Source organism: Ambystoma mexicanum, chromosome 4q, assembly GCF_040938575.1.
Source record: "Ambystoma mexicanum isolate Mex_15411 chromosome 4q, UKY_AmexF1_1, whole genome shotgun sequence".
Lineage (NCBI taxonomy): Eukaryota > Metazoa > Chordata > Amphibia > Caudata > Ambystomatidae > Ambystoma > Ambystoma mexicanum.
In genome coordinates, this window is record NC_090928.1 from 924,005,308 (window position 1) to 924,293,665 (window position 288,358).

Consider the following 288,358-nt stretch of genomic DNA (forward strand, 5'->3'; position numbering starts at 1 on the left):
AACATTCATATAAATTGAGTCAGAATAATCCCTAACATTTCAGATTGTTTATCAGTTGTATTCCGATAAAATGAGAGATTTCAGATTATTTCCCCAGAAAGGCATGGAGAAAACATAAGAAACTGTATTTTTTAAATATTTGACAGTATATTCGCTGCCTCTCTGTATCTTTCACTGGCCTGGCTTACAGATCATGCAGAGGAAAATCAGAGAGCTATGTTAAAATAGGGACTCTCTGTGCTGGTATGTGCACAGTATTGATGTAATTCATTAGCATTCAAGGTTTTAGTCATCAATCTTTTCAAAAGTATATGATGTATTTATTATTATTATTATTATTATTATTATTATTATTATTATTAACAATAATAATACTAATGACAATAATAATGGTAATAGTAATAATTATTATTATAATGATACATCATTGTGAATCCTTGATCCATTCCCAACATTCTGTGGCTACTAAATCTCGCCAATTCAGCAGGAACATTTCAAAGAATTTGTTTATTCAAGAATCAAAATAAATAAACAAAACAGGTTTGGTGCCAATTCATTCAACGTTTCAGAAGTTAAAAAAACACAAAAAGGTGTTTTTTAAAGGTTGAAAAATGCACAATTTTGATCATGCTCAATGCTGGATACATTTTTGCTGAATATTCTTTGATGGTGCGGCTGATTTGTCAGAATTCCGCTCAGTAGTTTTTTGTTGTTGATTAAAGCAGAGAACATGGCGCCCAACGGAGGCACCAGAATCACATAGATATTTCACTTTGCAGGAGCTTAAGCTTTTCAAAAGCAAAATCGGAATTAAAATGTGCAAAGTTTTGCTTTTGAAAACAATGAGCTAGCCCATAAAAGAAAAATCTTTCTATCTATTATTTAACTACACTTGGAAAAAATAAAAAAATAATTCATTAATGTTTATTCCGTGGTCTTTGCCAAGCAAACGAAACAAAAAAGTTATTACAAAACATTTTATATCACCTGTTAAGAAATGCTAAAAATATAACATTTTAAGGCAACGGCACAATATTATTTTTCTAAAATTATCATCATGGAATTCATTGGTTTCCTGCATGCTATATGGATAAATCCATATATTTACAGGGTAAGCAAACGCTCTGCTCTACCTAAAACACTGGCTACACTAATAACAATATGTGTTTGCTTGATTGATTTGAAAAGTCATAGTTACTCTATTAATGTCCTGAATCTATTATATTTTTAAAACGTGCTTGAGCCAGATTCTCTTTCTTCTCTCACATAAGGGAAACAAAAACAAAAAGTGTGGGGAGATCTTCTTTTCTGTGACAATAGTACAGGCACGTAGCAGTTGAGTCAATTTTCCAATGCTTTCACCATTGCTAATTGCAAATTGTCCAACTGCAATTTTTTGTAAAACTTGTCAGAATATAGCCCTTTGACTCTGTCAAATTGCAGTGGGCACTGTAGCAGGTACGACAGGCAGCAGCTGCCTCTTGTATGAGATCAGTGTTTCTGAGCACCCCTCGACATCACAACTTGAAAGTGACCTGCCATGAGAGTATTGCCTCCAGTGACATTGATAGGTGCGCCGCTGATGAGTTGCAGGTGAAGAATGGAACACCCATTGGAGGTGCTGGAGCCACCACCCTCACAAATCCCAAGCCAGATCCAGAATGTTTTTCAAGTCCTGGGTCAATGGAGAATAGATTGCAGGCTTTGTCTGGGGCATCTCCACTCCACCAGGGAAGAGGATAGCAGGAGATGCTTGGAGTCTCTGCAGCCCATGCCGGAAGAGATAACTGTCAACAAATAAAAAGTATTTAAGTACACATTGCGTATGTCTTTAAGTGTGCGTGTGAGAGAGTGCAAGAGTGTGTCTGTGTGTGTGTAGGTGTCTGCACTCATTTGCATATGTGTGAGAGGTGCAGGTTTCCTATGAGTGTGTATATGTATGTGCCTGATCCCTTTTTGCTGATTAATGTGCTCACTACGTTTCCTCTAGAATCTCTCAAAGTGTTACATTCTCACATGCCTCCTCTATCCCTTTCTCTGTCTCTCTTTCCCTCCTTCTCTCAGCCACCTCTCCCCCACTCCTTCTACACTCAACTACTTCTCAGCTACCTCCCCTACCAATTATGCACACATCCTTCAGAGTGCCAACACATCTTTCACTCCCACTGACCTGTTTGCTCCTCAAATTGTCAACAACTTTGTTTGAATCATCTGCTCTTATCTGTCTGAGTTCTTTAATATCTCTCTCTCCCCTGGAGTCTTCTGTGCTCTAGCTCCTTGAAGCATCTCTTGTGCTAGAGGGAATTACTAATAAAAGATAACAGAGCAAATAATCAGACAGACTCAAACAATATGGCAAAACACTACTTAATTTCATTTAATAAAGCAGGGCGAACTGACAGACATCGGACTGATGCTTGCACATGCACACACAAACCTGTTTACACAGAGGTTTTATACCTCTTCAAGCATCACTTATTATGTCATCCTACGTGGCAAATCATAAAACCTATCAAGGGGAAGGAATGGTTAAGAGAACATATCTACTTATAGAACATATAAGGATTAATAAATCATTGGCTGACCCTTATGTGTAGAGCATATCTTGAACTACTTCTAAATACGTATAATACTTATTATAGCGGACAAAAATGACAGCGTATTGGTCTATGCAACATTGTACATAGCAGGTTGCCCAATAGATCTACTGATTGCTTGGCATCCTCAGCCAACCTTGGACTCATTAGCAGCACATAAGCAAAACAAAACCTAGGTGCTTCAAATTCCAACAGACCACTCCCTGCTTTCTTAATTAACCCACCATCCCTCATCAGTTTCGGCCATAAGCCAAAGTCTTCCATCTGTAGATGACCTTCTAGCCTGCTTACTGTCCTGGAACATTCGAGGGAGTGTGAGCACACCACTATATTCGTCTCAAGCATAATAAACAGCCCTTGTTTTTGACTTCTGGATGACATGTTAGGAGATCACAAATTTGTCAATTTCGAGTCCTTTGAGTTCTACCTTTTGTTCGTCTGACTACTTCTGCTGTTTCTAAGAGGATCACTCCTGGAAACAGTAGACCTAGGTAGCATGTACCTCCCCAGTTCCTGGGTAACCATGGATATGCTTTTGCCCCACATATGAAGTAAACAGGGTCCCCTACGTACACGGGTTCTATTTCGTGCTTTAAAACTACTGTGTTCAGGCAGCTGCTAAACGTTCCTACTTTTTAGGAAGCTTTTTTCTGTAAACATAGAGGAGCAGTTTCGGAGCTGTGATCTACTGTATAGGCAGGGGGCACAGCATCCTTATTCCATTCATCCCTCATTCGAAATGTCATTACTGATGTTTCTTCTACTGGCGGGGTTGGTCTATTCTGCCTATGTAATCTATCTAGTCTTGTTGTCTTTCGTGTATTCTTCCTCATGGGATCTGGTGGAAACACGCAAGCTTTGTGGAATATGGAACAACCCACAGGTCGCATGATCACTTCCTCAAATTCATTCATATTGGTCTCATCTAGCTGACCCGTATTACTCTTGTTCCATTTCCCAAAGAACATTGCACTCAACGATACTTCACATGAATAAACCAATGGTAATGGTTGTACATACCAGCCTATCCCTTTCCCACCGTGCTGTGGTAAATGGGCACAAACCCAGCAATCTTTTTTCTTTAAAACCGCATGGGTCATGTTCATGATGAGCAAGAATGTATTGTTGCCGTATTCTTATCTATGTCTTTCTTCCATTGGGGGCAAAGTACCAGTGATTACATGAACCGGGCTTTCAGTAGCTGCTTTTGGCAAAAGTGTTTCTAATGGGTGCGCGGACTCCAGGAACCATAGTGTAATAGCTGTTATTGTTGGTACTACCATACTTAAGAAACACAGGACCAATGTCCAAATCAGTACCTTATTCCTCTTACCATGCTTTTTCCCTAAATTTACAGTCTCTAAATCTATCATCTTTTCAGCAGGGGTGCAGGAGGAGGCTGAAACCGGTCTTGATTTGTTCTTCATTGTCCTTCTTCTTGCTGGCAAAGTTCGTCGCAAATGTCTCTCGTTCTTGATGCCAGAAAAGTTCAACGAAAATGTCACAGTTCAATTCTGCCAGCCCTTTCACAACCTTCATCACTTATCCACTCCGAGCAAGATTAGTTGTTCTTTCTCCCACTGCTCAGACGATTTCTGAACAATTCTTTATTGATAGAGTACTATGTGCATCCAGCTTGTCCTGCTCTGGCTTAGGACACATGTACTCTATCAGCCTTAGTACTTATGTGCGTCCAGCTTGTCCTGCTCTGGCTCCTGACACATGTACTTTTCTTTATAAGCGCACCGAGGAGCCGTGAGTCTTGAATTGTCCGACTTGCACAATTCTCACACTTCTCTCCTCTACGCCCCTGGTTCCTACTCCGTCCGTGAGTGGAACCAAAGGCAAAAGAAAAACACCAAAGATCTGTGGATCACTTTGCCCGTCGAGACCGCAAATTATACCGTTTCACTCCTGGTATTGTATGATCCGTGAATAGTGCCGTTGCACGTTCAGTATCAGGTCCAGTGTCAGCCTGCGGCACAATGATGTGTAGCGATGAGTACCGTGGCAATGATGTAGTTTCCTTCTTTGGCTTTGGTGCGTTTGCAGAGACTGGCGGGCGCCAAAGGGGTACACGTGTTGTTTCTGCTCGTGTTTGCAATGCAGGGTTTGTGTCGCTCGGCAGTGATGTTTCTGCTGAGCAACGTTGGGCCCTTTTCGCCCTTTCCCCTTACTGGCAGCCTCTTCAGGCTCTGTTTCGAGTTTCACTTCTCGCTTGGGCTTTGTTTCAACTTTCACCTCTCGCTCAGGATGATGCTGTGGAAATGGACTGGCAACAGTTTCTTTCGTTTCTGAGACCGTTCCTTTCTCTGGTCATCGGAAGTTGTCAGCAGTCCTGGGAATCTTTTGGCATGTGTCGCATGGATCCATGCCTTCCGTCCGTCCACTCGAATGGCCGTTTGCGTCGCCAAAAGTACTTGATAGGGGCCGCGCCACCTGGGTGCTAATGCTGTCTTCCGCTCAAAGTTTTTAATCAGGACCCAGCTTCCAGGCTCCAGCGAGTGCCCCGGTCCAGTGTATCGCACTGGTAACGCCTCCTGCACCTGCTGATGAATTAAACGCAACTGCATTAAAAGGCCACAGTACGTGCTTAACATAGGATGCTCGACCTCACATAATCTTTTGGGCTGCGGTGCACACCATACATTTGCCGGTCTCCCCATTACAATTTCATAGGGGGAGAACCCAGTTTTAGCCTGCACAGACGTGCGCATGCACAATAGCGCTAGGGGTAATGCATCCACCCAACTCAACTTGTTCCCAGCACAGATTTTAGCTATCTTTGACTTTAAGATACCGTTATGTCTCTCAACAAGCCCGGCAGAACTGGGATGCCAAGAACTGTGGAATCGTTTCTCTATCTGTAGACCTGCACAGATCTGTAGTACTACTGCGCCCACAAAGTTTGGGCCGTTGTCTGACCACAGGACACGGGGCAACCCGAACCGGGAGAAATACTCTTTCAACATTACTTTTGCCGTTGACATGGCAGTGCAGTCTTTTAAAAGATATGCCTCCACCCACTTGCTAAATGCACAAATCACCATTAACACATATTTGTAGTTCGGGCACCTTTTCATTTCTATGAAATCAAAATGGATCACCTCAAATGGCATAGAGGGTGGGCCTAAACTACCTACTGGAGCCATGGTTCCCTTCCCTACATTGTGTTGCAGGCACATAATACAATTCTGCACTAGCCTTTCTGCATTCTTTTTTATGTGCTCGTTTTTCTATACTGTGGATAAATGCTGTACCATCTTCTTCGTGCAAATGTGGGTAGGGCTATGCGCCATTGTAACCATTGCGGTTACGTAACAATTTGGCAACATCCAGTTCTTGGTCTCTTTGTCCACCCAACATCCTTCCAAATCTAACTCAGCAGAGCCCTCAGCCCACCCCTGAATCTCTTCGGTCGTGGCCTCAGCCTGCATTTCTTTGACTGTGGCAACTCCATTCTCTATCATACAAGGTACTTCCTCAGTTTGTATTGTCATCATCTTATTTCCCAAATCTGTGGCTGTTTGTTTTGCAATCCTGTCTGCAAATGCGTTTCCCTCTCCCACTTTACATATTACTTTTTTATGCGCCTCGCATTTCACTATAGCTAGGCGCTTTGGAAACGTGAGTGCAGACAACAATCGCACATTCAAAGGCCCATGCTGAATCCTGGCCCCATGTGATGTCAAGAAACCCCTCTGAGCCCAGAGTCGGCCAAAGTTATGAACCACACCAAAGGCGTACTGGCTGTCAGTATAAATGTTTACATTCAAATTCTCAGAGAGTTCACAGGCTCGGGTCAGTGCTATTATTTCTGCGGCTTGTGCCGAATTGTAGGGGATTCTTCTGCTTTCTACAACACTCTCTAGGGTAGTAATTGCATATGCGGCCGTTGATGTGCAATCAGGTAATTTAAAACAAGAGCCGTCACAAAACAACTCCCCATCTGGCTCTTTCTGTGGGATGTCGCTCAAGTCAACTCTTCCCTTTGTTTCTTATTCAGTGACCATTAAACAATCATGGGGAGGTGATTCGTTGTCACCAATTTCTGCTATGGGCAGTGGCATTAATTCTGCAGGATTCAATGCGCTACACCTCATAATTTGGATGTGGGGTGCAAACAAGATGAGCTCATATCTTGTTAGTCTAGCAGAAGTGAGGTGTTGCGTCTCTGTTCTATTTAATAGAACGTCTATAGCATGTGGCACCATCAGAATTAAAGTGTGCCCCGATACCATTCATTCCGTTTGTTTCACTGACGCAGCAGCCGCTGCGACGGATCACAAACATCGTGGTAATGCGCGTGCTACAGGGTCCAGCGCGGAAGAATAATAGCCGCACGACCTATTTCTTCCACCTTGTTCCTGTGTCAAAACCGCCAATGCACATCCTTCACTCTCGCTCATAAATAGTCTAAAGATCTTTTTATAGTTAGGAGTGCCTAAATCTGGCGCAGCACACAATGCAGCTTTCAATTGCTCAAACGCTTTCTGACATTCCTCATCCCACTGTAAAGGCATCACTGCATACTTTTTAGTTAACTTTATCATCGGCTTCACAATCAACGCAAAATTACTGATCCACTGCCGACAATAAGAGGCAATGCCTATTACAGCTCTCACTCCTTTTTGAGTTTTTGGAATAGGCATACTAGAAATACTTTCTATGCGTTCTGGTGTTAATCTTCTCCCTTCTTTCGAAAGTAGGTAACCCAAATAAGACACCTCCTTTTGATTATACTGAAATTTCTTCAAACTTGCCTTGTGACCATGGGTCACTAGGTGTGTCAATAGTAATATAGTACTTTCTTTGCAGATCTCTTTTGTGTCAGCAGCTAGTAATAAGTCATCTATGTACTGCAAGAGTACGCAACCTTCGGGTAATTCTAACATGTCTAGCTGCCCTTTTAGCGCTCTGCTGTAAATGCTCGGGCTTTCTGTGTATCCTTGTGGAATGCGTGTGAATGTGAATTATCGACCTGCTAGAGTGAACGCGAACAGATATCTACTGCTTTTATCCACTGGAATGCTAAAGAACGCGTTCTTAAAATCAACTGCACTAAAGTATTCTGCAGTGGCCGGTATCATTGTCAGTATTGTTGTGACATCTGGGACCAAAGGGAATTGTGGGTCCACCACTTTGTTCAATGCGCGCAGATCAATTATGAAACAATATGGTACTTCATTGCCTCCTTTCTTGTAAACTGGAAGAATCGGGCTGTTGCACGTGCTACCTGCAATTTCTTCAACCACCCCTAATCTCACTAGGTCAGTAACAATACTCTTTAATCCCTTCTCACCTTCAACAGAAATTTTATACTGGGGAATTTGTGGTAATGTAACACCTTCTTTCAAAGTTATTTTTGCTGGCTCTATTTTCAAGCATCCTACATCGTTATCATGCATTGCCCACAGACAGGTTGGTACTCTATTTAGCTCTTCTGGTAACGCTTTTGACATAAATTCCGTCACCGGTGCATCGTGAGGCCACATCGTGAGGAACACCCCATCTGCCGTACAATGTATAACTGCCCCCAATTTTCTCAACAAATTTAATCCTAGCAAGTTCTCCCCACAATTTTCTGTCAGAAGAAATGGACACTGTTCCGTAAATGGTCCTATTGTAATTGGGACAGCTTCAGACATCGGGTTAATTACTGGTGTACTGCGAACCCTACAGAAATATTCTTTTGCCCCGACAGTGGGATCTCCGGAACCAAGTGGTGGTCTATCGAACACTTCTGCGCCCCTGTATCTACAAGGAAATGGTGCCCCTTATTCCCAACTCTCATTTCTACGTAGGGTCCTCTCTGATTCACGGGAATAGATACTGGTTCCGATCCCTGCCGTGGGCTGTCCTATTGCGAAAATAACACATTTTCCGATGTGTAGTCACCGCTGCTGCTATAATACGTGTTTGGCTGTGTATCAAAAATATTTCCATTTCCCCCTCGGTGTCCTCCACTCTGATCAATTTCTCTGTTGGCCCTGCCCTCCCTGATTTTGGTTCGGAACACTTTGGTTCCATGCCTGGTTCTGTTGAGCTTGGTTTTGACCATAGGATTGGTTTTGATTACCTCCATTGGTATATCCCTGTTGCTGCTGCATAATATTTCTGCTTGGGCCATTTGACCCCTGATGTCCTCTATGAGGTCTTCTCCGGCCAAACCCACCTCTATTCTGTAGGTGTGGGCATTGCGCTTGCCAGTGTCCTTCCTCCTTACAGTACGCACATTGATTTACTCCCAATGACACCCCGTGCATATTATTCAAATTTCCCCTGCCTTGTGCATTCCCTCTACCTCTATTGTATCCAATTACCTGCTGCAGTAGCACTCCTACTATCGTTCGCATCGCTTCTTTTCTCATCTCCAATGGGTACCCATTACATATCTCACTTACTTCCTTCACTGACGTTCTTTTGTTCGACATCCATCGCATTGTTTCCCCCACCCATGCCTACAATCTCTGTTTATCACCTATTTGTCCCGGTACCGGCAAATGCTTTGCACCACCTGAAAAAACGTTCAGCCTCGATTTTTGCATATACAACCTCGATGCCTCCTTCCTACCTTTCTTAATACTCTCCTTACTATATTCAGGTGTAGCAAACATTTCAGCATATCTATCTTCCATTTCATTTTTCAGTTCATTGAGTTTGTACACATGTTTTCTTACATCCTCATCTCTTTGCTCACTGCGTGCTAACTTATTCAAATCTAACAATCGTTGTGGCGGTAAATTCCCAAGTATCTTTTTCCATTCTCCCACCAAAATTTCACCCATGCATTCCAACACTACCTGTCTCTCGTTGCTTCTTCGGTACCCATACAATGAGGTCAATGCTGCCGCCTCATCATTTTCTTCTATGTACCTTTCTGCCTCTTGCTGTAATTCAATCTTTCTTTCTTTGCTGATTGCGCTTCGTGTTACCCGTCCAAATCCTGTTCCTTCAGCCCCGCCTCTCGCCTCCCTGGTCTCAATTTCGACTTTGGGAGGGGCGGATGGTGCTGAATCTGTTTCTGGAGCGGGAGGTGCGGATGGGACAAGTAACACAGGTGGCATCTGTGAAGGGCCTTCCTGGGTGCTGGGAAATTGTGTGTCTGCGGTCTGCGCTTGTGGGAGGGCTCGAGCTGTGGGTGGGGCTTGGGTTAATGCTTGCGTGAGGGGAAGTGCTTGGGCTTTGGGAGGGGGTATGAGAGCTACTGGTTGGGCCTGCGCAGTCACTACTGGCATGTTTGGTTTCGATCCTGGTTTTGGGCCTCGACTCGTATTAGTTAGCAAATGTTCCATTAATTCATCTGCTATGTGTAGTTCCTACTGCAGTTATATTCCTTCTATGTTCATTTGCTCACGTCTCCCTTCCCGTCTTAAACTTGCCGTCCATTCCTCCTCCTCCTTTTCTTCTGCTACCTCAACCTTCAATTTGTGCCTACGCGCATGCTTCTCTCTACTCCTAAGTCGGAGCATGGCTTCCCTCCTCCAATCTTTGACAGTCTCAAAAGCTGCGGGTCGCGCTTTTTTCCTAATCAGCACCCTTTCTAGGTTATCTATCCTCACAATCTCAAAACTACCATTAATCGGCCACTGATGGTCCTGTTGCTTTCTAGTTTGCCTATGCCAAATTTCACAAAATATTATCGCACCCACACTCACACCATATTTTGCATACATGTCATAATCCGGCGTTCCCCCAGGCGGTGCACTTTGGCCATATTCCAAGGACTGTCTACCGCAGCGGAAAAGCCCCGCTAAAGTGGACAGTACTTCAGGCATGTTTTTTTTGGTTAGCTAACCTTTACCTGTACGTTTGAATTTGCAAAATCAACACTCTACCAAAAATCATGTTTTTGTTTGAATCGGGGAATGACTCACCTGATAAAACAAGTCGCATGTCCTAACACAACCTCTCCCAACGTTGTGTCTGCGCTTCTCTGGCCTCTGCCTCGTTTCGGGACCCTCGCCTCCTTTGCCCTCTGGCCCGGTACGTGGATCAGGGATCAGATGTGTGCAGATCTGCAAAGGAGTCTCTCCTCACTTCTACAGGGCGCCCCGTACACCTCTTGATCCCGGCTCGATCGTCCCGTCCTCGCCGTTCTTCCGCCTTTACTCCGTTACAACGTATACGAGGGCGCAAGTGGGGGAGGGTCCCTGTTCGGGCGCCATCTTGAAAGGGGCCCCTAGGGGTCACCCGCGATATGGAAACAATGCAATAACCATACACGAAAAGATGCGCCGGACATGAGGTTCAAATTCCCAATGCTAGGGTTTATTGCAAGCAAAAATAGTCCCAATTGGCCAACTGTGGTCTCACGCCCTGCGACGTGAGTTTCCTAGACCTCGAGGGTCGCAAGAGAGCGAATTACGTACATCAGTTACATATATACAAAATGCATATCATACAATCAGCTATGTCATTTTTAACACCCCTCTTTATTAAGTTTCTTTGAACTCGGGACGACGATGGACATTTCTGACGGGTATGACAATTATGACACTTTCGATGTCTATTCTAGTAACAATGTGCAATTAGAAAGTGCGGAGGCATCTTCTAGTTGTTGAACAGAACACAGTGGTTCTGTTCTTGAAAGCAAGCTGCGCACGGGGGAAGAGTCACATTCCAAGCTTTGCTATCTATGAGGTACTATTCGTGTCCTGGGAGCCGACACGCTCTAAATGGTTTTGCGAAGGGGGGCCGTTAGAAGAGCATAATTCAAGCCTTTAGCTGCTTTATTCTAACATATTCTACCACAGTACGAGACTGGCTGGCAGCTGTGAAATGATTAAATGCCCTGCAGCTCTCCCTCAAGGCTACAGAGAGGGAGCGTGGGCATTCCTTTATGGGCTACTCATGAGGAGTTTCAGCGAACTCCTCAGTCCCACGACCTTGCCCTTTCATATTCAGACAACAATGTTAACAGTTGAGCAGAGTCGGCAGAATCCGCAAGAATTGCAAGCTGCAAAGCAGTTTTAGACAGAAAGCAAATGAGCAATGCTTAACAAGCAAAATGGCAATTCTTGCTACGTTTAAAATGACCACTTGTTGGTCAAGCATAGCAGTCTGTATTTTTTATAATTCAGTGCATAAGACAGTTGGCCTACGGCTATCAAGTTATGTCCGTCATTCAAATGAAGGGTATTCACTTTTCCAGATTTACAAACCCCCCTTTTGGCCGTATGCCAAACGTCTTATTCATTCATTGTATCCTCCTCCGATGAGGATAAGTCTGGGGTATCTATATCTGAACCTCTCATGCTATCATGAGCATCATCTTCATCATTAATGTCTATAGCCATGAATTGTTTTACTGTTTTTGTTTCATCAGTGTCTCTGTTATTTCGGTCATGAGTTTGTTTTCCTCTTGACACCATGTGCATACATCCTTTAGTACATCCATCAGTTATTTCAGTGCAAACTATTGGTAAGCATTGTATGCAACAGCATTTTCTATAATTCGGTGCATAATACGGTTGGCCTACGGCCGTCAAGTTATGTCTGTCATTCAAATTAAGGGTATTCACTTTTCCAGATTGACAGATATATTACAAACAATGAACTCTACCGCTTTTGCTAATGACATGATTACATCTGAAGGCCTTGAAGTCCTGGGAGTTGACATTGACGCCTTTATTTAACAATGTGTACACCTCTTACAACAAGGCATATTTATTTCTATGCTAAGGATGGGTAGAAGCTATCTCTCACATTTAGATGCATTTGTTTGGTACAATGTCAGGCCAATTACCAATCTGCCTTCTTAGTGAACATCATTTAGAATGCAGTGTCTACTTAGCTACAACAACATTTGGATCAAGCTTGCTTACTTTGAGCGTTTCAATCAGGTGTTTCACCCTTGATGCAGCATTGAAACATCAACCCTCTGGGTGTTGGATGGCCGTTTCTGTCACTGAATTGGTCAGTGGTTTTTCATGCTGTGGACCATGGTGCCCTTATTTCCATCTTTGTTCAGTAAATGGGAATTGGTCTGAGGTTTCTTGAGTGGTTTCCATCTTTCCTTATACACCCATGCCAATTGGTCCAGATGGAATCCTGAAGACTTCTCCGCTCCCTAGAAGATGGGGCGTGACCCATGCGCCAATATTACCTTCCATCATGTTTAATATGTACACATAGCCACTGGAGGGTCTACTATTAGTTGACCTCCAAATGGGGGGGTTTCCATCCACAAATGTGCTATGACACACAACTGTATTTGGAAGTATTATCCTCTGAAAAGGTTCACTACCATATGGATTGCCTTGAGTGCATCAGGGCCTGGATGCCCGCTATCTCTTTAAAATCAAATCCTAAACAGACTGACTTTCTTTAGCATTCACCTGGGAAAAAAGCATAATTAACAGAGAACTGGATGTATGGACTGGCACTGAATTCTTTTGAAAGAAAAAGCGTCAGGTGCAGCTAGATCATTGGGGTTTTACTTAGATGGTCAACTGAGCTTTAAGCTTCCTCTATTTTAGCTTCGCTGCACTGGCTCCCATTAAAATCACATAGTGTTGTCAAGAGCATTATCAGATTGGAGAATCCTCTGAATTTGGCTGAAAATATTCCGTTCTATGGCAGCGTGCATGCCAATCAAAGTGCTACCATTTTAACACTTCAGGTTCCAAAAGCTAAAACGGAAACAACCTGCACATAAGGTTTCACCCATTGTGCACCTATTCTGTGTCATTCACTGTGAGTAGCACTTCGCCTTTGTTCATCCTGTCTGTCTTTCAGGAAAGTAATGAACATGTTCCTATTCTGTAATAGGAAATTACCTCTTGCTATGGTATATTTAATTTCATTTCTGGATAAAAACCTGGATAGTATCTTTTGAATAGGTAATCAAAGGTAATTATTTTAAAACTGTTTACCATTTTTCGGTATTGTTCATATTGTGATGTGTGAGGATGTTATTCTCTTTTCGGAAGGTTTTGTACTGTTGGGTTACGTTTGTACATATTAAACTATTAAATACATATAAATGGCCAACTGCATCAGAGAGCCACATCCCTGGAGACAATGAGAAGCCAAACATCACTGGGAACTAGGAAAATGAGCCAAATGACAATGGTCCAACGAATTTAGATAGTGACCTTCCATTTAAGCTATGAGAAGGTGATAAAGAAAATATACTTTACTATTACATGTGTCAAGACAAAGGTATACAAATGTGAGAATAACATCATATACCACGATAACATGGTTAACAAACAATTCAATGTCTATCCATTATAAAACCACCACCTAAACGTACCACCCAACACTAAAGGGCCCACCTAGAGTTGCCATTCTACTGCCCAAGAGAAGCCACCAACTGCTTGCCAACAGTATCGGAGACCGACATTCCCGAATACCTAACTATCAGAAGCCAAACACCACCACCAGAAACCTTAAACAGGAAAACAAGTTGTAAATGGGCCCACTGTGCCAGTGAAAATCGTCATACATACTATAATGTGGTTAACAAAATATTGCCTTTTCATAACAGTTCTGCCGTCAAAAGACACTAACAGTCAAATCAGCAGCCAGACTCGCCTTTCCAACACACTAGAAAAGCCACCAACGTTTGACCCAAAAAACCTGAGACACAATCATCATTCAAGTAAACTGGTTGCTCCCACTAGCAAAATACACCCAGGATTATGAAAATCAGAGAATTAGACTTCAGCTCAAGGCCAAAACCATCAGGTTTTAATACCAGCCCAGGGTGTAAACATGATGCAGTATCAGCGACGAATGCAATTGGTATGTGCACCTTACAAACTAAGAGACCCTAGCTACCCATTACAATATGAATCCCTTCAATAAAACATATGTTAGTAGCCCAACCTATATACCAAAGAAAAACTAGTGTTTATAACTATCTTTAATAATTATTGAACATGCAGCATTATAGATGGGTTGCTATCAACTGGGGTGATATGTACCACTGAGGGGTTACGAGTAACATCTGATACACATTGAGAGGGGAGCTTGTGTTCTTTTTCTTATCACTCAGCATTCTAAAGTGTAATATAACCTTACTTGAAAGCTACCAAAGTAGACGTTTACGTGGTGTTTGGCACCGACATGGAACACCCTTGAAGGGGATGGAGAGAGGAAGTATGAGGCAACTATTTGATACATAAAATAATATCATGTGTCCCATCTACTTAAACGACAGCAATGTTATAACACTGCAATGAAAATAACCTACCAAAGAAAATGCTGTATATCCTCGATCTAATGTCATCACAGTTGGTTATGAATTCGATACTCCTCTGCCATGTTGTCACAACATGAGGATAACACATGTAGAAAGCAAAGACATACATAAATGCTTCTTCTAATAGCCATACACAACAAAGTATTTCTACTTGCATATGAACAAGCTAAGTAGAATGTACTCATCTCTTTCCAGGTCCAGGTTTTATATGGGCCTCAGAGTGCCGGCACCACTAAAGAAAACCCAGCTGGGGGAGCTGCAGCCAGCCAGGTCCGTCAGTAGAAGCCACACTCTCACTTGGCCAAGGGATACCTCACCATAGAGCTCCATGGCATACTATCTATCTATCTATCTATCTATCTATCTATCTATCTATCTATCTATCTATCTATCTATCTATCTATCTATCTATCTCTCTCTCTATCTCTCTCTCTATCTATCTATCTATCTCTCTATCTCTCTATCTCTCTCTCTCTATCTCTCTATCTATCTATCTATCTATCTATCTATCTATCTATCTATCTATCTATCTATCTATCTATCTATCCATCTATCCTATTTTTATATTGCGTCAAACGCCCATGAGTTAATCAAACGAGAACTCTAGAAATTCTTGTTGAAAGATAGGTGCTTTTCCTGTCAAGCAGGTATGAACTAACATGGTGCCTTTAAACCTAACTCTTTGAAGTTAGTCTTCTTTGCGCCTCAGTAACAAGGGTGCGTAGGCCAAGACCATAAACGGCCCAAACTGCTCTATTCTGGATCACCTGTAGACTTTTTACATTTGCCTGCAAAGATCCAATGAGAAGGCTATTGCAAAGATCCAATTTAGAATTAATGATGGTAGCCACGATCATAGCTCTGTTGGTCTCGGAGAGGAATGAGCGAATTTGCTAGAGCAAATGAATATAATATAATATAATCACTCATACTGACATTACACCCACTACAACTACCGACATTCCATTCAGTACAATGACAGACAGTATTTCCACTATTACATATCTATGTTAACTCTCACCAGAAAAACACCCTAAATTCACTTCCGCCCCATCACACACTTAGGCTACTCATATATCTATCATCACCACAACCACCACCTTCCAAGTACCTAAACACACCTTGCAAGTGTTTACTGGGCTGTGCATATGGGAAGTATGTGTCCTTGGGTGTATCAATATGTGAAGTCCCACACTGAGAAGATATAAAAACAAACATCCATCATTTGCTCCATATGCCTGGTCCTTTAATATAGAAGCAATCCTGATACATACAGCATGGATGCAGAATGTTTGCTCATCAACATGTGGAACACACAATATAATGTTTATGTTAAACATATGATGGACAACACTCCACAAGACACACTCTACTAACAACTACATTTCTCACAACCACTTTCATTCATCTTGTTAGCATAAACAAGTCAAGAAAAATAAAACATGTCACACCAAATTCTCCTCAGTCACAGCAGACACAAATATACAAAAAGCAGATCCATCCGATGTTGTTGAGCATTACTCTCCATCAATGTCACAAGTCATAATAGAACAAGAGTACTTAGACCATGGCATATATTACATAAAGAGTGTAAATACTGTTGCTGTGGAAGGGCCAAATGCAGAGACATACTTAAAAATCATGTGGAAGAAAATAATCCAGCATAAGAAAGATAAGCACGTAAATAGTCAATTCCTAGATCATATATGATATGATATGATATGATATGGTATGTCATTTATAATGCGCCTGTACACACGTGTTGCTAGGCTCCACAAGACAATTGAGGGAAGACAGAGGGATGACAAGACATACAATCATTCTAGGTCTTGTGTCATTCAGATTGTGCAAGCGTGATGACATAAAGTGCAGGGGGGGATGGAGGACGGGGAAATGCCAGGAAGAGGGAAGGGGATAAGTGCAATCAGGGCAGCATTGCTCTGAGTAAGTTCAGCACAGCTCTGGGTAAGTGCAAGGAGGCTGGGGACTGTGGGTAACAGTTACAATCCCTAGGTGCGTGGTAGGACCGGAGGCAGTGCAGGGGAGACTGATCATGGTGGAACCTGGTACCCAGTAGACTCTGAGCCAAGCAACCAGTCGGCGCAGGAGACAGGTAGCTCAGCGGGGGAAAGAGAGAGAAAGAGAGAGAGAGAGAGAGAGAGAGAGAGAGAGAGAGAGAGAAAGCAGATGAGAAAAGGAAGGGCTTGAGCTGCTTACATAACTTCAGGTGGTCCTGCTCAAGTTTAAGAGTATCAGGGAGGTCATTCCAGAGGAAGTCACCTGCAAAGGAGAGATATCTACCCCCACACTCTCTGACCCTCAGAGAGTTTGAGGTAGCTGGGGGATCGAGAAGGAAGGTATTTTGTAAGAGAGAGTTGGATTTAGTGCATTCCCTGGCCAGTAAAAGCCTTGCGGTCGATGCAGGGGTTTTGAACTTGATTCTTGCAGCCACTGGGAGCCAGTGGAGAGATTTCAGGGCTGAAGAGATATGGTCCCTGGGCTTGAGGCCAAAGACAAGTCTAGTAGTTCTGGAGGGCCGAGAGAGTAGAGTAAGGCAGAATGAGAAAGAGGCTGTTGACGTAGTCCAGCCTAGGGAGAACCAGAGCTCTGGAGACAGTGAGGTTCTGGCGGAAAGTGAGAAAAGGAAGACTACCTCCAAAGAGGTGCAGCTGGTAGTGAGCCTTCTTTGCACGGTCCGTGATGTGAGGAGAGAAGGAGAGAGTGGAGTCTAAGATGACACCAAGGTCTTTAGCCTCACACGTAGCAAAGGAAGAGGGCCCAAGGAGGGTGGCCAGAGTGAGAGACAGACAACTGAAAGATTTATCAAAGGAATATGCTAACATACACAGATTATTACAGATTCTGCTATGGAAAGGTGAATGAATTATACTGGCAATTCAGGACTTTCAATGGGATTATTAATGGGGTTTTCTATGGGATCTATGTTAAAAAAAGGAAAGGTTAATGCAATTTTGGACTGGGGCTGTTTGCTACTTACAAAGTAAGCCTTGGTTTGGGATTCTGGAAGGTCAGCTGGATCTCAGAACCCTCGGGACAGCTAGGCAAGGGGTCTGGTCTCTGCACTCTCCTGGATGGGATTCTGGACAGCCAGGCTGGATCTCAGGACTCTCTGGATAGCTAGACAAGGGTCTGGTCTCTGCACTCTCCTGGATTGGATCAGCTGTCTCCGTCCTCTTTCACCTGTCTCCCTGGATTCTTGTGTCCGCCTCTGTCTAGTACAGTCCTCTCTTATCTAGCCCAAATGACACAATTTATTTTACAATCTTGGGGAAGTACCCTAGAATGAATTATTCCTACCCTGTGATAGGATAGCCTACCATTCCTCCCTCTACCCCCTGATGTAATTGGTTTAAGGGGAGAGAGCAGCACCGGTCTGTTTGTCATTTATGACAGTTCTTTGTTTCTCCTGTCCACGTTTTAGCGAAACTGAGTTATGTATCATAACTCCCAACATATACTAGACACTGCCATAATAAATAGATAGGCAGTTTCAGGGGGTCATGGGATATTAGACAAGCCGATCGCAGACTCTGTGCGAGGTAGCATGACCCCTTGGCACCTTTTTGGTCCTTTTCATGACATGCAGAATAGTTATAACTCTGCAAATGATTACGCATGTTCATAATGTACATCTCCATCTTTCCACCAACTGTCATATTTGTCCCATTTTAAAATCAGCCAGAAACAAGTCTTGACTGGCCATTTCAGTTCACAAGGTCCTAGACACATGTGCTTAGTCTCTAAAAATCAACCTGGAAATCACATGGAAAAAATAGCATTAAACTAAATTATTTCTTATTCTGAGAGCTATTGAAAACTGGCTAAAATGCATAAATCCTTTAAAGTCAATCTGGAGGATCTGTCACATATGGGAGCGTGGTGCTTACTCCCCCAAAGCCAAGTGTCTCCCCTTGGCTCAGCTTGCAATAAAAGGCTTTTATTATGCCCTTTGAAGCTTGTCAGTTTGTCCTTGGGAGTGGGTGCTGGAGGAACTCGCACTTCTTGGTCAAGCACTTGTTTTCTTTGTCTTTCCTGCCAGTACTGCCTTCCAGTCTGGCAGAGCTGAGGATCGTCAAACCCTCCACCATATCGCATGTCATTGCATAATGGTTCACTTCTTGGTGTGACTTCCAGTAAGTGGCCAGGCTTTCAATTGAGTTTTGTGCATAAACCCAAAAACTTGTTTTACTAATATTCTGAGTCTTTTCCAAGGTGACTGCAATCTTGTGGGGACAAAAATAATGCACATTGTGTAGCCAACCCCCCACCCACATATATTCACTGACATTTCTGTGCAGGCAAAATTTACCATTTCACATTGGCTTTTAAACATTATTTTTCCTTATTTTCCTTCATATGTGTGCAAGCCGTATTTTTCATCTGATGTTAGAAATGCGATGTTGTATGTCATGGGATTAATTTGATTTGTCCTTTTCAGTGGGTCTGCATTTGCAGTTGATCCATTGACACAGAGGGATAGTGCACATGGTTCTTTGATATGACATGAAATGAAAAGGAAAAACCACTTTTTTTTCTCCATTTGCAGTGTTTTGAGCGCTGTGGTTTACATTAAAGGGAATACAAAAGCAGTGTCGGGTTGCATTTGAATCAAATCCTTGCCCTTCGCGTGAATTAACAGTCAGACAAGGCTTTTTTGGATGTAGTGCATACTTTTTCACATTCAGAAGGAATAAAGCTGACGAAGGGCCATAATTCAATGCAGTGCATACTTCTTGTTATGCAGATGAAAAAGAAGTGAACATTCAGATGAAATACAGCAACCTCAGGGCCATTCTTTAATGCAGTGCATCACTTCTGGTGATGCAGATGAAAGTGAAGCAAATGCAGGGTTCAAATGCTGCCACACATGTGCCAGGGAACAATGCACAGCCATTTTTGATGGCAATGTTTAATGTAGTTTTTCAGGTGACAGGGATTTCTGTTAGGGCCTGCAAATGCACCCCCCATCGTGACAGAGCTGGCTGTGAAGCAATATAAGACCAAAAGCAAAACACAGAGTTTAGCATTGAATCTAGAAGTGAAGAATGCACCCAATTTCAAACCGTGGATAGCAACAAAATATCAAGAACTGTAGAGAGCAAACACCAAGTCAATACAGGCACAGAACACAACTGGAACCTAGAAGAAGAATGCAGGCAATGCAAATTAATTCCAGAAAAACAATGGAGCATGAGACAATGTCAGAATAGTACACAATAGATCAAAGAGGGAAGGGTTGAGATATGAGAGAAGGAAGTGAAACGCAAGAGGGGGGAACAGAACAGGATGTGGGGACCTACGATGCGAGGGAGCACTCGCGGCCAAGTTGTTGGCTAAGTATTTGAATACAGCACAATACAACATAAGCAGATTCGACGTACCTGAACAGTCACAGCAGGTCATCGGCTGCAGGCTGCGTGCTACCACGCCGACACCAGCAGACACCACTGGAGCTGTCCTTAGCGTCTGGTCCTTGCCCAAGGGGGCTGCAACGGCAGGGGGTGACTTGGGTGGCTAATTTAAAGGGAATGCCAAACAATGAGAGCACAGTGGGAGGGAGGGATGAGAAAAGCCAACAAACCAGGAAGCAACCGTGACAAAGGGAGGGGGGAGCGGGCACACATGTGCTGTGGCACAAGAATAAAACTTTTACAAATACACAACTTACTGTGCCATGGAGAACCTGTCCTCACCCCAGCACCAGAGAAGCTCATGTTGACATTGCCTGATGATGGTGGGGATGTCCTGTGGGGACAGAGGGAGAAAACACATGTTGGTGCCTGGTTACCTGCTGTCAGAGCAGGGGTTTGGGCCCTGGGTCCTCCCGGTCCAAACACGTCCAAACAGGAATTGCCCTTTTCTTCAACTGTCCTTCTCTTCGGATGCCTGGGCGAGAGACACTCTTGTTCAAAGAGTTAAGAGTAGAAAGGAAGAGGCAGGGCTAAGACGGTGGGTGGTGTTTAGGCCAGGTGACCTAGATCTACTTGCACCTGCTCCCCATCTGCATTCAAGTTGCTTTTTGGAGGTAAGTTGGATGACTGTGCCCCATATTTCTTTATAAAGTTAAGTAAGTACCCAGTGAGAGGTTCTTATCAGAGTCTGGGTCTCTTAAGGCACCTAATTATCCGTGACCTGTGTTTTGCCCGGATAGACTGTATTCAACCAAAATCCACTTGGCAACCCCATTGTTTCTCTATATTCTGAGCAATTTGTCACTTATTGGATTTGATTTTATGCTGGTCATCTAGAGTGTCTGTAACACTAGCATAGTACATGGAATTATTTAACTTCTTGTGCCACAGAGTAGCAGGAAGCAACATCATGTAGGGCCTGAAATAGCCTAGGTTTCCTGGATAATGCTAGGGTGTTGCTGAATCCAAAGCTTTACATATTGAGAAGTGGAGAGCATGGGGATGGCACTGGGAGTTTGAAATAGTGACCAGGTGAGGTTTGATGGAGAGAGCTTTATATCCCAATCCCACCCAAGACGTACATGATGTATCTTTTACTAAGCTCAGTGCGCTGATTGCTGCTGCCCTTTCTGACCAGCCAGAATTGTCAACACCTAGCCAATCTTGCCAAATGCATGTAGCCACTGCCTTTGTTTCCTCATTGTTTAAATGGACCCACCGTGGTCTTCCTTCTGCAGATAATGGGCACAAGCAATGTTTGGATCTTAATCGTTGCATTGCATGTCCGTTCCCAACCATCTGAGAGAATAGATATTCCATGGGCTCTCCTCTTACCTTTCTAGCCTCCATACTTTACGACCCAATTGTTTTTAATGCAATATTTGCTTCACTTAACTTTCAGTTCCCCCGGTGCCTTAAAAGGGTGTGAACGCACACCATGAAATGTTGCTGAAGTCATTTCCAACAGCGAGAGCACTACGACTAGACTGTATATATGAGGCAGTTCCAGTTAAACAGATTCATCTTCTTGTTGATTGAAAATGCACTGTGGCTGGACATTGACTTGATCAATTATCATGTGAAAAGTGAATATGTCAAGTGCAGTTTCAGCAGTGCACTCTGCTGTTCACTGGGTTTTGTGGATTCTGCTGGCCCCTTCAGTGCAGGCACTGTTTGGTTTGCAGTGGCATTGCAGGGTGGGTTACAAATAATTGTGGGTGTTATATTTGTGTTCCCTTTCGGATTTTGACTCCAAGAGTGCCACAGAGTGCTGTTGAGCTGCGAGATAAACTCTCTCTCTCCACTAGATTCACTATCTACTTGCAGCTAACACTCCTGATTGCTCTCTCTTAATTGGCTGAGCAAGGACCTCTGCACAAACATCTGGGACTGCAGTGGATTTTAAATGCAGACTCACGCGTGCACACTTGAAGAGTGCCTCGGAGTGCTGTTGGGCTGGTGACTTGCGGCTGATACGAGATAAACTCTCTCCACTGGATTCTATATATATATATATATATATATATATATACATATATATATATACATATATATATATATACATATATATATATATATATATATATATATATATATATATATATATATATATATATATATATATATATATATATATATACTGAATCCAGTGCAGAGAGAGTTTACTTGCCTAATTCATTTCCACCTCGAGTAGGCCGAATAAACCAAACTTAGTTAGGCTTTGGAGATGACCTGATAATTCTTGATAACAGCCCAGTAGGACTCCAAAGCTCAATTTCAATTATGCTCTGAGGAATGATTTACAGATTAACAATGACACATCTGAACAAATGACCTTCAATCAATAAGGCAGATTAGCCAAATGCAATTGTTTTTTTGAACCATTGCAAACGTGTGCAAGTTAACTAATGGACCTGTTTAGGATTCGTTAAATACAACAATATATCTGACAAGGCGGAATTTTAAAGATTAAAAACAAAGGTGATAATGCATGTGGCATGCATAAAAAAAGTAAAATATACATTTTATAAGTTCTCCATGTTACCAGTAATTAAGTTTCATAAAAATTAAAGTTGTGAAAACGAAACCAGTAGAGTTAAAGAACTCTAAGCACTCACAAAGGGAGCCTTTAAAATCCAGGGCCAGTAATAACCACCGATCCAAGGAAGTCTGTCGAGACAGTGCAGACCCTCAAATCAAGAGCAACGGTCAACTGAAGCCTTGTGGCAACACATTGACAAAATTAAGGTTTACTGTTGACAACTACAGGTCGAACAAGAAACAACCAGGGCTGGGGGACATGAAACAGCCATATCACAAAAGCAGTCTAAGAAAACATAATATCAGGACAGAAAAAAAGAGGCAATAGACTACTACAGATGGAGCCAAAAGAAAATCTCTCCTGACCTCATGGAATACCAGGGGATTCGGCCACCTCTATTCCAGATAAAGTAACTTACTGGAGACCTTTGAATTAATTTGTCTGTAGGAATCCTGGATAAGATTAATCCCTGTGTGTGAGGGATATCAAGTCTTTATGAACCCAGCCAGAAAAGGGCCACAGGGTAGACCTCGTGCTGGTCTTTTGACCCTGGTGAAAGGTGACAGTGATCTACAGGTGTTGGAACACCAGATTCCTAACTCATATGTCCAGGTGTTAAAATTGGTGAAAAATAAGGGGCCACAGGAGATCAAGCTTCTTTTGATTAACACATACTGGTGTACACAGGACTGTGAAATGGAAAAGTTCCTATCAAACATTATGGAGGTCATTGATACATCTATGCTGGAGGAAAAAGATCAACTTATACTAATCTGTGGTGACCTGAATATAAAGCTCCTGGATAAAAGAGGCCAATGGAAAAGAAGCTCACATTTGGAAAAAAATGAAAAACGGTGGCTGGATAAAATGGGCCTTAGAGAGATGACAATGTTAAACGGTCAGACGAAAGGTGACCTCCCAGGGGCTGACACCTGGTCTGGTAACTCATGTAGTGCATGTTTAGACTGTTGTTTCGTAGCAGTGAACACCTCAAAATGGATCAACTCATTTACAGTTAAGAAACAGAAAGTAAGTGATCATGCACTATTGGAAGTGGAATTCCTTTGGAAGGCCAAAGAGGCGAAATAATACACTATACCACCTCTATAACTATCACGGGGAAGGAATAGGCTTAGTATAAAAGCACAACCCATTCCTAAATTGGTTTATCGCCTTGTCTATAAAGTTAAAAGCAATCAAGATGCAGTGGAGTATAGATGGCCACTCAAGGAGTATGAAGTTAAGAGTGATGTCAAGAAAATCAAATCAATTGTAAGGAAACATGCCTACAATATAGAGTTGGTGGTGAAAAGGAAGAAATATCGAGCTCAACTGCGATGACTGCGAAGTAGCATCATCTGTAATAAAGATTAATTGTTGAGGCAATGCAAGCAGTCGTATAAAAATTGGCTGAATTCCTCAAGGGCCTGTAGAGCACAGGCAGATGCTGAGCTAATGCTGGCAGCAATTAGAACATCCAACGCAAGATCCCTTTTGGAGATGACTTCCAGTCTGCCCTAATCACCATTCTTGTCCCTAAGGAGGAATGGGTGAAATACTATGCGGCCCTCTTCTAGGAGAACGCTGCAGTCGACCAAAGACAAAAGACGAATAAACCATCTCCTTGGCTCATTGAATTTGATCGTGAGGACATATTGTCGAGGCTAAAAAAATTGAGTTCTTCAAGAGTGGCTGGCCCAGATGGCATTTTGAACCATATGCTTAAAGAAAATGGGGAAGCTTGGACCGATTTCATCATGACACTCTTCCAACAGATACTCAAAACAAGAACTATAGCGTAAACTTGGAAGGAGGCCTTGATAGTACCCATCTTCAAGAAGGGGATCGTACTAAGCCCAGGAATTACAGGCCAATCGCCCTCTTGCACTCCATGGGGAAGATTTTTTCCTCCATTCTCCTGAGGGCCCTTAAAAGCTGGGCTATTAAGGCAGGAATTCTGGATAAACGTCAAACTGCATTTATATATGGTGTTGGCACCTACTTGAATCTGTTTCTCCTAAATATGTTAGAATTGCGTGCCCTGGAGATGAAAGGTAACATCTACCTAGGTTTCATTGACCTTGAACAGGCCTTTGACGGAGTCAGTAGAGAACTCCTGTGGGCTAAGTTAAAAAAAATGGCACTGTCCGGAAGACCTTTTAGAAGCCATCCAAGCGTTCTACACAAATACATCAATACAAATTCTAGTGTCAAAGGGCGGTGACACCACAGATAAGATCATGACCTTTAAGGGCATCAAACAAGGATGTGTGTTGGCTCCCTTCTTCTTTGCTCTCTATCTGGCTGATATGAAAGAGTCCCAGAAAAAAATACAAGCTTTCCCACCGATATTCGAAGGAAATTAGCTATCCTGGATCCTATATGCAGACGTTGTCGTGTTTATAGACCCAACTGCTATAGGACTCCAGAAACAAATTGCTGAATTTAAAATCTACCTGGACACTAACAACATGAAGATCAACATAAAAAAATCAATGATCTTGATCATGCACTCTGCCCGAGGACCAAAGAAAAAATAAATAACTTATTTGCATGGACAATTGAAAATCAGGCCCTGGAAATAGTAGATTCAACAATCTATCTGGGAGTCAGAATTAACAAAAACATTAATGAACAGGCGGCTCAATATATGTTCATCAGGGAGAGACTAGTGTAACTCTCAAACCAAGGTAGAGCCCTTCATCGGAGAAATGGAACCTATTCAATGATGACAATAATTTCATTTTATAAGCAAAAGGTTGTGGCCGTCCTGACCTATGGTACAGAATCTTTACTAAACTTGCCATGGGAAACATGGGGAACCTTTGAGGCTTTTTTCTGGCGGAAAGTGCTCAGGCTCCCAAATTTCCTGCCAGTCGCGACAATAAGACATGAACTGAGACTATAATCCCTTGTATCGACAGTACTATGGAAGACCATCTCCTTTTACCACAAATGTATTCTGGACACACCTCCAATCCTCTTTGAGATTTAACAAGCATAAATGTGGGGAAGGGGGATAACAACCTTCAGGCCTGGAAGGGGAAATGCCAAGATGTACTATCGTACTATGGCATCAAAACGGAGATGCTCAAAAGAAACCCTGACAAGGGAAGGAAAACTCAACAGGAGAAAGACTGGGACAAAACAGAAACATTGAAGAGGCAGAACAAATATTGTCACAACATCATATGGGAATGTAAAATACTAAATGATCCCCCTCTGTACCTGAGAAGGTTCCCATCATCCCGATATAGGGACTTATTGATGCGATGTAGGCTTAACATCTTGCCATCCATGGAGGGGCAATTTTTAAGAAAACAGATCACAGCCGAAGAAGCCAGATGTCGCTTTAGTGGGAACCTTGAAATTCTGGAGACAACCAGACATCTGATCTAGTCCTGCCCAAAGCTCTCAATCCAAAGAAGAAAGTATTTGGGCGACTGTGTGGCCCAAGTTAATCCTACTGTAGAGGAGGAATGTTGGAAAAGACTAATGACGGCCGATAAACTTTGGCGGACACTTGAACTCAATTGTAAAATTGATGTTCTCACCTTTAATGAAGGGTGACTAACTATAACAATGGGAGGATCCGTAATGATGCATCAAAGAGAGAACGGACTAATACATGTTTGTATGTTAAAGGTTGAAATTTCTGTTTAACCAATAAAACAAAAAACGAAAAAAAATTGAAGTTATAACAACTACTATGTATTGCTTGGAAATGGTGAACCAGAGTTTAATTCAGAAACTGAATAAGTTAGAAGGTTGCGCTGGCGAAGGGTTCTCTCATTGCCCAACAGTGTTCCCATGGTTCTATGTTCATTCTTTGGCTGTTATTTTCGCTGCACTTTTTGGTGAAAAATGTTTGCCAAAGAAAATCATTGATTTTTTTTTTATTTGGGGCATGTCCCCTCCTCTATTTTATTTGTTCATATACACAACCCCACTCTACCCCTTATACGCCCTCCACCAACCCCCATATTTTTTGATGTTTTTTCAGCAGGCATTTTTCAGCAAAATGTGGAGCGAAAAAAACGGGTGATGAATGAACGCCGTACCATTCCCATATCTATAATCAGGTATCAGATAGGGCTTTTGCCATGATCTGCAATGTCTACGCCGAATAAGCTGCAAACTTAATGTAATATTGTACACCTGGCAAAAGCGTTGCTATACAAGCATCTAGCACACAAAGATATGAAAGCACACAAAGCTATGAAAAGATCGTCCAGAGTCCATATTAAATTCATATAGGATTCTAGAAGACTCCTAGATGACATTGGCGGTCGTGGTAACAACGGTTCCAGTGAGCTGCCGGCACCGTTGTTACTAAACTGGCAGAGTACAAGTTTGCGGGCGGGATGCCCTTCTGGGCACCAGTTCTGTCCTGGCGGGCAGAACGGCACCCACCGGTGCATCCGGCCTCCCCATTCCCATTTGAGTCCAATGGGACTCAAATGGGAATGGGGAGTTTCTACCGGCACGGCTACCGCCAGAGTCATAATGAGGCCGATGCGTTGCTAGTTGCTACTCAAATAAAAGTGAAGAAAGAATGATAGGACTATGAGTCAATGGCAGCGATTGACTCGATCATAAAACACAAATTGTTCCAAGACATAGCAAAGGAAGAAAACAATGCTCGGGGTGCTTCCTCATTATTTAGCCAAATTTCCTAATTCTAAGCAGAGGAACCAATTCCTCCAAATTCAATTGAATTTGCTGCACACGCGCAAGATCCTTACTTTCAGATCTAGAGATATAGGAATGAAGAAAATCTGCCACTAGTGTAAAGATCCTCTAAAGAGAGGATCTTTACACCATCTTTGTGTAGAATGTTCCCAGTTGAGTGAACTAAAGGTGCAATATTTCCAGAGGTTTGCCGTCTGCACATGCAAAATGAGCAAAGAGGTATTCTGGAATAGCATGTGGAGTGGATACCAAATATAGCAACCCTTAGATCCGCCAAGGAGGTGCTGGAACTTTGAAAACTCTCTAATCTTTTGGTCGATGTCAATGCAACGACTTTTAAGTGCACTGAACTTTTATTATAGAGTCGTTGCCTAGGAAATAGGTTACTCTAAGGAGGTTTCTTCTCTTTTTACTATATTGTATGAAATAGTACTGGCTTGTATGATTTGTGTTGCCTTATAAATAGGGAATGTTCAATTCTAACATTTTCAATATAACAAATGAACACATTTAAGATTTTCGTTTAAAAAATGCAGGTTTACATGTGTATGCGCTGCAGTCGCAATCACATGCAAGTACAGCGCCCCAGAGCCTGAGTAAAGCCATTCAATGCCAGGTAGGGTCTCTGATGCATGCTACAGTCAACACATGAAAGGTTTATACTAACATGTCTAGTTGCTGCAATCCTTTCCCAAGTGCAGACCAAATTACCACAGTAACACCAGGTAATTGACTCATGGTGAGGGCGGATAGTTCAGGGACAGACAATGCAGCACAACACAGGTGTGAATCCTGGTCCCACGCTTAGAAACCAATCTCTGGTATTAAGTGTGTTATGAAAGAACAGTTATAATAATGCAAGGCAGAGTCACCATATGTAAGTTACAGTTCCATTTGCTGCCACTTTATCTCAGACACAGGCTCAAATGTTATGCTATGCTATATGCTGAGTTTTGCAAACAGCATCACAACACACAATGTATTGGTACGTTTCCAGGGTACAGTGAGAGAAAATGGTGTAAGCATCGTAATATGACACAAAGAGATGCATATTCAGTGTCGAATAAAAGAAAAGAAGAATTGGCATGCTTCTCTCAAACGACTCAGTGCTGCCACCCGATAGCAGTTAATGCCTCATACCCATCATAAAATGCATTCAAATGTGCAATATGAAAATCATGTTCATGTTTTGAAGTTCTCCAACTTGTGCAATTTATTATTAATCCCATCAATGTTTACTTGGTCAGCCTGGGCTGTACCATATGTCGAGCGGTGGAGAGATGGTTGGACTGGCTCACAGTCATGAGGGATGGAGGTGACTTTCTAAATGTGCCCGGTGATGAGCTGGAGTGCCATCTGAACTAGCTCTATCTGTGGAACGTGATGAGTTCTCTGTGAACCCATTTATTGTGCCACAGAGGATGGTGTTTACACATCAAGGATGTGCACGAGTCACTCTTACTTGGGTTGTCCCAGTGAACTGTCTGGTGGTCCAGGTTGAAAATGTTTTTGCTACAAACAGGAAAGTAAAGATTTAGGAAGCGTTTTTTATTTTTTATTTATTTTGGGGTAATAAAAGGGAAAAAAAGGGTAAACACAAGATGAACATCTTTCGCATTTTTTATTGAAGTAATGGCAAAAAGGGAAGATTAGAGCAAGAGTCTAAAGAACACACACAAACAGACAAAAATTGATAAAGCATAGGTCATGAAACACCAAAAACACCACCGTTAGAAACAAACAATGTCCTCTGTAGCACTGCTAAATGCTTCTTAACTTAACGAAAAGCCCTCTACTACCCCTGCAAAACCATCAATTTGTGTGCCTGTTTTGTTCAAACCAATTTGACAGCCAATCAAAATCCACAAAGGAAGAAGGAAGCAAAGTGGACTTTTACTTGTTTTATTAAGGCTCGATTCCTCTGACTATCTGGTCAAACTCCCCTTTCAGGTCTCTGGTCTTACAATTGGACAGCAGCCCTTGATCACCCTGAGACCCACGGCTGGGGTTAACTGTTGGGAAATCTTACAAGAATTTATCAGGGCAGGCCAACCCAACCCCAATGAAAGACGTATTACTAAGCAGAATCCTGACATCGTTCTAAATTGACACCCACCTCAACCCTGTTGAAGGCCTCTTTAGCATACAGCTACAAACATGAGGAGTGCAGCATTCCACTGTTGCCACAAACTGTTAGCTCCCTGGTCCCCTCTCAGGACCCGCAAAGGACGTCTGGTCTGACCAGACGTCCAGAGCGGGTCCCGCAAGGGCGCAATGGATTTAACGGCACCGGCACCTTTACTGGTGCCGTTAAACCCATTCCACATGGGTCGTAATGAGGCCCAATATGTCTACCTGCCTTTTCCCTCTGCATGTAACATGTATGTTTGTTTGAAAAAATAGAGCAACTACATCTTGTTTGAGAAACTGGTTTCCTGTTTAATAAAACATGTGATAACACTAGTCCCCAGGTATTAGTAAGGATCAACCATTTCAAGCCCACTCACAAAAATCATGTGAGGGCCCAGTTTTCATTTAGACCATAAGCTACTAAGCTGGAAAGAAATATTCTTCTCAAAAGATCCATCTTGCAATTCAGTAACATGTGCAGCCATTTTAAATTTCAGTTCAGTGACGTCATTGTCTCATGCCTCCCTTACTTGTCACAGTCCATTTTATCTGAAGGATGACTACCTACCCAGACAGAGATCCCACTTAAATTGTTGATGGTTTCGATGATCCCTTAATGGCCAAAAACACCCTCCCACCCTTGGCCTTCTACTGTGCCTTTCCACTGTGCTTTTGGAGACCTCAAAAGAAGTTGGTACAAGGCAGCTGCGGCCATGGGCTGGCAAAAATGAAAAAAGAAAAAATGTAATGATGGACTCCAGATGGGCTCCTTCGCTGATTCCCTATTGGCTAATAGAAGGGGGTCCTACTTGCAAAAATAGGTACCTTCACAGGTTGCCTGTCTTGATAGGCAGTGAGTAGCTATGGAGCACACAAAGACATCTGAAAAGAGGAAGCATTTCTCGCCAAAATCAGAATCCTCCAAGTCTTCTCCCAAGAAATCTAGGCGTCATCACCGTCATCACCATCATCATAAAATAAGACAGTCTAGGTCTCCCAAAATTAAGAAAGAGGTGGAGATTGTCCAGTTGGTTCAGACATCAGTGACAGAGGTCAACAAAGTCAATATGGTGGCGATATCACCAGTTTTGCCTTAGAACCCTCTGAGATCCATATCAGGGAAGTGGAGGAGAGGGGACATTGCTTGAGTAAAATAAGGAGCATGCATTTTTTTTCTCCAAATGGCACGAAAGGGGGTGAGAAGGTAATGTTTGTAGGCAAATACATTATAAGGAAAGACCTAAAGACGGTTTTAGAACACATAAAATGAAACCTAGATGTTCAGGCAGGCCCTCTCACAATGGAGAAAATGCTGTTTAGGCAATTGAAAGATCTCCTGTACCCTGCCTTTCCCTTTCATGAAGGCATGAAGAGTGCACCCAAAATGGAATCGAAAGATATATGTTTGTCTTTTCGAAGATACCTTACTAAATGTTATCCCATTAGAAATACTCAGGGAATTTTAAGTTAGATGATCAGATGGCGGATCTTATTGATCAACAAGAAAATGAATGCGTCCTTGAAGAGAACCTATTCATATATTAATCATATTTTTAAAGCCGTAGCATACTGTAGACCCATAGCTCAGTTGTTCCAACTCAATGTTCGGCCAATATTCTCTGCCTACGAAGAAGGGACATATTTGGTGTAACTTTTGTGAATTATGGAAGGACAGGTGAAAAGCATCACAGACACTAATTATGATGCAATGAGAGGTGCATCATCAGGAGGTTTCCACAAGAAGAAGACCTTTGTTACACAACTGGAATCATGCAGCCTTGAACAAATCGGCTCTCAATAGTGCCTTCCATGGGTTCCAACCTTCTCGGCCTGTAGTTAGATCAACTTCTTGATAAGTAATTCAATGATCGCAAACACACTCTATTTTAAAGGGCAAATATTGCTCATTCAAATCTAAATACCTGTCAAGAAGTACACTAGTGCTGCATCCAGCACAGTCCACAAGGGGATCCTTGGAGGGCTGAGGAAGGGGTTCATATGCTCCAAGCAGAAGCTCCACAGAGGCTGCTTCCCCCAATCCTGTCCTCCCTAAAGAACGACAATCTGGGGAAGCCAGACTTGTCTGAGGGGGGAGGGAGAGTCTTTAGAATTTGCCAGAGCATGGGCAGGTTTCCAGGATTCCTGGATGCAGCCAGCCAGTATATGCCATAGAATTTGGCCAGTTGCCTCCTGAGAGCCAGAGGGTGTGTACCACGAAATCAAACAAGTTGAAGAAACTCACCCTATTCTGAGGAGTCTGTCTCCTTCTGAGGAAAAAGATCATTGTAGCAGTGCCTTCAGAATTACAGGAAACAGGCTTCTCCTCGCTTCTATTTGTGGTCAGGAAACCATCCAGTGAATAGAGGCTAGTGATGGATTTGAAGAATCTGAGTAAATTCACCTTATACTGTCCATTTCGAATGTTGAGCCAGCAGCATGACGTTGAGGCCATTCTGCCAAAGGGTTGCTTGATGTCACTATATTGAGAAGATGCACACCTTAAAATTCCTATAGTGAAATATCATCACAAGTGTCTCCAATTCATCTTTCCAATTGCAAGTATTGCTTTTCGGTTTGGCATCAGCTTCCAGGGTATTCACCAAAGTCCTGGCCCTATTGTAGGGTTTATTTTTTATTCATTGAACATTTCTAAGGCGCCCATACAGCAGAAAGTGTTTACAGGTGCCACAAGACAGGGAGGCGGGGACAACGAGGGAAATCAACAATAACGGACATACTAGGCCTTGTGACATCTGGATCGTGCAAGTGCAGCAACAGGAGGTGAAGGGGGGAGGAGGGGAAGGTAAGGGGGGAAAGGGGAATGCAGGAGGGAGGGAAAAGTGAGTAATGGGGGAACGTGCTGGGAGGAAGCCAGGAGGGCAGTGCGTGGGGGAAGGAGTAAGGGTGGGATAGTGCGAGGAGGGAGGGTGAGTCAAATAAATAGTTCAGTCAGGGGGTCATGCCCAGAGGCAAGTGTTGGAAGGGTGAGTAGCAGCTGTGTGGGTGTTGGGGGTAAAATGGCCTTTCGGATCGCTAGACCAGCGGACCAGCGGCTTGTACGCTTTTGATTTTGATTTTTAGTTTCCTGTACCATTTCAAGATGGCCTAACGCACCTCTTGTCCTGCAGTGAGTTTGTCTATTATTTCCATAGTTGACTCTACAGTGTAGAGGTAGGCGGTTGACGATCTCTGTATTCCATGGAGCGTCTGCAGTGAATGTTGTTCCCTTACTGTAATCATGGGATTTAGCATGTGTTCTGTTGAGGGTAAGCACACCTATTAGCGTTGATGTGACAAGTTTGTTTCGTCTGTATATGAGTGATTGATAGACTCTACCTCTTTTCGGTATCCTTAAGGTAACTTGTTACCTGGTTGTGTTTTTTCCAGTGCTTTGCACATGTACACGATGAAGAACCTGCATTTACTTCAGTCCTGCCGGGTCTATTGAAGTGAACGTAGTGTCCACGCGCCGTTCAGGGATAGAAGCTTTTGCTTTATTTTGGGTAAGCTTCTACACTTGATGTTTCGGGATTGACCCCACTAGAGAGGGGTGGATAAACATTGTTGAGGTGTATGTGAAGTGATGGGATGTCATCACGTCTCTTGCAGATCTTAGGGCACACATTAGAGGACTCTAGCTGACTTCATCAGCTTGTGAGCTACCTTCTGAAGTCTGCCGAGTTCGTTCGGCTCGCCTTTGTATGGAATGTTTGCTTTCATTATGATATGACCAGGTTAGTGTTGATCATGCTTGCCTGCTTATTAAATTTGGGAAAGTAATGCTCGAATATCTGTCCATGACCATTTTATTTGCTGTTTCCCCATATTGTTAATAGGTCTTTGATAATGGAACGCTTTTTTCTAATTCGTTTGTTGAACTGCATAATTTTTCCGCCAGGTATGCTGTTCACCGGTTATTTTACTTCATTGTTGGCTATTCGTTTTATGCATGTTTCCAACATGCAACACAAGGGTGATCATTTCTGAGTATCCCCTTTACTCTTTATCTTTGGATCACCCAGTTACATCCAGTTGGCTCTTTGGACTTCATGGAAATTGTTTCTAATAGTATTCATGCTTGGAAAATGACCTCTATGTATAATAACACAATTGTTACAGACCTTTAGGCTATACTTTATTATATTTACTTGATTAAAATGAGTATACAGACTCTGTAAGTTTGCTTTGATATTCTTTTTCAGTTTGAATTGCTCTTGAAGAAGGGGTCTTCACCCCGAAATGTGTCAGACTGCCTGATTTTAAGACGATATTGAAGCTATTAAACAGCAAAATATCTTTACAGTGTTCTGTTCTATACCCTTTTTTCCCTTCTCCTTATATTCATATGAGTCTCTATCTTAAAGAATTGCCAGATTTTTTTTCAGCACTCAAAATTGTGCTGGGGAGCTCATTTGTTTTCAGTTTACCTTGTGTCAGGATCATTGTTCCTCCCCTGCACCTATAAACCGTTTGACAATTGATAACCGATATTGAATAAATAGCTAGAATAGGTGTGCACTAACATTTCTATTTTCTTGTTGGGGGTAAGTGCCAGGGCGAGCCCAAGGGCAAGTGTGCATGGGGACGGGATAGAGGTGGGTAAGTGCAAGGAGGGGGTGTGAACCAGACTCATTAGTCTAATCAGGAAGGGGGGCCAAAGGCAAGTGCTGGGAGGGGCTGCTGAGGCAGGCTGGTCAGTGGATTGTATGCCCCCTGCATAACTCAGAAGGGACCAGGGAGCCAGTCTCAGCAGCAAGGGCCATTAGCAAGGAAGGGGGAGAGGGAAGGAGGAGGAGAAAAGGAAGGTCTTGAGAAGCTTCCGGAACTTAAGTAGGTCCAGCTCAAGGTTGAGAGGATGAGGGAGGCCAAACCAGAGGCAGGCTCCTGCAGAAGAAATAGATCTACTTCCAATCTCTACTTGGAGAATCGTTTGACCTGCAGACCTGCCGAGAGTTAGAGCTAGAGGACCAAAGGACTCTACCAGGGAGGTATTTAGGGAGAGAAAGTTGGATGTAGTGCGGCCCCTGGCCCCAGAAAGCCTTGTGGGTGATGCGGAGGGTCTTGAATTAGATCCTTGCAGCCACTGAGAGCCAGTGGACTGATTTTAGGGCTGGAGAAATGCCTTCCCTGCCTTGTCTTGCAGTCATGTTCTGGATTAGTTGAAGAGGGCGGAGGGAGGAAAGAGGCAGATTAAAGAAGAGGCTGTTGCAGTAATCCAGCCTCGAGAGAACCAGACCTCTAGAGACTTTGGGCCTAATTACGAGGTGGGCAGAATGGGTTTAACAGCGCCGGTAATGGTGCCGGTGCCGTTAAACCCATTCCACCCTATTACGAGGTTCCCTTGCGGGACCCGCTCTGGACATCTGGCTTTACCAGACGTCCAGAGCGGGTCTCGCGAGATGACCAGGGAGCTAACAACAGGCCTGTTACTTACGGGCCTGGTGTTAGCTCCCTCCCCATTCCCACTGAGCCCTATGGGGGCTCGAATGGGAATGGGGAAGGTCGGGTCCGGGTTCCCTGAAAGGGGAAATACCGGGCCCTCCAAAGTCGGAATGGCACGGTATTTCCCCATTCAGGGAACCCGGACCCGAGTTTGGAGGCAGCCATGCCCTTATTAAGGACATGGCTGCCTCCAAACTCGTAATGAGGCCCTTTGAGTTTCTGGGGGAAGGCGAGGAAAGGGAGAATGCCTCTGAGTAGGGTAAGCTAAAAGTGAGCCCTTCTGGCAAGCTCAGTAATATGAGGTGAGAAGGGGAGAGAGGAAACGAATATGACCCACAGGTTTTTTGCCTCACAATAAGGTGAGCGTAGGGGGCCCAAGGAGGGGGGCCAGAGAGTAGGTGGCAGGAAGTTGGGAAGTTCCGATGAGAAGGATCTCAGTCTTGCTGGCGTTAAGACATAGATCATTAGCAGCACACCATGTCTGAATAGTAGTCAGGCAGCCAGGAATGAGAGAAGAAGTGGAGGAGATGGAGGAGGGAAGCTTAAAGGGGAGCTCAATGTCATCTGCCTAATATTGGAAGTGGGGATAGAAGGTGGAAATCAAGTGGGCAAGTCAGGCAAGGTAAATGTTGAAAAGCCACAGCGAGAGGATAGAGCCCTGACGGACACCCGGTGTAGAGAGTCAGGAGAGAAAAGGGCCCATTTGAATCTCGGGGATTCCTGTTCGAAAGGAAAGAAGTAAACCATGCAACTGTCAAGTCCGTGATGCCCAGAATACCGCAGAGGGTTGCATGATTGACAGTGTAAAAGGCAGAGGACAGATCAAGGAGTATGCGAACAGAAGGATAATTGGAGTCGAAGTTTGGAAGCCTGTACAGTTATGGTTCCTTGGGCATGTTTTCACCAAAGGCATTGTGGTGGCATCTGTTAAAGTACTGGGAGTCTGACTCGAGGAATCATGGGAGCGTCATTCCTGTCACAACAGATATCAGTTCAGGGCTGGCCTGGTGGAAATCAACATTAACCTGTGGAGAGGAATTGCTCTAAATTCAGAAGCCTCACTTTTCTTGAAAATGCTTGCCAGCAGCCAGGGTTAGGGAGTAACCTTAGAGAATCAAATGTTGCAGTCTTTCTAGTCCCGAACAAAAACTTGGAATTCATCGAATTGGAGGAAGTTCATTGCCATATTTGGGCATTTGACACATTTCCATCTCAATAAACAGGGAAGATGGATTCTGGTAAGAACAGACACGCAGGTGGCCAAGGCATATGTAAACAGGCAGGGTGGGTCCAGATGCCAATTCCTTAACAACATTTCAACACAGATGCTTGCCTGGGGAGAAGTGCACCAGCAGGATCTGAATTTGGCACATCTCCAGGGCAAGATACAGTCAGTAGACAGATTGAGAAGTAGATATCTGCCTGTGCCTGAAGGTCTTCCTTTCAATTGTGGAACAGTGGGGGAACAGTTTGCTTTTCCTGGTGTGCAGCCATGGTCGGTGCTCTCTCAGCACCATGGCCCAAGGAACTATTATACGCCTTGCAACCTATCCCGCTTCTCCATCGTTTACTCAAGAAGACATTCAGAGAATCGGCACGCTTGATCCTGATGGCTCCATATTGGACCAAGATGTCTTAGTTTCCTCTGCTCCACTCCATGAGTTCAGTGAAACCCATATTTCTTCCAGTATATTCGTCTTCAATCATCATCCTTCCCTTCCCTCTCTCTCTCTAAAGGATACACCACTCCAGGTGATGGCTGGCAGACTGAACTTAGAGTACTATTTAATATGGGCATATCGAGAGAAGTAGAACCAGAAATTCAGAGTTCCTGCAAGCCGGCCACAGTAGAAGCATACCAATGTCAGCAGACTACATGAATGATGCTGAAATAAAAGCCTGTATCCAATAGACAGCGATGCATGGAAATAATTGGTTTCCATCTGAGATGGTTTCAAAATGGGCCTAGTGGTAATGCCTTCACATCTGCATACAGTATTGAGCTCCAGAAGCCTCAGAGAAAGGCAGACTCGACTAAGTGGGCTCTTTCTCTGGTTCTACAGCAGCTATAGCTTCCTGCTGTCTCATCAATAGTGATAGAAGCCATGGAAATGTGCCTCCTTTAAAATGCTATTTCTGGTAGCACTCATGTCAGCCTGATGAATGTGAGAACTGGGATCCCTCCTGAGGACAACGCTTTATCTGAGGTGCACACCATACATGTTGATTCTGCATACAAGCTTATCTTGCATTCCCAAAGTCTGTGTTCAATTCCATTGTAAGCAAGAGGTAGTGTTACCAGTGCTATGGACAGAAGTCGGTACCTCAGCACAGAATGGTGATGCCCTCCCTCTGAGTGTTAGTATGGTGCTCTAGATTTATCTGAAAAAGGCATCAACCTTCTGAAGTATGGACACCTTCTTTGTTATGTTCAGGGGTTTACCAAAATGGAAGGAGCTGTTCACAGTGAGCCCTAGCCAATGAATCCAGGCTTCAAACAGCATCTCCTATGAGAAAGCAGCTAGACGACTCACAAGAATTGTGCATGGGTGATCTGCCAGAGTGAAGGCTGCCTAATGGGTGGAGACATAGGATATATCCACTCAGGACATTTGCAATGCAGCTACCTGGTCATGCCCAACACCTTCATTCAACACTATAAATTGGGGATTGTTGGATCAGAGTCAGCAGAGTTTGAAGTAAAGGTCCTGCAGGCCATCTCAGTCTTAATCTTAATAAATGTGACTGATGGCACAATTCCTAGTTATTGCTCATGAACTCTTCAGATTGTAGGACTATGAGGAGGGAGGGAGTACAGGAGGTAAGGCCAGATTACGTGCAGTAGTCACCTTTACCCCTTGTTCTCCTGAGTCATAGTCCTTAAAGGTCCATCCTACTTGCCGGACCTTATGCATGAGCGTCTTGGCTAAGGACGCTGGAAGATTGCAGAGAGGGGTTTACATCTGGGGCGTTCTGTCGGGAAAGGCAGTCAGCCTTCAAATAGTAAGGACTGTGATGAGTCATGAGAACTAGCAGAAATGGTGATTATCTACGTAATCTACGTAATCTGGCATGCCTGACTTTATGTCATCACAAATGCAACTTGAATCAGTGAGCATTCTGTATAATATATGTTTTATTCTTCAGGGCCAACGCTTTTTGAAAATATATTTCTCTTAATCAGGGGTGAATATTCAAATCATTTCCACAAATTAATACAAATAATAATGTTTTAGATAATCAAAAATAATTATTTCTCTTTCTATTTTAGATATTGAATAGAAATGTATAACTGGCATGTAGAGGTTACTAACACAAATTCATATTTTCTACAATACGGTATGTTGTTTGTACCTAACCATATACTCCTCATTCTCATATTTTCTGTAGTAGGTAATCCATAGTGGAATGCAAGTGGTAATTGTCGTTTGCTAGTATGAGCAGATTAACTTCATATCCCTCTGTGGCCTGACGTTATCTCATAAGGGCTAATCCAGTGCTAAAAAGATTATTTAAATTGACTTTAGAATGATAATGCTACAATTTTATCACCTTACTGTGGACGACATAATACCCTCCATCCCTGAGATAGTGATTCCTCTTCTATTGGAATATCAGGTTTTCTCTGGTCTCTATAGCGATATATCCCTTTTAGTAATTCTCTTTGTGCTCAATTATTTTAGGAAAAAATAGCAATTACATCAGCTCACCTAATGATAATGGGTCTAGAAGCTTTTCTGCTAGTGGTGCCCCGAGCTCCAATCAAATTTGTAGGTTTCCCAATTCATTCGAGTATCTATAGATCAAAAAATATCCAGTATGATATCTAGAATCAGATCTAAATGTCAACATTTGGTATAGGTCGCTTATGGCTTCCACCCATTTATTTTTTTTAAAAGGTCTTATAGTTCTACTTACTATAGCATGTGTAGATTTCCCTTGCTCTCATTGAAAATGTTTACTAGTGGCGCGAAATGACTGCTTAATATATACGCGTGCATTAGAGTTGTGATGACGTCATCACGTTTAGCGTGAATGACATCATATTAGTAAACAAAGTCTGATGCTGATTGGAAAATGGATATCAACGTTTGCAGATGTTCTCATAAAGTGTCATAGAGGCCAATTATGTTAAATCATGCATTTAAACATGTCTGTATGCATAAATATAGCAAGATGATTACATCTCGGTTATTAATACATAGCGTGATAGAAATGAGCTATTGTGTTAATACATCTTTCTGTATCTTCTATACCCACTTAACTTGAATGTCATCAATCTATGAATCATGTCAACTCCTAGTTTTGGATGTTCCATATACTATTCTTATCTTAGTTATACACTGGTAATCATCTATAGTGTTCCCTTGTCTTATATCATTACTGTACATATTGTCTCTATAATGAATGTATCTTACTTTACTTACTTCCAGAATAACCCTATAATTGTTTATGACAAATCGGACATAGCTTATTTTTTTAAAAAAGTGTTGCTTTATATTTAAGCCTATGAATGTTTGCAGGGGATGAGAGTTTCTGATTTTGGAATTTTTTGTTTTTGTTTCAGTTACTCGACCCATGTGTCAGGGTTGACTATTTCTCCTGAAGTAATATTACAATCATTTGAAAATTGAAATATTTATTAAGGATCACATTGATAACTTATCCATAACATTAGTGTGCAGGGTACTACCTTTTTGGATATGCCTGACTTTATGGAAATGTCTTGCCACAGATTATTTGAAGCATGCATACATTCCAAAGGTTTGTTCTGTGCTCTCTGAGTTTCCCTCTCACTGTTGGTGCTGATTCGCCGATGCAAATTTGACACATGGGAATTTTAGCGAATATCTGCATTTTTTGGTAAATGCATATTGTGTATGTTGAATTGCTGTATCAAAAAACATTTTCTGATGTTGGATTATAAATCCTATTTCCTTTGATAATACTTCCACAATCTACACATCCTGCACATGAGAAAGTTGCTTTTTTGGCAGTTTGTAAAAATATTTGCATCAGTTTACCTAAGGGTGCAAAGATGCCAACCATGGTGCAAAGGTTAGAAATACAGACTAGAAAAAGGAGGTTGCTGATGAACTAACTACATGTTTAGCAATCAAAGCTCAAACATTGCAGAACTACCTACAGAGCAATATCATGAGATAACTGACCACTGGCAAATTATAGATCCTGAGCAGAATTTTTCTTTGGAGCTGCTCACTGCCAATTAAACTGTTCAATGATATCTTATATTGTTACCCATGTTATTGTTGCTCACTGTATTGACCTGGAAAGGATGATGGGCTGAGTTGACAAGGCTAGCATCTGCACTTGTAAAGTGCTGGCTTGCTCGAGTGCAAGCTAGTTGCCTAACCCATGAGGTGACTGCTGCTCCATATTGAGGTAGTCACAGCAGCAGAACCTGTCAGAGATAGCTTCTGAATGGTTGATGCAGCAATAATGCATAATGTGGTTCATAGTTGTGGCAAGCATGCCTCTACCTTCTGTTAGTGAACTCATGCCAAGCATTTTGCTGGTTCAGCAACTGCAGTGCATGTCCAAATAAAAGTAAAGTACATTCAATCAGGCATCCCCTCTACAAACACAGAATCTACTTGAAAGTAGGCATTTTGGAACACCAAGCTCTGAAAACAACCTCAATGTAATCTTTTGTGTGGCCCGGGGCACAGCATACTGTGACCAAAAAGAGCATTGTTAGTGGGTTTACAGGCTTTGAAGGGGGACATTTAAAGGTTAACCCAGAGCACAACAGCTCTTTTACCGCTCCAGGGTTGGAAAACGATGTAGAAAACTCAGTAAGGTTCAGAGCTGGTGGACCTTTACTACCTTATGGGACACAAAAGGGTCGAACGCATGCTCCTATCCTCAGTGAGAGCCCTTGTAAATGTGCAGGTGCAATGTTTTAAACGTAAGAGAAAATATAGGCTCTGTGAACATTATTGAATATTATTGAAGTGAATAGGTCTGCGATTTTTTGCCATTTATTGAATTTGGTATTGTTTCAACCACACTCTAGAGAGTCTCCAAGACTGCCAAGTACATGGCAGGGTGAATTGGTAGCACAAAATATGAAGTAAAAGTGCTGATTCCTATTGTTGTGCTACTACTTGTTCTTTATTGCGTTTGCGAACTGGTCCTGGGGTATTCCAAAAGACTGATGGATTAAGTAGCGCCTATGATGTCACTCGGTATACAATCTTTTAATGCCACCCCTCTTATGAAACACGGCCACACCCAAACTAAAAAATTGGACAAGCCTCACAAGATTCAAATATCACACCCAGTTGGCCCAGGGGGAAGACTGTTTGAATGCCCTAATGATCCTGATCATTATATATGTTGATCCTACGGGGGATGGGGATTGTTGTTTTTTGCAATGTAGCCCAGAAGAGTACGCAGGGGATTTGCACAATGTGATCAAAGTGTGGGTACCGAAGACTCCCTTTAACAAGATCAAAGATAAATGTGGTGTAGTTGATAGGTCAACTAGAGGGAGTAATGTAAACATGCAGGTGCAACTTTTAAATGTAAAAGAACATATAGGCTTTGTGAATGTTATTGAATATTATTGAAGTGAATAGGTCTGCCATTTATGGGATTTCACTTTTGACATTTATTGAATTAGGTATCGTATTCACCACACTCTAGAGAGTCTACAAGACTGGCAAGTACGTGGCGGGTGAATTGGTAGCACTAAATATGAAGTAATTGTCCCAAGAGTTAGGTCTCTGTTGTATTGTCTCATGGAAACCTTTGCCAGAGATGAAAATTTCCCAAGAAATAACGGTTTGTGTTTTTGGCCTAAGCAGACAAGCACGTGCTAGTTACAATGACGGGCACCAATTTGGAGGAGCAGCAGGGCTTGGGAATATCATGTTGTACCAAAATGTCTGGTTGAAAGGTAGGGAGTATTACTGTATCTAGCTTGTTGCTATGCAGGGTAGATTCTGCTCTTCATATTAACTGCATGGTAGGCCTCTGCGGTGGGATGCATACGGCATAAGACCTAACTGTGTTAGCGAATCAGGGAGGGCCAATTTCTGTGTAATTATATTTGCATACGTAGGAGAATAGTGGAAGGGGTGGAATTAGCATAGACCCGTTGTCTGGAATGTATTTGAATTTTGTTTTTTTTGCCTTCAAATTGTGCTACCCGATATGGGCCGGTTGAGGGTTCAGTTTTCCAGTCTCAAGAGACTGGCTGACCTCCCTGCCGTATTGCATTGCATTAAAGCTGTGTTTTTACAACTTGTGCCTCGCTTTAATATTTCAGGCAGACATCAAGGGTCTACATCTGGTGACCTCAATGTGATTTCTAACACCTCCCCAAAGACACCCCGAATCCCTGCTGCATGTTCTGGGCCACAGTGTGCGCCTTCAGAGAGTAATCTGTGTGCACAACAAACAAAAAGGTGAGCAGATGGGCAATTACCGGGTCCGGCAGGGCTGTAATGATCCGGTAATTGTCCATTCGCGGGTGTCGTAATTTTTTGGGATTTACCGGCAAGGCTACCGCCAAACTCATAATGAGGTCCAGTATCTTTTTAATAATGGTGGAGGGGGATCCTCCCCAGTGGTCAGCAAAGCTAATGCCTCACCACCCCCATATGAATCCTACCCTTTACAGCCTGCCGTATGGTACACTAATCCCTAGTGTACCCCACCACAACAGAATATAGGAAGGTGACACTAGGGAATCCGGGCGACGCCACCACAGACCCATTGATTTTAGAGATTGATAATAAGGCTTGCTGACAATTAAAAAAAAAGGCAAAGCAGGCACTGACACACGGATTGCAGGGCCAAAATGAACAGCAGTTGCATGGGGAGGGGCAGTGCACACCTATAGGTAGAGACCAATTGTCATACAACCTCTTACCTATTCTACGGTGCAGCGTCCTGCTGGGGGTCCGGCCCGACATCAGCAGAGATTGCACTTGCCCTCAACCCCTGAGACTGCCTGCGGGTCATGTTTGCCCGTTGCCGCCATGCCTCTCCAGCGGTTTGTTGGCCCCTCAGCTTGGCGGCATCCATGGCGCTGTTGGCCTCGTTCTTCTTGGAGGCGTCCATGGCGCTTACTATACAGATGGAGTTCCGGGCGCTCACGTGACCGCTCGCGCGATGCTCCACAACACAGAAAGTGGTCGCACATCGGTCACGTGATGCGAGCCTGGTAAATCACGTGACTCAGAACAGCGATCAGGTGACCAGGAAGTCACAAAAAAAAGAAGCCCAGTTCATTTGCTCAGTGCTTCTCAGCTGTCCTGACAGCGTTTGGCAACTCCTGTATTTTGAAACTGCTATTTCTTGACCTCTGGATTTTTGACCTTGTTTCTGGCTCTGGACTGCTTTGTATTTGCCCTTTGGATTTGATGATGTTTGGACTGCCTACTTGAACTGCTGCTACCTCTGGCCTTTGTATACACGGATTGTTTTTTTCTTAATGTTTTGGTGTCCTGGCACTTTGATAATTGGAATCCATTATCAGGAATCAAGTACCTTTGGCTATCACTGTCCTGAACCAAGTTATAAATCACGGTGGACCCTGTGCTTATTGAGGTATCTTCCATCTCTGTCTGCCCTTGTCTTTCTATACTATACCTTGTCACAGTCATAGTCCTTGTACATTGCATACCTATCCCCATGCTTTCCTTTGCAGCAACCCGGGATCCCGTGTTCTCTGTTCCAGCCACCTGTGGCCTCAATAATCAGTCAGCAAGTTGTTACTATCTCCCTGACTGGTACTTGGGGACGGAGGTATACTAATCCACGTGGACCTCAGGTCTTGACCCCAATGAAGGACAGGACAGATTACATTCAAGACCGATAGTTAAGTTGTCAAATATCCCTAAATTCTGGAAGCTCAGATTGCCTCAAATGAGACAGCCCCCAACTTGGGGGCTAAAACTGTGGGTCTGCAATGTATGAATAAACATGGCAGCCTTTCAATCTATGATTCAGTGTATACAGGAGGAGAACTAGAGGATGAGTGGGTGTCATATGCCTCAGAGGAGGTAATATCATGGAGGCACAGGCTTCGACCGTGGGTCAGCCTAATGGCCTTAGCCAAAACTAAAAGGAAAGTGCAGAGATCGCAGTCTGGTAAAGAAACCCTGACAAGTGTAGGTAGACAATGGGGAACACAGTTCCCATTGCTACAGCAGGGACCAGGTGGACCTCATTATGTGCCCTGGTCTCAAATGGATTGGGAAAATCTAACATGCACCTTTCCCTGCCTTACAGTAGGAGCTGGCAAGTGGATTTATGCCCTCTATAAAAACTCATGGCAGGTGTTACAGGCAAACAAGATATGGAGAACGGCGGGGTACAAGGGAATAGCGTAAAGCAACACCGTTCATGATGGAGCTCCGTTTAATAACTGTTGAGTGCACATAATGGAAAGTATTGAGGGAAACGTACACAGACAGAACTGACATAATTTCCCACACACTGAGAGCAGATGACAATCCCACCCTTTACATACATCAGATTCAGGAGGTGTGGCGGTTAGAGGCTGGGGAGGCTTGGGACAAAAACATTGTTGTTTTTTACCACGTGTTATGTAAGGGGTTCCCTTTAGGAGTACACAAGATTTAAATAAGGTGGTCTTAATATAAGCCAAATCTTGGCCAGAAATACAGGTGCACATCACACATTGTTGTCGACAGAAACAGGAAAAGGATAAGGACTGGGCAGGGCAAACACAAAGGGCAGAAGCAAAGATGGTGCAGAAAAAACTAACAAAATGGAGCGTGGAAGGAACCGTGATAACTAACACCACGGATGGGCAGCCTGACCGCAGACCCACCCAAGAGTGGATAGGGGGATAGATGCCCCTACAGATTTTAAGAGAAAAGCAGGAGAGTTTCAGAGAGGAGAAGGATGTTTATTTAGGAGCAGAGTGGGAGGTATGGAAAGCATGATGCCCCATGGCTGCAATGTTGGTCCTGCAGGAAGATGGGTCATTTTGACTGAGAATGCAGTAGCAGGTTGGCAATGCCCTTTAAATATAATATCCCAGCATAGCACCTGCCCTTAAACCGCAGCCCCAATTTGCACCATATACTCCAGACCCAGTACAACAACAACCCATACAACCGCAGGTTTTTAACTCTACCCAGTCACTTGCTCAACCGTGGAATAAGAACTCCCTGCCACAGGACACCGTCTATCACTACACAGGAGCAAGCATGTTAGTGGGTATTCAGTAACTGCCGACCCAGAACAGGAACCCCCGAGTTGGAGTGACGATAGAGGAACAAATATGTTCTTTTTTTGTCGACACAGGGTCTACCAAATCCTGCATTAAGGAGAGGACATTCCAGTTATCAGACATAATAATGGACACACAAGGGTTTTTTGGGGCTGTCAAATCTGTTCCTTTTAGTGAAGATTTACCTGTCACTTTAGTCACGCACAAATTATCAGTTCCTTTATTATATTCACTGGACACCCCAGTTAAGCTCCTGGGTAGGGACATCATGAGCAAGTTAAATGTGACCTTTTCATTTTCAGAGGACGGGATATTGTGCTCTACACCCTGCATGTATTCCACTGTGGCCACAGCACACTAAGAAATGCTCTACTTCATCTAGATTTGTTCCTATATGGGTTTCCTGCCCTGTGGGGTCAGTCCAGCAGGCCACGGCACCAGGTACCTATATCAAAATACATTTGGAATTAGCTAACACCAAGGAAGACATTGTACTCCTGTCCAATCTGGATAAGGAGGATCTTGAATGGCGTAAAGCTTTATGCATTGACCCCCACACAGTGATTGAGGGCTGTGTCCAATAAGCAGCTGTTTGAGGACACAGAAGACGAGGGGGAGATAGTATTTCAAATCTCCATACATACCCTGCCAGATAATAGTAGAGAACAGAGAGGTACCGAACACCCTGCTCCTTGCCAACACAGTACTCTTACACTTTCAGGAAGATGTAGACAGGGTGCCAAGTCAGTTACGGACTAATGGACCACAAATGTAGGGTTACTAAAGGGGACACTGACAGTTCACAACAGTATCCCAGGTCTAAGGAGACAGAGGAGGGAGTTTATTCCACCAAATTGGATTTATGGCAGCAGGGCAAAATACAGCCATCAGAATCCCCATGCAACTCAGCTATTTATCCTGTAAAAAAAGCAAAAAAGTCAATGTGGAGGATGGTGCAGGACTTACACCTGTTGAACAATATTGTAAAAGCAGAGCTCCCAGTAGGTCCCAACCCGGCAACCATTATATGTAATATCCCCACAGAAGCCACCTATTTTACTGTAATAGACCTAACAAAAATGTATTGTTCTCTATTCCATTATATCCTGAGTCCCAACCCCTTGCAGAATTCTCTTACAGGGGACACCCTCATTTGCCCCAAGGGTACTTTGAGCCCCCAGCATTTTTAACAGGGTCCTGTGAATGGATTTAGGAAACTTACAATTACAGAGCGCAGTCACCCAGTATGTTGACAACCTTTTAGTTTGTAGTACACAGAAGAGCAATGCTGCAACCTGCAGTATTATCAGCAAGACGTTGTATACATGGGGCAGATAATATCACCAGCAGGGAGAGGAATAACACCCAACCGTGGTCCAGCAGATGCAGCAGTTTTTGCAGATATGTGACTATTGTTGAGCATGGATATTTGACTATTTCTCTTACACCAAATCCCTACTGTAAGGGATAAAGGAAGCGCAAAAAGCTAAAACACCTATTGTCTGGACATCTCAGATGATTTAATCTTTTCAGGCACTTAAAAACACTATTTCAATAACATGGGACACTTCAGGACCAAGCAATGTGACAAAATGTGTCCTTGTCAGAACCAGATAAGGATGCCACCTCTGTGCATTTGGCACCACAAAGGCCTGCTCATGTTTGAGTTGACTCGTTGCTGCTGTGCACCTTATTGCCCCATTACTCACAAGTTTCTGATGACACAGCTGGCCTGGGCTAGGTGGCCCCCACAGATGCTGTTGAGTGACTTCTCCCAAAAGAAAGGGGGTGGACACACACATTAGTCTTACCACCCGCTACTCAAGATATGCGCTTACTAGGGCAGAATGGATGAGACAACCAGACATGCTGGTACCACAAGAGCTGGAAAGGAATCTCTAAACCCATTTGAAAGCGTCAGAGTCGACCTTGCATTTTTATTCAAATTCCTTTTGGTATTCTCCCCTGGGGCTGACCCAGAGGATTCAGGTATAACAAAGACAAAACAACTGCAATATAGAGTGATAAAAATGTGCAGCATAGAAATGCAATGTTTCCCAACTAGATGCACCTCTAACACTCCATTCATAATGGTCTTGAAATATTATAAATCCCTTGCAAAGCTACTGGCGAATCTGCTTAAAATATCACAATTTACCATTTATGTTCCAAAAATGCCTGTTGGGAGAATCTGCAAATCTTCCCTTTAAGAGGCCTTTCAAAAATCCCACAATGTTTTGACCAATGAACCTGGTCCAATGCCTGTAACATTCACCATTTGACTCTATTGTTCGCAAAATGTTCATGGGGTTTGACAAAGTCATAGGCCCTGAACCCAACTGAAGGCATGGAAGGGAGGGACCAGTAGAACTGGCCTACCAGGGCCTTCCATTGAGATCCATGTGCTAAGTGTACACTCCAAATCAAGGAACCTTCTCATGTCAAGTCAGACAGTTCCAGATGATAATCTCTATAAAAGGAATCATTATAATGTCTCTTTAGTTCCCATATCCCAGCTGCAAATATGGTCAATGATAGGAAATGAGTGTTTAAGTCCTCAGACAATGTGTCACCACAGAGCTTGATCATGCTATGATAACGCAGAGGCCAGTCACATATACACTATCCAGTGTCACCCTTCACTGCAGGGACCATAATGCGAAATGAGACCATCACAGAGATTTGTCCATCTCTAAGAATGATGCTGAGAGAGAATATCATCTACAAACCCTCAAGGAAGGGTCTTCTGTGCCAACGGGGACTTAGACAGAACATCCAATATGGCAGGGCACTGCCGGTTGGTACAGTGTATTCGCTTACAGGACAGCTAATTCAGGTGGAATACATGGCAGCTACAGATGTGGTAGCTTTGGAAGGTCATGACAGAACCACATCTGAACACAGAAAAACCCAATTAAACTTTGGACCCCCCCTGGAGAGAGACCAAACTTTGGTGAAGCGTGGAGTAACACTTACTGTACCCATGCACCTACCTAAGCAGGTTTCCTGCCAACTGATAAACACAACAGTTTTTAATATCCAGTACTCCTAATTCATCACTGTTCACAGGCACAAAGCTCCCAGATGTGTCCAGATGCAATTTTGACTAGCGTGCACTACAGGAAAAAGTCAACTTATTGTACAATATCTGGACATATCCACTGACAGAAGCACACAGTAAGGGGAGCCTGCCACCTGGGTCACCAAATAATTAACTAACCATTCAGCGATCCATCGACCAATGTGTGAGGGGAGGTGTCGGCAAGTTGTTGGGAGAAGTGGCAGGTTCACCATAAATTGAGTGAGTGGGAAAGGGAATGTGTGGTGAGGTGGAGAATTGTACCTGCAAACAGTGCCCCGATTCCTTCACTGTCACAGTTTGTGAGCATTGTAAGAGGAGGTCCTGCTAGAAAGCAGGTGCCAGCAGCAGGCAATGTCCTAGCAGTGTTCACACTGTAGCACAGCCAAGGGAGGAAGGGAGAGCCCACGTTCAATATTTATCATTGCAGAGATAGGGCCTGATCACGAGTTGGGCGGTAGCCCTTAAATGCAGCGGTTATGTTTTTACCGCCACATTTTAGGGTCCAGACAATCTCGAGTCTAGCGTGTTTAGCCCCAGCTCACAGCTGGGTGTAAACATGCCGAAATAATGCCCATTATCGGTAGGAAGGGAGAGCCCACGTTCAATATTTATCATTGCAGAGATAGGGCCTGATCACGAGTTGGGCGGTAGCCCTTAAATGCAGCGGTTATGTTTTTACTTCCACATTTTAGGGTCCGGACAATCTCGAGTCTAGCGTGTTTAGCCCCAGCTCACAGCTGGGTGTAAACAAGCCGAAATAATGCCCATTATCGGTGCAATTACAGCCGGCGGTATTACCGTGCGTTAATTGTGCCGAAAATTCCCCATTGGGTTCAATGGACCCAATGGGGAATGGTGACTTACAGTTAGTGTCCAACCCGTGATCCAGTGGTCATACCGCCAGATGGGTGGTTGCTTACACTAATACAGTTGGGCGGTATCCCAACAGGGATATCACCCAACTCTTGATCAGGTCCCTAGACTGCAACTTGTGTCCGTCTACACATACACTATTCAGGTGTAATAGACAATTACAAGCTGCTTCTGCTTCATGAGGCTATAACTAGGGGGTTGTCCTTCCCTCTATGATTCAAAGAAATGCACCACTGATTTAAAGTGCAAACAGATTTTAGACCATTATGGATGCCCGTCCAATTCTGGCAACCATTGTTAGAAACAGCATACTCGCTGCTGGTAAACTCACATCTCTTACACATGTGAAAAGTGTCAGCTTTTTATTATTCATTGGCTGATGCTTTTATCTTTTTTCACAATATTTAAGTATTTAGATATACACATGATAGTACATGATAGCAGTTTGACAGTTGTAATGAACACACAAATTATTGTATAAAAGAGTTCAATGAAGCAGATCATTTGTAATTTTAAACCATCACATAGTATATTTGGCAAACAGTTTGTTAGTAAGTGCAATGTGCCATATGATTAGGTACTGCAAACATGGAAATTAGGGGAGACAATGGTTGTAGGTCTCCTATGCCCGGCTGAGATCTGACCTCATATTTGGTTTCTGCTTCATGAAGCATCTGACACCATAATATTGATATTACAAAACAGTATCAAAGATCAAGATCTCTTTCTAGAGGGACGCAAACAAGACTACTTGTACTGCCTAAATTCAAGCAGCAAAAGTACCACTCCATTTAAAGAAAATAAAAAATAGATGAAATACCTGTCTGTTTCCTGGCTTCAACTTTGACCTTCCTTTAATGTATTCAGTGCCTTCACTAAATAGCGAAAGTAATGTCAATGCTACTTTTGAGACACCAGTGAGCACCAAGAGTCATAACACCAAATACATGGGTGGTTATTCACCTCAACACTGACAGACCTAAGATCAAAATAAGGTGAAATGATGACTGTACACATCCTCCATCACATACTCCATACAACGCTAGATCAATTATAGTGTAAAGGTTGGCAGGTCTGCCCCTATTAACCTTGAGCCTTTTTGCTACTAGTAACGTGCTTTTGCTATCATGATGTAAAAGTATGTTTTTTATTACTGAACTATTAAACTTGGGAGGAAGGAGAGAGTCAGAAATAAGGGAAACTGGTTTGGGTAAAGGAGTGGTAGGGGTGCTTCTTGGAGAAATATGACAGTGGATTAGGGTGTTTTCACATCTCCATGAGGGTGTTAATTAAAAAACCGCAAATTGCATTCTTTTGGCAGAAAAGAATGAACACAGTACATTGTTTCATGGATTTAATTCAGTGATGTTTGAATAAAGTGGTAGAACTATCTCGTTGAGTGCATTGGTTTCTCTACAGTTCCTCTGCAAACCAAATGTCTGCCACTTTGCCCCACCATTTTCATTGTATTGTACTATACACTCATTAATGTTGTGACCTAAGTTTTGACTTGTGATTAGGGGCGGGTGTACTCATTCAGGTGTATTTTTAAAAATCTTATTTTAAATGTTTATTTACAATGCACTTAGCACCCAGAAGTTTCTTAGCCTTACCCGGGGATCAAACCTGTGTTGCTCGGCCAAATCTTGCTTCAGGGCAAGGGAGAGCACGTTGCCCCTGAGATATCCTCCCGTTGGTTAAACAACACACCTTTTGGAAGAACCTTACATTTTTTCAAGAAATTCAACTGGACAACTGTAAGTTCACCCAGGGGTAAACAATAATGTTGCTCAGGTGTGGAGGATGAGGAGGGGTGACTGGCTGCCACCATCTTCCACACTATATCATGCCAACTTTTTATATTTCCACCACTCTGGAACTGGACATTTTCTTGAAAAGGTGCAAAAAGATGCAAACCTTTGTTGTGCTGAGGTGTGAGGGAGAACGACCATGGGAAGCTTTGAAGAACTGAAGATGTCCCCTCAAACATGGCCTGTGGCCACATTTCTGCCCGTTGAATCTCTTCAGGAGGAGTTCTCACACTCCTATTCGTGATAAGAGCGAGAAAGAAATAGAAGGATTGTATTCTACACCTCTGTGTCGTGCAATGCTGTATCCATACTTTTCTTAAATCGAGGGTCCTGAAAATGTTACCAAACAATATATTGTAATCTTAACATCCAGCAATTTGTAACACACCCAGAAGGTCTTCTTTTTTTAACGAAATGTGCATTTTTAAACTGAAAAGCACAATTTATTGAGTAATGTTTCAAAATATTGGTCCTCATTACGAGCATGGCGGTAGCCGTGCCTGTATGGCAGACACGGCTACCCCCATACTCGCTACCGGCCCCGCCACCCGCGATTGGGCAATAACCGGACCATTAGGAGTTGGTTGCGGTATTGCCTGGCTCGCGATCCCCATTCTGCACATAGGGCAGAATGGGGGTGGGGAGCATGGTTGCACCGGCACCGTTGACAACGGTGCTGGTGCAATCACGAGATCTGCTCGCAGGTGACGCACAGCCCGTCAGGTAAGACCTGGCAGGCTGTCAGGAACCCGCAAGCAGAATTGGTAATGTGTTGGGACGGTATGAACGTGGCGCTGCCTTACTGGCACCGTTCATACCATTCCCGCCACATTTATAATGAGGCCCATTGTCTTTTGATTTATTTTATTTTCTTTCAACTCTTGATTGGAATCTGTATCAATGGACTATGACGATTCGCCTTTGAAATCAAGTTCAAATTTCCCGCATCCGCCGTCAAGGCGTGTGTCAAAAATCCTTTCACTGATGCAAATATTCTCTTGTTTAACAAAGATATCTTGTGTGGCATGTACCATGGAAACACCTAAAAGTGCTTTTTACCAATGCTTATCTTCTATATATATTCCCCAAGGTTGGTTTTAAAAAAACAACCGTTGCAAAACAGTTTCATTTAGAAAATTAATTAATAGAACACACATCTAATCTTGCTAGTTTGCTCGGTGCTGTTTGCTCAAAGTGTTTCTCTGCAGACTCTTTAGCTAACAGGAAATTGTTCTCGCAGAACAATTAAAAGAGAATAGAGGGTTTGTTTGTGTAGCTGCCATCTTTATGTTCTCAGTCATCTCCCGAAGGCTCGAATTTGCAATGAAGCAAGCCCTGTTCCATCCTTTACCTGTGTTAATATAGCATATATATATATTGACGCATGATGGGCCTCAGTGAGCAAGAGTGACACTTGTGTTCGGTGTAGGTTTTATCAACAAGAACATGCACTTTGTGATTTCTTTTAGAGAGATTAAATAGACCATGATTGCCTCTTATTGTCCCAACATCTACCTTTATTGGCTTGCTATAATTTTGCTAAATTGTTCAATATTAGCCTTGCAATGATACCATTGAGACCAACACTACATTTCTAATTTGCTGCGGTAATGTGCACTTTCAATATTTCCATCATGGACACAGTCAAAAATACGTCAATGATGCAGTGAGTTGCGTGTCAAATTATCCAATACCTCGGTTGCAATTACTGCGTTATACATCACATAGTTGGCTTCAGATGCGAGTTCCACTGGAGGTGCCATTTGCAAACCATTGCCACCCAGACTCTGCGTAAGATATCCAGTTTCCATGCATAGATATTCTCCAGTCGCCACCTTAGCTGCTAATCCGTCTAACACTGCTTCTTTACCATATATACCCTGTACAAGCAAACTAGATTAATGCACGTGATGGGCAGCAGCACAACCAATGCGCACATGAGTAGGCACTCACTTACTACCAAACAGGGGCGTTGCTAGGTCTGGAAAAGATCCAGGGCTACTCTAATGTTGGCACAGTCAGGACGCAGGGCTAACTAGCCTTTTTGGTTGTAACCCCTAAGCATCTATCTGGGGCTACATCCAGAAGACCCGGGGATGTAGCCCCCTCAGACTACCCTCCGCCAGCAATGCCTCTGCTACCAAACTAGCACAAACTAGTCAAATCAAGTCCAACTCAGTTGTGGCATTCGCCAGGGCTTATGCCTGTCACCATTATTATATAATATCTATTCTAAACCATTGTTTGATCTTCTGGACAGCCTGGATATCAAGTTCGCAAATTATGCCGAAGACACACCAATTGTCCTGGAGTTATCGGTACCTAAGATGAAGACTTAACAACAGTAAGGGAGGTCTTTGCTACCATTAAAAAATGTATGATGGAAAACACCCTTGCATTAAATGACAATAAAACTGAAATTCTGATTTTAGGAACAGATGAGAAGTTAAAGAAACTAGATGCACAATGCAAAGCCTTCCTGATTGAAGGCACTAGTATACCTGTCTTCCACTATGTGAAAGCCACAAGGTTTATTTTTTACTCCAATCCGAACTTTAAAAATCATGCCTCTCACTAATTTCTTCTGGCAGATACGCCATATCTGTTGGAGGGAAAGAGAGCTCTAATTGCAGCAGATACCACCAAGGCTTGACTACTGTAATGGGCTGCTGGTTGGAACCTCACGAAAATAGACTTCAGACTATTCAGAACGGTGCAGTCAGAGCCGTATGTAGCATGAAGCGTCGAGACCACGTAACACCTGCATGCTGAGAGCTGCACTGGCTCTCTATTTGCGAGAGAATTAATTTCAAAGCATCAACTCTGATCTAAAAATGTTTAACTGGTGAGGCTCCTGTTTAAATCAGCTTATGGATTAGGAGACTCCCTTTTCGACGTACTCTATGATCAAACAAAGAAGCATTACTAACACAGCCACTCCTGGGCCCCAAGGATTCGGAATGCCCTACCACAGTCACTCTGACAGCTACCTTCTGTTACACAGTTTAAAAAAGCATTGAAGACCTATCTTTTTGATGGGGGTGGAGATTAGAAAGACTAACCTAACACACTGCCTTTCTCTATGTTAATTGTCTGTAAGTTCCGTGAGCGTCCTGAGGCGTATGGGTGTTCTGGCGCTATATAAAAACCCATCATAACATAATAGAATAGTTTGGCACTCACCACTGAGATCTCTGAGTCACAAGATCTAAAAAATCTCTTTTAACCTGTAGGCATCTTGTGGGTGATACTAACAGGCAAGGATCTTATTGATGGTGACCCACAGGCAGTCTTGGGATGGGATCTTCCATGGCCATAGTATTCACACAGAGTTTGACTTCCAGCAGGGTGAACTTTATAGAACATGACAGAGGAGAGTAATCAAATGTCTTTGTTGTCATCGGAAGGTCTTACCATGACACTTCTTATTTCAGTCATAAGTGAACTACTCGCGAGCAGGTGAATTTAAAAATGGGTGCCAACCTCTTAAGGGACCCACAAAAGGGAAAAATACATCTTCAGATGACTGGAAGCAAAAATTCCTCTAGTAGTGAAGAGAAGATTGAATTCTAAGGGAACTGGTACACAGCATGATTCTCATGAATCTCTGCACACCAGACTTCATAAGAAACAGGAAACAAGGTGGACAAGGAACAAGGAGAATAGGATAATGCAAAAGAATTGCAGGTCATTAGTATTCCTGTAGGATGCCACGTGACAACACACTTACACAATAACTACTGTAAGTGAGAAATTCTGGTCATGGGCACGATCAACAGTCATGGCGCCCACATTCTCTGATCCTACTTCCAGTCAGGCAGGCACAATGTATAATAATTTACAAAGTGGCCAGAGCAGTGGCCAGAAATTGGATGTTTTGTCCAGGAGTGAGATGAGGGCATAGGAATATTTTGAATCACTGAACTATATAGTACTTGTCATCGACATTTGTAAAACTAGCTGATACATGAGTACATGAGCTACCATTTGCGGCAATATGATACCCCGTGTCTCGGCCAGCTGCTTCCCACACTTTTACTCATGGCACTGGCGCCATACAACAAACAACCTGCCAAGTTTGTGGTAGTGTAGAGGTTTGAACACATTCAACTTAAAATATCGAGCTGTGCTGGTACCTCCTATGAATGGAAATGTGAATGTTATGACCTAAATGGTCTACAACAGCCTACATTTAAAACCAGAGAAGAAGAACAAGAACAAGAAGAACAAGAAGGTCAGTTGTTCAATTTATCCTTTTACATCTTAACTAAGGAATACTCAACAATAAGATTGTGTTACTTTACTGGTGCACTACAAAGGCCTACAATTAAAGAACAGTGTTTGATTATTATTGGTTGTGAATAGATTGGCTGAAGCCAAAATTAAACAAAAGATAGAGATGTTATAAAATAAGGGGTTCATTACTAACAGGCACTAAAATGGATGAGCAAAGGTTATAGTTGAACACTCACAGCAGAAAATTGTTTCTGTGGCAAATACCCCCCCAAAAATGTGGTTAGCCCAAATACACTGCTTAAGACCATCCCTCACAACATAAAATGTAACTAGGAGGGTAACTCGGTAAATGCCTTCCACAATCCCTACCTGAAATACAAAGAGACCTAGATGGCTTGCAAGCCCTGATTTTTACAGAGGCCAATGATGTTCAGCACTTTCTTCTACTTTAAACGCCATCTAACTTGGGTCTGCCATGACACACTGGTCCAGCAACCTTCGCTTCTGTTTGGGAGAGGGGAATATTCATCAGGATCATATAAGGACTGGCCTTCCAGATCAGGTTGGTTAGGAATAGGTGAGACCAGCTGCCCCATTTTTCCCTATTTTCTATCGGTGGTATGCATGAGGTCAGTTCCAATCTGTACAAAATAGGTTATAGGAAACTGGCATGAGGTCCTTGATGGGAGGGGCATATCTCCCTGGTTATAGAGTCCTGTCCTATACCCCCATTGAGCAGGGTGCCTTAATGCTTGTTTATATTTCTCTATTTCATTGGTTAAACCCTCACCCGTGTTTCTCTCTGTCAGGATTTCCCACTTGCATTCAGAGAGTTGAATCTTTAACTTTGACACAAAGCTTGGCTTGGCTCAAGCACACTGCTCTGAGCCACCATTTGATCCTTTATTTTCTCTATGTCATGCCTGTCAAGACCGCTTGTGCTCGGTATCCTGCACACACAGCCCAGAGATCAGCCAGACCGTCTTATACACAGTGGCAACTCTGGGGGAAGCTCCCTGGCAAACGCCTTCGTTACCGTTAACACACATTGTCAGACCTTTTGTTACCACGCATTCTCTGTCTCCTACCTCATGTAAGGGAACATTCCATTATGCGCGTACTTCCGATACCATTCTCATTCTACATGTGTACGCGAGTGTCACATGACCCGACATCATTGCGCTTACTCACGCGCACTCATCAGCTGACACATCAGCTGACTGGTATTTAAATCAGAAGCCTTCCGTGATACGGCGCTTCTGATTGTTGTTCTTTTCGTCTTCGTTCCAGAGCTTGGAATTGCAACCTTTACCGCTCTTCTCAGCGGTCTCTTCTGGCTGCTCGTCTTCATTACGGTCGCAGCTGGGACCTTGCTGCACCGTCGGCAGGGGTTTTCTTCAGCAGAGCAACTCCAGCTAACCTCGGAGCTGCGGTTTTCCCCGGCTTCGCTCAGCAACTCACAGCGGCTCAACCCACTTTCCTTCAGTTGCTTATTCAACTATACTACGTCTTGGATTCACGATTTCACCTCGCCTTGCTACATAGCCGTTTCCACCCTATTCACAGGGGGGAGCTTCATAGGTGACAGCGGAATCCTGTGGTGGTTTTCTGATTGCTTCTTTGTTTTGTTTATCGAGTACCCAGTCCTCAGCTTACATAAAAGGAGCCTGCCCGTCTTTGCCTAACTTGGACTCTTTTGACCTACGGAATCCCTTAAGACATTGATTACTTACCCGGATCTTCCATCCTCATCTACACATTAATATCGTCTGCTACAAGAATAGTGCACTGAACTTCATGGACGCTACCCGGTGTGCACCAATCCGTCTCTAGTATGGCCCTCGTTCCATTCAGGTTAGTTTCCCTACTAACATCATTTTCCTATCGTTGGTTTTTGTTTTGGCCTTGGATTTCCTGGGTTACAGTCCTTCAGTCCATCAAAGCACGTTAGTGTATCTCTTAATAGACCTATGCTTAGTCTACTAGTTCGGGGGCAGTTACTAAAACTCCTTTTGTACTTTTTCAGGCTGGTGGTATCCCTTACATAACTCGCCCTTTCCACTAATTACTCTCTTTGACTGTTTATGTCAATAGTCAAAGAGTGACATTAGTTGGAAGGTCTTTAATCAACAAACAGCATTTTGCTCCGAGTCATCTGGAAAACTCAACTTGTATACTTTGTATACCTGAGTATCCTTTTTTGGTGTTCCAATATATCAAAGTATATTACTGAATCCTTTTTGGTGTTCCAATATACCTAAATCATAACACTCTACTTCATCTTTAAGTATTTCATATTCTTTCTGAGAGTCTTGTGTCATGCCCACATATTCAAGACGCTTTTCTTTCAAGCTGACAAGTTATCTCTCTTGAGCATCTCTACTATGTGCTGCCTGTAAGAGGTCAGCTTCTGCTTGTGCCAACCGCTCTCTAAAATCTATATTTTGTTCCCTAATTCTGGTCAGCTCCTGAGAATCAGGCAGACCCTTTTTAATATCCATTTTCAATTTTAGCGCCTCTTTCTCTTTAAACAGCTGTTATTTATGTCACTTCAGAATATTTAAATCCTGATGCATTTTATCAACCTCCTGCAATGAGTCAATCTCTTTTATGATGAACTGACCTTTTTCACATTTTAGTTTATATATGGACTGTTTACAGGTCACAATCATCTCCAACAGCGCAGTAGAGAACTGCATTTCTCGCTCAACACTCTCTTTTAATGTGTTTTAGTTCATTATTTAGTTGCTCAATGAGGTTTTCATATTTGAGATCTAAACTCTTACTTTATCTTTCAACTGCTGGAGTTTTCCAGGTCTCCAGTCTGATCTAGCATTTATTTTCAATCTCTCTGCTATAAATTGAAAATGAAAATATAATTGCACATTTGAGTCATGTAAAACCCATCTAAAGCTTGATGTAACATCGCACTTTCAAGCCAATTATCAGTGGGGAAGAAGGATAGCTCAGGGGCAACACATGTGTCTTGGAAGTGAGACAATGCAGCGCAACACAGGTTCAAATCCCGATCCCAAGATTAGAAACCACTTGTTGGTATTAAGCACATTATAAAAGAACAATTAGAATACGTGCCTACTGATGCAACCTCCTGAACCATTCTAGCTTGCCAGGAGCCAGTCTCTTGGTCATCCGAGTCTCCTCAAATGAACAGTTTGGCAATGAGATGTTCTCTGGCCTGTTCCATTTGGCATTCATTTAACAAACGGCTTTTTGCAACATTAGTATCTCTCTCTACACAGGAACACTTAATTCCTGCTAGATTTCAACAATCAATACCAAATCAGATTACTTTTGCATTACTCTACACAATCTTATTGCTCTGTACACCTCCCTGCCTCTCAGGGGGAAGCAAACAGAGGGATATTGAATATGTATCAACAACACTGCCATACACCTTACCAATGTTGCACTAAAATGACTAGCCTGCAAACAATGCACTTGTCACAAATCAAAAATAGAGAGGTAGTTTCTGGACATGAGTCCCCATTTATGTGGTGATATATTTAATGGGTGACCCTTAACATGGGGATTTCCTTCCCTCCCCAAGCAAAACCACCACACCTTTATACTATCATGTTCAGTCTATTCCTGTTTATGGCTCATATAGAGCCACATAGATCCTTCCCCTTTATCACAGATAAGCCAAGAACCAGGCTTGTGTACAGAAAGAATATGTATTTATAAATCAAGATGAGCAAGCAAGATATGAAAAAAAAACACTACATGCGCCACTTTCTCTGTGTTACAAAACAACTTCAATACAAAGACTCGCTTTTTGGGACTGAACAGTAAGAAAGGAAATCTAAAATTACACCACGCATGTTTTTACTTTTGGGTCTCATGGACACAGAACACAGGTCAAATAAACAGTTCAAACCTTCTACCCTACACAAAAATCCCTTAATGTATGTAAAAATAAGACAGTACGTTGGAACATTACAAAATCATGAGCATTGACAAGCCGTTGTACAATTTAAATTTAAATCAATTGCAACATTTTCCCATAATGAAAAGAAATCACGCAGGCAGCGCTTTGTATATTTAGTTTCCCTGGACACATGTCAAAACTAGCAATGTGACAGCACAACAAACTGTGAAAAATAGCACATTTATAAAATAAGGAACTTTTCTTCCTTTGACTCTATGCACTGCAGAATTTCTCTCTATCTGGAGTCAATCTCTCCCTCTCTGGCGAGAGTAAGGCTTTCAATTAGGGACTTCACTTTATTTTTGCAAGACACTTCTCTGTGTCATCACCAACAACCCTGAAATTTGTACATTTATCACTCCTCTACTTTAAGGGAAGGTCTGAGGAATGGTGAACAATTAGGAATTTCGTTTTGAGACAAGGACCCCCCTTCCCTTGAAGGAGTTTTGGGGTTGGGAATGATATTAGGATATCCACCCACTTTAATTGAGTATATAGGGACTTATCACAAGTAGGGTGGACTGGTAAAAATGCTACGATGACGCTATTACTGCCTCATTTAATGCTCCGCCCAACTATGAGGTGGGCAGAAAGTTTGAGATTTACCTCCAGCTTTTAGCTGGAGGTACATCGGTCCACTTTCCACCCATTTTGGTGCTATAACCACCGTGCTATCAGCATCCCGGTAATAGTGCCAAAAATGCCCCATTGGACCCAATATGAATGGGGACCTACGGCCCCACCGCAACTCGGGATCCAGTGCTAATAGCGCTAGCCTGATTTGCTGTAACGTTATTTGTGTTGGGCAGTATCCTGGCAGATATACTGCTGGGATACTGCCCACTTGTGATGAGGATCTATGGGCCTCATCACATGTCAAAAACTTGAAAGGAAGGGTATCGACACCCACTCCCTAACAACAGAAGCAAATTAGTTTGACCCTCCCACCGCGGTTGGCACAGGTTTCTGATGTAAGCAATTACAGGGGACCATGTGGCAGCTAATGGGGGAAGGAGGGATTAGGGAGCTGTTGTGGATAGGGAAGGGGTAGTAGGGAAACCGGAAAGAGGATTAGGGTAACAAAAGTGGATTGGTAGAGGGGAATTTGGGAAAAACACACCTTGATTCCTTTGCACATTCACCTCGTAACCTGACCTCTCTTAGACTTGATCTAACCTGCCAGATAACGCCTTCTGCCTCTCTATGTGACTACTAACATGCTTCCCCCTAATCACCATTGACCCAGAACGTTCATAACGTACAACATGGCTCACCCTCACAGCATGACATGGCAACATATGGAACAAACAACAGGGATCTCCCCCTTATGATTGACAAAACTCATGGCCTGTTGGGCAAGATGCAATGAAAACAAACAGCAGGGTTGTCCCCTTATGATGGACAAAACTCATAGCCTGTGAGTCAAAAATGTACATAAACATACATAGCACTTAACATGCAGCAACACAGAAAATAAATATTTCCCAAGCGCCCCTGCACTGGAAATTCAGCGTGTTATCTGCACACGCTTGCACCAGAGAGCCAAACTTAACTCTCCATGTCAGCTCCAACAGTTCAGAGACAAGAGAATACTGTCCCTCCACTAGTATGTGGAAATAGCATAGCATGCAGGTGAGTAATCAGTTGCAGGAATGAGATGTACTCCCAAGACGACCCCACGTTAGAAATCACAAATGGTTGACAATGGCATGCACTAAACTGAAGTCCAGGTGTCCTGCAAGAACTCCCGGATGCTGTAGAAGGCACCTTGCAGACCGGGCTTCCCACCATCACCACACGTGGCCCGGATCCTCTTACTGTTCTCCCATTTACTTGCCACTGTGAACTACAGTGTATTGCTCCTCACATCGTGTCCACCCGTGCCGACAATCATCATCAATAAACCGAACCTGGCATGGGTGGAACAGCAATTTTATGCTGGCTTTGTCTGCATAACATGCACAGGCCATGAACCCCCAGAATGCTAGGAAATGTAGTTTGTGGCCAGGCACTCCACCCTCCTTACTGCCGCCTGTCCCTCCCAAACCTTTTCCTTACAGTACCTCCTCTTCCAGGAGCCCACACCGGGCTGGGTTTTTCCAGATTATTTCTGTGAAATTTTTTCACCAATCTTGGTTCATGTACTGACTCTGGTTCCCATTAACATTCCTCCAAACCGTACCCCAACCATTCCACTAAATACCACAGAATCCAGCCAAAATCTCGAAGTGAACTGTGGTCCTCTGTCTGATACAATGCTTCTTGGCAAGCCATATAACATTACAATGTTTTGCAAAAACAATTCTACCAATTGACTATCCTCCGGAATTCCTATGCATGGAATGAAGTGAGCCTGCTTGGAAAAGTAATCCACCACCACCAATACTGTATCATATTTGCTATACTTTCGAAGATCAGTAATACAACCCATGTAGATGTTCATCCAAGGACCCTCAGGGGTAAGCAAGGGTTGTAACAATCTGATTCTTTTGGAATGGTCTGCCTTGCACTGCATACAAGTCTCACAATCTTGAATATACTTATGAAGATCTCACTGTATGTTAGGCCACCAAAAGTATTTTTCCAAAATACACCTGGTTTTGCACTCCCAGAATGTCCTACCAAAGGTGATTTATGACACCAGAACAATGCTTTGTCTTGTAGAGCTTCACTTGGCAAGTATAAATGGCCCAAGTGATATGGGAGACCCTACCACACTGTTTGGGCCACATGACTGGACACCCAAACCTGCAGCTCCTTTCTGCTCCTGCTTTTGCATACTCTTGTCCTAGCAAGTCCTCCGTAACTGCCCCAATTATCTTTTTGGGAGGAATAATAGCCTTTAACCTCCTGAATCACCGTCTACAAATTTTGTTGCAGAGACAATGCATCTGCCTTCCCATTTTTCCTTCCAGGCCGGAAGGTTGCCACTAAATCAAATTCACCACCTCAATTGCCTTGGACTGAGTGTTTGAGATGTTCGAAAAAACTGCACATTCTTGTGATCTGTCAATACTATTACTTAATGTCTGCCCCCAACAAATAGTGTCTCCACTCAAAAAAAGCTCTAATTGCCAATAGTTTTTTGTCTGTGATAAAGTCTGTTTTTTCACACTCTGTCAGTTTTCTAGAATAGTGTGCTACCGGATGCCAAACACCCGCCTCATCTTTCTGGGACAATACTGTGCCCACTGCCACATTGGAGGCATCAGTTTCTACCTGAAAAGGGCTCTCAAGTCCTGGGTGTATCAACATGGGTGCCTTCGTAAATGCCATCTTTAATTCCAGAAAAGCATTCTCCATCCTTTCATCCCACACAAACTCTGTGGATTTCCCGAGTAACCGTGTTATGGGAGCCAGAATGTGAGAGAAATTATTGATAAATCTCCTATAGAAGTTGGCAACCCCAAGAAGGTCTGAACATCTTTTACATACTGCTCTGGGGCCCACTCCTTTAAGGCCTGAACCTTCTTACTATCCATGATAACGGCTGCAGGAGTCAAAATAAAACCCCAAAACTCCACCCTCTCTGTGTGAAATACCCATTTCTCCTGTTTGGTTTTTGGTACTCTTGTAACTTCTCTAGTTCCGCCTTCACATGCCCCACATGTTGTTTGCTGGAGTCGGAATAAATCAACACGTCATCAATATATACAATAACAAAAACATTGATGAATTCACTCAAAGCGTCCTGCATGAAGTAGTGAAAAGCTGCGGGTGTGTTACACAATCCACAGGGCATCACTAGGTACTCAGAAAGTCTGAATTTTGGTCTAAAAGCGGTTTTCCACTCATCACCCGCCTTCACTCTAATCAAATGGTATGTCCCACATAAATCCAATTTCGTGTAGATGTCAGCTGATTTTACTTGATCTAACAATACCAAGATGAGCGTTAATGGAAACCGGTTCTTAATTGTTACCTTGTTCAGGGCTGGATAGTCAATACATGTCCTAAATGTGCTTTCCTTCTTTGGTGCAAAAAATGACGGTGAAGATACCGGTGAGGTAGAATGCTGTATAAACCTTCTTACTAGCATGTCCAGATATTCTTTCAAATGTTTCTTCTCAACCTCAGTGAGTGCACAGATTCGGCGACAAGGCAATCTAGCCCCTGGCTCCAAATCTATAATGCAATCATATGTCCAGTGTGGGGGCAATTTCTCAGCGCCCCCTTGTCAAATACCTCTGCGTACATCCGGTACTGCGGAGGAAGCACAGTTTCCACCACCCCTACCATTTGTGAAAACTGCACCCCCTCATCCAAGAATGTAGCAGGTCCCAACAATTCCTGAGTATGCGATTTACACTCCTGAGAATCAAAATACACCTCCTGTCCCTCCCAATTGATCAAAGGATCATGTTTCACTAACCAGGGCATCCCCAAGATAAGCTTGATCTGAGGGGCCTCTATTAGGTCAAATGTAATCTCCTCCTCATGTCCAGTGGAACACACCATTCTCAATAGTTGTGACTGAATTTTGATAGGAACCGATGTAAGTGGAGATCCATCCATGGATTGTATTCCCTCTGCCTGGTGCTTATCTTGTAAAGGTAGACCCAACCGTTCTGCTAGTGCAATGTCTACAAAGTTACCCGGAGCACATGATTCACCAATTGCTGCCACCACTTTTTTAGTTAATGCAAATAACAATGTCACCACAATATACAAATGAGACGTCTTCCTCTGTAAAGTATTTGCCACCCAACTTGGGAACTTGGATCTGATTTGGCCCGATACCCCCGTTTCCCCTAAGGCCAAGCCTGTCCTTATCCTGTCTCCATTTTGTTTTTATCAGGCCCTGTGCTCCTCTGAAGAGTGTTAGAACACATTTGAATAAAGTGTCCTGATTGACCACAATATAAACGGAAATTATTTGCCTTTCTTTTTCCCTTTTCTTCCATGGACAACGGTACCCTTACACTCCTAATTTGCATAGGCTCCACTTCAGACGGCCTCTACCCGCTGCTCTTGTCTAAACAAACAAAAGGAACTGCATCTGGCTTTTTCTTTTCCCCTTCACATTCATTAAGTCGATGGTCTCATCGCAGGGTTAAGTCAATCATCATAGTGCAAGTAGTTGGTTGAGGTTCCACTTGCGCTATGGCGTCCTTGAGCTCCTCCCACAACCCTGATAGAAGAGTATAGTTTGCTTGGTCTCAGGCCAATCTGTCTCAATCACCAACCGGTTAAACTGGGTAAAATAGGTCACCAAGTCACGTGCCCCTTGGCTTAATGCCAAAAGTTTCTTGTCCTGCGCTAATTGCCCTTCCCGTCTATCAAACAACCTCCCAAATTCTGCCAAAAATGTGTTCCAATCGTACAACAAGGGATCATCTTTTTCACAAGTGACATGGCCCATGCTGCTACATCCCCAGTCAAATATGAAATAACAAAGGTTGTCTGTGCGTGTGTGCTTTCAAACGCTACTGGTTTACAGAGGAAATGCAATCTACACTGTGTTAAAAAATTCATGTATTTCCATGGATCCCTAGAAAACCTTTCTGGGGAGGCCAATGGCACATTACATGGCTGCTTTATAATTACTGTTGGTGGCCTCCCACCTGATCCGGATGCCACCACATTGTCCCTGCTGTAATGGGGTTCCTTGTGCTACTAAACCCTTTACCTGGCCTATTAAAACCGTGGCCTCCTGCCTTGTGTGCCTTAGTTCTGCCTGAATCTCCTGCAAAACCTCTAGCACTTCTTCTAAAGGGGGAGTGGTTGCGTACATTTGACTTAGGTGGTAGTATAACTCTGTATATGTGGGTAGTTTATTATGTTAAAAACCTGAAGGGAAGGGTAGCGACACACACTCCCTAACCACAGAAGCCAAATGGTTTTGACCCTCCCACTGCGGTTGGCACGGGTTTCTGATGTTAGCCATTACAGGGGACCATGTGGCAGCCAATGGGGAGAATGTAAGGATTAGGGAGCGGTTGTGGATATGAAAGGTGAAGAAGGGAAACTGGAAAGAGGATTAGGGTAAAAAAAGTGGATGGGTAGAGGGTAATTAGGGATAAATACAACTGGATTCCTTTGCACATGCACCTCATAACCTGACCTCTCCTAGACTTGACCTAACCTGCCTGATAACGCCTCCTGCGTGGACTCAGAACATTCATAAAGTACAACATGGCTCACCCTCATTGTATGACTTGGCGACATATGGAACAAACAACAGGGAACTCCCCTTATGATTGACAAAACTCATTGGGCCTCATTAGAAGTTGTGCGGAATGGGTTTAACGGCCTGGTAATGGTTCCGGCACCGTTAAACCCATTCCGCACAATTACGAGGTCCCCTCCCGGGACCCGCTCTAGATGTCTGGTTTTTCCGGGTCCCGCGAGGGGAACAGGGAGCTAACAACGGCCTGTTCGTAATGGGCCAGTTGTTAGCTCCCTTCCCATTCCCATTCGAGCCCTATGAGGGCTCGAATGGGAATGGGGAAGGACCGGGCCCGGGTTCCCTGAAGGAGGAAATACCGGGCCCTCCACACTCGGAATGTCCCGGTATTTCCCCATTCAGGGAACCCGGACCTGGACCCAATTTTGGAGGCAGCCATGCCCTTATTGAGGGCATGGCTACCTCCAGAGTTGTAATGAGGCCCATTGCATGTTAAGCAAGATGCACAGAAAACAAGCAGCAGGGTTGTACCCTTATGATGGACAAAACTCATTGTCTGTGAGGCAAGAATGTACAAAAAAACACATAACACTTAACATTCAGCACAAGAGAAAAGAAATGTTTCCCCAGCGCCCCTGCACTGGTTAATCAGCATGTTATATGCACACGCTTGCACCAGAGAGCCAAGCTTAACTCTCCATGTCAGCTCCAATAGTTCAAAGCCAAGAGAATACTGTCTCTCTACTAGTAAGTGGAAATAGGGAGCATACAATTGAGTAGTCAGATGCAGAAATCAGATGTACTCCCACCACGGACACACGTTAGATATCACAAATGGTTGGGGGGCGCTGTTGAGCAGCCTGCAAGATGGTTGTCTAGCTTTCAAGCTCCGTGCCCGACTGCATTATATCCGCCCACATCAGCGGTTCCATGCACCATCCGACGCTGGGAGTGAGCGCATCGTGTTTGCCGTCCTCGGAGCGACATATTGATCCATGTCGGGGTGGAAAACGTAACTTTATCACCGAACAGGACCCCTTTTTCCTCCGGACCCTGCCCCCCGCTCATTGAGGCCTACCGGGCCACTGCGGGCCAGGCCCCTGTATCCTGCTGTGATTTTGATTTCCTGGACCTAGCGGAGCGCTTGTCTGCCTTTGGTGCCCTGAGGAGCCGCAAGCTATCGCCGCGGGGTCGGCCCACTGGAAGCCGCTGGAGCGGCGGACTATATTTCCTCATTGCCTGGCCGCCTGCGCACCTGACCCTCTGCGCGTCGCTTGGGTGGCGCTTCCCTCACGGTCCTGTCCCCCCTGGGCCTGGGAGCGCCTAAAGTTGCTGCGACTGGGCTGCTCCTTGTTGCTGGCTGGCACAGAGGATGGGCTGGTGAAGCGATGCGACCTGTGGTGTGGTGGTGACTCTGTCTGGTGGCCGCCCCATTGACTCATCCATCCATCCAGCCCCTCCGGGGCTGCCGAGGCGATACCACTCCCCTGGAGATAACACGGCCTCCCCCGCCTGTGCCCAGCCCGCCATCCGCCCCCCCACGAGGTGCCTATGGTGTGATGCTGACTGCTGCCACCGCCATGAAATTGGGCACTGCGACCCATCCGCATATCTTCTTCTCGATCCCTTGAGAGCGGTCCGAGGCGGCCGAGGCCTCGGCCGCGGCTGAAAGACTTGAACTGCGTGCCAGCAGGTGAGGAGGTGGGGGACTGCGGTTGGTGTGTTTAACCCATGCTGGGCTGGCCTGCAACGTGAGTCCCACCGGATCTGGGGTCCCTATACTAATCAAACTGCTGCGGAACTGAAGGACCGGGGCGATAAACTGGATTGTGGGGCCCTTCTGCCCTGCAACTTGGCGCGACGCTGCACCCCCTGCATGACCCTCGGCGCCGCTGCGGATCCAGCCCTCCTCCTATGGACCCAACGCCCTTGGGGACCGGCCCTGGCCGCATCTGGCCGCCCACACTCTGTGCCTGCCCTGCGGCCTCTGTCTATGCCCTCCTCCCGCCGCTGCTACTACTAACGAGGTCTGTGGCCCTGCTCTGGAACGTTGTTGCCCAGTGAGCAGCTCAGCCCTACACCCACCCCAAATTTGAATTCCTGGTAACGGGAGATTGAGGCACCCCGGACCTCGGACCTAACACCCTGCAAGGGCTGCCCTGTGGTGCTCCTGTGCACTCCTGTAGCATGCCAAGTAAATCATGCAGGACCAATAAGGCGGGAGCAAGGGACAAATATGCTAAGTCACTTCCCAGACAGAAGCGGGGAGGGTCACCACTGAACCAGGACGATTCTGAGGCACCCTCGTGCCCCCCTCAGCCTGACCTCACCACCTTGATGGAAACCATGGTGAAAAAGTTTCCTCTATGCAGACCAAACTGGATCAACATGGTACCAGGCTGGCGGAGGCCGAGACACGAATCGGGGCCAATGAGGATGAAGTGCACACTCTCCAAAACACTGTTTCTGAACTGGTGCGTGATATGAAGCCGGTCAAGGCAAAATGCGATGATTTGGAGTCCAGGTCCCGTCAGAATAATCGTGGGGGTCCCGGAATCCGCCCTCACGCAAGATGGAGCAGGCTGTTGAAAACCTGCTGAAAGACCTCCTGGGTAATCCCCAACTCTCCCCGTTCTTCACGATTGAGCATGCTCATCGGGCACTGACCCCACGTCCCAATCCGGGGGACTTCCCCAGGCCAATCATTGCCAAGGTTTTGAGTTTTCGGGGCAGAGACCATATACTACGCTTGGCCCGGGAGAAGGGGGAACTGAAATTTGAATCTCAGACTATTAGAGTTTTTCCAGACTTTTCCACCAGTGTGCAAATGGAGCGCAGGCAGTTCAGTGGCGTGAAGAAGTTGCTAAGGGAGAGGAAATTGAGTATGCCCTGCTGTTCCCGGCACGCCTGAAGCTTACTCATCGCAATAAGTTATACTTTTTCACTGTGCCGGAGGAAGCAGTGAAATTCATTGAGGCCCACATCCCGCTTCCTGACTTGGTCGTGGAGCCAATAGTTGATGGCTGAAGAGGCAAACGCTGACCCGCACAGGTTGTCCACCTTGGGCGCTGTTAACACATGCGTCGTCATAATTCCCTTGTTGTACTCATGAACCTTGCATCCTCTATATCCTCTGCTAATTTTAACCTGTTGTTAAGGCTCCCTGTATTGTACTAATTGATACTGCTGCATAATACACGGTGCGTTGCACCAATCTCACACTCAAGTTGGGTCAACGGCAACAGCGACCCCCGCTGCAGCTGCAATGCCAAGTTTGGCATGTTATGACCGCTGTATGCACCTCAGTTGGGCGTGCAAGCAGGTGTGCCCCTGTTCCGTTGGGCGTGCCTTTGTTGGGCCTTGGGGTGTGTTCTTGTGCACTGCTTGGTTGGGGAGGGCAGTGAGGGTGGGGGTGGCAAGGTTGAGGGATGTTATCTTAAAAATGGCAAGAAGAGTGTGGCTTGGAGGGTGGAAGGGTGTGTCACTGCATTGATAATCACCACATGGTCAACAATCAAAGCTATGCGATGCTGGGATGTCCCATAAAGACGTAACATGGCTATTAGGCTAATGTCATGGAATGTTCGGGGGCTCAGTAATTTCACTAAGGCCCGCAGAATAACGGCATACGCCCAGAGGCATGGGTCCAATATTCTTTTTCTACAAGAAACCCACTCACTTGCGCATCTCTCCACCTCTCTGGCGCCGGCATGGGGCGCCAATAAATTCTACACTGCATATTCCTCTCAGTCCAGAGGAGTTCTAACCTTGATTCACAAATCAGTGGAATTTTCCTTACGCACTAGCCACATAGATCGAGAGGGTAGATACGTGATCCTCCATTGTCTATTAGCTAACACGGAGTACCTGCTGGTCAACACATACGCCCCGAGCATAGACACCCCCGACTTCTTGGATGATATCAATATCCTACTTCTGAGATACATTGGGATCCCGGTTATTTGGGGGGGGGGACATGAATCTAATATTAAACACTGAGCTTGACAGATCGGGCACTGCACACAGGACGATGACCAGAGCCGCTCGTCGGCTCCAGACACACATGGGCCCAGCTGGCCTAATTGACGCCTGGAGAGCTCTAAACTCACTGGCTAGGGAGTACACGTTTTACTCTTCTGCACACGACAGTCATTCCAGAATCAATCTCTTCCTCCTGTCGGCCAGGCTGATGGGGAAGAACCTCAGCATACAGATATTACCACGCACACTCTCAGACCACTCCCCAGTGACACTCGACATTACCCTGCAGCCTGCACTACCTCGTCACTCCAACTGGCGCTTTAAATCTGAGGCACTACATGACATAGTTTTTAAAGCCGACATCCTTGCGGATATCAATTTGTTCTTTGACAACAATAAACGTCATGACACAACTGATGGGGTCCAGTGGGAGGCTTTCAAGGTGTTCATCAGAGGGATGTGTATCTCGAGGGAAGCAGGGGTCCTGAAAGACATTAGGAACTCTTTACAATGCTCCGAGTCAAAGCTCAAGGAACTAGAGCCTGAATACGCCTCTGCTCCCTCCCCACCCAAGCTGGCACAGATACGTGCGGAATTGGAGACCTTTGAGGCGCATGCCCTCAGGGAGATACGATACTATGCACAACCCATTGCGGCTCGTAAGTATGGTGAGGGGGAAAGACCCGGTCGAACCCTGGCCAGGCTGGCCCGGATCGAGGGGGGCAGAACCCGTATTGACAGTAATAGGAGCAAGGAGGGTGTCCGACACTGGGCTGACCAACCCATTCTTGAGACCTTTTCCGAATTCTATGCTGCCCTCTATGCCCCGTAGAGTGAGCATAGCCCTCAGGACCTGGATCGTTTCCTTGACAGTATCCCCATGTCCTACATATGCCACGCCACTAAAGAGCAGCTGGACGCTCCCATCTCTCTCGACGAGATCACTGAGGCTATTTCTGCCGTCCCCATAGGCAAGGCCCCTGGCCCGGATGGCCTGATCGCTTAATTTTATCAAGAGCGTGTTGCTCTACTGGCCCCGTGCTTGCATAAAGTGTGGGACAAATCCCTCTGCCTCGCCACTCTCCCCGAGTCCCTGCGTGAGGCGATTATCACTGTACTCCCGAAGCCAGGCAAACCCCCAGAGGAGTGTGGCTCCTACAGACCTCTTTCTCTTATGAATACAGACACCAACATTTTCGCCAAGATCATTGCGAACAGGTTCCTCCCCATCATGACGTACCTAATCCACCCGGACCAAAGCGACTTTGTCCCTGCCCACTCCACTGCTTTAAATATCCGGCACCTATTCAATGTCATCTCTAGAATTGATCCTAAAGCTAACGCAGTTGCTGTGAGACTAGACGCCCAAAAAGCGTTCGATATGGTTTCATGGCAGTACTTGTGGGCGGTGCTGGAGAAGATGGGACTCGGCCCACGCATGCTCTCCTATTTCAAACTGTTTACACAAACCCATTGGCCAGAGTCCTGGTTAATTCTCATCTCTCAGCTCCCTTCCCCCTCCACAGAGGGACACGCCAGGGGTGCCCATTCTCCCCCCTACTATTTGCGATGGCCATCGAGCCAATTGCGGACAGTGTAAGAGACAAACATACTCGTAAGGGGATATGCCTGCGCGACACACCCGAAATTATATCTTTGTACGCGGACAACGTGCTTCTATATATCAGGGACCCCTCGGTCCACTTAGACCCAATCATCCGTGAGATAATCAAAATAGCTACATTTTCGGGCTTCACTATAAATTACACCAAATCAGATATCTTCCCTCTCACACCTGCAACCCCTCAACCATTGTGCGAATTCCCACTCAGGTGGGCCCCAGAAGGAATTAAATATCTTGGGGTCCAGGTCTCTCTGTCTAGGGCCTGCCTATTGGCTGACAACTATGGTGCTGCTGCGCAGTACGCGGAAGCTAGAATGAAGAGGTGGAGTAGTCTCCCCCTGTCCCTAGCGGGAAGACTGTTGCTAATCAAAATAATTATAGTTCCAAAGCTCCTATACATATTCGCCAATGTCCCACTCTGGCCCGGGAAGCACTATTTCACAGACTTACACGCTGGGTTTGCCAGGTTCCTGTGGCACGCTGGGGCCTTCTGCAGGAAATGCCAGCATATGTCTTTACCATGCAAGAAGGGGGGTCTCAAAGCGCCGGATATAGCTCGATACTGGATTGCTGCACAAGCCCAACACGCGACTCACTGGTATAAACACCAAGACCCACCTCCTCATGTCAAACTCGAGATCCTGGCAACCGAGGAGATAAATGTTATGTCCCTGATCCTCTTCCACTCGTATCATTCTGAAGCCCCGGCTGACCCAGTGTCCACCACAATCAGGGCATGGAAACAGATGCTGCAACCCCACTATAACCTCCATCCATATTATAAATGGCTGCCCATATGGTCATTCCCAGGCCTCGCCCCCATGCAGGATAAACTCCTCATGCGACACTGGCTGGTCCTGGGGTATCAGGCGCTTTCCGATCTATTCCCCAAAGGGAAATTCATCACCCCACAGACATGGAGGCCAGGGCACTCTGGCTCACCACTGGAGTTACTGCAATACTTTAGACTCAGAGCGGCAGTGCAGGAAGAACCCCCAGAGTCCACCAAAATCCGCTACATTGCTAACGCTGCAGGGGCATGATATCCGTCCTTTACAAAATGTTGATAGAACGTACTGCAGAACCATCCTATAAGATTCGTGATGCATGGAGCCAGGAACTGGGGTTGACAATCACTGATGAGATGTGGGCGAAAATGTGTACACACACACGTAAGGTTTCCCTCAACTCCAGATTTAGATGTGTGCAATTCAAACTCCTTAATCGCCTGTATTACACTCCTCATGTGGTTGGGAAGTTCGCACGAAATCACCCCACGTTTGCCAGAGATGCAAATCCAGCAAGGCGGATCACGCACACATGTTCTGGTCCTGTGGGGCACTGGCCCCGTTCTGGGAAGCTGTGCTCGAGGCTCTCTCGGAGATGGTGGAGTTTCGGATTGATCCTGACCCCCTGGCTGTGTTGTTCGGGCGGTGGGAGGGAGAGGGGGCTAGACGGGTTGCTAAATTTTTGAACGTGGGAGCCATAGTGGCCAAGAGATGTATTCTGCAGTGTTGGAAGCGGCGATCCCTCCCCCCAGGCTAGAAATGTGGCTTAAGGCTTTCACTTGGACACAGGTGTGTGAGGAGGACTATATCAATACATTGCCTGTGAATGCTCACCACAAAAATGTGTGGACAGAGTTCTCTAGCTATTTGAACAGCAAAGCTGATTTAGAGCTCTTATCCTCGCCCCCATCGCCGGATCAGACATGGGTGTAGGTTGAACTGTGACTCCCCCCACTGGGCTTGAACTGTTTTTGTGAATGTGCCTGCCATGTTACTAATGCACTGATTGTTTGTCCATACCCTTAAACATGTAACACATTTTATTGATGTAGTATGTAATGCACCTGCTACTGCTCCTTGCCAATAAAGAGAAGTTTAAAAAAAAGAAATCACAAATGGTTGACAATGGTGTCCACTTAACTGAAGTCCGGGTGCCAGGTGAGAGCACCCGGATGCTGTAGAAGGTCCCTTGAACACCGGGCTTTCCACCGTCACCGCACACAGCCTTGGTCCTCTTACTGTTCTCCCGTTGTCTTGCCACTGTGAACTATGGTGTATTGCTCCTCATGCCGGGTCCACCCCGTGCCGAAAATCATCATCAATAAACCGCACCTGGAACGGGCAGAACAGAAATTTTATGCAGGCTCTGTCTGTGTATCGTGTGCAGGCCACGTACCCCCAGCATGCTGGGAAATGTAGTTCATGGGCAGTCGCGCCTCCCTCCCTACTGCCTACGGCCTACTGCCTACTGCCGTCTGTCCCTCCCAAACCTTTTCCTGACATCACGGGTTGGGCAGAGCGGAAAAAATGCAGGGGGAGCATTATTACTGATGTATTACTGTTCCACCCAATCCCGAATTTGGGCTGACCTCAGGGCATTCACCTCCAGCTTTAAGATGGAGGTGAGTGCACCAACATTCTGTCCATTTTTGGCACAAATACTGCAGCACATTTATCACCACTGTAATTGTTCTGAAAATGCCCCATAGAGTCCCATGGACTGAAACTGAATGGGGCATTAACGCGGTACCACAACTTGGGTTCCGACGATAATAGCGCCAGACCAAGTTGATGTAATGCTAATTGAAATGGGAGGTATTCTGGTGTATTTACCGCTGGCATATTGCCCAACTTGTGATGAGGCCCATATATTTCATATTCACACTGGGAGAGGTTTTGTTAATTTCCAGCTTTACCAAATCACCTTGTGTTATTTGGCAATAGGGAAATAAATTAAATTATTAGGTTTTTAAAACGCTATGGGTCTACTTCCATACCTCCACCCATTGATTAAATGGGAGGTATTAAATCAAAACAAATCCCCACACTTTATTCAGTTGGGCACATTAGATAGAATGTCTCTGGGTCTGATGTTCAGGAAAGACATCAGCGTTTCTGAACCCTCTCTTGGGGAAACATGGATCTGGTCAGGTACTTCAGTCATGGAGAACAACCAACATTCATCCATCTATTTGGCTCTCCTTGCAAAGATCCTGCATCTGTCTCTGTTTCCCTTGTTTCCTCAGCACTCTCATCAGCAGTTCCTCCCCAGGCAATGTTAAATCTGCATCATTCTTTCAATAGTTTCACCCAGATGATATTTACGCAGCTCTTCCCTTTTCCATTGTACATCAACTTTTTAACCTCAAAACCACACCTCCGAAATACTATATTAGGAGGTGCTGGATCATTGCCCCTGAATTTTGATTGGACCACTACATTCCTCTCCACCCCCAAGGCCGGGCCCCGCTTTCTGGATAGGCTCCTGGAGTTATATAGTTGAAATGATGGGTGGGATGAATCCACCCACTGGGGTGTTCATTTAACACATGTCAATTTTTCACTGGAAAAGTCCTACATGGCAACACATTTATTTATTCAAATAAACATAAAATATACATATTTAGATTCCCCTAATCATACCGCACTAGATGAAACAATTCCCAAGTTTCTTTGCACGTTTGATGTTTCACCAATTACTCAACAATCATAACAGTTAGTGTCACCAGATTGTATATGCAGTTACTTGATTCCCCAAGCTACTAGCTCCCCAAGCATCGACTTTGTAACATTTTCTGGGAAGCTAGAAACACATTTTAGGTTCTAGCTTAGGTTCCGAAGGTCAAATCAGCAAATGGACCATGTCCCAAGCTTTACAGTGATACTTGAATAGTTTCTGTGTGACTGATCGTTCCTTAGAAAATAAATAAATTGTGATTCTATATGTAACACTTATTGCAAACTAGATGATATACATATTTTGACTGAATAACTTTGCACATCAAGCTCTTTTCTCCTCTGAACATGTCCTCCAGCCTGATGTTAATGACTTAATCACCCTTGCGAAGTCGGAGGTCCACAGGAGTGACCTTATCTTACATGCCATATGGTATACCCTTTGCCCTCTCATCATCATTAGGCAGTTCTGAAACAGGTCATTTGTCATTCAAATCCTGGGCCACACGGCACATTGAATTTAAAAACATGTAGTATTAAGAGTTTAACGCATCCAGGGCTGAACTCTTCTGTTGATACAGGTGTTTAGCACCCCCACCACAAATTCCTTCTTGGTCCCTGACATGGCTTCAAAGAGCTTTGACTTTCAGATAGAAAAGCTGAGCATAGCATGACGCCAGGAGTCTGTTTGGGGTAGATGTCTTTGCCTTGGCCTGAGAATCTCATGAGAAATGTCATTTTTGGCTAAACACAAAGCTTTTATTCATGCACGAAACATGCACTATAAATGTTACAATAATATCACACATGAGGCCTTCTTTTTATCTTTAATATAATTACATATTGCCATCAATATCACCACATAGGAACAGAGGGTCACTCAAGGGTCAGATACCTATGACCTGCACTTATCACCACCACAGTTTTGGCATCTCCCTCCCTTTCCATCACACTAAAACCTCCCACTATTTTCTTCCGCTGCAGCATCTAATGAGACCACTAAAAATGGCATAATGAAACTTTAAAGACCAATCTATATTAACTGTAAACAATGAGGGGTTGTTTTTATTAAGCATGTGCCAATTAGATGTGGTGATGCACCGAATGTTCTGTTTCCCTGTGAAATACCTCTGCCTGTACTGCTCATGCAAGCAGACACCTGGAGTAGAACAAGCATGATATTATCAAGTCATGGCCTGTCTGCCTGCCGGGCACTTTCCCGGGTGAAGTTGTGGGGTGAAGTTGTGGTGAGCTGAGCGCTTTCTCACTGCCATCATTTCCCAGCATATCGCCTGCTGTTGCCCCACGATTGCTGCCTTCCTGCGTGCCATCAGTTCAGTAAGGCACATAAGTACATACAGCTGTATATTTTGAAAATATGTTCACCTGCATTTGCTGTGCCACAAAGAAGAATTGATCACTGGAGCCTGGACCTGTATTAGAGAAGAGACTGTCACTGTGTGGAAATGTAGCTATAATGTGAAAAATAAAGGTGTGTCCATGTATGATTTGTATGTAATATGCTGTTTGTGTATTCACATGTAATAGAGTTTGAATTGTAGAGTGCACAGGCCTGTGTGAGTGTGTGTGTGTGTGTGTGCGCGTGTGTGTGTGCATGTGCTTTTATGTGTGGCTGCATATGCGTGCAGGTGTGTGTTTGGTGGGAAACGTTTTTGCTTTCTTTAAGTGGTGCAGCAGTGGATGTGGGACAATGGGAGAAACCACCACCTGTTACCTCGAGCACAAGAGATTGCAGACCGGTTATTGTACCTTTATCTGCCCTATGAATAAGACAGTAGAAACAGCAGCATCGAGATGACATCCACATTGGGAAGTGAGCGAGCAATAGAGTTTCTCAAATGACAATGCAGTGAAATTATGGAAGGCACATGGAGTTTGATATATTTTATTGCCTTTAAGATACTTCAACAGGGTGCCTCTAGACCCCAATTGCAACACAATGCTGTATGTAGCAAGAGATATACATAGGTGTACCTAAACCATTTGTGTATTAAGCACATCATTATACATTCAGATAATGTACGTATTTTATAACGTTTACATAGGATAATGGTGAGTATATGTGCTACTGAGCCTTCCAGAGTGGACATTTATGGTAAACCACTGATCACAACAATGCATCGTTTGTGCAATGAAAGTGCCAATGACAGTGCACACATCCTTTGAAATGGTAGTGGTGAAGCAATCGGAGGACTTTTAGTTATGTCCTGAATGGTAGTAGACTGCTGCTTAGTTTTGAATTCAATGTGTATTTATGTGTTATTTAGTGGTGGAGAGAGTGTGAGAGATGCTGGGAACGCAATGGGCACAGACCACAGATATCCAGGGAAGTGTACAGAGGTGTAAGAACAGGCTTGCTGAGGGATCTAATGTGTACACTGCTTTGACCCTGTTTCTGATCTCTCACAGATACAGCACTCCGTGTCTCTGAAATTGTATGCTACTTCGTCTCCTCGCCATCCTTCATTCTTCTTGGGTTTTCACTCTCTTTAATGAAGCTACTTAGGGATTTACAAGTAATGCTTGAAGTGTGCTCATTGTTCTTCAAATGCCTGTTTTTTTCTCACACAGACACATTATGCTACTGCCTACGTCACTTCCCTATGCACTCCAAAAACCACAAGAAATATTTCAAATGTGTTCATCTTTCAAACACCAGTACTCCTGACAGTGAGCTGATTAGCAAATGCACTTTAAAGGGGCAGACAATCTCAAGGGGAACAGGAGACAGCACAGAAGAGAAATAAACAAGCTGAGCCCAATATGCACCAGGGCACTGTTGTCTGTGCTTAGTTTACCCCATTAGATAAAATAACGCCATTTCATTGTTTCAGTGCCTTCCAAGTGTGCAAATGGAGCCTGGACACAGAAGTATACACACATCTTGTTGGGAAGTATGTCCTGTCTCAGACAGCATGATGTTGCACGTTCATTTTACAATGCAAAAGTGCCAAGGCAGCTAAATATCCATGTTAAGAGTCCTTTCCCACATGGATCCCGCATCTGTTCAGAAAAACACTTGGCGTCTCTACAGAAAGATGTTGCTGCTTCTAAAACATACACAACTATAGCTAATAACTGTGATATGCCCAGTTCAGACACAAGATGCAGCCTTTAAATGGTCATCTGTTGAAAGGGGCTTATCAGCTTTATTTGTAGATTGACAATTACTACAAGCAGGTTCTGTGTTTTGTGTATAAGTCAAGTCTGAAGAATGTACAGCCATATGTATGGCAGTTTTCAGAGATCTCAAGTTGTGCATCAAGTAATACAAAAGTCCTTGCTTTTAGGTTCACATTATATTATATTCTGGTGCCTGTAGTCCTGCATGTATAATATGTACACGAATACAAAAGGACATTTAATAAAAATTACAGGACTTGATCTGAGAGCTCTGTTTTGGGATATTTGTAAGAATCAAAAGCGTGCACGAAGTAGTAATGTTAGGTGAGAACAGTGGATCATATTATTCTGCACATCACTACCTTTAGCAGACCTTTAACAGTTCATCATTATCATCATCATCTTGATATTTTCTTTATTTTGGCGGACAACGCCATAAAAGGTCACAGGTCATTATTGTTGTTGTAAGACCTGTATTCAGCACCAAGTCACCAGGTACAAACACATCACAAAACACTCATAATAAAATCCAGGACAAGCGCATATTTGAATAATTTGTTCACATCATCTAGTTTATAATCCACATTATATGTTAAAAAACGCTTCAAACATGATCGAGTGCAAGTGCAGACAATTTGTAAACAAAACTGATGCATTAGTTCAAGGATGCCATTAGGGTGTTCCTCATGAGCCATGTCCGATGAACATACTAAGAGACATAGCATACCACTTCTATGTTTGCTGTTAATTTACAGAACTGCATGGCCGCTTGTGTCGTCAAGATCCCGTGCAATATAAACAATGGTTTTAGGTATGTAACTCTCAAACAGCATTATACAAAATAGCAAATTCAGCCTAACTGCCCCTACCTTATGAAAAGGGCCCAGTCTGTTCAGTCCTCTAGTGCTCTAATAGCCCAGATTCTACGTGACCATGCCAGGTTTAAATAAGAACCCAGGGCAAATGCTACTCTCACCTCAGAATATATCAACAAAATGGTTAGCGCAGGTCTGTAATGTCTACAACAACTGTCCCTGATTATACTTAACAAACAGGTCTTCTTAAAATCCTCATAAATGGGGCAAAACAAGAAGAACTGGACAGAGCGTCTGCTAGGGTTATCACCCTGGCACGTGAGACTCTAATGTCCTCTCAAAATCCTAAAAACAAGAGGGAACTTAAGTCACCTGTGTATGTATCCAAATTCTCTATTCAAAGCAACAAGTTTAAAAAAACCATCAAAAAACACTGGGGGATCTTTAAAAATGATATCAGGGTACAAGGTTTATTTAGCGAGCCACCAGTGTTTGCCTAACAACGCAGTAGGAATCTCAGAGATGAATTGGTACACACAAGACCGCCCCTCAAAGAGCCTACAACTCAACGAACTGGAACGTACCCTTCACTGTATTAACTGTAATTCAATAATTAAGGGTAATGTCATCAACCACCCCAGGACAGGAAAAAGATTCTCCTTAAAACCTATGGAACCTGCAATAGTATCAACACTATTTATGGCATCAAATGCCCGTGTGGAAAATTCTACGTGGGACAATCCACAAGAACGGCCAAAACAAGGTGGAATGAACACCGGTCTTGCATTAGGAATGCAAACATTAACTCAGCTGTAGCACGCCACTGGGTCGAAAATGGACATAACCTGACACAGATAAGATTTGTGATTTTGGAAGTACTTACAAAAAACAATCCACATGAGGACTTGAGCCAGCGGCTCAACCGCAGAAAGACTTTTTGGATCGACAAGCTTGGTAGCTTAACTCCCAATGGAATCAACGAAGAAATTAATTATCATTGTTTCTTATGATCTTGTATTTCTACTGCTTTGATTGTTATGTTCCTTGCTAACATTGTTAACACTGTACAGAATTACATCACTGCACCGTATTCTTCGTACCAAAAGATTGTGGACATACTGACCACCCTGCTGTATTCCCTGGACACGTTGTCTGGGACCCAAGGTGCCGTCTGTTGACAACACCACTCACAGCAGGGGTGTATATTAATGTGCAAGATAGACACAAATATTTACTCTGACTGAGACTACTTTTATGAATTTTCAATGTCATTGCTGCACATCCTGGACCTTGTGTCTAGGACCAATGGTGCCGCCCCATGACGTCACCTATGGCAGCAGAGTTACAACATTAACACTGTGCCTTATTTCTATTCATCTGTTACTGTATTTATTCCCACAGGTTACTACTCTCTGTTGACTTTTTTTTGTTAGGCGGAAACCTGTGCAGTTCCCTCTGGGACCACTGCAAAAGATTTAGGACTACAGGTGTTTGGCAGTAAACCCACTTGGCAGCAGTCTGTACAACACAGATTCACTTGGTATCTGTGGCTGAGCAGTCAGACTTCTCTCAAGAAAAGTTAGGCAGTATGTGGAGTATACAAAATAGGGCAATTTACACAGGAGAACACGCAAACACGGAACAGAGCTTTGGTGTAAAGATATATAGTTATTTATTTATAAAAACACATCTATGAAAAACACACTGGTACTAATACGGCAAATAACTTCAATCACAATTACTATAAGTATCTCACTCCTCTAACAATAGTTCGACAAGTCTAGGTTCAGCGGCACCACTTATTTGCAGACAGAGGTGAATGCTTTAACCTATATGGCACTCTAGTATTCGTTAGAACGGGAGAGAAAAGGCAGGGTATGAAATCAACTCGGTACCAGCACTTTTACGAAACAAATGCAAGACAAGTAAGGCAGGGTCTACTGTAGACCGCAAAGTTCAGAGGCCAGGCCCATTCCCAGAGAGGCAAGACGATATGTCCCAAAAAGTATCACAGTGGAAATGCATGTCGAGTCTTTGTCGCAAATTGTCACAGAAAGATTGGACCAGTTCAGAACAGAAAGTTAAGAAAGCTTGGTGGCGGCCCAATGGGGAGGCAAGGATTAAGACACCTCACGTTAACCGTCACAAGGGAAGCCAGGCGGACACGGTACCTTGTATGTGGAGAGACAGCTCCGGCGGGGGCAGTTGTTCCTGGTGGTGGATGCAATTCGGGGCTTTGCCAAGAGAAGAGATGATCTCGTTGTCGAAGGAAAGTTGAAGATCGTTGCACCACCAGGGAAGAGACGAGCCACGGAGTGCTCCGTCACAAGGCACCACCTTTTGGTCACGGTACGGGCTAGTGGCTATGCAGTTGCCGGGGTGCTCAGCACGGGCAATTCGACCACTACGCCCTGGAAGCAAAGAAAAAGCAAAGGGGACTGGTTGTGCCCACCAGTCAGGGGAAGAAGACTCTCCGGTGAGGAGATCTCCTCTGTCGTTGGGAAGTGGTGAGTCGGTTCAGCAGGGCTCCACCGGAGGTGTCGTCGTTGCAGGTCGGCTCAGCTTTACCCTCGTCGGATTCTTAGGTCCTGTGGCGACTTCTGAAGATCCAGCCCCAAAAGCCCTGCTTTTATGCAGAAAACCCCCATTCATTCAGCCTAGCTGTCAATCAAAACACGCTAAGTGGTGAGCGGGGTGGCTCACCACTTGGACCAATCACACCAGAGTGCGACTTGAGTTGGCAAGGCAATTCAGTCCAGGGTGCCTAAACCACCTCCTACACCACCTGTGGTACCCAGACTTAATGGCACCACTTTGGAGGACTTCTGTGTAGAAGCCCGCCAAAAGTGGAACAAAGGGCTCAACCTTTGGTTCGGAGTTACAGAGACGAACACAGACGCCATTTTAAAAACCGAGTTCTGGCAGAAAATACCAACCGGTAGATTTATTTAAGACAAATAAACCGCGGTATGTTAGAGACTAACGAGGAAATAAATTAACCTTCAACAATGGGAAGAATCCCATAGAGTTATATTCGGGGTCGAATATAAGAAGTAGTTTCCACTGCCACCAGCTAAAATTCGACGAGGGGGGATGGGACAGTGCCCCCTCGAATAACAGACCCAGGGGCAATCGAATGACCCCTACTAGTACGTCCACAATAGGATGGTTTGTACTAGTTCTGTTAGTAAATTTAGGTCTAGTAAAGCCAATGGTGACTTTACATGCCCTGGGAGACAGTAGTCAGTCCCAGGGTATGGAGTCTATGGTGGGGGTCCTCTAGGATGCCCTAGTGCTACGGCATGGAGGGTGCGGTGTAACACACATAGAAAAACATATGAGACCCTATGGAGTAAAAGACCCCATAGCCCATAGAACACATAGATATTCAAAGGAATTAACCACATTCATGTCCAAGAGTGGGAGAAAAAGAGTCTCACTCTTGACAGGGTGGAAAAAAACAAACTCCAGAAATCCAGCAAAGCTGCTGGGGGACTCACTAGGTTAGGAAATTCAGCCTAAACAGAGAATTCTCCCTAACATTTTTCATTTCAGTATTTTGCCTATTTTCATTTCATTTTAAATGTTGTCGTTTATCATTTTTCTCACATTACAATTCCCCATTAGTACACATGAGACCAGATAAATACTTAAATTCATCCAAATCGAGCCCACTGGCTTGTTTACAGTCTCCAATTTCGACCGCGCCCCTTAGCAACGCTTCGATGCGATAGCGGCATTCTCAACCGAGCCGGCAAAAGGAGAACTGTGCTACTCCCGTGTCACGCACGTTAAGCTTGTTTCATATCTCTATTTTTTACTTCAAACACGGATTTCAACCCTTTACAACTATGGATTTCTTCTTGTTTCAGCCAATTCTTTGCTGGCTGTTGTTCTGCGCTGATTTCTGTCAGGCAGCTTTTTGACAAACATATGGCCTCCATGAGCAAACCTCGCCACACACTCTGTATGCAACCAACCAATCGCAGGTAAACGTTTCCCTCATTTGGCTTTACTATCTGATACCTACAGTAACCAGGGTCTTATGAGGGTCATTATTTCTCTCTTTTTTTCCCATGCTCTCACATTATTCATCCACTTCTGAAACTACGACTGAATGGTATGTTCCTAACTTTGTTACAATAATGTATGACACTGATATGCTGCTTTATACAAATTTGAACTGTTTTCTCTATTTTGTGAACTTGTATGTATTATCTTTAGACTGGCCCTGACGAAGGAAATCTTTTTCCGAAATGCATTGGCAATTTTTGCCTGATTGATAAAACAATTGTGGCAAATTCTTCCTCACTAAGAGAATATTAGTGACTTCTCATTCTTGAGACTATTATTTTTGATAAAATTGTTTTGAGAAAACAACCGAACCTCAATGTTTTTGTCGTTTTTCAACCAAAGACATCTGTTTTTTACTTCAAAATTGAACTCTTAGTAATTTTAACTAACCATATACCCAGACTGGGTTCTATAGAGAGCGGCTGTGTGACCTAGTATTGTACTTGGTCTCCTGCTTCACAGGTTTAAATAAGAACCCAGGGCAAATGCTACTCTCACCTCAGAATATATGGAATAAATGGTTAGAGCAGGTCTGTAATGTCTACGACAACTGTCCCTGAGTATACTTAACAAGAAGGTCTTCTTAAGATCCTCATAAATGGGGCAAAACAAGATAAAATAGGACAGGTTCTCTGACGCCCTTCATGTGCACAGGTGACTAGCTCCCCCTTTCCATCTGCAGGTGCATGCAGCTAGGGGCATAACATCAATCCTCGCTCTAGTATGATCTCCCGCTGTTGATGGTTACTCACAAAAGTGAGATACACCAGCAAACCCCCTAAGGGACAAGAGGGAGATAGGTCCTAACCTGTGTACTAGTCATCATTTCATTTTCCCTACTATCTGCAAAAAGCTGTTCAATTTTGAATATATTTCAATATTTAACAGTTACTTTGCATTGATGTTACTGATTTCTGCCAGAAGAGAAAACATAAGGCCCTTGCTTGAATTATGGTTTCACGCCTTGAAACACGTGTGTATAGGCACGCTATAAATAAAATATCATATCATATCATGGAAGGGCTAACTCTTTATTTTATCTGTATGGATTTGATAAAATGAAAACCATTTAGTTGGGTTACATTAACAGTTATTATATAACACATTTTGAAGGTAATGCTAACAGAGCTACATTGATGCATTGAATTTAAAATGTTTGCCTATGGCAATTCTTTCTAATATGTGTGAATCTTTGAGTGATTCACAATGCAATGGGTGCAACTGGCCTCAAGGCCGCCAGTCTAATCTTTCAAGTCAGCAATTTAAGTCACACAATAAAAGGGCTTACTTCCTCAGGAAGGCTAACTGGTGTCAAGCAGGATTCTTGTTGATACTCCTTCTCCTGAGAGCACATGTGAAATACGTTGTCCAGGTATCTTGGGTCTGCAGGCAAAATGAGATCGAAAGGCATCCATTTGACTGAAACATCAGACAGTTCAGTCAGTGGTCCGATGGCAGCTTTGTAGCCTCAAGACATGTTCTATTTGTTTTAAGATGAAAGTTTACTATGCTGAGCAACAGCATGCGTTTGGAGAAATGTCCTTGAAATTAGAAAATGATGTGGGTCGTTTTACCTGTTACCTTGAAGAATTGGGGGACTTTTCTGGGGGACAGGAAATAGTTTCAGAGTTACTCAAAGGACGTTTGCCTCAATAGAGGTAGTGGCCTTCCTGGAAAAGTTCCAGCAGGTCACATCTCTTGTTCCTCAGAGGTGGTCGAAGTGAAATGTCTTCCACTTTTTTGGGAATACTTGTTTTCAAACTTCTGGAAAGGGTCTACAAAGCACATCAGTTCAAATAGATTCTAAGAATTAGGAGTTATTGTTCCTTGTATAGTGAAATCCTTTCAGGGGAGTGGTGTATTGCTGGCCCTTTTCTAGGAGCCAAACATAATCACTTTAAGAAATTCTCTCTCTCTCTCTCTCTCTCTCTCTCTCTCTCTCTCTCTCTCTCTCTCTCTCTCTCTCTCTCTCTCTCTCTCTCTCTTTCACTCTCTCTCTCTATCCCCCATGTCCTACCCAGAGCTCTAATTCCACAGTACCACACTGGGAGTAAAGAATACTTCTATTGACTAAGTAATTTTTTTAGAAGGGAAAGACGTTTTTGCCCTTAAAGACTGACAATTTAGCTTTTTTTTTAGAGAAGTCAACAAACGATTCTTGTGTTGTTAAAAAACTATATATTCATCTCACAACTCTATGGACATGTGATGAGTTCCAACATTAATCTTCATATCACCATCATTTTGTCATCCATATCCAAATCATTACATTTTTTTTAAATCATTGTTGCTTTGTAATATAGGATTTTCCCCAAACAATTATATTTTCATATCTTCTCCAATGTTAATATCTCTTAATAATTCGTTATCATAGCTTCTTTTTCTAGTCGTCTTTTCATGTCTTATCAGATATTCAAATCCCCATCAGATATTCAAGACCTCTCTTCATATCATCATAACTGTTGTCACCAATAGCCACATCATTGCATTCTTTATCATTGTATGTTAGTTACATAGGGTTTTCCCAAAACAATTTCATATTTTCTCAAATGTTCATATCTTTTCATAATACACTGTCATCATTTCTTCATTATGATGTTTTTGACATATACTTGCATTTGCAGCTTCTCCATTGAATAACATCAAACTCTTCATATGATTATTGGCAGTTATACCTAGCAATGGTGAAAAGAAGTGTGCCCATTTTTGCCGTGTTTGTTAGTCAGCGTCATGATCTGAGAGGTGCAAATACATTGCATTTATCCAGAGGGTCACCTTGCATCAACAATGACGTTTACAAACTAGTGTAGAAAGCTATTTGGATTAGTATTAAAATATGTTTGCCCATTTGGGTGTGATTTGATTACAACAGTATCTGCGTAGAGTTGCAATTGCACACTGTATTAATTTAAACACATATATTTTCTATTCTTTTTGGTTATAAAACATGAGACACATGTCAACAGGAGGACAAATACTGCTTCTACATTAAACACTGTACATCTATTTTCCCATCAAAGCCTCCCATCAATAAGAAACACAAGCTTGTGTCAGGTCGCATAACGACCAACATTCTCTCAGGAACGTAACCTAACTCGAGCTACCTGAGAACCTCTTTACCCCTCAATATGAATACACAGACAAAACGACACAGACGTACTAGTGGAAACTCTCCATCTCCCTGACACCGGGAGGCTCATCTACTCTCCACCCCATATCCCGCCCCCACCACAAGCCACAGGTGCTATGTTGAAAACAAAAGATCAGTGTACGCCTGTTATGCTCAGGGCAGATGGCCAGAGTCAGCACGTTCCATGCCAGTACAGTGCCACTTCACCATCTGCGTGTGTGTGAGTACACCTACACCAACTCGTCTCCGCCAGTACTCCTTTTTCAAGTCCTCCCACCATGCTGCCACCTCTGGGCCCTTCAAGTTCTTTCAGGACATCATAATTCTGCTATTCAGCAGGATGCATACGAAATCCATAAACTTAATAATGAGTTTCTTCTTTTTAGGTCTCAGATATAAACCCAGCAGGCAGGACTGAGGCGACCACTTAAACCTATCCATTCTCATCCCACTGACTTTTTGATGTATTGCAGCCCATTAAGTCTGGACGATGGGGAACTCCCTCAATTAGAGTATGAGAGCGGCCTTGGCATAACTACATCTCTTACAATTTGCTGACATTGTCGCCGAAAAATCTGCCCTCCTGTCTGGGGTCATGTGTGTCATATGGAGTACATTAAATTGTACATTTGTATGCCCTCATTCCTGGAAACCTTCTGCACATAAATCAAGTCCCCATCCCATTTCCATCACTTAAACTCGTACCCAGATCCTTTTTCCAATCCACCTTAGCCTTAAGCACACTATTATAGACACAACATGTAGTGACTCTCACGCACTCTAAAGGCCTTATTCTCGACAGGCTAGCAGACCTCAACTTCCAGGCCACTGTCCTCTCAAACCTAAATTTCCCCTGGACTGACCACCATGTTATATCCTTTGCCATCCCCACCAGCGTCCTACCAATACCAACCATCCTAGCTCTGCTGTCCACCTTATACTGGAGCGATCGAAACCTCACCAAAGCCTGGATTCCGCTGCTGCATAGTATTCTACAAGCACCACCACTCTCTCATACTAATCCAGCCACCTAGCCAACTTATATCACAAAATTATCAAGCAGGCTATTGATACTATCGCCCCCACAGCACCATGCAAAACTAAACCCACTACTCACCGAAACTCGTGGTTTTCCCTGTACATCCAAGTCCTATGCTAAAACAAACATGAGGAAACCTCCCCTGGAGAACAACACCTCCCTCTTCACTACCACAGCCAAATAATACAAACAGGCTATCGTACGGGCAAAAGCCACCACCTGCAACAATACCCACCAACCTCACCAAAGATGAGACCTGGTACACTAATATCCAAAATGCTCTCTTAGACAAAATTGACACTCTACACAAGAATATCCAATTAAAACAAGCCTTGATCAGGAATAGCACACAGCAGTCCCTCATCAACCAGCCTCCTATCATGCTACAAAACCAACTGCCTTTCATATTCAACTCAGTCTCTCAAGCTGAAGTCACCATCATCCTAAATGGTCTAAACCCTTTGAGATGCAAAGGAGATACATGCCTGGCGTCACTCATCAAAGACTGCTCTGACGCCTTGACTCCTTTCATCACAAAGTTTATCAACACCGAATTTACCACCCGCTCAGTTCCCACAAGCTTTAAAGAAGCCTGGATCCTTCCATGCTCAAAAAACCCACCTTGGTCTCTGCTATCCCCACCAACTATTGGCCTAGCATAACAGTCCCTTTTTCTCCTAAAGATCATGGATTGAGCAGCCTACCTCCAAATCCAGCAATACCTCGAGATCAACAACATCCTTGGAATCTGACAGTCAGGCTTCCGTCCGGGTCATGGCATGCAAACCGCTCTGCTTGACCTAAAAAAAACAGCTTGATGAGTTCAAAGACACATGAAAACCTGCACTCTATCTACTCATAGACCAATCTGCAGCATTCAACCTGGTAGATCATAAGATCCTTTGCCATCAACTCACGTCTGCAGCCAACTTTTCCTATGAAGCCACCAGTTGGATTGCCTCGTTCCTAGTAGACAGAACCATCGGAAATTGCTTTTGGCCCGCCACCACCAATCACTTGTGGCATGCCCCAAAGCTCTTACATCCCTCCCACACTCTACAACATCTCCACACTCTAAAACATATTTACTAAACTGCTATTTGGCCTCCTGGTCACACTTGACATCTCATACACCAACTACGTAGATGACACACAAATCCTCGTTCCCCTTTCTTGTGACTACTCAGCCAACTCTGTCACACTACAGGCCGTGTACCAATCCATCCAGGCCTGGATGGATGCTCATCTCTGCGTCTCGACGAAAAAGAAAATAGAAATGCTCCAACCACACTCAACAACCTAAACCAACTATACAATTCTTTTTCCATTAACAGAAACTCGATCACTGCCTCCCCAATGGTGGACACACTGGGTGTACACCTTGATGCTATGCAGCAAAATCATTAATGCTTGCAGACCATTCCTATACACCAACAGCTGCCTAACTATCGCATGTGCCGTGATCGGCTCCAGACTTAACTACTGCAATGTGTTATTTGTAGGCACATCAACAATAAATATCTGTAAACTCCAAGTCATCAGGAATAACGTTCTGCAAGCCGCCCTTAGCATTCCCAGATGGGAGCACATATTAGCCGCCAGGAGAGATGTACATTGACACCTCATACGCGAACGCATTGCCTTCAAAACTCTCTTGGTCACCCACAGATGCCTGTCCAATGCTGCCCCCTTACTTTTCCCCAAAATGTAAGAGTCCAGTCCTCATGACAGTCTTGCTCCAGATACACACACCACCTCATCACACTGAGATTTTAAACTGGTTAAACCAGGAGGACCCAGCTTCCCAGTCATTGCAGCAAAATTATGGAACACCCTAGCTCTGACCCTGAGATCGGAGCAATTCTACTGGACATTCGGCAAAAAATGTGGCTCTTCGCGTAGAGGCCCTCCCCACCTTTTCCTTTTCGGTCCTTGAACATTCTATTGCCTGCAACTTTGTAACCAGTCCTGCAAATAGTGCCTTGATGCCCCCAGGTTTAGTGCACTGCTAGAAATGTAAAAATAAAATAAATAAATATGTGTCATTTCCAGAAATGTACTATTTAATTGTGTAAAGAAAGTCTGGATGAGTTACATCATGGGACATAAGTGAGTCAGCATAGGCGACATTAGCATTATTGGTTGGCAATACAGCATCAAAAACAACATTGGAATCATGAGGTTAGCCTGGAGCAGCACAGACATCATTGGCCTTGGTGTCAAGCGATATGACATGGGACATAAGTGAGTCAACATAGGCGACAATGGCATTATTGGGTGGCAATACGGCATCAAAAACAACATTGGAATCATTAGGTTTACTTACAGCAGTGCAGACATAATTGGTATTAGTGTTGAGCACAACATCATAGGGCAGGAGTGAGGCCATAGTAGCAGCATAGGTATTGTGTGCCATGATATGGGGTGAGCGTGCATCATATGCAGTACGGGTCTCCTTATTGGGCACAGGCAAATAGTTTGTGCTAAGTCTTTTGTTCGATGGGCAGGTATATGGGTGGTGGGCTGGTGGAGGCAATCTGGCGCCAATATGATTGTTGCGGTGTGCAAGAGAGGCAGGGTTACTGGGCTGTGGTACAGTGCAGAGACGCGATAGTAGACCACACATCTGATGCTATTAGAAGGATGGTAGACATGATGCGAGTATATGGAGATTCACTCGCCGGGTGATGGCTGTAGTTCACCTTGGTTTTGTTGTACGGTGACCGCTCCGAGTGGGTTGCGGGGGCTCCTCATTGCATTGGCTCGGTGTAGCTGCATATCCTCACAAACCGGAGTGAATAGGGGAAAACAGGGGGTGCCAACCTTTATCCTGGCCTTGTTCTGCTGCCGGCTTCCGCCTGCCGTTGGGGTGGGCTTGATGATGTTGTGTTTGGTTGCATAGCAACCGAGAGCCTCGCTCTCATGCCACGTTGTGCCGCCCATTTTGGGAGATCAGGCAGCAACGCGGTGTGGGATCGGGTGTTTGGGGGTCCCTAGGGGCGATTTGTGGCAGAACAATGTGAAACCTTGCTTGGGCACACAAAGGGCAGGGGCCGCTGGGGCCAGAAATATTGGTCCAAGTGGATCGTGGCCGCGTCGTAGCTGCAGCTGTAGCTGTTGCTGTAGTAAGGGTCCGCTGGTAGCAAACAAGGGAGATGGGATCCATCCCTCTCGACCTCCGTGTATGCCTGGCAGTGGGGGACTCGAAGGCCTTGTAGCCTCTGTCACAGACCTCACCATTTGACTCAAACCCGCAGATGTATCTTGTTGTAGCACAGCTGTAGTTGATTCTCTTTCAATTTGAGGTGAGTCAAGCTAGTTGTACCCACAGACTCAGCTATACCCAAGGAAGGGGCATCACCACTTTTTATCCTGTTTTCTTTATTGCAAGGTTGGAAAAAATTGTCATCTTAGACTGTAGATTCTTAGGCACTCCTTGCAGACAGGCCCCTTTAAAAGGCAGACACAAAGTCTGTACACCTGACGGAATTGCACCAGGTGTCAATACCATTAATCCTATTAATTGATGAAAAAATGACACGTGAATTGAGCATTATATAACAGTTCACTTGATTCATTTTTTCATCTCATTATGCAATCATGTGTTAGCTCTTAAATTGCAATAGCATACCTATTATTCTAGCTAATAAATTATCGTGGCAGGTGTTCAACTATAACATCAGTTCATCACTTTGAAAAACAAGCCATTATGTCCGATGAATGCTTATCTCAAATGACAAATTGAACAAACAAATGCACTTGAATAGTTAAGATTTGACAGCAACTTCAATCAATCACTAATGAACACACTTAACTTGTTTAAACCCCAAAACTCGGCTAGAGAAACAATGCACGTTCCAAAATGCCTTGTGTACTTTTAATGAAATATATTAGCTTCTGCTCCTTCAGCAAATGTGGCTGTTTTATTAATCTTGACTGTACAATATATGGTGAAACTTTTGTAATTATTTTCAGAATGCATTACATTGTGTGTGAAATAAGAACAGCCGGTTTTGGCAAAGGTTTCAAACACGTGAAAATAATGAGTGGATTTATTTAACATGTTCAGGGGACAGTGGAAATATCTTTTCATAATAAATTAATTATCATATTTATAATGTAAATAAACATACACGTGTATTTATCTAGGAATAACATGAGCAATTACGTTTCTGGCCTAACTCGGAGGCGATAGCATTTTATAGCATAATCCATTCTAATGAAAATAAAGCTCCCAAGACTGAACAGTGCTCTTCTTAGAAACAGAGATTTTAAGGAAATCCTTTTGTCCGTAACACTTTTTCTCCAGAAATTTCACTACAAAAGGAGGGGTGTGTTGGGGTTTTATTCAAGTAATTATAATATATTCAGCATTTTAGGAGCATAGTAGATGCTCTCCTCTGCTGACCTCCTAGCTGTAACTGGAAATGCACTGGCTACCTGGACACCCTCTGATCTCGGGACCAGGTCCCTCCCACGCCAGTGCCTCACATCTGTATTGCCCTCCTGGCAACCCCTGCACCTGGGGACTGTTTCTGTATCCCTACAGTCCCCCTCCCAGCCTGTAACAGCTGTTGTCTGTACTTATCCATGCACTTGCCACATGCTGGCACTTGTGGACTGTATCTGGATCCCTACAGACCCCTCCCAGCCTGTGACACCTGTTGTCTGCACTTATCCATGCACTTGCCACATGCTGGCAGCCACTTACTTATTGTTAACATCTTTTGCCATGTACTGCACTGTCCATGCCTCTTTCCCATGCACTTGCGCGATCTGAATGACACCTGGCCTAGTAGGATCGTTGTCCGTCCTCCCTTTGTTCCCCCCCCTTGCCTCGTCGTGCCTTCAAACACTTGTGTATAGGCACGTTATAAATGCCATATCATATCATATCATGCCCCCTGTGGCCTCTAGGTTTCTACTGCCTTTTACCTTGTTTCCCAAAGTCCTGGGACACCCTGACTAGATTCGAGACTTCCCAGGAACTGTTCTCTGGTGTGGGTGTCTGGTTTCTGTGTGTGTGACACAATGAATGAGACAGCCCTGACTGAAACTGGCATGAATACAGTGTAGTGTGCTGAAAGGCTGGGTGCTTACTCCAATCCACATTCTTTGTTATGGGTGTCTGGGAGGAGTGAATGGCCTGAATCCCTGTGAGTCTGATTGGATGCCTGCCTCCATGAATGCCTTTCTGTGTGATTGGCTGACTAAGCCTGGTTCAGCCAGAGTGAAAAGGGAACATATGTGTATATCTGTGGACCTCTTGTTCAGAAGATGAAGTCGAAGTTTAGCAAGAAGAAGCTGTTCCTTGAAGCCGAGCAGGAAGAGAAGTCTGCTGCTGCAGTTCTTCGTGCAATCCAAAAACTGCCATGTTCTTCCAAGGACTGATCCAGAGAGGACCTGCAAAGGAGACCTTTTCCAGCGCTACGAGGGACCATCACACAACCTGCCACTCTTCATCTGAAGTGCCCTGGAAGCCGGTCCTGTGTGCCTGCTGTCCAGAGAAGGGGTCTTTGTGATTACTGAAGAGGAATGCCCGGACATCTCAAGTTGAAGTAGTCCATTGGTGCCAACCATGGTCCAGAGGTACATTTAATGACCGCTGGAAGCCGTTGCTGTCTACTGCCCAGGAGAGGGGTTACCCTGGCACAGTGCTGCTGGACACCCAGAGCTGCGAAAGTTCCAAATCACCTAAGAAAATTACAAAGGACATCTTTGCCATCATCACTGACCACTTTTTTTCTCGCCAGAGAGAGTTCGGAGTTGTTGGGTGCAGAGGAAGGTCTGTTGATGGGTTTCCTGCCACCAGAAGCTAAAGAAGATGTTCTGAGGGTCCAGAGTTGATGAGAGCCTGTTGTCCACTCCAGTGGTCAACTCCAGGTTGCAAGATGCCATCCAGACATCAATGCTGCGGCTGCAGCACCGAAGAACCGAAAGTTGGAAAATCGCGATATCCCAAAACACGACACCAAAAGGGACCTACGCGCCCATCACTGCAAGAAGTAATTGAACGGTCCCAGGGTTCTTATTCACATCTGCCAAGCCTTTAAGGAGACCACAGCAAGTTTCATATTAACGTGACTTCTACAGTCGGAGAGTAGAACTGCTGCACTTCAGAAAGATTTTTGGTTCCATTTTTCTCGTGGACTCAGCATCCCAGTGGCTCCTTCATCCAGAGGTGGTCCATCCTCAGTGGGAATTGTCATTTGAAAGAGAGAAACCCTGCCACTTTGCCTGTCAAGGCACCTGAGGTACTGTGATGAGGAAGACCATCAACTAGACTCAGGAGTCATCCAGGTGTCCGAGAATCGTCTTGGATGATACTGTTCTCCTGTGGCCTATCAGGTACTTTGGGATGGTAGAACCTTTTATAGAAAGCTGAAGGAAATTGAACATTATTGGACATGGCTGTAAAAGACAAGATATGTTACTCCCTACTTTTCCCTTACAGGTCGCTCAGGTGGGGGGATCTTCACACAAAATTGTCTATCTAGTCTAAAGAAAGCATTCTGCCACTGTTCACAACTAACCTGCCTTTCTTCCCTATTCTTTGCTGATGCACCTCACTTGAGAATTCACGTGCCTATTTAAAACTGTCTGCAGTTGGTGCATCCATTACCAAATTTAAATATTGTGTGGTACCACATAGACTGTATATATTTGCCATTCTTTGAATAAGTATTCCAAGTACAAAGTGTTATTATATATATGTATATATTGTTCGGTGTAGCAAACCTTATTTTAAATAAAGAAGCTGTGTTATCACCTAACATAGTTTGTGGACATTCCTTTGTGGGGGGTTTGAGGAAACACTGTACTGTCTGGGGACTCCTGCACTGCAATGGGAAGGTCAGCGGCAGCAATGGGCAAACTTCAATTCAGCTGCACTTCGGTGTTTCAGCTCCTCACGTCTGACAGCAAATAGCAACACTGCGGTTCTTGGATACCACTTCAGACCTTGCTCGCATCTGGGGTCTAGCACTCTGTTGAGGTGGCTCAGACTTGGTCAGTCCTGCTTCAGGGATATCTGGAGGATCTTCCTAGCGCTCGGGTCTGACTTAAAAGCAATCCACTCGATTTGGTGTTCCTCTCCCTGGCACTTTGGTTCCATCAGCAGCAGCAGTGGAAGTACAGCCAGCACCCAGAGGATGTACAAATGAGTTCACTTTGGAGTTGATTGGTCCCACCAACTCAAGGGGAAAAGTCCTCCTTGCAGGGCTTCTATAGTCAAAACGCATTCGGAGCTTCAGCACAGCAGCAGGGCTTCACCGGGCAAACTAACGGTCCAGGAGTTGCAGCCGGCATCTCTTCCAAGTTCTTCTTTGGATTCCTTCGTCTAGTGGTCGACTCTGCCTTTCTAAGTCAACAAGCCTCCTCTTTTATGCAGGTTTCTCCCATTCATTACAGCCTAGCTATCAATCACACAGCAGGGTGGCTGTCCTTGCCAGACACCCAGCCGCCCAACTAACTTTGGGTGCATTTCTGTAACTAAGGGGATTAAGCACAGGGCGTTTCAGGCACCTACCTCACTTCCTGGAGTCAGAGGCGGGCTTCACTTGTGAATCCCGCCAAAGACAAAATGAACAAAAGGACCAAACCTGCTTGGCGCGCAGAGTAAATCCCAAGAAGGACCTTTCTGACAAACAATGGCAATAAAAGAAGACCAGGCCATTTTGGCAAAATGGGCACCCATGCTTGCCTTACTGCAGGTGCAAATTTTGCCCACGGTAAAAACACACAGTGGTAGTCAAAGGTAAACCACTGCCATCAGTCATTAATTATAGAAAGGGTAACATAATAATGTTACATGAGAAACTAGACAAAGGGGATACTAATTAACCCCTCTAGCACCCTATGCTAAGATAGTGTGTGCTGGGTCTAGAAAGTTACAAAATGTAAGTAAAGTTAATTTCACTTTACTGCTCTCAGAAATAGTAGTTGTAAACCTTGTTTGAGCAAGAAATCATTGACAAGTATTTCTGAACTATCCTCCAACCCTCCGATCTGTATCTGTTCATTGACATTAAATTTAAATGGACACCAAAGTCATCACTCAAATTCATGTCTTCCTACCAATGTGCCTTCATTAACTATCCAATTGCACCCATGCCGTTCCACAACCCTCAACCCCCATCTAGAAGTATATGGGTACATGATTTTCTACTTTGGGGGGCACTTGTCCATTCTTAGTAGGACAGGTAGTGATCCCTGGGAAGTGTTTCTGTGTGATGCGCGTCACATGTGGTTTGCCACCAACCCCTCTGTTTATATTGCAGAGACAGACATGAACTGTTCCCACCACGAGGGAGTTACTGTACAGTTAAGTAAGGCATGGAGCAGGGTCTCCCACATGCAGACATGACCTCAGTAGCCTCCTGTAACATCTGACTCACCACTGTGACGGCACCAGTGCCCCCTGAAATCCACCTGCACTGGCAGTTCAACACATGTACCATGTTGTTTAAGGCCCACTGAATCACATCTTGCAAGGCTTGCTAATGTGCAAGTTGTTCCTCTGCTAGTCATTGCATGTAGTTCTGCTTCTGTTCTCTTTAGGTCAACCTATCCCATACGCTCTGTAAGGGCACTGAGGAATAGAGATCTTGGATATACATAATTCTGGCACCTCCTGCCCCTTCATTTGCTTTGACATCATAATCATTCTGAGGACTGTCTGATATTGGATGGACCTGCTGCAACAGCGCCCAGAGGCGTGGATCAATGTGAGGGACTAGTGTGGAGAGAGCAAAAAGAGGGGTAGAGTATATGTTCTATTCACTCCAACACAGGTCACAGCAGGAGTGCATGGGCAAATTGTGGGAACTTGAGGTGGCAGATTGGGAACCATAGTAGTGGTGCCCATGGTTGTGGGAGGTCCTTGCAGGTCCTCAGAAGTATAGGTAGTTGGGGCTCTGCTTCAGATGGTTCTTTTAGAGTGTTGATCAGACCTGGCTTCTGCATGGAACCTTGAGAAGCAGCTGGCTCCTCAGAAGGAGTGGTGAGTTTTTGTACTGCAGATCTGGTTTATGCCCATTGTGTGGATCTGCTAATGAAACATTAATGCACTATATGCTAATTTGCCGTGTCACTCTGGAATTAAGGTGTTTGTATTTGAAACCGTTACTCATTGACCAAAAGGGACAAAGTACTAATGAAGCTATGCAATTTTGAATATGTTCACTTGACAGGAAAGTTGTTTTTGCTTCTGCAAGGTATGTGCACCAGGCATGGATATTGAGGTGAAGATGCATGGGAATTGATTCACTCTTATAGCCAAAAACGGAAATTAATTCATAAAGAGGCTGCGAGCATACTCTCCTCAAAAGTTGTGATAGTAGATAATGATGGTTTTTTAATGGAGCCAATGAATCTTTTTTTGTGTGTATTTATTGAACTTTTACTGTGTTTTATGTATGTCTTTGTGCTAAAACCTTTTTATACCGAGCTAAAGCTTTGAAAATGAAAATGAAATTAATGTAACTTATCTTTCTTATAGAATCCCCCAGCCTCCTGCAGCAGCAGCATGCAATGGAAGAGCACCCAAATGCTGAATAAAACAGACGACAAGCTGTGCAGAAAGACAAAAGTATCATGCTGTGTGTTGTGGGTCGTGCTTGAGCGTGTGACTTTCATATGAAAGATGTGAAAAAACTAAAGGATATTCTTTAACATGTTCTTTTTTGTTTGTTTATCCCATTGGGAACAAGGAGTTCTTCCTAGAAACATGATTTTCCAACACATGGAAGTTAATAAGGAAGTGAGACATTGGTTGTATTACAACTTTCGTACTAAAATGCTGGTAATTCTGGCATCCCGGTATTACCGTTTTCCCGGAAGCCTGACCACCGGAATTACCAGTACATTAGAGGTCCTTGGGCGTGCACACACCCCACTGCTGGAAACTGTAACAACGGCATGGCAGAATTACTGGCATTGAAAGCAATGGGCTGGTGTTTCTGGCAGAAGTGTTCCAGAAAAAGTGATACCGCCACCCAAACTGCTGAATGACCAGCTGCAGAATTACTGGTGCCGGAAATAGCATCACTGCAGGAACGGGATGCTCGCCGGTGGCCATTTTGAAATCTCAATTCACTTCAAACCCCCTCTCCTTGGTGCCAACCACCTGAACTGCAAGTGCAAACATGCTTGGGAGTGGTACATCTCGAGTCCCTGAGGTCCGGGTAAGGAAGCTGAAGTTTTCAGAGCCAGAGTTGGCTTCACTTGCAGATAACGTGGTGTGGCATGCTGAGGCCCTCTTTGGGGCTGGCAACAGGAGGACCAGCCAGAGGAGGAAGACGGTCATCTGGCAAGAAGTGGGAAACAGGGTCACAGAGGTGGGGACTGTCCCCGACATGCAAAAAGGACTGCCACAAGCAGTGGGAAGACTTGCAGCTGAAGTTCTTAAACCTCCTAGTCACTAACAGGAGGGATTAGGCTGCCACAGGAGGAGGGGCAGTGGCACCCTGGCCCATATGCCCTTGGAGGAGACATGCAGCTCCATCATGCACATAGAGGGCATAGAGGGAATCGGGATAGCAGATGCAGGAGCTGGGACACAAGGTGATGATGGTAAGTACAACAAACACCATGTAAATGTAAATGTTGAGTCCAAATACATGCAACTCAAGATAGAGAAACACCAAATGGGCAAGGGAACAAGTCCAACACTTGTCAGCGACAGCAAACAGCCCAATCACACACACATGCCAGGGGATGCGGGCAGATGTAGCCATGCACAAGCCCCATAGACAAAATGTACATCCCCACACATGGACACATGACGAGTATCGATGTGTGCTAAAGGAGAACAGGGCAGGAATGACAGGCCCACCGCACAAACAACAACAAGCCACTTTGGCAGACCAACAGTCAATGTACACTCCCACCACCCACGTTTAGAAGCACACACTGGAGCAAACAGACCAAAGAAGCAGCATGATAAGAGCAGGACAAATGCAATGTAGCATGCATGTAATGAAAGCCTGCAGATGTGACTCCCAGAAGACTAAAAGCATGCTCATCTCACCCCAACAGCAACATCCTCTGACAGCAAAGCTCTTGCACCGTTAACGTCAGGCCGAGCATGTGCAGGAAGACCAGTGAAGGCCGCACCACCACGGCTAGCTGAGGCAGCACCACCACACCCTGCGGCGCCAGCACCATCAGCTGTGCCAGCACCACCACAGCCAGTTGTACCAGCACCACCACCATCAGCTGCGCCAGCACCACCACTGCCATCTTCCTCCAGCACCACACCTGTGGTCAGTGGTCCCACCATTCATCCTATGCCCTCCACACCACCACAGGAACATCAGCTACCTGGCAATCATGGCAGGTAGAGCACAGAAGAGGAGAAGCAGGAGGAGCAGGAGGAGGAGTAAAAAGCAAAACTTACCCAACCCGTCCTTCTGCCCGAAAACACTGCACAGCCCCCTCTACCCATGCGCAGTATTCGGGCCATGGATGACCCACTGGTGTAACAGGGGCCGCCGAAGCCCCTGCCGTGTAGGGGCCCCGCCACCACAGGTCCTGGGAGCGGGGCCCCTTGTACTTTAAAAACAAAATATTTTCCTTTTTGTAAGTCACTCTGCATACAGAGTAAAAGAAATCATTTGTTTATGAGTGCGAGTGACTACAAAAATGAACTATTTATTTTTTAAGTCTGAGGGCTCCCCCACCCCATAACATGGAAGCCTCTATGCTGGAGGCCTCCATGTCATGGGGTGGGGGGAGCTCTATGACTTCAAAAATAAATAGTTTATTTTTGAAGTCACTCTCCCTTAATAAAGACATGACTTCCATTATGGTTTGTGCCTTAACAAAAAGAATTTCTTTATGAAGTCGGAGTGACTTAAAAAAAATACATATTTTTTAAGTAGTAGGGCTCGCCTCAGCACTATGATGTGTGCATTTGTGAGTTGCATTCTGGTACCTGTAGTGCCTTACATTTGGATGTCCTTTTGGGTTTGAAAAGGCCTTGTCAGTGACTGCTACATCTACAGTCATGTACTACTCCTGTGTGTTGTGACCTGTCAACTGAGGCGTGAGCTGGTTGGTTCTGCATGTGCAGGGAGCTTTCCGGACATGCGTTTGTGGCATTGTCATCCCCACCCCCCCCTTTGCCTGTCACCCATGCTGCAATGTAGGTGTAAATGTTCATGTACTCACCCAACATCCAGGTCATTTGTCCTCTGTGATGCACCATGTAAGCCAGCAGGGTGCTGTTCCGGCATAACCATAGAGTCGTGGGTTGATCCTGGGAACCGGGCACAGCAGTGTGTGATGGTCAGGTCACCTCGACCTTGACGGAATGGAACTGTTTCCGGTTCCTGTAGACCTCCTCTGAGGCATAGGGGGGCACTGGCTCTACATGCTTGCAGTCCAATGCTGCCCACAATTGCATAGAGCCAGGACTTGGTGGCATTTAACGGTACCTGGGGGGTGGGGAGGGTGATGTGCTGACCCATATGGTAAGGGAAAGCCTCCAGTACCTGCACTAGCACTGTGGAGAAGGCAGGATGTGAAATGCCATGCAGTGCAGGACCGGCACCAGCTTCTGCAGCAGTACTATTCCTATCCTGATCCCGATTCTGCTCCCAATGTCCTCCTGGATGTGAGTCAGGAGGTCAGGAATGGTCTTCCTGTTTAGGCAGTACACTGTAAATGACTGGCTGTCTGTCGGGCCCAGGATGTGGCCCTTGTGTGAGGGATCATGCACACCACTGTCTCACCACTTGCATCACCTGTATCCCCATCCTCCTCCTCCTTCTTCTGCTTTTCCTCCTTCTATCCCTGGCCTCTGGTCGCTACTGCTGCTGCTCCAGCATCAGCTGCAGGACATCAGCATTGAACACCTCCAGGTCCATGGTAGCGGCAATGAGAGGCAGCATGGTTCTGTTGGAAAGTGTTCTTGGAGAAGGTGTGGCCCTCAAAAATATTGTCCATGTGTGCATTGGGTGTGCCTGGGTGGATTGGGTGCACATGTGATCTTATTTCCCTCACCTGCGTATGCCAATTCAAGCCAAAGATGTATACAAAAATATGGAGTCTCTCAGTAAGAAAGCCATTTTTTCTGCTTTGATCAGGGAGAAATATGTTAACAAGTTACAGCGATCAATGTCTTTATCCACTGATATCCGCTCCTATTATCCTCTCGAGGATAAGCAAAAGGCCACCAATTCCATTGCTACAGGTGATAAAATTGATACAATTAGCATGTGTGCAACGGAAAGAATTGCTGTTCCCAGTGGCACCGAGGAGACGCCAGTCGCTATTCCCATAGTGGTTGATAGGGATATTGGCGAGGTGGGACACTCTACAGATATTTTGAGGCCCAAGAAAAACATCATCCAATTGCATGAGGAAGTCACTGACATGACTCTAGAAAGTGCATGCAATATGGCGATGTATGCCTCTCTGGCACAGGTGTCTTAGCTGAGTGTTCCCCTTGTCGTACAATACCAGTTGACTGCTCAGTTGTAGCCCAGCAAAAGCTAAAACAAGCCTTTGAGACTCTGACCATAGCAGGAGAAATTAATGAGGATACATTGAATTTCATGACCAGCGGTTATTCTGACGAGTGTCCGTCACAAGAGGTAAAGTACACCTGCTCAAACTCAGGAGATCTGATCCAACTCCATGAGGTGTAGGAAGCAAGTACACATCATATCACAACAACTCCTGCCCCACAAATAGGAAAAGTCGGACCTGTCTCACTCTCCAATTTTGTTTGACAAATGTTTTTCTGAGAGTCTTAATAAATCAATATCTTTTGTTGCACCAACCCCTAGACGCCCAAAGTTTAATGCCCCAGGGTTAGACCCGCCTTTCTTTATACAAGAGAACCTTGGTAATATGGGGCATAACCGTTTTTCATTTCCAGAGGAGCCAGCTTTAAATAATACACTTTGCGCCATGATTACAGTCCTATTTTCAATTGCAAAGCTATATGAAACACTAGACAAGAAGGTTAATTGGAAAATAGATCATATAACTGCAATTAGGATGGAATTAATAAACAGGGACCACTCAGCAGCTGAGAAAATACAGCCATAGATAAACTCAAGGTGACCAAAACACCTCTACAAGAAATCAAGAGCAGTCAGCTAGACCCGAGAAATGTAATGACGAATGTCCTGGAGCAGGATAGACTACCCATAAAAGTGGCTGTTGTCAGTAATACATTACATCAAAGCAGCCTCACATTACAAAACATTGAGACAAGTATAAGGGGACATGATTTGAACAACCCTAATGGCAAGCCGAGGAAGGACCTCCATGATAATCTCGGATATGATAGTAAAGGATGTGAAAGAAGCTATGATAGCTACAGATATGTCAGCACATGATAAGGAGAAAGAGTCTAATGTTATAGAGTGTTCTAAATCAAACAACCCATATGATATATTCCCTCTTGTAGCCAAAGAGCCATCTACAAGAGTCTATACAAATGATAAGCCACCACAATCCAGAATATCTCAAACCAAGAGGAAAAAGTTAACAAAGCCAAGAAAGTTTGTAAAGCTCGTCTCTAATACATCTAAAGTGAAAGTTCACGAACAAGCGGCAGATCTGAAACTGTCAAAATTGCAAACAAATACATACAAACCCCTTGATGATTTAATAGCATTAGTAATATCTCTGCAGAAGGCTGCCACAGAGTTAATTGATCATCAACCTACTGCTCCTCATACAACCATGTTTCCCTCTGTCATTCTTGATCAGGGGCCCCAGCCATGCAAAGTTGATAGCACCAAAAACTTCAAACCCATAATTTCTTCCATCCAGAAATTACGAGAAGAATTCAGACAATCAATAGCTCAATATAAAGTGGCAAATCAAGATATCCAGCAGGTTAAGTCCAATATTCAAGGCACATGCCCCACTGACAACACGACAGGCCCAGTTCCAGTGTTGCCTGACATAAATATGTTGTTGCATGGGCCTGGAGGAGAGGCAAGAGCTTGTAGGAATCTTTCTGTCCGAGAACTTAGGGGGAGGGCTAGTATCCCTACAGAAAAGACCATTATTCAGAACAACACCTTTGATAGAACTCCAGCTCCTCTGTTTGATCAAAAATGGGCTGTATACAAAAAATATCACAGGTTAGTGATTACATGCAGACCACATCCTCATGTGGTTTACGATTTGAATCGGACAAGTGTTCTTAACATATGCGCTGAAGTGCAGGAGTTAAAAGAGCTTGCATCTGCAGATATTGGCTGGTTGAATTTATAAATGACAAAAACACTGACACAGCCAGATTGTATATACAGTCTGGCATGGTAGCTTATACAGTGTGGCCGGCGTGTACTGCCTTATACAGTATCAGGTTTATATTGACGGAGGAGTCCACTCTTAATGAAAGGAGGCAGACCATATCCCAAACACCTAGTGGTCAAGGGCGAGTTGATCAATTTAGACCTAATCAACAACAAGCAAGAGTACATTGGCAAGTACAGGATCATACAATGAACTCATAACAACTGGATATTCATGAAACAATAAAATTACTTTCATGGAACAAAAGGGTTTTCAATCATTTAATAAATACAAATAGTAATACCTTTTTTGAGTATGATATAATTGTGTTCCAAGAGACCTGGCTCGTCACCACTCTGATATGGGACTTATATAACATACATACAGTCCCTGCAATATATGCAACACAGAGTAGACCCATGGCTGGCCTACTTATGGCCTTCAAAAAAGATAAACAATTTAAAACTTGCACTTATAACACTCGCTCACATTTTTTTCAAGTTTTCAAGATTCAAAGAGGTAATCTCACCATGGCCATTGTACATTTTTACTGGGGTAGGAAGCATTTAACACCAAATTGCTTTTTTCAACAACTAAGTGACATTTTGGACACATTGATATTGGATGTGTCTTTAATGCATACCCTTGTCATGGGTGATCTAAACCTCCATCTATTAGCAATAGACAACAAGGAGAGAACTTTAGAAGAGCAGTGTTGGACACATATTATGGCTGAGAGGAATGTTGTCATGTTAAACAATTCCGTGCAGGGACAAGGAGATAATAGAGCAACATGGCAGAGACATACACTGCAGGCCACCCTGGACTATATATATGCTGATATAACCTTTTTGAATAGTGTGGTTTCATGGAGCATAAAAACGACCATTGCAAGTGGAAATCATCAGCTTTGCATGTCCTGGTTGGTCTCAAAATTAAATTGTGATCTCGTGATTAATGACAATACAGCAAATCTGGTGTTAAATATTGCTGGGAATCGTATAACATGGTCTAAGAAAAAGCTTTTGCAATCCAGTCATACATTAACCTATAACTATCATCATTCAGAAGTAGAGTCTCAATTGTGCTATGTGCAGGCAATGCGGCTCTTTAGACATCCTAAGAGCCAGGTGCCAACACGTAACAATGGTCATTACATACATTTGATTTAATGGTGAAAGAAACAAAAGTGGCCCTGCAAAAGGATATACAGCAATTAAAATGCCTCCAGTTTGACTCTATAGTCAGGCACCTACCTCACTTCCTGGAGCCAGAGGCGGGCTTCACTTGTGAATCCTGCCAAAGACAAAATGAACAAAAGGACCAAACCTGCTTGGCGCGCAGAGTAAATCCCAAGAAGGACCTTTCTGACAAGCAATGGCAATAAAAGAAGACCGGGCCATTTTGGCAAAATGGGCACCCATGGTTGACTTACTGCAGGTGCAAATTTTGCGCACGGTAAAAACACACAGTTTAATTTATTTATTAATGTGTTACAGTTTATAAATAAACTTTTCACATCTTTCATATTGTATATACATTATCCACTAAAAAGAAGCCAAATTACAAATTCATAATTAATTCTCATAAAAACATGCTAAGATCCATATCAAAATGCCTAAAATGTAATCAGTAAAATCAATTCTAAAACACACAGTGATAGTCAAAGGTAAACCACTGCCATCAGCCATTAATTGTAGAAAGGGTAACATAATAATGTTACATGAGAAACTAGACAAAGGGGATACTAATTAACCCCTCTTGCACCCTATGGTAAGATAGTGTGTGCTGGGTCTAGAAAGTTACAAAATGTAAGTAAAGTTAATTTCACTTCACTGCTCTTGGAAACAGTAGTTGTAAACCTTCTACGGGCAAGAAATCATTGACAAGTATTTCTGAACTATCCTCAAACCCTCCGATCTGTATCTGTTCATTGACATTAAATTTAACGGGACACCAAAGTCATTACTCAAATTCATGTCTTCCTACCAATGTGCCTTCATTAACTATCCAACTGCACCCATGCCGTTCCACAACCCTCAACCCCCATCTAGAAGTATATGGGTACATGATTTTCTACTTTGGGGGGCACTTGTCCATTCTTAGTTGGACAGGTAGTGATCCCTGGGAAGTGTTTCTGTGTGATGCGCGTCACATGTGGTTTGCCACCAACCCCTCTGTTTATATTGCAGAGACAGGCATGAACTGTTCCCACCACCAAGGAGTTGCTGCAGAGTTAAGTAAGGCACGGAGCAGGGTCTCCCACATGCAGATATGACTTCAGTAGCCTCCTGTAACATCTGACTCACCACTGTGACGGCAGCAGTGCCCCTGAAATCAACCTGCACTGGCAGTTCAACACATGTACCATGTTGTTTAAGGCCCACTGAATCACATCTTGCAAGGCTTGCTAATGTGCAAGTTGTTCCGCTGCTAGTCATGGCATGTAGTTCTGCTTCTGTTCTCTTTAGATCAACCTATCCCATACACTCTGTAAGGGCACTGAGGAATAGAGATCTTGGATATACATAATTCTGGCACCTCCTGCCCCTTCATTTGCTTTGACATCATAATCATTCTGAGGACTGTCTGATATTGGATGGACTTGCTGCAACAGCGCCCAGAGGAGTGGATCAATGTGAGGGACTAGTGTGGAGAGAGCAAAAAGAGGGGTAGAGTATATGTTCTATTCACTCCAACACAGGTCACAGCAGGAGTGCATGGGTAAATTGTGGGAACTTGAGGTGGCAGATTGGGAACCATAGTAGTGGTGCCCATGGTTGTGGGAGTTCCTTGCAGGTCCTCAGAAGTATAGGTAGTTGGGGCTCTGCTTCAGATGGTTCTTTTAGAGTGTTGATCAGACCTGGCTTCTGCATGGAACCTTGAGAAGCAGCTGGCTCCTCAGAAGGAGTGGTGAGTTTTTGTACTGCAGATCTGGTTTATGCCCATTGTGTGGATCTGCTAATGAAACATTAATGCACTATATGCTAATTTGCCCTGTCACTCTGGAATTAAGGTGTTTGTATTTGAAACCGTTACTCATTGACCAAAGGGTACAAAGTACTAATGAAGCTATGCAATTTTGAATATGTTCACTTGACAGGAAAGTTGTTTTTGCTTCTGCAAGGTATGTGCACCAGGCATGGATATTGAGGTGAAGATGCATGGGAATTGATTCACTCTTATAGCCAAAAACGGAAATTAATTCATTAACGAGGCTGCGAGCATACTCTCCTCAAAAGTTGTGATAGTAGATAATGATGGTTTTTTAATGGAGCCAATTAATCTTTTGTTGTATGTATTTATTGAACTTTTACTGTGTTTTATGTATATGGTTGTTTAACATGTCTTTGTGCTAAAACCTTTTTATACCGAGCTAAAGCTTTGAAAATGAAAATGAAATTAATGTAACTTATCTTTCTTATAGAATCCCCCAGCCTCCTGCAGCAGCAGCATGCAATGGAAGAGCACCCAAATGCTGAATAAAACAGACGACAAGCTGTGCAGAAAGAAAAAAGTATCATGCTGTGTGTTGTGGGTCGTGCTTGAGCGTGTGACTTTCATATGAAAGATGTGAAACAACTAAAGGATATTCTTTAACATGTTCTTTTTTGTTTGTTTATCCCATTGGGAACAAGGAGTTCTTCCTAGAAACACGATTTTCCAACACATGCAAGTTAATAAGGAAGTGAGACATTGGTTGTATTACAACTTTTGTACTAAAATGCTGGTAATTCTGGCGTCCCGGTATTACCGTTTTCCGGAAGCCTGACCACCGGAATTACCAGTACATTAGAGGTCCTTGGGCGTGCACACACCCCACTGCTGGAAACTGTAACAACGGCATGGCAGAATTACTGGCATTGACAGCAATGGGCTGGTGTTTCTGGCAGAAGTGTTCCAGAAAAAGTGATACCGGCACCCAAACTGCTGAATGACCAGCTGCAGAATTACTGGCGCCGGAAATAGCATCACTGCAGGAACGGGATGCTCGCCGGTGGCCATTTTAAAATCTCAATTCACTTTAAACCCCGTCTCCTTGGTGCCAACCACCTGAACTGCAAGTGCAAACATGCTTGGGAGTGGTACATCTCGAGTCCCTGAGGTCCGGGTAAGGAAGCTGAAGTTTTCAGAGCCAGAGTTGGCTTCACTTGCAGATAACGTGGTGTTGCATGCTGAGGCCCTCTTTGGGGCTGGCAACAGGAGGACCAGCCAGAGGAGGAAGACGGTCATCTGGCAAGAAGTGGGAAACAGGGTCACAGAGGTGGGGACTGTCCCCGACATGCAAAGAGGACTGCCACAAGCAGTGGGAAGACTTGCAGCTGAGGTTCACAAACCTCCTAGTCACTAACAGGAGGGAATAGGCTGCCACAGGAGGAGGGGCAGTGGCACCCGTGGCCCATATGCCCTTGGAGGAGACATGCAGCTCCATCATGCACATGGAGGGCATAGAGGGAATCGGGATAGCAGATGCAGGAGCTGGGACACAAGGTGATGATGGTAAGTACAACAAACACCATGTAAATGTAAATGTTGAGTCCAAATACATGCAACTCAAGATAGAAAAACACCAAATGGGCAAGGGAACAAGTCCAACACTTGTCAGCGACAGCAAACAGCCCAATCACACACACATGCCAGGGGATGCGGGCAGATGTAGCCATGCACAAGCCCCATAGCCAAAATGTACATCCCCACACATGGACACATGACTAGTATCGATGTGTGCTAAAGGAGAACAGGACAGGAATGACAGGTCCACCGCACAAACAACAACAAGCCACCTTGGCAGACCAACAGTCAATGTACACTCCCACCACCCAAGTGTAGAAGCACACACTGGAGCAAACAGACCAAAGAAGCAGCATGATAAGAGCAGGACAAACGCAATGTAGCATGCATGTAATGAAAGCCTGCAGATGTGACTCCCAGAAGACTAAAAGCATGCTCATCTCACCCCAACAGCAACATCCTCTGACAGCAAAGCTCTTGCACCGTTAACGCCAGGCCGAGCATGTGCAGGAAGACCAGCGAAGGCCGCACCACCACGGGTAGCTGAGTCAGCACCACCACACCCTGCAGCGCCAGCACCATCAGCTGTGCCAGCACCACCACAGCCAGTTGTACCAGCACCACCACCATCAGCTGCGCCAGCACCACCACTGCCATCTTCCTCCAGCCCCCCACCTGTGGTCAGTGGTCCCACCATTCATCCTATGCCCTCCACACCACCACAGGAACATCAGCTACCTGGCAATCATGGCAGGTAGAGCACAGAAGAGGAGAAGCAGGAGGAGCAGGAGGAGGAGTAAAAAGCAAAATTTACCAAACCCGTCCTTCTGCCCGACAACACTGCACAGCCCCCTCTACCCATGCCCAGTATTCGGGCCATGGATGACCCACTGGTGTAACAGGGGCCCCCGAAGCCCCTGCCGTGTAGGGGCCCCGCCACCACAGGTCCTGGGAGCGGGGCCCCTTGGACTTTAAAAACAAAATATTTTCCTTTTTGTAAGTCACTCTACATACAGAGTAAAAGAAATCATTTGTTTATGAGTGCGAGTGACTACAAAAATGAACTATTTATTTTTTAAGTCTGAGGGCTCCCCCACCCCATGACATAGAAGCCTCTATGCTGGAGGCCTCCATGTCATGGGGTGGGGGTAGCTCTATGACTTCAAAAATAAATAGTTTATTTTTGAAGTCACTCTCCATTAATAAAGACATGACTTCCTTTATGGTTTGTGCCTTAACAAAAAGAATTCCTTTATGAAGTCGGAGTGACTTAAAAAAATACATATTTTTTAAGTAGTAGGGCTCGCCTCAGCACTATGATGTGTGCATTTGTGAGTTGCATTCTGGTACCTGTAGTGCCTTACATTTGGATGTCCTTTTGGGTTTGAAAAGGCCTTGTCAGTGACTGCTACATCTACAGTCATGTACTACTCCTGTGTGTTGTGACCTGTCAATTGAGGCGTGAGCTGGTTGGTTCTGCATGTGCAGGGAGCTTTCCGGACATGCGTTTGTGGCATTGTCATCCCCACCCCCCCTTTGCCTGTCACCCATGCTGCAATGTAGTTGTAAATGTTCATGTACTCACCCAACATCCAGGTCATTTGTCCTCTGTGATGCACCATGTAAGCCAGCAGGGTGCTGTTCCGGCATAACCATAGAGTCGTGGGTTGATCCTGGGAACCGGGCACAGCAGGGTGTGATGGTCAGTTCACCTCGACCTTGACGGAATGGAACTGTTTCCGGTTCCTGTAGACCTCCTCTGAGGCATAGGGGGGCACTGGCTCTACATGCTTGCAGTCCAATGCTGCTCACAATTGTATAGAGCCAGGACTTGGTGGTATTTAACTGTACCTGGGTGGTGGGGAGGGTGATGTGCTGATCCATATGGTAAGGGAAAGCCTCCAGTACCTGCACTAGCACTGTGGAGAAGGCAGGATGTGAAATGCCATGCAGTGCAGGACGGGCACCAGCTTCTGCAGCAGTACTATTCCTATCCTGATCACGATTCTGCTCCCAATGTCCTCCTGGATGTGAGTCAGGAGGTCAGGAATGGTCTTCCTGTTTAGGCAGTACACTGTAAATGACTGGCTGTCTGTCGAGCCCAGGATGTGGCCCTTGTGTGAGGGATCATGCACACCACTGTCTCACCACTTGCATCACCTGTATCCCCATCCTCCTCCTCCTTCTTCTGCTTTTCCTCCTTCGAACCCTGGCCTCTGGTCGCCACTGCTGCTGCTCCAGCATCAGCTGCAGGACATCAGCATTGAACAGCTCCAGGTCCATGGTAGCGGCAATGAGAGGCAGCATGGTTGTGTTGGAAAGTGTTCTTGGAGAAGGTGTGGCCCTCAAAAATATTGTCCATGTGTGCATTGGGTGTGCCTGGGTGGATTGGGTGCACATGTGATCTTATTTCCCTCACCTGTGTATGCCAATTCAAGCCAAAGATGTATACAAAAATATGGAGTCTCTCAGTAAGAAAGCCATTTTATCTGCTTTGATCAGGGAGAAATATGTGAACAAGTTACAGCGATCAATGTCTTTATCCACTGATATCCGCTCCTATTATCCTCTCGATGATAAGCAAAAGGCCACCAATTCCATTGCTACAGGTGATAAAATTGATGCAATTAGCATGTGTGCAACGGAAAGAATTGCTGTTCCCAGTGGCACAGAGGAGACGCCAGTCGCTATTCCCATAGTGGTTGATAGGGATATTGGCGAGGTGGGACACTCTACAGATATTTTGAGGCCCAAGAAAAACATCATCCAATTGCATGAGGAAGTCACTGACATGACTCTAGAAAGTGCATGCAATATGGCGATGTATGCCTCTCTGGCACAGGTGTCTTAGCTGAGTGTTCCCCTTGTCGTACAATACCAGTTGACTGCTCAGTTGTAGCCCAGCAAAAGCTAAAACAAGCCTTTGAGACTCTGACCATAGCAGGAGAAATTAATTATGATACATTGAATTTCATGACCAGCGGTTATTCTGACGAGTGTCCGTCACAAGAGGTAACGTACACCTGCTCGAACTCAGGAGATCTGATCCAACTCCATGAGGTGCAGGAAGCAAGTACACATCATATCACAACAACTCCTGCCCCACAAATAGGAAAGAGTCGGACCTGTATCACTCTCCAATTTTGTTTGACAAATGGTTTTCTGAGAGTCTTAATAAATCAATATCTTTTGTTGCACCAACCCCTAGACGCCCAAAGTTTAATGCCCCAGGGTTAGACTCGCCTTTCTTTATACAAGAGAACCTTGGTAATATGGGGCATAACCGTTTTTCATTTCCAGAGGAGCCAGCTTTAAATAATACACTTTGCGCCATGATTACAGCCCTATTTTCAATTGCAAAGCTATATGAAACACTAGACGAGAAGGTTAATTGGAAAATAGATCATATAACTGCAATTAGGATGGTATTAATAAACAGGGACCACTCAGCAGCTGAGAAAATACAGCCATAGATAAACTCAAGGTGACCAAAACACCTCTACAAGAAATCAAGAGCAGTCAGCTAGACCCGAGAAATGTAATGACGAATGACCTGGAGCAGGATAGACTACCCATAAAAGTGGCTGTTGTCAGTAATACATTACATCAAAGCAGCCTCACATTACAAAACATTGAGACAAGTATAAGGGGACATGATTTGAACAACCCTAATGGCAAGCCGAGGAAGGACCTCCATGATAATCTCAGATATGATAGTAAAGGATGTGAAAGAAGCTATGATAGCTACAGATATGACAGCACATGATAAGGAGAAAGAGTCTAATGTTATAGAGTGTTCTAAATCAAACAACTCATATGATATATTCCCTCTTGTAGCCAAAGAGCCATCTACACGAGTCTATACAAATGATAAGCCACCACAATCCAGAATATCTCAAACCAAGAGGAAAAAGTTAACAAAGCCAAGAAAGTTTGTAAAGCTCGTCTCTAATACATCTAAAGTGAAAGTTCATGAACAAGCGGCAGATCTGAAACTGTCAAAATTGCAAATAAATACATACAAACCCCTTGATGATTTAATAGCATTAGTAATATCTCTGCAGAAGGCTGCCACAGAGTTAATTGATCATCAACCTACTGCTCCTCATACAACCATGTTTCCCTCTGTCATTCTTGATCAGGGGCCCCAGCCATGCAAAGTTGATAGCACCAAAAACTTCAAACCCATAATTTCTTCCATCCAGGAATTATGAGAAGAATTCAGACAATCAATAGCTCAATATAAAGTGGCAAACCAAGATATCCCGCAGGTTAAGTCCAATATTCAAGGCACATGCCCCACTGACAACAGGACAGGCCCAGTTCCAGTGTTGCCTGACATAAATATGTTGTTGCATGGGCCTGGAGGAGAGGCAAGAGCTTGTAGGAATCTTTCTGTCCGAGAACTTAGGGGGAGGGCTAGTATCCCTACAGAAAAGACCATTATTCAGAACAACACCTTTGATAGAACTCCAGCTCCTCTGTGTGATCAAAAATGGGCTGTATGCAAAAATTATCACAGGTTAGTGATTAAATGCAGACCACATCCTCATGTGGTTTACGATTTGAATCGGACAAGTGTTCTTAACATATGCGCTGAAGTGCAGGAGTTAAAAGAGCTTGCATCTGCAGATATTGGCTGGTTGAATTTATAAATGACAAAAACACTGACACAGCCAGATTGTATATACAGTCTGGCATGGTAGCTTATACATTGTGGCCGGCGTGTACTGCCTTATACAGTATCAGGTTTATATTGACGCAGGAGTCCACTCTTAATGAAAGGAGGCAGACCATATCCCAAACACCTAGTGGTCAAGTGCGAGTTGATCAATTTAGACCTAATCAACAACAAGCAAGAGTACATTGGCAAGTACAGGATCATACAATGAACTCATAACAACTGGATATTCATGAAACAATAAAAATACTTTCATGGAACAAAAGGGGTTTCAATCATGTAATAAATACAAATAGTAATACCTTTTTTGAGTATGATATAATTGTGTTCCAAGAGACCTGGCTCCTCACCACTCTGATATGGGACTTATATAACATACATACAGTCCCTGCAATATATGCAACACAGGGTGGACCCATGGCTGGCCTACTTATGGCCTTCAAAAAAGATAAACAATTTAAAACTTGCACTTATAACACTCGCTCACATTTTTTTCAAGTTTTCAAGATTCAAAGAGGTAATCTCACCATGGCCATTGTAAATTTTTACTGGGGTAGGAAGCATTTAACACGAGATTGCTTTTTTCAACAACTAAGTGACATTTTGGACACATTGATATTGGATGTGTCTTTAATGCATACCCTTGTCATGGGTGATCTAAACCTCCATCTATTAGCAATAGACAACAAGGAGAGAACTTTAGAAGAGCAGTGTTGGACAAATATTATGGCTGAGAGGAATGTTGTCATGTTAAACAATTTCGTGCAGGGACAAGGAGATAATAGAGCAACATGGCAGAGACATAAACAGCAGGCCACCCTGGACTATATATATGCTGATATAACCTTTTTGAATAGTGTGGTTTCATGGAGCATAAAACCGACCATTGCAAGTGGTAATCATCAGCTTTGCATGTCCTGGTTGGTCTCAAAATTAAATTGTGATCTCGTGATTAATGACAATACAGCAAATCTGGTGTTAAATATTGCTGGGAATCGTATAACATGGTCTAAGAAAAAGCTTTTGCAATCCAGTCATACATTAACCTATAACTATCATCATTCAGAAGTAGAGTCTCAATTGTGCTATGTGCAGGCAATGCGGCTCTTTAGACATCCTAAGAGCCAGGTGCCAACACGTAACAATGGTCATTACATACATTTGATTTAATGGTGAAAGAAATAAAAGTGGCCCTGCGAAAGGATATACAGCAATTAAAATGCCTCCAGTTTGACTCTATAGTCAGGCACCTACCTCACTTCCTGGAGCCAGAGGCGGGCTTCACTTGTGAATCCTGCCAAAGACAAAATGAACAAAAGGACCAAACCTGCTTGGCGCGCAGAGTAAATCCCAAGAAGGACCTTTCTGACAAGCAATGGCAATAAAAGAAGACCGGGCCATTTTGGCAAAATGGGCACCCATGGTTGACTTACTGCAGGTGCAAATTTTGCGCACGGTAAAAACACACAGTTTAATTTATTTATTAATGTGTTACAGTTTATAAATAAACTTTTCACATCTTACATATTATATATACATTATCCACTAAAAAGAAGCCAAATTACAAATTCATAATTGATTCTCATAAAAACATGCTAAGAACCATATCAAAATGCCTAAAATGTAATCAGTAAAATCAATTCTAAAAGACACAGGGCTTCATTACGACCCAGGCGGTCCGGAAATAACGGTGGCGGTAAACCCGCCGCCACCGTTGTTTCCGGACCGCCTGAGTCCGACCCCTGCAGGCAGGAGGTGATGCTCTCGCCAGGTCTGACCTGGCGGGTTTAACACCTCCCGCATGCAGGCGGACGAGGTAACACTGGCAGCATTACGAGATGCTGCCGGTGTTTCCATGATCCCCATTTCCATCGAGTCCCATAGGACTCAATGGGAATGGGGATTTACACCATTCCGCCTCCGTGATTCCCGGAAAACCAAGGTTGTAATGCCCCGGTAATTCCGGGAATCACAGAGGCGGAATGGTAATACGAGTCCGGCGTTAACTAGGCGGTTTTACCGCCTCGGTTAACGCCGGACTCGTAATGAGGCCCACAGTGATAGTCACAGGTAAACCACTGCCATCAGCCATTAATTGTAGAAAGGGTAACATAATAATGTTACATGAGAAACTAGACAAAGGGGATACTAATTAACCCCTCTATCACCCAATGGTAAGATAGTGTGTGCTGGGTCTAGAAAGTTACAAAATGTAAGTAAAGTTAATTTCACTTCACTGCTCTTGGAAACAGTAGTTGTAAACCTTGTACGGGCAAGAAATCATTGACAAGTATTTCTGAACTATCCTCAAACGCTCCGATCTGTATCTGTTCATTGACATTAAATTTAACGGGGCACCAAAGTCATTACTCAAATTCATGTCTTCCTACCAATGTGCCTTCATTAACTATCCAACTGCACCAATGCCGTTCCACAACCCTCAACCCCCATCTAGAAGTATATGGGTACATGATTTTCTACTTTGGGGGGCACTTGTCCATTCTTAGTTGGACAGGTAGTGATCCCTGGGAAGTGTTTCTGTGTGATGCGCGTCACATGTGGTTTGCCACCAACCCCTCTGTTTATATTGCAGAGACAGGCATGAACTGTTCCCACCACCAAGGAGTTGCTGCAGAGTTAAGTAAGGCACGGAGCAGGGTCTCCCACATGCAGATATGACTTCAGTAGCCTCCTGTAACATCTGACTCACCACTGTGACGGCAGCAGTGCCCCGTGAAATCCACCTGAACTGGCAGTTCAACACATGTACCATGTTGTTTAAGGCCCACTGAATCACATCTTGCAAGGCTTGCTAATGTGCAAGTTGTTCCTCTGCTAGTCATGACATGTAGTTCTGCTTCTGTTCACTTTAGATTAACCTATCCCATACGCTCTGTAAGGGCACTGAGGAATAGAGATCTTGGATATACATAATTCTGGCACCTCCTGCCCCTTCATTTGCTTTGACATCATAATCATTCTATGGACTGTCTGATATTGGATGGACTCGCTGCAACAGCGCCCAGAGGAGTGGATCAATGTGAGGGACTAGTGTGGAGAGAGCAAAAAGAGGGGTAGAGTATATGTTCTGTTCACTCCAACACAGGTCACAGCAGGAGTGCATGGGCAAATTGTGGGAACTTGAGGTGGCAGATTGGGAACCATAGTAGTGGTGCCCATGGTTGTGGGAGGTCCTTGCAGGTCCTCAGAAGTATAGGTAGTTGGGGCTCTGCTTCAGATGGTTCTTTTAGAGTGTTGATCAGACCTGGCTTCTGCATGGAACCTTGAGAAGCAGCTGGCTCCTCAGAAGGAGTGGTGAGTTTTTGTACTGCAGATCTGGTTTATGCCCATTGTGTGGATCTGCTAATGAAACATTAATGCACTATATGCTAATTTGCCCTGTCACTCTGGAATTAAGGTGTTTGTATTTGAAACCGTTACTCATTGACCAAAGGGTACACAGTACTAATGAAGCTATGCAATTTTGAATATGTTCACTTGACAGGAAAGTTGTTTTTGCTTCTGCAAGGTATGTGCACCGGGCATGGATATTGAGGTGAAGATGCATGGGAATTGATTCACTCCTATAGCCAAAAACGGAAATTAATTCATAAAGAGGCTGCGAGCATACTCTCCTCAAAAGTTGTGATACTAGATAATGATGGTTTTTTAATGGAGCCAATGAATCTTTTTTTGTGTATTTATTTAACTTTTACTGTTTTTATGTATATGGTTGTTTAACATGTCTTTGTGCTAAAACCTTTTTATACCGAGCTAAAGCTTTGAAAATGAAAATGAAATTAATGTAATTTATCTTTCTTATAGAATCCCCCAGCCTCCTGCAGCAGCAGCATGCAATGGAAGAGCACCCAAATGCTGAATAAAACAGACGACAAGCTGTGCAGAAAGAAAAAAGTATCATGCTGTGTGTTGTGGGTCGTGCTTGAGCGTGTGACTTTCATATGAAAGATGTGAAACAACTAAAGGATATTCTTTAACATGTTCTTTTTTGTTTGTTTATCCCATTGGGAACAAGGAGTTCTTCCTAGAAACATGATTTTCCAACACATGCAAGTTAATAAGGAAGTGAGACATTGGTTGTATTACAACTTTCGTACAAAAATGCTGGTAATTTTGGCCCGGTATTACCGTTTTCCGGAAGCCTGACCACCGGAATTACCGGTACATTAGAGGTCCTTGGGCGTGCACACACCCCACTGCTGGAAACTATAACAACGGCATGGCAGAATTACCGGCATTGACAGCAATGGGCTGGTGTTTCTGGCAGAAGTGTTCCAGAAAAAGTGATACCGGCACCCAAACTGCTGAATGACCAGCTGCAGAATTACTGGCTCCGGAAATAGCTTCACTGCAGGAAAGGGATGCTCGCCGGTGGACATTTTAAAATCTCAATTCACTTTAAACCCCCTCTCCTTGGTGCCAACCACCTGAATTGCAAGTGCAAACATGCTTGGGAGTGGTACATCGAGTCCCTGAGGTCCGGGTAAGGAAGCCGAAGTTTTCAGAGCCAGAGTTGGCTTCACTTGCAGATAACGTGGTGTTGCATGCGGATTCCCTCTTTGGGGCTGGCAACAGGAGGACCAGCCAGAGGAGGAAGACGGTCATCTGGCAAGAGGTGGGAAACAGGGTCACAGAAGTGGGGACTGTCCCCCACATGCAAAAAGGACTGCCACAAGCAGTGGGAAGACTTGCAGCTGAGGTTCTCAAACCTCCCAGTCACTAACAGGAGGGAATAGGCTACCACAGGAGGAGGGGCAGTGGCACCCGTGGCCCATATGCCCTTGGAGGAGACATGCAGCTCCATCATGCACATGGAGGGCATAGAGGGAATCGGAATAGCAGATGCAGGAGCTGGGACACAAGGTGATGATGGTAAGTACAACAAACACCATGTAAATGTAAATGTTGAGTCCAAATACATGCAACTCAAGATAGAGAAACACCAAATGGGCAAGGGAACAAGTCCAACACTTGTCAGCGACAGCAAACAGCCCAATCACACACACATGCCAGGGGATGCGGGCAGATGTAGCCATGCACAAGCCCCATAGACAAAATGTACATCCCCACACATGGACACATGACGAGTATCGATGTGTGCTAAAGGAGAACAAGGCAGGAATGACAGGCCCACCGCACAAACAACAACAAGCCACCTTGGCAGACCAACAGTCAATGTACACTCCCACCACCCACGTTTAGAAGCACACACTGGAGCAAACAGACCAAAGAAGCAGCATGATAAGAGCAGGACAAATGCAATGTAGCATGCATGTAATGAAAGCCTGCCGATGTGACTCCCAGAAGACTAAAAGCATGCTCATCTCACCCCAACAGCAACATCCTCTGACAGCAAAGCTTTTGCACCGTTAACGTCAGGCCGAGCATGTGCAGGAAGACCAGCGAAGGCCGCACCACCACGGCTAGCTGAGGCAGCACCACCACACCCTGCGGCGCCAGCACCATCAGCTGTGCCAGCACCACCACAGCCAGTTGTACCAGCACCACCACCATCAGCTGCGCCAGCACCACCACTGCCATCTTCCTCCAGCACCACACCTGTGGTCAGTGGTCCCACCATTCATCCTATGCCCTCCACACCACCACAGGAACATCAGCTACCTGGCAATAATGGCAGGTAGAGCACAGAAGAGGAGAAGCAGGAGGAGCAGGAGAAGGAGTAAAAAGCAAAACTTACCCAACCCGTCCTTCTGCCCGACAACACTGCACAGCCCCCTCTACCCATGCCCAGTATTCGGGCCATGGATGACCCACTGGTGTAACAGGGGCCCCCGAAGCCCCTGCCGTGTAGGGGCCCCGCCACCACAGGTCCTGGGAGCGGGGCCCCTTGGACTTTAAAAACAAAATATTTTCCTTTTTGTAAGTCACTCTGCATACAGAGTAAAATAAATCATTTGTTTATGAGTGCGAGTGACTACAAAAATGAACTATTTATTTTTTAAGTCTGAGGGCTCCCCCACCCCATGACATGGAAGCCTCTATGCTGGAGGCCTCCATGTCATGGGGTGGGGGAAGCTCTATGACTTCAAAAATAAATAGTTTATTTTTGAAGTCACTCTCCCTTAATAAAGACATGACTTCCATTATGGTTTGTGCCTTAACAAAAAGAATTTCTTTATGAAGTCGGAGTGACTTAAAAAAATACATATTTTTTAAGTAGTAGGGCTCGCCTCAGCACTATGATGTGTGCATTTGTGAGTTGCATTCTGGTACCTGTAGTGCCTTACATTTGGATGTCCTTTTGGGTTTGAAAAGGCCTTGTCAGTGACTGCTACATCTACAGTCATGTACTACTCCTGTGTGTTGTGACCTGTCAATTGAGGCGTGAGCTGGTTGGTTCTGCATGTGCAGGGAGCTTTCCGGACATGCGTTTGTGGCATTGTCATCCCCACCCCCCCTTTGCCTGTCACCCATGCTGCAATGTAGGTGTAAATGTTCATGTACTCACCCAACATCCAGGTCATTTGTCCTCTGTGATGCACCATGTAAGCCAGCAGGGTGCTGTTCCGGCATAACCATAGAGTCGTGGGTTGATCCTGGGAACCGGGCACAGCAGTGTGTGATGGTCAAGTCACCTCGACCTTGACGGAATGGAACTGTTTCCGGTTCCTGTAGACCTCCTCTGAGGCATAGGGGGCACTGGCTCTACATGCTTGCAGTCCAATGCTGCCAACAATTGCATAGAGCCAGGACTTGGTGGCATTTAACGGTACCTGGGGGGTGGGGAGGGTGATGTGCTGACCCATATGGTAAGGGAAAGCCTCCAGTACCTGCACTAGCACTGTGGAGAAGGCAGGATGTGAAATGCCATGCAGTGCAGGACCGGCACCAGCTTCTGCAGCAGTACTATTCCTATCCTGATCCCGATTCTGCTCCCAATGTCCTCCTGGATGTGAGTCAGGAGGTCAGGAATGGTCTTCCTGTTTAGGCAGTACACTGTAAATAACTGGCTGTCTGTCGGGCCCAGGATGTGGCCCTTGTGTGAGGGATCATGCACACCACTGTCTCACCACTTGCATCACCTGTATCCCCATCCTCCTCCTCCTTCTTCTGCTTTTCCTCCTTCTATCCCTGGCCTCTGGTCGCTACTGCTGCTGCTCCAGCATCAGCTGCAGGACATCAGCATTGAACACCTCCAGGTCCATGGTAGCGGCAATGAGAGGCAGCATGGTTGTGTTGGAAAGTGTTCTTGGAGAAGGTGTGGCCCTCAAAAATATTGTCCATGTGTGCATTGGGTGTGCCTGGGTGGATTGGGTGCACATGTGATCTTATTTCCCTCACCTGTGTATGCCAATTCAAGCCAAAGATGTATACAAAAATATGGAGTCTCTCAGTAAGAAAGCCATTTTATCTGCTTTGATCAGGGAGAAATATGTTAACAAGTTACAGCGATCAATGTCTTTATCCACTGATATCCGCTCCTATTATCCTCTCGAGGATAAGCAAAAGGCCACCAATTCCATTGCTACAGGTGATAAAATTGATACAATTAGCATGTGTGCAACGGAAAGAATTGCTGTTCCCAGTGGCACAGAGGAGACGCCAGTTGCTATTCCCATAGTGGTTGATAGGGATATTGGCGAGGTGGGACACTCTACAGATATTTTGAGGCCCAAGAAAAACATCATCCAATTGCATGAGGAAGTCACTGACATGACTCTAGAAAGTGCATGCAATATGGCGATGTATGCCTCTCTGGCACAGGTGTCTTAGCTGAGTGTTCCCCTTCTCGTACAATACCAGTTGACTGCTCAGTTGTAGCCCAGCAAAAGCTAAAACAAGCCTTTGAGACTCTGACCATAGCAGGAGAAATTAATGAGGATACATTGAATTTCATGACCAGCGGTTATTCTGACGAGTGTCCGTCACAAGAGGTAAAGTACACCTGCTCAAACTCAGGAGATCTGATCCAACTCCATGAGGTGCAGGAAGCAGGTACACATCATATCACAACAACTCCTGCCCCACAAATAGGAAAGAGTCGGACCTGTCTCACTCTCCAATTTTGTTTGACAAATGTTTTTCTGAGAGTCTTAATAAATCAATATCTTTTGTTGCACCAACCCCTAGATGCCCAAAGTTTAATGCCCCAGGGTTAGACCCGCCTTTCTTTATACAAGAGAACCTTGGTAATATGGGGCATAACCGTTTTTCATTTCCAGAGGAGCCAGCTTTAAATAATACACTTTGCGCCATGATTACAGTGCTATTTTCAATTGCAAAGCTATATGAAACACTAGACGAGAAGGTTAATTGGAAAATAGATCATATAACTGCAATTAGGATGGAATTAATAAACAGGGACCACTCAGCAGCTGAGAAAATACAGCCATAGATAAACTCAAGGTGACCAAAACACCTCTACAAGAAATCAAGAGCAGTCAGCTAGACCCGAGAAATGTAATGACGAATGTCCTGGAGCAGGATAGACTACCCATAAAAGTGGCTGTTGTCAGTAATACATTACATCAAAGCAGCCTCACATTACAAAACATTGAGACAAGTATAAGGGGACATGATTTGAACAACCCTAATGGCAAGCCGAGGAAGGACCTCCATGATAATCTCGGATATGATAGTAAAGGATGTGAAAGAAACTATGATAGCTACAGATATGTCAGCACATGATAAGGAGAAAGAGTCTAATGTTATAGAGTGTTCTAAATCAAACAACCCATATGATATATTCCCTCTTGTAGCCAAAGAGCCATCTACAAGAGTCTATACAAATGATAAGCCACCACAATCCAGAATATCTCAAACCAAGAGGAAAAAGTTAACAAAGCCAAGAAAGTTTGTAAAGCTCGTCTCTAATACATCTAAAGTGAAAGTTCATGAACAAGCGGCAGATCTGAAACTGTCAAAATTGCAAACAAATACATACAAACCGCTTGATGATTTAATAGCATTAGTAATATCTCTGCAGAAGGCTGCCACAGAGTTAATTGATCATCAACCTACTGCTCCTCATACAACCATGTTTCCCTCTGTCATTCTTGATCAGGGGCCCCAGCCATGCAAAGTTGATAGCACCAAAAACTTCAAACCCATAATTTCTTCCATCCAGGAATTACGAGAAGAATTCAGACAATCAATAGCTCAATATAAAGTGGCAAATCAAGATATCCAGCAGGTTAAGTCCAATATTCAAGGCACATGCCCCACTGACAACACGACAGGCCCAGTTCCAGTGTTGCCTGACATAAATATGTTGTTGCATGGGCCTGGAGGAGAGGCAAGAGCTTGTAGGAATCTTTCTGTCCGAGAACTTAGGGGGAGGGCTAGTATCCCTACAGAAAAGACCATTATTCAGAACAACACCTTTGATAGAACTCCAGCTCCTCTGTTTGATCAAAAATGGGCTGTATACAAAAAATATCACAGGTTAGTGATTAAATGCAGACCACATCCTCATGTGGTTTACGATTTGAATCGGACAAGTGTTCTTAACATATGCGCTGAAGTGCAGGAGTTAAAAGAGCTTGCATCTGCAGATATTGGCTGGTTGAATTTATAAATGACAAAAACACTGACACAGCCAGATTGTATATACAGTCTGGCATGGTAGCTTATACATTGTGGCCGGCGTGTACTGCCTTATACAGTATCAGGTTTATATTGACGGAGGAGTCCACTCTTAATGAAAGGAGGCAGACCATATCCCAAACACCTAGTGGTCAAGGGCGAGTTGATCAATTTAGACCTAATCAACAACAAGCAAGAGTACATTGGCAAGTACAGGATCATACAATGAACTCATAACAACTGGATATTCATGAAACAATAAAATTACTTTCATGGAACAAAAGGGTTTTCAATCATTTAATAAATACAAATAGTAATACCTTTTTTGAGTATGATATAATTGTGTTCCAAGAGACCTGGCTCCTCACCACTCTGATATGGGACTTATATAACATACATACAGTCCCTGCAATATATGCAACACAGAGTAGACCCATGGCTGGCCTACTTATGGCCTTCAAAACAGATAAACAATTTAAAACTTGCACTTATAACACTCGCTCACATTTTTTTCAAGTTTTCAAGATTCAAAGAGGTAATCTCACCATGGCCATTGTACATTTTTACTGGGGTAGGAAGCATTTAACACCAAATTGCTTTTTTCAACAACTAAGTGACATTTTGGACACATTGATATTGGATGTGTCTTTAATGCATACCCTTGTCATGGGTGATCTAAACCTCCATCTATTAGCAATAGACAACAAGGAGAGAACTTTAGAAGAGCAGTGTTGGACACATATTATGGCTGAGAGGAATGTTGTCATGTTAAACAATTCCGTGCAGGGACAAGGAGATAATAGAGCAACATGGCAGAGACATACACAGCAGGCCACCCTGGACTATATATATGCTGATATAACCTTTTTGAATAGTGTGGTTTCATGGAGCATAAAAACGACCATTGCAAGTGGAAATCATCAGCTTTGCATGTCCTGGTTGGTCTCAAAATTAAATTGTGATCTCGTGATTAATGACAATACAGCAAATCTGGTGTTAAATATTGCTGGGAATCGTATAACATGGTCTAAGAAAAAGCTTTTGCAATCCAGTCATACATTAACCTATAACTATCATCATTCAGAAGTAGAGTCTCAATTGTGCTATGTGCAGGCAATGCAGCTCTTTAGACATCCTAAGAGCCAGGTGCCAACACGTAACAATGGTCATTACATACATTTGATTTAATGGTGAAAGAAACAAAAGTGGCCCTGCGAAAGGATATACAGCAATTAAAATGCCTCCAGTTTGACTCTATAGTCAGGCACCTACCTCACTTCCTGGAGCCAGAGGCGGGCTTCACTTGTGAATCCTGCCAAAGACAAAATGAACAAAAGGACCAAACCTGCTTGGCACGCAGAGTAAATCCCAAGAAGGACCTTTCTGACAAGCAATGGCAATAAAAGAAGACCGGGCCATTTTGGCAAAATGGGCACCCATGGTTGACTTACTGCAGGTGCAAATTTTGCGCACGGTAAAAACACACAGTTTAAATTAGTTATTAATGTGTTACAGTTTATAAATAAACTTTTCACATCTTTCATATTGTATATACATTATCCACTAAAAAGAAGCCAAATTACAAATTCATAATTAATTCTCATAAAAACATGCTAAGATCCATATCAAAATGCCTAAAATGTAATCAGTAAAATCAATTCTAAAACACACAGTGATAGTCAAAGGTAAACCACTGCCATCAGCCATTAATTGTAGAAAGGGTAACATAATAATGTTACATGAGAAACTAGACAAAGGGGATACTAATTAACCCCTCTAGCACCCTATGGTAAGATAGTGTGTGCTGGGTCTAGAAAGTTACAAAATGTAAGTAAAGTTAATTTCACTTCACTGCTCTTGGAAACAGTAGTTGTAAACCTTGTACGGGCAAGAAATCATTGACAAGTATTTCTGAACTATCCTCAAACCCTCCGATCTGTATCTGTTCATTGACATTAAATTTAACGGGACACCAAAGTCATTACTCAAATTCATGTCTTCCTACCAATGTACCTTCATTAACTATCCAACTGCACCCATGCCGTTCCACAACCCTCAACCCCCATCTAGAAGTATATGGGTACATGATTTTCTACTTTGGGGGGCACTTGTCCATTCTTAGTTGGACAGGTAGTGATCCCTGGGAAGTGTTTCTGTGTGATGCGCGTCACATGTGGTTTGCCACCAACCCCTCTGTTTATATTGCAGAGACAGGCATGAACTGTTCCCACCACCAAGGAGTTGCTGCAGAGTTAAGTAAGGCACGGAGCAGGGTCTCCCACATGCAGATATGACTTCAGTAGCCTCCTGTAACATCTGACTCACCACTGTGACGGCAGCAGTGCCCCTGAAATCAACCTGCACTGGCAGTTCAACACATGTACCATGTTGTTTAAGGCCCACTGAATCACATCTTGCAAGGCTTGCTAATGTGCAAGTTGTTCCGCTGCTAGTCATGGCATGTAGTTCTGCTTCTGTTCTCTTTAGATCAAGCTATCCCATACGCTCTGTAAGGGCACTGAGGAATAGAGATCTTGGATATACATAATTCTGGCACCTCCTGCCCCTTCATTTGCTTTGACATCATAATCATTCTGAGGACTGTCTGATATTGGATGGACTTGCTGCAACAGCGCCCAGAGGAGTGGATCAATGTGAGGGACTAGTGTGGAGAGAGCAAAAAGAGGGGTAGAGAATATGTTCTATTCACTCCAACACAGGTCACAGCAGGAGTGCATGGGTAAATTGTGGGAACTTGAGGTGGCAGATTGGGAACCATAGTAGTGGTGCCCATGGTTGTGGGAGTTCCTTGCAGGTCCTCAGAAGTGTAGGTAGTTGGGGCTCTGCTTCAGATGGTTCTTTTAGAGTGTTGATCAGACCTGGCTTCTGCATGGAACCTTGAGAAGCAGCTGGCTCCTCAGAAGGAGTGGTGAGTTTTTGTACTGCAGATCTGGTTTATGCCCATTGTGTGGATCTGCTAATGAAACATGAATGCACTATATGCTAATTTGCCCTGTCACTCTGGAATTAAGGTGTTTGTATTTGAAACCGTTACTCATTGACCAAAGGGTACAAAGTACTAATGAAGCTATGCAATTTTGAATATGTTCACTTGACAGGAAAGTTGTTTTTGCTTCTGCAAGGTATGTGCACCAGGCATGGATATTGAGGTGAAGATGCATGGGAATTGATTCACTCTTATAGCCAAAAACGGAAATTAATTCATAAAGAGGCTGCGAGCATACTCTCCTCAAAAGTTGTGATAGTAGATAATGATGGTTTTTTAATGGAGCCAATGAATCTTTTTTTGTATGTATTTATTGAACTTTTACTGTGTTTTATGTATATGGTTGTTTAACATGTCTTTGTGCTAAAACCTTTTTATACCGAGCTAAAGCTTTGAAAATGAAAATGAAATTAATGTAACTTATCTTTCTTATAGAATCCCCCAGCCTCCTGCAGCAGCAGCATGCAATGGAAGAGCACCCAAATGCTGAATAAAACAGACGACAAGCTGTGCAGAAAGAAAAAAGTATCATGCTGTGTGTTGTGGGTCGTGCTTGAGCGTGTGACTTTCATATGAAAGATGTGAAACAACTAAAGGATATTCTGTAACATGTTCTTTTTTGTTTGTTTATCCCATTGGGAACAAGGAGTTCTTCCTAGAAACATGATTTTCCAACACATGCAAGTTAATAAGGAAGTGAGACATTGGTTGTATTACAACTTTTGTACTAAAATGCTGGTAATTCTGGCGTCCCGGTATTACCGTTTTCCGGAAGCCTGACCACCGGAATTACCAGTACATTAGAGGTCCTTGGGCGTGCACACACCCCACTGCTGGAAACTGTAACAACGGCATGGCAGAATTACTGGCATTGACAGCAATGGGCTGGTGTTTCTGGCAGAAGTGTTCCAGAAAAAGTGATACCGGCACCCAAACTGCTGAATGACCAGCTGCAGAATTACTGGCGCCGGAAATAGCATCACTGCAGGAACGGGATGCTCGCCGGTGGCCATTTTAAAATCTCAATTCACTTTAAACCCCGTCTCCTTGGTGCCAACCACCTGAACTGCAAGTGCAAACATGCTTGGGAGTGGTACATCTCGAGTCCCTGAGGTCCGGGTAAGGAAGCTGAAGTTTTCAGAGCCAGAGTTGGCTTCACTTGCAGATAACGTGGTGTTGCATGCTGAGGCCCTCTTTGGGGCTGGCAACAGGAGGACCAGCCAGAGGAGGAAGACGGTCATCTGGCAAGAAGTGGGAAACAGGGTCACAGAGGTGGGGACTGTCCCCGACATGCAAAGAGGACTGCCACAAGCAGTGGGAAGACTTGCAGCTGAGGTTCTCAAACCTCCTAGTCACTAACAGGAGGGAATAGGCTGCCACAGGAGGAGGGGCAGTGGCACCCGTGGCCCATATGCCCTTGGAGGAGACATGCAGCTCCATCATGCACATGGAGGGCATAGAGGGAATCGGGATAGCAGATGCAGGAGCTGGGACACAAGGTGATGATGGTAAGTACAACAAACACCATGTAAATGTAAATGTTGAGTCCAAATACATGCAACTCAAGATAGAAAAACACCAAATGGGCAAGGGAACAAGTCCAACACTTGTCAGTGACAGCAAACAGCCCAATCACACACACATGCCAGGGGATGCGGGCAGATGTAGCCATGCACAAGCCCCATAGCCAAAATGTACATCCCCACACATGGACACATGACGAGTATCGATGTGTGCTAAAGGAGAACAGGACAGGAATGACAGGTCCACCGCACAAACAACAACAAGCCACCTTGGCAGACCAACAGTCAATGTACACTCCCACCACCCAAGTGTAGAAGCACACACTGGAGCAAACAGACCAAAGAAGCAGCACGATAAGAGCAGGACAAACGCAATGTAGCATGCATGTAATGAAAGCCTGCAGATGTGACGCCCAGAAGACTAAAAGCATGCTCATCTCACCCCAACAGCAACATCCTCTGACAGCAAAGCTCTTGCACCGTTAACGCCAGGCCGAGCATGTGCAGGAAGACCAGCGAAGGCCGCACCACCACGGGTAGCTGAGTCAGCACCACCACACCCTGCAGCGCCAGCACCATCAGCTGTGCCAGCACCACCACAGCCAGTTGTACCAGCACCACCACCATCAGCTGCGCCAGCACCACCACTGCCATCTTCCTCCAGCCCCACACCTGTGGTCAGTGGTCCCACCATTCATCCTATGCCCTCCACACCACCACAGGAACATCAGCTACCTGGCAATCATGGCAGGTAGAGCACAGAAGAGGAGAAGCAGGAGGAGCAGGAGGAGGAGTAAAAAGCAAAATTTACCAAACCCGTCCTTCTGCCCGACAACACTGCACAGCCCCCTCTACCCATGCCCAGTATTCGGGCCATGGATGACCCACTGGTGTAACAGGGGCCCCCGAAGCCCCTGCCGTGTAGGGGCCCCGCCACCACAGGTCCTGGGAGCGGGGCCCCTTGGACTTTAAAAACAAAATATTTTCCTTTTTGTAAGTCACTCTACATACAGAGTAAAAGAAATCATTTGTTTATGAGTGCGAGTGACTACAAAAATGAACTATTTATTTTTTAAGTCTGAGGGCTCCCCCACCCCATGACATAGAAGCCTCTATGCTGGAGGCCTCCATGTCATGGGGTGGGGGTAGCTCTATGACTTCAAAAATAAATAGTTTATTTTTGAAGTCACTCTCCATTAATAAAGACATGACTTCCTTTATGGTTTGTGCCTTAACAAAAAGAATTCCTTTATGAAGTCGGAGTGACTTAAAAAAAATACATATTTTTTAAGTAGTAGGGCTCGCCTCAGCACTATGATGTGTGCATTTGTGAGTTGCATTCTGGTACCTGTAGTGCCTTACATTTGGATGTCCTTTTGGGTTTGAAAAGGCCTTGTCAGTGACTGCTACATCTACAGTCATGTACTACTCCTGTGTGTTGTGACCTGTCAATTGAGGCGTGAGCTGGTTGGTTCTGCATGTGCAGGGAGCTTTCCGGACATGCGTTTGTGGCATTGTCATCCCCACCCCCCCTTTGCCTGTCACCCATGCTGCAATGTAGTTGTAAATGTTCATGTACTCACCCAACATCCAGGTCATTTGTCCTCTGTGATGCACCATGTAAGCCAGCAGGGTGCTGTTCCGGCATAACCATAGAGTCGTGGGTTGATCCTGGGAACCGGGCACAGCAGTGTGTGATGGTCAGTTCACCTCGACCTTGACGGAATGGAACTGTTTCCGGTTCCTGTAGACCTCCTCTGAGGCATAGGGGGGCACTGGCTCTACATGCTTGCAGTCCAATGCTGCCCACAATTGTATAGAGCCAGGACTTGGTGGTATTTAACTGTACCTGGGTGGTGGGGAGGGTGATGTGCTGATCCATATGGTAAGGGAAAGCCTCCAGTACCTGCACTAGCACTGTGGAGAAGGCAGGATGTGAAATGCCATGCAGTGCAGGACGGGCACCAGCTTCTGCAGCAGTACTATTCCTATCCTGATCACGATTCTGCTCCCAATGTCCTCCTGGATGTGAGTCAGGAGGTCAGGAATGGTCTTCCTGTTTAGGCAGTACACTGTAAATGACTGGCTGTCTGTCGAGCCCAGGATGTGGCCCTTGTGTGAGGGATCATGCACACCACTGTCTCACCACTTGCATCACCTGTATCCCCATCCTCCTCCTCCTTCTTCTGCTTTTCCTCCTTCTAACCCTGGCCTCTGGTCGCCACTGCTGCTGCTCCAGCATCAGCTGCAGGACATCAGCATTGAACACCTCCAGGTCCATGGTAGCGGCAATGAGAGGCAGCATGGTTGTGTTGGAAAGTGTTCTTGGAGAAGGTGTGGCCCTCAAAAATATTGTCCATGTGTGCATTGGGTGTGCCTGGGTGGATTGGGTGCACATGTGATCTTATTTCCCTCACCTGTGTATGCCAATTCAAGCCAAAGATGTATACAAAAATATGGAGTCTCTCAGTAAGAAAGCCATTTTATCTGCTTTGATCAGGGAGAAATATGTGAACAAGTTACAGCGATCAATGTCTTTATCCACTGATATCCGCTCCTATTATCCTCTCGATGATAAGCAAAAGGCCACCAATTCCATTGCTACAGGTGATAAAATTGATGCAATTAGCATGTGTGCAACGGAAAGAATTGCTGTTCCCAGTGGCACAGAGGAGACGCCAGTCGCTATTCCCATAGTGGTTGATAGGGATATTGGCGAGGTGGGACACTCTACAGATATTTTGAGGCCCAAGAAAAACATCATCCAATTGCATGAGGAAGTCACTGACATGACTCTAGAAAGTGCATGCAATATGGCGATGTATGCCTCTCTGGCACAGGTATCTTAGCTGAGTGTTCCCCTTCTCGTACAATACCAGTTGACTGCTCAGTTGTAGCCCAGCAAAAGCTAAAACAAGCCTTTGAGACTCTGACCATAGCAGGAGAAATTAATTATGATACATTGAATTTCATGACCAGCGGTTATTCTGACGAGTGTCCGTCACAAGAGGTAAAGTACACCTGCTCGAACTCAGGAGATCTGATCCAACTCCATGAGGTGCAGGAAGCAAGTACACATCATATCACAACAACTCCTGCCCCACAAATAGGAAAGAGTCGGACCTGTATCACTCTCCAATTTTGTTTGACAAATGTTTTTCTGAGAGTCTTAATAAATCAATATCTTTTGTTGCACCAACCCCTAGACGCCCAAAGTTTAATGCCCCAGGGTTAGACTCGCCTTTCTTTATACAAGAGAACCTTGGTAATATGGGGCATAACCGTTTTTCATTTCCAGAGGAGCCAGCTTTAAATAATACACTTTGCGCCATGATTACAGCCCTATTTTCATTTGCAAAGCTATATGAAACACTAGACGAGAAGGTTAATTGGAAAATAGATCATATAACTGCAATTAGGATGGAATTAATAAACAGGGACCACTCAGCAGCTGAGAAAATACAGCTATAGATAAACTCAAGGTGACCAAAACACCTCTACAAGAAATCAAGAGCAGTCAGCTAGACCCGAGAAATGTAATGACGAATGTCCTGGAGCAGGATAGAGTACCCATAAAAGTGGCTGTTGTCAGTAATACATTACATCAAAGCAGCCTCACATTACAAAACATTGAGACAAGTATAAGGGGACATGATTTGAACAACCCTAATGGCAAGCCGAGGAAGGACCTCCATGATAATCTCAGATATGATAGTAAAGGATGTGAAAGAAGCTATGATAGCTACAGATATGACAGCACATGATAAGGAGAAAGAGTCTAATGTTACAGAGTGTTCCAAATCAAACAACTCATATGATATATTCCCTCTTGTAGCCAAAGAGCCATCTACAAGAGTCTATACAAATGGTAAGCCACCACAATCCAGAATATCTCAAACCAAGAGGAAAAAGTTAACAAAGCCAAGAAAGTTTGTAAAGCTCGTCTCTAATACATCTAAAGTCGAAAGTTCATGAACAAGCGGCAGATCTGAAACTGTCAAAATTGCAAACAAATACATATAAACCCCTTGATGATTTAATAGCATTAGTAATATCTCTGCAGAAGGCTGCCACAGAGTTAATTGATTATCAACCTACTGCTCCTCATACAACCATGTTTCCCTCTGTCATTCTTGATCAGGGGCCGCAGCCATGCAAAGTTGATAGTACCAAAAACTTCAAACCCATAATTTCTTCCATCCAGGAATTATGAGAAGAATTCAGACAATCAATAGCTCAATATAAAGTGGCAAATCAAGATATCCAGCAGGTTAAGTCCAATATTCAAGGCACATGCCCCACTGACAACACGACAGGCCCAGTTCCAGTGTTGCCTGACATAAATATGTTGTGGCATGGGCCTGGAGGAGAGGCAAGAGCTTGTAGGAATCTTTCTGTCCGAGAACTTAGGGGGAGGGCTAGTATCCCTACAGAAAAGACCATTATTCAGAACAACACCTTTGATAGAACTCCAGCTCCTCTGTTTGATCAAAAATGGGCTGTATACAAAAATTATCACAGGTTAGTGATTAAATGCAGACCACATCCTCATGAGGTTTACGATTTGAATCGGACAAGTGTTCTTAACATATGCGCTGAAGTGCCGGAGTTAAAAGCGCTTGCATCTGCAGATATTGGCTGGTTGAATTTATAAATGGCAAAAACACTGACACAGCCAGATTGTATATACAGTCTGGCATGGTAGCTTATACATTGTGGCCGGCGTGTACTGCCTTATAGAGTATCGGGTTTATATTGACGCAGGAGTCCACTCTTAATGAAAGGATGCAGACCATATCCCAAACGCCTAGTGGTCAAGGGCGAGTTGATCAATTTAGACCTAATCAACAACAAGCAAGAGTACATTGGCAAGTACAGGATCATACAATGAACTCATAACAACTGGATATTCATGAAACAATAAAATCACTTTCATGGAACAAAAGGGGTTTCAATCATTTAATAAATACAAATAGTAATACCTTTTTTGAGTATGATATAATTGTGTTCCAAGAGACCTGGCGCCTCACCACTCTGATATGGGACTTATATAACATACATACAGTCCCTGCAATATATGCAACACAGGGTAGACCCATGGCTGGCCTACTTATGGCCTTCAAAAAAGATAAACAATTTAAAACTTGCACTTATAACACTCGCTCACATTTTTTTCAAGTTTTCAAGATTCAAAGAGGTAATCTCACCATGGCCATTGTAAATTTTTACTGGGGTAGGAAGCATTTAACACCAGATTGCTTTTTTCAACAACTAAGTGACATTTTGGACACATTGATATTGGATGTGTCTTTAATGCATACCCTTGTCATGGGTGAACTAAACCTCCATCTATTAGCAATAGACAACAAGGAGAGAACTTTAGAAGAGCAGTGTTGGACAAATATTATGGCTGAGAGGAATGTTGTCATGTTAAACAATTCCGTGCAGGGACAAGGAGATAATAGAGCAACATGGCAGAGACATACACAGCAGGCCACCCTGGACTATATATATGCTGATATAACCTTTTTGAATAGTGTGGTTTCATGGAGCATAAAACCGACCATTGCAAGTGGTAATCATCAGCTTTGCATGTCCTGTTTGGTCTCAAAATTAAATTGTGATCTCGTGATTAATAACAATACAGCAAATCTGGTGTTAAATATTGCTGGGAATCGTACAACATGGTCTAGGAAAAAAGCTTTTGCAATCCAGTCATACATTAACCTATAACTATCATCATGCAGAAGTAGAGTCTCAATTGTGCTATGTGCAGGCAATGCGGCTCTTTAGACATCCTAAGAGCCAGGTGCCAACACGTAACAATGGTCATTACATACATTTGATTTAATGGTGAAAGAAACAAAAGTGGCCCTGAGAAAGGATATACAGCAATTAAAATGCCTCCAGTTTGACTCTATAGTCAGGCACCTACCTCACTTCCTGGAGCCAGAGGCGGGCTTCACTTGTGAATCCCGCCAAAGACAAAATGAACAAAAGAACCAAACCTGCTTGGCGCGCAGAGTAAATCCCAAGAAGGACCTTTCTGACAAGCAATGACAATAAAAGAAGACCGGGCCATTTTGGCAAAATGGGCACCCATGGTTGACTTACTGCTGGTGCAAATTTTGCGCACGGTAAAAACACACAGTTTAATTTATTTATTAATGTGTTACAGTTTATAAATAAACTTTTCACATCTTACATATTATATATACATTATCCACTAAAAAGAAGCCAAATTACAAATTCATAATTAATTCTCATAAAAACATGCTAAGAACCATATCAAAATGCCTAAAATGTAATCAGTAAAATCAATTCTAAAACACACAGGGCTTCATTACGACCCAGGCGGTCCGGAAATAACGGTGGCGGTAAACCCGCCGCCACCGTTGTTTCCGGACCGCCTGAGTCCGACCCCTGCAGGCAGGAGGTGATGCTCTCGCCAGGTCTGACCTGGCGGGTTTAACACCTCCCGCATGCAGGCGGACGAGGTAACACTGGCAGCATTACGAGATGCTGCCGGTGTTTCCATGATCCCCATTTCCATCGAGTCCCATAGGACTCAATGGGAATAGGGATTTACACCATTCCGCCTCCGTGATTCCCGGAAAACCAAGGTTGTAATGCCCCGGTAATTCCGGGAATCACAGAGGCGGAATGGTAATACGAGTCCGGCGTTAACTAGGCGGTTTTACCGCCTCGGTTAACGCCAGACTCGTAATGAGGCCCACAGTGATAGTCACAGGTAAACCACTGCCATCAGCCATTAATTGTAGAAAGGGTAACATAATAATGTTACATGAGAAACTAGACAAAGGGGATACTAATTAACCCCTCTATCACCCAATGGTAAGATAGTGTGTGCTGGGTCTAGAAAGTTACAAAATGTAAGTAAAGTTAATTTCACTTCACTGCTCTTGGAAACAGTAGTTGTAAACCTTGTTCGGGCAAGAAATAATTGACAAGTATTTCTGAACTATCCTCCAACCCTCCGATCTGTATCTGTTCATTGACATTAAATTTAACGGGACACCAAAGTCATCAATCAAATTCATGTCTTCCTACCAATGTGCCTTCATTAACTATCCAATTGCACCCATGCCGTTCCACAACCCTAAACCCCCATCTAGAAGTATATGGGTACATGATTTTCTACTTTGGGGGCACTTGTCCATTCTTAGTAGGACAGGTAGTGATTATATTGCAAAGAGAGGCATGAACTGTTCCCACCACCAGGGAGTTGCTGTAGAGTTAAGTAAGGCACGGAGCAGGGTCTCCCACATGCAGACATGACCTCAGTAGCCTCCTGTAACATCTGATTCACCACTGTGACGGCACCAGTGCCCCCTGAAATCCACCTGCACTGGCAGTTCAACACATGTACCATGTTGTTTAAGGCCCACTGAATCACATCTTGCAAGGCTTGCTAATGTGCAAGTTGTTCCGCTGCTAGTCATGGCATGTAGTTCTGCTTCTGTTCTCTTTAGGTCCACCTATCCCATACGCTCTGTAAGGGCACTGAGGAATAGAGATCTTGGATATACATAATTCTGGCACCTCCTGCCCCTTCATTTGCTTTGACATCATAATCATTCTGAGGACTGTCTGATATTGGATGGACTTGCTGCAACAGCGCACAAAGGAGTGGATCAATGTGAGGGACTAGTGTGGAGAGAGCAAAAAGAGGGGTAGAGTATATGTTCTATTCACTCCAACACAGGTCACAGCAGGAGTGCAGGATAAATTGTGGTAACTTGAGGTGGCAGATTGGGAACCATAGTAGTGGTGCCCATGGTTGTGGGAGTTCCTTGCAGGTCCTCAGAAGTATAGGTAGTTGGGGCTCTGCTTCAGATGGTTCTTTTAGAGTGTTGATCAGACCTGGCTTCTGCATGGAACCTTGAGAAGCAGCTTGCTCCTCAGAAGGAGTGGTGAGTTTTTGTACTGCAGATCTGGTTTATGCCCATTGTGTGGATCTGCTAATGAAACATTAATGCACTATATGCTAATTTGCCCTTTCACTCTGGAATTAAGGTGTTTGTATTTGAAACCGTTACTCATTGACCAAAGGGTACACAGTACTAATGAAGCTATGCAATTTTGAATATGTTCACTTGACAGGAAAGTTGTTTTTGCTTCTGCAAGGTATGTGCACCGGGCATGGATATTGAGGTGAAGATGCATGGGAATTGATTCACTCTTATAGCCAAAAACGGAAATTAATTCATAAAGAGGCTGCGAGCATACTCTCCTCAAAAGTTGTGATAGTAGATAATGATGGTTTTTTAATGGAGCCAATGAATCTTTTTTTGTATGTATTTATTGAACTTTTACTGTGTTTTATGTATATGGTTGTTTAACATGTCTTTGTGCTAAAACCTTTTTATACCGAGCTAAAGCTTTGAAAATGAAAATGAAATTAATGTAACTTATCTTTCTTATAGAATCCCCCAGCCTCCTGCAGCAGCAGCATGCAATGGAAGAGCACCCAAATGCTGAATAAAACAGACGACAAGCTGTGCAGAAAGAAAAAATTATCATGCTGTGTGTTGTGGGTCGTGCTTGAGCGTGTGACTTTCATATGAAAGATGTGAAACAACTAAAGGATATTCTTTAACATGTTCTTTTTTGTTTGTTTATCCCATTGGGAACAAGGAGTTCTTCCTAGAAACATGATTTTCCAACACATGCAAGTTAATAAGGAAGTGAGACATTGGTTGTATTACAACTTTCGTACTAAAATGCTGGTAATTCTGGCGTCCCGGTATTACCGTTTTCCTGGAAGCCTGACCACCGGAATTACCAGTACATTAGAGGTCCTTGGGCGTGCACACACCCCACTGCTGGAAACTGTAACAACGGCATGGCAGAATTACCGGCATTGACAGCAATGGGCTGGTGTGTCTGGCAGAAGTGTTCCAGAAAAAGTGATACCGGCACCCAAACTGCTGAATGACCAGCTGCAGAATTACTGGCTCCGGAAATAGCTTCACTGCAGGAACGGGATGCTCGCCGGTGGCCATTTTAAAATCTCAATTCACTTTAAACCCCCTCTCCTTGGTGCCAACCACCTGAACTGCAAGTGCAAACATGCTTGGGAGTGGTACATATCGAGTCCCTGAGGTCCGGGTAAGGAAGCTGAAGTTTTCAGAGCCAGAGTTGGCTTCACTTGCAGATAACGTGGTGTTGCATGCTGAGGCCCTCTTTGGGGCTGGCAACAGGAGGACCAGCCAGAGGAGGAAGACGGTCATCTGGCAAGAGGTGAGAAACAGGGTCACAGAGGTGGGGACTGTCCCCGACATGCAAAAAGGACTGCCACAAGCAGTGGGAAGACTTTCAGCTGAGGTTCTCAAACCTCCTAGTCACTAACAGGAGGGAATAGGCTGCCACAGGAGGAGGGGCAGTGGCACCCGTGGCCCATATGCCTTTGGAGGAGACATGCAGCTCCATCATGCACATGGAGGGCATAGAGGGAATCGGGATAGCAGAGGCAGGAGCTGGGACCCAAGGTGATGATGGTAAATACAACAAACACCATGTAAATGTAAATGTTGAGTCCAAATACATGCAACTCAAGATAGAAAAACACCAAATAGGCAAGGGAACAAGTCCAACACTTGTCAGCGACAGCAAACAGCCCAATCACACTCACATGCCAGGGGATGCGGGCATATGTAGCCATGCACAAGCCCCATAGCCAAAATGTACATCCCCACACATGGACACATGACGAGTATCGATGTGTGCTAAAGGAGAACAGGACAGGAATGACAGGCCCACCGCACAAACAACAACAAGCCACCTTGGCAGACCAACAGTCAATGTACACTCCCACCACCCACGTGTAGAAGCACACACTGGAGGAAACAGACCAAAGAAGCAGCATGATAAGAGCAGGACAAACGCAATGTAGCATGCATGTAATGAAAGCCTGCAGATGTGACTCCCAGAAGACTAAAAGCATGCTCATCTCACCCCAACAGCAACATCCTCTGACAGCAAAGCTCTTGCACCGTTAACGTCAGGCCGAGCATGTGCAGGAAGACCAGCGAAGGCCGCACCACCACGGCTAGCTGAGGCAGCACCACCACACCCTGCGGCGCCAGCACCATCAGCTGTGCCAGCACCACCACGGCCAGTTGTACCAGCACCACCACCATCAGCTGCGCCAGCACCACCACTGCCATCTTCCTCCAGCCCCACACCTGTGGTCAGTGGTCCCACCATTCATCCTATGCCCTCCACACCACCACAGGAACATCAGCTACCTGGCAATCATGGCAGGTAGAGCACAGAAGAGGAGAAGCAGGAGGAGCAGGAGGAGGAGTAAAAAGCAAAACTTACCAAACCCGTCCTTCTGCCCGACAGCACTGCACAGCCCCCTCTACCCATTCCCAGTATTCGGGCCATGGATGACCCACTGGTGTAACAGCGGCCCCCGAAGCCCCTGCCGTGTAGGGGCCCCGCCACCACAGGTCCTGGGAGCGGGGCCCCTTGTACTTTAAAAACAAAATATTTTCCTTTTTGTAAGTCACTCTGCATACAGAGTAAAAGAAATCATTTGTTTATGAGTGCGAGTGACTACAAAAATGAACTATTTATTTTTTAAGTCTGAGGGCTCCCCCACCCCATGACATGGAAGCCTCTATGCTGGAGGCCTCCATTTAATGGGGTGGGGGGAGCTCTATGACTTCAAAAATAAATAGTTTATTTTTGAAGTCACTCTCCCTTAATAAAGACATGACTTCCATTATGGTTTGTGCCTTAACAAAATAACAAAAATAATTTCTTTATGAAGTCAGCGTGACTTAAAAAAAAAATACATATTTTTTAAGTAGTAGGGCTCGCCTCAGCACTATGATGTGTGCATTTGTGAGTTGCATTCTGGTACCTGTAGTGCCTTACATTTGGATGTCCTTTTGGGTTTGAAAAGGCCTTGTCAGTGACTGCTACATCGACAGTCATGTACTACTCCTGTGTGTTGTGACCAGTCAATTGAGGGGTGAGCTGGTTGGTTCTGCATGTGCAGGGAGCTTCCTGGACATGCGTTTGTGGCATTGTCATCCCCACCCCCCCTTTGCCTGTCACCCATGCTGCAATGTAGGTGTAAATGTTCATGTACTCACCCAACATCCAGGTCATTTGTCCTCTGTGATGCACCATGTAAGCCAGCAGGGTGCTGTTCCCGCATAACGTGGGTTGATCCTGGGAACCGGGCACAGCAGTGTGTGATGGTCAGGTCACCTCTACCTCGACGGAATGGAACTGTTTCCGGTTCCTGTAGACCTCCTCTGTGGCATAGGGGGGCACTGGCTCTACATGCTTGCAGTCCAATGCTGCCCACAATTGCATAGAGCCAGGACTTGGTGGCATTTAACTGTACCTGGGTGGTGGGGAGAGTGATGTGCTGACCCATATGGTACAGGAAAGCCTCCAGTACTTGCACTAGCACTGTGGAGAAGGCAGGATGTGAAATGCCATGCAGTGCAGGACCGGCACCAGCTTCTGCAGCAGTACTATTCCTATCCTGATCCCGATTCTGCTCCCAATGTCCTCCTGGATGTGAGTCAGGAGGTCAGGAATGGTCTTCCTGTTTAGGCAGTACACTGTAAATGACTGGCTGTCTGTCGGGCCCAGGATGTGGCCCTTGTGTGAGGGATCATGCACACCACTGTCTCACCACTTGCATCACCTGTATCCCCATCCTCCTCCTCCTTCTTCTGCTTTTCCTCCTTCTATCCCTGGCCTCTGGTCGCCACTGCTGCTGCTCCAGCATCAGCTGCAGGACGTCAGCATTGAACACCTCCAGGTCCATGGTAGCGGCAATGAGAGGTAGCATGGTTGTGTTGGAAAGTGTTCTTGGAGAAGGTGTGGCCCTCAAAATATTGTCCATGTGTGCATTGGGTGTGCCTGGGTGGATTGGGTGCACATGTGATCGTATTTCCATCACCTGTGTATGCCAATTCCAGCCAAAGATGTATACAAAAATATGGAGTCTCTCAGTAAGAAAGCCATTTTATCTGCTTTGATCAGGGAGAAATATGTGAACAAGTTACAGCGATCAATGTCTTTATCCACTGATATCCGCTCCTATTATCCTCTCGAGGATAAGCAAAAGGCCACCAATTCCATTGCTACAGGTGATAAAATTGATACAATTAGCATGTGTGCAACGGAAAGAACTGCTGTTCCCAGTGGCACAGAGGAGACGCCAGTTGCTATTCCCATAGTGGTTGATAGGGATATTGGCGAGGTGGGACACTCTACAGATATTTTGAGGCCCAAGAAAAACATCATCCAATTGCATGAGGAAGTCACTGACATGACTCTAGAAAGTGCATGCAATATGGCGATGTATGCCTCTCTGGCACAGGTGTCATAGCTGAGTGTTCCCCTTCTCGTACAATATCAGTTGACTGCTCAGTTGTAGCCCAGAGCAAAAGCTAAAACAAGCCTTTGAGACTCTGACCATAGCAGGAGAAATTAATGAGGATACATTGAATTTCATGACCAGCGGTTATTCTGACGAGTGTCCATCACAAGAGGTAAAGTACACCTGCTCGAACTCAGGAGATCTGATCCAACTCCATGAGGTGCAAGAAGCAAGTACACATCATATCACAACAACTCCTGCCCCACAAATAGGAAAGAGTCGGACCTGTCTCACTCTCCAATTTTGTTTGACAAATGTTTTTCTGAGAGTCTTAATAAATCAATATCTTTTGTTGCACCAACCCCTAGACGCCCAAAGTTTGATGACCCAGGGTTAGACCCGCCTTTCTTTATACAAGAGAACCTTGGTAACAGGGGTGGACTGGCCTATATGGAACTCTGGAGATTTCCAGGTGGGCCTCTGCACCCTGGGCCTCTTTTGTGTAGTATTCCCAAATGTTCTTATAGGAAAAGCATTGGGCTTGCTGAAAGTGTGGCACATGGGGCCACTTTGAACATTTTTTCCAGGGCCTCTTTCAGTTCCCAGTCCACCCCTGCTTGGTAATATGGGGCATAACCGTTTTTCATTTCCAGAGGAGCCAGCTTTATATAATACACTTTGCGCCATGATTACAGCCCTATTTTCAATTGCAAAGCTATATGAAACACTAGACGAGAAGGTTAATTGGAAAATAGATCATATAACTGCAATTAGGATGGAATTAATAAACAGGGACCACTCAGCAGCTGAGAAAATACAGCCATAGATAAACTCAAGGTGACCAAAACACCTCTACAAGAAATCAAGAGCAGTCAGCTAGACCCGAGAAATGTAATGACGAATGACCTGGAGCAGGATAGACTACCCATAAAAGTGGCTGTTGTCAGTAATACATTACATCAAAGCAGCCTCACATTACAAAACATTGAGACAAGTATAAGGGGACATGATTTGAACAACCCTAATGGCAAGCCGAGGAAGGACCTCCATGATAATCTCAGATATGATAGTAAAGGATGTGAAAGAAGCTATGATAGCTACAGATATGACAGCACATGATAAGGAGAAAGAGTCTAATATTATAGAGTGTTCTAAATCAAACAACTCATATGATATATTCCCTCTTGTAGCCAAAGAGCCATCTACATGAGTCTATACAAATGATAAGCCACCACAATCCAGAATATCTCAAACCAAGAGGAAAAAGTTAACAAAGCCAAGAAAGTTTGTAAAGCTCGTCTCTAATACATCTAAAGTGAAAGTTCATGAACAAGCGGCAGATCTGAAACTGTCAAAATTGCAAATAAATACATACAAACCCCTTGATGATTTAATAGCATTAGTAATATCTCTGCAGAAGGCTGCCACAGAGTTAATTGATCATCAACCTACTGCTCCTCATACAACCATGTTTCCCTCTGTCATTCTTGATCAGGGGCCCCAGCCATGCAAAGTTGATAGCACCAAAAACTTCAAACCCATAATTTCTTCCATCCAGGAATTATGAGAAGAATTCAGACAATCAATAGCTCAATATAAAGTGGCAAACCAAGATATCCCGCAGGTTAAGTCCAATATTCAAGGCACATGCCCCACTGACAACAGGACAGGCCCAGTTCCAGTGTTGCCTGACATAAATATGTTGTTGCATGGGCCTGGAGGAGAGGCAAGAGCTTGTAGGAATCTTTCTGTCCGAGAACTTAGGGGGAGGGCTAGTATCCCTACAGAAAAGACCATTATTCAGAACAACACCTTTGATAGAACTCCAGCTCCTCTGTGTGATCAAAAATGGGCTGTATACAAAAATTATCACAGGTTAGTGATTAAATGCAGACCACATCCTCATGTGGTTTACGATTTGAATCGGACAAGTGTTCTTAACATATTCGCTGAAGTGCAGGAGTTAAAAGAGCTTGCATCTGCAGATATTGGCTGGTTGAATTTATAAATGACAAAAACACTGACACAGCCAGATTGTATATACAGTCTGGCATGGTAGCTTATACATTGTGGCCGGCGTGTACTGCCTTATACAGTATCAGGTTTATATTGACGCAGGAGTCCACTCTTAATGAAAGGAGGCAGACCATATCCCAAACACCTAGTGGTCAAGTGCGAGTTGATCAATTTAGACCTAATCAACAACAAGCAAGAGTACATTGGCAAGTACAGGATCATACAATGAACTCATAACAACTGGATATTCATGAAACAATAAAAATACTTTCATGGAACAAAAGGGGTTTCAATCATTTAATAAATACAAATAGTAATACCTTTTTTGAGTATGATATAATTGTGTTCCAAGAGACCTGGCTCCTCACCACTCAGATATGGGACTTATATAACATACATACAGTCCCTGCAATATATGCAACACAGGGTGGACCCATGGCTGGCCTACTTATGGCCTTCAAAAAAGATAAACAATTTAAAACTTGCACTTATAACACTCGCTCACATTTTTTTCAAGTTTTCAAGATTCAAAGAGGTAATCTCACCATGGCCATTGTAAATTTTTACTGGGGTAGGAAGCATTTAACACGAGATTGCTTTTTTCAACAACTAAGTGACATTTTGGACACATTGATATTGGATGTGTCTTTAATGCATACCCTTGTCATGGGTGATCTAAACCTCCATCTATTAGCAATAGACAACAAGGAGAGAACTTTAGAAGAGCAGTGTTGGACAAATATTATGGCTGAGAGGAATGTTGTCATGTTAAACAATTCCGTGCAGGGACAAGGAGATAATAGAGCAACATGGCACAGACATACACAGCAGGCCACCCTGGACTATATATATGCTGATATAACCTTTTTGAATAGTGTGGTTTCATGGAGCATAAAACCGACCATTGCAAGTGGTAATCATCAGCTTTGCATGTCCTGGTTGGTCTCAAAATTAAATTGTGATCTCGTGATTAATGACAATACAGCAAATCTGGTGTTAAATATTGCTGGGAATCGTATAACATGGTCTAAGAAAAAGCTTTTGCAATCCAGTCATACATTAACCTATAACTATCATCATTCAGAAGTAGAGTCTCAATTGTGCTATGTGCAGGCAATGCGGCTCTTTAGACATCCTAAGAGCCAGGTGCCAACACGTAACAATGGTCATTACATACATTTGATTTAATGGTGAAAGAAATAAAAGTGGCCCTGCGAAAGGATATACAGCAATTAAAATGCCTCCAGTTTGACTCTATAGTCAGGCACCTACCTCACTTCCTGGAGCCAGAGGCGGGCTTCACTTGTGAATCCTGCCAAAGACAAAATGAACAAAAGGACCAAACCTGCTTGGCGCGCAGAGTAAATCCCAAGAAGGACCTTTCTGACAAGCAATGGCAATAAAAGAAGACCGGGCCATTTTGGCAAAATGGGCACCCATGGTTGACTTACTGCAGGTGCAAATTTTGCGCACGGTAAAAACACACAATTTAATTTATTTATTAATGTGTTACAGTTTATAAATAAACTTTTCACATCTTACATATTATATATACATTATCCACTAAAAAGAAGCCAAATTACAAATTCATAATTAATTCTCATAAAAACATGCTAAGAACCATATCAAAATGCCTAAAATGTAATCAGTAAAATCAATTCTAAAAGACACAGGGCTTCATTACGACCCAGGCGGTCCGGAAATAACGGTGGCGGTAAATCCGCCGCCATCGTTGTTTCCGGACCGCCTGAGTCCGACCCCTGCAGGCAGGAGGTGATGCTCTCGCCAGGTCTGACCTGGCGGGTTTAACACCTCCCGCATGCAGGCGGACGAGGTAACACTGGCAGCATTACGAGATGCTGCCGGTGTTTCCATGATCCCCATTTCCATCGAGTCCCATAGGACTCAATGGGAATGGGGATTTACACCATTCCGCCTCCGTGATTCCCAGAAAACCAAGGTTGTAATGCCCCGGTAATTCCGGGAATCACAGAGGCGGAATGGTAATACGAGTCCGGCGTTAACTAGGCGGTTTTACCGCCTCGGTTAACGCCGGACTCGTAATGAGGCCCACAGTGATAGTCACAGGTAAACCACTGCCATCAGCCATTAATTGTAGAAAGGGTAACATAATAATGTTACATGAGAAACTAGACAAAGGGGATACTAATTAACCCCTCTATCACCCAATGGTAAGATAGTGTGTGCTGGGTCTAGAAAGTTACAAAATGTAAGTAAAGTTAATTTCACTTCACTGCTCTTGGAAACAGTAGTTGTAAACCTTGTACGGGCAAGAAATCATTGACAAGTATTTCTGAACTATCCTCAAACCCTCCGATCTGTATCTGTTCATTGACATTAAATTTAACGGGGCACCAAAGTCATTACTCAAGTTCATGTCTTCCTACCAATGTGCCTTCATTAACTATCCAACTGCACCCATGCCGTTCCACAACCCTCAACCCCCATCTAGAAGTATATGGGTACATGATTTTCTACTTTGGGGGGCACTTGTCCATTCTTAGTTGGACACGTAGTGATCCCTGGGAAGTGTTTCTGTGTGATGCGCGTCACATGTGGTTTGCCACCAACCCCTCTGTTTATATTGCAGAGACAGGCATGAACTGTTCCCACCACCAAGGAGTTGCTGCAGAGTTAAGTAAGGCACGGAGCAGGGTCTCCCACATGCATATATGACTTCAGTAGCCTCCTGTAACATCTGACTCACCACTGTGACGGCAGCAGTGCCCCGTAAAATCCACCTGAACTGGCAGTTCAACACATGTACCATGTTGTTTAAGGCCCACTGAATCACATCTTGCAAGGCTTGCTAATGTGCAAGTTGTTCCTCTGCTAGTCATGACATGTAGTTCTGCTTCTGTTCACTTTAGATCAACCTATCCCATACGCTCTGTAAGGGCACTGAGGAATAGAGATCTTGGATATACATCATTCTGGCACCTCCTGCCCCTTCATTTGCTTTGACATCATAATCATTCTGAGGACTGTCTGATATTGGATGGACTTGCTGCAACAGCGCCCAGAGGAGTGGATCAATGTGAGGGACTAGTGTGGAGAGAGCAAAACGAGGGGTAGAGTATATGTTCTGTTCACTCCAACACAGGTCACAGCAGGAGTGCATGGGCAAATTGTGGGAACTTGAGGTGGCAGATTGGGAACCATAGTAGTGGTGCCCATGGTTGTGGGAGGTCCTTGCAGGTCCTCAGAAGTATAGGTAGTTGGGGCTCTGCTTCAGATGGTTCTTTTAGAGTGTTGATCAGACCTGGCTTTTGCATGGAACCTTGAGAAGCAGCTGGCTCCTCAGAAGGAGTGGTGAGTTTTTGTACTGCAGATCTGGTATATGCCCATTGTGTGGATCTGCTAATGAAACATTAATGCACTATATGCTAATTTGCCGTGTCACTCTGGAATTAAGGTGTTTGTATTTGAAACCGTTACTCATTGACCAAAGGGTACACAGTACTAATGAAGCTATGCAATTTTGAATATGTTCACTTGACAGGAAAGTTGTTTTTGCTTCTGCAAGGTATGTGCACCGGGCATGGATATTGAGGTGAAGATGCATGGGAATTGATTCCCTCTTATAGCCAAAAACGGAAATTAATTCATAAAGAGGCTGCGAGCATACTCTCCTCAAAAGTTGTGATAGTAGATAATGATGGTTTTTTAATGGAGCCAATGAATCTTTTTTTGTGTATTTATTGAACTTTTACTGTGTTTTATGTATATGGTTGTTTAACATGTCTTTGTGCTAAAACCTTTTTATACCGAGCTAAAGCTTTGAAAATGAAAATGAAATTAATGTAACTTATCTTTCTTATAGAATCCCCCAGCCTCCTGCAGCAGCAGCATGCAATGGAAGAGCACCCAAATGCTGAATAAAACAGACGACAAGCTGTGCAGAAAGAAAAAAGTATCATGCTGTGTGTTGTGGGTCGTGCTTGAGCGTGTGACTTTCATATGAAAGATGTGAAACAACTAAAGGATATTCTTTAACATGTTCTTTTTTGTTTGTTTATCCCATTGGGAACAAGGAGTTCTTCCTAGAAACATGATTTTCCAACACATGCAAGTTAATAAGGAAGTGAGACATTGGTTGTATTACAACTTTCGTACAAAAATGCTGGTAATTTTGGCCCGGTATTACCGTTTTCCGGAAGCCTGACCACCGGAATTACCGGTACATTAGAGGTCCTTGGGCGTGCACACACCCCACTGCTGGAAACTATAACAACGGCATGGCAGAATTACCGGCATTGACAGCAATGGGCTGGTGTTTCTGGCAGAAGTGTTCCAGAAAAAGTGATACCGGCACCCAAACTGCTGAATGACCAGCTGCAGAATTACTGGCTCCGGAAATAGCTTCACTGCAGGAACGGGATGCTCGCCGGTGGACATTTTAAAATCTCAATTCACTTTAAACCCCCTCTCCTTGGTGCCAACCACCTGAATTGCAAGTGCAAACATGCTTGGGAGTGGTACATCGAGTCCCTGAGGTCCGGGTAAGGAAGCCGAAGTTTTCAGAGCCAGAGTTGGCTTCACTTGCAGATAACGTGGTGTTGCATGCGGAGTCCCTCTTTGGGGCTGGCAACAGGAGGACCAGCCAGAGGAGGAAGACGGTCATCTGGCAAGAGGTGGGAAACAGGGTCACAGAAGTGGGGACTGTCCCCCACATGCAAAAAGGACTGCCACAAGCAGTGGGAAGACTTGCAGCTGAGGTTCTCAAACCTCCCAGTCACTAACAGGAGGGAATAGGCTACCACAGGAGGAGGGGCAGTGGCACCCGTGGCCCATATGGCCTTGGAGGAGACATGCAGCTCCATCATGCACATGGAGGGCATAGAGGGAATCGGAATAGCGGAGGCAGGAGCTGGGACCCAAGGTGATGATGGTAAGTACAGCAAACACCATGTAAATGTAAATGTTGAGTCCAAATACATGCAACTCAAGTTAGAGAAACACCAAATGGGCAAGGGAACAAGTCCAATACTTGTCAGCGTAGCGACAGCAAACAGTCCAATCACACACACATGCCAGGGGATGCAGGCAGATGTAGTCATGCACAAGCACCATAGCCAAAATGTACATCCCCACACATAGACACATGACGAGTATCGATGTGTACTAAAGGAGAACAGGACAGGAATGACAGGCCCACTGCACAAACAACAACAAGCCACCTTGGCAGACCAACAGTCAATGTACACTCCCACCACCCACGTGTAGAAGCACACACTGGAGCAAACAGACCAAAGAAGCAGCATGATAAGAGCAGGACAAACGCAATGTAGCATGCATGTAATGAAAGCCTGCAGATGTGACTCCCAGAAGACTAAAAGCATGCTCATCTCACCCCAACAGCAACATCCTCTGACAGCAAAGCTCTTGCACCGTTAACGTCAGGCCGAGCATGTGCAGGTAGACCAGCGAAGGCCGCATCACCACGGCTAGCTGAGGCAGCACCACCACACCCTGCGGCGCCAGCACCATCAGCTGTGCCAGCACCACCAGGGCCAGTTGTACCAGCACCACCACCATCAGCTGCGCCAGCACCACCACTGCCATCTTCCTCCAGCCCCACACCTGTGGTCAGTGGTCCCACCATTCATCCTATGCCCTCCACACCACCACAGGAACATCAGCTACCTGGCAATCATGGCAGGTAGAGCACAGAAGAGGAGAAGCTGGAGGAGCAGGAGGAGGAGTAAAAAGCAAAACTTACCAAACCCGTCCTTCTGCCCGACAGCACTGCACAGCCCCCTCTACCCATGCCCAGTATTCGGGCCATGGATGACCCACTGGTGTAACAGGGGCTCCCGAAGCCCCTGCCGTGTAGGGGCCCCGCCACCACAGGTCCTGGGAGCGGGGCCCCTTGGACTTTAAAAACAAAATATTTTCCTTTTTGTAAGTCACTCTGCATACAGAGTAACAGAAATCATTTCTTTATGAGTGCAGAGTGACTACAAAAATGAACTATTTATTTTTGAAGTCCGAGGGCTCCCCCATCCCATGACATGGAAGCCTCTATGCTCCAGGCCTCCATGTCATGGGGTGGGGGGAGCTCTATGACTTCAAAAATAAATAGTTTATTTTTGAAGTCACTCTCCCTTAATAAAGACATGACTTCCATTATGGTTTGTGCCTTAACAAAAATAATTTCTTTATGAAGTTGAAGTGACTTAAAAAAAAATATATTTTTTAAGTAGTAGGGCTCGCCTCAGCACTATGATGTGTGCATTTGTGAGTTGCATTCTGGTACCTGTAGTGCCTTACATTTGGATGTCCTTTTGGGTTTGAAAAGGCCTTGTCAGTGACTGCTACATCTCCAGTCATGTACTACTCCTGTGTGTTGTGGCCTGTCAATTGAGGCGTGAGCTGGTTGGTTCTGCATGTGCAGGGAGCTTGCCGGACATGCGTTTGTGGCATTGTCATCCCCACCCCCCCTTTGCCTGTCACCCATGCTGCAATGTGGGTGTAAATGTTCATGTATTCACCCAGCATCCAGGTCATTTGTCCTCTGTGATGCACCATGTAAGCCAGCAAGGTGCTGTTCCCGCACAACCATAGAGTCATGGGTTGATCCTGGGAACCTGGCACAGCAGTGTGTGATGGTCAGGTCACCTCGACCTTGAGGGAATGGAACTGTTTCCGGTTCCTGTAGACCTCCTCTGTGGCATAGGGGGGCACTGGCTCTACATGCTTGCAGTCCAATGCTGCCCACAATTGCATAGAGCCAGGACTTGGTGGCCTTTAACTGTACCTGGGTGGTGGGGAGGGTGATGTGCTGATCCATATGGTACAGGAAAGCCTCCAGTACCTGCACCAGCACTGTGGAGATGGCAGGATGTGAAATGCCATGCAGTGCAGGACCGGCACCAGCTTCTGCAGCAGTACTATTCCTGTCCTGATCCCTATTCTGCTCCCAATATCCTCCTGGATGTGAGTCAGGAGGTCAGGAATGGTCTTCCTGTTTAGGCAGTACACTGTAAATGACTGGCTGTCTGTCGGGCCCAGGGTGTGGCCCTTGTGTGAGGGATCATGCACACCACTGTCTCGCCACTTGCATCACCTGTATCCCCATCCTCCTCCTGCTTCTTCTGCTTATCCTCCTTCTAACCCTGGCCTCTGGTCGCCACTGCTGCTGCTCCAGCATCAGCTTCCGGACATCAGCATTGAACACCTCCAGGTCCATGGTAACGGCAATGAGAGGCAGCATGGTTGTGTTGGAAAGTGTTCTTGGAGAAGGTGTGGCCCTCAAAAATATTGTCCATGTGTGCTTTGGGTGTGCCTGGGTGGATTGGGTGCACATGTGATCTTATTTCCCTCACCTGTGTATGCCAATTCAATCCAAAGATGTATACAAAAATATGGAGTCTCTCAGTACGAAAGCCATTTCATCTGCTTTGATCAGAGAGAAAAATGTGTTACAGAGATCAATGTCTTTATCCACTGATATCCGCTCCTAATATCCTCTCGAGGATAAGCAAAAGGCCACGAATTCCGTTGCTACAGGTGATAAAATGTATACAATTAGCATGTGTGCAATGGAAAGAATTGCTGTTCCCAGTGGCACAGAGGAGACGCCAGTCGCTATTCCCATAGTGGTTGATAGGGATATTGGCGATGTGGGACACTCTACATATATTTTGAGGCCCAAGAAAAACATCATCCAATTGCATGAGGAAGTCACTGACATGACTCTAGAAAGTGCATGCAATACGGTGATGTATGCCTCTCTGGCACAGGTATCTTAGCTGAGTGTTCCCCTTCTCGTACAATACCAGTTGACTGCTCAGTTGTAGCCCAGCAAAAGCTAAAACAAGCCTTTGAGACCCTGACCATAGCAGGAGAAATTAATGAGGATACATTGAATTTCATGACCAGCAGTTATTCTGACGAGTGTCCGTCACAAGAGGTAAAGTACACCTGCTCGAACTCAGGAGATGTGATCCAACTCCATGAGGTGCAGGAACAAGTACACATCATATTACAACAACTCCTGCCCCACAGATATGAAAGAGTCGGACCTGTCTCACTCTCCAATGTTGTTTGACAAATGTTTTTCTGAGAGTCTTAATAAATCAATATCTTTTGTTGCACCAACCCCTAGACGCCCAAAGTTTAATGCCCCAGGGTTAGACCCGCCTTTCTTTATACAAGAGAACCTTGATAATATGGGGCATAACCGTTTTTCATTTCCAGAGCCCTATTTTCAATTGCAAAGCTATATGAAACACTAGACGAGAAGGTTAATTGGAAAATAGATCATATAACTACAATTATGATGGAATTAATAAACAGGGACCACTCAGCAGCTGAGAAAATACAGCCATAGATATACTCAAGGTGACCAAAACACCTCTACAAGAAATCAAGAGCAGTCAGCTAGACACGAGAAATGTAATGACGAATGTCCTGGAGCAGGATAGACTACCCATAAAAGTGGCTGTTGTCAGTAATACAATACATCAAAGCAGCCTCACATTACAAAAAATTGAGACAGGTATAAGGGGACATGATTTGAACAACACTAATGGCAAGCCGAGGAAGGACCTCCATGATAAACTCAGATATGATAGTAAAGAATGTGAAAGAAGCTATGATAGCTACAGATATGACAGCACATGATAAGGAGAAAGAGTCTAATGTTATAGAGTGTTCTAAATCAAACAACTCATATCATATATTCCCTGTTGTAGCCAAAGAGCCGTCTACAAGAGTCTATACAAATGATAAGCCACCACAATCCAGAATATCTCAAACCAAGAGGAAAAAGTTAACAAAGCCAAGAAAGTTTGTAAAGCTTGTCTCTAATACATCTAAAGTGAAAGTTCATGAACAAGCAGCAGATCTGAAACTGTCAAAATTGCAAACAAATACATATAAACCCCTTGATGATTTAATAGCATTAGTAATATCTTTGCAGAAGGCTGCCACAGACTTAATTGATCATCAACCTTCTGCTGCACATACAACCATGTTTCCCTCTGTCATTCTTGATCAGGGGCCCCAGCCATGCAAAGTTGATATCACCAAAAACTTCAAACCCATAATTTCTTCCATCCAGGAATTACGAGAAGAACTCAGACAATCAATAGCTCAATATAAAGTGGCAAATCAAGATATCCAGCAGGTTAAGTCCAATATTCAAGGCACATGCCCCAATGACAACACGACAGGCCCAGTTCCAGTGTTGCCTGACATAAATATGTTGTTGCATGGGCCTAGAGGAGAGGCAAGAGCTTGTAGGACTCTTTCTGTCCAAGAACTTAGGGGGAGGCCTAGTATCCCTACAGAAAAGACCATTATTCCGAACAACACCTTTGATAGAACTCCAGCTTCTCTGTTTGATCACAAATGGGCTGTATACAAAAATTATCACAGGTTAGTGATTAAATGCAGACCACATCCTCATGTGGTTTACGATTTGAATCGCACAACTGTTCTTAACATATGCGCTGAAGTGCCGGAGTTAAAAGAGCTTGCATCTGCAGATATTGGCTGGTCGAATTTATAAATGTCAAAAACACTGACACAGCCAGATTGTATATACAGTCTGGCATGGTAGCTTATACATTGTGGCCGGCGCATACTGCCTTATACAATATCGGTTTTATATTGACGCAGGAGTCCACTCTTAATGAAAGGAGGCAGACCATATCCCAAACACCTAGTGTTCAAGGCCGAGTTGATCAATTTAGACCTAATCAACAACAAGCAAGAGTACATTGGCAAGTACAGGATCATACAATGAACTCATAACAACTGGATATTAATGAAACAATAAAATTACTTTCATGGAACAAAAGGGGTTTCAATCTTTTAATAAATACAAATAGTAATACCTTTTTTGAGTATGATATAATTGTGTTCCAAGAGATCTGGCGCCTCGCCACTCTGATATGGGACTTATATAACATACATACAGTCCCTGCAATATATGCAACACAGGGTAGACCCATTGCTGGCCTACTTATGACCTTCAAAAAAGATAAACAATTTAAAACTTGCACACATTTTTTTCAAGTTGTCAAGATTCAAAGAGGTAATCTCACCATGGCCATTGTAAATATTTACTGGGGTAGGAAGCATTTAACACCAGATTGCTTTTTTCAACAACTAAGTGACATTTTGGACACATTGATATTGGATGTGTCTTTAATGCATACCCTTGTCGTGGGTGATCTAAACCTCCATCTATTAGCAATAGACAACAAGGAGAGAACTTTAGAAGAGCAGTGTTGGACAAATATTATGGCTGAGAGGAATGTTGTCATGTTAAACAATTCTGTGCAGGGACAAGGAGGTAATAGAGCAACATGGCAGAGACATACACAGCAGGCCACCCTGGACTATATATATGCTGATATAACCTTTTTGAATAGTGTGGTTTCATGGAGCATAAAACCGACCATTGCAAGTGGTAATAATCAGCTTTGCATGTCCTGGTTGGTCTCAAAATTAAATTGTGATCTCGTGATTAATAACAATACAGCAAATCTGGTGTTAAATATTGCTGGGAATCGTATAACATGGTCTAAGAAAAAGCTTTTGCAATCCAGTCATACATTAACCTATAACTATCATCATTCAGAAGTAGAGTCTCAATTGTGCTATGTGCAGGCAATGCAGCTCTTTAGACATCCTAAGAGCCAGGTGCCAACACGTAACAATGGTCATTACATACATTTGATTTAATGGTGGAAGAAACAAAAGTGGCCCTGCGAAAGGATATAGAGCAATTAAAATGCCTCCAGTTTGACTCTATAGTTTTGCAAACCAAAATGTTAAAAGCTAATTATAGGCTTTGGTTAAGAGAGAGATGTGGGTTGCAATACCAAATTGATGAGGATGCCATGATGAAGAAAATAGTACTAAAATCTTCTAGTGGCATCTGGGCCCTTCTTAATGGCAAATTATGCCAAAATCAATCAGCTATGCAAATAAACCCAATCTCTGTACATGAATGGGAACTGTATTATACAAACCTATTCCAGTCCCCATTCCCGGGCATAGAATTCAATTTTGAGTCCATCAATCAAAATCTTACATTTGATTTCGACAAAGAGGACATAGAATATTACATTTCGAAATTGAGTAGATCATGTGCCTCTGGCCCTGATGGGCTACATAACATCACAATGAAAGATAATCCAGGCATTTGAGCCCAGGTCCTACATAAGATTTATACATATACCATGGCCACCGGAACACTCCCTTCTTCTTGGAAAAAATCGATTATTTTGCCTATATACAAGAAGGGCGATCGTGCAGATCCTAGATATTACAGGCCGATAGCCCTTCTGGATTGTCCAGGGAAAATATTTGCTTGTCTCGTATTAGCTGAACTCAAAGAATGGTTAAATGCAAAACTGTCGAGAGACCCTTTTCAAACAGGGTTTGTCCCGGGCCTAGGAACAGCAATTAATTTAATTACATTGAATGCCATTATCTCTCAAGAAAAACAGCAGAAACAAGCCTTATATGTGGCCTTTATCGATTTTAGATCTGCATTTGATCTTGTGCCTAGGGAGTTATTGTACAAAAAGTTGCTGGATGCTAATTGCCCATGGCGCATTATGAAATGGATAGTGGAACTCCATACAGCCACCACAATACAAATAAGATTGAGAAATGATGGATTACTATCAGACCCGATTCAGACAGCGAGGGGCCTAAAACAAGGTTGCCTATTGGCCTTGGCATTGTTTAATTTTTACATATCTGACGTGGGACTTTGGCTGAAAGATCTTGTGGGAGATGCTCCAAAATTAAAAGGGAGCCCAATGAATTGGCTATTATATGCTGACGATATGATTCTCACATCCAAGACCCCTAGTGGATTAAAACACCTATTAGAAGCTTTAGACAAATATGCCTTAAAGAATTATATAAAAATCAACCTAATAAAAACCCAAGCCATGCAATTTGGTCATATGTTAAAGAAGAACATGAGCTACAAGTGGCAGTTGCAAAACACAGAATTGGCCTCTATTTAATCTTATATCTATTTAGGGATATGCGTCAACAACCATCCAAGAAACTTACCGGCAGAGAACCATATTAAAACAAAGCAGCTGACGGCATTATCCCAAATGTCTATCATAAGATCTAAATATTGTAAATTCTCCATTACACCATTAATTATTTATTACAAACAAAAACTTGTTCCCACTGTCTTATATGGAGCCTAAATGAGGAAATATCAAGGAAATGCATACTGGGCTAGCATTGAGAGCTTATATTGGAAAAAATCTCTTGTCCTACCCATGTCAGAGTCATTGTGCATTATTAGGCATGAATTAGGTCTAACATATCTCTATGCTATGTACAAATGGAAGTATTGTATGTTATACAGGAAATGTATGATGGTCGAAAGTAACAATGGTCTACTAAAAATAATTTCAAACTATTTGAAGAATTCGGGAGACCAGTTTTCAAAGGGTTGGCGTTGCAATGCACAAAAAAATCTGTGCGGAGCATGCATATCATTAGATTTATTAATAGAAAATCCCACCAAAGATACAAATCTACTGGACATGTGATTGGATACGCACACGTGATCATTGTATGGCACGAAAGAAGTTTATTGAAAATCCGTTTAGCCTTAAATTACAAGGCTTTATAGAGCCTTACTTGGTCCAGTCACCAAATGCTAGTCACCGTGCAGATTTTTTGCGCTATAGACGAAATATTTGCCCAACTAATGAAATACTGCGCAAATTTTAAAAAAATAGCATTGGAGGAGTTCAACTGTCGATTTTGTAAAGAGCGTCCAGACACATTGAAACATTTAATGGTGGAATGTAAGGAGTTACTGCAATTAAAAGTTATGCATTTTAAGCCCCATTTTGATGAGCATGCATCCATGACAATGGATCTCTTATGGTCAGAATTGTTTCATACACAAAGGAAAGCTGTGAGATATTCAATTACAAATTATCTAAACTGCATTCAAATCAAAAGAAAATAGTTAAGCTAAATGTATTATAAAAGTATTTTAAATATTGTAATACATAGACTTGTATTTTGCACAGTGTTTGATAGAATGTATGTTTTAAATGTAAAGCTTAAAGGCTGGATTTATATTCAACCATACCAGCTATAAATAAAAAAAATTATAATAAAAAAAAGAAGTGGTATCCGAGAACTGCAGTGTTGTATTTGCTGTCAGGCACGAGGAGCTGAAACACTGATGTGCCGCTGAATTGACGTTTGCCCATTGCTGCCTCTGACGTTCCCATTGCAGTGCTGGAGTCCCCAGACCTCCCCACGACTGAGGCCCAGGAACACCAGGATCTGCAGAGCTGTACAGGAACAGAAGCCAGCTGGAACCATTTCTTCTAACCAAAGGTACTGTAAAGTCTAAGAGAACTTACCTCTTGTTGGCCTTAGTTGCTCTCAGTTGAGACCTGTATTGGTTTCCCTTGCAGTGTTGCTTACAGCTTTGCCACTCACAAGCCTCCCAGCTTGTGGTCCTTCAAGTGAATCCTTTTTCTACAAACCTTTCTAAAAACATTGTGCAAGACTTTTACTTACCTGCAAAGAAGATCTTCAGCTCCCCTAGACTTTGCTCAACTAACATTGGCTGTCCTGGCTCCCTGAGAGACTATTCTTCCCTTTGACTCTGTGCCTTTAACTTTCCCCCAGGAAAGGGTTACATTTACTTGACATTGGAAGATTCAAAATGTACTTACCTGTTTATGAATTATTTGTTAACCTTTGTTTAATTCCCATTTCTAACCTTTGCACTCAACTCAGTATTGCTCTAAAAGCCAGTGATAAATCAATGTCCACAGTGTCCTAGCTATTTAAGTCATGTGAGGGTGTAAGAAGTGTCTGTGTGCTATCCCCAATGGGTATCATCTGATTTCGAGAAACTAAGAGTGTGTTTTGAAGTGTATTTTAAGTTTTACATGTTTTCTCCGTTCTGAAGAAGGCTTATATAACTGACTGTTAAATATATTAATAATTGTTCAATCAACAAACCTTGAGTGTAAGTGTTTATTTGAATAACTCTCACTGTGAAACTCTCTTTTACAACCCTACTGCTCACATTGACCCCTCTTGAGATAAGGCTGGCTGCTCAGCCACAGTACCAACCTGTGTAGTACAGACTTATACCAAAGGTTGGGTTCCTATTGCCAGGAGGTCAAGGTTGCTATAGTCTTCCAAAGGATACTGCACACAATCTTGCCTAACAATAACCATGTGTCTCCAGCCACCACAATGCCCTGTACAGCTAACCTGGGAAACCTCATCAATACCCCATAAACCCCTCCAACATGCGCCTTCTGTTCATGTCTGCCCGGTTATGATAGTTAATGTTTCCTCAGCGGTCGAACACGCTAATGATATCACCAACCTCATAACCAACAATGACCTTGATGCCCTTTCATTACTGAAACATGGTTTACACCCTCCTACCCCTTTCTCTTCGATCTCCTCCTACACCATGGGTCCAGTATCCAACACACTGACCACACAGGAAAAACTGGAGGTGGGGTGGCAGTCATCCATAAGATTGACTGGCCCTGCATGGTAATCCCAATCCCCACACACAATTACTTTGAACCCCCTTGCTGGTTCTCCATCTCAAACAATGACTCAGTTACATTCCACCTTATTTACAGACCACCTCAAGTGAGTGGTAACTTCATTTATGAACTTTCTAACTTTCTCTCCTCTGCAAGTTTCCTACTCTAATAATATCCTCCTCACAGATTTCAATATCTCAGAGTCCCAACCAGCAAAACACCTACATCATTATTATTATTATTATTATTATTATTATTATTATTATTATTATTATTATTATTGTATTTATTCAGCACAGACCTAGCTTCGAGAAGCAACTGCACACTTTACAGAGGTATCCAACAATACATATGCATAACAGACCTCTTTACAGAGGTATACAACAGTAAAGATTGGCCCACCTCATCTCCACCGTCTCTTCTAACTTTTAGTGCTATGGAGATGACTCTCAGCTCTCTTTCAGACTTCCCTCATCCTGCTCTCCTCCCTCGCTCATTCCTGGCTGTCTACCCGCGATTCAAGATTGGTGTGCATTCAATGATACTTGCCTTAATGCCAGTAACCGGAGATCTTTCTCATTGGAACTATTGCTCCTGTTTTCCCTCTCTCACTTTACCCGCCCTCTTTGGGCCCTCCACCTTTGCCTTTCTGTGAGGCAAAAAACTCGGTATCATCTTTGCCTTCACTCTCTCCTTCTCTTCTCACATCACAGACCTTGCCAAAAAGGCCCACTTCCAGGTGCACCTCCTCCAAGGTAGTCTACATTTTCCCACTTTCCCCCAGAAGTTCACTGTTTCCAAAGCCCTAGTTCCCTCTATGATGTACTACTGCAACAGCCTGTTTTTCAGTCTGCCTACCTCTTCCCTTCATCCCCTGCAACTAATCCAAAACAGGACTGCAAGACTTATCATTGGCTACAAGCCCATGGATCGCATCTCTCCAGCCCTGAAATCTGTCCACTCTCCCCATGGCTGCAAGGATGAAGTTCAAGACCCCCTGAATCATGCACAAGGCTTTCTGGGGCCAGGGCCTGCACTACATCCAACTCTCTCTTCCAAAATACCTTCTTTCTAGAGCCCTTCACTCAGCTACCTCCAACTCTCTGAGGGTCAGACGCTTCTCCAGGCAGAGCCTGGGGGGTAGATCTCTCTCCTCAGCAGGTGTCTCCCTCTGGAACAGCCGTCCTACCCCTCTCAGACTTGAGCCGGACCACCTGAAGTTTCCGGAAACAGCTCAAGACCCTCCGTTTCTCCTCTGCCTTCTCTGTCTTGCTCCCTTGGTAACTTACCTGTCTGTTGCGCCGACTTGTTGCTTGGTTCCCTCAGAGTCTCACTGGGTACCAGGTTCCTCCAAGACAATTCTTCCTTTGCACTGCCTCCTAGCCTACCTCGAACATAGGGGCTGTAGCTGCAACCCCTACATACCTCCGCCACCGTGCACTTACCCAGAGCTGTCTTGCCGGGATGCACTCCCTCAGAGCCTGCTGCCCTGATTGCACTTCTACCTTTCCTCTACCTTGCACTTCCCCCTCTACCTTGCACTTCCCCCTCTCCTTGCACTTCTCATTGTCGCACTTGCACAATCTGAATGACACAAGGCCTAGTAGGATCGTTTATCTTTGTCTGCCATATGTCTACCCGTCTTGTGGCACCTAGTAAAACTTGTGTACAGGCATGTTATAAATGCCACATCATGTCATATCATATTATACAGGTGTGGAGGTCGGAGAGATTCCTTGAAGAGGTGGGTCTTGAGTTCTTTTCTGAATTGTACGAGCGTGGGGGCAAGTCTGATGCTGGCGGGGAGGAGGTTTTATGGTCTGGGGCATAGGCAGAGAAGGCTTGTTTCTGGTCCTTTCCTTTTTACAGCAGCAGAATTTCAACTCTGCATGTGTTCTTGCTTCGGGTGGTCCACTGTCTGCCGGAGATGCATGAGTTTCTCTGCAACGTACCTGGGTGACTTGAGGGCGACTGCCTTATAGATGATGCAGCAAGACTTTTAAGGTGATTTTTTGTGCAGTGCAGGGCAGTGAAGGTCGATGAGGGCATGTGGTTGTATCTGCTTAGCCCCCTGATGAGGTGTATGGCCACATGTAGGACACTTCTCAGGGGCACAATGGAGGACAACAGGAGGCCTTCGAGGAGTACATTGCCCTCATCCAGGTGGGATAGTACCAGTGCTTGAACGGTGGAACTAAAACTGTTGGGAGGGAAGAAGGCTTTGTATTTCCCTAGGATGGAGAGCTGATGCCAAGCTGTCTGAGATTTCTTAGCTATGTGTGTCTTCAAGGAGAGGTGTTTGTCGATGTGGAGCCTGAGGGATTTGGCGTGGGAGGTGAGCTCAGGTGTGAAGCCCTCAGAGTTCATGGTTGATAGCCAAGTCTGTATGTCTGGGTGCTCAGTGTTGTTGGTCTTGGAGGTGTTGAGCCTCAAGTATGCACTGGACATGCAAGACTGGATCAGCGAGAGGCAGGTTTTGAGACGACGGATGTCCTTGATGGAGTCAGTCTTGAGGTACAATTGTGTGTCGTCAGCGTATTGGTGGATGTTGTGTGTGGATAGCAGGGCTCACAGTAGCTTATCAGTGGGGAGAGGATGGAACCCTGCGGGACTCCACAGGTGACGGGTAGCATAGCCCATCTAAAGTACGCCATCTGGTCGATCATAATATCCTGTGCCAACACCTTATCCAACACTTCCCCTTCTAACAGGAAGCCACCCAGTGGATCAACTACTTCCTCAGTAGTCGCACCACATGGGTGTTCATAGGTGATTCAGAAGCAGATGCTATCCCTACCCTACTTGGTGTCCCACAGGGTTCGTGCCTCTCTCCTATCCTTTAGAACACCTATACTAAACCCCTTTTTGATCTCTGCCTGAGACATCAACTACACACATTTTGCTGATTAAACACAAATCCTTATTCCCTTTCTGGTGATCATAATACCAAATCTATAACAATCAATGATGTCTACAGCACAATACAGAACTGGAGGGCCACGCACAATGTATGCCTCAATGATGAGAAAAATGAGCTCCTCATCACAGGCTCCCTTGTACAGGAGCAACTGAATGCCTCTGCAGCAAGTCCCGCCCCATTCTGCCCATATGTTGGAAACTGGAAATTGTGACATGAGCAACGCCAGTAATGGGTGCTATTCCACGAAGAGCCTTTGAGATAAGGTATCCACTGAGAAAACCCTATATGATGTATCCCCGTATAGATGACGGTCTTCTAAAGAAGATTCCAGAAGAAGTGTCATGATGAGAAAGGGAGAGACTGGTGACGTCACAAGAATTGAGCGTGACGCACTAAAAAGAGTGGCTGAAGAAGAGAATGCATAGACATTATAGAATCCAATTGCGAAGTAAAGATTTGAGAAGACTTTCACATATGGAATGAAGATTGCACGTGTGAAGAAACACTGCAGAACATGCAAGCCATTTTATAACTGTACAGATGCTGAAACGCAAGTAGACTAAGTAATCAAAAAGGCTGGCTATACGCAGTGAATAGACTGCAGGCGGTGCCGCCATTATATAGATTCTGGATATTCAATGTCACAATTTTAGTAAGCTCAAACCCAGGGAGAAAGAAGGATTGATAGCTATGTATTTGTCGCAGCAATGAAATAAGCGGATGCTCGAAGGTAGACCAAGAAAGGCTGTCTGACCTGGTGTCAAAGGCTAATAGGTTGCAAAGAGAGAACACCATGAGTGCCAAGTTTAATAATTCAAGACAATTAAATGCTGCAAACAGGCTGAAATATGGTCTTCAGTCATGTGAGCTGAGGGTGAAAATAGGAATGGATGTGCAGACCTGAGCTATGATAAGGGTGTGCCTTCTATTCTCAGGAGCAATGATACTTTGCAGGGCCAAGTTCAAAAACAATCTGAATGGCAGACGGCATGAACGATGAGAGATGGTGGGCTGATTAGGTGGGGAGGCATGGTCAAGTCCGGCCACCGGCACCTGGGGTACCAACTTACGTGCGGCTAGTGAATTGAATATTCCAGAAGGGTACGAATGTGCGAACCAATTGTCAAAGGCCATATAACAAAGGGCTTTATAGTTTGAGAGCCAATGATATGCTGCGTACTTATTATTTGTTGAAGATGGCTTGCACTAGGGGTGGGCATAAGTTGTCAACCTGACTGTAGAGACCCAATCACAATCCAATCCCTTATAGAAAGTATACTTACATATTCCCCTTGAAACAACCACAATCCTACGTAGGTTTCTTTAGTTTGCCATGTAGTAGAACGTCACGTATGAGGAGTTTTTGTTATAAAAGAAGTCTTTTTTTATGAAACATGTTGAGACTATGCTGTGCGACGTCCGTTGATGTCCGTTGTAACTCCCTGTTTTAGACAATTGAGAATAAAACAGGGACATTTTGCCAACTTCCTGAGTCAGTTTTATTATTTGGAGTAAGAGTTATTCTGCATCCCCTCCATCGTACGATGTGTTACCCCGATTAAAAGGACCATAAGTGTTCACCCTTCACCACCTAAAGCATTTGGATGCCTCCTTTTCATCCTTTTGTATTGACAGTTCGCCCATCCCTATTCTGAAGTACATAAAAACACTAGGAGTACATCTAGAAGCAGACCTCTCCGTGTCTAGACAAATTAATGCCCTTGCAGCGTCCACTGCCTAGACAGCTAGACTGATTTCTCTTAGCAGACAGTTCATCTCCCCAGCAATTGTCTCACTTTCGCTCGAGCACTGATCCTCTCTAAACTTGACAATTGCAACATACTGTTGATGGGTACCTCTACTGCAAACCTGACTAAAACTGCTCCAAAACAAAGCTCTACGCTCTGCCCTGGGTCCCAAACACACTGATCATATCTCAGCCACCCTACATGATCCACATTGGCTTACTATTTAAGCATGGGTGGAATTTAAAACCCTCTCCATCACACACCATTGTGTTTATAAAGTGGCTCCACAATACCTCAACAATTGCATCTCCAAATCTGCCCATGGGCGGGTACTAAATCCAACTTCAGCATCTCATTGCATACTCCCTGATTTAAAATCTTAAAAGCAGGTTGAGTCAGTTTCTGTGTTACGGCACCTGCTCTCTGGAACTCTCTGCCACCATTTATCCGAAATGAGCAAGCATTCTCCACTTTTAAAAAATGTGTTAAGACCTGGTTATTTGACCAATACGAGTAACTTGCTGCCTCCGGTCTAGGCTACCTCTTCGTATTCTGCTCTTTGCATTTTTTCCCTTGTACTCCTTGCACTCTGGCTTTTTTTATTGTACGAACACCAAGATACCTTTGGGTCTGGGTGTTTCAGAAATGTAATAAATAAATAAATCTGAACAAAGTGATGGCGGTGGCGAGTAGGAATTGAACCAGCGTAGGACAAGGTTGCTGATCCCTATTCGGTGATGTACGGTGTCCATAAGCGCCAGGAGGTCTACTGTGTCGAAAAGCAGCCAAGAGGTTGAATAGAACCAGGAGGCAGTGGTGGTCATCAGCAAGGATGTTGAGGGCGTCGTCGACCACCTATATGGTTGCTGTCTCCGTGTTGCATCTGGGTCTGAACCCAGATTGGTAGGTTTGGAAGGGATTATTGGTGTTGATGTGTTGCTGCAGTTGTGCGGCTACTGCTTTCTCAATGATCTTACCTAGGAAGTGAAGATAGGTGATGGGCCGATAGTTACCTAGGTTGTCTAGATCCAGAGTGGGTTTCTTTAGTAAAGGGAGGATTTGTCCTGTTTTTAGGGGTGATGGGAAGGTGCCTTGAGTTAGGGAGATGTTAATGATCTCCAGATAGGGAAGGAGAGCTTCTGCGGGGAGGGTCTTGAGGATGGATGCTGGAATGATGTTGTCTGTATACGATGTGGCTTTGAGGGTGGCCATGGTTTCTACCAGCTATATGTGTGTCTTCAAGGAGAGGTGTTTGTTGATGTGGAACCCGAGGGATTTGGGGCTGGAGGTGAGGTCAGGTGTGAAGCCCTCAGAGTTCATGGTTGATAGCCAGGTCTATATGTCTAGGTGCTCAGTGGTGTTGGTCGTGGAGCGGTTGTGCTTCAAGTATGCACTGGACATGCAAGACTGGATCAGCGAGAGGCAGGGTTTAAGCCCACATTTATCCTTGATGGAGTCAATCTTGAAGTATAGCTGTGTGTCGTCAGCGTATAGGTGGATGGGGATTTTGTGTGTGGCTAGGAGGGCTCACAGTGGCTCATCATTGGAGAGAGGATGGAACCCTGCAGGACTCCACAGCTAACGGGTGGCATAGCTAATCTAAATGAGCCCATCTGGTCGATCATAACATCCTGTGCCAACACCTCATCCAACACTTCCACTTCTCCCTGGATGCCATCCAGTGGATCAACTCTTTCCTCAGTGGTTGCACCACATGAATGTTCAAAGGTGAATCAGAAGCAGATGCTATCCCTGCCCCACTTGGTGTCCCGCATGGTTCTTGCCTCTCTCCTAACCTTTAAAACACTGATACTAAACCCCTTTTTGATCTCCTCGATGCCAGAGACATCATCTACATACATTTTGCTGATGTTACCCAAATCCTTATCCCCCTTTCTGGTGATCATAATTCTGACTCTGTAACAATCAATGATGTCTACAGCACAATCCAGAACTGGATGGACACGCACAACTTATCCTCAATGATGAGAAAACTGAACTCCTCATCATAGGCACCCTTCACTGCCTCAAGCATTTGGATGCCTCCTTCTTGTATTAACAGTTGGTCAATTCCTGTTCTGAAGTGCATGTAAACACTAGGAGTACACCTAGAAGCAGACCTCTCCATATCTAGATAAATTAATTCCCTGGCAGCATCCACTGCCTACAGAGCTAGACTGATTTTTCTTAGCAGACAGTTCCTCTCCCCCAGGAACTGTCTCACTCTCGCTTGAGGACTGATCCTTTCTAAACTTGACTATTAAAACATACTGTTGATGGGTACCGCTACTGCGAACCTGACTAAAACTGCAAAAAATAAAAAGCTCTAGGCTCTGCACTAACAAACGCTCTGATCAAATCTCAGTCACCCTACGTGATGCACATTGGCTTTCTATTAAATCATGGGTGAAATTTAAAACCCTATCCATCACACACTGTTGCGTTTACAAAGTGGCTCCACAATACCTCAACAAATGTATCTCCAAATTTGTGCATGGGCAGGTACTAAGATTCAACTCCAGCATCTCCTTGCATACTCCATGATTTAAAATCAAAAAAGCAGGTTGATTCAGTTTCTGTGTTACGGCACTTGCTCTCTGGAACACTCTGCCACCATGTATCCGAAACGAGCAATCATTCTCCACTTTTAAAAAACTTGTTAAGACCTGGTTATTTGACAAATATGAGTAACTTTCTGCCTCCGGTCCAGGCACCCTCTTTGTATCCTGCTCTTTGCTTGTTCTCCCTTGCACTCCTTGCACTCTTGCTTTTGTATTGTACCAATGCCGTGACACCTTCGGGTCTGGGTGTTTCAAAAATGTACTAAATAAATAAATCTGAACATGCTGCTGGCGGTTGGTGAGGTCGGACTTGACTTGAACTAGCGTAGGACAAGGTTGCTGATCCCCATTCGCTGATGTACAGTGTCCGTAAGTGCCTGCTGGTCTACAGTGTCGAAAGAGGCTGAGAGGTCGAATAGAACCAGGAGGCAGGGGTGGCCGTCTTCAAGGACGTTGAGGGTGTCGTTGACCCCCTGTATGGTTGCTATCTCTGCGCTGCAACTGGATCTGAACCCGGATTGGTAGGTTTGGAGGAGATTATTGGTGTCAATGGGTTGCTGCAGTTGTGCACCTGTGTCTCAATGGTCTTACCTGGGAAGGGAAGATAGGTGATGGGCTGATAGTTATCTAGGTTGTCGGGATCTACAGTGCTTTTCTTTCGTAAAGGGAGGATTTGTCCTGTTTTTAGGGGCAATGGGAAGGTGCCTTGAATTATGGAGATGTTGATGATCTCCAGATAGAGAAGGAGAGCCTCTGCGGGGAGGGTCTTAAGGATGGATGCTGGGATGATGTCATCTGTATTCAATGTGGTTTTGAGGGTTGCCAGTATTCCTACCAGTTCCTCTGTCGAGAGTGTCTTTAATGTTGTCCAGGGTGTGGTGATTCCATGAGGTGGGCCGTGAGGTGCGTCTGTTAATGCAGAGCTGGTGTCTATGAACTGGCGAATCTTGCTGATTTTTTTCGATGAAGGTGTTGATGGCAGTGGATTTTACGCTGGAGTGTGGTATGGCAGAGGAATATAGCAGGTTCACACAGTGCTTGACAGTTTTGATGAGGGCTCTGCTTTTGTTGTCCTCTTCTGCTATATTGTTCTGATAGTAGGAGACCTTGGCTGTGCTGATGATTTGTTGGCGTGTTGCTTGGAGTTCCATGAGGAGCGCAGGTTGGATGCGGTCCTGGAGCAGCACCAGGTTTTCTCTTGTTTCCTGATGACTCTTTTGCTGAGGTTGACTCCCTATTCTCTCTGAGCGGCTCCATGGACCTTAAACAGATTGTACCCCCCACGCATGTCAAAGCTCTCATTTCTCAAATCCCTGTGTTACCAATGCAGACATCTCTGAGAACAGTTTTCTACACTGCCATCATTAAGGCAGCCTCTAACAAGAGTTATTCAAAGGACTGCTCCAAGCCTACACCTGCCCCTTAGGCGCCGGCTTCACAAGAGAAATGCAATGGAATGAACAGATTCTTAATTACCAGAACTGATAAAATCAGAGGTCACATTGATGCCTCAAAACCAGACAGAGCCCTGCTAGCCACCACCACTGTACACTGCACTCCTTGACAGACTTAATTCTCCTCTATTCCAAGAATCTCTCAGATACACTTGCTTCACTCAAACCCACTTTTTACACAGATTACTTTCTCCCAGCCTCCCTAATTAAACAACTCACTGGCCCACCAGTTAACACACTCATCGGTATTGTGAACGCCTCCCTCAGTAAATGTGCATTCTCATCCTTCTCATCCATGTTTAATACAGGTCTCATATGACCCCTTCTCAAACAACCTTTGCTTGACCCAGAGGACTTAGCAAAATTCATATCCATCACAAGCCTCCCATTCAACAGGAAGCTTATTTAGAAAGTAGTAGGGACCCAACTACTTGCCAAAATTGAACAGCCTGACCTCCTCCGCGATTACCAGTCTGGCTTCCATGCCAAATGCAACACTGAGACTGCAACCATCCAAGTGGTGCATAATGCTCTCAGATTCACTGCCACTTGGGATTTCTGTTCCCTACTACACGTTAACCTCTCAGCTGCCTTTGACACAGTTAATCACACATGCTTTGCAGACCCTGGCGTGGGCATTACTGTATGTTGCCTCATTCTCTATTGCAAGTTATGAATGGGAGTGTGGAGTCAAGGTAGGTGGGGATATCCTCACTCACCTTGGACAATCACAGATCATGGTGTGTGGCAACGTAGCTCTACTCCCGCAACCACTCCTATGGCCCCCCTACCTCAGCACTGCCCTGCCTAACTCCAACATAGTAAAAAACCTTGGCTGCACAATAGACTCGGACCTAACCCTATCCCACCTGATCAATAATGTATCCAAGTCATGTCACTACACCTCAGACTCCTGAGACGCATCTTCCCTTTCCTCACCTACCCCAACAGACTGGCTGCTATTATGTCCATTGTCATGTCCAAACTAGACTATGCAAACTCCATTTATCTGGGTGCACCGGCCTACCAACTTAACAAACTCCAAAGAGCACAAAACGCTGCAGCCAGACTCATTCTTGCACTGGGACAAAGGGATCACATCTCGCCTGCTCTCCACACCCTTCACTGGCTCCCTATTGGACAAAGGGACACTTCCAAAATCCTATGGATCACCCACCACGCAGTACACAAGACCGGTCCGACATACCTACAAGAAAAGATTATGCCCTACCTTCCAACACGCACCCTAAAATCTAGCACGGCCCTCCGACTAGTGATTCCTTCCTCCAATTCAGCCAGGATTGTACGGTCAGCCTTCTCTACCTTGGCACCAACACTGTGGAACTAACTTCCTACCCACATTCAACACAACCAGGACTACATGGCCTTCCGTAAAGCATTAAAAACCTTGCCTTTTCCCCAAACATTGAAAGGCAACATCTAGGAACTCCAAAGCCCTCCACCAATGGCCAGAATTTAGGCGGTATCCAGTCATAATGTCGAATACAATAATGTCGAAAGACAAAATGTCGAAAATATTTAATCGAAAATAAAAATGTCGAATTACAAAAATGTCAAATTTTTTTCGATTTTTTTTCGAATTAATGTTTAAATAAATAATTAATTAATTATAGTTTATAAAACATAATTTTTTAAATGGTTAAAGGTATATCCATGGTGGGTGGGGGGGATGGGGAGGAGGGGGGGTTGGATGTAGGGGTTTGGGATGGGTTTCTTAAATAATTAATTAATTATTTAATATTATATTAAAGATTTTTTAAAAATAATTAAAGGTATATCTATGGGGGGTGGGGGGGATGGGGAGGAGGGGGGGGGTTGGGGTAGGGGTTTGGGATGGGGGGGTTGGGGGGGACCCCCCCCCATAAAAAATGTTAGTATTTGTGTAAAAAAAAAAAAAAAAAGTGTTTTGGGTTTTCGATTTTTTTTTCGACATTTTTTTTTCGAAATTATGACTTTTCCTATTATATGTATGTGTTTTCGACTTTTTTGCATTCGACATTTTTTTTTCGACATTTTTGCTTTCCGACATTAAGTTTTCGACTTTTTGTCTATGAACCCCTGGCTTATATGGCATTATCTCAAAAATGACAACTGCTGGCCACAGAAGCTGGCCAATAATGCACCATCACGGAAATAGGAACAGTCAGGGCTCGAAAGCCAGCTTTAGCGACCCTCAAGCTCTAGGATATGCAACTGCTGACTCTTCGCACTTTTTCCTGACTACAAAGGCCACTATTAATCGTAGGCTTCAACCTGGCATGCTCATTTCCACCAGACCTGACATACCCAATGCTCTAAAACCAGAAGATGTCTGTCTGTATGTATCAAAATTAACAAGGGGGGTCCTGGGAGTCCCTCTGCCAGACATTAGTCCTGGTTACGAGAGACTTACCCAGAGTCTTTAGCTTACTATCTTTCACAGAGAAGAAATATCCCAAACATATCAGTCTTTGTCCTGCCCTGGGGTAGTCCAGCACCGAAATGCTAGGCAATTCTCCTCTGAACAAGAGTAGCAACAGAAACCCCAGACACGTGTTTCGGTCTGGTTCGACCTCATCAGTAGGGTGTATCTGTGCCTCTCTAAGAATATAGGTGAGTATCCCTGGTGATCTCAAGTAAGTCTTAATATTTGCCTTTGTTGTTTTAGATAACTCTCTGTTGCTCACCTTATTGTTATTATGTCCATAGGTGAGGAAGAGCGGCCGCGGACTGAAGATGCGCGTGATGGAATGCTGAAAATGGCAACAGGTGAGTTCAGCGCAGCGTTGCAGGAGGCGCGGCAAGAGCGACTAATGGATTCTTTCTTCCAGGTCCAAGTCGGGAAGATGCAGGATTCAGGTGAGTATGAATAAACTCTTGCTCTAACCTTTCCTTCGGTTTTCCTTGCAGGGTTCAGGAGCTCCGGAGTGTAGACGGGCGTGGCAGAAGATTGGAAGCTGCTACAGGCATGGTGAGCGTTACGCTGGTACTGCAGAATAACGCGAAGCACGTGTGGCTGTCCGGGCGTGGCTTAAATAGCTTTGGAAGAAGTCCCAGGTAAGTATTCTTCCACTGCCCCACCCAGGTAAGAAAATAGTCCCTGCATTAAAATAGTCCCTCCTAAGCCTCATTTGGCTTAGGTCTTCATGCAGCATGGTCTGCATCAGGTGAGTAAGCAGCATGGTCTGCTTTAGGTAAGTTATCATAAATGAGCCCGGCGCCTATGGCGCCAGGACTGACTTTGTTCTTATGAGCCTGGCGCCAAAGGCGCCAGGACTGCACCCAAACAGCCCCTAACTGGGGGTTTTGGGCATGCTCCAAATGGCGTGATGCCAGCTTCCGGGGCTGCTGGGCCTGGTCTGGTTTCCCGGGGGCAGGCATCATGACATTCAGAGGAGAATTGCCTAGCATTTCGGTGCTAGACTGCCCCAGGGCAGGACAAAGACTGATATGTTTGGGATATTTCTTTTCTGTGAAAGATAGTGAGCTAAAGACTCTGGGTAATTCTCTCGTAACCAGGACTAATGTCTGGCAGAGAGACTCCCAGGACCCCCCTTGTCAATTAGCATATTTAAGTAACTTTGGGTCTCATCCTAAGTTACTAGGGTAATCCAGACGTGGACCCCTTGCTCACTGTTCTTATAGAGGCACAGCTCCTCCCTACTGATGAGGTCCAACCAGAGGGTGCTGGACTGCCCCAGGGCAGGACAAAGACTGATATGTTTGGGATATTTCTTTTCTGTGAAAGATAGTGAGCTAAAGACTCTGGGTAAGTCTCTCGTAACCAGGACTAATGTCTGGCAGAGAGACTCCCAGGACCCCCCTTGTCAATGTGTCTGTATATATCATCCTGCAGACCATAGCTTGACTAAGCCTTATCACTATTTTCCCATAAGGAAGCACAGCACTACCCCCCCAGAAGATGCAAACCACTGTCATACTGACAAGTCCGCAGCCTCTGCACCGTCGCACTCCCAAGCAAAACTGCCCCACTAACAGCAAATGTGACTGGGCTTGCTCTTACCAAATTTACCCATCTGGATATTAATACGCAAAACCAGCATTGCAGGCCTCCCCGGTCATCCAACCACGATCTGCCCGGTTTCTGTCAACCTGCGTTATGCTCTAGCTACCGGGAATCTACCCACAGAGCCAATACTGCAGAGCCTGAAAGCACTATGCTTCAAACATCTTGAACAGGCCATATCATGTCACCTACACCTGGTATACAAGGTGGTATATGCTCAAGTCAGGAGAGCAAGAAGGCTATAAATTACCTCACCTGATGCTGAATACCAACTATGCTGTACAGCCTCAGAGCCACTGCTGCAGAGAATGAAAGCACTATGCTTCAACCATTTTGAACAGGTCTTATCATGTCACCCACACCTGGTATAGAAGATGGTATATGCTCAGGTCAGGCAAGGAATAAGGCCATGAATTACCTCACCTGAGACTGAATATCAACTATCCTGTATGCCTCCGTGCAATCTGTTCTCTAGCAACCCTGCCTCGATGAGACTACCTTGTAGCGATATAATTTCACATCTATAACCATCATCATGTCAACGATTTACCAAGCCACCCACCATAAACCATGACCACTGACCCGTATGAGCCCTCTGACGCCTAAAACAGAGCCTCAGATTCAAGGACCCTCCAACCGAGTGAACATAACATGCCCGCACCAACAGGAGAATCTGACTCGGAAATCCTCTACCATGAATGACCAGGACAGACACGACATGCACATTGGGCTCCGAAAGTAATCAGAATCAGAGGCCTCCTACCAGTAAGCGCAGTCACTCATCACTCAAACCAATATGCTCACTTTACACCAACAAACAATAGAGCGCAGCTATACCCCTCGATCAATTTTCGCCTAGCTGCACACATACCTACACTACTCCATGAACACCTCAACAGCCTGATAGAATGCAGCTATAGCCCATGAAAAAATTAGCCTAGCTGCACACATAAATCTCCTACACAGGCCCATGGCCACCAGAATGCAGACTCGGAGGCCAACTACCTTGCTGCTCACATTCCACTGATCTCTCACAACCACTGCACCTCACCTTGTGTTAGAATGCGGCCACCAACGTGCCAACCTCACTGGCTGCATACATACAGAGTGCACCCAAGCACTATAGACTACCCTACTCTCTCCACTGATCTGGACTACGGTCCCCAAGGCCGTTCAATCTACAAGCGGTTTGAGATCACACCACTGGTGTATAACGCGCTATACAAATTCACAATAGCATAACAACATAACATATGTGGGTTGTGCATTAACAAAATGTCATATGAGGGTAGATCCCTCAAGCATCAACACCCTATTTTTTATAGATGCCCTTTTCTCCATAAATGCCATACCTACATGGCCTACTCATCCCACCTTATGACACACCCTATGGTCTGCTTTATAGGCATACGGTCCACCAAACAGGACCGACATGCTCCCAGGCTCTGATGCACATTTCTACTCATGCAGAATTTTTTAATCCCTTTTTCTCTGTAGCACCTAGGCCATCTTTCACATCCTCTTTACTGTTTCCCAGGGACTGTGTCCTATTACGAGGCTTTAGGTGTAGATTTCCTTGACGAGTGAATACGTTTACCAATTTGCAGAGGCAGCCTAGTGCTCAGAGACTACTAAGGTGTTCATTTGGCACACTTAAAAATCATTCTCACATTGCATTACATATCCGGAATTCTGTACAGGAGCACTTGGTCAATGCACATGTATACAATCCTACACTCACACTGGTAAATTGCATGTCTAGCCTAGGCAGGGAGATTTGCTGGTGTACTTGTTGCACTAATGCACTGAGCACCTGCACCAGCACTTCTGGGCATGCTGGCTGGTACATGCGAAAGTGTGCCAGAAGTAGCACCTGGGTTATAAAATGCTATCCTGTGGACACATATTCCACTATCCAACTGACATGAATGTTGAAATATAAAAACGCAATGATACCAAAAATAAACATAGGAATCCATTCAGTAAAATGCCAACTTTCTTAAGTAAATCTATCCGACTTAATGTGTTGCCACTACATGAATATAACGAAAATTATAAAGTCTTCAATCAAGGGTAATTGCAATTCCACAGCTGTGAGTGACCAATCGGCTTAAGAGGCTGCCAGATTCCAAAGTCTCCTCCCCCAGACAACGTACATTATTAAATTAAGTTCACCTACGAGTAATGTCCAATATACAAGCTCCAAAGACTGCTTCCTGTGACAGTGCCGTAGGGGGGAAGATCTGATTGGTTTACGGCCCTTGCTTTAAGCCCTACCCGAGTGCATCTCACCCCTGCCCTGCCCACCCCCAGTCACAACATCCAACGATCAATGGTGCAGACTCAAAAAACATCCCCATTAAGTTGCTTGACACACACACTGCAGCAATTAATCACTGTGCCTTGTCATAAACTGTTAAGCATCTCTCCAGTTTGAATCAAGGGATTATTCAGAGGACAATCCAATCTCCAAATACCAGTTGATGCGACAGACCACTGGACGCTCATTACTTTGACAGAAAGCACCCATTAAGTAGCAAGGGTGGCGAAGTTGTCAAACGATAATTGGTTGCACAAGTTCAGTAATTTAAGAATGTGGATGTTACATTTTGAGTCAGACTAGGTAGAGCGCTTAATAGAAAGCAAACAACAATCACTGCATAAACGCGGGTCTTTTACATACATTATTTATTGCGTGACATCTAATGCTTACCATAGGTCAGCTCGCCTTCATTATTATTTCACACATGGCAGAGCTTTTAAAGGAAGGCACTCTCACCGGTTCTCCTAAGTTTCTCCCAGTAGCTTCAGGACATCCCCAACTTGCTTTGAGCCTCCTGCTTTCGGCAACTCTGCTCCAGTTTTGCCATTAAACACTAGTGTGTGAATATAAGGTCACTACAATTCACCAGGGACCCAATAGGGATGTATTGCAAATGCTGCCTGCCATGCCCATATGGCAAGCAGCGTTTACTCATTTTGCATGGCAAAGTGCAGGGCAAAAGGCGGCGTACACATGTGTATGTCTTTTGCCCCACACATTTGCTCTCTTTCGTGCAAATTACCAGCATTTTGGCAGTGGGAAGCCACCTGCATATTTGTAGCGGCTCCCAGCTGGCAATTAACGGGGAACTCGAAAAAAATCTGCCCAAATGGGACATTTTACAAGGTCACCAGTATGTCAGTGGTACTGCACCTCTCCAATAATCTATATAACCTGTGGATGTCCTCACAGCTTATTTTATTGGAGCGGTGCAGTACCACTGACGACATACAGGTGAACTCATGAGTTTTTTGGGGAGGAACTCTGCATTTTGTCAGAGATACTGCATCTCTCCAAAAAAGAATGACTGTATGGCAAGATATCCAGAAAGAAAGATCACTCCACGTTGCAGAAAATGAGTTAAACAAGCGCCTATTGGATTAATAGAACAAGAAAGAACATTTAGTGGGTTGGCTGATTATGCCACAGCATTTCCAGTTGTCATAGCAACCACAAAGTCAGCTTTCTGGTATCTCTTTATTCTCTCTCTCTCTCTGCTCTGTACCAATGGTGTTGCCGATATGTTGGTGGTTTTGCCACCAAAATGTGCCAAAACCAAAGACACATGCACCAGTTAAAAAATAATAATAATTAGTGTGTGTCTTGTATTTAAGACAGGAACATACACACAGGAGTTATAACGGAGAACAACCAACACTTAACAGATGGAAGCGCCTAGGCAACATCTGTTCAGGGTCCTGTGAAAAAAACACTGCAAAACTAAATAAGAAACACGTGCATAAGATATAACCCTAAACCTCATACTGAAGTATGGGTGAAATGTGCACAAGTGGGGAAATACGTCTGTCTCATGTGATTTTGCGAGACATGCACTGATGGAGGAACCTGGTTTTAATTCTTTTGCATCAGTGGTACAACAGAAATATTAAGGATCCAAACTTCCAGGGTACCCTAATTCAGCAATATTATTGTATTTGCAACCATTCTGTAATAGAAAATGACATTACAGAAGTGTCCTGCATCAATCTCCAAGATTTCCTTTGGGGAAATGATCTGCAAGTTTAATGGTTGCCACAAATGCCAGCCACACTGGAGCTTCCTCCGTTCTGACCTCCCTTTACTCTGTGCACCTTAAGCCATGCACCTTCCCGTATGTTCCATCCTCATTTTGTTGTCTAAATTGTGTTCCTTTTGTCCATGTTCCTTTCTCCATATACTGACCAGCTTAATGATGTTATTGCTTCCCTCGGTGTTGACCTGTGCTGCTCCTCATTGCTCCTTTCCCTCATGCTTCCTTCACCACTGGTCATTGCTTTGTTGTGCTTCAGTTTTTTCCCATCATTCCCTTCTCCATTTTGATTCCCTGATTCATGTTTCTGCTGTGCTTCCTCATTCCCCATGCAACTCTACATTAGTGTATCTGCTATTCACCAATGCACCTTACACACCTTCCCTGACTTCCGTTACTCCTTATCCTAGTGTTCCTTGCTCCAGTATTCCTTCCTCAGGTGGTTCTTTCCCAGTCTTTTCTGCCTGTGCTCCGTTCCCCAAACTTTTGCAGCCATGCACCTTCCCCAGTGCTCCTTCCCCATGTATGCATTTGCCCCACTTATGCTGCTTCTCCATATTGCTTCTCACCCTATTGCTTCTTCACCAAAAAGATCATTCTTCTTGTGAACATGTGCCCCGTTGTTTCTAACTTCACCTTAAATGCTAATTACTTGCACCTTTCCTCTATCCACATACAAACTTTATCTCTCTGCTACTGTCAGTAGTGTAGACCATTCATCTCTTCTCATGACCCACTTCTACCTTGGTTTCTAGGGCACGTGTCTTGTCTTCATTTCCTCATGCCTACTTATCAAATGCCACCTCCTCCCAATCTCCTGGAACATTCATAGCATCTCCCTTTCAAGTTGGGGGTCTCTTAAGGTTCCTTGGTGCACTCTTCACTCACTTCACCTAATTCATTGACAAACTCATCTCCTCCTTTGGCTTCTTGAATCCTGTCTTTGCCGATAGCAACAGGCACACTTACCTTTTTCCTCATTCCTCTCCTGCACATCGCTGGCATATGCCATTGGATGGTGCTAGATAGTTCAATGCTTAACTTCTCTAATGCTGATATAATCTACTTCTCAGCATTTGGTGGCTCACTCATTCTTGCCTCTCATCTATCCTTTCACCAGATCTTCTCACCCACTTCTCCCAGAGCTTAAAACCTGGGCGTTCTCTTAGATTCTCTTAGACAGTAGCCTGATAGGCTGGTGGGAGCCACAACAATAGACTTCAGGGAGTAACGACCAGAAATTCTGGCTCCTGCCTGATCACCTAACAAACGCCATCTGAGACTCCAATTTGCATTGCTCTGACAGGAAAAGATTCCACTTGGCCACTGTTCATAGCACCTGGGGAAGATAGAGTGAGGTTTGAGATCACTGGTACCATACCAATCGACATACTGAGGAAGTTGAAATGGTTGCCATGTGTCTGGACATCATAATCAGCCATTTCTCTGAATCAGATATTTCCGTTTCCCAAAACCTTTAGCACCTAGCTTATGCCAATGAGAGGAGTCTTCACGTTGCCACTTCACTCCTCTGCCAATTTCCAGATCCTGGTGTCACATAGGGTAACCTCTATTTTACAAAGAGTGATGAGTGTTCAAGAGAAACAGAGAGAGAGTGAGAGAGAGAGAGAAATAGCGAAAGATAGAGAGGGTAAGAGAGAGAGAATGGGAAATAGAGAGTGAGTCTCCTTATGAGGCTGCCGGTGAAAATGGAACAATCCTTCACTAAATTCAGGCAAAATCTGATCTGTTGGTTAATAGGAACAAACGACAAATGAATGCACAAATTTGTTCTTGTTGTATATATTTCTGATCTTGCTTACAACTGTTATTCCCATATTGTTAATTTAAATTGTTGTATTGTTTAATCTTTGCTCACTACCGACACTCTGAAATGTGTAACTTTTGCACCAAGCTGTACGTTTTCTAATGCTCTTGCGCCCTTATACCCTCGGGTCTGGAGCGCATAATAAATACTAAACAAACAAACAAACCTAGGCTTACTGTTTCCACCACCCAATATCCCGGTAATACTCGGATATTACCGGCATCAGCGGAACAGTAAATCCCCATTCCTGTGGAGTCTCATAGGACAGCGTGGTTAACAGTGCCAGTGATTCAGTGAATTATCCACTGGTAGGAGCCTGAACTACCGGCAGGAAAGGCCTGCTGGTAGTTCACAGCCCCTACTTGCAGACTCAGAGTGAGCAAGTCCGGAAAAGGTGCTGGTAACGTTGTTACCGACACCTTAATTTTGGACTGGCTCACTCATAATGAGGGCCATGGTCTGCTGTGGTAATGCAGGAATGTGAAATGGGACCTTCTGCAAGAGGCAAGTGGTAGGTGTTGGGAAGGACACCCGATTGTAAAGACGTTTCATGTGTTTGTAAGACTTCTAATGCTTTTTTCAAGTCTCACCATGCCATGTTATGATCTGCTATATGGTTTCAGATTTGTCTGCCCATCAGGGTCTGTGACTGCTCCCTGCACTAAAAATCCCAATACACAATATGCATGCCGACTAATCCACTCGCACATGGCAATTGAACTTAACTCCCAACAGACATCGAACATCAAAACACTATGCCACAACAAGCAATTTACAACACCACACCCCTGTCCAGGATCCCTACTACCATGAGCACACGAGACCCCCCTTCGGAAACAAATCCATCAATGCTTGACAAGGAACACCTCGAAACTGACATAACTCAGGGTGTTTCCAGTCTTCAGTCTGCACACATCAACTCAACAGCAAAGCTTTCTTGCAATACTCTTCTCTCCCCCTAGCCTAGCCTACCCAAACCCCCCAATCTCGTTCAGACCCAAAATAGTACCTACAGACCATGCAAATAGCAGCAGAGTGCTGTATATATGCCTATAACATAGCTTCACATACTGTAGCAGTTACCTGCTCCACAATGGCTGAAATGCTTAGCTTTCTGAATATCTGAATAATCAAGTCTCCATATCACCATTCACTCTGTTAAGAACCCCATCACCAAGCTATACCTCAGTACACTGGACCTCTACTCCAGCCCCATGGAACGCCACTGACAAAGCATGTACATTTGCACGCACGCCGTGCTAACCTTTTTAAATCAATCCATGTCTTCAAATCAATCCATTCGCTAGCCCAGGCACACAGGCAAATTCTAACTCCCTCTGCTGCTCTCTGTAATCTCAAGTCCTTGTGATCTTTTCTGTTTTCCATCCTACCTGTGCTACCTTTCGTTATCATTCCTCTCGACTTGGTATCACTATTGGAAGAGACCTATTTTCTCCACATGAGTAGGAGAGCCACCCATTGGCTTCTCCTCTGCATGGCTCCATCCAGCCGATCATACATGCAAATATCGTAAATGGGAAACATCTGTAAATGTTCATCCTGTTTGGTGCTGTCCCCTCTTGGGTCACAAAGTCTGCCTGCAACAAACCCCCTAACCCCCTCACTATTGTATCCTTCAGTACATCTTATATTTATAAGACACCCAAGCGTGGTATTTCCCTGCCACATGACAACGGGGTCATGTCGGATAATGAAATGTTCGAGGTTAAAGTATGGGGAGCAGACCAAAAATCATGGCAAGCTTTTGTATCGGTCTTTTTTACTATGTTAAGCGTCTCTCTGCCACCTTCCTGACAAACATTTTGTTATCCAAAACATGTGTTTATCTGGCACGATTGGGGTTCCAATGATGCTGGAGAACAAAGCTTTAACTTTGATATGAATTGTATCGTGAAACAATAGAAAGTGTTGTGCTACCTCTGATTGCATAGCTGGTCATTTAAACGTATTTATGAATGTGACCCAGGGCTGGTGCCAAGGTATATGCTGCCCAACACGAACCACCATTCACTGTGTCAGGCAACTTCTCTTACAATGCCTCCAGGTATGTGTTCAGGGCTAACAAGTACCCTAGTATTGGCCTGTAATAGTGCTGACCTTACACTGAATTTGAAGAAGGCACAAGTGTCCATTGTAAAACATATTTACGAGCACATTTAATTTATTTTAATTTCATGCATAAAAACGGATATTCAGTACTTAGCAGTCTTCTTGTTTTGTTTTATCACCATATGGACAGCATTCGAATGAAGGTAACATATCCAAGCAAATCAAAATATGCCTAGCTCCCTGCAGGAGCGGACACAAATACCTTTTACAACCAGAAGAACATGATTTAATGCAGTACAAAAGAAGCAGAATTGCTTTTCATTCCTTCAAGGGGCTTTGTTGTGCAGCATGCACTGTATTTATCACCATGGAGATGTGAATGAGAAAAATGCAATCCAGTTCCCAGTCAAGATCAGAGTCGGGAGGGTCACAAACAGCAGCACATTATGTAATGGCACAAAAAAGTCCAATTCGTATCAGAAAGAAGCCAAAGCTACCGAGGAAAGCAATCAATCAAAGTTTAGATACAGAAGCCCCCCAACAGCTCTCACAACGCATTTTGGTAAATCATTGCACTAACTGCCTTTGTTAAGTTGCTCAGTAAATCATTCCAGAGTGTGGGGTCAAAGCTACAACATAATTTCATGCCTGACATACTTTTTAATTACTGGTTCAGGCAGAGGTATGTTGCACTGAGATAAGAAATTATGCATTGTTATAGAAGATGAAAAACAAGGACATTAAAACACACATCTGTGCATTGTGGGCTCCACTGTGCCACCCTATTCCCAAGTGTGGCATTGTCAACTGTTAGGGCCGATGTTCTATACTCTGGCCTATTGGACAAATGTATAGAAGGCCAACCTATTTTGTGGCAGGGCCAACTGTGGGAAGCTGCAGCCAAACCAGTTTAGGTTGCAGTGACAGGCAGTCGAGGCTAAGTTCTTCAGAGGTGGTGAGCTTGTAAAGGGTCCAAAATGAGGTCACATAATGGGAATCACAGATTACACTTAGACACGGTGTATACAAATACAGTTAAATATTTATGGCCAAAACATACTATGAAAAATGACTACTACCAAGTAGAGTTATCAAACAAAAACAATAAACTAAATACATATATACATTCACTGTCTTATGGGGCATAATAGATATCAGAAACTCCTGGAATGGAAAGGGTAGAATAGTATTATGCACTCAAGGTCCACAGAGATGATCCAGCCATAGGTTGTCTGGGGCCTTTGGTCATATGGTTCAGGTACATGTTCCACAGAAGTTATGAAGCAGGAACAAATGCAGGTAGGGTCTCTGGGGTCCAGTGAAGGGTTCTTATGGTTAGGGTACAAGTTAGACTAATGACCAAAAGTAGCCCAAACATGCACAAGTCTTGTGCAAGCAAGCAATGGCAAAGCCAATTTTGTTAGAATTAAGGTTTATTATAAGCCCATTGACTTATAATGGGAGTATTGGAGTAGGTTATTTATTTATGTATTGGTCACTTGTTAGGCGCTTATACATTATCAAAACTGTTTCAAAGCACCCAAAGGGCAACAGGGGGTGGGGGCACAGGGCAAGGTAGACAATGAATAACAGCAGGATAAATAATTGAAATAATAGTACAAACAAATAATGAAAATAAAGGGAAGGGGAGACAAACCTACTATGCTTGTGAGTATTCAGAACGTGCAAGTGCCGAGGGTTTAGGAGGGAGCGATAGGTGCATTGATGCTCATGGAGAAGTTATCAGGGTAAGTGCTAAGTGGAGAAGAACATAAGTGCAATCACCCATGGGTAGGGTGATCCCAGGTAAGGGCAGCAGAAAGAAAGACAGCGGCTGGGATGAGAGATGTGGGGGGTCAAGGCCCAGGGGACACATAAGGGCTGTGCACATCAGTCATGCTGCTGTAAGATTAGCAGGGAAGAGAGGAGGAGAAGGAAGAGATGAAGAGAAGGGTCGTGAGACTTTTCCGGAACTTAAGGAGGTCAAGCTCAAGATACAGGGAGAGAGGGAGGCTGTTCCACAGGAGGGAGTCCGCCAAGGGCCACCATTTCTCTGTTTAGCAAAGCAATTAACACACACAGAGTTGGTGCCAGAGGATCGGAGGAGTCTAGAAGAGGAGTATTTGGTCAGAAAGTGTTGAAGATAGAGAGAACCCTAGCCCCAGATAGCCTCGTGGATGATAAAGAGGGATTTGAATGTAATCCATGCAGAGACTGGGAGCCAATGAAGGCTTTGTTGGGCAGGAGAGATCCGATTGCTGGGCTTGAGGCCATGGATAAGTCGCTGCTCTATTCTGGGGTAGATGACGGGGTCACAGGGTGGAGAAAGGAAGATTAACGAGGAGGCTATTACTGTAGTGTAGCCTGGAGAGAACCAGAGCATGGGTAACATTGAGTCTCTGGGGGTAGGTGAGGAAGGGTACAGTCCCTTTGAGAAGGAAGAGCTGAAAGTGGGGCTTCTTAACAATGTCCTGAATATGAGGTATGAAAGAAAGGGAGGAGTCCAAGATGACTCAGAGGTTCCTGGCTTCAGTGGAGGGGGGGTTAGAAGCTCTGTAACGTATCCCCGTACTCCCATTCTTCCCCAGGCTTGGCAGGACAAAGGAAGAGGGTCTGAGGTTGCTTTTCACACCAAAAGGTGCAGTCCTTGATTTCCAGGTGTTGCAGGTGCGAGTTGTTCTCTGGTTGGTGTCCTTTACTGTTGCAAGGACTTTCGATGGGAGAATGCAGCAGAACACGATTCAAGACCCCTCTCAGGACTGGACTCGGGTCAGGTAAGTGATTTTGGATCGTGGTCACCACAGCACAGCGACGCAAAGGGACTCAGCAGCCCTGGTCAGACTTTCCCTCCTATCCTGGGGTCCCTCCATGGTTGAACACCGCATTTTACAGAGTTTAGCCTCATAGGGCCAGCTGAGAACCCCCAATGTTTCAGGCCAAAACTCAGAATGATGATGCCTGCAGCACGGTAGCATATAACTGGAGCTGGTCAGCCACAGGAGGGTTAAAGGGCACTTCCGATGGTTTCCTTTGGCAGGGCACCGAGCAGATGTCAGGAATGGATGGTCCCTCCACTCAAAGGGTTGCAGCTCCTTTGCAGGAATACCTAAAATCATGGGCAAGACAGGGCTCTTCCAGGACGGCAGAAGAAGTTGGTTGCCAGGCCTCATTCAGTCAGGTCTCAGCTTTCTTCGCAGGTTTGACAGCTGGACAGGATACTTGGCTCGTTCAGTTTTCTCCAGGATCTCTGAAGAATGGTTGCAGGGGTCCTCTTCTTATCCTTAAAGCCAAATAAATGCTGCTGCCCTCACTAGCCAATAGCAGGACTAGCCCACACACAAACGCCCCAGCAGTGGTCCAAACAAGATCACTGGTTGGAATATTCATGCATACCACTCAGACACACTGAAACTAGTTTGTGGATTGGGACCAGAAAGTCCCAGCCCACATCCTGCCCGCAAACACACACAGCCCTCCAGTAGCCCGCCAAAAGCTTCTGCATTACGGGGCACTGCCAGTCCTTATGAGGATTTTCCTGACTTCTCAGGCCAGGAAGAAGGCTAAAGAACAAGATGGCAAAAGGACAAGTGAAAAATCTTGTGGCACGGTCCTGTTTGACCAGTAGCCACAGTTAGTAGCCAAACACAGTAAATGCGGTAGGCTACAATGAAAATTCCCCAAAATTAGGAACAAGTCACTGCTGCCACCAGTCTATCCTCTTAGCACACCTAGAGTAACCAAAAATCCTCTGAGTGTTAGTCTAGGCCAAAACAAAAGTGTACCCCATTGAACTGCAGTGCAAGATGCATTGTACAATGATACAAAGTTACCACAAGTGATAAAAAGTAACCACAAGTAATAACATAGCAACACGACCAAGGGAAACAATGTTTTGCAGTACTGACAGCCTAAAGGACATGTCATTTTCCGCATGACATATGAGCAAAATCCAGTGCAGAGAAGCTTAAGGCTTCACTATACTGCAAAAAGTACAGGTCAAATTAAAAAATAAAAGCAAAACATTTGACGGTGCCATAAAGTTGGAAGGAAAGGTGCAGTAAAGAAACATCTTTCCTAACAGCAGCTAAATATCAAGACGTTTACCAAAGACATAAGCACAGATACAGGGCATGGTTGCTCCTTCATGACATCCCAACTGCTTTAATTGATGTTGTGGAAAGCGAAGATGCCATGCCACACCAAGTCAGGGCATCTAATTGTGGATGCTGGTTCAGTGCTGAAGGAGTCAGGTTTCTTTTTCTAACCTTAGATGACAGATGGGGCATGTGATTCTGGTACTGTCTGCTTTTAGACAATGCTTTTATAGTAGATGTGACGTCTGGGTGTTTGAATCTGCATAACCTACGATGAATTGGGGGATCAGCTGGGAATTTGTGGAGCACTGGACGGATTTGATTCCTTAAAGTGTCCCTGCAGGAGTGGCTAACAGGAAAGAGGTGCTGAAGTTTAAATGAATTAATAGGTAGTATCTCTTCACAAGGACAAAGTGTAATTAGGATAGAATTTCTGCTATTTACCATTTGTCCTGGATTGAGCTAATATAAGACTTACCACTATCAGATTTTGCAATTGGTAGACTAAGCCACGAAGACTGTGCTGATGTTAGAATTTCCCACCGTCAGACTTTCCCATTATTGTATTTTGCCACTAATATTGGGCTAATGTGAGACTCTGCTAATTTGTATCTGTATTTGTATGTTTTGCATTTGTTGATGTGTTCGCCAAAGCAATAGGTTAAACATGCAACGGAACATCAAATTATGTTCAAATTAAAAGAAAGAAACTAGTTAGAAAATAGATAGAAATGAGAGATGATAACAGATGGTCTTTCAGGCAGGATAGAAATATATCAAGGGGGAAGAAGCACGGATGTCAGGAGGGAGCTTGTTCCCGAATTTAGGAGCCAGAAGGGAAAATGAGAAGAACCCCAAGGGAGGACACAGTGGCTTGAGAGAAGTAAGAGAATGAAGATATTAGGACCCGGGAATATTAGGACCAGAGCGATCATGCAGGATCATAAGGGGAAATACGAGAGGAGAGATTTGGACAAGCAAGACCATCATAGCATTTGAAAATGATACACAGAAATTGAAAAAGGAGTCGAGAGTCAAAAGGAAGAAGGAACAATGAGACTAGAGAGTGACTGAGAGTAGAGCAAGAAGGTTGCTGAAAAGGAAGACGGACAGCAGAATCGAAAATAGATCGAACAGGGTCAAGCTGAGAGAATGGAAGGCCCATAAGCAGGGCCAAACAATAGTTAAGTCTAGAAAAGAGAAAAAAAGAGAAGCTTGGTGGCATGGAAAGAAAGAAAAGGGCAAATAATGTTAGACTTTACAACTATCAGATTTTGCCATGATCACATTTCAAGAGTAGATTGTGTTAATGTGAGATTGTGCTAATATGAGACTTAACACTATCAAATTCTGAAATTATAAGATTTTACCACTAGGATTCTGCTATTGTGAAATTTTGCCACAGTAAGGTTTCTCCATTGTGGAATTTCCCGCTGGGGGGGTCCTACCATTGTCAGATGTGTGTATGGTGAAACCTTCACAGTATAAGGGTTTAACATAGTGATTTCACCACTGTGATTTTTGTTTGCCATCATCAAGTTTCTGCCACTATAGGACATTTGACTTTGACATACTGTCACCCTGTAGTTCTGTCAATGCAGAACTCTGGCACTGCTAAACTACTGCCATGGTGACAACTCTGCCAATCTGAAATCCGGCACTGTAAAATTCTGCCATAGTGTGGCCTTGTCACTATGAGCAGCTACCATTGTAAAGCTCTGTCACAATTAGTATTTACCATTGTGAGTCGTTGCCATTGTGAGTGTTCCCATTGCGAGTCTTTACCATTGTGAGCCTTTGCCATTGCAAATCTTTACTACTGTGAGTCTCCTCCACTGTCTCTCCACCTAGCCCCAGTAGCACACACTGCCTGCTGCATCCCACCTCAGCTACATATCAGCTCATTCAGTGCCACCCCATGTGACTTTCTAACCCTCCGATACTGCGCCCCCTTGCAACACTTCCCTGTGGTATTTTGTTTTCTGCAGTATCCTGCCCTGCAGCACCATAACTACCACCCAAAGGAAACTCTGCAAGCGAACATTGTGCAATTAAATTTGTTGAGATCTAGGCAACAGAACCCTATCAAAACACATCAAATCCAAAGAAGAAACCGACAACCAACCAAGAAAACATTGAACCAACAGCAAAAAACCTCAACAAAATTCCACGCACTAGGAAAGACCGATACAAAAGAAGACATAAAAAAAAAAACAGAGAGAAGGAGACAAATCTCTTCAACTGACAACGTCAAGATACAAACAAACACCAAATAAAACTACATTAAGCCACTTCATGGAAGAAAGCCCTTTATCAAGATCTTTCAACATGCAATAAACCTCAACAATCATCCATTCATAAGCACTATACGGACACAAGTAGCTCCAATGGAAACACAGGGCACAGCCCTGACATGGTCAGAAGAAGTACAACTGAACCAAGAAACTACAATACACCGTTCATCCTGAAAAAACTGGTGAGAAAACAAGTTTGATCGAAACAAATTTACATACAATCCACAAGAACACATTAGCCAAAAACACAGCCTTCTTGAACTGCTGAACAAAGAAATAGAAACAACAAACATCTCCCACAGAATGCACAATGCAAAACCAATAGCAGAATCAAACCAAATTACCAACACTGCTGTCCTCGGGAGGATAGCTCGGGGGCAATGTGCTCACCTTGGAAGCAAGACGACACGGAGCAACACAAGTTTGATCCCCGTGTCTGCAGTTACAAACCTCTGGGTATTCCTCATTGAAATGTGGCTAACTGAAGAATTCAAAGTAATCACACACAGATCCCCACCCAACAACTTTGAAACTGAAACAAACAAACAGCGAAGTAAAAAGAGGAGGAGTTATTGCCATTGCAAACAACGACCAACTAAAGATCCCAACAGCACCATCCCTAAATATACCAAACTGTCAATCACTACTCCTCCAACTAGTCATGTGCAACCAAACCAATCTTTCATTCCTACTCATCTACAGACTGCCCACATAGAACCCATCATTCACAGACACATTTGTAGATGCCATGACCAACATTGCCATAAAATATGACCAGTTGATCATATTAGAAGACTTCAATATATGCATGGAAGAGGAAAATATCAACTCAGCTAAATCACTAACATCTAAACTATCATCAATGCATCTACAGCCAATGGTGAAGGGAGAGACCCACTCAGCAGGGAACACTTTAGATGCAATTTCCTGCAAAAGAAACCTGATCACAACTGCACACCCCAAAGCACCTTGTCTGAAGTGACCAACTTTTAATCCCCTTCATGATTCACATGCCAACACGAATGTAAGCCCACCTTCTAAAAACACCTACAATTCAGAAACGAAACTGGAAATCCATAATCACCATCAACCTCAACACCAGAATGGAATACACAAAACCACCAAGCTCCATTCTAGAGACACTTTACTGAGAAGAAAGAACTGAAACTCTACAAAAATGGATCATGGACCAATTAGACACTATCTCATGGAAAACCCTTTCACCCCTTCACAAAAGAAAATGATGGCAAGATGGTTCACACCCCACCTCAGAGCCCTGAAGAAAACAAACAGGAAACTGGAACAAGCATGGAGGAAAAAGTATGACCACCTGGAAAATCTTGAATACTGGAGACATGTACAACTATATAAAACTGAAACCCTCAAAGCAAAAACTATACTAAAAGGAACACATTGCAAAGCAACACCCCGAAGGAGGTGGTCAGAATCATCAACAAGCTAAAAAAACAACAACCTGCAACAACACACCCACTCCCTTCCAGAAACTGTGTGATGACCTTGTGAGCTACTTAAACAAAAAAAAATATTAAGCATCCAGTAAGTCAAGAATATGCCCAAGAGCCACAAACAACTCCACCAACCACCCATTTCTTGAACTAACTACAAGACTAAACTACTTCTCAGTAATCTTGAAAGAAAAGCTTACCAACCTACTGAATCAAAGCAAAAAAGCAGGATCCCCAGAAGACCCTTGCCCACCAGATATCTACAAGATCTTCCTCACCCAGCAAATGGCTGCAGAATGTGTCTGAAACCTCATGAACCATTCACTGGCAACAGAAGTTGTACTGCAAAGTGGCTTACATTAAACTACTCCTCAAAGACCCCTAGAGAAACACAGAAGACCCAACCAACTATCGGACTATTTTAAACATCCCATACACGGCGAAACTCTCAGAAACCTACATATATGGAAACATCTGGAATAGGAAGAAAGCAATCAATTATTCAACCAGGCCCAAGTCAGACCCATGTGAGGAAAAGAAACTACACTACTATATATCTGGGATTATCTAAAAATGAACCTAAAGTCCACTATCACCTCAGCACTAAAATGTGTAAACCTCTTTGCATCTTTTGACCAGTCCAACATGAAACTCTCATCAAAAGACTCTAAGAAATAGGGATTAACAACATAGCCTTGCTATGGGTAAACTCCTTTCTAGCAGAAAGAACAGAAACAACCTGGCTAACCCCCTTCAGGTTAACACCATGCCTCTACTCTTCAACATCTACATGAGCCCACTCATCAATCTCATCAAAAGACATGAACTAACCTGCTACATCTATGCAGACAACATAAAGACCATCTATGAAATCAACACTACTGAAGAACAAGACCAAACCCTTTGCAACTGCCTCACACAAATAAATTAATGGATGTGCACCAACAGCCTTAAACTCAACCTGGACAGAACAGAAATTATTTTATTTAGCATTTTTAAAGCGCTCACACAGCCCGCAGGCATCAAGGCGCTGTTACAGGAATTGCTTTTATTATGATTATTGTTTTTTTTTTTGCGTAATTGTTTGTTTTTTTTGTCTTAGTTGCGTATTTATAACACACTTAAATACCCAGAGGTTTCTAAGCACGGACCCGGGGATCGAACCAGGGTTGCTTTGTGTCATCTTGCTTCCAAGGTGAGCAAGTTGCTGCTGAGCTATCCTCCTGGGACGATGATCAGACCCAACAATTCATCAGACTAATATCACAATCTGTGGCCTAGTGAAATAGGAAACTGAATGGATCCTTAAAAGTAGTTAAAAATCTCGGAATATTAATGGACAGCGACCTAACACCGGTACCACAAAACAATGCAGTTGTGGAGAAATGCTACTTCAACTAAAGCTCAATCAAACCGATTCTACCTTTCCTCACCTTCCCACACTGAACACCCGCCATCATCTCCCTCGTCATCTCAAGAATAGACTACGCTAACTGCATCTACCCTGGAATGCCAGATTACTCCACCAAAAAATGACATTGAATACATGATGTGGCGGCAACACTATTCCTCAGACATAACAAGAAAGAACACATCACCCCAGCTGAGCACCCTACCCTGGCTACCAGTCAAAATAAAGGATTAACGTCAAATCCCTTTGTGTAGGACACAGAGCAATATAGCGCCAAGGTGCAGAATTCATTCAGGAAAAAGTTTTGATCTGTAGACCAAAATGAACACTCAGATCTAGCAGTGACAAATGTCTCGAACCAAAGCAATTTGCGAAAATGAAATATGGCGATTCAGCATTCTCGTGCATCTCAGCAAACCTTTTGGAACTCACTCTCCAAGGAACTATGGAAAACAGAAGAACACCTAAAATTCGGGAAAGCTGCTAAAAACCTGGCTCTTTAACTCGCCACCTGAACAAGAAACACTTCTGAAGAGAAACACCCGACCTCGACACAAGGAGACACTGCGAACCGTCATCAAGCCAAATCGAACCAAAATGAATTGGGCTGGCACAAAAAAAGGAAAGCATAATATGACCAACCACCAAATAGGGAACTCAGCCTAATCAAAACAAATCAACCTACAAGAATGCACAGACCCACCTCACCACTAACATACTAAAACCTTCAACTTTCCTACAAACTCACTGCTCAACCCTGAAATGAAACAGAAAACGGCACACCCCCAGGGGTGTTGCTAGGTCTGGAAAAGATCCAGGTCTATACTAATATTGGGACTGTCCTGACATGGGGCTAACATTTTGGTGGTAACCCCCTGACATTTTATCCGGGGCATATCCCCCCTACGCCCCAACTCCCCCAGCAACTCCTCTGGCACAACCCAACCGGAATCTCACTTAAAGAAACACACTAAATCTCGACAGGCACACAAAACAATCCCATATCACTGACACATTAAAACAACACCAAACCCATACCTTTCTGAACTGAATCTTCCAATGATGGCACAGTAAAGGTTATTTTGTGCTAACCATACTCCATCCCACTAACTAACCCTCCCCAACCCTTGGTCCCCCTGAGCGCACTGAGGCCATACTAATAGCAGTGATCCATGGTAAATATCTCAATAACATAACATACTATTTACCCTTCATTCTTGTGAATAGATGCTACCATTTTGCAAACAAGACCAGTATTAAAGTTGGGCTGTAAATAAAAGACGTTTTTACTTTTATATCATTGACCGGTACTGCACTGTTGCTAAATCAGTGATACAATAAATCACACCAGAGTGGACATTTGACCAGTATCACAGGATGTAATGTGACGCTAATTTTATTTAAGATGGAGTGAGGCACCCTTGGTCACAAATCTGGGAAAGCAACTTAGCAGGTTGATTGATTGTCATTGAGATCTGTTGTATTCATAACTGCCTTTCAATGCAATGTCTTCCAAAAAATGTGATTGGAAATTGCGCAACTTTTAACATGTTGTTTATAAAGTTGCGCAATTTCCCAGCACATTTTTTGGAAGACATCGCCAGAGTTCTGCAAGCATGGGTGACAACTATCGTTTCCTCTAAGTGGAAAGTGTCACTACTGAACATAATAAAGAGACCGAGCGAAACAACGGTGCCTGACCTCTCCCAGGGGGTTTCGGGGTAGGAGTAGTTGCTTCACTCGGTCTCTTTATTATGTTCAGTAGTGACACTTTCCACTTAGTGGAAACGATAGTTGTCAACCATGCCTGCAGAACTCTGGCGATTATGTTTTGATGCTTCCTCGGGGTTGGGCGATTAACGTAATTGGGTCTCAGAGGCTATAGAGATTGGGACTGGTGGGCGTTGTGAGAAACGGGTCTGTTGAGGGATAGGGACTATAGAGACTGGGTCTGTTGGGTGGGGGATATGCTGATTGGGTCTGGGGATAAGGGGCTATGGTTATTGGGTCTACAGTGGCTATTGTGGTGTGGTTGGTGATTTGGGGGCCGTAGTACTCGGTTTGGTGGAGGCTTGTGACCTTGTCTCTGGATGGGGTCTATTGGGATTGAATCTGTGGGCTTTGGGGATTGGATCTAGGGTTATAGTGCCTGTGTCTGGGGTTTGGGTGTTTTATAGTGAATGGGTATAGGAGGCTATGATGATTTGTTCCGTGGTGGGCTATTGGAACTGAGTTAAGTTTTGGGCTATGGTGGTTTGAGGCTATGGTTATTGGTTCTCCTCGTCCTCCACTCTTTTTTCCTTATGCCATTCATGTTGTTTCTTTCTTCCCCTGCTCCTCTTAGTGCCTTCTCTGCTCTTTAGCACCTGATCCTCCTTTAACCACAGCATCTGATCCTCCTTTAACCACTGCTCCTCTGATCCTCCTTTCAACTCTGCTCCTCTTCTTCTTCCTCCGCCTTTCACCTCGGTTCAACCTTTCACCATGGTTTCTTTGCCTTTTCTCCTCTTCCCTCCTTCTCACCTCCTTGCACGGTCGTGCTCCAAACTCCTTCTCACTCTCTGCAATCCTAAGTGCCACTCAGCCTAGCAAAAATGCGGTGAGTGTATTCAGGTGCTATTGCGGAACTTGCCTGCTATATTGGCTAATACGCGTGCACACTACAGAAGCACCAGCTGAAAGCATTAGGTTTGAGGACCATACAGCGGTTCCACGAGCCAGTCTTTTAAACCTCTGTCCTCCACCTTTGTTTTACTTTCCATGTACCTGAAAGTGCAACCATGCTTGGCATCTGGAGATACTCACTCAACATCAAGGTTGAATCCTTCCAAAATCTGGCACTTTCACAAAGCGTGAGTGGGTATGGTCCCTGAGCTGTTGGGTGAACTGTGGCCACAAGCTACTGTCTTCTGCTAACTAGACTTAAGTCCTAGAAAAATGTAAAATGCCTGAGCCGAGGGGTTCTGTGAACTTCATGGAATTTTTTGCCATGCTCCTAGAATGCCCACATATAGACTGCCAAGGGTGGTCATGGATGGTAGGATGAGGAATATAAACAAGACTATGGATGTACTAGGAATCCCATGGGATCATTTGTATACTCACACTGCAGCTTGCATCGCAGGACAGGGTGGTGGTCCACAGTGCTCAGGGTCAGCTCAGAACCAGTCACTAGCCCTAAGCATGGGACTTTTTCACAAGTCACTATGAGTACTGCGTCTGGGGTTATAAGAATGGAGTCTGGTGGGAAATGTTGTGATTTGGACCAGGGGATTGGGCAGATTGTGTCTGGGTGTTGTGATGATTGCATCTGAGGATTGGAGGCAACTGTGGTTGGGTCTAGGGGACTAAGGCGATTTTGTCTGAGGGGCCACAGTCATTTTAGGGTCTACAGCAATTATGTCTCTGCATTTGGTAATTAGGATGGGAGGATGGTGGCTTTAGCAATTGGCTCTGTGGTTCTATGGTGATTAGGGCTATGAAGTTTGGGATATTTGAGTTGACCTGGGGAAGGAAGATATTCTGATTGGGTATGGGGGCTACAGTGCTGTATATTGAGGGTGGGGGGTTTACTGATTTGGTCTGGTGCTATAGTGGTCAGGCTGGGCAGCTACATCTACTGGATCTGGTGGGAAGATGTTCTGGTGGTTTCTGGACACTATGATGATTGGGTGTGGGGGGCTATGGTGATTGCGACTGGGGGATGTTCTGATTTAGTCTACTGACTATGGTGAATGCATCTGGATGGAAGCACTGAAGGGTCTGGGGGGCTATGGTGACTACCTGGCTGAGCCTATAACAAAGGTCCCTAGAAAGATATCGGAATTGTGTCTGAATGTGTCTATGAAGAAGGGTTTGAACAGGGTAATGATGTTTGTGTCTAGATGGGCTGGCAAAGAAGAGTTGGGATAGTGCCAAATAGAGAAGACCCTTCATTGGGTCAAGGATGCTTTGGTCTAGACATTGACCAGCAACCTTGGATCTGCAGCGGTGTATGAAGAAGTTGACTAGGAGTATATGAAGAGATGGTATGCATCGGGCTTTAAACAGGGAGCCTGCAGGTGGCAATAGTGGCATGGAGAGTGGGTCTGGGCCAGGCCAGTGTACAGGGAGGACTGCTATTTGTAGTTCTACAGTGGAATATGAAGGGTTGGTGTGGGTGAGGACATGAAGAGAGCACCTGAATGGAGCAGTGTAGATGAGGTCTGGTGGAAGCAATGGAGATGGGTCGTGAGGGGCCATTACGAAGGGATTTTGGGAGAGAAGAAAAGAGGGGGCTTTCGAGGGTGCAATGAAAGGAGGGACAACACAGTGAAAAAGAGAACAATGAGAATAAAGTAGGATGTGGTAATAAAAATGGTTCCTGGAAGGGAGAGTAAAGAGGAAGAATAAAACTATAAGGATGTCTTCAAATAAGTTGGCTGCTTAGACGGGGGCTGGATGGGGCTATACCAATTGAGTCTGGATCGAGACTATGAAGATGCTACCGGGCAGGTGCTACCAAAAGCTAGTCTGAATGGGCCAATAAAGAGGAGAATAAAAGGTCTAGATGGGACAATGAAGAGGGATTTTCTAGACAGTGAAACAGAGAGAGTCTGGGTGAAAGCTATGTATGAGCCATGCAGAGGGTCTAGAATGTGGCAGTAAAGAAGTGTTTGTGTGGATGTGTAAGAGTTAGCCTGTGTGCTGATCCTCTGCTGTGCTTAATTAAAGGCTCCTGCACTTAGGTGACAGAAATAAGGTCTCTCAACTCATTGATCTCCATTCTAAATCTTTACTCAGGGCTCTCTGCAATACATTACCTATCCATACCACGTATCCTTCCTCCATCTTCAAACTGTTAACCTTCCTCTCCCACTTGACCAACCATTACTCCTTTCCTCCCCAAGCATGTCTCCCTGCTCCATTCAAGCCCCATCATCCCACTTACTAGTTCACTTCAACCTCTAATGGCACTCCCCATGTTCACCCAAGATTACCAACCTCTATGCATTCAAACTACCCCAAGCTCCATATAACTATTTACCTCCCCCTACTAGTATTTCCACCCATTTCTCTCTACCCCTGCACATACTTCACCCTACAATCCACCTCCTCTGCCTCTATTTCCCCGTTCTACCACACCATACACCAACTCCCCTTACCCTCATACAGAACTCCATTCCCCACACAGGTACAAACACACACACACACACTTAAATAATGTATCAATTTTCAATTCTGTGAACAAAGAAAAGAATACTTCAATTCTCGTCTGCCCATTTCTTACTATACCACGCCTACCCTCTTCCAGTTGATTTGAACAAAGTGGGGTAGCAGTCAAACACAAATACTGGGTGGCTTCTCCAAGTGGTGGTTTTCCCAAAGGAATTGATCAGTTAAAGATTCACTTTTGTATAATAATAGTTTGCCTTAATAGGTCTCTGGGTTAATTCACACTTTCTCATGTCCTTCATGGGAATGTCAGTCAGTCATGGACTGAAGCGGTTATGATCTTTTTGTTTTCTTCTTGTCTTGGCTTTTCATTGAGGTCCAAAGGCCTTCACATATTCTTCTCGTTCTTGATTCTTATCAGAGCAAACTCAAGGCCCATTTATTTTAGGCTTAGGCAGTGCGAGAAGCTGGGGTTGGAAATGGTCTATGTCCATCTCAGACTTTGCAGAACAATCTGGTGATTCACAATTAGTTCCTCCCATCTCCTCCTCCTCCTCACCTGTGGACACTTCATCGGATGTGCTTTCGGAGGATATGTTCCTTCTTTCTCGCCAGGTGTTTTTAGGCTTTTCTTTGTAGCTTTTAGGATAAGCTCTTCTGGAAGCCACACTGCCTAATAGCAATAAGCCGGCAGTAGGGGCCTCCAGTGAGTCCACCCCACTTTCAGGGAAAAGCTTTGCCAAAAAACCCTGAAGTAGACCTACTAATGATGGTATCCTGAATCCCAGGTAATAACGGTCTTCTCTCCTGTTCTGGGTTCCTTTTTGATTGCAGGTACTACAGCTCCCAAGATGCCCTGGAAACAGGTGATGTGGATGATGAGGAGTATACGGACCAACAGTGGAAAACAGAGCCAGTCGTAAACAACAGTAAAGGGATCTGGAAGGTAAGTAGAGGATCAGAATAGAAATATTCTGACAAGTAAGAGGGAACAGCGGGAAAGACAAAGGAAGAGGAACAGAGTAAGAACGGAGGAGGGAGTGAAAGCGTGCAGGCACGGAACACTCGAGCAGCGTGAAAACCCGAAGGAAAGCTCAGGGTTGCAGCGCACCGAGTGAAGCTTACGACGCGAATTTAAACACATCATCCAAAAAGGAATCAAACGCTAGAATGCTGCACTGGCTTCCACGGAAGCGGAGATGGCTCATCCCTTCCTCAATTGTTCCCGTAACTTCCAGTGAGGACGATAAATGACAGTATGACCCCTTTTCAATGGCACTCCTCTTGGTTTACGGGGATGTAGTCTATGAAAAAGCGTAGAAGTCGAGGGGCCTTGAGATTCCTTGCTGGTTCCCAGGTTCTTTCTGACCATGGATACCCCTTCCAGAGTACAAGGTATTGTAGTGCTCCCTGTCTGTATCTTGAGTCAAGAATACAGGATACTTCATACTCTTGCTGAGGGATTGTTCTTGATGTCTCCTTCTTGAGTCTCCTATTATAGGGATCAGGTTTGTATTCTTTGAGTCGTGAGGAGTGGAACACTGGATGTATTCTACGCAATGACTGTGGCAAAGATAATTTGAAAGCCACTGGGTTGATTTGTTCACTTATGGTGAATGGACCGATGTACCTTGGAGCGAATTTCCCCGGATGAGCACACCTGGGTAGAAATTTAGTAGAGAGCCAAACTTTAGTTCCGACCTGCCATTCTGGATTTGATCGCCTTCCAGGATCGGCCCATCTCTTGTACCCTTGATGGCTAATCAACAGGGTCTCTTGTGCCTTTAGGGTGTTCAATACCTGCTCAAGGGTTGGTACCTTGGTAGTCTGTATATCAGAGAAGGGCAAGTGTCTGGGGTTATACCCATAGGTACATCTGAACGGACTCATGCCTATAGCTGAGTGAATGGTGTTGTATGATAATTCTGCGACTGGCAGAAATTGGTACCAATTGTCTTGTGCATGATTGCCGAAGCATCTTAAGTATTGCTCAAGAGTAGCGTTCAAACGCTCTGTTTGTCCATTACTTTCTGGGTGGGATCCTGATGACATGGCCCTCTGAATTTGATGCTGTTTGCAAAGAGAGGTCCAGAACTTGGAAGTGAAGTGTGTTCCTCTATCCAACACAATAGTTAGGGGTACACCATGGAGTCATCTTGAAGGAATACTTCCGCAGTGACAGAAGCAGAAGGTGTTCCTTTCAATGCAGAAAAATGAGCCAACTTACTAAACGAGTCCACTACTACCATGATAGCCGTGTGATCCTTGGAGTTGGGTAGCTCAACAATGAAGTCCATTGAAATATACTCCCAGAGCCCGGTCGGAAGGCTCATCTTATTGTAATAGTCCCAAAGGTTTGGCTGCACTGTATTTGTTCCGAGCACACGTGGGACAGGAAAAAACATATTCCTTGGTATCTCCGACTACAGTAGGCCACCAAAAGTGTCATCTTTTTAACTCCAGTGAGGCTGCTTGACCCTTGTGCCCTGCTGTGGGTGAGTCATGACACCATGATAAGGCCCTGGTTTGGAGTTCCTGCGTAGGTAGATACAGCTGATTCTCTTTAAACCAATACTTTCCCTTCTTGTTTATTGACCTTTCCAGTGGTATCGAGGCGTCCTTCTGAGCATTATATACCTGTTGGAGAAACAAATTAACAGTGCCTATGAATCTCTTTCCAGACAACAAGAGCTCTTGTCCTGTATATTTTCCTGATTCTTCTCCATAACTCAGAGAGAGGGCATCAGCTAGGTGATTGTCTTTTCCTGGCACATAGGTGAGCTCGAAGTCAAATTGAGAAAAGAAATATGCCCACCTTGCGTGACATGAATTCCGGCACTCCATTTGTTGCAAAATACTCATATTCCGGTGATCGGTACACACACAAAAAGGATGTCGGGCCCCCTGTAGCAGATGTCTCCATTCTTCACAGGCTTGTCTGATAGCAAGAAGCTCCTTTTCTAGTACCGAATAGTTCCTTTCACTCGAATTTAGAGTCCTTAAATAGTATGCAATCGGGTGTTCTAAGTGGTCTTCTTTTTTCTGCAGGAGAGCAGCACCTATAGCTCAGTGGGAGGCGTTGGTCTCTACAATCAAAGGTAGTGTTTGGTCTGGCTGTCTGAGTACTGGTGCTGAGACAAAAGCCTTTTTTAGTTGGTTGAATGCTTGATCGGCTTCCGGGCTCCAATCGAACTTTACCCCTTTTCGTATTCTGAGCAGATGATACGCACCCCTTAGATCTAGTTTGGTGAACCAGTTGGCCCCCTGTACTGCTTCCATGATATCCTTAATGAGACTCATAGGATATATATGTCTGATGGTCGAGCTATTGAGGCCTCTGTAATCTATACAGGGTCTGAGTTCTGTGTTCCTTTCTTGGAAATAAAGAACAGCAATGCACCAGCTGAGGAAGTTGATTCTTGAATCAACCAATTTTGAAGGTTGGTGTTTAGGTAATCCCTTAAGGCTTCCTTCTCTGGGAGAGACAACGGGAACATCCGTCCAAATGGAACCACTGCACCTGGTAACAGATCTATTTTACAGTCCTCCTGTCTGTGAGGAGATAAAGGTCGGGGTTGTATGTCCAAAAAAACGTCTGTGAATTCTTTGTATGCCTTGGGAAAGATATTCACACTATGTATAGGTACCAGTTCTCCGTGAGTCAATGGTTCTCCTTAGGGTTTATACAAGATTGGGAACAAAAGTTTGAACGGAACTCCACTCTATTAGTCTCCCAGTTTATAAGAGGATTGTGCCTTCTAAGCCAGGGAATCCCCAATATAACGGGAAAATGTGCAGCCTTTATTAGATCAAAACCCAGTCGCTCTTGGTGGAAATGCATCTGTACTGATAATTCTTGAGTTTCTTCGATGATGGGTCCTGAAGTCAAAGGTGTGCCGTCAACACATTCAACTGGAATGGGTTGGGGTTTTTCTTTTCTTGGTACTGATTGTGTTCTTGCCCACTGGTCGTCCATAAAGTTACCATCCGCCCCACAGTCAAGCATAGCAAGACATTCTACTCCCGGACGATTAGCCCATTTGAGAACCACTTTAAACACCATCAAATGGTGTGAGATGTCTGAGGTGACAGATGGTGTGGGTAGACAGGGATTGACAGTTGAAACCCCTTCCTTGTCCCTGCTCGGGGTCGGGGTCTTTCATTTCCCGCTCTCCGGGAGGAACCTCAGGACAGTCACGAAGCAGGTGTTTTTCTGAACCACAATACAAACAAAGGCTTAGATCCTTATGTCGCTTTCTCTCAGCCGCTGTTAAAGGTCCTCTAGTCGATCCGATCTGCATGGGTTCTTCGGTCCCGGACGTTAAAGGAATTCTTTCTGAAGTGATCGGGAGGCTGGGAGGCAACAGAAGGAAAGACTTGGGTTTTCTCTTCTCTGCTCGCCTTTCAGAGAGACGGTATTCAATCTGCAGGGCCAGTGTAACCAAGTCCTGAAATGTGGTGGGTCTGGCAACTCTTGCCAACTCATCTTTGATTTCATCCTGCAGTCCTCTCCTGAATAGTGTTTGTTTGGCAGAATCCGGCTATTCAGTTTCTTGTGCTAATCTTTGAAAGTTGGATACGTATGTTTGTACGTCAGAAGAACCTTGTCTTGTGTCCAATAAGTTCTCATAAGAAGAGTACTGCACTTTGGGTTTTTCGAACCGAGTCCGAAACTGCTGTGTAAACAGTCCATAATCATTCAGTACAGGATCTGCACCTGTCATCAATGGAGTAGCCCATGCTAGAGCATTACCCACTAGGTTGGATATAAGGAAACCGACCTTTGCTTTGTCAAGTTCGTATGTCTTCGGACAGAAATGTGAAATATATATGCATCCAAGAACTCTTTGATTCTTTTTGGGTTACCGTCGTATTTGCCACACGGTAAAGGCAATACGGGAAGGGCTCCTCTGACTTCCTCTCTCTGATGTAACTGCTGCCTCATGGCTGTATTATCGGCCTTAAGGGCAGCATTGTCTGTTTTCAGGTTCTGTACTTCAACATTGATCCCTTGTATGGCATTAACTAATTCCTGATATTGTTCCAGGCTAGCCATTTTTAGGCTTTGCAAACTCTCAGACTTTGCAGAACAATCTGGTGATTCACAATTAGTTTCTCCCACCTCCTCCTCCTCCTCACCTGTGGACACTTCATCGGACATGCTTTCGGAGGATATGTTCCTTATTTCTCTCCAGGTGTTGTTAGGCTTTACTTTGTAGCTTTTAGGATAAGCCCTTCTGGAAGCCACACTGCCTAATAACAATAAGCTGGCAGTAAGGGCCTCCAGTGAGTCCACCCCACTTTCAGGGAAAAGCTTTGCCAAAAAACCCTGAAGTAGACCTACTAATGATGGTCTCTTGAATCCCAGGTAATAACGGTCTTCTCTCCTGTTCTGGGTTCCTTTTTGATTGCAGCTACTACAGCTCCCAAGATGCACTGGAAACAGGTGATGTGGATGATGAGGAGTATACGGACCAAAAGTGGAAACCAGAGCCAGTCGTAAACAACAGTAAAGGGATCTGGAAGGTAAGTAGAGGATCAGAATAGAAATATTCTGACAAGTAAGTAAGCAAAGAGAAAAGTAGGCGGTACCGAACTACGGCAACCGTAACTGCTTCTGAACACGAAGAAGGCGTTCAAAGGCAACGCAGGAGGAGTGGCTCAGGAGCAGAAAGGGAACAGCGAAAAGACAAAGGAAGAGGAACAGAGTAAGAACGGAGGAGGGAATGAAAGTGTGCAGGCATGGAACACTCGAGCAGCATGAAAACCCAAAGGAAAGCTCAGGTTGCAACGCACCGAGTGAAGCTTTTGATGCGTATTTAAACACGTCATCCAAAAAGGAACCAAACACTGGAATGCTGCATTGGCTTCCACGGAAGCGGAGATGGCTCATCCCTTCCTCCATTGTTCCCAGAACTTCCAGTGAGGACGATTCATGACAGTCCAGCCTTAAGCTGATACCAAGTGTTCTGTAGGCTGGACTGACACTGTTTCCATTCTCTGTCCTAGGCGTCTGTCTCTGATTCCCCATACCCTCACCTCATCTGTCTCCTTGACATCTTGCAACCTTCTAGTGCCTTTGAACTCCATCTCTCCTTTTTGGCTCTCTTTCTCCTCTTCATCTCTGCTTTCCACCTCCTGAACACTTTGCCATGTTCTCTTGCCTCCATTCCAAGACTCACAGCTTCCAGGAGTAGGTACTATCTCCTTCTCTCCTGCACCCTCCTATATCAGAACACATAGTCTCCTTTTTTCTATCTTCATGCTCTTCCTAACAACGTATATTCACTTCCTCCTCAATCTTGATTTCATCATCCTCTTTCCTGTACTACTCATCCTCTGTGACTCCTAATTTCATATTATGCCTCTCCTTTCCTCCTCTAACTTCTTTACATACTCCTTGTCATTCTCCATCTCTTCCCTCCCTGATATCCCCTGATGTTATTGCCTACCTCTACTCCTTAATCCAAGGAAACTGCTCTTCTGAACACCCGTGAAGACCTGCTCTCAAATATTGACTCTAACTCTCCTTCTGTCCTTATTCTTCTCGATCTCTCTTCTGCCTTTGACACAGTAAACCACAACATCCTGATATCCCATCTCCATGATACCCTAGGCATCACAGATCTTGCCTAGGTGTGGCTTTCCTCTTTTCTCTCTGACCATTCTTCCAAGGTGTTACTTGGGTCCTTTCTCTCCTCTATTACTCTCTCTACATGTGGTGTCCCCCAGGTATCTAACCTATCCCCTTGGTTCTTCAATGTCTACATGGCCCCTCTGACCCACAGGATCTCTACTTTCACCTCTAACATGCAGTGTTATGCAGATGATATGCAGATCCCCTTCAGGCTACCCTCGGCCTCTTCCTCCTTATTGCTCATTCCTGACTGTCTGTCCGCAATTCAGTCTTGGTGTGCTGCTAATGATCTCTGCCTCAATGCCAGTAACACAGAAATCGTCCTCATTGGGACAACTTCTCCTGCTTGCCCAATTTTTCACTGGCCGGCCTCCCTTGGCCCTGTGCCCACACCTGCACGTGAGGCAAAAATTCTGGGGGTCATTGTCTACTCCACTCTCTCCTTCTCTTCTCACATCTTAACATCTCAAAAAAGTCCCACTACCAGCTGTGCCTCCTCTACCTTTACTCACATTCTCCCAAAGGCTAGTCATCTCCGAGCCCTGGTTCTCTCTAGGCTGGACTCCTGCAACATCCTCTTTCTCAATCTTCCCACTTCACTCTCCGTCCGCTACAACTCATCCAGAACAGAACTGCAAGACTTATCCTTGGCCTCAAGCCCATGGACTGCATCTCTAAGGCGCTAAAATCCCTCCACTGGCTCCCAGCGGCTGCTAAGATCAAGTTCAAGACCCTCTGCATAGTCCACAAGGCTTTCTGGGGCCAGGGCCCACACTATCTACAACGCTCTCTTCCTAAATACTCTCCTTCTAGAGCCCTCCACTCGGCCTCCTCCAACTCTTTGCGTGTGAGCCATTTTTCCAACCAGAGATTTGGGGGTAGGTCTTTACCTCTTCAGGTGCCTCCATCAGGAACAGCCTCCCTGCCTCACTCTGCCTTGAGCCGGAGCTCCTTCAGTTCTGGAAACTCCTCAAGACCTTCCTCTTATCTTCCTCTTTCTCTCTCCCACTCCCCTGCTCACCTCCTCTCTTTTTCTCTCCTGCCTCACTCCTTCTTCTCTTCCGTAACTGTTCAGATTCTGATGACCGGTCACCGGGTTTATCTCCAAAACCTCACAAGTCCCAGGCTCCCCCGCCAGTCTTTGCACTTTCCTCCGGGCCTAGGCACTATGTTCAGCACTACTGCACTTTCAGCATACATTTCATGAGAGGGGTAACCTCTCTGCACTTAACCCAGGGCCCTGCTGGACTTGTCCCCCTAACCCCTCCCTCGTACTTCCATATTTACACTTGCATGACCTGAAATTACTAGGCTAGTAAGTTCTGTCTTGTCCTACCTTTGTCTCCCCTTCCTAATTCGTTTGTGGCTGAAACACCTCATGCACTTGCACTAGTAGAAATGCCATCAAGCCCAGTCAACTAGTTACTTTTTTATTAGATCATTCGGAAACCTCAAGGCCTAAGAATGACTACTGTATTCCCTTGCTTCCTTCCTGCCTTGAAGCACTTTGAAGCACTTCACTTGTGTATAAGGGCTGTACAAATAAACAATTACAAATACAATTACAGTGGTTACTCCTTCAGCATGGTCTTAACATTCATCATCTCCTTGTAAAGACCGGAAGGGGTTTATCTGTACTCCTCCCCTCTATATGGCAGAGTAGAAGCACAGAGCACCCCAGCCAAGATTTTCTATTTGGTAATGTTGGGTGAGCAATCAAGGCTTAAGCTATCAGGTGCTAATGCGGGCTGGTTCTTAAGTACACTATAGCCCGAAGCCCCAGCAAAGGAATGTCCACACACTATGTTAGTGATAACACAGTTCTTTTTTATAAATAAGGTTCAGAATATATAAACACACAATAACACACTTTGTGCTCAGGCAATACTAAAATGATAAATATGTACAATATCTATGTGGTACCACAGTTAACTCTTGATTCCATTCAAATGCACCAACTGCTTATAGTCTCAATGGCATACAAAGCAAATAGTGAAGGGAATCAACAATAGACATGAGAGGGAAGACAAGTTGGGTTAAAGAACTGCCAGAATACTGGGTCCCTACCACTAGACACAGTTCTGTGTGAGGATCCCCCATCTGGGCAACCTGTAAATAAAGTGTTTCAACAGGCACAGTCCATATAGTGTTTAATATAGTCTCAGTTCCTTCTAAAAAGGTTCTAGTACACCAATGTACCTGGTTTACCAGAGTTCAATATTGAGTCGTCGATGGATCCTTCTTGAGTGAACTCCCTTTAAGGCATGAGCCACGGATCGTCGAGATCCGTCAAAGTAAAGGGTGAATGATGTGGTTGAGGTGGCATCTTCCGTCCTTGCAGTGCTCGTCAACGATTGATCGTGGATGTGCTGCGAAGATGAAGCATGTGATGCACCACAGTGACGATAGTACGTTGCTGCAAAAAGTCAAATGAATCACGCAGGCCCAACAAGGGCATTGGGTCGTCAGTGGTTGGCGTCAGCGATCGGGACTCGACCAACTAAACCTCAAATGAACAAAATGTGGATATTTTGTAAGTGGCAAGGTTACACACTGATTCCTAAAACCATAAGGATCCCACCGCTTGCACCAGTGTAAAGACTGTAGGGGGGTTATCTGTACTCCTGCCCTCTATATGAAAGAGTAGAAGCACATAGCACCCCATCCATGATTATCTATATGGTATCGTTGGGTGAGCAATCAAGGCTTAAGCTCTCAGGAGGTGATGCGGGCTGGTTCTTAAGTACAATATAGTGCCCAAGCCCCCACAAGGGAATGTCCACACACTATGTTAGTGATAACACAGTTCTTTATATATATATACGCTCAGAAAATATTCATACACAATGACACACTTTGTGCTCAGTCAATACTAAAATGATAAATATGTACAATATCTATGTGGTACCACAGTTATCTCTTGATTCCATTAAAATGCACCGACTGCTGACAGTCTCAATGGCATACAAATCAAATATGTAAAGTGAATCAACAATAGACATAAGAGGGAAGATAAGTTGGGTTAAATAACTGGCAGAATACTGGGTCCCTACCACTAGACACAGTTCTATGTGAGGATCCCCCCCACCACCTGGGCAACCTATAAATAAAGTGTATCAACAAACACTGCATGTATAGTGTTTAATATAGTCTTGGTTCCTTCTAAAAAGGTTCTACTACCCCAATGTACCTGGTTTAGCAGAGTTCGATGTTGGGTCGTCAACAGATCCTTCTTGAGTGAAATCTCTTTAAGGCAGGAGCCATGGATTGTCGAGATCCCTCAAAGGATTCGGTCCTTGCGGTGCTCATCAACGATCAGTCATGGACGTCCTGCGAAGATGAGGTGTGCGGTGCACCTCGGTGATGATAGTTTGTTGCCCAAAGAGTCAAATGATGAACCTAAGTCCAGCAAGGATGTCATTTGTCGGCGGTTGGCGTCGGTGATCGGGAGTCAACCAAGGCTGGCTTTCGAATCTTCGTCGGCGTCTTTGTGGACTTCGGGTGGTGGGAAACCCACAATTGGATTCTCCTTGGTTCGTCAGTGACCTCGACTTTCTCTGGCAGGCCAAAGCGGCCGATGGTGGTGAGCAAGAGAGTCCTTGATTTCAAAGTGTCTTAGGCAATGGAGCGTTGCGGCTCCAGTCGCTGAGGTTACAGAAGTCCTTCGAACCTCAGTCGACTGTGATGGTCATTGACGGCCTCAACGTCCTGGCACTTCACTTCAGATTCCTCTGCGGTCCCTGTCTCCGGTCAGCAGCCTTTTCAAGGACTGCCTTCCAGGGAGCCTTGGTGAAGGTTAGATGGTGCATGATGATCCCTCGTAGCTCGTGAAGAGGTCTCCTAGCCAGGTCCTCTCTTGGATCAGTTCTTGGAGACACAACAGCTTTCGGATTGCGTCTAAGGAAAGAAGCAGCAAAGACTTCTCTTCCAGCTGGGCATCAAGGTAAGCATTAAGTTTTGACTTCAGCTTCTGAACAATTCCAGTAAGTGAGAGGTCCCCAGATATACTGTTCTGTCTCTCATTCACACTGCTGAGCCCAGCCCAGGCATCAAATCATTCAGAAGGCAGGCAGCCAATAAGGCTCACAGTGCATTCAGTCCATTCTTCTCCATACAGACACTCACAACAAGGAATGTGGATTGAGACAAGCACCAAGCCCTTCAGCACTCCACACTGCATTCATACCAGTTTTGGGCAGGGCTGTCTCATTTATTGTGTCGCACAGTAGAAACCAGACACCCATCACCTGAAATGTATATTGGTCACACACTCCATTCACCCAGGCCCCACGACAAGGTTGTACCCACAACATACAGCCACTGTGAAGGCTCCATATAGTCTGGCCTGGACTTCCCCACAATACCATATATGGAACAGGCAATAGAAAGCAGGAGGCCACAGGGGCCATCATGTCTCCTATCAGGAATCAACTGATTCCAATGGAAGGGTCTGGGTATCCCAAAATAGAGGATACTCAGTGAACCTGTCAAATTCAGCATGGAGCTGCCACCAGCCCATAGCCTGCTCTGTGGGAAACACACAGGTGCAAAAAACATACACTAGGGGTACAGGGTTGTACCCCCACCAATGGGTGCCATAAAGGTATCCCTAGGGTCTGTTCACCACAACCAAAATGAGGAAGAGCTGCACTGCCAGGAGTCCCACATGGACTCCTGTGCAGAAAACAACACATAACACACATGAAAAGGAGTACAGGAAAAGGACAGGAAGGCCCTGTCCCTCCAAAGCATTTCCAGAATCACAGTCGCCCCCTCCACCCCCAGACTGAGGTTAGGGTGGTCTAATCTCCCACAAGATTGACACCCTCACCCAGATGGTCAACATACCTTCTGGAAAGGCCATCCGCATTATCATGACTCTTCCCTGGCTTATATGGTGAAGTCTAGCCCTTGCAGGCTAATGGACCACCTGAGCAGTTTGGGGTTTTCACCCTTCATCTGCATAAGCCATTTTAAGGGCTTATGGTCTGTAAGGCCCCAAAGTATGCTAAAACGCTCCTTTTCAAAAGTAGCCCACCTAAGTTCTCTACCCTTGAGTTGCCTACTGATGAATATGATAGGATGTTCCCTCTCTTTGTCATCTAAATGGGACAAGACAGCTCCAATTTCGATGTTGCAGGCATCAGTCTGAACGATAAAGTGTTTGCTCTAGTCAGGAGCACAAAACACAGGACCCTACACAGACTTTCTTTCAAACCAATAAATGCCCTTTGACAGTCTTCCATCCAATTAACCTTCCTCGGTTGTTTAGGTGAAGTCAGAGCTGTCAGAGGGGCAGCTATGGTTCCATAGCCCGTCATGAAGTTACGGTAATACCTAGTGAGGCCCAAAAAGGCTCTCACCTGGGTTTGAATAGAGGGAATCTCCCAGTCATGTACATCCTGTAACTTACTGGGGAGAGGTTGGATTTGACCCCCTCCTACCTCATCACAAAGATACATGATTTTCCCCTGAGCTATCTTGTACTTGGAGGCCTTGATAGTGAGGTTAGCCCTTTTCAAGGCCCGCAACACCTTATCCAAATGAGTCATATGCTCTTCCCATGTGGAACTGTAGACAGCAATATCGTCTAAGCAGGCCACACAAAAGGCCTCTCGCCCACTGAGTGCATAGTTGACTAATCTTTGGAGCATGGCAGGCACATTCTTCAACCCAAAAGGCATGACTCTAAACTTGTAGAGTCCCTCAGGTGTTGAGAACACAGTCTTTTCCTTGGCATGGTCCGTCAGTGCTATTTGCCAATAGCCTGAGGTAAGGTCAAAGGTGCTCACAAATTTGGCAGCACATATGGTGTCCACGAGCTCATCAGCCCTGGACTATGGGTGCGCGTCAGTTTTGGTGATGGCATTGACCCCTCTGTAGTCCACACAGAACCGTGATTCCTTGGTACCTGCCTGGGAACTTGCCTTGGGGCCAAGGACCACTGGACTGGACCAGGGACTGATTGAGGGTTCAATAACATCCAACATCTTGGCACCCTCAGCCTGGATGTGGTTTTCAACCATGTCTGACATCTGATAGCATCTGCTTTTGACAAGTACTCTGTCACAAATGTCAATTTTGTTCCTGGACCATGGGGTGAGGCTTGGCGTAAGTGAGAACAGAGGGGTATACTGCCGGAGCAAAGCCCTGCAGGCCCTCTGCTGCTCTGGTGTCAGATCTGGAGAGATATGCACTCCCTCCACTGAGCCATCCTGAGGGTTGCTATGCAGCAATCAGGAAGGGGCTCACACTCATCCTCTTCTTGCTCTGAAGCTAGCAAGAGACATGAGACTTCTGCTTGCCTATGGAAAGGCTTGACCCTGTTGACGTGGAATACCTGAGAGGCTACCCCAGGGACTACTATGTCCACCAGATAGTTGACACTTCGCCCACCTTGGAGATTATCCAGAAGGGTCCAGTCCACATATCTGCCAAAGCTCTAGGCTTGGTAGGCTCCATCACAAGGATCGCCTGTCCTGGAGTCCAATCCACTTGTGATGCTTTAAGGTCATGCCAGTATTTGTTCAATTCCTGTCTAGCCTTAAGATTCGCTGTGTCATCCTCCGTCTGAGGCAAACACATAGTCCCCACTTGCTTGGCAGGACCTGGAGGGTGGCTTCCACACCTTCTCTGATCAAGGCAACATGCACCCTCATGGGATGTCCAAAGAGCAACTCAAAGTGACTGAAACCAACACCCTCTTGAGGTACTTCTCTGTAAGCGAACATCAGGCATGGCAGGAGGAGAGCCCATTTCGTCCTCATGGGCTCTTCCGAAGCACCCAACATGCCCTTGAGAGTTTTATTAAATCTCTCTACCAGACCGTTGGTCTAGGGATGGTTGTAGGTGGACCGCTTGTAGGTTAGCCGACACTCTTTCCACATCGCTTTCATGTAACTTGGCATGAAGTTGTATCCACTGTCAGAGACCACCTCTTTAGGGAATCCAACTCTGGTGCAAATGCCCAGAAGAGCCCTAGCAGCCACCGTGGCTGTACTGGTCCGAAGGGGTATAGCCTAAGGGTACCTGGTGGCATGATCAACCAAGACCAGGATGAACCCATGTCCACCTGAAGTGGGAGGGTCAAGGGGACTGATAATGTCAATGCCAACCCTCTCAAATAGTGTGCCAACCACTGGCAACAGCTGCAGTGGAGCAATGACACTGACTCCAGTCTTGCCAGACAACTGCCAAGTGTGGCAGGTCCTGCAGTGGGACTCCACTTCTACTCCCATCCGGGGACAGTAGAAATGTGCAGAGAGCCTCTGCTTAGTCTTCTTGGTCCCAAGATGACCAGCTAAAGGCACCTCATGTGCCAACTGCATTAGGAAGGGCCTGTAAACCTGGGTTACCACCAACCTCTTGAGGGCACCAGGTTCAGGCTTAGTGGGCTCACTACAAAGGAGCTCACCCTCCCAATAAATCTGGAAGGACCTAGGCACTACACCTTGTGCCTGGGCCTGTTTACTCAGACCCTTGAGAGAATAGCACTCTCTCTGACCCTTACAGAAGTGGACCCTATAGCGCCCCCCTTCAGCCAGAAGGCATTAAAGGTCAGGCTGATCCTCTGGGTTGAGCACCTCTCCTGCAGGAGGGTCTTCTGGCTCTTCTCCATCAGGAGTAGAGTCTTGGGTTACCACTGGACCCAGATGGTCCGTAGCCTGAATCCCAGTGGGTGCTCCAGCTTGGGTACCTGATTCACAGCCAGACCCGGTGCGACCTGTGACCTAGTGACTTCAGCAGCAGTCAGGGGTAGACCATCAGAGATCAACCCCAACTTCACTAGATCATTCCCTAACAAGCTGTTAGCAGGTACATTGTCCTGAACCAGGACAGGAAGCTTTGCTGTCTTGTGCGCAATCATGATGGTGAATGGGGCAACAGAAGATAATTTGGGAGGCCCACCAGCTAACCTGGTAGTTCTCAGAGGAGAACCTACATAGTCCTCTGGCATGAACAGGGTCCTTCTCCACCACTGTCATGCTTGCCCCATTTTCTCCCAAACCAGTAGAAGGCTGGCCATTCAGAAGGACACTTCTCAAAAATCGTCAGGTGTTCTGTGGGATTGTACACATATTTCTGCATACTGGTCCCAGGCCCCAGGGGACACTAGGGAAATCTATGCAGGAGCACCAAATGTGATTCCTGTAGAGGAGGGGAGGGCAGTGGCCTCAAACTCAGGCATGAAGCAAGGGTAGGTCAGGCTAACAGCCTGGACTCCAAGTGCCTTACCTTTACACTTGGGGTCACCCTTCTTGCGGTCCTGAGCCCCACAGTCCCAGCAAGTTCCAGGATTGCGGGGTACGGTATTGGAGCCACTGACAGCCTGCTATGCAGCAGGAGGACCACTACCCTTACTCCCACCCACATAGGACTTATCCCCACTAGACTTTGGGGTCCTAGGAGAGGAAGGTTTAGATTTACTTGAATGTGACTGCTTTTGGGACTCTTCAGACTTCTGAGGGGTCCCCTTTTCTTTGTCCTTGTCCTTCCCACTGGGTTCCTTAGGGGACAGCCGATGGCAGACCCACTTGTCAGCCAGCCTGGCCGGCTTAAAGGGCTCTAAAATGTTCTGGTGAGCAACATACTGACGCAGCTCTGGTGAACAGGCTTCTGAAAAATGCTCAAAAAAGAAAAGGTGGGACAATTCTACAAAAGTTTTCAACTTGTAACCATCAATCCACCCCATCATGTTACTATGTGCAGCACTCACTGAGTCAATCCAAGACACATTTTCTCATTTCTTATATTCCCTGAACCTTTTAAGTTGTGGGTAGGTGTCTTGCCAAACTTGGCAATCAAAGCAGATTTCATGCACACATACTGACCCCTTTCTTCCACACTCAGTTTCAGAATACAGTCATAACCAGTCTGAGGCACACTGCTTAACAAACACTTACCCCAATCTCTTTTATCAACATCATGGATTCCACAAGCCATTTGAAACGCTTCAATCCACTGGAGGATATCTGAACCCTCCACATACACACCACCCAAATCGTTCATAAACTTGGTGGCAGGGGACCTAACACTCTCAACTGGTTTGCCTGAAGTCTCCATTCTAGCTCTCTCTAGCAGGATTCTCTGAAATCCATTGTCCTTGTCTTTGAGTATCGCTTGCTGTGCCAACTCCTCTTTCTTAAGTTCAGCTTCAGTTTCCAACTCTTTATATTCAAAGGCCAATTTCATCCTCAATAATTCAAGTTCCAAGGTATCCCCTGGAGAAACAGTGTTGGGTTTTGGAATAGAGACAGAAGGAGTTGTGGCACTCCGAGTAACATATTTAGTAACAACCCCAGAGGCAGGGTCCTCAATGGTTGCACCCCCACCCCATCAAGAGCTTCACAATCAGTCTGGTAGTCCACCAGTGCAGATATCAGCTCAGCCCTAGTCATGTCTTCAAAGTATAACTCCCTGGCTTCACAAGCACTCTGGCAAGCCTCTAAGCTCATCCTTGTCAATTCACTGTTTGCAATAGTTTCCATTGCTTTTAATGTAGTTATCTAGTACACAAATAAACATCAAATTAACAAAATATGGATATTTTGTCATTGGCAAGGTTACACACTGATTCTTAAAACCATAATGATCCCACGGCTGCCACTAGTGTAAAGACTGGAAGGGGGTTATCTGTACTCCTGCCCCCTATATGGCAGAGTAGAAGCACATAGCACCCCAGCCAAGATTCTCTATATTGTAACGTTGGGCGAGCAATCAAGGCTTAAGCTCTCAGGAGGTGATGCAGGCTGGTTCTTAAGTACCGTATAGTCCCCAAGCCCCCACAAAGGAATGTCCACACAGTATGTTAGTGATAACACAGTTCTTTATATCAATAAGGTTCAGAATATATGCATACACAATGACACACTTTGTGCTCAGGCAATACTAAAATGATAAATATGTACAATATCTATGTGGTACCACAGTTAACTCTTTATTCCATTAAAATGCACCAACTGATGACAGGCTCAATGGCATACAAATCAAATAGTAAAGTTAATCAACAATAGACATAAGAGGGAAGACAAGTTGGGTTAAACACTGGCAGAATACTGGGTCTCTACCATTAGACACAGTTCTGTGTGAGGCTCCCCCCACCTCGGCAACCTGTAAATGAAGTGTATCAACAAGCCCAGTCCATATAGTGTTTAATATAGTCTTGGTTCCTTCTAAAAAGGTTCTACAACCCCAATGTACCTGGTTTAGCAGAGTTCGACATCGGGTCATCAACAGATCCTTCTTGAGTGAACTCCCTTTATGGCACGAGCCATGGATCATCGAGAACCCTCGAAGAAAAGGGTGAACGATGTGGTCAAGGTGGCAGTTTTGGTCCTTGCCGTGCTTGTCGATGATCGGTCGTGGACGTCCTGCGAAGATGAGGTGTGCGGTGCACCTCAGCAACGATAGTTCGTTGCCTCAAAGAGTCAAATGAAGAACCTAGGCCCAGCAAGGGCGTTGGGTCATCAGCAATTGGCGTCAGCGATCGGGACTTGACCACGGCTGGCTTTCGGATCTTCGTCAGTGTCTTTGTGGACTTCGGGCGGCAGGAAACCCACCAGTGGATTCTTCTTGGTTCATCGGCGACCTCTACTTTTTCCGGCGGGACAAAGCGGTCGACGGTGATGAGCAAGGGAGTCCTTGATTTCAAAGTGTCTTAGGCAATGGAGTGTTGTGGCTTGGGTCAACAAGGTTACAGCGGCCCTACGAACCTTGGTCAATTATGATGATGGTCATTGATGGCCTCAACGTCCTGACGCTTCATTTCAGATTCCTCTGCGGTCCCCGTCTCCGGTCAGCTGCCTTTTCGGGGACTGACTTCCAGGGAGCCTTGGTGAAGGTTAGTTTTGAATAATGTTCCCTTGTAACTCGGGAAGAGGTCTCCTAGCCAGATCCTCTCTTGGATCAGTTCTTGGAGACATCACAGCTTTCGGATTGCGTCAAAGGAAAGCTGCAGCAATGCCTTCTTCTTCCAGCTGGGCTTCAAGGTAAGCATCAAGTTTTGACTTCAGCTTCTGAACAATTCCAGTAAATGAGAGGTCCCCAAATATACTGTTCTATCTCTCATTCACACTGCTGAGCCAGGCACAGGCCGCCAATCATTCAGAAGAGCATTCAACAGGCAGGCAGCCAATCAGTTTATTCAGGCCATTCTTCTCCATTCAGACACTCACAACAAGGAATGTGGATTGATACAAGCACCCAGTCATTCACCACTCCACACTGCATTCATACCAGTTTCGGGTAGGGCTGTCTCATTCATTGTTTCATACACTAGAAACCAGACACCCATAACATGAAATGTATATTGGTCACACACTCCATTCACCCAGGTCCCACCCCAAGGGTGTACCCACAACATACAGTCACTGTGAAGGCTCCAGCCAGACTGGCCTGGACTTTCCCACAGTACCATATATGGAACTTCCAACCAACAGCCAGTCAGTGGAAGGGACAGAGTCAGGGCTCCCACGACTTTGGGAAAACAAGGTAACAGGCAATAGAAATCATGAGGCCACATGGGCCATGTTGTCTCATATCAGGAATCAACTGCTTCCAATGGCAGGGCCTGAGTATCCCAAAATGGAGAATACTCATCCGCACCTGTGAAAGTCAACATGGAGCTGCCATCAGCCGATACCCTGCTCTGTGGGCCACACACAGGTGCCCAAAAACATACACTTGGGGTACAGGGTTGTACCCCGAACCATGGGTGCTTTAAGGGTATCCCAAGGGTCTGTTCACTACAACCGAAAAGAGGAAGAGCTGCACTGCCAAGGGTCCCACCTGGACTCCTGTGCAGAAAACAACACCGAACAGACATGAAAAAGGAGTACAGGAGAAGGACATGGAGGCCCTGTCCCTCCAATGTATTTCCAGCACCACACTCCTTCCCTGGCCACTCTTTCTCTTTCCTTTCATCCCTCCACTACTCTCCATCCTTTTCTCCTTTGCCCCTGGCCGTTCATCTCCTCTTCATGTGCCAATACTAATCAAAAACAAAACATGGATCCCACAAAAATCATGAAATCGCTATGAAACCTAGAAGATTTTTTCAGAACAGCATATACAATCTTTAGAGTCTGCATATAGAATTCAATATATTCATGGAGATGAAAACTACATAAAATATGGGATGGGAGCTATCTACATTTCAGAAACTCAGGAAGCCAGTGTAAAGCACCTGGGCGGGACATTGCCATTATCAGTGGAATATTGTCTGTAACCGCAAGCGTTCAACATGCTAGTGGTGTGATGGGGTCTCCAGCAGTTGGATCTATGCCCTTTGTTGGTAAGTTGACTTCTCCTGTGGTGCTCCTCTCTCTTACTGCGACAGAGAGTTGCAACAAAGAATTAGAAAGCATCACGCGTGCAGACAACACTTTAAGGGGCTGTTGTTGACAGAGGAACATATTGTTACATTGGATAAGTTGCCTTTGGCTGAAGCCTTTCAAACATCTCAGCCTATTAGTCTCCCTGACAAGGTTGCCACTTTGCATGAGGTTTGTTGATGGTGGGGGGGTCAGACTCCTAAGGAGGAGGAGGGGGAGCAAACAGCTAAGGATGACAAGACAACTGTTGATGTCTCTGGGAAATATGTGATAAAGGAAGTTGTAAAGATGATTCTAGACAACATAAGAGCTAATCTGAAGTTCTGTTCTCCTCTTTTATTGTGACAGAGCCAAGACTGTATCAATTAAAAAATCATGCCTTCCTATGCTAAGAGTACAGGAATATATGGTGGCATGCACAGTTGTCTCCACATGTGTTCATTTAAGCGGTCCATCAATTGCCATTGGTCATCATCTTTGAGGAATCATGAATGGAAATTCCAATTACACCCACTTGAAGACAGATCTGGTATGCTGAATGAAGCAAAATATTCTTACAGGAATGTCTAGGACACTTCATATCTGATAATGAGCATGATGGATGAATAACGGTCGAGGGTTGATGATGGTGGACCAAGTGGAACATGGTTGATGATTGACAGTGGATCTCAAGTGGAACAATGCCACTGGTCTCCCAGTAAGTGCATTAGTCTTTAAACTGGAGTAAACTCATGGCAGTGATCAGGGCCGACCTTCTTCCTGCACAAGAACTCATATTAAAATGGTCACCAGAGTCTATTGGCTGACTGATTGGAGAAACCTGATTGATTTGATTATAATGGAGGGAAGTAGTCTACCTTGGCCTGAATAAACTGGGAAATTGATTATTTGATGGTGTCAGAATCATATTTGATTTTTCGACTGCTTGGTGGTATTGATGATTGTTCCTGAATGTGTTCTAAACGTCTTCTTTGTTCCTTCAGTACATTGTCCTAGAATTATTCTTCCTGGATCATCAATCTCTGGAAGAAAATCACCTGCTTTATTTGAATCTAGCAAGGGCTTCACTGGCCTACAATGGTCAGAAAAATTGGTACATTTATGATATGAGAAATAGCAGATCCCTGGTGACCTCATAAGCTTAGGCTCTCGGGATAGCTTTGTCAGGCATGTACAAGGCAACACATTCTTTAACATTTTTATTTTAATCCTTCACTGACCTAACCATTGTAGGATCCTTATCCCCAGAGTTTGAAACCAGAGTTCTGAGCAAAGCTTGCAGAGTCTATGAACGTGTCTGCAATAGAATGTCAGTGCCTGGTGTTTTTTTTTTTTTACAATACCTTATGCTATTGTTGACATGTCTTCACTTTGTTGAGGCTGCTACAAAGAGAGAGAATGGTAAGTCATGTTGAGTATGTATGCTCTTTGACTCACTGCCGCCCAGATAAATGTATGGTCTTGGTGAGCAGATATATTATAAGATGGGGAGGTTTCAAGAGGGAGGCTCTTCTATGGAACATTGGAGAACAATTCTCAATTTTAGAAGGGTCTATCGTGAAGGACAGAGTGCCATTCACTTTGCTAGGGCCATGAGAAATAAGGAGTAAAGAAGATTACCATAAAGATAGTGCCCAGATGGGAATGGTCAAGTGTCTCTTAGCGCCCCTCAATGAAAATGGATATTTTTTGTATACAGGAAGGGAAACTTCATATAAAAGGGATGCACACTCTTCTGTCTGTGAGTGTCTGACGTTTTCAGTCATCAAACATACCCTGCACAATAAACACCTGCATAATGATGACTTGGGCTGCACATATTCTAAGTAAGGCCAAACACTCCAAACTATCTACATGCTAGGAAACAAAACAACCTGTATGGCCTGTAGTTGGGGATCATGGCTTAAAGTGACTTATTACATGAAAGAATTGAACTGGGTACACAATTATTGAATACAATACTCAATTGTTGAGACTGAGCATTGGGTTTCGATAAATATGATTCCATGCTGTGGGCCATATTGGAAAAACAAGAACTGTGTAGCATGAGCATCAAACACCCTTGAGCAAATCATTTATGTTAAACATAACTAACGAAGTGGAAAATAATCACTGATCTACAACAAAGCAAAAATACAAATATGCAATACAAGTTAAACAAACAGAAATATGACGTGTTTCTTGTTAACACTCAGTGGATATTGCCCTTGAAATGTTAAAATGCATGTTTCATTTCATACAAAACAGAAAACACATGTACCATTGAAGCCTTAGCACTAAATGCTTTCGTTAAAGAACTTCCATTGACACATTCAAGCCAAAACATGAGTTTAAAAGCTGCACTCAGATGCCAGTCTAGGCAGGTAATCACACTTATCATGCTCATTTTATTATAGAAGCCAAGTCATACCACAGTAAGAATTGACTAAACTGGCTGTGCCAAAATGCCAGCCTAGCCACTAATAACACAAGTCATGCATACTTTATCATGGATGCCCATTATGATTTTGCGCACCAACCCTCGCCTCACACAACCACTCTCTCTCCACCCCTTACACAAACACCTGCAATAAGCTCCACTGCCTAGCATTATCTCCAAATCCATCTTCCCAGTATGTATGAGGCACGGTGCTTCATACAGAAGTACTGGGCCAAGGAAAAGGAGGGCTAGGAGCAATGAAGCTTACCAGTAAGTAATCCAGGCATTAAACACAAGCACACACACATTCACACACCATTCACTCGCTCATTTACACATGCACCCATTCAACATGTACTCACACACGCACACCCAGCCACCCATACATCATGCACTCACTCATTCACACACATGACATAAAATACATACACACAAACACACTTGCAGGCACTCAAAACACGCATATTTACAAAAAATACATGTTCTTCCCTTTGTCAAATCAGGTGCACTGTGGAACTGCAAGTAGGCCTCCAGTTCCCTGCTCGACAAAGCAGGGATTCTGGTTTCTGTCATGCGCAGAGCAGAGGAGCTGGAGCCTCCATGTCCTGTGGGGGAGGGCTGCCTCAGACTTTAAAAATAAATAATTTCTTTTTGAAGTCACTTTTATTTCCGATATGGAACTGAACCGTAATGGAAATCATTTGTTTCTGAAGTCAAAGTGGCTTCAAAAAGAATATATTTGTTTAAGTCCCAGGGGCCGCCTCTTGTACATGCGGGTGGAAGACCCCAGGCCCCATGGGGGCTGCAGAGGCCCCAGCTATGCCAATGCTCTCAGAGGCTAAGGGGATTGAGAATGGTAAGGGTTGTGAAGAATGTGTCTGAGGAGGAATGACGACTATGGAAACTGGGTCTGCTGGGTGGGGGATGTGCTGATATGTCTCTGCACACAGGCACTTCCTAATTAATATTTAGCACCATAGCAAAGGCCAACCATCATTAAGTGAAGGAAAAATTGAATGTTTTGTCAGCAGATTCATATATTAAAGATTGCAACATGTTTGCATGACAGGCATAGCTTTACGAAATGTAATCTTTGGGGTTTGTCACCTTCCAATCCAACAATGACATGTTGTAGACATGGAATGCAGTTGGCTATTTATTCACTTTTCACTTAAACCTTTGTGCTTTGTCATATAGGCACTCTAGACTTTAACTGGTGCTGCTGGTGGAGGTTGGTTCAAAGGGTGATGGCTTGGAGACTCACTGCTTTTATTCAAACACGGTTGGTTATATGCACACTTGCACTTGCATCTTCGTACTTTGTCAGAAGAATTTTGCACTTTATCCACGTGATTTTTCTAAGATGGGAACTTTGTGAGGGTCGATATTGGGACCAATTGGCCTCGAGTTAAGCTGTACTGCGTTTGAAGATTTGACCCAGCAGTTAAGGTTAGCTACAGCATGGTTGGAGTTGTTAATGTCCCCGACATGCAGGGGTGTTTCTAGGTCTGGAAAAGATGAGGGGCTAATCTAATGTCAGGACTGGCGGCACTGGGGTCTAGCTCGTATTTTGGTTGCAGCACTTGAGCTTCTTTCCTGGGCTACAACCAAAAGACCAGGGGCTACAGCCCCTTTATCCCCCCACCCTAGCAACGCCTCGAGGGAGGCACTGGCGATGAGGTGCAAGTTCAAATCTGATATGTGTAGGAGGAGCAGGGGTAGACGTGTTAAAAATAATTAGTGAAACACATACAAGTGTTTGTGTCAAGTGAGTGGGAACACGGAGGAACAACTGTTAAAGATACGAGCAAGGTAGGCAGACATCTATGTGGTTGTACTGGGCAAAGGTAAACTTCATGAAAAGTTAGAAGAAATGTGGACCAAGGTGAACATTTAGGAGAAGTTAAAGGAAAAGTAATTTGACAGCAAGGATCTGGTATGATTGCACTTAGTCATAGCCAGGTCCCTGCTGCCAAATGTTTGCCATTTGCAGTGCTGGGTGAAAATCCAAAGGGCAGAGGTGGCATACAAGCGTGTATGCTGCCTTTTGCCCTTCACATTTGCTCTCCGCAGTTCAAAGTGAGTAAACGCTGCTTGCTTGGCTTGCCATGCAGCATTTACATTCCTTTGTGAGCTCTGCTTGCTATGTTCGCATCGCAAGCAGCAGTCACAATTGAAATTAAACCCTGCCCAACATGCTTGAATGTCGAGCAGGGTTTGATTTCAATTGTGAACACTGCTTAACATTGTACAGGTAGGGTGTACAATGGATCCCTATTTGTTCAGCCTGCGTTATGCTGGTGCATAACCCATAGGGACCTCCTGAATGTGTGCCCACAAAATATATCTTGGCCCAAATGCTGCAGCATTTGTATGGAAGAGAGGAAGGAGGTGGTGGAAACATATGTTGTGTTACGCCCCTCCTCTTCACCATACAAATGAATGAAAATAGGGAGCAATGGTAATGAAAGACATAAAAGCCTTATGCAAGGCTTTTATGTCTTTCATTCACGTTACACCAGGTCGAACATTAGCCCGAGATAGTGTTCTTGTGTTGTTATACCTGGTATGGAATTTTACATTGATGAACAAAACGTCCTAAACTCTTCCAATCTATCAAGGATAAGGAAAACTACTGGTGTAGGGACCCCGTTGTTGTCCAAATGCCCTAATGTGGAACATTTCTAATTATGCACTGAAACAATTCTATGGAAACTGTCCTCTTTCTTGTAGGCTATAGGGGATGCTGGATATGTTCAAAATGCCACAAAGGGAAACAGGAGTACCTGGGCTGGGAGGATAGATCAGGGTTGACGTATTTGTCTTGGAAGCAAGACAATGCAGAGCAACACATGTTTGAATCCCAGTCCAGCGCTTAGAGACTGGGCTCCTGTGTTAAGCCTGTAATTAAAGATTAACTTGTTCTTTGCTTCATGTGAACACTACATATACACAGCTTTGTACCTGACAAGAAAGGACAGTGGGCAAACATTAATACCAAAATGATACGTATCTCCCAGAAAGACAATATTTGTTTCACAATTCCAATTAAGGGACGTGCTTGGATATGAAATTCAAGCTCTGCACAGCACTGAGTAGGACAAAGTGGGGTGTGAACATATGAAAAGGGTAAGGCAAGAGAGGGCAAAAAAACACATGTTGTGTGTGCTCTCTGGTCCCACGTCACAGACACGCTCAGGTACAGCATAGATGAACAAAGTTGATATTCCAGTAGGCCCAAGAGGGAGGCAGAGCAGCTATTCGATTAAATTAAAAAAGAAGAAATGTTAGTAGTACGCTTTTAGGAGGTAGTAATATTTCAAAGAAGCAAAAGCATTCAAGTAGTAATGTTCAGGTTTGAGGAGGAAGTGATGATAATAAAATGCACTTATTTTTCAAGAATCTCACCCAGTTCTTCTTATGTTACAGATGGACAGGGAATACCTGCACTTCAAGTGACCTATGCACTCGAGCCTATGAGTAGGGATGAAGACCCTAACTGTCATAAAAAGGGGCATAGGGAAACCCAGATGCCAAGTTGCCCCCAAACTGAAAGAAACAAACAACTATCCCCTTTATGTACTTCCCCAGCCCTGTGACCCGAATTATAACAATGTTCCCTTGGGTGACTATCCTGCTCAAGAAGATAAAGAGTTTCAAAACAAGGCCTTTTACATGAACTAAGGGTCCCTGAACTTGTTGTAAAGCAGCCGGAAATATAATGGACTGATGAAAGGTCCTTGGTCTTGATATGGAGAAAAACAAAGAACCAGAAAGATGCGTGCATGAAAGTTGAGTCAGTTGATTGCTAGCCCGTTGAAGAAAAACAGCTCTTGAATGGGACAGGAACAAGGAAACGTGAGGGTGAGAAAGAAGAAAATGTGTGTGTATGCATTTTTGATGAACTACTATTTACAGGAAGAGAAGAAGAAAGATGCCCAACAAGAATTCTACATTCAGACTCTCACCAGCTCCTGAGGAATCCCAAATTTTGTCGGAAGCGTTGCTCCTTCTCTGTGCTGGTGCCTAGCTTATGGAATACTCTCCCTTTTGACCTAAGAACTCTGAATATTTTTCCTTTAGGAGAGCCCTGAAGACACATGTGTTTAATAGTTTCCTCCCGTCTTGCTAAGGCATTGGCATCTGAGTACTTTAAGCCTGCCCGCCGTTTCCGTTTAGCGCCTAGACACCCTTTTTGGGCCTTAGTTGCACTTTACACATTTTAAATAAAAATATAAATATAAAGAAGTGTGAAAGTAAAAATGGGCTGGCGGGTCCACTCAAAAAAGTACATGAATGTCACCTAACGACATATCCCGATTTTCGTAGTGGCAGGGTCACTCGTTGTGCCTGTTAATTCATGTTTAATTAGGTATGAGGCGTGTGATGAGATATAAGTAAAAAATTACACTTTTTAGGGATTCATATATACACTTAAATAATAAAAGAGGGCAAAATATGCCACAGCTGTGACAAAAAGATACATACACAATGAATAAGATTCTAATGAGAAGAATACAGCATCGTTGAAGACACTATTGGTTCTTTTGGAGTATTTTCCATGACAACTCCCATAATGAGAAGAGCACTGATTTGAGGGGGGTGACTGAGATAGGGATACACAAATATACCTCCTGCGGCAGAGGGTAAACAATGAGGGTATGGTCGATATCTCGACCAGAGGGTGGAATGAAGAGGAGTAGACCAAAAGCAACTAACCCTCCCCCTCTGGTGATGGACAGATGAACATGTCACTCAGGGCCTGTGCCGCACCATCCTGTCCAAACCTTGTAAAAGTGAGAAGAATTATTCATTGAGGCAACCATACTGCTCTCATTCCAGGCAGGTGCATTAGGGAATGGACACAATGTAAAATTGAAAGTGGCAAGAATAATTGATAGGGGTATATGTACACATTCAATAGATATGAAGTAAATTACATTCATCATGAAGTTACATGAACAATGCACTTGGGGCTGTATCTGTAACCTAACAGTCTTCCTACCTGCACTATCTATCTCTTGCTGTATTGCACTTAACCTTGCACTGCCACCTGCTGGCCGCACTTATTTTTTTTATTTTTATTTGTATTTAATCAAAAGATTTCTACAAAGATAGACTTTTTTGTCATGCTCTTGTCATGATGAAGAGAAAGAAGAAGAAAATGAACTTGACTCTCTAAAAATGTGCCTATCTCGGCAAATTTACGGCTTCCAGTATTTTATATATAGCTATTTGCCATTGCGTTTTCTCTCCTCCAATCAAACGAAACCAACATATTTCTTCGTCCGAGATGATGAAGTCCGAGAAGATTGACCTTAGGTATCGTTCTCTTATATGTTGGTTTGCGGCACATTTTAGGAGTAAGTGACGGATTCTTTCCTTTTCTTGTGTTTTGCAGAAACGGCAAAAGTTGGTTTCTGACTTGCCTCTAATGGCCAAGATCTCATTGGTCGGCAGTAGGTTTAAGCGGGCACGTAGCAACATGTCTCTCCCCTTCCTAGATGGAAACTTCTTAATGTATTCTTGGAGCTCGTTTATTTTCTTCGTATTAGGTGGCAGGTGTGTGGTTAGTTTGTTCTTTCCTGCTGTTTCCAAGGTAGATATCCAGTTGAGCTCTCTAATTTTTGTAAGTATTTTCTTTGGGTTCTTTATTAGTAAATCTTCATCGGCCTGTATCTGTTCCAACACTCTGATGTTTCCTTCTTTCCAATTTACAAGCAGTTTACTTTTGTTTCTTTCTATTTCCTGATTGACGAGGTTGTATATTGACAAAGGCTCTGCCATCTGGCATTTGCTGTACAACATTAGTGTTGATTGTGTCACTGTACTTTTGAGGGACGGTAAGCTGAGCTCTTGACGGATCGAGGCGATCGGGGTGGAATTTGGAAGCGTTAGAACTTTCCTCCAAAATGTTGCCTCCATTTTTGCCCAGATGTTTGGTGGCAGGTTGATTATTGTTTCTTGATGTTTAGATCCTATGCCCTGTACTTGCTCCTCCTCCCCTTGCCCCAGCACTTTTCCCCTTTCCTCTCTCCTGCACTTGTGCAATCTCAATGTCACTGGGCCTAATAAGATTGTTGTCTTGTCCCCCCCTTCTTCCCCTCCCCTGCCTGTAAATACAATATCATATCATATCATAATTAGTTGAAAGAATGGACTTAGACATGAAAAATATTACACTGCACACACTCATGTAGGACAACACATATATAAAGAAATGCATACAATTGGATATATTTCATTAACATCGAAATGCTACTGCAAAACGTATCCATTTTATTTAAAATGAATGCCATAGCATGCATATTAAATGAATCAGGCAGGGTTGAGAAAGTAGAAAAAGGGATGTTTTCTCAAGCAGAGCCAGGCACACAAATTTGGTAGTATTCAATAGTAGAATAGACAGCTTTTAGCAGTGTTGCTCAAAAGATTTTTTTATAAATGAAATTGCCAGTAGAGTGAGAATTAGATGAGCTAGACAGATAGACTAATGGGGATGCGACAGCTAGCCTTATGTCCTGGGCAGAGTCAAGTAGAGGCCACATCATCTCAGAACCACTTCCATTCATTCTCAAGGTTGCAAAACAAGTTCTGTGATTCTTTGAAATTGGGACTAGCAAGTGGTATGCTTGTCAGCAGAGTAAGAGGTCATTGAAATAGGAATTAATGATGCATTTCAGGAAGCATCTATAGCCAATGAGGGAGGGCAATGTATTTTTCTCATGGAAACCTGACCAATTACATTGTAAGAATCACATTAGAACAGAACAGGTATGTGATGATTTTCTTTCTATAAATAAATGTTGAATAAAGGAGGACTTTGAGATGGTCTTCTTTTCAGCTTGAATCATGGTTGATTGAACACACACTCCTGGCAGGCCATGGGGAAAACCAATGGTTCTTTCTTCTTTTTTATCCAAAGATGTCTGTATTGGATTATGTCTAAGAAATGTCACCCTATCTCTACAGGGGGAAGATGCCTGGTACCAAGCTACATCTTGGGCATAAATATAACCACTTAATGGTAGAGGACATGGACACAGATGGACTAGTGCCACCCACAAATTATGTAGGTGAAGCAAGAATGCTATGAACTTATTGTGTGGAAGAAAACCACAGTTCAAACCATGGCAAGAAACAATTATAAAAAAAGATATCTAAATGGCATCTCCATAATTCAAGCAATGTCACAAAGTACCTAATTCTGAAGTCAACCTCAGGAAAAAAAACAAAGGCGTGCGTGTTCTTCCTCCTATTTCCTGTGCGAAAGGCATGCACTTCTATTCTGTGGTGGATTGGAGAGTCGCCAGAGAATGTGTACATCTTTGCATGCAAAAAGCAAGCAAAAGGTGACCGCTATGCTTGCTGCAGCCACATTTTTATAAAATATTTCTGATGTCCTTAATTTACATATTGTTGATGAGTTTCAATATGTGTACTTATGAATGACAGTTGATTGGAATGTAGCCATGTGTTTTTGCATAGTGACAAAAACATATTTGCACTCCAAATGTGCCTGTGATAAAATCATCTTTTTTGTTCTATGTGTGTATTTTCTTTGCTTTGTGTGTTCATGCAAGAGGTACCTCGAGGTGCTGCATGTGAAATTTCCCTCCTTCCCATGCCTAGGAGGACTAGTGTCTTCTCTGTAGAGAGGTACACTTGTGTGTACCCTAGACGTGTACCCTGATTACCACTGATTTTGTTGTGCATATGAGAAGTTAGGACACACTGAAGAGTACTGTACTTTATCACACAAAAGTGCAGCAAAAGGAAGAGAAAGCGTAAATGTAACAGTCAAAGTTTGGATGTGACATACCAACATAAAACTGTAAACAACTACATTTTAAGATGGCGGCTCATGTTGGAGGAAAAAAGTGACTGACAAATTCAGCAAGGTAAAGAGTGCAAAAAGGTGTGTGGTTTGAGGGAAGATTGGTGGGAATGGGAGGAAAATCATATAGATTTGACTTAGAGAAGGGCATTAAATGGGTGGGGCACATAGCCAAACAACACAAATTCATCCTCATATGTCATCTGCTTTGAAAAGCACTAGAGACGCTCATCATAGCCCGTATTTCAAGCTCTTGTGTTAAAGCTCTTATTTTAATGACAATAGTTTCAGCTTAAAGGTAGCGCTTTCAACGCCACCTAATAGCCCACACTAAAAATTGCCTACAGGGGAATGGAGGGATTGAGGCAAGCTCACCAATCATTTTGCAGCACAAATGAGAGACATGACTTAACTCCTGCCATATTGCTTAAATTTCGTTATGCCCAATATACAAAGGTCATATGTATGTGAACTTCATAGATGCACGTTTTATGCTGTTTGCCCCTGTGTGCGATTGCACAAATCAGATGCGTTTCTTTTTTTAACATTTCACAATGACATGCTTTGAGGGGCAATCACTAGTAAATGTCCTCCGATCATCCAGGGGAGCCTATAGCACGTCGGGTAGGCCGTTTACTGCTCAGGCAATTACATCAAAGACAGATCCAACACATTATTTTGGCTGATTTTCACTGCAAATATATGTGGGGTGTGCGTTAGGGTAATCATTAATATGGGGGCTGCTGCAAGGGGTATCTGTCCACAAATATTTGTGGTGAAATCTTCTAAAAGAAACACAAATCAATGAAATCGTCTTCGATATGATTTTCTTCATGAAATCACATAGATCCTAAGTACGTTAGCAATGTACACAAGGGTGTTGCCCAGCACAATCATGTGCTCTTTGCAGAGTGCCCCAGAAATGCCCAAGACGTTTTAATGAAAATGGTGACATGCACATTTATTAGAATAGCATGTGAAAAAAAATGTATCCGCTCCCGTTATTCACTTGCATTTCTTTAAAAAAAAAATGGGGTACAGAGTCTGTGGGATTATTCGAGGTTAAAGGAGGTACAACTACCGTCGGATTTATTTGGTTTTCTTCCATCACCTAGGACTATGAGTGTGCTCAAATTTATTTTCGGGATTAAAAGTGATAAAACACTTTTCATAGAACATTTCCAGATTCACTTACATATGTAAAGTCGGAATCATACTATAATGTCACCACAATTGTGGCTACATTGCTAAAACTGCGCCAGAGCGTGGTACAAAAATCCCGACCCCCATTGCTGTGCCCAAGCAGAACAGCTGTTGCTGGGGTGTCCACCGCTCTCCTTGGGCACAGTAACGGGAGTCAGGAGTTGCAGGGGTGCACCCCGCTTACCATTTTGGCGAGCAGGGGACAAGAAAGTAAAAAAAGAAAAAGCACCCTTCAGCGACAGCTCCGACCCACGTAAGCGGGAGGAACTGATGCTGCAGGGATAGCGGGGAGTCGGCTGTGCACACAGAAGTGTGCCACTGTAAAGGTAACTGGGGTGGGGGGTCGGGGAATGAGGGCCACGGAATGCACCGTAATTGGCGTTGACGTGTTCGTCGGCACAGTTACGGGTGGCACAGTGATCACATAGATACTGTAAAGTCAACATAAGCTACATGTCATCAACGATTGCAACATTGTTCAACATGCAGCGTGTCCTTTGCTGCGATACAAGATGCTGGGTCTCTGCCAGCAGCCTTCTACACCTCCACTTTATATTCCCTCCATCAACGATAGGCCCAAAGGCAAATTAAAGGCATCTCTACCTTCTTTCCACCATGAAGTGCTAAACACCAAATGCAGTGCCCACACACAAGATTTTAGACATACTCCATATGTTGCAGAATCTACTGTCTTGGGAGTTGGCGTTTTATGCCATTGACAATGACAAGGAGATGCCTATTGGCACATTGATACACAGGGCCTGATACACCAAAGCATTTTATAATGGCACAATCCCGTTGAAAAACGTTTTGTAAATCAGGACCACCGTGTCTTACACTACTGTTTCAAACCTTTATCAGAGACATTTCGGGTCAAATGGTGGGGAGATGTGTCGATGACATGGCTGTTGCAAGTGATAAAAGTATAGTGCTATGTCTAAATGTCACTCTAAAGCACAGCAATGAGGAAATACATCAGTATTTGTTACAGAGCACAAAGAGTGGATAGATGAGGTTCTGTATCTAGTATACCAATACAGAACATCTCATCATCTGTTCTCTCCGTATATACATAGGAAATAGGTGACAAGGTTTTGGCAATGGCTTAGTTGTCATTTCCCTATGCATTATGCGGTTCTTTCTGCCTGCTCCCCCCTGTGCATAGCAAGCAAAATAGCTATAATCAATTTCTATTGTTGGGTCTATTGTTGGGTATCGTCAGGTGCCTCATTTAACTCGGAATTGCTGTCAATGTATGGGCTTTTAACTTCTTTAGACGGTGCTTTGCTATTGACGCTTGTTCTGCAGCCAGCATGAACTCAGTAAATCGCAGCTTCGTCGAATGTGGATAAGGACGTTTCTTATTGAGCTAAGATTTTGCCTACCGAGTTCATATTCTAGCGTTCCATCGCAGTTCGGATCCTCTGGCACATCAAACATGCGCTTCAACAGCTTTGAGATGTACAGTACAACTGACAAATCCGCTGTGCATTGCATTCTGAAAGTTCAATGAAATGTTTCGTCTTCAAAAAAATAGTTTATTGTTGTTCAATTTATGAGCCTTACTTTCATATCATCAGGATGGCGTCCAATGAATACGCAGATTCAGTGTGCATAAAATCTGCTTTGATGTGAAATATTAGCTTTGCAAACTGTTCCCAAATGTTTCAGTTACATTTTTTGAAAATCATAATTCCCAGAGGTAGTAATTAAAACAGACAATTCTTGGCAATACAGACACGCTAGTTCCCCTCCAGAAATAACGGGAACGTTACTATACCATTAAAGGAGGCACTGTCTGTGATACATTTATACTTGTCCATTACTTCGAGCAGTAAGGTGGGGGGGCCTATTAAGACACAGACCGGGCCAGATGCTCCTAAAATGGTTGAGGACACTTGTGGCTGTCCCATTTGTCAATTCTGAATCCTGTGTTTGCTTGCCAGAATGACGTGCACTGTGATTAGACCCTGGCTGCTAACCACTGGACATCTTCAGTACAGTATCAAATGTGTGGCAAAGCCTGGTCTAAAAGTATTTATCGCTTTTAATTACAATTGGGGCATGAGCACTGTGTTCTGTTCTGAGAGCAGCCTATCTATGTACTTTGCGCTTTTATTATACAAGATCCTAGATGTGGCGCTGGCCCTTTAAGGGCGCGCACGCGGCGGGATGACGTTCACTCCGTCGCGTGCCCTGTTAAATAAACGGGGCATGTCCGGTGGCGTCACAACCACCGGGGAGCCCACACAAGAAACATCTCTGTCTCTGTGTTTCTGTATCACAGGGGGTGGAGGGCTCACGGACGGCAGTGCTTGGCCACTGCCAACAGTGGCGACGAGGACCGGACCACTCCCTGGGACAGGCGGAGATTATCACGTGCAGCGCAGATGATCTCACGTGAGCGCTGCAGCGAAATCTGACCGCAGAGAGGGGAGAGGCACACGCGGCCAGCGGCCATTTTGATGAATAGGCCTTGGATGCTCACTGCTTCATAACGAAGCCTCTGTCAGCCATCTGGCCACAATTTTCGGACCATCCTGTGGCGGATAGCCACTGGAAACAGCACGTGTCAATTTTCAAAGGATCCATTGGCATTTTCACTGTTTGTCAACGAGTGAATGGGTGAGACTCCATAGGAAGCCTGCCAAATCCACGTGGAGGCCTGCCCTGCTCAATTTTTGGACTCTTCATTTTCCTGCCTGCTGGCCGGACCGGTGCATCTACGAGGGGCACATCTGAAGATTGGTGGCATTTGAGACCGCGTCAGGAGACTCCCTGCTGAGGAAAGTGCTGGTGGCATCTGGTGGTGAGTTGCGGCCCCATTACTCGAATACTCTGGGGTGCCTGTGCGCTATCTGCCATGAGCCAAGCTGCCGCTGGGGCTGCTGCTGCTGCCGCTGCTCCTGCGGTTCTGCATCCGCCCGCCAAGACCTCTGCTTAAGCCTCCTGGGTCCCTACAGCCAATGCCTGAGTTTGATATCTCGGGCACACCATCAAGCCTGGGACAGAGGAGGAAGATGTGGATAGACAGGCTCGAGATGCACTTCAGGGCCACGATGGAGACGAGTGATGACAGTAAGCTGGCTACTCTCTTGTATTCGGCTGGCCCGGCTGTGCATGAGATTTTTCTGTCCCTACAACCAGTGGATGGGTCATTTGCGGCGGCGAAGGATGCACTCCATAATCATTTTCTGCCGATGGCCAATGCTGATTATGAACGCTTTCTCATGGGGACTGTTCAACAGAAGAATGACGAGACTCTTGACGTGTTCTACGGGCAGCTGCGCAGACTGGCGGCGCCATATGCATGGAACGACCTGGAAGTCATGATTCGCAATTAGCTCATTCAGGGGTGCGCCTCTGGGAAACTGCAGCGCCAAATACTGCGCGAGCCGGGCATCACCCTTCCTCGCATCCTCGAACTTGGAAGATGCCACGAGGTGTCTGAGTTGCGGGAAACTAGAATGGAAGCGAGTGTGCACCCAGACAAGGTGGAGGAAGTCTGCGCGGTCGGTTGAGGCCGCGGAGCGAGGTGCCCCATGTACACCCAGGGCCTGAGCCTACCAGGAACGACCTCATCGTGCCCGAAATGTGGGTACAACCTCCCGCACCCCGCTGAATGCCCTGCGACGGGGGTGAAGTGTGACAGGTGTGGAGGCGCAGATCATTTCGCCAGGATGTGCAGGACTGCAGCTCCGAAGGTAGTGCCCAGGGGGCCTGTTCCAGCCGGTGCATTCCGCCCCCAGAGGGCGTCAAACGTTGCCCAGGTTGACTAGGGTGATGAAGGGGCCCCTCAGGAGGGGGAGGAAGAGGAAGAGGATGATGAGAACATTTTCTTTGTGTCCAGTGTGAGCATGCTGAGAACTCGCTCCAAGAGACAGCCCAGATGCGATGTGCTGGTCAATGGGGACTCTATTCCAAAGCTAGTGGACACCGGTGCATCCGTGAATGTGATGGCCAGACAACACTATGACACGATGCAGATCCCGCCCACGCTGGCGACGCCAAGGGCACGTATCTTCGCATTTGGAGGCGACCAGCCCATTCCTTTGGACGGCGTGTTCGTGGCAGAGGTTCAGTACGGTGACTCATCCATACGGGCCAGATTCTATGTCACGCCGGTGAGTAACAACACACTGCTGTGCTGTGCTGCGGCTGAAGCTCTGGGGATTGTGACATTCGCGTACTCGGTATATCTGGATAACATCCAGGTGCTCCTGGCCAAACACAGCTCCCTGTTCGAAGGCATTGGACAGTTGGTGGGTGTGCCGGTTCGGCTACACATCGATGAGTCCATCCAACCAGTGGCGCTGAAGCACCGTCGAGTACCTTTTCATCTCAGGGATCTGGTGGATCAAGAGCTGGACAATCTAGTGGGGTTGGACATCATTGAAAAGGTTGAAGGCCCCACCCCCTGGGTGTCTCCCATTGTCATCGCACGCAAGCCCAAACAGCCCGACGCAGTGAGGATCTGCGTGGACATGCAACTCCCCAACAAGGCCATAAAGAGAGAACGGCACTTGACCCCTACCATCGATGACATTATAGCGGAGCTGCAAGGGGCGAGATTCTTTTCCAAACTGGATCTCAGAGCAGGCTATCATCAGGTGGTCCTGCATCCCAAATCCCGCTACATCACAACGTTCACCACTCATCGAGGTCTGTACCGATACAAGAGGTTGAGTTTTGGGGTGTCTTCCGCGGCGGAGGTGTTCCAGAACATCATAAGAAGAGCACTGGATGATCTGGATGGAGTTCTTAACATCAGCGATGACATCCTGGTGTACGCCAAGTCAGAATCAGAGCATCTGGCATGACTGGCCAAGACCTTTGAGCGCCTTCGCTCGCTGGGACTTACCCTACACGAAGACAAGTGTGAGTTTCTGACGACCACCATCAAATTCTTCGGGTTCGTATTTAAGGCGGATGGAGTGTCGCCTGACCCCCGCAAAGTGAGAGACATAAAAGAGGCGCGTCCGCCAGAAAATGTGGCGGAGGTGAGGAGCTTTTTGGGCATGGTCACTTACTGTGGCCACTTCATCCGGAACCTGGCGTCCCGCTCAGAGCCGCTGAGATCTCTAACAAAAAAGGACACCGTCTTGCAGTGGGGCCCCCTGGAGCAAGCGGCATTCGATGATTTCATGAGTGCCTTGGCGGCGGACGACACCGTGGCGTTTTTCGATCCGAGCCTGCAGACAGAGATCGTAGTGGATGCCAGCCCCTATGGCCTGGGGGCAGTGCTGACTCAGATGGGGAGCGACCAAGAGATTCGGCCCATAGCATACACCAGCAGGCGCTCTCTGACACCGAGCAAAGATACTCTCAGATTGAGAGGGAAGCCTTGGCGGTGTTGTGGGGCTGCAGACATTTTCGTCTCTACATCCTGGGACGCCCCGTGACCATCGTCAGGGACCACAAACTGCTGTTGCCGATCATGGCTGGATCATCATCCCGACCACCAGTGAGGAAAGAGCGCTGGATGCTCGCACTGCTCGAGTATGGTGTATCGCTGATATATCGCCCTGGGGCTAACAATGCGGCGGACTACCTCTCCCGACACCCAAGAGGGGGCTCATAGGAGGCCACGTTGGCGGATGAGGCCGACGAATATGTTCACCTGGTCGTGGAAACGGCCACTCCAAACTCCATGCAGGTGGAAGAGCTCGAGCTGGCGTCAAAAAGCGACAAGTGTTTTGCCATCCTGAGGGAGGCCATGCAGCGAGGTGCCTGGAAGACGGTGTTGGAGGCGGTGGAACGCCGAACATGTGAAGCCAGGGTGGCCTTGGAGCAGTTATGGCGAGTGAGAGAAGAACTGACGTTCTCGGAGTCGGGGCTATTACTAAGGGGTGAGAGGATCGTGGTGCCCCAGGCCAAAGTCACGCAGGTCATCGCCCTGGCGCACCAGGGCCACCAAGGGGCCCCCAAGACCAAGGCTCCCCTCCGCCAGAAGGTGTGGTTCCCGGAGCTAGAGCGGAAGGTGGAGGCATTCGTGGCATCGTGCGTATGGTGCCAGGCCGCGGCACCGGCCCAGCGAGAACGGTCCATTGAAACGATGCCAAGAGGGACTAGGCCATGGGAGGTCGTGCATGCGGACTCTGGGTCCACGTCGAGAGGCACTCACTTCCTGGTTGTGGTAGACGAGTGGTCTCAGTATCCGGAGGTCGAGTTCATAGAGTCTGTCGCATTTGAGAACGTGGTGGTGGCGCTGGAGAAGATTTTCGCCACCCATTGCCTGCCCTCCGTGCTGTGTTCCGACAATGGGGCACCATTCCAGGGGGAGAGCTTCGCTGAGCTCAATAAGGACTATGGCATCCAGCACCGAATAGTTACCCCACTCTGGCCCCGGGCCAATGGTGAAGCAGAGCGCATGATGCGCACACTTAACAAAGTCTTCAGGATCGCCCAAGGGAAGGGCGAGTGCTTGCAGAGGGCATTATATGTGTTCCTGCGGGGATATCAAACCACACCCCACTCGTCAACGGGGGTGGCACCGGCAGAGGCTCTCTTCCAACGATGCCCGAGGGACGTGATACCGGAGCTGAGCGACAGGGAGCCCACCGTGATTGACAATGAACAGGTCGAGGAGGACAGACGAACGCGGATGCAGATGGAAAACATCAGGAGAGGGCTGAGCCCCCACACATTGCTCTGGGGGATGAGGTGCTGGTGAAGAATCGCCACCCACAGGGCAAGCTGTCCCTCACATACGAACCGGCCCCTCTGGACGTCGTGGCAGTGAAGGGCTCTATGGTGAATGCATCTGATGGAAGGTCGTCTGTGACGAGAAATGCCTGCTTCTTCAAGAAAATCGGCGAGCCGAGAGTGGATAGCTCGGACAACCGAGGAGGTGAGGAGGCGCTGGATGAAGGCGGAGGTGAAGGCCCCACTGTGGACTCTCCTGTTCGGGGCAGGCCAGGGCAAAACACACCGGCCAGAGACGTTGGCAGGAGGTACCCCCTAAGAACAGGGCGTGGGAAACCTGCCCGTCTCACGGACTATGTGACAGACTGAGCTGGGAGGCTGACCTGGGGACATGGTCAGGCCGTGGCAAGTACCCTCGGGGGTTCCAGGGTGGCTGCTAATAAACAGGGGGTTCACTGTGTGTGTATGTGGTGTGATGTGTAGACGTTTGATAGTTAGATCCTCTTTTTTATCCAATTTGTTGTTATGGAAAAGGAGGAGTGTGGCGCTGGCCCTTTAAGGGCGCGCACGCGGCGGGGTGACGTTCACTCCGTCGCATGCCCTGTTAAATAAACGGGGCGTGTCCGGTGGCGTCACAACCACCAGGGAGCCCACACGAGAAACATCTCTGTCTCCGTGTCTCTGTATCACGGGGGGGGGGGCTCACGGACAGCAGTGCTTGGACACTGCCAACACTAGAGATCTTTCAAAGAATCTTGAGTTGCATACATTACATGTGCTATTTGAATACAATGAAGTGTTCCCAAGCCATGATATGGCGTTGGTAACCCGTTTCACAGGCTATACCGGGGAGTAGCCCCACCCCCCATAGCCCATGGAATGTGTTACTAATGTCATTAGCACAACAGGGTTAGCAAAATGGTAACTCAGGGTGCTGGTTGCAGGGTGTTTTAGATGGATGAACGGGACGTCTCGCGGGGCAGGGTCCCATTCATTCATTGAAAATAACAGTTCCAAGATAGCTGCCACATAGATGGAAGGCAGGTCTCCTTACAGAGCTCCTCTTCCATTTCTGTTGTGGCCGCAAAGGGAGATGGCGAGAAGCAGCAGCAGGTGTTGCTGCCACCACAATCAGGTAAGTCGGACTGGGGAGGGGGGTTTAGGATATAAAACATTAGGGAACAGAGGGTGGGGAGAAGATGGGGGTCCAGGGCCGGGGAAACTGCCTGCAGGTTCCATGGAACACGGGCTGAGATCAGCGGTTTCAGTCCACAAACCAAGGTACCTGATTGACTGCTCCTCTTACCCTGGATGCTTATGTCCCTTCTTGTTTAGTCACACTGCGAACCCCATCTTTTTCCAGTTTGTGCCCTATCAAAATTAGTTCATTTCGAATCCTTTGTCGCTTGTTTTGTAGTAGTACAGTAATACCAATGTATTCCTGTTTTTGCCATTGTTAATATCCCCAAACAATGTGGCACTACACACAAAGGGGGTCATTTTGTTAAAAAAAAATTCAAATTGCATGTAGTGGGCCGCCAATATTTGCACTTAAATGGAGTTGAGTCCCCTGTGTGCAATTTTCATGGCACACAAAGCAGAGTGTAATCACGAAGATTAAATGTAGGCAATCTTACCTTTACCCTTTACTGTTACTCTCCACAGGCAGCATTTTAAAATTGAATCCAATGGAATCTGCCTAGCCTTTAGCAGGAGCTAAACCAAGGCCTGTTCCATAGGAATCCTTTGGTCTTACGGCTGCATAAAAATCTCATGCAGACACGTAAACATGGGTGTTCTTCCAAGATAGGGGAGGAAAGCAAAGCAGAGTTATAAAACGGTGTTTTGCTGACCTCCTACACCTTGGACAGGCACACAAATTAGATGGAGTGAAAATTGGAAGTATACAAGCAATATGCATTGCTTTAAGCTTTTATGTTCCACTCTGCTCATTTGAAAATGTCCCCCAAAGTGTACGTGATGTTGATCCTTAGAGCACATGTTGCCATATCTACTGTTCAATAAGGTAGTAGTTTATTTCCATCGCCGGTTTGTCCTCTGCAGTAAAGGATCTAATTAAATAGTGAGGAAAGGCAGCACCTGTGCTCTTTGTCTGTGGAACCATAAGTTGCGAGTGATGGACATCTGCTACCATAGGCTGACCCCAGGACAGGTGACTAGCAAGGAAGAATGAGAAGTACCAGTGCACCCATATCTGGTGCACAGGGTAGTGCTTGTGTGAGGGAAGCTGACATGAGGAGGCTGCTTTGGTGCCAGTGGGTTCAGTTCAGACAACAGTCATGCCAGGTAAGCAGCGTGCTGGGTAGATGAGAGTGTGCTATGATATGATATTTTATTTATTTTGTGCTCGTACACATGTGTTTCAGAGCGTGACCAGACAAGGGAGGGGAAGGGAGAACAAAACAGCGATCTTACTAGGACCAGTGACATTGAAAACATAAAAGTGATTGGGGGAGGGATAGGGGAAAAGTGCAAGGGAGTGGGGGAGAAGTGGAAAGTGCAGAGCTAGGCGAAAAACAGACAACTGATAATAAATAAATAAAAAGACAAAACAGTGGTAGTTATGTTATGTTACCAAATCTTATAAAGCGCACGGTCGCCCAAAGGCATCATGGCGCTAGAGGAGAGAGAGATCGGAGGCGGAGAAGAGTCAGAACAGAAATGTTTTTATCTTCTTTCTAAACTCCATATAGTTGGGAGTTTTTTTGATGACAAGCGGGAGGCCATTTCACAAAACATCAGCAGCAATAGAAAGGTAGTGCAGCCTGCAAGTGCTGGGTATAAGGCAGCAGACGAGGAATATCTGATAAGTCCAGAAGAAAAAAAGGGGGGACTCTACAGGTACAGATACAGACCCCAGTGCAATGGGTGGCCCGAAGGCAGTGTGGGAGGGTGGCAGGTTGAGCAGCTACCTGGCCCGGATGACAGCGGGTAAGCCAGGTGCACGGTGCAGAGAGAGAACAGATCAGCAGGGGAGAGGGGTGAGGGGGCGAAGGTGGAAGCAAAGAGTAAGGTCTTGAGGTGCTTTCGGAACCAGAGATGGTTCTCCTCAAGTTTCAGAGTGGCAGGAAGGCAGTTTCAGAGGGAGGCCCAGCCAAAGACAGAGATCTACCACCAGCTAGTTTCTTTGAAAAACGACTGAACCTGGGGGAGTTAGAGGAAGAGGAGCGAAGAACTAGAGAGGTGAGGTATTTGCGGAGGAATAGCTGAAGGTATTTTGGACCCAGGCCGCGGAAAGCCTTGTGGACAATGCACAGGGTTTTGAATTTAATCATTGCATCCACTGGGAGCCAATGGAGAGATTTCAGAGCTGGAGAGATACGATCCCAGATCTTGAGGCCAAGGACAAGTCTTGCAGTCCTTTTCTGGATTAGTTGCAGAGGGCAGAGAGTAGAGGAAGGTAGATTTAGAAGCTGGCTGTTACAATAGTCCAACCTAGAGAGAACCAGAGCTTGAGAGACAGTGAGCTTCTGGGAGAAGGAGAGGAAAGGAAAAGTACCACTGAGGAGGTGCAGTAGGAAATTTGACTTTTTAGAGACATCAGAGATGTGGGCGGAGACGGAAAGTGTGGAGTCAAAGATGACCCCGAGATTCTTAGCCTGACAGGTGGGGGTAGGAGGAGAGCCAAGGGAGGCCAGCCAGAGAGTGAGGGGAAAGGAGAGTGAAGGTGTGCTAATAAGGAGGATCTCCGTCTTGCTGGCATTCAGACAAAGATTGTTGGAGGCACACCAATCTTTAATGGCAGTTAGGCAATCAGAGATGAGAGAAGGAGGGGAGCTGGCTGAGGGCAGCTTGAAATGAGTTGATTGTCATCAGCGTATCACTGGAAATTGGAGCAGAAACTGGCAATACAGTGGGTGAGAGTTGCCAGGTATTGGTTAAAAAGCCAGGATGAGAGTATAGACCTCTGAGGAATACCATAGGTAGATAGGAAGATAGATGATGGGAAGAACCCAAGTTGAACCTGGGAGGGTCGATCAGAGAGGAACGAGGTCAGCCAGACCAGAGCCTGATCGGTGATACCCAGGTTATCATGGAGATGGTTGAGCAGGATGGTATGGTTGACCATGTTGAAGTAGGAGGAGAATAGAGGGAATGTTAGAGTCAAGGTTGGAGAGCAGATCTTCACAGATGTTCAGGAGAGTAGTTTTCATGTTTATGGCAGGTCTGAAGCCAGACTGATGGTCGTGGAGACAGCCAACAGAATGAGAATGAGAATGAAGTTTTAGCTGAGCGATGGCCAGCTTTTCCAGGAGTTTGCCCAGAAACGGAGAAATGAAAATTGGACGATAATTAGCCAGACAAGAAGGGTCTGTTGTGGGTTTCCTGAGAAGAGGATGCACAAGGGAGTGCTTCAGATGGGATGGGAAGGATCCTGAGGCAAAGGAGCCCATGGTGAAATCGGCATGGGCAGGGGCGAGGGTATCAATGTGGTCCTTGATAGTTTTAGAGGAACAGGGATGAACCTGTTTTGACGAGAATGTCATCGATGGGACTTGTCTAGCAACCTCATCAGGAGAGAAAAGAGGAAAGGATGAGAAAGAGGGAGGAGGAGTGGCTGAAGGAGGGTCCGCATGTATAGACAGAGAGGGGAGAGGAGGGTGAGGGGAAGATAGGGTGGACAGGATGTCCTGGGTTTTTGATTAAAGTGAGAGACAAGGGCATTGGAAAGATCCTGAGAAGCAACAGTTGGGGTAGAGACTGCAGCAGGGTTGGCCAGTTCCTTGCAGATTTTAAAGAGTTCGGCTGAGTCACAGGCTTGAATGTGGACTCTCTTCTTGGTGAGGACAGAGAGTCAGTATTGCCTTTGGAGCAGGCGACAGGCCAGTTTGTCAAAGGATGAACAAGACGCCCTCGATTTCTTCTCAGCCACCCTACACGTACGTTTAAGTGTGGCTAGGTCAGAGTCATAAGGAGTTGCACTTGGCTTTGGGCTTCAAACAGATCCTCATGACAGGGGCAAGAACATCAAGAGTAGCAGAAATAGAGTAATAGAGCAGAGACAGGGCTGTGTCAGGATGTGATTCAGCCAGAGGTGGAGGGGGGGGGGGGGAAGGTGGCGACAAAAGCATCAACTGACACACGCTTCATGTCTGAGAAGGTAGGTGGCAATGTTGCGGTAGGCTTGGCCTGGGGGGAGGAGAGGTAGAGATGAGAGGAGAGAATGTTCACTCCAGGAGAGAAGAGTGGTCAGACGGGTGGAGGGGGGGAGGTCAGAGGAGATCAAGACATTGAGTGTGTGCCCTGCAGAGTGAGCAGGGCCAGAGGGGAGGATGGACAGGGAGAGGGTGTCACAGAGGTCACAGAAGAGTAAGGAGGAGGAACAAGGAGAGTCTAGATTGATATTGAGGTCACCAAGGAGGAGAAGTTGAGTTGTAGATGCCAGGAGGGAGGAGGAGCGGTCCGACCAATCAGAGAGGAATGAGGTGATTTGACCAGGAGGTCGATAGATGGTAGCAATGGCAAGAGAGTAACTAGGAGAGAGGAGCCTACAGACATTCAAAAGAGGAGTAAGTCTGAGTGGGAATGATGGAGGCAAGAATCCAATCGTGAAAGATCAGGCCTGCCCCCCGCCCCCAGACTGGGAGGATCTGGATGCGGAGAGGATCTTGTAGCCATCAGGGAGGAGAGTGTCAAAGCTCATGACAGAGCTGTCCGTGAACCATGTCTCAGTGAGTCCAAGGACATCAAGTCATAGTTCTTCAAGGAACTGGTAGTTGTCAGGCGAGTGTTTGACAGCAGAGCGAGAACTAAGAGTGGCAAGATGAAGATGGTTGCCAGCCTTAAAGACCTTCCAGGGAGGGGTATAGATCAGAGGTACACCCTGCGGTGGGGAAGGACCCCTAGGAGGGGATGAGGAGGAGAAGAGAGAGGGCAGGGTAGCCATGGGGGGAGTGGAGGGGACAGCAGGAGATGAGAGGAAATTGATGAGGCAAGGGAAACACCTATCAAGGAGGAGGAGATTGGCCTGAGGGCCTTGGAACATGACTGTGTCATTAAGGTAGACATTAATGATGACTTTGGAGGAGTCGAAGGAATCCATGAGAACTTGCAAGTGAGTGCCACCATTAATGGGAGAGGAGGAAACAGGACAGAGCATAGAAACCATATGAAGAGTCCATAGATCTGGCGAAGGAATGACACAGAGGATGTCAGTGAGGGTCTGTCTGTAGGAAGCGTTGGAGTAGGTGTTTGCAATAGGGAGACCAGAGTATATCCTTTTTGAATTTCTGCCTGCCAGACTTAGTGAGAAGGGAAGGATGGTCAATGGAGAAGCAGTTGGAAAAGATAGGGAAAACAAAAAGCAGCATGGGAGTGGAAGTGAGGAAAGGAGGGAGAAGCAGGGCAGGCTAAGGCAAGTAGGTGTGGAACATAAAAGAGTGGTGTGGTCACTTGGCCGGCAAGTTACATAGAAGCAACAGTTTACAAGCAAAGTACAAAGAAATGAGCAAAAACAGCAAGATTTTAATTTCAAAGCAAAAGCAAAACAGCAAGATTTTATTTTCAAAGCAAAAGCAAAACAGCAAGATATGATTTTCAAAGCAAAAAGCAAAACAGCATAGAGTAACACAACAAGCAAAAACAGCAAGATTTGATTTTCAAAGCAAATTCAAAAACCGCAAGATTTGATTTTCAAAGCAAAAAGCAAAACAGCAAGATTTGATTTTCAAAGCAAAAAGCAAAATAGCAAATTTGATTTTCAATGCAAAAAGCAAAACAGCAAGATTTTATTTTCAACGCAAAAACCAAAAACAGCAAGATTTGATTGGGGCCACTCCAGGATTGACAGCTAAGAGTGAGAAGAAAGGATGGAAGGCACAATGGTGAGCACAAACTGAGCAAGATGGCAAAAAATTCTGAATGGGCAGTGGTAAAGGAGAGTGATAAGGGGAAAAAATTAGTAACAGTGGTTTGGGAAAGGGATGGTCAACTCGAGACGATGAACGTTGAGTTTAATGGGGATAATTGACTCGAGACGATAAAAGCGTTGAGTAATTTAGAGAAGGTTGACTTGAGACGATGAGCGTCAAGCAACAGACCCTGTGAGACGAGCAGCTTCACAGTGGGAGATGCCCAGTTTCCTGAGTTTTAAAGAATGTCAGCAGGATCTATTCCCTAGAGCCCTGTTATGGGTGACGTAGGAGACAAACTTGTTTTAAAGAAAATTTTAAAGAGGGAAGATCACACTCAACCAGAGTATTTTATAGGGGTTTAAAGAGAATGAGTCTTGAAATATAAACTGATTTATGTGACCTGTCAAGTATGTCTGTTTATCTGTTTGTTTTATGTATGTAAATGGTGAAAAATCAATAGAGACATTGATAGATAAGGAAATTAGAACACGAGAAAGTGAATTAAAACTATTTATTTATGATATTGTATTGATGGTGCATAGTGGCAACATAGAGTAAAAAAGAGAAAATGTGACATAGAAAGGATTGGAGCATGCTATGATTGGTGCAATGTTATATTAGGTTATTTTTTTAAAAAGCTGTATTATTTTTATGAAATTGCAAAGTGTACAAGTGAGTATTGACTGTCAGGAATGACGAGTCAACATGGGGAACCTTACTCTGTTTATATTTATTTATTTATTTGTTTGGATTTATAAAGTGCCCAGCGACCCAGAGGCATCGTGGCGTTGTTACAGTATACTCACTTGTGTATGTTCATGTTAGATGCATTTGTTTTACTTATGTATAATTATAGGACAGATACAAGTGCGGGCATAGCAAAAGTTCATGTTAGAAAACAGTGTTGTAGGGTTGTTCAGTGGTTACAGAATGAACAACCTTAGACGACAGCAGATGCATTCTAATTGAATAGCTTTGTTTTTAGCACCTTTCTAAAAGCTATGAGGGAGTCCTAATTTCCTAGGCTGAGTGAGAGGTCATTCCAGGCTTTTGGGGTGAGCACTACGAAGCTGATTCCCCCCGTTTTAGCTCTGTTGAAGGCTAGGACTGTAAGAGAGTGAGAGTATTTGTCTCGTTTTGGTCTGTATGTGGGTACTTGGTGTATTCTTTCCAATAGGTAGAACGGGGCAGTCTGAGAGAGGCATCTATGAGTGACCGTGAGAGCCTTGAATAATATGCACTCTTTAATCGGGAGCCAGTGGGTGTCTTTTCTTGCCTGAGAGATATGCTCTCTCTTGGGGATGCTTAACACCGCTCTAAGGGCGTTGTTCTGCACAGCTTTTAGTTTGTTGATGTTATTTGCAGATGTGCCTAGGGGTAAGGTGTTACAATAGTCCAACTTTGCAGCAGCGGTGGCTCTTGCGATGTTGAGGCGTTTTTTTGGAGATAAATGGGGTTTCACTGCATTTATGATTTTTTTTGTGAGAGCGGCAGATGAAGCAACGCCGTTGACTTGTCTTTCCATTGATAATGTGGCATCGAGATATACTCCAAGGGTTTTTTCTGCCGTGGATACTGTGAATACAGTGTTCTCGATACTGAAGGAGTTGTATTTGCTGTCTAGTATTTTTAGGGACTCTCTGGGGCCAAGCAGTAGGATTTCAGTTTTTTCCCCATTTTGACATAATCTGTTAGCTGCCATCCAGGCCTGGATGCGGGCATATGGAGGGTGTTGAGGTCTTCTGAAGAGTGTTGAGGTCTTGTTCATAATCCCCTGTTAGCGGGAGAAGAATCTGTGTGTCGTCTGCATACTAGGTAAAGGCTATGCCGAACTCTTATAGGTCGCTAAACAAGGGCAGAGTGAAGAGATTATAAAGTGTGGGGGAGGTGAAGGACCCTTGTGGAACCCCACACCCAATGGGGGATGGAGTGGCAGATGCCTGATCTGAAAAGACCCTCATGGCTCGGCCTTCCAGTAAGGTGGTGATCCAGGTGGTTGCTGCCTGGGTGTCTTTAGCAGTGTCAGTGAGATGTTAACACAGGATCTTGTGATCTACTAGGTTGAAGGCAGCCGAGAGATCTAGGAGCAGGAGGAGTGAGGATTTAGCTTTGTCCATGGTTTCAAGTAGCTGGTTCTTTAGATCCAGCAGTGCTGATTCTGTGCCGTGCCGAGGGCGGAAACCTGATTGTCTTTTCCCCAGAATGTTGTTTGCTTCGAGGTAGGACTGTATCTGCAAATAGGCAGCCTTGTCCAGAATTTTCAACAGAAATGGCACAGTTGTGATAGGACGGTAGTTGTTAGGGGCGTCTGGGTCAAGGGTGTTTTTTTATAGTAATGGCCGTACCCAAGTTTCCTTGAGGGTAGTTGGGACGGTGCTTTCTGCAAAGGAGGCATTGATAAAGGTAGTGACAAACGCGGCCAGGGCTGTCAAACACTCTTTACCTAATGTGGCTGGGCATATGTCGCCTTTACAGAGTGATGGTTTGATGTGCTTCATGATAAGCAGGACGGGTGTGGTTACTTCCCTGAAGGAAAATGGTAAAGGGGTATTTATGCCCTGTGGGTCTGCTGAAGCTGGTAGAGTAGCCAGAGGCTGAGGTGTAGGTGGGGTTGTCTTGGGCAGGTTGTCAAATTGTATCTTGATTTTTTCTTGGAGTGTTTGGATTTTGTCTAACATGGCCTGTTGGATGTTATTGCAACATGTTTCATTTTTTTTGGTAGGTTGTGTAGAAGTGGGGGGGATAGTTAGTTCATTGAAAATGGCGAATAGCTCTTTGGATTGGGAGTTGGAATTCTCAATTCTGGTGTTATAGGTAGCAGCTTTAGCTGTGGCGATGACTTTTTTATAATGTTTAGCCACTCTCATGTAGGCATCTCGGGTGGAGGAGGATGGGTTGGTTTGCCATAGCGTTAGAGCTGCCTGTTTAGTGGTTCGCAGGTCTGAGATTTCTTGAGTGAATCAAGAATTGGCATGAAGTGTGTGCTTGCCTTGCCTGTTTTCTAGTGGGGCTACAGCATCTACTATCTCTTTAAGTGTAGCATTGTATAGCTCCACTAATTATGTAGGGTTGTTTGAAGTGGGATGGGCCAGCGCCAAGGTTTCAATGAGGGGGAGGATTCTACCTGTTGTGAGTAGTTTTTTTGACCTTGCCATGGTAGCTGGCGGAGGTGGTTTGGGGTTGCATATTACTTTAGGTGGTATAAAGAAGTGCAAAAGGTGGTGGTCAGTCCAAGGGCTTGGAGTGTTGGAGCTGATGTCTGCATCACAATTGTGGTCTGCTATCCAATCTAGTATACAACCTTTGCTGTGGGTCGGGTTATTGACTAGTTGGGTGTAGCCTAGGTCTGAGAGGGCTTTTGCTAGGGCTTTCCCTTTCTTGTCGTTGGGGTCATTGAAGCCAAGATGTATGTCTCCTAGGAGGATGGCTCTTGTATTGGTTCTTGGGTTATCACTTAAGATGTGAGTGATGTTGGATTGGAAGGTGAGAGGTGGTCCAGGAGGACGGTATACAATGTGCAACATTATGGTGTCATTAGGCAATAGGGATATTTGTACATAGACGGTGTCAATGTTATCTGTTTTGGCTGTTTTTAATTCCCTTGCGTTGATGGTTTCTTTGAGAATTAGGGTGACACCTCCTTTTATGCTGGAGGCTCTGTCTCAGTGGAGGATTATGCAGCCTGGAAGTAAGGTTTGGAAAATGGCTGTTCCTGAGGCTTCGTGTAGCCATGTTTCTGTAATGAGTAAGATGTCTAGATCTAAGTCTGTTATAAGGTTGTGGATCTCTGTAGCATGCACTGGTAAGGATTGTGCATTAATGAATGCACATTAGATTTGGGTGATGGGGTTGTTTGTTTTTCTGGTATTGGAGTAGCTGTTGCTCTTGTTTACTAGGATATTTAGGGTTTTGGACATGGGTGTGAGTGCCAATGTGGGCTGGAGGGGCTGTTGATAGACTAAAGTTTTTTTGAGTGTAACTATGCTGTGGGCAGATCATATGCTTAGCCTTTGATTCCTCTGATAGAGGGGTATGGGTCGTGTGGGGGCTGGTTCCATTTGTGGTTGAATAGACATGAGGGCACTGTGGTTGCGACCTGGAGTGGGAGTTTTCACTGTTGGCCAATGTGTTTCTGTCAGAAATGCCGTAGGAACAGTGTGGGTGGTATATCATGGAGCTAGGCAGAATGTGCGGTATATCATAGATTTATGCTACTGGGCTAAGGCGTGGATAGATGCGGTTACTTATAGTGGGCTATCAAGCACAGTATGCTAATGTAGGCAAAGTAGGCACAATACATGTTCAAAGGCCTAGGTTGAGCAGGTATGATGTAGTGGGGTAGGTCAGGGGCTGGGTAGGGTAGTGCTAGAGTATTGCGAGGCAGTTCCGGCAGTTCAATTACAGTACAGTGACAGTACAGTTGCAATCAGTTGTAATTACAGTACAATTACATTCAGTTAAGCTTACAGTACAGTTGCAAATACAGTTATTTGCAATATATCCCGTGGCGTTAGGTGGACCCGGTGTGAGGCATGTACATTGTACTACGAAGTAATTAAGTACTTTGCATTTGGCATGTCAGAAACATTGTAATACGAGGCAATTAGGCAGTTGACAAATTCGCCAATTTGGAGCATGATTTTGCAAAGCAGTTAAACAGTGCAGTTGAGAAGCAATGGGCTATGATGATCCACTATGCAGTTTGCACTCGAGTATTTGGCTAGCGCTAGACACAGTGGCAGTTAGTGGCTCTGAGACTTTTGGTAGCAAGCATCATACGTTATGAAATCGGGCCATAATGCTTGGTCTGCTCCAGGAGAGCTGAGATGCTAGGGGTGTTACAATAAAGTACGGTGCATGCTATTGACACGTGTCATGTAGAACTGTGTTATAAAGCATAATGATCAGAGGAGCATAGCAGGTTGACACAACATGGTTACTACAGATTCCCAAGGGTATGTGTAGGTCCTGGGAATATATATTGCTGCAACCATAGATTCGAGTTAAAATAGTGTAATGTTAATGTTAATGTTAATGTTAAAGGTCATGGCAAAGGGGTAAAGAGACCAGAGACAGAATGATCATGTCGTGATCATAAGAGGGATTGAAAGTTTTTTTTTTTGCAACACATGACAACATGATTGTATGTTGCGTATATGAGACAAAGTTAGATAAGCGACTAGCGAGTTTAGAACTCTGGGAAGAATGAGTGAGGAGAGAGAGTAGCCGCCTCATATGGATGGGATATTTAAACATATGCAAAGAGGGGGGTGAAGAGCCTTCTGCTCCACCCGCCACACCTGACTTAGACAGCGATAGCAAGAAAGATGAAGGGCTGTGCCCATTGAGAAAGGCTTAATGTAACAACCAGGTATAAGTGACCTGGTGCATGAGCCGTCTGTGTAAAGAGGAGATGAGAGAACAAATAAAAGTTCCTGGAAAAAGATGTAATTTCCAAGATCCCAAAGGACAGGGAGAGACTCGACAAGGAGAAGAATGATAGGACAAATGTATTCTCAGACATGAGATGAAAAATATGGAGATAGAAGAAAATAAAGTATAAGGACTGATGGGTCAGTGCCCATTCATGATGAAGGCTGGATGATCAGATTGTGCTCGAACATTTGATGACAAGAATATTTTAAGGAATGGAGACAAAGGGAAGGATGAGAATGATTGCTTTAAAAGTATGCAGTTGTGCTGTAAGAGGCGAGGCTCATCTAGTTTTGAGCCCAAAGAGCTGTTTGAAGACAGGCTGACTCTGAAGAAAAACAAAGAGGAGGCAAGTCACGCAAATTAAAGATAGGATAAATTAGGCAAAGTTATGAGAGCCTTCTGTTAAAAAAGAGGGCGAAAATACAGGGGGTTTTGAAGGTGGTTTTTTGGAAAAACAAGGAAGTTAGGTGATTGAGTCCAGGCCTCCCTAACTCTTGGGCGCCAAAAGATCTTTGACGCAGCTGGATCAATCTAAAAAAGAGCAACCCTAGGGTCAGAGGGGGGACAACAAGCTGCATGCATATTTGCAGTAGGAATGGAAATGGGTTTGCTTAGGGTCAGACAGTGCAGCAAAAGCGAGCCCCGAGAATGCTACAAGGGTTTCGAAAAACAGATGGCGGTAACATCGCTATAAAGGTAGCCATGGCAGTCATCCATGAACATGCAGCGGAGTATAAGTACAGGACACTTGATGATTTTTTAGAATAAAGAAGGGTGTCACTGTTGACTGGGAGGTAAAGCTTTTTTGTTCTTTTTAAGAAAGACACCGATGCAATGCGTATATGAGAAGGGACATTTTGATGTTTGGAAATGTCACTATTAGTTAAGACTTTATAGGCACTGTAAGAAGAATTCATTTATTGAAGGAATGCCAGTTTTTATAGGAGAGTGTTACATGATTGTGTTATGGGTATTGTTAAGACAAGCATTTTTAAGTATTGCAGATTGAGATTTAGTAATAAGAAAAGTTGAATTATAACTGATTTTGGTTTATTAATTAGAGTATGGTGTGTTTTTATATTAGGAATACTTTGATTAAGAGATGATGGAGAATGCCAGTTTATTATGGACAAAGATTTGTTGAATAAAGTTGAGGAGAATAAAAGAGGGGTGATGATGAAGGAAAGAAGTAGATTCCCACTTGAGGATGACTAAACTAATATTAAGGAATATCTTTTTTGTCGTATGCAAATGGAACTGAGATGATAAAAATGTGCATGCGCAGAGACTCACATTAAGGTGGGCCTCGTGTGCATCAGAGTTTTTTTTTTAACCTAGTTATGAAGGGTTATTCCCCCTGCGACCAAAGATGATACCGTTGAGTATGCATAAAAAAGATAATTCTGCCATGGTTGCAGTCGAAAACACTGGTAGAAATCGAGCTGGCCTATGGTAGTTTGTAATTTAAGGAATTTTATGATGAATCCTTGAGGATAAAGAAATATTGGCAGTGGAGGAGACTCTCTTCATGGACAGTTCTTTAAGAATCTATCAGGGTAATAGACTTGGAGATACAGGATACGCTGGGGTAAAGCACACAACTAATGGAGAAGTTTGAACCATTGACAAGTGTATGATTACCGTCTCACTTTTTGGCACAGGTTGCTGAATTAGTTGCGCTGACTGTCGCGCTAGGAGAAATCGTGCAGCACAGGAAGTAACAGTGTACAGTGACTCCGCCTATGTGATATTGACAGTGCACGCAGAACTAGCACGTTGGAAAAAAGGAGCGTCCTCTGAGCGGGCAGCACTCCGGTGCAGCACGCAGCTTTTGTGAATAAATCCACAGGAGCAAGCACTGTGAGTTTTAGTAGCCATTGTAGTAGGATGAAATATGTAGCTAATGTAAAAGGAGCAGATTTTATTTTATTATTAGTATTATAAGGTAAGAATAAAGAAGTGAAGTGAATAAATATGAAAGGGAGTTTGTGTTATGATTTTATGGATAAAATGGATATGAAAGAGAGAGTGGCGAGGATAAATGAGTATGTTTAAAAATTGTTATATTAAAATATATGAAGAGTCAGTTAGTAGAAATTTAAAAGGAAAAACACCAAGATGAAAAGTATCAGTGAACATGGAAAGGGTGTTTTTGAGCCCTTCCGGAGCATTGTGGCTACGTGACAGCATTAGTACACCAGTGATGTCTGAAGCCTTATTAAGGATGGTGATGGGATAGCTAAGCTGTCTTGTTCATATCAATAGAAAAGAACCACGCTGCAACGATTGCTATGAATGGTTTGGTTTGAATGAAAGTAGAACACGTCGCATTTTGTATAGTAAAGTCCACCGTATGTTCGAAGATTTACTGCTGGGCACATGTTGTGCACTGATAGGAGAATTATTTTTGAAATAATAGGGAACCTTTTTAGTACCCGTGCCGATATTGCAAAATCAATTGATAAACTTGAGTATATGATAAATCGAAGTATGTATTTTTTGGATGGACTGAGGACGGATCGTGTATACATGCTCAGACGCCACCTATGTGGTGAAACTAAAGGTTCACACAGTCTGTATAAATAAGGATTATGTAAGGCAGTGAAGCAAGATAATGGTCCTTATTTTATTTTTTATTATGAAGCCTATGAATGGATACGCTTGTTGTTCAGTATACAGCAAGGTTTCATTAGCGTGTCTCAAGCACACAGACAGAGTTAGAAAGAAACTCAACAGCATGCTTAAGGAGAGAATAGATGAATGGGAATTGATTATGAAAGAAAGGATGGGTTGCATTGCCTATCACTGGCATTGTATGAGATAAGGAAATGGCCCAGGGGTGGATCACCATCCTATCTTGTAAAGAGAAAGTGACAGAGAGGTGGATGAGGAAGTTCCTCACCCCTCCTTCTAGACTTATAATTGATGCACAAGCAACAATAGACTTGTTAGGAAAAGAGCTATGTGTGTTCCTTATGTGTACAATTTCAAGTATCCTTGTCATTTCAGATGAGCGCCAAAGACAGGGGTGTGGGCCAGTGCAGAACACAGAAGGAGATGCTACAAAAAATGGAATGAAAGGACTTTGTCTTCCCAAATCTTTCACCAGACATCAGGTCATGAACTTTCTAAAGCACCACTAAGGAGAGGAGCAAGTTGCGCTTCAAGTAGCCGTCCATTAGAGGACGGACGTGACTTCGCCTGCAGCCAAGGTGCAAGACAAATGCACAGGGCTAGTCATCTGTAAAGACATAAAGCTATTCATTGAAGAAATCTCCTTCACCCCCAACCCCAGCGAAAGCGATTATCAGAAGCAGACCAAATGAGTGATGAGGAAGAAGGACGCAGACGCAGTCAAGTAGTTCATTGGACTGTGGCCTGGTTCGAGACACTCTTTTAGACGCTGAAAATAAGAAAGTTAAGGGAAGTTGTAGGATCTTAAGCTATTTGGGCTTGTTGACGTTATACTGAGACATGCTTAAGTCTCGATCTGGAAGGCAAGGAGGACAGATATGGAGTTCCTGTTTCAATAATTGGAAAAGGGAACAGTATCCTGATTAGTTTTTTACTGAAAATATGTTTGGATATACCCATAGTGGTGCCCAATGAAAGCATTGGAGGGAACATTCAATCGAGGACTTCTATTCACATTGTGTTCTCATCTTCCGCTACAGAGGAGAATAACTTTGGCAACTGAAACATTTCTGCAGAATCTTGAGCATGGTCGAAAATAAGAAATTGCAGCAGTAGCAATCTCTAAACGAATTCTGAGGCTTCCTAAGTTAGTGGGGAAACGTAAATGCCCCTGCCACCGGATAAAGCAATTATACTGATTCTTCAAATATTCTTTTTTATAATTGAGGAATTTCCATATGCTGTTGGAAGACGATTGATGTCAGAACATTCCTGTGAGTCTCAAGAAACAATACTGTGCTGTTGCAATTCTTGAGAGACATCATAACTGAGGACAATGTGCATTCTGAGATACCAAGCAGTATTGAATGAAAACTGTCGAAGGAGAAAAGTCAATAGGCTGCTGATCGAGTAACTTTGTTTCATGCTGAAAAAGATCTTCATGTTGTCTGATATTAGACAGATGCAGGGTGTTCACTGGGAACTGGTGTACGTCACTGAAATAATACAGCCAGTTGAAGCTGTTTGAAGAACCTTTTTTGAGCCGAATCAGCAGATTCCAGGTGGTGTTGCATCATGTTGCCCCAGTAAAGGTGTTTTCCCTCCTTAGTAGAGTAAAATGGGCAGCATCAGAAGCAACTTTAACATGGAGGATCATGAGAGATGTCCACGATGTGTGAAAAGCTGTTGTTGTCATTTTTCATACATGTGTGTCATTTACACCTGTGTATTATTCATAGTAGTATTATTGTCACTTGCGGTACACACAGCATATTATGTCGAGACGAATGAGGTGAAAACTTTGAAGTATCCTCCTGTAAGAGAGAAAGAGGGTACAACCGTGGCAACTACTAGGCAACAGAAACCTCATGTGATTGTTCCCACTTTTAAGGTACTGGTCCTGTGATAATTGAACCTAGGTTTTTTTGTAGAGGGGTCATGTATGAAAATGCTTGCAGACCTTATATGGCCATCATTTGCAGCTATCAGACAAAAATAGCAGGATAGGGAGAGGATTATTGTACATTACTCTATGCAAATAGCACATGAGAAAGCATCCAGTCCACTGACACATGCTCCAATGATTGGTCCACGAAGGAAAAGTTATACTGAAACGTTTCGTGATCTAATAGTAGAGTCTTATATAAAAAGAGCAAGACCAAAAAGAAATGCCAAGAAGGATGATTATGAGCTGAATAACTCTCTGGACAGTACAGCAAATTTGGGGAATAACATTTGGTATCAGCATATGAAGGAAGTTGGAAGAAGTATATCGAAGGAAGAATGCTTTGCGTGTGCACTCTTGACTTATAGTATGGGGATGTCCAAGATTTTCATAGCTATTGAAATAGATGTTCAGACAGCTCCTTGTTGCACATAGCGCTTTGCAGAACATGAGGCCAGTTCATGGGCCGAGATGCCTACCTCAAAAGGGCTACTGACTGGACAGATCCAGATGAAGATGACTATGTCCAGGATACAAAGACAAGAAATAGGGCACATACCAAGAATCATGTGATCAGATATGAAATGCCTGCATAAAAGGGGCTGGAATCAGATAGGAAGTAAACAAAAGACTTGAGAGGCCGGGAAAATCTGCAGAGGAAATACGTAGATGGAAGAATAGAGGCCCGATGCAGATTTGGGGATCAGTATTATAACCTGATGGCTGGGAAGGAGTTGTTATTTGCAGAGCCTGGATGATTATTGGCTATGACTCACCAGTCGTTGACATTGTGAAACATGGATGTAAGTCATTATGGCCAAGACTTGCTAATCTACTAACCTGGGTTGAAGACAGAGGAGGACCCTTTCAGATAGTGCCTTTGGAAAAATCAAAACTGTGCTTCAGAAACAATGGCAGAAGAAAAGATGGAGAAAATCAGAACTGTTGGTGAATCTTTGATGTGCCAGGAATGGAAATTGGGACAGCAGTGATCATGGATCACAATTGGACATGAAGAGTCAAGGCATACGTGAAGCTAGCCGAAGACTGGGGAGGAATATGAACCTTGGTGAATGTTCATGTTCCAGCATTAGTAATTCAGAAAAGTGATCTGAACTTTGACAGTTTTCCGAAAGCAGACGGTCACCTGAGGAAGAAGAGTTCTGTGGAGCTGATAAATTGAATGAAGATAGAGAACTATTTCTCAGCCAAGTCAATAGAAGCTTTTGACTCTATTCCTTATGAGCACAGACTGTTCAGCCAGACTTCGTCAGTATTTAAAATGATCTTTATGCCGAGAATCCAGGTTGGAGCAAATACCAAATGACTGCAGATTACCAGATTGGAATTGCTGCAGACGATCAACACAACCATAAAGGGATTCAAGTAAGAATTGAGAGCTGTAAGACTGATGGCTCTTCAGAACAGATACGTCCTGGATATGATTACGACTATGGATGAAGGTGTTTGTGCAAAAATTGGAGAATCATGTTTCACATTCATATCTTCTCATGATGACGAGAATGGCACCTTGACAGAGGCCATAGGAATGCTGAGAAAATTGCACGGCCAGATGATAGAAGAAGTAGAAGACATTGCTGATGACAGTTGGTTTGGATCACTCTTTTCTTGAATTCCACAATGAATGGCAGATATGTTCAAATTCCTTGCAGCAGTGATCTTGTTAGTGTTGTTAGGATTCTGTGTGATCAAGATGATAAACTCACAATGCAAGAAGACAGCAAGGAAAGCCATAGGGATGAAGATCATGATTAATGTTGAATCTGGATTTGAACCAAAAGAGCTGACAGATGAAGAAATCAGGGACTTTGTAAAGGCCATTATCCATGCACCTGAGGGAACAACATTCCTGTATCCGAAGGACAATAGGAAGTATGTGGGAAGATGTATCTACTGCAGTCCAAATGGACAGTGCATGCTTATGACCTGGAATAAGGATGAGCACGTGACAACAGCTGGATGCCTAAGGGGGGGTCATTAAAATATGGGTCCCTAAAAAGCAATTCTTCAGACAAGGATGCTTGGATATGAAGGAGAAAGGAAGAGTGGTCGATGATTCACCCAGAGGGGGGAGTGTAGAGAAGGAGCTAAGTACCCCCACCTTAACCACTTTGCCCAGAATGCCTATGTGTTGGAAACCAGAGTATGTGACCTATGCAGAACAATTAAAACGAAAGATGCCAAAGGAAATCCTGAGGGCAAGGTTCCCATTGAGAAAACCATACTTGCATTCAAGACAGCATGATGGCTGTCTAAACAAAATCTCAGAGGAAGCAGAACGCCTGACTGATGAAGCAGATTGGTGACGTCATGCGCGAGTCGAGCTGACATCAGGGGCGTTGCTAGGGGGGGCGAAGGGGGCTATAGCCCCTGATCTTTTGGTTGTAGCCCCAGATAGAATCTCAGGATCTACAGCCAAAAGACTAGCTAGCCCCCAGTCCCAACAGTTCCCACAACAGTTTAGCCCCGGGTCTTTTCCAGACCTAGCAACTCCCCTGGCTGACATACATAGAAGAGATGCAGAGATGAGAGAATGTGGATATTCTGTAAGGCATCAAGAAAGTATCAAAGATAAGCAACATCAATTCACACGTGTACAGATGCAAAGTAGCGCAAGAAGACGAAGTTTTCATGAGGCAAGCTTTATAGTAAAATAGATTGGGCAGGTGCCAATGTATGGATACATAGGAATGAGTAAAGAATGGATTGTCCCATTATGAAGTATAAAGCAGAGCTGAGCTAAAGGAGAAAGGCCATCTTTTCCGTGAATGGTGCAGTTAGAAAACAAATGAGTTACAGGCGAATTTCAGAAAGGTGAGGTTGAACGACCCAAGAAGGCAAGGTCATGTTCGGCTGAGAAGAACAGAAATTGGTTACTATCTTGTGAAGGAATGAACCTCCTGTTCAGAATCTTGAAGAGAACAAGGTAGACGACAGAGGCTCATTGGAAAATAGTCCTTTTTAATTCACTGAAATTTCAATTTCGGGGTCTCCAGTCACACGGGGAGAAGGAGTTGGACGAGTATGATGGTCACACCTATGCATGAGGGCAGAGAGTGCCTCTACTCCCCTGTATCTTCAATATCAAAGAAACACTCCCAAGGACAAGTTCAAAGGCTCTAATTGACAACCAACCACTGAGTTGATGATGGATGATGTTCTAATTGGCGGGAAGTGAATGTTTAAGACTAACTCACCAGCACCTGGCAGTCTGGCCTGAGTGCGGCTAGCGTGGGTTGAAGGACGCCAACGGAGGTTAGAAGCTAACCAACGATAGAGGATTGCATGATTGGCGGTCCTATAGTTAAGTAGCCAATGGGATGTCGTGTATTTAGTGATGTTCATAGTGACCTGTTTAAGGAAGGGCTTAGCTGCCCCACCTGATCTTAAGAAACCTATCACCTTTCTCATGCCCATTAGACGAGCATGGATTGTATATATTTAATGTTCCCCTAGACCCTATCACTCTCTTCAGTAGGTTTTTGTAGTTTGCCACGTAGGATGGCGTTAGTAATACACAGGTTGTACATCACCTATGACGAGATTTTAGTATAAAGGTGTGCTTTTTATGAAGTTTGTTGACAGACCTTACTATGATACGTCCGATTACATACGTTGTACTCCCTTTTTTAGATAATTGATATTAAAACAGTTATCTTTTTGCCAACTTTCTGATTCGTTTTGTTTATTGATGTTTGCGTAACCTCTGCATCCCCATCCCTCTCAAATGTATTGTTGACCTGTCTTAAAGGGCTGGAAGTTCTCCAGTTCACCACTCCTACAGCATAGGATATACACAAGGTTCCTTCAAAGGTGCAAGCAGAGCCGGCCTTAGGGCAGGATGGGCTGGGCGACCACCCGAGGCCCAATAATCCCCCAGGGCGCCAGCTCAGGGGAGCCTGGCGTAGTTGGAGAAGTGTCATTTTGAAATTAAATGTGCTTGTGGGAGCAGGCACATTTAACAACAATAGGGTGCTGGCACCCTATTGCGATAATTACCACCTGCTCTGGTGCGTGAGTGGGGCGATAATTATCTTAATAGGATGCCGCAGCACCCTATTGCTGTTAAATGTGCCAGCCAGTGCTGGACTGGCCCACCGGGACACCGGGACTTTCCCCGGTGGGCCTGGAGGGATAGGGCCTCTTTGCCTTTGTGGAAGGATCCATAAATCATGAATGACCCGGCCAGGCCAGCCTGGATAGTTCCCCTCGAACTGACTGATGCCTTTGTTTTTCTGCCTGGGGCTGACAGCCGGGCCCAGGGCAGGCTTGCAGGTGTGCCTGCGCATTTTGAGGGGCACTGCCGGGAGCACACATGCCATGCAGTCGCGTACTGTATGCTGCAGTAACTGACTGGTGCACTTGCATTACATGCGCAGATGCAGACTGTGCATTGAGGCGATCTGCTGGCTGCTGACTCTGTTGAGGCTCAGTGCGCCTCTGACTGTCTGACGAGGACTGGGGGGTGAGTGAGTGATGGTGACGCTAGCAAGGTGCTCATTGTTACACTGCTGACTGGGGTATTATGGTGTCAAGTGTAAATAGATTACTGCTCGGTGGGCCGGGTGTTACGAGGGCCTGCTGGAGGGGAGCTCAGAGAAATCTGCCTCTTGAAGTCTGGGTGCGCAATGGGTGTGCTATTGTCACACTCCCGTAGCCTCAGCCTCACCGTGCAGCAGCGCCGTGGAGAAAAGGGCAGGCCCACAATAGGTGAAGAGGGCTCACAATGGCAACCCCGGGATGACAGCATCTGAAATCCTTGGCAAGGGCGAGAGAAGTAATCCCTGCCCTGTCTTTTACACACACACTGTGATGGATTGTGGGATAAATTGGAGGGGCTCGTTAGGGTCTAAAGCATGGTATTAAAGATGAAAACAAAAAGTAGAATAGTGTATGGAACTAGGGGAGAGATGTGATAAGAAACACAATTGAAACTGCAAACGGGTACAAAGAAGCATAAAAATTGTCAAATAATATGTGGGCAGAAAGGCACTAATCGTTGATAAAATACACAAAAGGGAGAAAGGTGAACGTTGTTGTTTTCTCTATCCCTGGGCCCTGGCTGCCCCCTTCCTAACATAGGATTCCTTTTTCGTCACCTCGCAGCATGCGGTAGCTCCGTAAGTTGAGAGCTGTAATGGCATTACATTGCAAATGCTCTTTTTTTTTTGCCCTCTTCTGCTTCCTCTTCGTTTTTTTTCCTCCTGTGGACCCGGAATCTCCGACACGCACTGTTTATTTATCTGATATTCTGGCAAAAACATATGTTGGAAGGGACCCGTTCCATTCTGCCCGTTGCCTTGGGTAAGAGCGCGGTGTGGAGGGCCCCACCGCTGAGCTACCCTGCTTTTACCTGCAAAAGCAGGCCTCCTACCTGCTGGGCAGAATATTGTTTTCCAAATTGGCATTTTACACTTTCATAGAAAAAAAAACATGTAATTTCCAAACACAAAAATGCTGCTTAAACTTGCATTCACTAGATTTCTTTTAAATGTATTTTTTTGTTGTCGGACTACTACACAAATACCCTGTACATTATGTGCGTCTTCCTTTGTGTTTTTTCACAGGTTACATTTATAAAGATGTTACATACTTGTCAAACTGCTTAATCTCAACAAATGCTTCTGTTGTGCTGACAACAGGCATTACCAACAGTATTTTGGGGGATACTCCCAATCCGCTCATAGAAGGGTTGGGCTCACAGGCTGTGCTTGCTCCTTCTGCGAAATATGGGGCCACTTTGAACAAAATTTCCAGGGCCACCTTTGGTTCCCAGTCCAGCCCTGGTGCCAGCTCCTGCAAGCGCAGTTAATTTTAAAATGCCACGTCTCCCACAACAAAAAGAAACATTTTGGAGCCTCCACCCCACCCCCACCCCTCCAATTTACCTGGGGCACTGCAGGAGGGGGGCGCCAAATTGTTATTTTGCCGCCCGGGGCGCTGCTGCCACTAAGGCCAGCACTGGGTGCAAGAGCTTATTTTGGCACTACACTCCATCTTTCATTCTCTCCATCCATGAGGATGGGAAGCTGGACCAGTCCTGCAGGTCCAAGGTCTTTTTTGAGCACGCAACAATATCTCTTGTACATTGGAAGGATTCTCTCATGCAGCCGCCTGCACTTCGTGTACCCCTCTGCACTGCTGGAACACCCACCATTGCAAGTATTGGCAGGTTGTTTCTGTCCCTTGCTCTCTGCAACTGATCAGGGTTTCTGAGGTGCTGGCAGAAATGAAAGCAATTATTGGGCATATCACTGTCATGGATGCAGTATTAAAGTTGACAGAGTGTACACGGTAAGCGAAACATACAGCAGTGTACACTACAGTACACAGTAGGGAGTGCAAGGCAGAGAGAAAGGAATGGGGCATACTGTGCAGTACAGTAACCTGTTTTCAGTGATAAAGGGGACATTGTTTATTCACGGGGGACTGAACATTTCTTGATATTTAAAGGGCATTCTCCTTTTCATGGCAGGAGCTACACATCCCAACATCGGTCTATCACAGAACGTCAGCTGCTTGCGTGGCATGGCCCGCCAAGTGTAGAAGGCATACTCCTCCAATGGGAGCTCCAATAATATTTGGAGAGCGTTGGTGGAAAGGATTGAGGGAGTGACATGTGATGCAATGGGGGGTAAAACAAGGGCTAAAGGGGTGAAATGGGAGTGAAGCGGGTTGAACGAGGGAATGAGGGAGAGTGTGAGTGAAAACGCTGAGGTTGAAAGAGTCGTGTGGAGTGAGGAACTGAAAGGAATTGTGAGGGCGGGTGAAAGCAGGGAGCTAGAATGTTATAGGAGGAGTGGGCGGTCCAGGTGAGGGTGGGTAAATGAGGGATCACAGAGGTGAACAGTTGAGCGGGGAGAAGACACATGGGGTGGTGAGATGCAAGAGACAGCAAGGGGAACAAGAGTGAGTGGATGAAAGGGGGAGTGTGTAGATGAATGTGGCATCAAGGCAAGTGAAAGGGGGAAGGAGGAGTTGAAAGGAAGAGCAAGAGGTGAAAGGCAGTGGTTTCAAATGGGGACTGAGATTAATGAAAGGGGAAATGGTAATGAAGGGAGAAGCGGGGGGTGAAAGAGAGAACAATGGGGTGAAAGGGAGAGTAGGGGTAAAAGGAAGAGATGGAAAGGGATCACAAGTCAAAAGGGAAAGGGTCGGAGTAACAACCGGAATAAGGAGGTTGTAGGGGGAGCAAGGAGGTGAAAGAGAGTGAGAAGGAGTAGAAACAGAGAGCAAGGGGGTGATAGGTGAAGCAAAGGGGTTAAAAGAAGGAGTGAGAGTAATGCAATGGGGAGCAAGATTGGAGAAAGGGGGTTCAACAGGGCTGAAATGGGTAACAGTGGCCGAAAAGGGTATCAGGGGAGTTGAATGGGAAGGTGGTTGAAGGGGAGCAAGAGTGTTTAAAAGGGAGCTAGGAAGAGAGAAACAGTGAGCAAGAGGGTGAGTGTGAAAGAGCCTAGGGTAAGATAAGCTATTCAGCTGGGAAAGCTAGCACAGAGAGGGAGTTTGAGAGAGTATCTGTCGCGTTTGATCTTATAGATCACTCCCTGCACATCAAAAGGCGGTCTGAAGTTGGCCACTTCTCTGAATGTGCTGCCTCTTGGATGGAGTCTTTTCTGTACCCAGGGTTTAGGTAGAAGGCTTTCAAGCATCCCCTGTCCACCAGACATGTGGGATGCCGCAGGGAGCGTGCCTCTCCTCACCCTGATCAACCTTTATACCAGGCCCTTCCTAGACCTTCTGAACAGTATGGGTGTACGTTACACAAACTATGCAGAGGACACCCAGGTCCTCATGGAACTTTCTGGTGATACTCAGGCAGTGAATACAATGTTTAACTCAATCCAATACTGGATGATTACAAATTCATTAGCTATTAATTAGAATAAAACTGAGCTGCTGATTCTAGGCTCTGGACCAAGGTTGTGTCACCATCATTATATTGTAAATAGCTTTCTGAGTTTTGTTATAGAGATGCCTGTATAGTGTTTCTTTGTGTACCTCTTATTCCTTTTACGTGATAATATGTAACTGTATTTCCTTACTTCTTGATTTGTATATATGCCATGTGTAACCTAAGCTACGAGCCTTCTTGTAACGACTGCGCCCTGATAACTCTGGGTCTGGCGCGCAATATAAATAAATAAACAAACAAACAAAGTTAAAGAAACTGTACTCCTCCTACAATTGTTTCTGCATTGCCGGATGTTCAATTCCTATCTCCCCATCTTAAAACCGTGGGTGTTTTCCTGAATTCACAGCCCACTTTCAATAAACACACCACACATCTACGATCCTCACGTGCCAACCTGAACTCCCTACTCACGCTAATTCGCCCTTATCTATCTGATAGGAAGAGAGCTGTGATCGCTACCGCATTGGTCATCTCCAAGTTACACTATTGCCATGGACTCTTGGCTGGCATAGCTGCCACAAATATTAACAAATTGCAAATCTCTTATCATGGAGCCGTTTGGGTAGTTTGTGGCTTGGGTAACTTCCATCAGACTTCTGAAGCATAAAACTCTGACCATAACTCATAAACACCTCAATGGATCCACCCCTAAATAGCTACAAGCCCGGCTTCACAGGGGGACACCTGTCAAGAGAGTCTTGTGCTCTAATAATACACACATTTTCGAGCCCTTCCACAGTATAAACTCCAGAAATATGAGGGTGCCAGCTTTGACTGCTGGTCCCCTCGATCATGGAACAAACTTCCTCTGATCCTAAAATCTATCCCTTGCATGACTCATTTCAAGAAAGCATTAAAAAAGCACCTCATTGATAACAGTCGGTGTAGACTAGCACCTGCCACTGTGCTACTTCTCTCTGACGGCCACAACCTTTCTCCTCTTCCTCCTCTTCCTGCTGATGATTTTGTCGGTGTTTTGTCTGTCTTGTTTCTGTGTGTGCTTTGAGGCTCCTGAGCATGTGGGGCTATATACAAAATTAAGTAAAATAATGTAAAGCTAGAGAATGAGCATTCCTAAATTCCTCAATGACTAGGAGTCATAGAGAGAATATGGAGAGTTAGGCATGGAGAGATACGCAGTGAACGATAGAAGAAGCAGAAGGTTATAAATAGAGGAAGGGGAAAGAGGGAGAACGAGATAGAAGAAGAGGAGCAGAGGGATAGGTGGGGCGAGCGGCGAAAATAGACTAAACAGTGAATATAGGATCAAAAGAAAGAGAGAGGGAGAGATAGAGAAACATATGGTTGACATGTAATGGGGACAGCCATATCATACATGTATTTTCAAGTGGCAATGATGGGATATATTAGGGACAACGGTGCATTGAATGTGATTCAAAGAAACAATGATGACATAATAAGGACACCTGTGTCATGCGTGCGATTTGCTGTAGCAATGCATTCATACATTGGTGGCACCAGTGTCATGAACATGTTTGAATGTCACAATGATTAAATATATTGGGGAAATAGCATAATAGCATCATTAAAGTGTTTTAAAGTGGCAATGATAACAACTGTACCTACGAATGATTACAAATGTTGGGGCTGCCTGTATGACGTACTGTAGGGCGTTTGGGGGAGCAAATGTGACATGAATTGGGGCACCAGCATCATGAATGTGCCTTAACATGACAGCTCATCCATATAATGGTGGCATATACATTTGTAGCACACACTTGGAATATTCATGGGTGCCCAGACATTCAGGATGAAGGAATTCAGGGTATTGCTAGAGTCAGTCTGGAATATCTTCATCCATTATGGTGTGGCTCCTTTTTCTCCCCACCACACCTCGCTTTCAGTGCTTCTTCTTCCGTTGTCACTGTGTGGTCCTCTCCCTGTTACTGTGCTTCGTGGCACCATCTTTCTGTGACGGCCTGCAACTACACAACACGTGTTGCCCTGCTCTGATCCAGTTTCTATTGAGCTGTGCTGTCTGCTGACCCACAGCTGAATGTGTTTTCATATCAACGCTGGACAAATCATAATGCGGTTGTGTTTTCTTCCTGCTTTATTTACGTCACATGCAGCTGGTTGGGTGTTCCAAAGGCATAAACCCCACGGGGCCCGGGTCTTGCTGCGGACTGGGCACATTCAGCCTTCCTAAGCCTGTGCGTGCAAAGGGCGTCACTTTGAGGATCTACTTGCTGTTGTGCTGTGGCTGCGACCCTCCTTGACTGCCTGTCAGCTGTTAGAGTCAGGGGGAATGCGGAACGCGGAAACATTTGCCCGGAATCAAAGTAATCAGGAGAGTGCCGTCACGCTGATTAGGCCCGCCCCCTGCCACGACTCCGCCTTTGCATGAAGTGCCCATTTAACACTCCCCCAGGCACCCTTGTGGCGCTAAGCCCGTATGTGCAAAGGGCGTCACTTTGAGGATCTACCTGCTGTTGTGTGGTTTGGCTGCTTGCTGAGGCTTTGCCAGCTAACTATTCTGCAGACAAGAGGACTGCCGAATTGAGTAAGAAAAAAAATAAAACACAAAGAGGAGCTGCACGACGAAATGAAGTAGGCCCCCGCGGAAATGTCGTCAGCGGGACTGAGAACCCACCTTCAGGTAAGGCAAAGATTCACCTCCCTACCTGAAGCTGATGGGATCCCTGATCGCTCACTTAGAATGACGCAAAAGGATCCCTTGATGTTAAAACAGACATGCTTACCCTTTAGCACTAAAAAGCGTAAGAGCCTCTCAGTGGGGGCTGACATGTCAATTGCCAAGAATCCACTGTTGCCCCTGGAAACTGAGGATAAATCTGATTCTGCCCCAAAGTCCATTGATCTACTTAATGCCCGCGCTACTCCAACTTTAGCAGAGAACACAAGATACCAACCATCCATGGCCCCTGGCATACTCAAGTCGGCTGAAGTCTACTCGGACCAGGGGAGTGCGGTTGATCAAGCAGTTTGCGAATCAGAAGATAATGCCCTGACAGATTGCTCCGTCCCCCATAAGGAGCCCAAAAGAAGTTTGGGCCAAATAAGACCGAACTTGTGTGAGTCTTTTGACAAAGCCCTAGACAGTTTGAGACCAAAAACTGAGACAGAGAAGTCAGAGCTAAGTGGTAAAACTGGAGCGAGGGAGGAAAATCATTGTACTGTTTCCCCCACTGTCTCCCTCGGTGGAGGGCAACATCCTTTCGACAAGATGGAAGGTGATCAAGCCTGAGGTCATAATCTGGAAATGCCCGCCACAATTAAGGGAATGACTGACTGCCCAGCAGATAAGGTGGTTGAAAGTAGATTAGGGGAGGAACCAAAGATACCTACCGATGAGCCCAACAGTGTTAAGGTTTCCCTTAATCAAACCCCATGCGCACCTACAGCCTCGGAGGCCTTATGGGAAAAAGAAGGCCCGTGGGACGTGATTGAGCTAGGCCAGCTGGAAAAAGTCTTACAGGACTCTACTATCACCGCAAGAGAAAAGTCCCAGCAAACAGGCTCTGTCGAGCCAGTACCAGTAATATTTGACATCTTCCAGCCATTTAGGGAAGATTACCGAAACCAAGGATATGAGGACAGAGGCTACCAAAAAAGCCATCAAAATAAAGAAATGGCTAAGGTTACTAAAAACCAAGGAGATAAGGAAGCCTACACTCAAGTCCCGTCCAGGAAACGATTAGAACGACCCCCATTTTTGGGAGGAATGACAATCAAGTCTGAATGCGAACTGAGAGACCGAATTTAACAGGAAGCTTAAGAGACAATGAAAATCTCAACTCGCCGGCAGCCAGCCTGAGCAATTTAAGTCTAGCGAACAAAATCATGTAAGACATAACGATATTGATGGGAAAAATTGAAAGAGAGAAAAGGAAAAGCTTCTCCTTCATAAACAAGAAGATTGCAGCATTAGACAAAGAACAAGCTAAAAGGAGATCTTTTGATGATGAGGACCCTGTTATAATTCCAACCAAGCACCATGGGGATCAAACATGAACGAAAATGACGCATACATCAGTCTTTGAGGAACAAATGTCAATGTAAATGACACAAACATCAATCTATGAAGATGCAAGCTTGTACCCAGCTGAACTATCTAAAGAGCAAATCTCACAAACAATCAATGACGTTTGTAAAATTGAAAGAGTAAAGGACACAGACCACATTCAAAAAGTGATCCTGGCTTCTCTAAATATTACACTGGCAGCATTTTTAAAACTCTACAAGGTGATAAAGGATACTGTTCACGAAGTAACCATAACAACCACCAATACACAAATTAAAGAGGCAAACCTGCAAATGGAATCGTCTTTGCAGACGTTGGATATACGAATGAACAAGGCAGCAGAGCAAACACAACTCTGGCAAAATCGCCTCAGTGAATTAGCGAGAAGGGATGCCAATGATAAATCACTACTGATGGAGGCAGTCCTTGAGGACTGAAAATGGATGAGAAGCCTTTACAAACAGAGAAATGAGAGGGACCTGTTGGGAGAAAATCCTAAAGTAGGAAAGGGCACAATGAAATTGAAACAAGGTGATGGTATTCACCCTAAACAAGCAGGTCAATCTCTTGAAGACGTGATCTTGGTTTCTCACAGGAAAAAGGTGGAGGAGAGATGTGATCCAACACCTAAGCCGGATCAATCACATTTTGCCATTTTTGCAGGCGGTGCCTCTAATGGGCAGGACCTCCAGAAGGGGAAGGGGATACCAAAGAAAAAAAATTGAAAACGGAAAGAAATCAAAAAATGAAGTCCTAAAACGAAAGGTTAATGGTTCAAAAGCCTTCCTGAGGAAACTGAGAACACCGCCCAGAAGGGAAAGTATACAGTGTGCAAAGAAGTCCAGAAGAGAATTGGCAATGTGCGAGTTGGACATTACAGAGGATGACGGGGAAAAGGAAGCCAAAAATATTAATAGAGGAGGAGGATTGGGAAGAGTCAGAGCAACCAGCAGACCTAAGTGATCTCATTGAAATTATGGACAAAAACAGGGAAGAGGAGGAATGGGATAGCATCGGTTTATCTGAGTGGCAACCATAGACAACTGGAATCAATTGATCAAGGGAACAAATCCAAAAGATCGAAAGATGCTGAAACCCCAAAGAGAGAATTTGCCAAAGATTACCAAGAAGTTAGAGAAAATGGTAGACTCCCCACATAGAGATCCCATCAGTGAGGATGAAAGAGGATCCATCCATTTCAAAACCCTGGAACAAAAAAGGAAGGTGCAGGACAATAAAGAGTTGAATGCATGAAACCAACAAGGAAAGCTCCTCCCAAAATCAAAAGGTAATAATAGAGAAAGGGAGCATATTGAAGATAAGAAAAGGCAAGTCTCTCCTGCGCTAAGTACCAGAAAATCTATGTTGCCTAAAGGGTGCTATCTAAAATCAGAAACAGCATCAAATGGCCCAAGAAGGGTGGTGTTAAATAGGAGCTATGTGATGACTTTCTGTAATGAAACCTCAGTCCTATGAACGATATCAACAGATTACATAAAGATTGTGGAATTCCCAAGGGAACAGCGGATGGATCAAGTCCTATTACATCTTTCCTCCAACAAGATCAAGCAGAAACTGCTGGCGGCCAGTGATATCCTCATAAAAAGGAGTTTCCGATTAGAGAATCTGGATGTTGATTTTAAGCAAAAAAATATAAAAGCAACTATGAAGGAAGAAAAGGAACCCAAGGAGGAGAGGAAAGTATGTAACAAGGGAAAAGTCATGGACAAGGGGTGTATTAAGAAAATCAGACCAGTCCGAGTAGATGATACAAAAAAGGACTCAAAAGAAAATGTACAGGAAGACACAAAAAAACCAAAGGGAAAACTTATCCACAATAAAAAAAAAGCGCTGAGAAACTGAAAACCCTGAGGTTTACTGTGGATAATTCAGAGAACCTGAGGAAGGTTAAAACAAACCCGACCAAAGTGAGAAAAAAAACCAACGACTGGGCATGGATGGCTAGCACTTTAAATACTAAGAAGAAACAAGAGATTGATGAGGGTCACCTAAGACCCATCTATTGTGCCTCATGGAACACCAGAGGCTTTAAACATCTGCTCTCTAAAAACAGTAGTTTCCTGGGAAAATATGACCTCATCTCTAGTCAGGAATCTTGGCTGCGTGAGCCACCAGTGTGTGAGAGTTATGAAGTTTATATCAACCCGGCCAGAAAGGGTCCAAAAGGGAGACCATTTGCGGGCCTTATGATATTAAAAAAATTGATTAGTCCCTTACGAGTGCTGGAACACCATATCCCAAACGCTTATGTGCAAATACTGAAAATAGCATTTAAAGCTGAGGGGAAAGAAGAGCCAGTAAGGATGATACTGATCAACACCTATTGGAGTGAAAATATGCCGAAGCTGGAGGACTACTTAAAATCAATCATGAATGGCATCGATAAATCTATGACTGAGGAAAAAGACCAGTTGATACTCCTTAGTGGGGACCTAAACATTACACTGTTGGACAAGGTGGGCAAAATCAAAAAGACAAAACATCTAGTAGGGAAAGAACAAAAATGGATGGAGGAAATGTGAATCCGTGACATGAGGATGCTAAATAGCCAGAGGAGAGGAGATCTAACTGGTGCTAATACATGGCACAGTGGAAAATCAGAAGCATGCCTTGACTACTGTTTCATAGGAGGAAACACTCTTGCATGGATAAACTCATTTACAATAACAAAGCAAGCAATTAGTGACCACAGTTTGTTGGAAACAGAACTCGCTTGGGAAATAAGATCAATTCCAGGGAGAAAAGGAATGATGGAAACAGAGATGTCGTGGGGAAGAAACCGATTGAGGCCTAAAAAACAGGCTATACCAAGGCTGGTGCAAGAATATAATGAAGCCATTGGGAACAGTGAAGAGGTGGTCGAATATAAATGGCTGCTTGAAGCTTTCGAGGTCAAGTATGACCCTAGCAAAGGGAAAACAATTGAAAAGAAACATGCCTATGATGATCCCCTAGTGACCAGAAGGAAACAATATAAAGTGGATCTTACATGCATAAAAAAGGACAGCTCCGATGAAAAAGGTGAACTACAGAGGAAGTGTCGGCAAACATATAAAAACTGGCTACGCTCTACCCGCTATCTGAGAACACATAGAGACGCGGAGAAAATGCTAGCTGCAGTATCAACAAATAATACAAGAAGTATGTGGGATATAATTAACAAAAGACCTGAACCAATCGGCAATAGGCGTAAACCAAGTTTCGGAGGAAAATTGGTTCAACCACTATACCCTAATGTATGAAGAAAAAAATCAGAAAAATGTTCCAGAGAAGATGCCTGATGAATCTCCCTGGGCTCTGGAATTTGACAGAGATGACATAGTAATGCTAATTTAAAAACTTAGCTCCTCCAGGGCAGCCACCCAGATGGTATTTTGAACAAAATGCTGAAAGCAAACTGTGCAGACTGGTCGGATTTAATATACGCACACCCAACAAATAAAAAAAGCAAGGAAAATTCCATCCTCATGGACAGAGGCTTATAGCGTGCCAATTTATAAAAAGGGGACCGAGGAAACCCTAGAAATTACAGGCCGATAGCACTGTTGGATTCAATTGGCAAGTTATTTGCGTCCATCCTTCCAAGGGACCTAAAAAAATGGGCAACTCAGGCTAAAATCCTGGACGAAAAACAAACAGCCTTCATTAGAGGTGTAGGAACTGCTCTAAACCTGTTCCTGATTAACCTGAAGAAAGCAAAGGCCTTGGAAGTAAAAAAAAACGACCTACTTAGCCTTTATTGACCACGAACAGGTGTTCGACAGGATAAACAGAGAGCACCTGTGGTTAAAATTGAAGATCTGGGGATGCCTGGCAGATCTGTTAGAAGCTATTCAATCCTTGTACCCGGGCACCTCGATACGAATCCAAACTACAGCTAATGGAGGGCTACCGAGAAAGATCAAGACCTCCCGGGGAATTAAACAGGGATGTGCCTTAGCTCCCTTTCTATTTGTCATGTATATGAAGAACACGCAAGCCCAGATCCGTGCCTTTCCCCCCAAGGTAAATGGAACGGAAGTACCGTGGATGTTGTATGCGGATGACGCTGTATTTGCTGACCAAACGCCAATAGGACTGCAGCAAAGTATAGAGGCCTTTAATAGGTACCTTAAAGAAAATGACATGAAAATAAACACCAAGAAATCCATGGTACTAATTATGAGATCCTGTCGAGGGAAAATAACGGCACGGAAACATCATGCCTGGTTGCTAGAGAAGGAAAATCCGGAGGTGCTGGACACAACATTTTATCTTGGGATAAGGATAAATAAAAACTGCAACGAAGACGGGCACTACGCATTGATCCGAGAAAAGCTAACAACGTTGACTAACCAAGGATTGCTGATACAGTGAAGGTATGGAAAGTTCTCCTTGACGTCTATAATTACCTTTTACAAACAAAAGGTGGTGGCCGTAATTGCTTATGGAGCGGAGGCACTGCTAGCTCTGCGCTGGGAAGTTTGGAGTCTATGTGAGTCCTACTTTTGGCGATAGATCCTACGCCTCCCGAATTTGCTGCCGATAGAATGGAATTAAGGCTCCAATCTGTGATTTCAATTGCGCTGCCGCAAACCTTATCTCTTTACAGAAAGTGTATCCTTGATAAATCATCTCAGCCGTTTCAAATACTAGCACAGACAAGGATAACAAATGGAGGCATGATATTCGAAGATTGGAAAAAGAAATGTAAGGCAACCTTGGAACAGTTTGGCATTTCTGAAGATATCTGGAAATGTAATCCAGGTAAGGCCAAAGGAACCATCCAGGAAAAGGACTGGGAGGAAACTCAGGCGAACAGACTGATAAGAAATTAGTGCCATAACATCATCTGGGAACGGAAAGGTCTAAGCATGCTCCCACCATACTTGTTGAAATTTCCATCAAGCCACAATAGAGACCTGCTGATGCGTTGCAGGCGTAACATCTGGCACTCCAGAGAGGTAAAATGGAGAAGAAGGCTTATGGAAAAATCAAAAGCGTATTGTAGGTTCTGCAAAAACAAAGATCAGCTAGAATCCATCAGACATGTGATGCTAGCCTAGCCGGCCTTGGCATCAAAACGACAGGTATCTATGGGAAGCTATATTATTAACATCTCGGAGGGAACGGAAGAGGAATACTGGGAGAGACTAATGACAGTTGAAAAGGTTGGCAGAAGATTGTATGCACTAAAATGTGTAGAATCTCTAAAATTGGGCCTGGAGGAAGAAGGACCAGAAGTGTGAGAAAATCATAGCAGGCTCACATAATGCCCCCTGTCTGAAACCAGCTTTGGAAAGATCATTGCATTTCAACACACAATTGACTTTTGCTTTATTTAATAAGATGTAATTGAATATGGAGAAATGTTAAAAGTGTAATTAGCTTAACCAATAAAACATTTTTTAAAAAAATAAAAAAAAAATAATGGGTCTTGGTTTCTTCAGGGCATTACGTCAAGCTTTCCGGACACCAAATCCTCAGCATTGTCCAAGCCTTTGGGTGCTATTAAATATGTAACACAAGTAAAACCCAGGAATTTGGTTCTCCAAGTAAGGGAAACATATTAAACCTTAGGCTCCCTTTTGCACAGCTTATTTGACCAATGATGATATCAAATGAAAGAAACGGTAGAAGCAGAGGTGGTGGAAGACTCAGTAACAAAAGGATGGAATTCAGTGAAAAACCTTTATGTGAGAGGAAGTTACATTGAAACAGTTGGAGCAAAAGCCTTGAAATTCAGTGAAATTAGTTTAGATGAAGTGAAGTTTAACGCAACAAACCCACTAAAATGTGGCAGGTGTTGCAGCTATGGCCGATGAATTCCTAGTCGCTCCATTCAGAAGCCTATTAGCACACTGATGGCAGGCATCATTGACGGCATCACTAGGAAGTACACGTCAGTGTGATGAATTCATAGACTGTACTTCCAGGCATAATAACGTTCTTTCTACCGTGAGACATGTTAGTGTATGCTAGCAGGGTAGACATGTGCTCGTGAGTATGAAGTGCTTGCTTAATACAGTGCAGAAAAGTATGTTCAATGCCCCTAAAAATAAAGTATGCCTTTCAAAATGTACTTCAAGAATCACACATGTGGCACTTTCATATGTAGTAGAAAGATCAAAATGTCATCTACACACACACCTCATCTTGCTATTGTACCTCACACACATGGTGATCATTCCCCACGATTGGCCTTTAGAGGTCAATGCGACTAAGCAGTACGGTTGGCATGGCGCGGGCCTCCTCTCTTCTTGGCTGAACAGGCAGATGTAATGTGACAATATGGAGCTGGAAAAATAGTTCCTTCTCAGGGGTGTTACTTTCCCTCTATGTTCTTCTGCAAAGTCGCAGTTACAGGGTGCAGTTCTTTTGTCAGTGTGTTGCCATGTTTTCAGCGAGTATGCTGTTTGACTTTTTATTATGTGACTGCTTCCAGAAAAAAAAATCTTTTTGACACATCCCGAACTCTGTAGTTACCACGTGTGAATCAGTGTGAGCACACACGTGTGTAGGCAAGCATTTACACAAAAGGTACATTTAAGACAGCGGGGTTCAAACAAAAGGAATGCCCTGGAATTTGTTGGAATTCGTGATACTCTCTTATTTGTGTCTGAGTCAGGATTGTTAGCATCTGATTGTCATGTATCCTGCTTGTTAATCTTGTGGGCGTCTCTGCAGGCTCACTGGTGCCATTCATGTGCTGTGCAGCATAGCGCCCACTCCAAGACGGTGCTGACACATCAAGTGTACGCATCACGCTGATACCAAACACAATACTCTCTAGAAGAGCGCCTCTCTCCACAGTGCAAGGAAATCACTACATGTAAGCGCCTGCATGGTTTACTATAAAACAGCAATAATGTCCTGGGCCAATTCCCAGAAAATATAGTAACCGATTCTAATTAAACGTGTAAAATATTAACATTAAATGTCATCATGAACTTCCCTTCACATTTTTATTATTAAAGACATTTAAACTTGAATGTTATACTCATAAACAGAGACAGCTAAAGAATGCTCTCACTCTTCTTTTATTTCGATTTGTTTATGCATATTTATCCCCTTTGTGAGATGATATATGAACAGTAAAAATAGTATAGTCAAACAATATTCGCTTCCCAATATTAGAACACATTTAGTTGAACGTAGTCCTAGTATCCTACTCTCCTCTTATTAACTTCTAAGAATCTAAAGCCTGCAACCAATCAACAATATGTATAGCCACTGTGATGGATTCCCCTGTTGGGCTCTGTGGACAGAAAGGTGAGTTGCCTTGGGGGCCGGTTAACTCCCTCAGCCAGTGGATGATGTGTCTGAGGGCAGACGGTAGGGGACCTCTCCATCTGTCCAGTTCACTTGGCAAGGGACAGTCACAGTAGGAATACATACCCCCTCCTCAATGTAGGCCAACTAATATCATGCACACCCCCCAAAAAAGAACCTCTGAAAAGGTCAGTCAAAGTGGTGATACCAGAATCCCTCCCCAAAACAGGCCAAGGAATGCCAGGCCAGTCCCCAAAACACTACTCCTGAAAAGGTCAGTCACATCCCCAAAATAGTCAATTTAATGGCAAGTTTCTTTCACAAAAGAACACCCATGAATATACGCGGCCCAGTCCTCAGGAGCTGTGGGATGAGATCCCCTCAAAATCTAGGTGGATGCAATTCAGCCTAGAAAGGGTACTGTGATGTTCGAGGTCTTGTCTTGGGTTACAGAACAGAGTAAAACATCTGCGAGCCTGTGAATACATGAGAACAGTCTAAGCACTATCTGGAACATGGGAATAATGGTAAAACACCACTTACATTCCCTGACCTTCCTGACCCATGGACCAATGGCAGCTTTGTCTCGGACAATGACAGATCTCCTTTGTACAGCAGGCGCATATCTGAATTCCAAGATGGTCTAGGGCTTTAAAGTAAACACAGGCCAGCCTCATTCGACTCATTCTGTCTCACAGTAAGATGACAACCACAAACAAGTCGAACCTTAAAAGACTTGTGGACCACAGCTGAAGAACCTTGTCCAAAGTTCCTGCTGGAGGGAGGGTGGTTCAACCATATAACCCGGCCAGGCCAGTGTTGTGGGCTGCAGTACGAGGATGCCCATCACTGGTAAAGGCTAAAGGCCGGAAGAGGAAGACCAAGAAGCTGCAATAATGATGAAGATTCAAGAAGTGTTAGCAGAGCAAGAATAGGCAGTGATGGATAAAGAAGTGGAGACTCAGTGGTGGGAAACATGTGGAGTACAGTGGAAGGAGCTAGTAACAACATAAGTACAGCGGAGGGAAGAAATCAGGTAAAGTGTGGGTGGGAAGGAGGTGGAAGAGAAAAGGGAGGAAGAGTAATATCTCATCATGTGTGTAAAGATGAGATAGCAATAGAAGAGGCAAGAAAGTGAGGAGGTAAAATGTGGAGTGGAATCGAAGGAGGCAATACAGACAGAAGAGGAAAGGAGGGAAAAGGTAACACATTGAAATGGTTCGAAAAAGCTGATAACAACAGGAGTGGAAAGGCAGCCGGAGGGGGTATCATGGGTAATGAGAGAGCTAGTAGTGTAAACAGAAGCAGAAGGGGAGGAAGTGGCAATATACAGGGTTCAGGGGAGGAGACAGTTCTAGCAGGAGTGAAATAAAAGGCTGTGGTAATCAGAGGAGAGCAAGCATAAGCGATGCATGACAGTCCAAGAGGTGATAAAATTGGAAACTGAGACTTGGAAAGGAGAAGTTTACGGGGGTGGGAGGGTGATAGGAGTCCCATGAAGATGAAAGAGAGATGCGAATGAGACAGAACCAGTAGTAGCATCGGGAGAGAGTGGTACAAAGATGTTGATGAGGAGGTTACGGAGCTGTATGAGCCAGAAAGTCTTTGAGAAGGATCAGGGCCTAGCCAGCAAGAATAGGTATGTTCTGTTGGGCCAGACGGAGCCTACGCAAACCCAGAAGGTGGGAGGAGGAGGACAACGGGGCCAGGAAGAGTATCGTCAGTATAGATGGGAGGATGGGAAGGTCTCAAACATGTGACCATGCTACTCAAAATACCTAAAGCTCGCCCTGTCACCCATGACCAAAAGCATGGGCGCTCAGGAACTTTAGAAGCTGCAGTAGTCCAGAGGTGCCGAACAATGAATGGTTGACACCTAAATCCAACCAAAAAAGAGATTTCTGGCACCCTATGAGTCCTCAGTGCCAGAGCAGAGGGACGTTAGTCAACCTAAATGGATTTCAGGTGATTTGAAAAGAAGAGAGTTTGGGAATATTATGAGCAGAGGGAGGCAGTGCAATCTCCCAAGAGCATAAAGGACTGGACGCCAAATCTGAAGGGGCTTGATGCCCACACCCGAGACAAAAGATATTCTGCTGGATAGGAAAATCCTATCATGTCTTTATATGCAAGTTCCAAGTGACCTCTTTACAGTTCACACTCTTTTTCCCTACTTAAGCAGTGCTCCAGTCTCTTATGCTTTTCAGTTGCTGAGCTGGTGCAAGAGGATCTAGGCCATGTGACCTAAGCCCCACCCACCTGTCATTCTCTGCTAATGATTTGGTGCCTTCTTTTCCTACTTCAGCAGTCTTTCAATCTATTTTCCTTTATAGTTGGTGAGCTGGTGTTAGTATATCTTTATCATGTGACCTAACTACCACCCACCTGCCTAGACCTGCCCCTTTGTCTCCTTTCTTAACTGTTAGATCAAACAGTGTCTCTCTCCCGGCATCAGAAGTGAAGGGCAGACAAAGAAAAGGGCAATTCCTACTTGGATCAGTTTGGACCGGAAGGATCCAGGAGCAGAACCCCTGATCCTTTAACATCAGGCAAGCCCCGTAAAATATGTGTTTCACCCCTCTTTCCAGACATTCCATTGCCACCATCACCACTCTTTGCCAATCACACAGCTTACCAGTAGCAGCACCATAACGCACAGCAGCAATCTCACCACTTCACCATAGACCCCATCAGCACTCCATCATCCTCCATGCATCATACATGAAAGCTGTTCCGCTCCGCAATCAACCATGCAGCAGACGTCGCCGACATCATTACTATAAAAGACTTCAATGCCATTTTTATTACCTGGATGACGTCCACATCTACCCACACCCTAGACATTCTCATACCCAATGGCTACAGAATTCTAGAGCACCATGAGCCAAAAAAGATGGGCAATGGACTTTCCATCTTCACAAAGCAATATGGCTGTGCACCCAACTGGAGTTGCCATCAGCGTTTTTGAAAAAAGCTCCTGCCACATCCTGCTCTCCCCAATGGACACAATCACCTTCCACCTCATCTATGGTCCAGCCAAGACCAAAAACTCCTTCCTCTGAGACATTGCGACTTGGTGAACACCATGTCTCTCACACACGGCACAAACGTCTTCCTCTGTGACTTCAACATCCTCGGTAAACCAGCAACCAAGTCAATGAAGCAAGTTCTCTTCAGCCTTCAAGACACTCTGAACCCCACACAGCACATAGAAAGCCAAACTCACAAGAAAGGTAATATCATTGACTTCATCATCACTGCTTTGTCCACCCTGTGTCAAAGCTCTAAAATCACGCTCAACTAGTTGGACCGTCAGACAATACTCATTGATATTAGTTACACCACCCTTGTCAAGCACACCATCATAAACACAGCAAACAATCCATCAGATTATTCAAGAACTTCTTAGGAGAGGCTCTCAATGAAGACCACACCAACTTCCACATCACAAGTGCTGATCTTGCCCAGATGAACCAGGATTATGACTTACTTATCCAAAAGCTCAACAATGTAAAGATATATTTTACTTTCAAATCATAGCCTAAGCATTAGTATGATATTGCACATATCATAACCCCACTCATACAGACCCACCGCACAATTATTGAAAGAACATTCATTTAAAATCCAAACAAAGGCGGTCTCCAGGTTTATGTCAGGGAAGTCACCACAAAGTTACATAATCATAAACAATTGTCCAACAAAATAGTACCTTCCTGCATGAATCTCACTATGTTTCACTCACAAGCATTCATTTCCATAACCAATTCAATGTATATATTATTTTATTTATTTACTTTAATGTGATATAGTTTTATAAACAAAAACTTTACACATATAATTCAATTAATAAACACAATTAATCATTCCTTAAAATCCAAATTCATCATCTACAAATAGTCACATAAAAGAACATTTTACTTGTTTCATGTAAATAAATCACAATCTCTAAAATAATAATAATAAAGGAAGATATCAAAGGAGACAGAAACTACTTAGGCAAACAGACAAACAAATAGATATGAACATATCCATCAATTGTTCAGTTATTCAGGGCATAAGGACATAATACATATATTCAACTCTTGCTGGTATCTTTCACTGCTTAACAGGGCTCTACCCCCCTGGGAGAAAATAGTTTCTATTCTGAGCAACTATTCAAACATCATAGCATTAATAGCTAGTTGTCACTCAGTCGTTTATCAACATTACACCAAACTCTGTTTAGTGCTAAATGGAGACTGGTATTCAAGGTGTTCAAGCACATATACCAGAATTCATCTTCCTTAATGTGATTCAGGTCATGAACATAACTGCCATAATGTTTGGTATATAATGAGCCCAACTTTGGGCATAGCATAAGCACATGTCTGGTAGTTTCAAATAAAGTTCTCCTTTTGCAAATCCGGCAGAAATGTTCGGCTTCAGGTATTGCTCGTTCACAGCCACTCACCATTAACACCGAAAGATGATTAATACGTAATAGTAGTAGAAAACGTCTGAGATTATCTGATGGACACAGATTTAAATATCCTTGGGTCTTTTTATATGTATGTACGATATGTGTGATGAATCCATATCTTCTCACACTTTCTAAGTGCTTAAAGTTTTTCTTGCCAGTCCCATAACTTCAGTCGCTCCCCCAGTTGGAATTTCAAATATTCAAAATCGTTGTCCCACTGTGGCTTCCACCCTATGGTCCTGAACAGTGTGGTCATTTCATTCGTAAACTTAACCTGTTTGTTCCCACTGATATCTTCTCTCATTGATGTCAGTAACGGATTGATAGAATTCATGTGTATTTTAATGAAGAATTCCGCTCTCTTTTTCAGAACCATGAATTTCAGTGAGAACAAACCAAGTTCAAGTCTCAGCACTGCCATTGGTATCCCTTGCTGTAATCCCAATAGCTTATGCCAAAAAACGTGCCCTCTAATACCTGGAGCCAATCTAAGCTAGTACTAACCAAGGCCTCTTATCCATATATTACCATGGGTACCAGGCATTTAATATATAATTGGCGTGCAGCCCAAATGGAGTACCCACTCAGGTTTCGAGTGAACTGGCAGATCATGGTAGTTAATTGAGCAGCTTTTGTTTTACGATTTTGGGAACAGATATCATCATTTCTTTTACAATCAAATTCTACTCCCAAATACCTATATGAGAAAGTGTAATGGATTTCATGGCCTCCAACATGCATACGGGGGCGGCTGATTTTCCGTGGGAATAAAGAATTAGTTCCATCTTGTTCTGATTAATTACTAATTCATTTAGTTCTGCATATACCCAAAGACTCTCAGCGGATCGTAAAAGACTGCTGAATGCGTGGTCAAAAATGACCAAATCATCCGCGTATGCCATTACCAGACAATGATTGGTACCTACTTTCGGGGGACAGTTATGAGCAACTCTAATAAACTCAGGGATGTCCGATACAAACAGATTGTATAGGGTAGGTGCAGTAACACATCCCTGCTTCACCCCCCGAAGTTGTTTTATGGGTCTAGTGATTGTTCCACTGCCATCTACTCTCAACTGTACTGAGGTATTACAGTGAAGAAGCTGTAAGTAATAAAGCAACCCCTCAGTGCGGGCCATTCCTCTCAGTTTACTCCACAACTTCTCCCTATTCACAACATCAAAGGCCGCCTTAAAATCAACATATAAGGCATAAAATGGGGGATTATTTGGTTGCAAGGCTTTGTCCCTTAAACTATTCATAATAAAAAGATTATGAGAAGTAGAATATCCGGCTCTAAAACCGCTTTGAAAGTGGTCTAGAACCCCAATTCCTCCAGCCCGAATTTGATGTTTCTGTAATAACAAAGAGGAGAACATTTTCCCCGAGCAGTCCAACATAGACAATAGTCTATAGTTACCCGGCTCAGATATGTTCCCCTTCTTGAATACAGGAACTAATATTGCAGTCTGCCAAGTTTCGGGAATTCTGCCTTCCATGAGAACCTTTTCAATTAAGATTTTCAATAAGTTTGCCCAAAAAATTGGATTGTTTTTCATGACTGTATTGGCAAGGCCATTAGATCCCGGTGCACGGGAAGCCTTAAGATTCGAGATTTTGTCAAGAAGTTCAACCACTCTTACTGTGAAAGGAGGGGGGGATCTGCTTATCTATGGATGGCAATTCAGTTGTCTCCACCATATTCCCATTATGCTTTTCAAGGAATCCCACCCATTCTTCAGCATTTATATGGTTGATTTGGGGAGTTAACCTACTCTCCCTCACCTCACGAGCAAGGCCCAGATATTGCGGGTATTTCTTGAACAAATAACTTGCACAGTCTTTTGCCAGCATTCCAGTTTTTTTGTTCTTTTCCATTGTTTGGACCACGACCTATATTAATTCTTCAATTCTCTGATTTTACTATGAGCCACGATCATGGAACTAGTGGTAGTCTTTATTTTACGTATTCCACTTCTAAGTTCACGTTTGGCACCTCTAATTACTCGATCGCAGATCAGAATAGAACCCACCTCCCTGATAGTGCATAATAATTTTTTGGTGGCATACTTCCCCGTGAAGGCATAAATCCACCCCTCCATATCCTCAAGGGTCATGGAATTAAATAGATCATGATGCCATATATCCCAATCTTCACTGTCTTGGCAAGCTCTTAAGATATTCTTTCAGACCACACTAGTCGTGTGGCTGCTTGATTAATTAGAATGTTGCCAGTCAGTATAGACAGGGAAGGGCTCATAGTGCTTTCCAGAGTCAAGCTCAGAACCTCATGATCGCTTCAATCATTATCCAGAACTTTCATATCTTTTACTAAAGATGCCACATCAGTGCAAACATAGTCAAGCGTTCGGCACACCCCACCTGCCCTCCAGGTATATTTCCAAGGACGGTCACTCAGAGTGCGCCCAGTGATGACTTCAAAATCACATCTCTTTAGAAAACACAGCCACCTCTCCCCCTCCTCATCACAATTATGTTGCATGAGAGAGAGCGGATGTAACAATTCATTATTCATAGTTCCATCTCCTCCTTTGATTTGACAATTAAAATCACCAGCAAGTATAACAAAGCTACTTTCCGATTCACTCCTCCATACACACAACAACTCATGCAAAGAGTCTTGAATTCGCTCTCTGCCAGTTGCACCATGGGGATTGTATAGATTGACCAGCAACAATTTCACCCATTTATCTTTATCGGTAGATATTTCTCCCGATACAATCGACTTTTCCACCCCAATCATTAGTCCTCCATAAGGTCTTCCAAATTGTCCCTTTTTTGCTGGAGTATGATATAGCATGTATCCATCTATTACAATAGGAGTGAGTAACCATGTTTCCAGCAACATAAAAAAGGAATGTTCTACAATAAGTGGAAGTGAGCCATTTGTTACCATAAAATGTTTGAAACCCCTAGTATTCCAGATCAACAGTGAAGAAGATCAAGGTTTATTCATCACCAAGGGTAAGGCATCCGCTAACAACTTAAGAGTATTCTGGATATCACTAATTTGTACATTTTTCCCAGTGTTTAATATAGGCTTTCTGATTGTATTATCCTTAGAGGACTTGGGCTTCGTGTTTATCAACAGATCATTGTCCTCAGGGTTAACATCCACCCCCAGCCCCACATGGGCTAGGCTGTTCCTGTGTTTCCTATCAGTTGTGCAGAAGCCAAGACCTTACAATGCAAAGCTGTCATATTAGGGTTAGAGGAATGCAAGGGTTCAACAAAAGAAAAATCCTCAGAGAGAATTACTCTCAGTTGTGGTATTAAATGCAGTTTGGCAAGTAAAGGCCCTTGTGGTAGCCACTTGCCTCTTGTAAAGGTTCTTCACTAGACAGATCTTATTCTCCACTTTATTTTCCTCTCTTGACTCCGCCATACTTTCCATGTCAGAGTCAATACTCTCTTGACTGCATCTTGAGCTATTCTTAAGAGGGGTAGAGAATTGATTGTCTTTAGTGGAAGAATTTCCAGAGGAGGCAGTAACTTGGCTGTCATTTCTAATGATGGATATTTCATTAGCCGATTCCGATAGGATCCAACTTGTTAGTGTCCCAGTGCCCTTTTCCTGCTGTTTCGTAGCCTTGATGGCTCTCTTCTTAGCCTTTCTAGACTTTTGCTGAGGATTGGCCGTATTAGGCAGAGGAAATGCTACCACAACCGGTACATCTTTCATTGCTGCTCTCTACACCATTCTGCGCTGTTTCTTAGTAAGATTAATTCTTTGTTCTTCCGCAGGTATTACAGGTACCTCAATACCTAGAGGGGCCTCAGGTATCACCTGTTCCTTCTCAGTCTCAGTATCATATACCATGTCTGGATCAGGTAAATTAAGCTGTAATACCGTGTTCACATGAATTCTCCCACACAGTTTGAGAACAATTTTTAAGGTGAACTGTAAAGAAGATATTGATGCCTGTAGATCGGCAATTGCAGTGGCATTAGATTGAGATAAGTCATGTGTAAGATCTTCTGACGGGTTTTCCGTATCCTCTATGTCAATCCGGAGATTAGGGGACTCAGATAAACAACCAGTTCTTGGAACAACAGAGGAACTATTTGCCGGCTGTAGCACCTTCGCCTCAACCGTAGTAGCCACTGCTTTCTGGGGTAACCCCATTGTGTTATCATCAGCAGTAGCATTCCTTGGAGCCAGCGCCATCGATCTCTGTATGGATAAGCAGAAGTCTAATATTTAATTATTATCAATATCATCATAATTTGTCGAGTTCAAAGGCTGACTACCATTATGCACAGAGGTAGAAATCTCTTCACTATGCTCATTCAGAGGTGCTGCTGCAGTTTTGTTCAATAATGCTGGAACAGTACCTCTCTCATTGGGAGGTGATTTCAAGATTTCCCCATTATTCATTTTATTTGTATTCATATTCACTTTATTTGAATTTCCCTTTCTCAGGTTATAATTCGTTCTTACACTTCGTGCTTTAGGAGGCATAATCACTGTGACTGTGAGAGGGGAAAAAACAGAAATACTATGCCAAACAAACAATTATGTGAGTTTAATATCCATAATTGTGCTCACACATAAGCCAGATAAGCCGTCGCGTTGGAAGAAATATAACTTTAATAGGAGCAGGATGGACGCTGCTCATCGGGGTCAATTAACAAAAGGGTGCGTTTTTGTAAGGAAACCTCCTCTCAGCGGTGTATGCTTCAATAAGAGCGGGATCAAAGAGGATAATAATCCTCCACAGTCTCCCACTTGTAGCAATAGACAGACTATAAAAGGAGATTAACTGTGGACAGGCTTGCCATGTAATAAATCACTGCTCCATTTCTTCACTGCACACGTGTTCCTAGCAGTGCACTATCAAAGGCAGAGAGCACCTTCCCCGTCCTTCCAAGTGACCACGGAGGACCACTTGTCCTCCCACTTCTCCACCTGGGCAAGGGAGGGGGGAGAGAGGGAGGAAATTGGAAGGGGGAAAGGAGGGTGGGGAGGGAAGGGAGGAAGCAGGGAGGTAGGGAGGGAGCAGGGAGGTAGGGAGGGAGCAAGAAAACCTCAACGCCGGTAAACCAGCCACCTAGCTACTGGTTGTAACTATACTTCGGCAAGCAGTGGCCGGAAACGCTTGCTGCTCCACTCACTTCCGCAGCTCACCCTGCTGCTACCTCTCCGCTGTGTGGCTTCTTCCTTCGTCCCCACTAATGGCCTTGGCTTGGCCCTGCTCTTGCTCGTTGCAGGCGCTGATCCCAGCTGGCACACGAACGTGCTCTTGGGCTCTCACGAGTTAGAGGAAAGAACCCTCTCCCACAGTCGCCGAGTCAAGCCGCACCTCCGCCTCCAGTGTACAGCGTACAGAGAACAATGAACGCACCAAAAATGAGGCCGCTTCCGACTCCGACTCAGACTCAGACTGGTGATGTATATATTAAGCTCCAAAGAATACTAGACACATTGAAATGTGCTTCTATTACTTGTCAATAAATGCCTCTCACAATGATTAACAGTGGAAAACATTCAATATGAAATATATAATCATATTTTATAAATGCAAAAAAATACTGTTTTTACACTCCCGACTGAAACCCATCATTTACAGAATCAGAGGTCCATTATAAGATTTACAGCGTCTCAACTGAATGTGGTGCAGGAGCTTCATGAACATGTGTGTGCAGCTTTAAATCTACATATGTATGCAAATTTTAATCTGATATATGTTTGTGAAACTTTCAATCTACTTCTATTCATGTGCTTCCTATCTGTGGGTTATGGGCTGGAGATGTAATATTCTCCATTGACAGGTACAATGTTAAAATGCTGTTGTCCTTTCACATAACACACAAGTCTTCCTGTGCATTTCATGATAAGGGATTGTGTGGGTTTTACACTTTGCATAATTTTCTGTGAATAGGAGTCCTATAATTCACATTCCGTTGTTCATGTCTGTGCCGCCAGCATTCATTATAAATTCATCTCTGTCTAACAATGGTGTTTCATGACTATTCCTTGGTCCAACTGCTGACTATGCCAGCAGAACACATGGCACTTGATTTTTCCGAAACAAATAGCATTTCACTTTCATAAAATTAGGTCAGTTTTGCATCGACACATTCCAAAGTGTGGTATTTGTATTTGTATTTATTTTATTTGTATAGCGCAAACCAGGCCCGGAGGCTACCGGGCTCATATCTTGAAAGCAATGGTTACATAAATTGCATACAGTGATTATATATCAATCAATAAATATAGCATAGAAATAGGCATAGGTAAGTAGTACAACTATACATGGTTTGTCAAATATTACATCCATACATAGGTTATTGCATCACGTTTTCAGAATATAGCTTGGGCATTGGTAGTGACTAGCCAACATTTGGCTCTATGTTTGAATAGGTTGAGGGAGGGGAGGTTTCTGATAGTCAAGGGGACAGCGTTCTACAATTTGGCTGCCAGGACTGGGAAGCTGGATCCACCAGCTGTTTGGAGCTTGTATCTAGGTATCAGTAGGCTCTGGTTCAGGGTAGATCTAAGTGAGCGAACTGGGATGTATAGCCTGAAACGTGAGGAGAGATAAGTGGGGGCCAGGTTATTCATGCATTTTTAGGTTAGGGCAAGCGATTTTAGTGATATCCTTTGGGTGACTGACAACCAATGAAGGTTCTTCCTGGTATCCGAGATGTGTGCAGATCTGGGAATGTTGAGGGCTGCCCTGATGGCGTTATTTTGTATGATCTGGAGCTTGTCTAGGTTACCCTGATTAGTGCCCTGGTACAATGCATTGCAGTAGTCCAGTTTGGACATGACCAGGGTCCTAGCAAGGGTAGTACAGTTGTGCGTGGAAAGAAAAGGACGACATGCTGTGATCAGCTTGCAGGTATAGGCGGCAGCCTCCGCAACTGCATTTGTTTGTCTGTGAAGGGAGAGGGTGGAATCGAGGTAGATTCCCAACGTTTTGGTATCTTTGGAGACTTTTATTAGATTTCCATCAATGTTAAAGGAACTGAACATAGGGTTCAGCTTGTTTAGTCTTTGCTGAGTACCTAGGATGAGGAGCTCTGTCTTGTCATCATTGAGACAGAGCTCATGTTGGGCCATTCATGTTTGAATGACATGGTAAACGTCATTTAAGGCTTTTGAATCTACTGTGTAATCACCCGTGATGGGGATGAGTATCTGGGTGTCATCAGCATAATTTGTGTAGGTGACACCCAGATAGTGAAGCACATCAAATAAGGGTTTAGTAAATACATTATAGAGGGTAGGGGATACACACGAACCTTGGGGGACTCAGCAAGGGACTGGTGCAGGGTCAGCTGCGGAGGTGGGCGAAAATACCCTCATCTGTCTGTTATCCAGGAAGGATTGAATCCAGTTTGTGGCCATGTCGGAGAAGTGAGCTGCAGTTTTCAGGTGGTGACAGAGGATTTGGTGATTAACCAGATCGAAGGCAGCAGATAAGTCTAAAAGTAGTAAGAGGGCTAGTTTCCCTTTGTCTTTGAGATCCTCAATTTGGGTTTTGAGATCGAGGAGGGCTGTCTCCGTACCGTGCTTCGGTCTGAAGCCGGATTGTTTTATGCCTAGTAGGTTGTTTGATTCCAGATAGTTCTGTATCTGAAGATAGGCTGCTCTATCTAAGATTTTTAGCAGAAATTGGACCGTTGTGATGGGCCTGTAATTGGTTGGAACCTCCGGATCTAAGGTGGGTTTTTTTAGGAGAGGAATAACCCAGGCATCCTTCAGGTTATTGGGGACCACTCCCGATTGAAAGGAAGCGTTATTAAAAGTGGTGATAAAAGGGGAGAGGTCATGAGCCGAATCCTTAATGATCGGGGCTGGACAAGCGTCCCCTTGGCAGTTCGAAGGTTTTAAGTTGCTGATGATTTTTTCAACCTCCAGAACGGTGAGCGGTGTGAAGCTGAACGGCACCGGGGAGTCAGGGGTAGTTATTTTAGGTGGCCTGGTATTGCTAAATATAGGGGTGTGGAGGGTATTTTGTTTGGCGTTGATTTTGGATTACAGGGTGGATATTTTGTTAAGAAGGGCATTTTGTATATTGTTGCACCAGGTGCTGTCCTTGGTGCACGTGTCCGGGGCAGGTGAGGGAGATTCTAACTCTTTAAAGATTTTGAATAATTCTCTAGGGTTCGATTCTGCCTGCGATATTCGTGAATTGTATGTCTCCTTTTTGGCTTGTAGTATGGCCTCCTTATAATTAAGAGAGGTAATCAGAAGGGAGGCTTTATTAGCTGCGCTAGGGTGACTTTTCCAAAGGGCTTCGGCCTTGCGCTTTTCTTTGCGCAGAGCGTTGAGCTGCCGGGTGAACCAAGAGTTCACGTGGGACTGCTGTTTGGCTTTGCAGATCTTTAGTTGAGCTATGACCAATGGCATTGGTCATTAAGCTGTTATAAGTGTCTACTAAGGCAGTGGGGTCCTTATCCTTGTGCTGTGCAGCAAGAGTGTTCAAGCAAGGGAGGATAAGAGGAAGCAGTTTCTCCCTGGTGATATCTTTTTTATTTCTGGTAGGTTTAGCGGGGGCTATGGTAGGTGTGGGCTGGGGGTTGGTGGCTGGCAGGAGGAAGATAATAACATGATGGTCGGACCAGGCGCAGGCATCGTTAGAAATGACATTGGTGTTACAGTTAAGGTCGGGTAGCCAGTCGAGCGTTCTACCTTTGATGTGTGTAGGATCACGAATGCGCTGCTGGAAGCCTAGGTTGGAGAGGGTGGTGTCTACTTCAACGGCCATGTGGTCCTTGGGATCTGAGAGGCCTATGTTGAGGTCGTCTAGTAGCAATATCTGAGAGTTGGGCATAGTGTTAGTCGACAGGGTGGATGCAACATCATCAATGAATGAGCCCAGTGGGCCTGGAGGTCTGTATATAAGGTGGAGTGTTGCTGTGTTGGTAGGAGAGAGAGATAGTTTCACTGAGAGAGATTCTGCAGAACTAAGTTGTGTGTGGGGAGCAGCTCTCATAACGATTTTGTCACTATGTATAAAAGCAACTCCTCCTCCTTTCGACAAGTTGGAATGGCGGTCGTTTCTAATAATGGTATAACCCTTAGGTAGGGATAGAGCGAGGAGTGGGCCAGAGGCATCATGTAACCAGGTTTCGGTAATAGCTAGGAAGTGAAGGTTCTGGACAGTGATGAGGTCTGCGATGTCAAGGGCATGCGCCGTGAGGGATCTTGCATTGATAAGGGCTCCCTTTAGTGCTGAGATGGGTGAGGTGGAGAGTGGAGGACTAGGCGTTGCGGTTGAGTTGGCCAGTGGAAGGGCAGAACGATTGCGCAAAGTACAAGGTGGTCCGCGCAGTCTAGTTCTAAGTCTGCTATTCCTTTGTTGTAGAGTACATGGAATGTTTGGAATGGGTTTGGTAGCAAAGTGCTTGAGCCAAAGGGCTGGGTCATTGAGGTAGGGGTTCGATGGAGGGTCAGGATGGTAGAGCATGGTTGAAGGGAGCATGGGTTGGCTGTTATGGAAGGTCTTAGTGGTGCTTGCACGGTAGCTGGCAGCAGTTGTCATGCCTGCGCCATGGGCGCATCCATTTACGCTCAATTTGGACTATATGTTTATCATTTATTTACAACAGACTCTTGGATCCATCTATATTTACTTTGGGAACTTTATTTCCCATTTGCGAGACTTTGGTGCTTTATTATTATTTTCAACAAACTACGCATACCATAATGCACCTGGCTACAAGCATCGATTCCTGGCTGTTCCTATTGGTTATAAAAGGAACTACACCCCCCAGAAGCCCTAGGGACTTGCCCTGCTTCCACCAGCCCAGGAACAGAAAGGGAGGTGGCCGATTGCCTGCAGGTGTGCTTAGCCAGGTGCAACCAATTAGCCTGCCTCTGTGCTGGGCTAGGCAGTATAAAGGCTGCTGCCTGCAGTGGCTCAGCCTCTTGCATCTGAGAGCCCTTCCTCCACCTTTTGCATCTTCCTACGGATCTTGTATGCTGTTTACCTTCACTCCTGCTTGGACCCTGCCTTGTTGCTGGCTCCACCCTGCTGCCTCCAGCCATAGCCTTCCAGGCTCCCTGCCTCACAGCCCTGCTCCTCTGGGCTCTCCACACTGCAGCTGATCACGCTCTGCTGCCTTCCAGCCTCCGCCCTTGCCCTGCCGGGCTCTCCACATTGCAGCCGATCACGCTCTGCTGCCTTCCAGCCTCCGCCCTTGCCCTGCCGGGCTCTCCACCTTGCAGCCGATCACACTCTGCTGCCTTCCAGCCTCCGCCCTTGCCCTGCCGGGCTCTCCACATTGCAGCCGATCACGATCTGCTGCCTTCCAGCCTCCGCCCTTGCCCTGCCGGGCTCTCCACATTGCAGCCGATCACGCTCTACTGCCTTTCAGCCTCCGCCCTTGCCCTGCGGGCTCTCTACATTGCAGCTGATCACGCTCTGCTGCTTTCCAGCCTCAGCCTTTTCCTCTGGGCTCCCTGCTCTGCAGCCTGCCTCACTCCGGCTGCCTTCAGCCCTTGTCTTCTGTGCTCCCTGCTCTCCAGCCGGCCTCACTCCGGCTGCCTTAGCCCTTGTCCTCTGGGGTCACTGCTCTGCAGCCTACCTCACTCTGGCTACCTACAGCCCTTGTCCTCTGGGCCTTCCTACTTTGCAGCTTATCACGCTCCGCTGCCTACTACCTACCTTTTCCGCTGGGTTCTCGGCCTAGCAGCCCTCTACAGTCCTCTGCTACCTTCTACGTTCAGCGGCCCTGTCCCTCAGGGTTCACTCCTTACTGCCCGGCCCTTATGGGATCCTTGCAGTGCAGTCTGCTTTACTCTGCTGCCCTAAGCCCTTTTCCTCTGGGTTTTCTACCTTACAGTCCTACTCCTGTGGGCTTACTCATTGCTTTCCTGCTCCTCTGAGCTCTCAACCTTGTTCCTTACTGTCCTCTGCTATCCTATCCTGTTACACGACTTTCCCTTCATTTCCTTCTGCTAGTTTGCTATCACCTCCTTTTCCTGGATTTGTCTGTAGTATCTTCTCTTGTACTGTTTGTAGACCCTTTTGTACAGAGCTTGTCTGTTGGTTTCCATCAGTCAACCTCTGCCCCTTCCCTTGTCTCGTTTCTACATTACAGACACCCATAGCTGCTGTTCCAAGTCATGAGCAAACAGCGTGGGCCTCTGTTATAGCAAACTGTGCAGAAGGCTAGAGTATTTCCAAGGTTCGTGGAATACTCTTTTCCTATATCTGCATACACCCCAAGAGGGTATTCATTCTGTATCTTTTCCCTTGCTACTCTTGCTTACTCTTCGTTCTCTTTCCTTTCCGCTGTGTGTGTTCTTATCTGTCCACTTTATTTGGCACAACCACCCAAACCCTTTCTGGGTGTCCTGTGCCACTCTTAATAGAGTGCAATTCCTGACAGCAGTGCAGGCTAATAGTCCTAAAAGGACTGTGAATATAAGGTCAATGCTGGCACAGGTTCTTAGCTGCATGTCGCAGCTTGTATTTCTCAAGGGACTGAGGATGTAATTATACGGGCTCAGGACAAAGGGTATAAGGAGTTAAGGTGGCGTGAATAGACAGCCAACAGCAGTGCAACTCAGGTCAATAGGCACAGTACAGGGACATCTAGATTCAAAATGGCACAATTAAGCACCAACAGCAGTGCAAATCAGGTCAATAGGCACAGTACAGGGACATCTAGATTTGAAATGGCACAATTAGGCAACTAGCAGCAGTGCAAATCAGGTCAATAGGCACAGTGTAAAGGCAGCTAGGTTTGAAATGGCACAATTAGGCAGCTAGCAGCAGTGCAAATCAGGTCAATAGGCACAGTACAGGGGCATCTAGATTTGAAATGGCACAATTAGGCAATTAGCAGCAGTGCAAATCAGGACAATAGGCACAGTATAAGGCAGCTAGGTTTGGAATGGCACAGTTAGGCAACTAGCAGCAGTGCAAAACAGTTCACTAGGCACAATAAAAGACATCTAGATTCGAAATGGTATTGGACAGGCATTACAGAATATACTTGTAACTCATGGGGGATGTAATGAGAAGCCTGAAGGAGAGGGGCAAGTAAGAGATGCACATCGTGCTGCAGTAGGTATAGAATATGTGGATCATAATAGTAAGTACTGGCACGAACAGTGGTGTACAAGAGGTAGTAGTACTTGGTAGAAATACAGCTTTGTGCTAGGTGGATGGTGTCAATCCCTGTTTATCCCCATTTATGGAGTCCATAGGACTCCTTGGGAATGTCAGTGGAATTACAGCTGACGGTTATTGCGCCGGCAGTTATTCTGGTGATTTTGCTGATTTTTAGCAGTAAGGTGGTAGAATTACCTCCAGTTTTACTATGTCTCTTTAAAACTAGTATCCCTTTTTCCCAGGTCTTCCTTATTCCCAGGGATTTACCATAGACATTTATAAAGGGCAATCTGGAGTTATATGGGAGCGGAATACTTATATTTTAAATGTGGCATCTTATTTTTGAAAATCAGCCTGGACTCTCTCAATTTATAGTTCCTCCAACAGCAAAGTCCCTTTTAGTTGCTGTGGTCAAGCTGATTTTGACTGCTCATCTCCTTCTGAGTAGGAGCATACTTTTGCTGCCTGTATGGGAAACCAACACTCCAATGGGTGTCTGTTCACCCCCAGCCAGCCATCTTATTCCAGTAAGATCCAGAATGAAAGTGATACTGTCTTGTTTATCTGTGTGCAAGGTATTTTGTAATCTAGGATCATCCCCTAATCCTGACTTGAATGGAGTGGCTCTACGCTCTGAGTCTTCTAACTGGAAAAGGAGGGGTGAAACTCACTCATAATATTATGGGGAGACATTGTGTTTATGTAAAATAAGTTTGTGCTTGTTTAATGAAATAAAGATAATTAAAATGCACACATCAGGATGTACAATTTGATACATTACATGACTCTGTAGGATGTATATTTATGGAGAAAATAATTTTCATCTATCGATACATATAAAAGTGTATGTTTGTGGCAGGAGATGTTGTGAAACGTTGTTCCTTATACATTTCCACACTGTTTCACTAATCTGCACCACATTTCTCATAGTTACCTGTTGGCAAACTCCGGACATTACTGTATAGATGAATTTTGTGCACCCCACGCCGTTCCCCTGATTTCAGCAAAAGTCAAAGTTTGTTTGTGGATGTGTTGCATGACGAAGCATTGTTCCTTGTACAATTTCACACAGTTTCACCAATTTGCACCACATTTTGCATAGTTACCTGTTAGGACCCTCCAGACATTACTAGCTACATGACATTTTGACACCCCATTTCAGCACCTTCACACAGGAGACAGTTGACTGTCCAGTTAGCATGAAATCAACAGTCTCAAGCTGATCAGAATATAGGGTTATTCAAGGTAATGCAACTTAAAATGCTGTTTCCTTTCCTCGTTTATGAATGCATAATTGTTCTGTTGACATTATTTTATATGACTTTGCCATTTGAAATAAAGAAACAACTTTTTAAAATTACAGATGTATTTACTCTACACATGGTATCCGATTTATAGGAATATCTAGAGAAATGTAGTTCTTTTTAAGCTTCAGATCTCCAAAATAAGTGTTCTGGGACCCAGGTTAAGCTCTTTTACTGGCAATCATACTCAGATGCATAGGATTTAGCACTTGATACATGTGGCAAAGTCCCAATTTCCACAGGAATATTTATCTGCATGTTCTTGGCATCGACATCCCAGTGTTTAAACACAATGAATTTAAAGGCCCTAGAAATGGTTATAGTTATGTCTCTCTGGTGTGTAGATGAAAATTCATATCTTGCCTGTGCACCCATTTTTATCACGCTAGTGAGTACAAGGAGTAAATCGGCATAAAGCACACTCTGTTGAACAATGCTTCTCTCGCTCTATGAAGAGCAAACTCCTTGTTTTCAGTTTACTTAGGGGATTATTATTTGGATCCATTTCAGCACACACAAACCTCAACCGCCATGCCCAGTGAAGCAACATACCCTCCAGATTAAATTTTCCGCACCCTGGTAAACGTAAGAATTCAACTGCAACAAAAGAAAACATCAGAAAACAAGAAATGACTTGGTGAAAATCCTTCAGCGCATCCAACCTTGCCCTGCTCAATGAACTATGTGCTACATGCAGATGACTGATCATCACTGTCAAGGCCAACTACTAGCAAAACCCCACAGCTAAGGCCAACAATGAAAGCAGAACCCTCTTCCAAGCCATCAGGTCTTGTATAAACCCTCTGCCCGACCAACCCATAACGCACTCCGTCAAAAAATTCCCTGCCATCAACTCTTTCTTCATCAGTTCAGCATGATCTGCCAGCCCTTATACATCAAGGCCACAACTGACAGTTCACTACACATCCCATTTTACAAAAATGCCACTACCCAGACAACTTTCAAGAGACTCACTATAGAAGACCTCACTGCCACCCTAGCATCCCACATGACCACATGATAGTATGATAACATTCTTCTTGCCCCTGTACTCAAGACCCTTCCAACTGAAACACTCCTCCCTTACCTGACAATAATAAACTGCTACCTCACTCAAGGCACCTTTCCCTTGACCGTCACTGCTAGACAAATCCTACCGCTTCTCAAGAAACCCACTCTGGACTCTGATGATCTCAGCAACTACCCCTTCACCCATCTTCCCTTCCTAGGTAATATCCTTGAGAACGCAGCAGCCATGAAATTCCTCCAAAACATTGAAGCAAACAACCTTTTCCTGTCCTACCACTATGGCTTCAGACCCAGATGCTGCATGGAAACAGCTATCATGAAGGTGACCGATGATGCCCTTAACATCCTTGATGGTGGCCATCTTGCCTCCTGGTTCTCCTCGACCCCTCAGCAGCATTTGCCACAACAGACCACTAGACATGCACTGACATTCATTCATTCATTTTCCTCATTTGTATAGTGCCTTTCACCATGAGTGTGGTCCAAACGCACTGTAGGTTGAAAGCCTTGTAAGGAGCGGAGTCCAGAGTATGGGAAAAATAGGAGTTGCTAAAATCTGTGTGTGCATATGGCTGTTAAAGGTCACGAGGGATGGCCAGGTTCAGGCTAGCCACCCATGTCTATTGGTAAGTGGCTTGGTGGAGAGATGTTTAATAGAGGGGGGTTTGTGTAAGAGGATAGTCATTATGTGTGCAGTACAGTTCGGAGTTTTTGTCATGAAAGGTAGCTGCGTTCTTATTGAAGAGGTATTGTGCAAGGTGTTATTCGAGTTATGTGTGAAGGCAGATGTGTGTGGAAGTGAGGTTGTTCCTTCAGCTAAGATCTAAGATGCGGAGTGCAATGGGAGTAAATATGTTAGCTATACATTCAATATTGCTCATCCCTTGAACTCCACCCTTAGTGTTCATCTGGTGCGACCCACTGCCCAACCCCAGATCCGATCCATCCAAGTGCAATACATTGTCCACCCTCAAAATATTGTCTAAGTGCAGAGACATTGTCCACCGTCAAATGTATCAAAGTGAGACATCACCCACCCCCAGTGCATCCAGTGCAAATCATTGTCTGCCCCCAAATCCATCCACGTGCCACACATTGCCCACCGTCAAATCCGTTTAAGTGCAATACCTGGCCCACTCTCAGAGATCTTTCAAGTTTGAGATACTGGAGGCCCCAAGACTTCTCCAGGTGCCATACCCTGGCTACTCGGATGGAAGAGGGATACATTGCCCACACCCAAAACAATCCAATGCACTCACTGTCCACCCCCTAACCCATCCTGGTTCAACACATTGCACACCCTCAAAATCCATCTCATGCAATACATTGTCTACACTCAAATGCATTTAGTTCAATACCTACCCCACACTCAGGGCCTCATTACGAGTTGCCCGGTAAAACCGGGTTCATTACCGGCATGCTGGAATGAGCGGGTCAGTGCTCGTATGAACCCGCTAATAGCAGGTGATTACGAGTGCGCGAGCACGCGCGTTACCCCATGCCGGTAGTGGCAAAACCACCATGCCGGTAACGGGCCACAAACCCCCCTATAGCAGCATTGCGGGTATGGCCCATTCCGTAACCGCGTCATAACAACCACTAAACACCGGCACGGTAATACCGGCACCGTGGTCACAAAAAAGGACCCGGAAATTACGTCATTGCGTTGGAACGGGAAATGAGCCGGTGGCCATCTTTAAAAACACAATCCATTGCCATCCTCCATAACCACCACTACACTTGTGTTGTTGTGTGCCACAACTGAAGCAGGATGTCGAAGGACACCAGTAAATCCTCCCAAAGGAAGAGGAAGCAGCGTTTTTCTGATGCTGAACTCACTATGCTTGCTAACACCCTCGAACAGCATGCAGACACAATCAGAAGCACAGACCTCAAGCATGCGGCACAAACCAAAAAAAAACAGGTCTGGCAGGAGGTCGCTCAGAGGGTGTCGGCAGTGGGGAGCACCCCAAGGAGTGTACGTGACAGCCGGAAGCGCTGGGACGACCTCCGCCTCCGGGTCAGGAAGATCCTTGCAGAGAACAGGAGGGCCGCAATGGGGACAGGCGGTGGCCCACACTCCCCTGTGAAGCTCACCGCATGGGAGCAGACCGCAAGTGCATTCATTGACCCAGAATCCATAGAGGGAATAGGAGACCAGGAGTTCGGCGCTGCCACTACCACAGAGGAAGGTGAGTGAACCATCACATCCACGTATACCACAACCTGATGTGGCACAAGTGATGTGGAAGTTAGACTAGGCAAGGCAATGCATGTTCCAAGGCTACATCAACACATCCATAGAATAATGAGTGCCACACCCTGCACCACACGCATGCTGAGTTAAAATCCCAATCCCAACAGAGGTGCAACATGACCCAACCATGCCCATGCCCATGGGACCCACCACACACATACCAAACCAATGCTATGCCACCAGCCATGCATTGATTGCCAACATGTCCCCTCAGTACACCAAATGCCACACACCAGAAATGAAATGATGCCTGAATGTATGAACATATTACACCGAAATACATCATAGCTGCCATTTGACAACATCACTGATGACCTGCATCTCTTCTATCTCCCAGGCACCAATGAGGAAGGTGGAACACAGGACAGGGATGCGAGTACATCCAGTGCACGCAAAGGGACCAGGGCCACAGCCACCCCCCCGTCCAAGAAAATGCCTGCAGCAACACCCAATGTGCCACGCAAGGCATCAACCCTGCAGGGGGCACCTGCAGCGACAGAACCACGTTGTGTCCACAGAGGTGGATGATGATGCTGGAATCATGTCTGGAATACCCACCCCAAGCCCCATTGCCAGCCCACACCCACCAGTGGAGTCTGAGAGCCTGGACGATCCGTGTCTCCATGACTCTGACCTTGGAGAATCAGACATTGGGATCTTCCAGGAGGACAGTGCCCAGGACGAGGAGCCCACGCAGGTGCCTTCCACCTCCCTGCCAGCCACCACCCTGCCATCCACCACCCTGCCAGCCATCAGTACACCTGCGGCCGACACCTCCTTCGAGGCTCGCCTGGCAAGGGTAGAGGCCCACCAAGATTCAATGCTGCAAATCATGCATCGACAGGTAGACGCTGGGAATGAGGCCATGAGGGCCATAGCCGCGGCCATTGCAGCCAATACAGCTGCCGTGGAGGCATCTACGTGTGCATTCAGGGAGTGCATGGGGTCACTGACACAGGCCCTTCTTGCCAACATCCCGCAAATGCAGCGTCAACACCTCGGCCCGGCCATGGGACTGAAAATAGACACCTCCACTACAACAACCCCTTCCACCTCTGTGAAATCGAGCCCTGTGCGGTTAATGCGCAGGAGCGCACGGCGCTCGGCCATGGCACCCCCAGACCCAAAAGTCTGGAGGAAACAACTGTATGGGCAATGACAATTGAAGAACTACATTGGTGAAGGGAACACTGTTTGTTGCACACATGGGGACATTTGGGATCTGTTGGGTGGGTGAGGGAGTTTGTTGGGGTATTTTCTGGGGTTTGTGGGGTGGGTGAGGGAGTTTGTTGGGGTATTTTCTGGGGTTTGTGGGGTGGGTGAGGGAGTTTTTTGGGGGGTCTGGCAGGGGTGAGTGGGCACATTTTTTCAGTTTTGAATAATACACAAGTTGTGCAAAGAAAAATCCATGGCTGGACATTGTTATTTTTCGTGTGCATCCATTTAATGTGTTACGGTGTTCAGTGCCCAACTCCCAACATTCCCTGTGTGCATGTTCATATTGGCCCAGTGTCTGACTGACACAAGTCTTTCATAGTCCCTGTGTTTCAGAAGTATACTTGAATTCATGCTTGCCGTACAGCATGGCCATCCCATGCATCACGTACTGGCAGTGGGGCTACTTCACCTCCGTCTCTGTCCTCATCATCCTCACCCGGCCCATGCATGTCAATGTCAGGTGACAATGATACATTTCTCCGGACGCACAAGTCGTGCAGCATGACACAGGCCATGGAGAGCTTTGCTACCTTCTCAGGCCTATATAGGAGTGCCCCACCAGACCTGCTGAGGTAGCGGAACAGCTACTTCGACAGGCCAAAGGTCTGCTCAATGACAACACGGGTACGTGTGTGCACACGATTGTACTCCTCCTCATGGCCATTCTGTGGATTAGGCACAGGGGCACAGGGGTGTGTAGCCACGGCCTCAAGGGATATCCTCCATCACCAGCAAGCAGATTCAAATAGGTGTGTGTCACTCTGAACTCCCGTAATTCAGGGAGCACAGTCATGCCGCCAGCTATTTGGTGTGGCCATGCACATGTCCCTGTTAGCATGAAAAAATGTTATCTAGGTGCAATCTGTACTGTCATGAGCTGTGGTAGTCTGGTAGGCATTCAATAGATGATGCAGGGTGTAATCATGCATGCTGAGGCAGATGTGCTGTGATAGTGCAACAATGTTTCGACTCCAATTCATGCTGTTCATTATTTACTATGCATGGTCACACTGCCCACACAGCCACACTTGCCGTCCTGTTCATTCATGCATTGCTTGCCATCACCATGGTGGCCTGGTTGTGCCTCTTACTTGTTCTCATTGATATGCATTATTTGTGATCTGTGGCCCAGTGAAGTGTCATGTACCGTTTGACTGGTTCAGGTCAGGAGTGTTTGGCTCTGCATGCATTCTCCAATCACCGGCTATTCCGACCCAGGTGCAGTATTGCCCCCCCCTCATGCATCCCCACACATCAGTACCCCAAAGCACTGCCATGGGACGGTTGTGCAACTCACCAAGCAGCCAGGCACGTGGTCCGGCATGTCGCTCCATTTGATGGGGTACCGTGGATTTACCCAGTAACATGGCATCATGTGTTGATCCAGGAAATCGGGCGCAGCAATGAGTGATGATCTTCCTGGAGTCACATACCATTTGCACATTGATGGAGTGGTGTTGCGGTACACGGCCTCTATGGCATGGGGGACTATAAATTTCACATGGGTGCAGTCGATGGCACCGACACAATTGGGCAAGCCTGCAAGTGCCTGGGAGCCTACTTTGGTTTTGGCTATCTCCTGGGCAGTCCGTGGTAGGGATATGTGGGTTCTTGCGTGCTTGAGGAGGGCATCCAGCACTTGGTTCAGCATGCGTGAAAATAGTGGTTGTGAAATGCCATGCAGCTGGCCAGCTGTGTGTTGGTAGGTGCCTGTGGCCAGGAAGTGTGGCACAGACACCACCTTTAGTAGTGGGGGGATGGCAGTGCATATTTGTATGTGGCTGGCAATGTCGTTCTGTATCATGTGCACTATGGTGGTGATGGTGTCACGGTCTAACCGGTACAGGGTGTGGATCTGCTCAGGGGTAGGGTTGAATGGACTGGGTCTGGTGCGATGTATTGCTAGCTGCCTACGAGGCTCTGGTGGCTGCGCTGGTGGTAATGGATGGGCCTGTCTCAACCTCCTTCTCCTCCTGTGTCTCCTCTGTGCTGCCTGTCCTTGCTGCTGTTGTTGTTGTTGTTGCAGTTGTTGCTGCAGTTGTATCAGTATAGGCAGGTACTCCTGCACCATGTTTGCAAATGCTAGTGGTGGCATTTTGGTGTAGGAAGGGGTGTGGTGTTTAGTTGTGCTCCTTTTGTACTGGGCAACTCTGCATTGCCTACACCGATGTGGGGGTTGTGGTGTGTGGGTGTGCTCAGTTCATACTGGCACAGCCTCCTTTGACTCCACCTGTGGGGATTGTGTGCACCTGTGGCAGCTGCCTTGTATCTTGCTTGCTGTTTGCGGTTGGTCTGGGATGCCTGTATGGCCGGCATCGTGCAGGCCGTGATTACCGGCTTCACGTTGCCGGTATTTGCATGTATGCATGGGTTGGAATTACCCCCTATTACCGGCATGCCGGTATTTGCTCCCTGAAAGTGTGCGTGTACGCGCCTATGCCGCTATTAGCGGCACCGTTGTTTGGTATGCCGCTAATACCGGGTTTGTGGGTCGGAATGCTATGGAATGGTAAATGATGCCGGTATTTACATACCAGCATCGTTTTTCCCTTACCGGCATACCTCGTAATGAGGCCCTCAGAGTTCTTCCAGTTGTGAGACAGTGGATGACCGATGACTCCTCTGGGGGCTAGTCCGTGGTTACTCTGATGGAAGGGGGGCAGTGGCTCAGGGTGATTGATTGACTGAAAGGGTGGGAGCAGAGCACAGAAGATAAGCAAAGCAGAACATCTAAGTAACTAAATGGAGAGGGCAGGTGTGCTGGGAGGCAAGGTGGGTGGGTTGGTGGGGGCCAGTCGGTTACCTGCCACTGGTCAGTGTGTGTGTGGGGGGGTGGTAGGAGGGTTTCACAATGCTGGAGGGAAGACCAAGGTTTTAAGGACCTTCCTGAAGGCAAGGTAGTCCTCTAAGAGACAGAGAGGAAAGGGGAGAGAGTTCCAGCCAAAAGGTGGGTGCTAGGATGGAGAAGGAAGAGCCTCATATTCTGGATAACTTGAAAGGGGTAACTACCAGGAGTTGTGCTGAGAATAATTGGAGGTGTTGAATTGGGGTGATAGCATGTAAGTTTGTTTAGGAGGAAATTAGGGCCTTTCATGTGGAGGGCACAGTCGGTAATGCAAATGGCTTTTAAACTATAGAGGAGAATTCACAGAGGAGACTTGCTGCAGAGTTTTAGATCCATTGGAGGTTTCTGATTTGAAAGGCAGCACCTAGATAGAAGGAATTGGAGTAGTCTAGGCAAGAGAGGATAATGGCTATGATTGCAGAGATTCTTTGAGGGTATGAGAGATAAGGAAAGATCTGCTTGAGAATGTAAAGATGGAAGTGATATGTTCTGGAGACAGCATTGATGTGGCCAGAGATGGTCAGGTCTCAGTTAACGGTGCATTCAAGGTTCTTGACTGAGGCAGATACGCTGCGTGTGGGTCCCGATGAAGGTGGCCAACGGGTTGGTTGGGGAAGAGGAGGGATAGGCAAATGTTGAAGAGTAGAGGGGAGAGGGAAGCTTCTACAATGACGCATGGCCATCAGCGAAATCGTCCTCAACTGGTTCAAATCATGCCTTGTTAACCATCACTAAATC